Source organism: Monodelphis domestica, chromosome 5, assembly GCF_027887165.1.
Source record: "Monodelphis domestica isolate mMonDom1 chromosome 5, mMonDom1.pri, whole genome shotgun sequence".
In the NCBI taxonomy this organism is placed as follows: Eukaryota; Metazoa; Chordata; class Mammalia; order Didelphimorphia; family Didelphidae; genus Monodelphis; species Monodelphis domestica.
The window spans coordinates 287,803,956-288,087,931 of NC_077231.1; the positions used below are offsets into that span (position 1 = coordinate 287,803,956).

Below are 283,976 nucleotides of genomic sequence, written 5' to 3' on the forward strand. Positions count from 1 at the left end.
CAAATGCTGCCTCAGACACTTACCCTGAGCACACCATTTAAACTCTTGCCTGCTTCAGTTTCTTCTGTCAAATGGGCATTGTAATCTACCTCACTGAGTCATTATGCAGATCAAATAAGATTGCATTTTTTAATTCTTCAGTATTTTGAGAGGCTCATGAAGATCCATTTGCCTCTCAGCAAAGACCGGTATGCCACAATCATCAGCGCATATGCCCCAACACTGACCAGCACAGAGGAGACCATCGAGCAGTTCTACTCTGACCTGAGTGCCGTCCTGCACTCAGTGCCCACCAATGACAAACTGACACTACTGGGAGACTTCAACGCCCGCGTTGGCCAGGACCATGAAAGATGGAAAGGGGTGCTCGGCAAACACGGCCTGGGCAAAATGAACAACAACGGCCTGCTGCTACTCAGCAAATGCTCAGAGTTCGAACTCACCATCACGAACACTGTGTTCAGAATGGCGAGCAAATATAAAACAACATGGATGCACCCACGATCAAAACAGTGGCATCTCATTGACTACATCATTGTATGCCGGCAAGACATCCAGGATGTAAAGATCACCAGAGCCATGAGAGGAGCTGAATGCTGGACAGACCACCAATTGGTTAGAGCGACTCTTCAAATGTGCATTGCGCCTCACCATCCAAAACGCACCCAGACAGTTCGCGCATTTTACAACATGAGTCGTCTTAGAGATCCATCTTATTTGCAAACATTCCAGTCCTGCCTGGACAACAAGCTGTCTGCCAAGGGACCACTCACTGGAAGCTCAACCGAGAAATGGAACCAGTTCAGAGACGCAGTGAAGGAAACATCAAAGGCAGTCCTAGGCCCAAAACAACGCAACCACCAGGACTGGTTCAACGAGAACAACACTGCTATTGAAGACCTATTGAGCAAGAAGAACAAAGCCTTTATGGAGTGGCAAAATAACCCAAACTCTGCTCCTAAAAAGGACAGATTCAAGTCTCTCCAAGCCACGGCGCAGCATGAGATCAGGAAGATGCAAGACCAATGGTAGGAAAAAAAGGCAGAAAAAATCCAGCGGTTTGCTGATATGAAAAACTACAATTTTTCAGTGCCCTCAAGACTGTCTATGGGCCATCAAAACCCACCACCACTCCCTTGCTATCCTCTGACGGTGACTCTCTCATAAAAGATAAAAAAGGCATCAGCAACAGGTGGAAAGAACACTTCAGTCAGCTTCTCGACCGACCCTCTTCAGTCGACCAAAGCGCCCTTGACCAGATCCCCCAAAACTGCTCCATTGAACAACTTGATGTCCCTCCTTCAATAGAGGAAGTCCAAAAAGCCATTAAACAAATGAGTGCAGGCAAGGCACCCGGTAAAGACAGGATCCCAACCGAGGTGTACAAGGCCTTAAATGGAAAGGCGCTCCAGGCATTCCACATAGTGCTGACCAGCATATGGGAAGAGGAAGACATGCCCCCAGAACTCAGAGATGCCTCCATTGTAGCCCTATACAAGAACAAAGACTCACGAGCAGCCTGTGACAACCACAGAAGCATCTCACTACTCTCCACTGCTGGAAAGATCCTCGCCCGTGTTATACTCAACAGACTCCTGTCATCTGTTTCAGAGCAGAACCTGCCTGAATCACAATGTGGCTTCTGACCAGATCGCAGCACCATCGACATGGTCTTCATGGTGAGGCAAATGCAGGAAAAATGCCTTGAGCAGAACCTGAGTCTCTACATTGTCTTCATAGACCTGACAAAGGCGTTCAACACAGTGAACAGGGATGCATTGTGGGTGATCCTCAGAAAGCTTGGTTGCCCAGCAAAATTCATCAAACTGATCCAGCTCTTTCATGTCGACATGCCAGGGGAAGTCCTATCTGGTGGAGAGACTTCCGATCACTTCAACATCTCCAATGGTGTGAAACAAGGCTGTGTCCTTGCTCCAGTGCTATTCAACCTATTTTTCACCCAAGTATTATGACATGCTATGATGGATCTAGACCTGGGCATCTACATCAAATATCGGCTGTATGGCTCACTATTAGACCTTCGCCGCCTGACTGCAAAAACAAAGACAACAGAGAGACTCATCCTGGAAGCTCTCTTCGCAGATGACTGTGCTCTCATGGCCCACCAAGAAAATCATCTCCAAACCACTGTGAACAGGTTCTCCACCGCAACAAATCTGTTTGGCCTATCAGCCTCAGCAAAACAGAGGTGCTGTTCCAACATGCACCAGGGAGGCCAACGAACCAGCCGTGCATTACAATCTACGGCACATAGCTTTCTAACGTCAACACTTTCAAGTACCTGGGCAGCACCATCGCCAACGACGGGTCCCTAGACCACGAGATCAATGCCAGGATCCAAAGGGACAGCCAGGCACTTGGGCAGCTGCGCTGCAAAGTCCTCCAACACAGAGATGTAAGCCCTGCAACGAAGCTCAAAGTGTACAACGCAGGGTCCTCAGCTCGCTCCTGTACGGTTGTGAGACATGGACACGGTACCGGAAGCACATGAAGCAGCTGGAGCAATTCCACCAACGCTCCCTCCGGTCAATCATGAGGATCCGATGGCAGGACCGAATCACCAACCAGGAAGTCCTCGACAGAGCCAACTCCACCAGCATCGAAGTCCTGGTCCTCAAAACCCAGCTACGATGGTCTGGACACGTCCTCCGCATGGACCCACAGCGAATACCAAGACAGGTATTCTATGGTGAGCTGTCAGCTGGACTCAGGAAACAAGGCCGACCAAAGAGAAGATTCAAGGATCAGCTAAAGTCCAACTTGAAGTGGGCTGGCATGACACCAAAGCAACTAGAACTCGCTGCCTCTGACAGAAGCAGCTGGCGAACCCACATTCACCAGGCCGCCGCCACCTTTGAAGATGAGCGATGTCGACGTCTTGCCACTGCACGTGAACGCCGACACCAGGCCACACCTGCACCTCCCGTAACAACTGGCGTCCCAGGCCCCATGTGCCACAAACTGTGTGCCTCAGCCTTTGGACTCCAAAGCCACAGGAGGGTACCTCAGTAGATGAAACTGCACAAAGACAATAGTCATTCTCGATCACCGAGAGACTACTATATATATATAGTATTTTCAGTTGTGTCTGACCCTTCATGACCACATTTGGGGTTTTCTTGGCAGAGATATGGAAGTGGTTTGTCATTTCCTTTTCCAGCTCATTTTACAGCAAACATGTGAAATAATTTGCCTGGGATCATAGAAGTAGTAATTTTCTGAGGCTAGATTTGAACTCAGGTCTTCCTATGTTCAGGAAGGACAGCTAACTTGTGAGGTAGATAGAGTGCCTGGTCTGGAGTCAGGAAGATTCCTCTTCCTGAGCTCAAATCTGGCCTCAGACAATTACTAGCTATGTGGTCTTAGCCAAGTCACTTTACCCTATGTGTCTCCATTTCTTCATCTATAAAATGAGGTGAAGAAGGAAATAGCAAACTGTTTGAGTATCTTTGCCAAGTGTGAAGAGTGAATCAAACTTTCTTTATTACACAAGAAAAACCCAGATGGGGGGTCAGGGAGAGACAAACACAACTGACAAATGACTGAACAACTTTCTGATACCAGATCCAGCTCTCTATCCACTGTGCCACCTGGCTGTAAGTACTTCGCCAACCTTCAAGAGCCATTTCAATGTTCACTCTTATTGTTATTAAAGCCAGCTATCTCAGAGTGGAATAGTGGTGGGGGTTTCCTTCATGTGAGTTTCCCAAGCAAAAGTCTGGCTGCTTATTGAAAATGCTGGGGAGAGAATTCTCCTTGAGACCCCAAGCTGGACTAAATAGAGAGTCCTTCCATCACTAACATTCTGAGAATCCTTTCTTTCACCTGATCTTGTGATACTATGATAAAGTTTTAGAAGACACTAAGTGGCACAGCCAATAAAACATGGAGCTCGCAGTCATGATAGTCCAGAGTTCAAATCCCACCTTGGATGCTTACTAGCTGTGTGACTCTGGGCAAGTTACTGAACCTCACTTATCCTCAGTTTCTTCACCTGTAAAATGAGGGGCCTGGGCTTTAAGATCCCTTGCGGCTTTAAATCATGATCCTATGTAAACTGTTATCAGCCATTTAGATCATAGGGTGATAGGGGGTTGAAAATAGAGAAACATGGAGGGCTGGATATCAGATGTTGGGAAAAGAGAGATAGGCTGAGAGAGGAAGATATGGGGGAAGGAAAGAGGAAGTGAGTGGGAGAGAGAGAGGAAGGAGGAGGAGAGAGAGAGAAAAGAGGAGGGGGAGAGAGAGACAGATATACATATATATAGATATATATATGGAGAGAGAGAGACAGAGACAGAGAGAGAGACAGAGAGAGACAGAAAGAGAAGGGAGGGAGGGAGAGGAGAGAAGAGAGGGAGGGAAAAGAGAGAGAGGGAGAAAAGAGAGAGGGAGAGAAAGGGGAGAGGGGAAAAGAGGGGGGGCTGGAGAGACAGAGAGAGGGGGAAGGGAGGGAGGAGGAAGGAGGGAGAGAATGAGAATAGGAACAAGAATGAGAATGAGGAAGCTGGAGATTCCCAAAGCCAAATACCCCTATTTCACCACTCACCTGGGACAAGCCTGGTGATGGAACATACTTACCTTGGATCTGATTCTCTACTGCTGAGCACAGGGTAGGAAGAATGTTGCCAGAGAGACCCTCAAGGATATTGAAATCTTCAATACTGAAAAGGAACTTCTCTAAGGGCTTGCTTGCTATTGTCTTCAACTCCTGGACATCCTGGACGTTGATTCCCACCACATAGATGGACACCCCTTGCCCCTTCAGCTTGCTGGCTGCCTCTGCCACCTCATCATTGGACTCCCCATCCGTCACCAGGATCACTATCTGGGGGACGTTGTCCTTGGCTCTGCTGCCTGCTGATTCGGTGAAAAATTCAGTCCTGAGAAAGTTCAAGGCACTCCCAGTTCGAGTCCCCCCAGTCCGGTAAGGGAGACTCAGTATCTGCTCAAGCACATCGCTCTTCCGAGGAAACTGATTGAGCAGAAATGCCTTGTAGATGTTATCGTTGAACTGGGCCAGCCCCACTCGGACCTGGTCCCTGCCGATCTCAAGGCCCAACACCAGGGAGTAGAGGAAGCTCTTCACTTTCTGGAAGTTCTCCGGGCCGATACTCGTGGAGCTGTCCACCAAGAATACCAGGTCAGCTACGGCTGCTTTTCTGCAGGCTGGGGTCAGTGGAGGGAACAATGACACAAAGTAAACGTTCTGGGACCTGACATTTCAGCGGCTGTGGCTGTATATCTGAGCAACTAGGTTGATGTCTCTATGAAAATGAGGAGATGGATTAGATGATCTCATCATCATCCCAAGTGTGCCACCTATGACTTCTGTTGTGGGATGAGGACCAAACTGCAGGAAAGCACTTTTTCACTGTAGTCTAGCAGAAAATGGTAGCATGATCTGGCCCCAACTTACCTGGTCAGCCACTTATCACACTATGTTCCAGCTGGACTGGGCTGGATTCTATCCCACTTCTCTCATCCTAGGGACAACCAGGTGGCCTGGTGGATAGAGCACTGGGTGTGGAATCAGCAAGTTCAAATCTAGCCTCAGACTCTTCCTCACTGTGTGACTGGCCAAGTTCCTTAAATTCTGCCTTTCTTTCCTCAACTCTAAAATGGAGCCAATAATAGCACTGCATGCCACTTACCAGTTGTGAGGATCAAATGAGACATTTATAAAGCACTTAGCACAATGCCTGGAGCATACTTAATAAAAACTTATTGGGTCTTTGTTCTTGTCAGCCTTGGTGCCTATAGTGACTTTCTATTGATGTCTCTCCTGTCCTTCATGTCTTCATGAAACTCCTTATCTTTCCCCGCCACAATTTAGTGATCTCTCCCTCATCACATTTTCCTTGGCTATGACATTCTCCAGAGCACCTAAATCCCTCTCCTTTGAATCATAGTTATTTGTGTACTTGTCATTTCCCTCCTGGAAACTTCTTAAGAGCAGGATCATACCACTATAACATTTTGGAGGAAGGATTTGAACTCTAAATGCTGGGCAACCTAGCCACCTTCAAGGCTACTTCACAGACTCTCCAGTGACAGTCTTACACAGAGATCACAGATTCACAGAATGTCAGAGCTAGAAGGGTCTTAGAGGTCATATATCTAGCCTATGCCTAAAAGATAACTTCCTCTACAGCATCCCCATCAAGCATCTTTGCATCCTCAGCACCATGTTTTCACACACCTCAGAGTTCACTGTCTACTGAATGTGTGTCCAATGAATTACAGCTTCTTCAAATCAGATAACAACATATATTAAGCACTTTGAGGACCTTAGCATGTTAGATAAATGCTGGCTGTCATTCTAGTCATCTTCCTTCCCATCCTCTTCAATATCATCCTTCTTTTTCTCTTCATTCTCCTTATTCACTTCATCATCAATCATCCCCATTCTCATCATCCTCATCCTTACCACACCACTCTCATCCTCATCATTCTCATTTTCATCATTAACTTTATCAACAATCATCCCCATTCTCATCATTCTCATCCTCATCATTCTCATTCTCACCCTCATCATCTTCAGCTCATGCCCATCACCCTTATCATTGTCTTTACCATTTTCATCATCCTCATTCTCACCAGCATCCTCATACACATCCCTCTCATCGTTATCTTCATCCCTACCCTCACTCTTATCATCTTCATCATGAGAGATTCTCCAGGCAGGGAAAAGGGAAGAGGACAAAAGGTAATACAAGAGACTACCTGCAGAGACTTGGGAGCCCTGTTGAGTCACTTCCACTATTGTGGTGCAGAGTGCCAGCAACACGTTCTGGGAAAGGTCTCCTAGCGGGGAGGCATCAGTCACCATAAAGACAAACTTGTCATCAGGATCGCTCGCCATCTCCCTGAGCTCAGAAAGAACAGCGCCTTGGAGGCCAATGGTGTACAGCAGGACACCTGCCTTCCTGAGAGCACTGGCTGGCCCTTTGATGTCATCCTGCGCCGGTTCATCTGTGATTAGCACAGCAATTTGGGGGACCCCTTGGCGTATCCGGCTTCCTGCCACTTCCTGGAAGAGGTTTTCTAGCACAAACCGCAAGCTCCGACCAGTTTGGGCATCACCATGTTTGAACTTCAGTCTCTTGATATGCCTCAGTACATCTTCTTTGTGTGGATAAGTACTGAGAGAAAACTCTGTACTGGATGTGTTGCTATATTGGACCAGGCCTACTCTGATTTGATCTTTGCCAATGTTAAGGCCATTGACCAAAGTCGACAAGAAGTCTTGAACATTTTGAGATTTTTCTGGGGTTAGGTTAGAATCCACCAGGAACACAATATCTGCAACGGATGCTTCCCTGCAGACTAAAAAAAGACAGGCTGTGACTAAGGGAAGCCACACAAAATTAATCAGTCAGTGGCAACAAGTCAGAGACAAAATCAAAATATATGGATCAAACACAGAGGTTAATTTGGCCAAAAAGAAAAAGTGAAAAGGGTCTACTTTCCCATTTCCCTTCTTCATTCCTCTTCATCTGTCTCCAACCTTCCCTTCCCACCTTGGCTGTGTGTGACCATGACCATTGAATCAGCTAAGCTGGGAATAGGAAGGAAAATAATCTTTCCTTCTCTCTGCTTTTCCTTGCCACCCTCCTATCTACCCCATGCCAACTATAGGCAGAACCCCAGGATGGGTGAAGTGTTACTGGCAAGAGAAATGGGGAGAAAAAATTTCCTGGAATGGTTTTAGTCCAAAATCAAAATGCTACAATCTAATATTAGAAGATCATAGATGAGAGCAAAAAGGGACCTCAGAGACCATCAGGGCCAACTCCTTATTTTTTTCCAGATGGATAAACTGAGGGCCAGCAAGTTTACATGGCCTTCCCGATGCTACACAGGTAAGAAATAATATAGTTAGGATTTGAACCCATATCATCATATTCCACTGCCTTCTCTTTGTCCTGTACTAGGCTACCTCCTGAGGATCTTGCCTGGTCCCTCATACCTGTGGCACTGATTAAATGACTATTTGTGCAGGGTCTAAGAGCTATAAAAACCCAAGAAGTATCACTATATTTTAGGGGAAAACCACCTGAGATGGATGGCACTAGCAGGAAAAAATAATGGGTACAATGAAGCACATTGCTTACATCCTTTAAGGATTCCCAAGTTCACTGGTGTGGGTTCTCCATGCAGCAACATGGATTGCCAGACTTCTGCAACTTAATAGATGTTTTTCAAGAGTTAGAGTAGCCAAAAATCTCATTTCTCTCTGGTAAGCTTGGGAATGAGTATCTCTGAATTAATCTAGGTGAGAGACCTTAGCCAATAGATGTACATTTCCCCCATTCCTCTATACTCAAATCTTTCCATCCTGGGAAGGCTATTAGATCAGTGAACTCTTAGTCAGGTACATTACTCTATTGGATCCAACTGATAGAAATACTAAAGAAAAAGTAATAAAAGTCATATAATTCAATATCTATTAGTGAACTGAATCAGAAATAATTAAATTTAAGATCATCATCGTAATAGCTATCCACTGAAGATCACTTTGGGGCAGCTAAGTGGTACAGTAGATAGAGTACTAGACTTGGAGTCAGGAAAATTCACCCTCCCAAGTTCAAATCTGGCCTCAGACACTAACTAGCTATGTAACCCTGGACAAATCATTTGACCCTGTTTGCCTCAGTTTCCTCATCTGGATAATGAACTGAAGAAGGAAATGGAAACCTCTCTAGGATTTCTGCCAAGAAAAACTTAAATGGGGTCACAAAGAGTTGGACATGACTGAAACCACTGAACAATAACAACAAATCATAATTAATTAAATTTAAAATCATTGTCCTAATAACTGTTTCTTGTATAACCTTTTGAAAATGTTATCTTATTTGAATTCCATAACAACCTTCCAAGATATTACAAGTGATTCTCTCCCTTTTGCAGGTGAGAAGTCTGAGAGACAGTAAATGTCTTGCACATAGTCACACAACTTGGAAGTGTCAAAGGTGGAATTCTGATCCATCCCTCTCCTAACTATATATGAAAGTATTTGTGCCCCCATGCCATACTGATTCTCACTCATCCAAATCTTATCTTTAGAGACTTATTTCCCACTCACTCCCCCTCATGCATTCTACATTCTAGCCTACTCAAGGTTCTTGATCCCTGGCATTCCCCCTCCGTGCCTTTGTCCAGGCTTCCTATCATGGCCTTGAATGGCCTTGGTCTTCACTTCCATTTTGTAGAAATACTGAGTGCCCTTCGATACACTGACAAGAGTCACCTCCTATGGGAAGCCTTTCCAGATAGCCTTGGTTGCAACTCCTTTCCACCTTAACTCCTAAAATGGTTTTGTGTTTTCTTAATGCATTTACCAAATGACACACATGTTGGTACTCTCTATAGAAAGTAAGAAGTCATGGATTATTCCAGTTTTGTCTTTTAGGCCATGGTGCCTAGGACAGTGCCTGGCTCATAGTCAGCTTTTAATTAATAGCATTTTAATTGAATTAGAAGTAGAAGGAATCTGTAATATGGTAATTTTCCAGATTATCTCACCTACTTCTTTATATCATAAAGATGAAGGATTATATATCTAATCTAATCTAATCCAAAAGACATTTATAGACCAGCTGAACCAAGCACTAGGGATACAATTTGTACAAAGAAAGATAAAGAGCTGGACAGCTGTCTGTAGCTTAAAGGATATCTAGCCAAAATTCCTCATTCTACCAAGAAGGAAACTGAGGTTCATCTTAGTAGGTTTTAATCCTATCTCTGATACCTTCAGAAAGTGAAATAACTTAACTTGGATCCAAATCCTCTGATTCCCAATCCAGGGTCCTTTCCACTGGGAAGACCAAGAAAACAGGAGTCCCTTGCACCAACTCAGACAGCGAGTCCCCCAGCCAGGATCAGATGTTGGGGTTTTCTGGCTCCCAGTCCATGATTCCCTCTAATCTATCACATTTCTCAAGTATAATTAAGATTAAATATTCCTATGAAGAGCAGTCCAAAGATGAAGTCTCTGGGAGAAAAGAGGACGTTGGGTGGAGAGGATTGTAACATTTGCATAGAGAGAGGGGGAAATTAGTATTAGTTAATGAGGCAGTGACTCATTCAAGGAGGCTTTTTTCAGCAGGATCCTACAAATCTTGGGAAGAGTTCACAAAGCCAAGCAGTGACTCCATGGGAAATGAAGACAGACTAGAGATTGCACTTGGAATCCAATTCTGGCTTCTGTCTGCCTGGAAACCAGAACCCCATCCTGCTGACTAGAGAGAATGCCAAGGGTACTACAGTCCAGCCTTCTAGATTTCTCATTATAGTCCATTTAAGGAGACATAAAATACAGACTTCCAAGTCTGTGACTCTTAGTCTCACTTATCAGGAAAAGCTTCTTGGCTGTACATGGAAAACTTATTTGGCAAATATTAATTGGTTTAATCTTGCACAAAGATTTAGGTGACATCAAAAGATGTATTGTGTCTTCAGACACCATTTCTTTTTCTGCTCTATTCAATAGCTACCCCCCCCCATTCTCTTTGCCATGCTTTTTCATTATAAAAAGCCGATTACTGCCAAAGCTCCCATGCATAAGAAAGTCATGTCAGAGAGGAAGGCACAATTCAGCTAGCTTCGAGTTAGCTTGGACAAAGCTTTTCCCCCCACAAAGAACAAGACTCATTACTGTATTCAGATACATAAACCTCAATGAGGTCTCCATGGAAAACTACAGATGAGGGGACAATCTCTTCTTAATGAGCCTTTCATCTTACAAAAGCCCAACAACCTATTAAAATGAAAATTAAAAAAAAACTGGAAAAAATATCACCAGCAATAGATAAACCCATTAATTTCATCTGGGATCATAGAAGCTAGTCCTCCTATCTGAGCAGTTCTGCCAAAAACAATAAAACAAAATGCATATTAAGACAACCACAAATTTTATTTTCTGTGCTGATTAAAGTCTTCAGACTCATTTGTTCATTTATACCTTATTTTTATCAGTTATATTTAAAAATGAAATCACACATCCACAGTTCAGTTGAAAGACGTCTCCAAACCATTGGGAGGATGTGGTACAATAGAAAGAATGTTGGCTTTTGAATCTGAAGGTCATAGTTCAGAACCCAGCTCTTCTGCTGATTAATTCTGGGATCTTCAATCTTGTTTTATCTCTCTCTGGACCTTGATTTCCTCAGTTGTAAAAACAAGGGGTTGGACCTCCCTGGATTCCTAGATCTCTTCCAAAGCTAGATCTATGATCTTAATTTACAAATTACTTTTTCACATTTTGTTCATTGTCCATTCTTCTGCCCTTTTTAACTTTTCATTGTTTAAAAAGGTTATTGGTTAAAAAGATTATACTGCTACCATGTATAGTTACCAATGTAATTATCATCTGCAAACAGAAGTAGAATATATATATTACCATTTATCTGCGGCTTGACTGAGCAGAAGGTAGCTGCAGAGAGAATGGCCCAAAACAGAAATTGTGACACATCCATGCCAGCACCGTGCCTAGAAAAAGAAAGAAACTATGATTAAGATATCTTTTAAAAGAACAGCCAAACTTTCATAGCAGTTAAATAGAAATCAAATATTATTGCTTTTATAGTGCTGAAAACAAGTGACCTGCAAGTCCAATGTGGAAAGAAGTTTTAAATTCCCATTCCACCAAGTCCTTCATAACTCAAATCTCTCCAAAAAAATCACCAGCAAAGGGGAAGAATAAATGGGCAAAGGGGTAGGATTCCAGTATCATAGCCTGAAATGATTGGGCAGAAAATAAATATTTCAAGAGGACTTTTCTTGTATAAAATCAAACTTCAGTGACTAGATAAACATTTGTATTCACTTATAAATACACTTAACTATCTCAGGAGAACATCTGTTCTTGACTCAGCCTGAAAATATTTTCTGTGGTCTCTCTCGGAAGAATCTAGATTTTCAATTTGCTTACTGACCCTTGAATCCATCTCCAAAGACCTCCAAGAAAAGCATTAATTTTTAATTACATCCCCACTTCCAGAATATATACATATATGTATGTATATTTCACAAAGAGTATATCATGTGGAAAAGAAACTGTTCTTCAACAAATTACTCCCCTCAAATGGCTCTATCATCTCCATCCATTCCTATCTACTCATAGGGTCACCACTCTAGTTCAGGTCTCATCATTACTCTTGCCCAGACTATGGCAAAAGTATCCTATTTGGGCTCTTAGCTTCTAGTCTTTGCTCTCCAATTCATTCTCCATACAACTGACAAAATAATCTTTCTACAGCTCAGATCTCACAATTGTCATTACTCTATGCAAAAATTTGTAGCCTACAGAGTAAAATCCTTAGTCTGACCTTCCAGTACCTCCACAAATTGCCTCTGACCTACCTTTTCAGACATTTCATTCTTTTGTTTTTCATACTTGTTGTTCCTTGAACTTAACCTTCCATCTCCCACTTCTGCCCATTTACACTCTCTTTCAATTCTCGGAATTTTTATCTTCCACCAGGACCCACTCCCAATGGGAAGCCTTGACTGGTTTCGCAGTTGTTAGCAGCAATCTCTCCCTCTTCAATCCATCTTGTATTTTTATGTATGTGCAGACATGTTATATCTGCCTAGTAAAAGTAATCTCCACAAGGGTAGCGATTGCTCTCTTTGTGTCTTTGTATTGTAGGCACTTAACGAATGGCTGCTGAATTTTTACAATCAAATACAAAGAATCAGATCAAATGTGATAATATTTGGAACATGCATAGTCCAGTGCTTGGTGTATAATAGATGTTATATTAAATATAGGAGCAGTAGAGAATAGAATGCTGAGTCTAGAGTTAGGAAGATTCATCTTGCCAAGTTCAAATCTGGCCTCAGACATTTACTAGCTATGTGACCCTGGATGAGCCACTTAATCCTGTTTGCCTCAGTTTCCTCATCCATAAAAATGAGCTGGAGAAGGAAATGGCAAATCACTCTGGTGTCTCTGCCAAGAAAACCAAATGCAGTCACAGTCAGATACAGCTGAAAAACAATGGAATAACGACAAATATAATGTGTGTTCTGCTTCTTTCTCTAGAGAAGGATACACATGAATCCTTTTCCCAATCTCTTCCCTAGAGTAGGTCAGATCTTACTCAGGCAGATTCAGATTCCGGTTTGTAATGAAATGAGTCATCCCTTAACCATCCAAGAGTTAACAAAAAGAAGTTTACTTATCCATAGCATGGAAGGAAATACTTAGCAAGGACACGGCATTGATTAGTTAAATGTAGCTTCTCTATCTCTGGGTTGGCCACATCAGTCTGCTGGTCAAAAGAATGAGGGAGTTACAGCTGCCCCCTTCTGCCATTGGTTTTTTATACTTAAACCCCATGGAAGTTATTTCAGTGGCCCAAGCCCTAGTCCCCCAAGCCAATAAAAGTCTTGAGGATCATTTCAATTCCTTTTCAGAAAAAATATGGCGGGTATTGCTCTTACTTCCATGTATTAAGGACCTCCCCACTCACTCTGCATTCTTTTTATATATACTTAAATGTGCCCATGTAGCCCTCCCTCATAAAAAGTAACCTTGAGGGTAAGAACTATTTTATTTTTGACCCTGTACTCATATTGCCTAGCACAATATGTATCAGGAGGTCATCACTTAATAAATGTTCATTTATTTTTTGATTGATTGAATATAGATAGGGAAAATTTCTTTCTCTTTTGTTTTCCTAACTGGTCATTCTCACACATATCGTCAATACTAAACTAATTCCCTCAAAATTCAGCTTCCTCCCTATTGAGATACTAACATGCCTACTCTCTGATCATGTTATATCTCCTGGCTCCATCCTCTGCCTCTCAGTTGACACTCCAGTGCTTTCCCTGGAGCCCTGAGCTCCTGCATAGTTAGAGTTTTCCATATGTAGCACAGAGCCAGACCTACCATGTTGTTTTCTGGTCATCTTCACTTCAAGATATTGCATGAGTACTCTTCCCAATCTCACCCCTTTTCCATCACTAGCTCGGGAAACAATAATTAAGTCAACATTTCCATTTCTGGAAAGAATGAGTTGATTAATTGCTCTATGGTTCCACTCAACATCCCTGTGACTCCCCAGTCAAAATACTTCCCTAAACATTAATTCCCAGATATATGCTGTCTTATAAAAGCTTCTGGAAGGTAGAGACTCTCTTTTTGAATTTGTATCCTCAGCACTTTTAGATAGCATCCAGAGCATATAGTAAGCATTTTATAAATGACTTTCTATTCATTCATTCTGAAGCAACCCTCCAAAACTTCCCAGACAGATATTTTACCAGCTTTCCCAAGAATCTACTTCCATTGGCAAAGTCCACAAAAGATCTATCTATGGAAGGGATGTAAGTTTATGCTTCATATTATTCTATCAAACATATGTTCCCAAATAGAAAGTCACTAAAAAATCCAAGCACTCAATTTTAATTATAGGAGGAGATAATATATTAATATGAAAAATTCTTTGGTTAACTATGTCAAGATGAAAATAAGCTAGAACAGGAAGTATGCTGCCATTATTTTCATTATTGGTGTTACCATGATTATCACTATTATTAATGGAAATGAGAAATTAGAAGAGCACAAGCCAATAATTACTATTTTCAGTTAGGCTCAAATAAATCACAGCAACCATTTAAGGGAAACTGCTGCAAAGGTCAAAATCTTTCTATAATCACATAGCAGCTGTGTGTGTTTAACAGCCATGAGACAAAAAATAACTGTGCATTCAGCACTTACTAGCAGAAATATTCTACACCAAATATCCTCTGCACTGATGACTACATATTTTGCATTGTCTTTTGACTTTGGTTGGTGAAGCAGTTTTACTCTTGATTGTATAACGGTGAGGATGAAGACATGAACAACAGGTTCTATTAGCAGTGGGAGATCCCTCCATTGACCATGTGATCAAGCAAATGTTTTTCTTCTTTGTCAAAAGTCATTTTTTAAAGCAAAAATTTCCCCTTCACTCCTCTAATATACTCAGAGGTCTGAAAAATTGGTCTCTGTGTTCCTACTTCCTTACAGATCTCTGTCTCCTATGGTTCTTGAGCTGTTTCAGTTGTGTCTGACTCTGTGACCCCTTCTGGAATTTTCTTGGCAAAGATACTGGACTAGTTTGTCATTTTCTTCTCCAATTCATTTTACAGATGAGAAAAGAGAAGCAAACAGGGTTAAGTGATCTGCCCAGGATAAAAAAGCTAGGAAGTGTCCAAAGTCTGATTTGAACTGAGGAAGATGAGTCTTCCTGACTCAAGACCTGGCCCTCTACCCACTAGCTGCTCCTCTGTCTCTTGAGCTCCTTGGACCTTACTCTCCATACTACTAGACTGAAGCCAGAGTCTTAAAGGTTATGAGTGACATCCCTGGTGGCACTGCTTCCTTTGTCCTTTCTTTAGTTACAATCATCTGTGACCTCCATGAAATGTTTAAGACTATTGACCACCTAACTCACCTTACTCTAGATAGTATGCATTGACTTCTAAGTCATTACCCTCTTCAGGTTCTCCTCCTACCACTTTGGCTGTTCTTTCTCTACATAATCTTTCTCTTTCTTCCCCATTAAGATCAATGTAACCCCAAAGTTTTGTCCTCAGCCTTTTTCTCTTCCCTCTCCAAAGTCTTTCCCCATCTTTGGTAACCTGATGTCCTTTCAAGGCTTCAGCTGTCATTCATACAGAGATGACTCTAAAACCTTTATCATGAGCCAGGGGCAGCTGGGTGGCTCATTGGATTGAGAGTCAGGACCAGAGACAAGAGGTCCTGGGTTCAAATCTGGCCTTAGATACTTCCTCACTGTGTGACCCTGGGCAAATCACTTAACCCCCATTGCCTAGCCCTTACTGCTCTTCTGCCTTAGAGCCAATATACAGTATTGATTCTAAGATGGAAGATAAGGGGGTAAAAAACAAAAACCTATATCATGAAATTAGAACCCACATCTCTAACTACCTACAAGGTTTCTTCACCTAGATTTCCTGTTAACACCCAGACTTTTGTTTTGGATCAAACGTGTTGTTTTTTTGTGTGTTTTTTTTCCAGGATAAGGCACTCCTTGTGATGAATTTCTTCTACCATACAGTTCAGTACCTTCTCTTATAGTCTTTAAGAGTTGCCCAGAGGTGCTGAGAGTTCAAGTGACTTGCCCAGGAGGCAAAACTTAGACTCCAGTCTCCTTATCTCCAAAGCTAGCCTTTTCCCAAAATACTATGCTGCCTCTCCACTACAAATACAGCTTGTCAATTCACAAGTTTATCACCTTTTTCATAAAACCCATTCCTGCTTCTGCCTATACTGCTTATCTCACAAACACCCCCATTCATTCAGTCTTCCAAGCTCAAAATCTTAGAGCTCTCTTTGATTCATCCCTCTTACTCGCTTCATATGCACTCAGTTGCTTCCACCTTTGCCATATCTCTCTAATCCATTATTTCCTCCCTATTCCTTTTGCCACTATTTTAGCAAGGGCCCCTACTATCTACTTGGGTTACTGCATTAACCTCATAATATATCCATTTCCACGCCATCGCCATTCTAATTTATCCTTAACAGCAAATAACCTTTCTTCTGCATAAATCTTATCAAGTCACAGTTCGGCTCAAAATCCCGCAATGGCTCCCAATTACTGAGTGAGGCTCAAATTCCTTAGTCAAGCTTAAAAAAAAAGAAGAGAAGAGAAGAGAAGAGAAGAGAAGAGAAGAGAAGAGAAGAGAAGAGAAGAGAAGAGAAGAGAAGAGAAGAGAAGAGAAGAGAAGAGAAGAGAAGAGAAGAGAAGAGAAGAGAAGAGAAGAGAAGAGAAGAGAAAGAAAAGAAAAGAAAAGAAAAGAAAAGAAAAGAAGAGAAGAGAAGAGAAGAGAAGAGAAGAGAAGAGAAAGAAAAGAAAAGAAAAGAAAAGAAAAGAAAAGAAAAGAAAAGAAAAGAAAAGAAAAGAAAAGAAAAGAAAAGAAAAGAAAAGAAAAGAAAAGAAAAGAAAAGAAAAGAAAAGAAAAGAATGTAAAATCTTTACCTTTTGACTTAGAATCAATCCTGGGTACTGGTTCCAAGAGAGAAGAATGGTAAGGGCTGAGAAATGAGGGTTAAATGATTTGCCCAGGGTCACACAGCTAGGAAATGTCTGAGACTGTATTTGAACCCAGGACTTCCAATCTCTAAGCCTACCTCTCAATACACTAGCCACCCAGTTCCCCCTTTTAGTCAAGCTTTTAACATCAGCCAGTCTACTGCCACCCTATGTTTCCATCCTTATGTTATAGTGCTCTCCTCAAAGAATCTCTAGGCAAAATAAACCACTCACCATGCCCCACTTACATCCAACTCCTTCCTGTCCCCATGCCTTTGCTTCCACTATTCCCCAGGCTCAGAATGTGCCTCCTACCCCATTATTCTGTTAAATCCCTATTTATAATTTAAGTCTGAACTTTACTACCATTTCCTCCTTGAAAATATCCTTGATCTTCCCTCCTCACATCCAGTCAGCAACTATCTTCTCCCCTGGACCACACATATCACTTTGTTTATAATTCATAAAACTTCATATTCTGGTTTTGGCAGTGGTTCTACAATGAAGAAACCCCCACAGTTTGGGAATGTGATTCTTTCTGCATCTTACTACCTCTATGTCCTTATCAAATCATTTTAATCTCTCTGAATTCAGTTCCTTCATCTATAAAATGGTAGCAATAATGCCTGCCCTGGGCTGCCATAAGAATCCATTAAGATGATCTATTTAAAGCACATCCTAACTAGAAGCCTTCCCAATAAGATCAGGAATAAAACAAGGATGCCCATTATCACCTCTATTATTTAACATTGTACTACAAATACTAGCTGTATCAATTAGAGAAGAAAAAGAAATTGAAGGTATTAAAATTGGCAATGAGGACACCAAGCTATCACTCTTTACAGATGATATGATGGGCTTCTTAAAGAATCCTAGAGAATCAACCAAAAAGTTAATTGAAATAATCAACAACTTTAGCAAAGTTGCAGGATAACCCGCATATAAACCCACATAAGTCATCAGCATTTCTATATATCTCTAACCCATTTGAGCAGCAAGAATTAGAAAGAGAAATACCATTTAATATCACCCTAGACAATATAAAATACTTAGGAATCTATCTGCAGAGACAAACACAGGAACTATATGAACACAACTACAAAACACTTTCCACACAGTTAAAACTAGATCTAAACAATTGGGAAAACATTGATTGCTCATGGGTGGGACGAGCTAACATAATAAAAATGACAATCCTACCCAAAGTAATTTACTTATTTAGTGCCATACCCATTGAACTACCAAAAAACTTCTTTACTGAATTAGAAAAAAACATAACTAAGTTCATTTGGAAAAACAAAAGATCAAGGATATCCAGGGAAATCATGAAAAAAAATGCAAAGGAAGGAGGACTTGCAGTCCCAGATCTCAAACTATACTATAAAGCAGTGGTTATCAAACCAATTTGGTACTGGAGAAGAGACAGAAAGGAGGATCAGTGGAATAGACTTGGCATAAATGATCTCAGCAAGACAGTTTATGACAAACCCAAAGATCCCAGCTTTTGAGACAAAAATACATTATTTGATAAAAACTGATGGGAAAATTGGAAGACAGTGTGGGAGAGATTAGGTTTGGATCAACACCTCACACCCTACACCAAGATAAATTCAGAATGGGTGAATGACTTGAACATAAAGAAGGAAACTATAAGTAAATTAGGTGAACACAGAATAGTATACATGTCAGACCTTTGGGAAGGGAAAGATTTTAAAACCAAGCAAGACTTAGAAAGAGTCACAAAATGTAAAATCAATAATTTTGACTACATCAAATTAAAAAGTTTTTGTACAAACAAAACCAATGTAACTAAAATAAGAAGGGAAGCAACAAATTGGGAAACAATCTTCATAACAAAAACCTCTGACAAAGGTCTAATTACTCAAATTTACAAAGAGCTAAATCAATTGTACAAAAAATCAAGCCATTCTCCAATTGATAAATGAGCAAGGGACATGAACAGGCAGTTCTCAGCCAAAGAAATCAAAACTATTAATAAGCACATGAAAAAGTGCCCTACATCTCTTATAATCAAAGTGATGCAAATCAAAACAACTCTGAGGTATCACCTCACACCTAGCAGATTGGCTAACATGACAGCAATGGAAAGTAATGAATGCTGGAGGGGATGCGGCAAAGTAGGGACACTAATTCATTGCTGGTGGAGTTGTGAATTGATCCAACCATTCTGGAGGGCAATTTGGAACTATGCCCAAAGGGTGATAAAAGACTGTCTGCCCTTTGATCCAGCCATATCACCGATGGGTTTGTACCCCAAAGAGATAATTAGGAAAAAGACTTGTACAAGAATATTCATAGCTGCGCTCTTTGTGGTGGCCAAAAATTGGAAAATGAGGGGATGCCCTTCAATTGGGGAATGGCTGAACAAATTATGGTATACGCTGGTGATGGAATACTATTGTGCTCAAAGGAATAATAAAGTGGAGGAATTGAATGGAGACTGGAACAACCTCCAGGAAGTGATGCAGAGCGAAAGGAGCAGAACCAGGAAAACATTGTATACAGAGACGGATACACTGTGGTACAATCGAAGGTAATGGACTTCTCCATTAGTGGCAATGCAATGTCCCTGAACAACTTGCAGGGATCTAAAAAATACTATCCACAAGCAGAGGATAAACTGCGGGAGTAAAAACAACGAGGAAAAGCAATGGCCTGACTACAGGGGTGGAGGTGATAGGACTGAGGAGAGACTCTAAATGAACACTCTAATGCAAATACCAACAACATGGAAATGGGTTCGAATCAAGAACACATGTGATACCCAGGGAATCGCGGGTCGATTATGGGAGAGGTGGTGGGAGGGGGTGGGGGAGGGAAGAAAAGAAAATGATCTTTGTTTCCAATGAATAATGTTTGGAAATGACCAAATAAAATAATGTTAAAAAAATAAAAAATAAAGCACATCCTAACTAACAAAATATTATATAAATTTCTGCCATTGTTAGTTCTGTACATCATTTTTTGTTCATAAATTTTCCATTGGGTCCATCTCTGTAATCCCATTTGACATTTTCCTGACAGAGATACTGAAGTGGTTTGTCATTTCCTTCTCCAGCTTATTTTACAGATGAGGAAACTGAGGCAGACGGGAACATGGACTGATTTGCCCAGAGCCACACAGCCAGTAAGCATTTGAGGACAGCTCTGACCTCAGGAAGAAGAATCTTCCTGATGCCAGGCTTGGAGCTCTATCCACCTTGCCCCTTGGCTGTCATATGCCCCTACTAAACTGTACACTCCATGAGGACAGGGACCATATCTTATGTAAACTTTGTATTACCTAAACCTAGTCTAGCTAACATCTCTGTTAAGAGATTGACTGAATGGAATGGATGGAAAAAAGTGATGAAGTTGTTAAGTTTGGAGTCAGAGTAGACTCCTGTAAATATGTCACTTAGAAATTGGCATTTATCTTCTCTATTTTGTCAGTTCTGTATAAAGAAGAAATGTAGAGGGGCAGCTAGGTGACTGAGTGGGTAGATAGGCATGGAGTTGGGAAGTCTTGGGTTCAAATCTGGTCTCAAACACTTCCTAGCTGTATGACCCTAGACAAGTTATTTAACCCCCATTGCCTAGCTTTTACCACTCTTCTGCCCTGTATTTGACATTCAGTACTGATTCTAAGATATAACGTAAGGGTTTTTTTTTAATGAATATATAATTTATTCAGGAAAAAAGAGGAGAGATGCTCTGCACTACTCTGTGAACAGGATTTGAACCCATGAAATGGAAAGCCCAAACTCATCTGAGTCATCAAGAAAACCAGACCTTGTTGGGTACCAATCCTCATTTCCCTGTCGCACTCTTCACCATTAATCACATTCACCATTGCTTATCCAGTGTCTAAAAACCACTATGTGGGAGTCTCAGCAGGAGAATGCTTTTTCCCTTTTTTCCCCCAATGACATGAACCAGTAGCATCTTTCACTTTTCTTTATTTCCATCTCCAGGGAAAAGATAATTATCATTCCAGTGATTGGTCCATCTGACCAAGCCATTCAGAATCTTAGAGCCTTGAAGCAGACAGTGCCCTCCGGTCTCTGTCCTACTCTTATATGTCTTTCACTCCCTTAGCAGTCCAGCCTCTCTCCAAATCCACCCGTCCCAGAGACTTCCCAAAACATACCATCCCAAGAACTGGGGGAAGAGTCGAGCCACCTGGCCACTGATGTACTTTCTGGCATGAGATTAAAGAGTGCATCTGGTATGGTACTAGCCCAGTGTTATCATTTTTACTGAAGGACTGCTTCGGACCTGCAGACTGTCTCAACTCCACATCTACTTTATTTAAAACTTGGGGTTCTTAAAGAGAATATCTCCAGCTTTGCCATGTACTTCCTGGGACTCTTTCCTCATCTGTGAAATGGCAAAGTTACTCTAAATGACTTTTAATCTCTTACACTTCTCTATTGTTATTATGTATTATATATTATTCCCACCCTTTTTTGATTCCCATACCCCCTTGAATTTCAGAAAACTTTTCCATATTTATCTTTTTTTCTTTAAAAAAAAGCCTTATCTTCTATCTTAGAATCAATGTTAAGTATCAATTCCAAGATAGAAAAATATGAAGGGCTAGGCAATTAAGTGACTTGCCCAATATCATACAACTAGGAAGTATCTGAAGCCAAATTGGAACCCAAGACCTTCTATCTCCAAGCCTGATTTTCTATCCACTGAGCCACCTAGCTGCCCCCCATACTTACCTTTTAATATGAAAGGAAATCAATTCTGGAGTTTATCATGCATACATATTTAAGAAATAAAATAATATAGATTAAATTTTCATTTAAAACTATTACATGATTTTTTCCAATTACAATACAATCTTTAGAATATTTTAATTGGATAGTATAGTCATTGGGCAGCTAAGTGACACAGTGGATAGAATGCTGGACTTGGAATTAGGAAGACTCATCTTCCTGAGTTCAAATCCAACCTCAGACACTTACTATGTGAGCCTGAGCCTTTTTGCCTTCAGTTCCTCATCTATAAAATGAGCTAGAGAAGGAAATGACAAACCACTCCAGGATCTTTCCTAAGAAAAGCCCAAATAAGGTCATGAAGAGTGGACATGACTAAAACTATTCAACAACAAAAGTATGGTTATTTACTAAATATTCCCTGTACCCACTTAACAAGCTTCTTATATCCACTAGAAGTACATGAACTGTAGTGTGGAATCTCTGTGTTAGCTCATTTAGCCTCAAAACGAAACCATGATATAGTTGCTAATTTCATCTCCACTTTATCAATGAGGAAACTGAGAGTAAGAAATACTAAAGGACCTGGTCTACTAAGCATCTAAAGTGGGATTCAAATCCAAAGCTTTCTTGATTCCATGCCCGATACTCTGGCCTCCAAAGAATAAAATATTATTGGAAAAGATTAACTTTGTGTATATATGTATATATATACACAGAGAGAGAGAGAGAGAGAGAGAGGGAGGAAGGGAGGGAGAGAGAGAGAATGAGTGGGAGGGAGGAGAGAGGAGGGGGAGAGAGAAAGAGAGTTGACTTCAGTGTAAATGAAACCTTCACAGTCTTACTGTTCATGTGTTTTCATCCAGGCCAAGAAGTGAATTCTTCAGTTTTGTTCACACCCCAAAAGGACCAAATTTTCCCCAAGAATATCATCCTTTTAAACACCGGCTTCTTTAGCTCTCTTAAAAAGGAAACTTATTTTGTATAAACATCTGAGTTTCAAGATTTAAGAAAGCAATTCAACACAAACAGCTAAGGAATTCTTATTCGTTTTTCTCTACATGTAGCATTGTGGACCAAACCATGTGTTTTTTACAGAGCTAAACTTGAGTTTGGTTTTTATATTTAAGTATAACCTCATGAGCTTACTTCTTTGTGATCTGCAAATGTGTTGACTCTATATCGCTGTTGATTCTAGATCGCTGGAAATGTAAAAATATTTGGGTTAAGTGGAAGTAAATATTTTGAGGAAATTAACTGGTTTTATACAGAAAAAAAAATAGGGTAATAAAGAATCGTAGAGGAGCCTTCCACAAGAATTCAAGAGCTTTTCAATAATCAGCCCCTAAATAGGCATTCTTAACCATTGTTTAAGATGAAATCTCTTCCACTCACCCAGGTTGCAAGTGCAGGGGCTACTCATGGGTCCTACAGAGATTAATGCTGAGCCCAAAGTCACACAGCAATAAGCAGCAGGGCCAGGATTTGAACAAAGGTTCTCCACCTCGACATTTAGGGCTTTATCCACTAAACCAGACTCTTCTTTCCTCAAATCATCTAGTCTGGAGTTGTTCCTGCATGACTCAAAGTAACTAATCAATTCAAAGAAGAAGAAAAAATATTGATCACATCTTTTGGCTGAGGCATATACAGAACCATGGTTCTGACCACATTTTTTGCTCCTCCCTTGATGGTATTGCCAATGAGTTGGCGTAGGCTCAAAGTGAAAATAAGTAAAATTAGCCACTATGAGCCTGATCCTTACCCAGATGGTTTCTGGTAGAGTTTCTTTGCTAATAGGACCCATCAGCCACAGAATGTTACCCTATAAAATCACCAAAGCAGTGAGATGATACACTTTGCCAAGAGTTGAAAGAATTCTGCGGTTCAAATATTTCCCTTATCTCAAACATCCTGATATTTAAATTCCTTTATTCTTTCCAAAACTGGGAACAGTCTCCCTAGACCTATGGCCAAATGCTTTGAATCCAATGACTAAAAGAAATTTTGGAAATCACTGGGTTCCCACTCAATGACTAACAGAATTTGGGGGCAACCAGAAGTTTCCTATGAGGCAGTATTTTTAGGGTTTGAAATAATAAAAGAGAATGATGGGGGGAGGGTTTCCATAAGTTTTAATGGCAGATTTTAAAATGTGCCTAAATCTAAAAAATCTAAAAGAAAAAGTATTTTGATAGGGCCAACAATTCCAAATGCCTTAGGATTTAGACCTATAAGGAACCTTGGAGACAAAGTCCTCCAAAATCCTCTATTTTATTGATAAAGATTGAGGTTTACATAAACGAAATCACTTAATGGAAGTCACACAGTTTGTAGTTGGCAGAGACAGGATTTGAACCCAGACTTCCTGGTTCTAAAAAACCTTAAATGTATTTCAATCTTCCATTTGCTGCCCATGTATATGGGGAAGGAGAGAAGAAAATGCAAACACAACCTTTTCCTCTGACCTTTTCCCATCATTGGATGTTTTAAAACTTCACCACAAAAAGCAAATAGAGTGAATAAATTAGTAAAAAATGGAACTCAGGGCTCCTGTGGAATGTTTGGGGATATTTCCTGCGTGTGCTTTTTTCAACAGTTAACAGTGTTCATAGATAGAAAGCATGTTTCATTTAATCCCAAACTAAGTAGTCCTGGAACTGTTATTTATCAACCAAATAATCCTTGGATTCTACAAAACCCTTCCTCTTTGGATCGGATCAGTGTGGTGAGTTTCTGCAAATCTCCAGAAAGGGCTCATTTACCCTTTATTTCTGACCCCAAAAATGACCCTTAAATCCTTTCATGGTCCTTCCTGGAATTTAAGGATTGTTTGATGATATTCACACTGACTCCTTTTAGTGCTCTCACAGTCCCCCAAATCATAAACTAGTCCCAAAACAGGGGAAATGGAACATCTAGATCATCCCAAGAAGATCTGAATTCTCTTTTGCCAGAAGACTTTTTAGCAAGACCGGTTGCTCTATTTCCCAAAGTCCATAGGGAAATGAGCCAAAGTGGAAGTTGCTACTCTTCCTATAAATTATATAAACCGATTCTCAAGAACAATTTGATTCTCTCACAGGACAATTGTCTTGCCCAATTTCCTTCATTGTTTGTGTGCTTGATGTCTCACCATACAGAATAATTCTCTTCTCTTTCCCTCACTTATTAAAATGTAAAAAGCAAAAATCAAAACCTCACCATGGAATCCAATTCTCGTAACTCCGTGGAGCTGTTTCTTGAAGAGCTTTGCAAAAATAAAGATCTTATTTACAGAATACACTGGCATTTGGTGGGAGATAGGTTAACACGATAGACATTAGAAATTTCAGTGACAGCTAGCCTAAAATTCCTCTCTTGCCCCCAAACTGTTATTGGGACAATTGGGCAGAAAGAGAAAATAAATAATTGTGAGCTGAAAAAATAAAAGTTATAAACAAGTACGTTAAAAATGTTTAAACATTAGTGATTCCCCCTCTCCTACCAATGTTTGTTTTTCTGGATCATTAAATTTTATTCTTAAAATAGAATGTCACTTTTCTAAATACAAGTCTTCATTTTTCTCCCTAGAGCCAACAATGCTATAGATATATTATAATGATAATAATTCTTGATCTAGGCTTCTATTCCAACAGCAAGTCCCAGATTATCCTCCCACATCATTCCATTGTGTCTCCACCAGGACATGTAGCTTATCAAGACTCCCAGAGTCGTCTCCTCATTTCAGGCTCCCTTACACTCAGCTCATGGGGAAAGGGGAAAAAATGGAATTGTCATGGGTAAACTCAAAACACAGAACCCAGCATTGAGTCACTTTTTAAAATCTAAAAGGAAAGATGGTTTCCTCTTACCTGATGATACTTTCCTGTCTGGTGCCTTTAGTTCCCTCTCCTCATTTCCTTAGGGAAGTGAGAGTTCTGAAAGAAGTGAAGATCCCTGCAGTAAAAGAAAGAATAAAGGGAAGAGTCCAGCCAATTTTTCCTTCTATAGATTTAATCTCCTCCTAAGAAAATAAGAAGGGGTGGGTAATGGGAGGAGCAATGGCATTTGTGCTCAAGATGCTTTGTTGCTATTAAAAAGTAAAAGACAGTTTGTTGTAATGGAAACATACTGCTCATCTTGTACTTGGGCAAGACTTGGTTTCAAATCCTGTCTCTGACATTCACTAGCTATTCACTAGTCAATCAGTTAACAAGCATTTATTATTTTTTTTATTTATTTAGAATATTTTTCCATGGTTACATAATTCATGATTTCCTCCTCTCTTCCCTCCCCCCTCCCTGAGCTGACAAGCAGTTCCACTGGGTTATACATGTATCATTGTTCAAAACCTATTTCCATATTATTCATATGTGCAATAAGTGATCTTTTAATGCCAAAACCCCAATTATATCCCCATTGAATCACATGATCAATCATATTTGACAAGCATTAATTAATTACACACTAAGAGCTAAGTTTCTGAGTTAACTTACTTTTCAAAGCCCAGATTCCCTCTAAATAAAATTCAGACCATAAAGTTTATTGGACACACAACAGGGATATTATGACAACCAAATGTAAAGCCCTTTATAAACCTAAGAAAGTGCCAAATAAATGTCAGCTATTATTCATACACAACATAAATGATAATTTATATTACTTACAGTGGTCTTATAAACAAACAAAAAAAAAACTTCTCAGCCAACCAAAACCATGAAGCTCACACTCAAATGAAAGAAAAAAGTCTTCCTTTCATTATAGGAAAAGAAGCCCAGTGATAGAAATTCATTATAAATACATCTTTCTCAAGATCCCTCAGAAATCACAGATTTGTAGCTGAATAACCAATCCCACATTTTATAAATGAGGAAATCATGTCCTGGATTGTGAAATTCTTAAGAACAGGAAATAGTTTTAATTTCTTAAAATTTATTGATGCTGTTCTTTTCTTTTTTTAATATTGTTCTCCCTTGGAACAAAGTAAAAATAATTAAGCCAAAGACAGTACAACACACAGAAAAGAGAACTAAATAGTCTTGGAGGCTTACTCTCTATTGTATTATCTTCCTCCTACCTGGTCAAGCAGGAGACCATTATACATTAAAGTAAGCTAATTCTACTGGGAAGTAGAACAATACAACATTCTGTAGATATTTCAAATTCAAAATATTCAAAACATAAATCATTATTTCCACATCTCCCTTTCCTTCCATTCCTTTCCTTTTCCCAACTTCCCTATAACTACCAAAGGATGGATGGATATTCAAGGAGGACAAGCACCTGACCCTTAACTCTTACCTGTGGTTCCAAGAACCTATAGCATGTGCATGACATCCCAGTAAACCATCTCAGTAGATGGGCTAAACCAGATTGAAGGTAACCAATGAGCCACAGACACATTGTTGAGTTAGAGGATTGTCGACCCCAAGCATGTGAAAACTTTCTCCAGTAGAATGGGTGGATTTGTTCCAATGGCCATAAAGGTGGCACTATGGAGTGCTTAGAGTTTGGTCAGGCAACAAAGACACCAAGGCTCTCCATTACATCTCAAACCATCACCAGTCATCCTGCATTTTGTCCTTCCATTGGACTTCAATGACTGGAAAAAAAGAGTGCAGCTTTATGCTGCATAAAGATGACTTTATGCAACTCTGCGTCACATATCAAGTCCAAGCCCAAATCAAGACAACACCCAATGATGGCATTTGTCTTCTTCAAAAACAAAGGACAAACGACAAAGTTACCTATACTCAAAAACTCAATGTCATCTTCAATTCTTCACTTTTCCTCAACCTGTGAGAAACCTGTCATTAAGTCTTATCTTTTTTCCCTTTATAATATCTTTCCTTAATTTGTTTTGAGGTTTTTGTGGGGGGGTGTATGGCTGTTTAGAGGTGGGTTTGGAGGAGCTCAGAGTTCCTTACTCCACCATCTTGGCTCCTGGAAGAAGAAACTCTACCAGATCTCTCTTCTGCACCTTCTCTTCACTCACTCAGCCACCACCATGGTACAGACCTCCATCACCATAAGCCTCACCCATCCTAATAGTCTTCTGGTTAATCTTCCTCTCTCAAGTCTCTTCCTACTCTGATCCATTCTCCACTCAACTGACAAAGTGGTTTTCCTAAAGAATATATCTGATCATGTTGCTTTCTCCCTACTCAATAAACTCCTTTGCTTTCTATTACCTCCAAAATCAAATATAAAATGATTATTTTTAAGCCTTTTCTAGAGGACTTTTTTGTTCATCTGAACTCATCCAATAGTTTCAGGCCCCTTTTAGTTCATCTTCTTCACATTCTTAGCAATTTTGGCCTAATTTCTGTTCTTCTAATCCAATACTCTCTCCTGACTACTCCATGCATTTACTCTCTCCTATATATAGAATTATTTTCCTCCTCACCTCTGCTTCCTGGTTTCCCAGACTTCAATAAAGATTGAGTTCAAATCTAATGGTCATCTATAAGCTTATCCTAGTATCTTCACCCTTCCTATTAGGTTATCTCTTCCATTAGACTGTGAGATATCTGAGGGCAAGAACCTTTTTTTTGTCTTTCTTTGCATCTCCAGTGTGTAGTGCCTGGTACATAGTAGGTGAATAAATAAATGTCTGTTGTACACAAATACATTGTTAGTGGAGTTGTGAACTAATCCAATCATTCTACAAGGCAATTCAGAACTATGCCCAAAGAGCAATACAATTGTGTGTAACCTTTAGGTTTATATCCCAAAGAGATCACTACAAGGGGGGAAAGGACCTAATTGTACAAGAATATTTATGGTAGCTCCTTTTTTGTGGTGCCAAAGAATTGGAAATTGAGGAGATGTCCATCAACTAGGGAATGGATGAATAAATTGTGGTATAGGATGGTGATTATACTATTTCCCTATAAGAAACAATGAGCAGGATAATTTCAGAAAACACTAGAAAAACCTACATGAACTAATGCAAAGCAAAATAAGTAGAACCAGGAGAACATTGTACACAATAACAATATTGTATGAAGATCAACTAGGAAAGACTTGGCTACTCTCATCAATAAAATGATCCAGGACAATTCTGAAGTACTTATGACAAAGAATGCCATCCACCTCCAGAGACAGAATGCAGATCAAAGCATATGATTTTTCACTTTCGTTTATTTAGGTTTTCATTTGGGAGTTTTGGATTTATATGAGTATTCTCTTACAACAATGACCAATATGGACATATGTTTTGTATGGTAATACATGTATAATCCAGATCGAATTGCTTACCATTTCCAGAGAGGGGAAGGAAGGAAAGGAGAAATAAAATTTGAATCTTATGATTTCAGAAAACATGTGGAAATTGTTTTTAAATGTAATTGGTAAAAGCAAACTATCTTTTTAAAAGATTAATTAAATAAATGCTTATTGATGGTAATGGAATATTATCGTGCTATAAGAAATGAAAAATAGGATGATTTCAAAAAGAAGCTGCAAAGACCTACATGAACTGATGCAGAGTGAGATAAGTAGAACCAGGAGAACATTGTACATTGTACACAGTAACAGCAATATTGTGTAATGATCAACTGTTAAAGACTTAGCCACTCTCAGCAGTATAGTGAACCAGGGAGATTCTCAAGAACTTATGATAAAGAATGCTCTCCACCTTCAAATAAAGAATTATTGGAATCAAAATACAGATCAAAGCATATGATTTTTTGCTTTAGTTTATTTGGGTTTTTATTTGGGGGTTTTGGTTTTATACGATTATTCTTATAAAAATGAATAATATGTAAATATCTTTTGTATGATAATACAGGTGTAGTAACCCTTACCTTCTATCTTAGAGCAAACACTGTGAATTGGTTCTAAGGCAGAAGAGAGGTAAGGGCTAGGCAATGGGGATTAAGTGACTTGGCTAGGAAGTGTCTCAGGCCAGTTTGAAGCCAAGACCTCCCATCTCTAGACTGGCTCTCCATCCACTGAGTCACCTTGCTGCCCCCACCACCGTTGCTTTTAAACTTGTTCAGCCTCTGTTTCCCAGCCCCTACTTCCCAACATAGACCAGGAGAAGCCGTTCCCAACTTTGACTGTCTGCCTTGAGCTTCTGCTTGGGGCAAGCCCCTGCTCAGGTGACACATTCAGTAGGACCCCTCCTCTTATTTCACCTCTACCCACCCTCTGAAATCAGTCCCTACACCTGTACAGACCTTGCTATGGCCTGGGATGTTGGAAGGGCCAAGGTATCAAACTCAAATAGAAAAGGTACTGAAGGATCCCTGATTTAGAAAACCAGACATTTGTAGATCTATTTTTTTTTTCATTTCTACATCAACACAATTAAGTGAGATAAGAGCATTGGGCCACAAATGGCCCACAAGGCTGTTTGTCCCTCCTTGTTCACCTAAAGGGTAGGCTGGTCTCTAGATGAGGAGAGTGGCTTCTACGGGTTGCAGCCAAAGAGAACACGCTTAGACTCATTTCTGCAGGATGGTCCTTCAAATACTTGAAGATGGCTACTCTAAACCATCTACATTTCTCCTTTCCCAAGGTTAAAAATCTCCTGCTCTCTCCACCACGCTCCAACAAACAAGGTCCCCGTCCCCTCATCATCTTCTGGATATACTCCAACTTTGTCTTTCCTAAAGCGTGGGAGTCAATACTGGATATGCCAGGCTTTTTACTCCAGCATACATAGCTATAGTCACAACTTGGTGGCACCTATATTAATCACATCCTCAGAGATCTCACCATCTGACAGTGGGTGTGACAAGGGTGTGCTAAGTGCTTAATAAAGGAGTATGGACTAATTGGGGCATCAAATTGGTACGGTGGACAGAGAGCCAAGCTGGGAGCCAGGAAGACTCATCTTCGGGAGTTCCAGTCTGGCCTGAGATGCTTATTAGCTGGTGACCCCGGGCAAATCATTTCACCTGGTTTGCCTCAGGTCCTCATTTGTAAAATGAACTAGAGAAGGAAATGGCAAACCACTCCAGTGTTTTTGCCAAGAAAATCCCCAATGGAAGCACAAAGAGTCAGACAACTGAAATGACTAAATAATAAATTGATTAATTGACATGGCCTCCTCCCTTAGGGCATATAAAAGTGAGATACTCAATTACTCAGAACCTTTGCTCCTTCCTCTTATGCCTGTACCTGTTATCTCTCTTCCCTTCCACTCACAATGAAGAAACGAAGGAAGAAGATGTGCGTTTATTAAGCACTTTCTATTGTCAGGCACAGTGCTAAGCACTTTAAAAGTATTATCTCATCTGATCCTTATAATGGAAAGTACTATCATTATCCCCATTCTACTCATGGGGAAACTGAGGCAGAGGTTAAATGTCTTGTCCATGGTCACCCAGCTGGTATATTTCTGATTCAGGATTTGAATTCAGGTCTTCTTGACCAAAAGCTCCATCTGCTCCACCATTTCACCTAGCTGCCTCACACTATATGCCAAAGTATACTTTAAAATGTGTATTTATTAACATCACTTCCCTTGGTGGCACCTTCCACTCTGTTTACTTTCCCCCTACTCTGAATATATCTTACTTGTTTCTGCTATTCTCTCCCCTGACAGAGAATGTCTTGCCTGTATGTCTTTTGAGTAAATTATTTCATCTCCTAATGTTCTAGGCAACCCTCTAAGACTCTTGAAGGTGCCAAGCGCCATTAGTGAAGTCATGTTTCCCATCAGGGAATTCTCACTATCTGTCTAACTACACAGATGACAAGAGAGAAGGGATTCATCATGGAGAACAAATGTTCACTCTGTTGGGTCTATAGGAGTCTTCGACACCATTACAGTCAAGGGAGATTCACTGCCCTGGCATTCCTTCCATGAGCCCTACAGTCCTTCCATTCCATGAAGACAATAGAGCAAATAGGAGTTGGAATCAGGAAGATCTAAATTCAAATCCTGCCTGAGACATGTCAGCTGTGTGACCATGGGCAAATAATTTAATTTCTGCCTCAGTTTCCTCAAGTGTAGAATGGGGCTATTAATAGCCTCTTCCTCCAATGGTTGTTGTATGATTATGAGATCTACTCTGACGGTTCTCCAAATTCACAAAGAAGTAATGACCACTAAATAAGCATCTGGTGTTAACCAATTGTGCTCAGGTCATCATTTATTGCCCATGATCATGGATAGAGTCATGGGATTTAGAGTTAGAAGGGAACTACAAGAGACAGAGAAGTGGCTTAGCGGATGGAGAGCCGGGTCCAGAGATGGAAGGTCCCTGGGTTCAAATTTGACCTCAGTCACTTCCTAGCTTTATGGCCCTGGGCAAGTCACTTAATATCCATTACCTAAGCCTTACCATTCTTCTGCCTTGAAACCAATACAGAGTATTGGTTCTAAAAGGGAAAGGAAGGATTTTTTTAAGGGAACTATAAGAGCACCTAATTTATCGTCCTCATTTTATAGGGGAAACTGAGGCCCAGAGAAATAAGTAGTTCGTCAACAGGTCAGCAATTTTTTTTTAATAATACTCTTACTGAGTGTTATGACTACCATTTTCTATTTTGTTTCTGTTCATTTTTTTCTAAGGTTTGATTTTGGTGAGTAATTTGGTCAAACTTATGTATAGGTTCCTGCTAGCTTATATCTATCTCATTAGCCTCAAAAGCTCCATAAGAAGAGCTTTTTAGCTGATCCTCTGGGACCAGCCAGGTAATAAGTATCCTAGATGTCTAAGAGCTTCTCTGTTCAATATAGGGGCCACCAAAGCATGAAATAATCAATAAATAAATATGTAAATAGGTGTCTTCTATTTGCCGGGCATAAGGGATATGAAAGAGGCAAAAGCAGTCCCTGCCCTCAAGGATCTTACAGTGTGATTGAGGAGACAACATGCAAACAAATAGATAGAAAGCAATTTGTAAACAGGATGAATAGTAAATAATTAAGAAAGGGAAGGAACTAGAGTGGGGAAAGGTGCTGCTGCAGGGGGGAGATTTCCAATAAAAGATGAGATTTTAATTGGGATCTAAAGGAAACCAGGGAGGTCAGTAGTAGAGTAGGAGAGAGAAAGTGTTCCAGGCATGGGGGACAGCCAGAGAGAATGCCCACAAGCAAGAGATAGACCGCCTTGGTGGCGGACCAGCCAGGAGGCCAGTGGCATTGGATTGAAGAGGATATGTTGGAGAGTAAGGTGAGAGAAGACTGGAAAGACAGGACAGGATTAGGATATGAAGAGTTTTTAATGACAACCTGAGGCTTTGGTATTGGAGCATGGAGGCAACCAGGAGTCACTGGAGCTTATTGAATAGGAAAGGGACATGATCAAACCTTTGCTTTTGGGAAATCACTTTAGTGGCTGAATGAAGGATAGATTGGAGTAGGAAGAGATTTGATGCAGGCAAAGACATAATCGGCTATTGCAGGGTCAAAGGGTGAGAAGATATGGGTCTACACTAGAAGGGTGGCAGTGTCAGAGGAGAAAAGGGGGAATATTCAACAGATGTTGTGAAGTTGAAATCAATAATCCTTGGTAACAGCTTGGATGTGGGAGGGAGTGATAGAGAATAAGAAATCCAGGATAATTCCTAGGTTGCGAGCCTGAGGAACTAGAAGGAGAATTGTATTTGCTACAGTAATAGGGAAGGAGTATATGTGTTTGAGGGTGGGGAAGACTGGGGGAAAGATAATGAGTTTGGTTTGGACATGTTGAGTTTAAGATCCAGTTTGAAACATGTGAAAGGCAATTGGAGGTGCAAGATTGGAGTTCAATCTAATATGAGGAAAAAATGTTTTACATGATTGCATATTTACAAATTGCACATGTAAATCTGATTTACATCAGATTGCTTACCTTCTCAGGGAGGAGGGAGAGAGAGGAGAGAGTGAAGGAGGAAGAGAATTTGGAACTCAAAAAAAATTTAATGAATGTTTAAAAATTGCTTTTACATGTAATTGGGGGGAAATATTTTTTAAAAGATTATAGGTTAGCAGAGAGGTTAGGTAGATATGAGACTCATCAACATAGAGATAAAATTAAATCCATCGAGCTTTAGAGGTCACCAAATAAAGCTGAATAGAGAGAAAAAGGAAATAGAGCCCAAGACAGAATATCTCTTCCCAATTCCCTACCCTTTCCTTCCTCTTCTTCATCTCCACTTCCATCAGTGTCTGATCAGATGCTGAAGACAGGAATGGAGTGACCCGAGACAAACACCACTGAGTGCCAAAAGGTGTGCCTTTCCAGTATTCAGAAAGTATGGCCGGCAAGCAAAATCATAGAATTTTAGGACTCCATAGATTTTGAGCTGGAAGAGACTTCTGAGATCATCTAGTTTAAATCTCCTCATTTAAAATATAAGGAAACAGAGGCTCAGATATACTACATGACTTTGTCTAAGTTCAAACAGCTAGTTAGTTTGTGCCAAAATAAAAAACTGAAACCCACGTCTCCAAACTCCCAGTTCAATCATCTTTCTTCTTCACTCAGTGGCTTCCCTTATTTAACAGATGATTTGGATGTGCTAATCTTCATTCAGGCACAGATTCTGGTCCCCCCTCTGCTACTAAATATAGTCTGATGGAAAGAGGGCATAAATTAGCCCCAGGTCTGTGACCAATTGATTCACCATGTGAAGCAAGTAATTAATGTATTAGACAAGCCTGGCATGGCAGATGAATCCCTCCTACATCAAAGTCTACTTTTACCTTCAAAACATCCTGTTGCACCATGAACAGGGGACAGAATAGGATCAGCAGTAATAAAGCTTTTTCTTAGCATTTCTAAATCTGAAGTTTTTATATGAAACATAGTTATATTCAGATTCTCCCTTAAACAGACCCAAAAGAAGTTTCTTCAATGCAATATCATTATGTTTAATATATTTTAGATAGTTTACATAATTTATGTTCTGTGTTTTATTATGTATGTTTATAAGTATTAATAATATACATGTTTATAAGTATCAATAAGTGTTAAGTATTGATAACATACATGTCATTAAACAGATATGTTTAATATATTCTATGTTTATATAACATATATTTAATACATATTGTTCTATATGTTTATTATATCGTTTAATATGTGTGTTTATGTGTTGATAATATGCATGTCATTAAACATGCATATACTTAATATATATTCTAAATCTTTTCTATATTATAAATTTAGTGCCGGGAGCCATCAGACCATGGTGTCTTGACAAAGTCACTCGTGGTAGCTAAGAAGGCCATGGAGTGGCCCTTGGAAAGATGTGATTGTCCACTCAGTCCCCCTTGCATGGCCTCTCTCATCAATGTCCCTTACCTATGGTATTGACATGATTGCTATTCCCCCTAGTCTCAGAAGGAATAATGCAAGAGCAAAATACCTGTACCGTAATTCTCTAAAACATCACCAAAAGATCAGACCCTCAAACCCAATCCTAAAAGACTACCATGGGTTAACGTTTACTTAGGTACATAACTCCCAATAGAACTGCAGCTACAATCCAAGCCCAGAACTTTCCCACTTACAGAAACTTATTCTCATGAAACCAACATACAAATCAATCATAAAGGCCCACACAAAACGTACAGGTACACCAAGCTTCAACATGCCTCAGTGACTTGATTTGTCCTCTTGAGAAACTCCCTAGTAAACCCTGAAAAATGATCAGCCTAATATTAAATCTGAATTGTGTTCCCAGTACCTCTCAACCTCAATGATATGCTTGTTGAATTGTCTTTAAGAACTTCTGATTGATTATTTCTTTTTATTAAAAGTAATAAGTAAATTTCCTTGATATTTGTAAGCTCAAAACTCCTCACAGAGTAATGAGAAAATTAAGCCACCTGTGATGAAATAATTGATCTTGTGTGAAACCTTTATACTGTCAAGAATCTGTAATCACAATATAAGAATATAGAATGTTAACCAAGTGATTTGTTAAAAGCTAATGTATCACTTTTCCAATTATCTCTATTTAAGACATTAGTGTGAGATAATGTATCTGTGTGCCAAGAAATGGGTATAAAAATAAACATCAGGCGTAGGGATGGCAAAGCAGCTATCAGATGCAAAGCATGCCCATGACCATAAAATATACAGCTGTCTTCCGTTTGTTATTTTCTTGGCTGATTGCTGGCCACCTGTTGGAAACCCCTGGAGATGTGAAGCTGGATCTTGCCCGTGGTAATTCAGTATAGAATGTTTTCTGTGTTTACATATTTTTATTTTATTTATTTTAGTCATGATACACATATATACTCTAATGATCATCTAGATTTAGAATAGAGATTTAGAAATAAGGGTTGGAGAGATCAATTTGAGCATTGAGTGGAAGTTAGAACAGAGCTGGCCTGGATACAAGGTTCTCTTAGAATGTACAGCCAGGAGCCAGAGGGAGCCAACGGTTGGTCTGTGTCAGTTACCTGTCTGACAATCAAGGAGCCAGCTGCCAGCTTCTCTTACCAAAATCTCTGGATTTGAGGGGAAGAGAAGAAAGCCTGGCTGTTTCTGAGCTTGACTGCTTTTGCTCTGCCTCTCTCTTAGCTGTGGGTTGAGAAGGGAAAGGAAAAGACAAGACATCTGCGGCAGTTAGACTCTGGATGGTTTCAGAGCTAACTGTTGGTTTTTCTCTCAGACCATACATAGTCTTGGTCTGAGGGAGAATCTGAAACCTTTGAGGAGTTTTTTTCTGTTTTCCTAATTTGAGAAACCATCAGGGACAAACCCAGTGAATACCTGTTGCTGAGACAATGTAACTTTGAAGGAGAAAGACCAAAAACCTTGCTTGCTGAGACTGAGTTTTAGCTCAGAGTCAAACAACCTCAGTGTGCCTAGCCATTTGGAGCACACTGGTATTATCTACTTGGAGACAAATTTATATATATAGTTTAACTCTTAGATAAGGATTTAGTTAGAATTTAGTTGGATAGTATTTTTATGGGGAATTATTTCTTTGGCAAGGAGTTCAGGTAGCTTCAAGAACCAGAAGAGTATGCCGTGAGGCAAACGTAGAAGTGGGTGAAATATTTAGCTTTTAGTGTTAAGGCTTCCTTGTTCTTTTAATCCTTATATTTATATCTTTAAAGTTACAAATAAATATATTTTATAGAGAAAGATTTACTCTCCAAGGCAGTATGTTTGCACACTGAGTCCAGTGAATGAGGTTCACATTTGAACCTCCCTTTCAGGTGGATAAATGAGGTGCTTTGCAGCCATCAGGCAAAATATCCCACAGCATACCACCTCAATACTTTATATACCAGAATTATTATTTCAATACACATCTTTGTGTATGTAATGTGTGTGCATATATACACATATATTACAAGTCACATAAATTTTCATCTTTTTTCAATAATTATCCAGGATTATTCAACTTGGCAAAAAGCCCTATGCTCTACTCCCACAGCTAGGACAGCCTGCCAAAATAGCAACAGACCAGAAAGTGGCTGCGCATCATCCTCCACTTCAAGATTTATGATCAATAGGAAATAAACTACAAGGGAGAGAAAGATTTTAGGATAGACTGAAATCTAAGAAAGTCTTAGGGTAAAAAGTATGGTTCTATTGAGAATAAGACAAATACTTGGTTAAGGAGAATAATTAAGTCATTTTAGAGCACTATCCAAATATGAAGCTCCTCACCAAACATGACTTTCAATTCCAGTTACACATGTTAATAGCAAGCAGTCCAGCCCAGAAGATTCATTGGTGTCAGTCTTCCATAATACTTCCCTCCTTCCCTTACTAAAAGTTCCTCTTCTGACCCACCAGTCTATAGTCTTGGCTCTAACTCAGACTTGCCACACTTTTTTTCAATCCCCTTTCCATTCCATGATACAGCTCTGAAAGACAATGAGTCTTTGACTTCTAGAAGTCAATGTCAGATTCTTCTCATTCTATTTTGCAATGACTCTAGCTGAGAAGTAGTTCCTTCCCTCTCCTTAGTCTATAATCCTAACCACTTTTCTTTGCATTGCACCCTTCTCTGTTGAATCTTCTTTACTTCCAACCTATGGTTCACTTTAAGACTCGCCTCAATTCCTAGTCTCCCATAGACAGAACTGTCACTGAAAATTTTGAGCACCTTGGGAAAATTTGGGGGAGAGGAGGTTGAGGGAAGCAGACCCTTGAGAATGGTATGTGCTACCATCACTGATGATTCTTAAAAATCTCAGAGCTACTGGTACACAGGTAATCCTTTCTCTTTTGATGGACTCCAGTTGGAGGGAGGAAAGCAGACCTCGGGGGTGGCATGACAGGAGTGGAACAGAAAGAAGGGAATAACCTCCCAGGTCCTCCACTGGCCCAGGGGGAGAAATGTGTCTTTATCTCTCTACCCACTGCCATCTTCCATTGAAACCCTTGGGAGAAGGAGAAACTCACTATCACCAGCATGGGGTTAGACAAGCTCATTTTTAAGGTACCTTCCAGTGCTAATTTTTATCATCTTAAGAAAAGGACTAATGGTGACAATTTCAGACAAGTTCAAATTTATACTTGACTATGCAATATTTCCAATCCAGAGCAAAGCAGAAATATTTTGAGGATAGGCAAGGCCGTAGGAGCCTATACTTGTGTCTAATTCTAGAGAGCAATAAGGGAATGTGCCTTCCTCCTCACGTTGCTGTTCTTCCTACTCTATGACATCTCTGAACATACCTAAAAAGAAATTTGCAAACTTCTTAGATGCCACTTACATTTAACATGAGAAGATTCAAACTAGCTGATCTCTGAGGTCTCTTCAAGCTCAAAATCTATAGTCCTAAAATTCTTCCCACCTCAAGTCATTCATCTCACCAGACTCACCGTCCTACTGAGTGTTCCCACCAGAGGTTATCAGAATTTCTGTAGGAAAAGACTGCCCTAAAACCCCAAAATGTGCATATACACATACACATAATTCCACAACTTTGAAAAGAAAATAGTTGTTAGTCAACCTTAAAACAAATCATGACTCTCCTCTAATACATATTGGTTGTTTGACCCTGAGCAAGTCACTTAATTTCTCAGTGCTTTAGATAACTCTCCAAGATTAAAAGTTGGGGAGAAAGTGCCAATCTGCATTAGAAGTTCCTCTTAGGACCTCCTGAACTGATGAGATCATAGATCTAGTCTCTTCTCTATTCCCATATTTTAATAAATATATGTATATGTTGTCTCTGCTGATAAAAATCTAAAGTCCTTTGAAGGTAGGAACTGTTTTATCTTTTTATCCCCAGAACTGAGTACAGTGCCTAGCACATGAGTGTGCTATATAAATGCTTGTTAATTGATTGAGTTTACCAATCTTCACTTTCTTATCAACATTCTAACTTCTATTTCATCTCACTTACATCTAGATTCACTAAGAATAGGGGCAAAATCTTCCAAATCATGACATAACTAAACAACAACCAGCTCTTCCTCTGATCTTACTATTGACCAACCTGGCTTCATTTCCCAACTAAAATCCCATCTTCTCCAAGAAGCCTACCTCAACCCTTTTAATTCTAGTACCTTTCTCTTTTAATTATTATTTGCTATTTATCTTGTATTTATAGTTTTTTGTATGTTGTCTTCTCCCGTTAGATTTTAAGCTCTTTGAAGGCAAGGACTATCTTTTGCTTCTTTTTGTATCCAAATGCTTGGCATATAGTAAACAAATAATATGTAATAATTAGCAAATGTTTATTCATTGATTGAAAACCAAAAACATTTTCCTTTCTGTTTCTTGATCTGGCTTCAGTTTGTCCCACTTGCGCAGAAATTAGATGAGGAAATTGAAGTCTAAAGACATACAGTGACTTAGCATAGGTATGTAAAGGAAAACTGAGACTAAGGAACCATAGTTTAAATTGTTGCCAGGATGGGGAGCAGCAGTTGGAGCAAGAGAAGAGACTTGTGGGAGAAAGAAGAGAAAGGGACATTTCTTTTGCCCTGTGAACTCAGTAGAGTCAGGAGCTGGGACCCAAGCTCAAGATCCCAACCTGTGGTGATAGAGCCTTGCCTCCATTTCCCTTGCCCTGAAGAGAGAAGATTTCTGATATCTTTAGATCATCAACTAAAGAAAGAAAAGAACAACAACTGCTGCTGAAGGGTGCAGAAACCTTGAACTTCACAGGGTCACCCCAAAGACCCTTCCCATCCTTTGACTTTCCCAAAAAGGACACAACATCTGATTAGAATAGGATAGTGACTGAAATTAGAGAGAAGGAGAAAAGAGAAGCTGAAGCCTGAGCTATTTGGCTCAGTTGAAATAGGACAAAGACATAATTTAGGGTATCCTATTCCCACAAACCTATTGCCCCCTTTTTATTACTTGCACTATTAAACAACTTTATATTGAAGAAACTTGAAGTCAGATTCAAATGATAGCAGTTTAAAGAAAGAGAGGGGGTGGACTAGGCTAGCCATTTAGTCTTGGCTAATCAACAAAGAGTCAACAAGGACAGTCAGCCTGCCTGACTAGAAGGTTTCTTGGGTTCAGGCACCAGCCAAGTCAAGCAAACTCCATAATTGCCCTGAATCCTAAAAATAATGCCAATAACCTGGCTTCAGTTTGAACCACTTTCTCAGAAATTAGATGAGGAAATTGAAGTCTAAAAATATATTAGTGACTTGGCATAGGCACCCAACTAGAAAGTAGCAAAGCTGAGATTTGAACTGAAACCCTCTATTTGTATTCATATGCCCATCACAGTTCTTATTAAGCATATCTCCTAGTGTTCTTTCATACCATAAGAGTCCCACTATACTCCACCCAAGTCCAAACACATCTGGAGAACTGAACTGCATTTAGTTCTGGGTGTGATATTTTACAAAGGGCACTTAAGAACTAAAAGCAATTCCAGAAGATTCTGGACAATCAGGTGGTGATTCACTTGGAATCATACAAGAACTAGCCATCAAATTTGCTTGATTATATAAACATCCATGAAAGGAACTGTAGAGAGGTTGCCTAAAGCAAAGAAGATTGAATGTGGACTCCAGTCAGGAGTGCTGGAAGGAACTCATACCAGCTCTCAAGAGCTGAGTGTTAAATTTTCAGTGTAAGCATTTAACATGTAAGAAATTGAAAATCTACAAATTGGGACTTAATTAATTGCTTGGTTAATTATCTAAACTAAAGAAAGTGATAAAGAAAATGTTAATAATGCAAATTAAACTTAATAGTGGGTCATGGATAACATTGTTTTGTTGATTAGCTAGACCTAGGAAAGTGAGAGAGAAAATGGTGATAAGGCAGCTGAAAATTAACAATGGATCATGGATATCTTTTCTTTCTCCTGAAAGTTGGTTGTTAAACATTTACCAGCACAACCTTGAACACCACTACCTCACATATCTGAAGGACTGTCATATGAAAGATTATACTATTTTGCTTACTTAGTCTTACCCCAAATGACAACACTAAAGGGAATGAGTAGAAGTTGAAGAGGAGCAGATTTCAGATCCTTGTAAGGAAATGCTTCCTAACAATTAGTTTTCTTAAAATAGATGGGTTGCATCTGGGTATAGTAATAATTATGATGATGATGATGATAACTAGGATTTATATGATGCCTTATGGTTCATAAAGTGCTTTACAAATACTGTCTCATTTTATCCTCAAAACGATGCTGTAAGATAGGTGATATTATTATCCCCATTTTACAAATTAGGAAACTTGGGCAGGCAGAGAGATTAAGTGTCTTGCCCACAGCTAATAAGTATCCGAGTCTGGATTTGAAATCAGGTCTTATTGACTCCAGGCTCATTGCTCTATCCACTGGACCACTCCCCCATAAAGAGCTCCCCACCACTAGATATCTTCAAACAGACTAGATGATCATCTGTCAGGAATGTGGAAGAAATACCTGGTCAGGATTAGGGTGAACCCAGTAGAAGCCCTTTCCACTTCTAATAGTCTAGATTGCAGGATTCACCTACATTATGCCTAAATCTGTCTTTAAGCTCCTTCTACCCATTGCTTCTAGCAGAAAAAGCTATCAGTTTAAAATAAAAATACAGGGGTCTGCAGAGATGGTCTCCAGATGTACAGGACCCCTTGACACTGCAGTGATCAGCCTCATCATTTTCCAACAGAACCAGAAGCTGAAGGACCCAGCCTTCAGGGAGGCAAATGGCATCTGTGATCATGATTGAGAGTTTTACTGTGGCCCCCTGTCCTGACACTCAGACTGGAGAAGCTGGAATTATCCCAGTAAAACCAAGCCATCTGCTCCATTTTCCCATAGCCATTACCTGCTGCAAACTCTTCAGCTGGGACAGAACTGTGTGGCTTTTATGGACAATTTCACATCTTGCCAGACCCAATCAGATTAGATTGCAAGTTAATGCTGAAATCAACTGTATCCTCCATTCAGAAAAACAGGAAATTTGGTTAAGGGTATCAGAATGACCATCACTACAGACTCCTGTATTTTTATTTGAAACTGATAGCTTTTTTAGCTAGAAGCAATAGGTAAAAGGGGCTTAAAGGCAAATTTAAGCATAATGTAAGGGGGGGAAATGTCCTTACATGTAGAGCTGTCCAAAAATGGAATGGACTGCTTTGGAAGATCCCTTTTCTAGACTCCAGGTTTCTGGATGACCACACATTAAGGATGTTTAAAAGGCATTTTATTCGGGTATGCTTTAGACTAAAAGGACTCTGAGGTTCTGTGAATGCTGAAGTTATCTCCCTTGTTGGCACAAAAAGGCTACTATAGATAAAACTGTATTGTGGAGTTTTTTTCCCCCTGAATTTATGCTGCATAGCCTCATGTGTGCTAGCCATGATAAACATAGGAAGAGGTTTTGATCCCTTAAACATCATTGAGTTTCCAAGCAACCAATTTGTCTGTCAGCTTCCAACAGGAACAGAAACTGATAAGCAAATCCCTCTCTTATTTCCCTCCAGAGCAACTGGATTTTGCCAAGACTCGTTAGACACTTGATTTCTCCCAGAGCTTCAGACACAGCTGGCTTTTGCTCAAAAGTTATCTCTTTTGAACCAAACCATTTGGGTGAACAGTAGGAAGCAAAGGAATATGCCTTATTTTATTTCTAAGTTTTTAAAAAGGATTCTGAACTTCCGGTTAAGATGGCGGCTTAGAGAAAGCTGAAGTTCAGATCTCCGGAAAACCCTTCCCGACCGATCTCAAACTAGAAGCTCCTAAGGCGCCGAAACCCAAAACGATCAACAGCACAGACCCTGGGAAGCCTCCTCCTGGACCTGGACCCGGTTCAAAAGGTACGGCTCCCCTCAAAAGCCAGAACCCGAGATCCCTCGGACCTCAGGGGTAGGAGCGCAGAGTCCAAGGCTCCCGGAAGCCGCAGCCGCGCCGGGCTCAGAGAGCAGGGTCTGAGGAACAACAACCCTCAGGGTCTTCTACCCAAGTCCCAGTCCGGGTGAAAGTTACTGCCTGGGGCTTCCGCTGCAGAGAGCCTGTCGGTCCGGGTGAAAGTTACTGCCTGGGGCCTCCGCTGCAAAGAGCTGGTCGGTCCGGGTGAAAGTTACTGCCTGGGGCTTCCGCTGCAGAGAGCTGGTCAAAACAACAGCAACCCTCAGGGCGGGCAAGACAGCCTCACGGGCTGGATCCTGCTATCCAAGTCTCAGTGAAAGTCTGTGCTCTCGGAGCTTGGGGAAGCGGCAGCCCATCCCCCCGCAGGCCGACGAAACAGCCTCACGGCCAGGGATTCTGAAGGCAACTTCCGGAAATCGAGCCAGGGGGAGAGTGTGGCCTCGTGGTCCGACCCTTCCATTCCAGTTCCAGTGAGGCATATTCAGTTTAACCCAGGGAATGCCCATAGAACCAACATCTGCCCAGGACTAAAGCCTCTGATCACCAGACAAAGACAAGAAAAGCCAATCCTCCACGTTCAGAGATGACAAACTCCACAGAAGCACAGAAGCCCCAAAATACCAAGAAAAATAAGAAGAAAGGGGCGACTCTGGACACATTCTATGGAGCCAAAATACAAAATACAGAGCAGATAGAAGAAGATATACAAGAAAATTCTCCAAAATCTTCCAAAGGAAATAGAAACTCTCCACAAACCCATGAAGAATTTGAATCAGAAAGGACCAAAAAGATGGAAGCCCTCTGGGAGGAAAAGTGGGAAATGATGCAAAAGAAATTCACGCATCTACAAAACCAGTTTGACCAAACTGTAAAAGAAAACCAGGCTTTAAAGCAAGAACTAATAAAGCAAAGCCAAAACACCAAGAAATTAGAAGAGAACATAAAATATCTCACCGACAAGGTGATAGATCTGGAAAACAGGGGGAGAAGAGAAAATTTAAGAATAATTGGACTCCCAGAAAAGCCAGAAATAAACACCAAACTGGACATGGTGATACAAGATATAATCAAAGAAAATTGCCCAGAGATTCTAGAACAAGGGGGCAATACATCCACTGACAGAGCTCACAGAACACCTTCTACACTAAACCCCCAAAAGACAACTCCCAGGAATGTAATTGCCAAATTCCAAAGCTATCAAACAAAAGAAAAAATCCTACAGGAAGCCAGAAAAAGACAATTTAGATATAAAGGAATGCCAATCAGGGTCACACAAGACCTTGCAAGTTCTACGCTGAATGATCGTAAGGCATGGAACATGATCTTCAGAAAGGCAAGAGAGCTGGGTCTCCAACCAAGAATCAGCTACCCAGCAAAACTGACTATATACTTCCAAGGGAAAGTATGGGCATTCAACAAAATAGAAGACTTCCAACTTTTTGCAAAGAAAAGACCAGAGCTCTGTGGAAAGTTTGATACCGAAAATCAAAGAGCAAGGAATACCTGAAAAGGTAAATATTAAGGAAAGGGGAAAAATGTTATCTTCTTTTACTCAAACTCTCTTCTATAAGGACTACATTTATATCAACCTATGTATACTAATATGTGGGGAAAATGTAATGTATAAATAGGGGGTAAAGAAAGACCAAATAGAATAATGGTTCTCACACAAAGATTCACAGGGGAAGGAGAGGGGAAGAAAACTCCTATAAGAAGGAGAGGAAGAGAGGGGGGGGGGGGGGGGTTACTTAAACCTCAATCTCAGGGAAATCAACTCTGAGAGGGAAAAACATCCAGATCCATTGGGATCTTGAATTCTATCTTACCCAACAAGGGTAAGGAGAAGGGAAAACCAAGGGGGGGAGGGGGAGAGGGAGAACAAAAAGGGAGGGAAAGAGAGGGGGGAGGGGGAGGGAACAAAAAGGGAGGGACTAAAAAGGGAAACATCAAGGGAGGGGACAAGGGGGACTGATTCAAAGTAAATCACTGGACTAAAAGGTAGAGCCGAAGAAGAAAAGGTTAGAATTAGGGAAGGCAATCAAAATGCCAGGGAGTCCACAAATGACAATCATAACTTTGAACGTGAATGGGATGAACTCACCCATAAAACGTAGATGAATAGCAGAATGGATTAGAATCCAAAACCCTACCATATGTTGTCTTCAAGAAACACACATGAGGCGGGTTGACACCCACAAGGTCAGAAGTAAAGGATGGAGTAAGACCTTCTGGGCCTCAATTGATAGAAAGAAGGCAGGAGTGGTAATCATGATATCTGATAAAGCCAATGCAAAAATAGACCTGATCAAAAGGGATAGGGAAGGTAATTATATTTTGTTAAAAGGGACTCTAGACAATGAGGAAATATCATTAATCAACATGTATGCACCAAATAATATAGCACCCAAATTTCTAATGGAGAAACTAGGAGAATTGAAGGAAGAAATAGACAATAAAACCATACTAGTGGGAGACTTAAACCAACCATTATCAAATTTAGATAAATCAAATCAAAAAATAAATAAGAAAGAGGTAAAAGAAGTGAATGAAATCTTAGAAAAATTAGAATTAATAGACATATGGAGAAAAATAAATAGGGATAAAAAGGAATACACCTTCTTCTCAGCACCACATGGCACATTCACAAAAATTGACCATACATTAGGTCACAGAAACATAGCACACAAATGCAAAAAAGCAGAAATAATGAATGCAGCCTTCTCAGATCACAAGGCAATAAAAATAATGATTAGTAATGGTACATGGAAAACCAAATCTAAAACCAATTGGAAATTAAACAATATGATACTCCAAAACCGTTTAGTTAAAGAAGAAATCATAGAAACAATTAATAATTTCATCGAGGAAAATGACAATGGCGAAACATCCTTTCAAACCTTTTGGGATGCAGCCAAAGCGGTAATCAGAGGCAAATTCATATCCCTGAAAGCTCATATTAACAAACAAGGGAGAGCAGAGATCAATCAATTGGAAATGCAATTGAAAAAACTCGAAAGCGATCAAATTAAAAACCCCCAGCAGAAAACCAAATTAGAAATCCTAAAAATTAAGGGAGAAATTAATAAAATCGAAAGTGATAGAACTATTGATTTAATAAATAAGACAAGAAGCTGGTACTTTGAAAAAACAAACAAAATAGACAAAGTACTGGTCAATCTAATTAAAAAAAGGAAGGAAGAAAAGCAAATTCACAGCATTAAAGATGAAAAGGGGGACAGCACCTCCAATGAGGAGGAAATTAAGGCAATCATTAGAAATTACTTTGCCCAATTATATGGCAATAAATACACCAATTTAGGAGAAATGGATGAATATATACAAAAATACAAACTGCCTAGACTAACAGAAGAGGAAATAGAATTCTTAAATAATCCCATATCAGAAATTGAAATCCATCAAGCCATCAAAGAACTTCCTAAGAAAAAATCCCCAGGGCCTGATGGATTCACCTGTGAATTCTATCAAACATTCAGAGAACAGTTAACCCCAATACTATACAAACTATTTGACATAATAAGCAAAGAGGGAGTTCTACCAAACTCCTTTTACGACACAAACATGGTACTGATTCCAAAACCAGGCAGGTCAAAAACAGAGAAAGAAAACTATAGACCAATCTCCCTAATGAATATAGATGCAAAAATTTTAAATAGGATACTAGCAAAAAGACTCCAGCAAGTGATCAGAAGGATCATTCACCATGATCAAGTAGGATTCATACCAGGGATGCAGGGCTGGTTCAACATTAGGAAAACCATCCACATAATTGACCACATCAACAAGCAAACTAGCAAGAACCACATGATTATCTCAATAGATGCAGAAAAAGCCTTTGATAAAATACAACACCCATTCCTATTAAAAACACTAGAAAGCATAGGAATAGAAGGGTCATTCCTAAAAATAATAAACAGTATATATCTAAAACCAACAGCTAATATCATCTGCAATGGGGATAAACTAGATGCATTCCCAATAAGATCAGGAGTGAAACAAGGATGCCCATTATCACCTCTACTATTTGACATTGTACTAGAAACACTAGCAGTAGCAATTAGAGAAGATAAAGAAATTGAAGGCATCAGAATAGGCAAGGAGGAGACCAAGTTATCACTCTTCGCGGATGACATGATGGTCTACTTAAAGAATCCTAGAGATTCAACCAAAAAGCTAATTGAAATAATCAACAACTTTAGCAAAGTTGCAGGATACAAAATAAACCCACATAAATCATCAGCTTTTCTATATATCTCCAACACAGCTCAGCAGCAAGAACTAGAAAGAGAAATCCCATTCAAAATCACCTTAGACAAAATAAAATACCTAGGAATCTATCTCCCAAGACAAACACAGGAACTATATGAACACAACTACAAAACACTCGCCACACAACTAAAACTAGACTTGAACAATTGGAAAAACATTAACTGCTCATGGATAGGACGAGCCAATATAATAAAAATGACCATCCTACCCAAACTTATTTATCTATTTAGTGCCATACCCATTGAACTACCAAAATACTTCTTCACTGATTTAGAAAAAACCATAACAAAGTTCATTTGGAAGAACAAAAGATCAAGGATATCCAGGGAAATAATGAAAAAAAACACATATGATGGGGGCCTTGCAGTCCCAGACCTCAAACTATATCACAAAGCAGCAGTCATCAAAACAATTTGGTACTGGCTAAGAAACAGAAAGGAAGATCAGTGGAATAGACTGGGGGAAAACGACCTCAGCAAGACAGTATACGATAAACCCAAAGATCCCAGCTTTTGGGACAAAAATCCACTATTCGATAAAAACTGCTGGGAAAATTGGAAGACAGTGTGGGAGAGACTAGGAATAGATCAACACCTCACACCCTACACCAAGATAAATTCAAAATGGGTGAGTGACTTAAACATAAAGAAGGAAACCATAAGTAAATTGGGTAAACACAGAATAGTATACATGTCAGACCTTTGGGAGGGGAAAGGCTTTAAAACCAAGCAAGATATAGAAAGAATCACAAAATGTAAAATAAATAATTTTGACTACATCAAACTAAAAAGCTTTTGTACAAACAAAACCAATATAACTAAAATCAGAAGGGAAACAACAAATTGGGAAAAAATCTTCATAGAAACCTCTGACAAAGGTTTAATTACTCATATTTATAATGAGCTAAATCAATTGTACAAAAAACCAAGCCATTCTCCAATTGATAAATGGGCAAGGGACATGGATAGGCAGTTCTCAGATAAAGAAATCAAAACTATTAACAAGCACATGAAGAAGTGTTCTACATCTCTTATAATCAGAGAGATGCAAATCAAAACAACTCTGAGGTATCACCTCACACCTAGCAGATTGGCTAACATAACAGCAAAGGAAAGTAATGAATGCTGGAGGGGATGTGGCAAAGTAGGGACATTAATTCATTGCTGGTGGAGTTGTGAACTGATCCAACCATTCTGGAGGGCAATTTGGAACTATGCCCAAAGGGCGACAAAAGAATATCTACCCTTTGACCCAGCCATAGCACTGCTGGGTCTGTACCCCAAAGAGATAATGGACACAAAGACTTGTACAAAAATATTCATAGCTGCGCTCTTTGTGGTGGCCCAAAACTGGAAAACGAGGGGATGCCCATCAATTGGGGAATGGCTGAACAAACTGTGGTATATGTTGGTGATGGAATACTATTGTGCTCAAAGGAATAATAAAGTGGAGAAGTTCCATGGAGACTGGAACAACCTCCAGGAAGTGATGCAGAGCGAGAGGAGCAGAACCAGGAGAACATTGTACACAGAGACTAATACACTGTGGTATCATCGAACGTAATGGACTTCTCCATTAGTGGCGGTGTAATGTCCCTGAACAACTTTCAGGGATCCAGGAGAAAAAAAACACCATTCATAAGCAAAGGATAAACTATGGGAGTGGAAACACCGAGGAAAAGCAACTGCCTGAATACAGAGGTTGAGGGGACATGACAGAGGATAGACTTTAAATGAACACTCTAATGCAAATACTATCAACAAAGCAATGGGTTCAGATCAAGAAAACATCTAATGCCCAGTGGACTTACGCGTTGGCTATGGGGGGTGGGGGGGAGGAAAAGAAAATGATCTATGTCTTTAACGAATAATGCTTGGAAATGATCAAATAAAATATATTTAAAAAAAAAAAAAAGGATTCTGAGAAGAGCAGGGTTGATGCTTTGGGAAATCTGGTCCACTCATAATAGGCACTGTTTCTTTCTTTTTAATTTTCTTTTCCTTATGTTTTTTATTCCCAGGTATCTTGCTCCCTCTCCCCACACCATAAAAGGCATTACCTGATTTTTTAATGTATATATGAATTATGTCTTTCATGTTTCTATCAATTCTTTCTCTGGAAATGGATATTCTCAAATTATTCTTCATATATTAATTCTGTAGCTGTTTATAATGTTCTCCTGGTTCTATTTGTTTTGCTCTTTATTATTTTAAGATTGATCTTTCCATGATTTTTTAAACTAACCTGCTCATTTTCTTATAGTATAATAATATTCTATCACAATCATTTTTCTTACAATGCAGTAATATTTCATCGCAATCAGATACCATAATTTGTTCAGCAATTCTCCAATTGCTGTACAGTTTCCTTTTAAAGGGATCAAATTCCACTTGACACAGCATTGACTTTCCTTGACTTATCCTACTCTATTCATCCCAGCTCCTTTTAAAAAATTATTATAAACTTAACCATTAAGAAAAACAATTCATCAAATGTTCATAAAAATAAAAATTTAGGGGGCAGCTGGGTGGCTCAGTGGATTGAGAGCCAGGCCTAGAGATGGGAGGTCCTAAGTTCAAATCTGACCTTGGACATTTCCTAGCTGTGTGACCCTGGGAAAGTCACTTGACCCCCATTTCCTAGCCCTTAACACTCTTCTACCTTGGAACCAATACACAGTATTGATTCCAAGACAGAGGATAAGGGTTTTTTAAAAATAGAAAATAAAAACTTACATAAAATAATTAGCACTTGATTATCCTAGAATGCTGAGTTGGAAGAGATCTTAAATGTCATCTAATCAACCAATGTCTGAACAAGAATCCTCTCTACAAAGTCTAACAAGGCAAACTAACCAATAACAAAACAACAAAAAATAATTTGCTCTCTGTCCCCTTCCAAGTCCTTCTGAAGTTGTGCTCTCTTTGGCTTTGTTCTGGTTCTGGTTTTATTCATCCTGCTCAGCATCCTTGCATAGAGGTGGAGTCCATAGGAGTCTACCCTCTCAAGCCACACAGATTCACATTTGATTAGCGGGAAGTTTTCATGGCAATAGGTCTTGTTTTGTCCCTACCTAGTCCAAACCTAGAAAGACTTATGGAAACTGAAGCAGAGTGAAACAAGCAGAACCAGGAGAACACTGTAACAGGAACTCTTCACAATAAACAACCGTGAATAACAGCTTTTCTCAGCAATACAATGATTCAAAACTATCCCAAAGGACTCATGATAAAAACTGCCATCTACTTCCAAAGAAAAAGAACTAAGTCAGAATCCAGATCAAAGCAAATTTTTTTCACTTTCTTAATTTTTTTTCATTTTCAATTTCCTTCTACAAAAGAATTAATATGGGGAAATGTTTTAGATGATTTCACATGGAAATTTTATATCAGATTGCTTACCATCTCAAGGGAGTGAGGGGTTGGCAGGGAGGGAGGAAGGGAGAGAATTCAAGATCTAATATTCTTTGGAAAATGTTGGAAACTGGTTTTACATGCAATTGAGGAGGGGGAAATAAAACTTAATACCTCAAAAAAGAATGTGAAAAAAGCATGTAGGCTCCAGCATTGGATTATCCCACATTGATTCTGGCAGTTTTGTGCATCTGAGGGGAAAGAGACAGGAAACTCTCCAAGGTTCTCCTATTTTTTAGGCACTTCGGGGAGAATGGATTATTGCAAATTTATCCAGTATTAGAAAATCAATAGGTCAAAAAGAGAGGAGTTTCTTTTTCTATTATCTCCTACTTCTCTCTGAATTTGCTTGGTTTCATGGAAACCTACATTTGACCTTGGCATAATGAAGCTGATTCCCTAAATGAACAGACAAAACATGCTTAACTGAGCAGAATATGTTATTCCTGGAATAGAATCAATGCCATCAAATAAACAATACATATGTAAACAGGGATTTAACGGCACTTATCTATTTGAGCCTTAGAAAGCCTGGGACTAAAAGTTCAGCCTCATGAAACCAGAAGACTTCTCACGGGAGGTGATAATATCAGAGAAATGGGCAAATTTAAGATGAACCAAAGATATTTTTGTGATACACATTATCATAGTTCTCCAAAAGCAGGACAAAGATTAAGAGAACTTGGCTAAATTACCTTGGGCAAACCCTAAACCATGAATAAGCAGTTTTTCATAATTGGAAGAAGTTTGGGAAGTGGAAGGAAGGAGTCCTTGGAGATAGGGACCTTCAGACAAATCTTCTTTCTTTTGTCTCCTGCCCCTACAAACAAGTTAAAGATTCCATTATCCACCTACCTTGATGGAAAAAAAGAAGTCTTGACCAAGAGAAAAGTCATGTCCAAGGACATATCTAAAAGAGAGGAGCTGGGAAATCATGGCTTCACCCAAATGAGGGGGTGAGCCAAAGAGGAAAATAGACAGTTCCTCTTCTCAGCCAAACATGACCTGTCCCTTAAATTCTGTAAGGAATAACAATAGTAACACCATGTAAAATAGAACATTTAACCCTAGGCTGAGTCCCCTGAAGATTCTACCAGACCTTGACCACTTCCAGTGAGTAAATAAGTGGCTACACACTTAGGAGTTCTAAGGAAGAGATATTTAAGTTCATTGAGTTCCCAAAGACCCCTGTTCTTGTGAGTTAGCCAGGAAAGATAGACAATACAGTACAATTTCTCTCCCACATCCAAATATGTGAGATTCACACAACCAAGAGGCTACCCAATATACCCAGAAAGTCTGTATCCAGGATTGAGCATGGAGCATGGAAGCCCTAGAGCCAATGGTTTTTATTCACCTTTGCTGTCTTGTCACCAACAGGAAGATCCATCTGAATCTTTCTAGGATTAGTCCAAAGCAAAGCTTGATGAAGGGATAAGTGGACTCATTAATAACAGGTCCAGTAAGGAACAGAATTATCATTCCAACCTGGGGAAGGAGAATTGCCAAGTCCCACCAGCTCCATTCTAAGTGATCTGCTAATACAAAAGCATTATAAACACTAATAAGACTTCCCAATGTGGGCATGAACCAGATTAAAATGCAATTGGGAAATAATTAGCAAAATAAATAAAAATACAATATAGATGGTGTTAATATGTAGTTTTCTAAGACAATATTGTGATTCTATTGACATTTGTTACCATTGGGCTAAACTACAAACAATGACTCATTTATGTCTAGAGGCAATAACTGAGATTCACAAAGATTCTTTTCTCTGATCTTTTGGAGTGTTTATAAGATCATTAATAAAATACAGAAAGAATTGTTCATTCCCAAGTAAGTTATTGTGTGTGTGTATGTGTGTGTAAAGAAAAAAATAAGGACAAAACTTTGTGTGTGCAAAATACTGTGCACAAAATATTGTACTATGTTCAAAGGCTATAAAGACCAAAAAAAATTATATATCTGCCCTCAAAGAGTTTACATTCTGCTGAAAATATTAGGCCTGAGATGTTAACTCCAAAGTAAGATATTTCTGAAAAAGAAATAAGGATAAGACTCCAAATAGTTCTCCAAGATAGAAAACACAGAAAAGGGAGGAGAAATTAGAGACAGAACATAAGAAACCCCAGTAATCATCAAAACAATCTGGTACTAGCTAAGAAATAGAATGAAGAATAGAATAGAATAAGGGTAGATTAACTCAGCAATGTAGTATTTGATAAACCCAATGATCTCAGCATTGGGAAAAGAACTCACTATGTGACAAAAACTGCTTGGTAAGTTGGAAAACAATATGGCAAAAATTAGAAAAAGATAAACACTATATGCTAAGATAAGGTCAATGGATATATGATTAGACATAAACAGTAATATTATAAGTAAAATTAGAGAAACATAGAATAGTTTACCTGTTAGATCTATGAAGAAGGACAGAATTCATGACCAAACAAGAGATAGAGAACATTACAAGATCTAAAATGAATAAGTTTGATTATATTAAATTCAAAAGGGTTTGTACAAACAAAAGCAATGAAAGCAAGATTAGAAGAGAAATGACAAACTAGGAGGGGAGTTTATAACAAATTTTCTTTGATAAATATCTCATTTCTCAAATATATAAAGAACTAAGTCAAATTTATACGTCATTCCCCAGGCTGAACAAATTGTGATATATGAAGGTGATGGAATACTATTGTGCTCTAAGGAATGATGAACAGGATGTTTTCAGAAAGAGCTGGAAAGACCTTCCTGGACAGATGCAGAGTGAAATAAGCGGAATCAGGAGAATACCATACACAATAACAGCAACATTGTGAAATGATCAACTGTGTTAGTCAAATATTATTAGCAATAAAATGATCCAGGACAATTCTGAAGCATTTATGACAAAGAATGCTATCTACCTCTGGAGACTTATCTGTTGGAGTCAGAATGCAGATGAAAGTATACAGTTTTTCAATTGTTTGTTTGGGTTTATGTTTGGGGCTTTTGGTTTTATAAGAGTACTCACAAAAATGAACAATATAGAAATGTGTTTTGCATGATAATACATGTATAACTCAAATTGCCTGCCAGCACTTAGACAGGGAAGGGAAGGGAGGGACAGAGATAATATTGATCATATTGTGAAAGGTAATTCTTTATTCTCTTTATCTGTTTTGAGTTAATACTTCATTAGCCATCAAGTAAGAGAATTCTCAAGTCATTTGCTAAAATGAGTGATAACTCCAGAACTCAAAGCACTCCTACTTAACACTAAATAAGAGTGTTCACAAGTCATTTGCTAAAGTGGGTGATAACTCATCAGTCAGAAACTTGTGAATCGTATGGTAAAAAGTTGATACCTTCAGAAGCCTATGATAAGAGTTGACACATTCAGAGATGAGAAGTGGATCCCACAGACACTGCTTCCCAGGACAGTGCTAGGCAATTTAGAAGCTGTGATTGGCCCCTGTGAAGAGGAGAAGAGACAAGAAGTCACTATAAAAGCCCTGGACTTCTTTGGCTAGTGAGAGTCTTCTATAAGCAGTCTTCTAGTGATAGTCTTCAGGAAGTTGTCTTCAGGAGTCATCTTTGACTGGTGACCTGGGAGGTAACTTGGGATTTGGACTGCCTCTTGGGTGAGTGAGTAGCTAGCCTTCCTTTCCTGATGTCTGGAAAGAGATTAGTTTCAGAAAAGCTCTCCCTTCTTGGAGGAGGCCATGTGGGTGGAACTCTGGGTCCTCTGCTCGAGGTTGAGCTGAGCACCAGTTCAATATTTAGTGTGATAGGGTAGATGTCTTCTCTACTCTCTTATGGTATTTCACCACTTTTGTGTGATTGCCACTTTTGAAAATAATAAAAAGATGATTAGCAAACCAAACAAGAGAAACCTTTTCAGGTAAGTGACAGTCATCTATAAGAAAATCTTCCCCAGGGGAGAGAGGTTCTGAGCCTACTGAGTTTGGAAAAACCCTCTGGAAAAATATGGCAACTTTTGTTACACAGCAAAGGATTCCTAGAGGAAAGAGGCACCTAGAAGTATACAATTACATATGTAACTGATATACCTGGGAAGAAGTATAAAAATTTGGGTGCAGTGACACATCTAAGAAGGGAGGGCAGGAGGAAGGAAGGAAGGAAGGAAGGAAGGAAGGAAGGAAGGAAGGAAGGAAGGAAGGAAGGAAGGAAGGAAGGAAGGAAGGAAGGAAGGAAGGAAGGAAGGAAGGAAGGAAGGAAGGAAGGAAGGAAGATGGTCATTAAGCACCTACTAGGTGCTAGCATTGTACTGAACACTAGAATCATTATAATCACTAACATTTAGTTAGCATTTACTAGGTGCCAGGCACTCTGATATGCACTATACATTTATCAGCTCTTTTGAGCCTCCCAACAACTCTGCCAGAGTTGCATTTATTAGTTCCATTTTACACATGAGAAAACTGAGGCAGACAGAGATTAAGTGACTTTTCCAGGATCACACAGCTAGTAAGTGCCTGAGGCAAAATTTCAGTTCAGTTCTTCCTGACTCTAGTCCCAGAACTCTAAGGCTATGAAAGGTCATGACTACCCATATCACATGGCTAGTAAGTATTGGTGGCAGGATTTGAATCCAGGTTTCTCCTGATCCTACAGTCAGCATTCTCTCATTATACTACATTATTCTCTAAGTAAGTGTTCCAAGGCTTATAGATTTCAAATACACTGATCTTGAGTCTTCTCCACTTTCTAAGGAATTTGTTGTCAAAAGCCCTACCTTTTCAAAAGTGCTATCCCTAACTCTGCTTAGATTTTCTTCCTCATGAGTGCACTTGAGTAGAATTAGCCAGTAAGGCCAGACTCCAAAGTGCAAAGACCAAAGGGGAGTCTAAGGGCTTCCAGGTGATCCATCCATCAAGCCTGTTACACATTTCCAGAAAAGACGTCTTTGGCAGAGAGGTGATCCAAATGTTTCAGTTCTTACAAATGATGTGGAGGAGAGCCTGTCCTTGAATGGCGAAGACGTAATGTTTTGTTAGCTGTTAGTCAAATGAAAAGATTTTATTCCCCCCCCCAAAAAAAAAGAGGAAGTGATCGTTCCAAAAGGTTGATCTCATTGGGTGTTTTGAACTTTGTCATCTCTGGAGCATCCCTTCCCTGCACAGCAGGAATAGTTGCCAAAGTCAGGATTGGGTACCAACCACTTACAGAATCTTGCTGAGACTGACATTCTCCAGTCCCAGGGCTATATTATATTTAAATAGCTCATAGACAGGGATCTGTCTCATTGTCCCTTGGATTACCCCCAAGCAATGGAACAATTTGACATACTCCTTGTTGGAATTGTAAGTGAAATCCACCTAATCCAACCCCATCATTTTCCAGATAATGAAAGTGAGGCATAGCTACCATTCAAACCCAGGTCTTTTGGCTCCAGGTCCAAGTCTTTTCCCACTTTACCACAACTGCAGTATCTCCCCAGATATGTGGAAGAATTATCTATGCTCTTAATGCCAAGACATTTACATTTTCAAGAACCACAGACATTAAATTTAAAATGTTCCAGCTAGGAACTATTGAAAACAATATGAGAATATAAACTTTTTTTTAACCCTTACCTTCAGTCTAATTCTAAGAGACAAGGGTGGAAAGGGCTAAGCAGCCCAGGTTAAGTGACTTACCCAGGGTCACCCTTTAAGAGTGTAGACAACTTATCCAATAGCTTTACTAATCCTCATAATGCCTTCTAAATGTGCTCTGCATATAATGCATGTATAACCCAGTGGAATTGCTTGTCAGCTCTGGGAGGGGGAGGGAAGAGGGGAGGAGAGAGCATGAATCATGTAACCATGGAAAAATATTCTAAATAAATAAATAAATTTATTGTAAAAAATTAAAAAAATAAAACTTATCTACTCACAGGGTACCACAGTGACTGTGAGAAAGATAAAAGGGGGAGTGGGGAGGCTATGCCTGTGGTATAGTTCAGTGTTTTGTTTTGTTTTTTAAGCCCTGAATTTGGAATCAAGGGATCTGGTCAACTCTAATGGGATAGTATTATAAGGAAAAGTTAAATTAAGGAGGAAAGTATGTGTTCACAGAGGGCAGAGGAATGGGACAGCAGAGTAAAGAATTCTGGAATTCTGCAAGGGGAAGTTAAGTTGTTGCTAAGGGACAGTTGACCTTGTGCTGCATCTATCTCTCTGGTTTACCTGGAGGGGACTGGCTGCCTTCCCTTTCTGGCTGTTTTCTATCTGGGCTTCTCCATCTTACCTGCTTTCCTCTTGGCTGGATTGTTATCTTCAGAGCTTCCTGATGTGAACTGTCTGGGCATCTGACTTCAGTGAGATTTGGTCTAGGATCCTTTTGGATCCAGAACCTCTTCCTGGGCCCCGTCCTGCCTACCTGACAAACCCACTCCCTCTAATGTCACCAAAAGGGGGGTTGGTTTTGCTTAGTGAAGGTCTGTTTATATTAGGCGCTGGGTCTTTTAGACAGCTAGGCAGTTCAGAGAAGTTTGAATCCAAGAAGTCTCCTAGTTATAGGACAATAAGATCTGGAGGGGTTTTAGGTAGTTGTCTTTAGTTTAGATTCATCCAAATCCCCTTTTCACCTTCCCTCGACTAATAAATCCATCATCTATTCTTGATATAACCTGAACTGTGTTCGATATCTCAGGACAGGCTTTGCCTGGACTGAGCCCGTCAGCCTACAGATAGTCTTCCCAAAGTTACTCTTCTGATACTGGCTCGACATTTTAACAACTAATTCCATCCCTAAACCACCCTATATGACAATAGGGATCCTCTGCCAACTTCTCCCCAGCATATTTATGCAGATGGCAGTCAATGCCTTTTAGTGGACAGAATGACTTTCTAATTCTCATGTCAGGAAAACCTGAGATCCATCCCCAACTCATGTACTTACTGAGTGATCCTAGATAAATCACCTAACCTCTCTTTGAATTAATGCCCTTCTATTGTGCAGTGAGAATGATAATTGCTATAGCTTTCCCTCACAGGGTTATTTTAAGGATCAAATCTAGAAAGTTCATGCCTACAGAGCACTTTGAAAATAAAGTACTTTAACTGTTATTTGAGTGAAATTGGATTAAAGTAAATCTCAAAGACAGTTCTGGAGGGAAAACAGCTTCACGGAAGGACAAAGAAGACCCAAGAGCTTTGTAGAAGATAGGGAGGTCATCCAACCCTGGCACCCTTTCCTCCCTCTTTATGAACTCAATGTTGGGAGAATTCTTCTCCCTATTGGATTCATCAGTCATCTGTCTCCTCCTTTGTTCCCATTGTGCCAGGAACCTCCCTGCAGTCCCAGACCTAGGACAATGGTTTGCCAGTCCCTAAAGATGAACCCAGGGCTGGGTCCCAAGACTACCACCACTAACTAGCCATGTAATCTTAGCCAAATCATCCACACTTGTACAGTTTTTGTTCCTTCGTCTGGCACCTGGGAAGGACAGCAAGAGAGGACAATAACACCTTTCCCTGCATTTCTCGTGGGATGTGCTGAAGATCCGATGAGATGTGTTTGTGAAAGCATACTGGAAAATACATACCAATGGAGGGAGGAAACATTGCTGTTCCTCTTATTCTGATCTCTTTATGGTGTCAAGCTAGAAACAATCAGAGGACAGTTTCCTCTGGCGCTATCATTCTTTTAGATTTCATATTCTTCAGATTTTTGTGCCTGTGAATAAAAATATTGGTCTTTTGTTAAATGAATAAAAAGTACAGGGCTGTGAGTACATCTTTAGCTGGCTCACCAGTGACACCTTCAGGAGAACTCTAGGTACAAATAAACCCATGGGACTTATTTATCCTTTTATCCAGTCTCCCTGGGATATGAATTTCTTCATCCTTTGTTATTACTTAGTTCCTCCACGGGGTCCAATTCTTTGTAACCCCATGGACCACTGTCCATGGTATTTTCTTGGCCAAGATATTAGAGTGATTTGCCAGTTTCTTCTCCAGCAGATTAAAGCAAACAGAGGTTAAGTCGCTCATTGAGGATCATACAGCTAGTATCTGAGGTCATATTTGAACTCAGATCTTCCTGACTCCAGGTCCAGCACCCTATCTATCCATTATGCCATCTAGCTACTGCCCTTATTGGTCCATCCAGAGATGAACTATTTTCTGTTAGATGTTGGACAAATACAGTGTCCTCGATTTTTTTAAGCAATTTTCTTAATACTATCCAGTGGATATATTTATTCCAGAAATATTTCTGTAAATTTTTTAACTTATTTTTAACATATACTCTAAAGATATCTATCAATTCTCTTCCTCCTTCCTGATGAAGTATTCATTTATAGCTTCATTGTTAATATTGTACATTTTCGTTATTCTATTAAAATGACACATCCATTGAAAAACCACCTTATGCTACCAACTCATGTTTCATGTATTTGAGGGAAAAGTTTAAGTCTTTCAATTTAATTTTTAAAAATTTTAAAGTTTAAAGTTTAATTAAAACTTTAATTCTTGGCAAATTCGGGTCACAGATTTGAAAGGGAGCTTCAAAGTCATCAAGTCTAGCCCTTTTGTTCTACAGATTTGGAGACTGAGGTCCCAAGATGTTGTGACTCTGAACTGACTGAATGTAACCTCCATGGGGCAGGAACAATTTCATTTTTGCCTTTGTGCCTGGTTTAATAATTTTTTTAACTTTTACTCTCTATCTTAGTATCAATTCTAAGAAGGGTAGTAAGGGCTGGACAATTGGAATTAAGTGAATTTCCCAGAATTCCACAGCTAGGAAGTGTCTGAGGCCAGATTTGAACCAGGTGCTCCCAGTTCCAGGCCTGGCACTCAATTCACTGAGCCACCTGGCTGCCCCATGCTTAATAATTGTATTGATCTATAAACTGATTGTAGCAAGTTGGAAAATCAAACCCAGAATTCTCTGATTCCAGATCACACCCTTTATACCAAATTGCCTCTGTGAGCTCTAGTTAAGCTCCTTACCAACAGGAACTCTTTCATCCTTTGTGTTTGTATCCCCAATGCCACATACTGGCAAGCACACAGTAGGTAATTAAAGTTCATTGATGGATTGATAGATTTCCTCTGGATCATCCAATTCAATTTGACAGGCATTATTAGGTAATTAATTACTGAGGTCCCTTCAAAACTTAATGAAGTAATTAATACCCCACTAAATAGTATACCAGATACTGAGGCAGGTGTTATGAATTCAAAGACACAAAACAAATATTTTTTTCTGTTGGGCCCTATTCTTCCATCTTCTTCCACTCCTAATTCCTTTTGCAATTCTAGGTTACTTTTTCTTTAAATCATAAGAATGATTTTTCTTTCTGGACCATCCACAGATCTATTCTATCCTTTAAGGAGACAAAGGCTGTGCAATTCCTATTTGGATTTACTTACCAATCCTTTCCTACAGGGGCAAATAGGTGGCTCAGTAGATTGAGAACTAGGGTTAAAAAGGGGAAGCCCTGGATTCAAATCTAACCTTAGATGCTTCCTAGCTGTGTGACCCTGGGCAAGTCCCTTAACCCCCATTGCCTAGCTCTTACCACTCTGATGCCTTGGAACTATTCTAAGATGGAAGGTAAAGGTTTAAAAAATCCTACCCAACTTCCATCCTCTGCGGATGCCAACCTCACTAACCACCCCTGCCACAACCCCTGTGCTGACTCCCTTCCCTTTCATTTGTTTAAAGAAAAAAAAGAAAACTCAACATACATACACACCTTCAACCCCAGGAAAGACAAAAGAGGTTATTGTTGTTCCATATTTAATCGTGTACAGCTGTGCATTGTTGTGATAAGGAACTAATTTTTTATGCCATTGACAGATTGGGGACGTTGCTGTTGGAGCTTGTTTCTGCAGAAAGGCAGAGAAGAATCTGATTTCTTGCAGATGTGCCTCTGGGGCCATCCATAAAGCATAGCCAAGAAAGATGAAGTGGGCTCAAACCCTTTAGTTTAATTTCCTGATCCTGGAAATTAGGAGAGGGCTCTTTTGTGCCCTACTGTGTGTTGATTCTGTACCTTTACAGATGCTAAAGGTTATTCTGTCTCTAATATTAATCAATTTTTCAGGATAGACAAGAAATACCTAAAAGGAAATGTGCCCCCCCCCCCATTCCTCTGCATTTTTCTGGGAATATGGCACCATCTTGTGCCTATTTTTAGAACTACATAAGTATCAAATTGATTTTTTAAATTAGCTTTTCCAATCTTTTTTTAGATTTTTAAAAGATATTTTAAAATGTTTTTTCAAATAAAATGGCATGTTTTAGAGAAGCCTGTTTTCCCTTCAGTATCTCCAATATGTCATTTTATTTTTGTAGTTTTTGTCAATTTGATAGACATGAATTGATAAATTTGCAGTCTTTAATTATTAGAGATTTTATGTGGTTGTCACTAATATGGATTTCTTCCTCTAAGAAATGCCAAATAATATCCGGTGGCCATTTATCTACTGCAGAATATTCTTGTTTTCATATAAGGGGTCTCAAAAATTTTACTACAACTCAAGGTCTAATCCTCTGTCTAATGCTTCACTTTGCAGTACCCATCAGTCAACAGCTATGGCAACTTGGCTGCCCAACCTAGGACAAAACAAGCACCACCACCCTAAGGTTTTAAATGATGGTTCATGGCTGAAATTTAACAGGTACTGTCTGCCTCTGAGAAGGAATGCCCTTAATAAAAAAGACATTTTTTAAATATCTACTATATGCCAGACACTGAGTTGAGTGCCAGAGATACAAAGAAAGGCAAAACTGAGAACTCTGCCCTCAAGGTCATATTTTTAGTAGATTTTATTTTATAAATTATATACAATAGCAAATTTCCACATAAATTTCTGAATTTATGATCCAAATTATCTTCCTCCCTCTATTCCCTCCCCTCTCCTGGACGTGGCAAGCAATTCAATCTGGATTATATATCTATTATCTTGCTAAAAAATCCTTACTTTTCATTTTTATAGAAGAATAGTCATATAAAACCAAAACCTCAAAATGAAAACCCAAATAAACTAAAGTGAGAAAATCACATGCTCTGGTCTGCATTCAGACTCCTCTGAAGGTGCATAGTATTCTTTGTCATAAGTCCCTCAGAATTGCCCCAGCTCATTGAAATGCTGAGAGTTGCCAAGTCTTTCACAGTTGATCATTCCACAAAATTGCTGTTATTGTGTATAATGTTCTCCTGGTTCTGCTTGTTTGACTCTGCATCTGTTCATGTAGGTCTTTACAGCCCTTTTTGAAATTATCCTGTTCATCATTCCTTACAGCACAATAGTATTCCATTTTTGTCATATTCCACAATTTGTTCAGCCATTTCCCAATTGAGGGGCATCCCTTCAATTTCCAATTTTTTGCCACCATAAAAAAGAGCTGCTATAAATATTTTTGTACAAATGGGTCTGTTCCCCTTTTTTTAAATCTCTTTGGAATGCAGAACTAGAAGTGGTATAAATGGATCAAAGGGCATGCACAGTTTTATATCTTTGGGCATAGTTCCAATGTGTTCTCCAGAATGATTGGATCAGTTCACAACTTCAACAATGTATGAGTGTCCCAATTTTGCCACATCTCCAATATTTATCATTTTTATTTACTGTCATGTAAGTCAATCTGATAGGTGTGAGGTGGCACTTCAGAGTAGTTTAATTTGAATTTCTCTAATCAAGAGGGATTTAGAACATTTTTTCATATATTGATAGTTTTGATTTTTTTTCGTCTAAAAACTACTTATTCATATCCTTTGACTTTGTCAATTGGGAAATGACCTGTATTCTTACAAATTTGACTTTGTTCTCCATATCATTGAGAAATGGGATCTTTATCAGAAAAATGTCTTGGTTACATTGGTTTTGTTTGAACAAAAGCTTTTTAATTTGATATACTCAAATTATTCATTTTATATCTTAAATTTTTCTCTATCTCTTATTTAGTCATAAATTCTTCCCTTCTCCAACAATCTGATGAGTAAATGATTCTGTTTCCCTAATTTACTTATATTATCATTCTTTATGTCTGAATCATAAATACAGTTTGACCTTATCTTGTTATAGGGTGTGAGATATTAGTCTATACCTAGTTTCTGATATACTGTTTTCCAATTTTCCCAGCAGTTTTTGTCAAATGTGAGTTCTTATCTTGAAAGCTAGGATCTTGGGGTTTATAAAACACTAGATTGTTTAGGTCATTTACCCCCATCTATTCTACTGATCCACCCTTCTATATCTTAGCTAGTACCAGATTGTTTTGATGATTACTGCTTTATAGTACAGTTTAAGATCTAGTATTCCTAGCCCACCATCCTTCACTTTTTTTTTCATTAATTCCCTTGATATTCTTGATCTTTTGTTCTTTCAGATGAATTTTGGTATTATTTTTTCTAGTTTTTTGGTAGTTTGATTGGTATGGCACTGAATAAGTAAATTAATTTAGGTAGAATTATCATTTTTAATCTTATTAATTCAACCTGCCCATGAACAATAAATGTTTTTTAGTTGTTTGGATCTAATTTTATTCATGTGAAAAGTGTTTTGTAATTGTGTTCATATAATTCCTGTGTTTGTCTTAGCAAATAGTTGTTTATATTTTAAATGGAATTTCTCTTTGAATCTCTTCTCCTGGATTTTGTTGATAATGTGTAAAAATGTTGATGATTCATATAAGTTTATTTTGCATTCTGCAACTTTGCTAAATTTTTTATTCCAATTAGGTCTTTAGTTGATTCTCTAGGATTTTCTAAGTATACCATCATATCATCTACACAGAGTAGTAGTTTATTTTCCTCTTTGCCTACTTTAACTCCAATTTCTTTTTCTTCTCTTATTGCTAAAGCTAACATTTCTAGTATAATATTAAGTGATAGTGGTGAGCATGAGCATTCTTGCTTCACTCCTGATCTTATTGGGAAGGCTTCTAATTTGTCTCCATTGCAAATGATACTTGTTGATGGTTTTAGATAAATACTACTTATTATTATTTTAAGGAAAGAGCCATTTATTCCTATGTTTTCTAGGGTTTTTATTAGAAATTGGTTTTGTATTTTGTGGAAGGCTTTTTCTGCATCTATCAAGATAATCATATGATTTCTTTTAGGTTATTGTATGGTCAATTATGCTGATAGTTTTCCTAATAGTAAACCAGCTTTGAATTCCTGGTATAAATCCCACCTGGCCATAGTGAATAGTCCTTATAATATATTGCTATAGTCTTTTGCTGGTATTTTATTTAAAATTTTGGCATCAATATTCATAAAGGAAATTGATCTATAATTTTCTCTCTCCAGTTTTGGTCTTCCTCAGTTAGATATCATCACTGTATTTGTGTCATAAAAAGAATTTGGTAGGTCTCCTCCTTTGCCTATTTTACCCTATACTTTATATAGTCTTTAAATAGTATTGGAATTAATTATTCTTTAAATGTTTGATAGAATTCACTTGTGAATACATCTGGCCCTGAGGATTTTTTATAGAGAATTTATTGATGGTTGTTCACATTCTTTTCCAGAGATGGGAATATTTAAGGATTCTATATCCTCTTTTGTTAATCTGGGAATTTATATTTTTGTAAATATTTAGCCATTTCACCTAGATTGTTAGATTTGTTGTCATATAATTGGGAAAAAATAGCACATAATAATCACTAATTTCCTCTTAATTTTTGGATGGTAGATTCACCCTTGATTTTCTTCTTTTCCTTTTTTAATCAAATTAACCAATACTCTATCTTACTTGTGGCTTTTTTTTTCATAAAATCAACTCCTAATCTTATTTATTAGTAGTTCAATAGTTCTCTTACTTTCGATTTTATTAATTTCTCCTTTGATTTTTAGGATTTCCAATTTAGTCTCTAATTTGGAATTTTTTATTTGTTCTTTTTCTAATTTTTTTAGTTATGTGCCCAATTCATTGATCTGCTTCTTCTTTTTATTAAGCATTCAGAAATATAAATGTTCCCCTAAGTACTGCTTTGGTTATATCACATAAATTGTTATATGTTGTCTCCACATTGTCATTCCTTGTAATGAAATCATTGTTTCTGTAATTTGTTCTTTGACCCACACCCTTTTTGGAATTAGATTTAGTTTCTAATTGGTTTTTGTCTTTCTATGAACCCTTACCGATTGTAATTTTTGTTACATTATGAACTATAAAGATTGCATTTATTCTTTCTGATTTTCTACATTTGGCTGTGAAGTTTTTATGCACTAGTACATGGCCAGTTTTTGTGTACATACCACATGCTGTTGAATAGAAGGCCATTTCTTTTTATCCCCATTCAGTTTCTTCAGAGATCTATTAAATTTAACTTTTCTAAAATTATATTCACTTCCTTTATTTCTTTCTTGTTTATTTTTTGGGCTAGATTTTTCAAGTTCTTAGAGGGGAAGATTGAGGTCCCCCACTAGTATAGTTTTACTGTCTCTTTCCTACTTAAGCTCATTGAGTTTCTCCTTTAAAAATTCGGAGGCTATACCATTTGGTACATCTACGTTAAGTATTGATATTACTTCATTGTCTAAAGTACCAAGATGTAATTTCAAGGAGTTCAACACCTATCTCACTAGGTATATACATACAAGTTATGTATTGAGTAGTTCTTAGAGTGAAAGGTACTAACAGGTCTCAGGGACTATCAGGAAAGGTCCTGCAGAGTAAGATTTAAGCTAAGTCACAGGAAGAAGACAAAGAGAAACTAAGAGTTTAAAGTGAGGAAACTAGAGAATCTTTCAGTGTCCTCTAGTTCTAAGGACTAGAGTTAGACCGTTCCCCCTTCTTTTCCTTAAAGTTACATAGTTTAAAGGAATTTCAGGAGCCCTCATGAACAACTCCTACCTGAACATGAATTCCTCTACAACAGACCCAACAGGGTGCCAGTTAGCCTATAGAGACCACTTACTAACTGTTGAAGCAATCCATTCAGTTTTGGGATAGTTCTGGCCTCTGGAGCCAAAGAAAGCAAGTCTAATAATCACTCTTCCTTGCTTCAAGCCTTCAAACACTGCAAGAGAGCAATCATCTCCCTCCTAATGAAAGTATTAAGGAATTTGTTGATAGGTACTACTACAATCATACTTATCAACATGAAGAGACATTTTAATAAACTTTATTATATACTCAGAGCATTGTCTCTTGGTTACAAAAAAAACCAATGGGCCATGAATTGCTTTTCCAAAATTCTTATATAGGACAATGCAGGATAAATACAATTGGAATTTTTAAAGAGGGCAAAGGGAAAGGAAAAGATTTATACAGCAATGAGCTGATAGCAGAAGGGGTATATCTAAACCAGTTCAATAAAAACCTGATCAGCAAATCCTAGAAGACTTATCTGAAATTTGCAAACCAACCAAGTAAATAAGGAAATTTTTTTTATCATTTATCAATTAAACATCTGGGTTAAGCATTTGAAATTTCAGTTAAATAAAAGAAAAAGCTTTAGCTGATTATGGGATATGCTTTTAAAAAACTGAATGACCTTAGTGAGAAACTAATAAGGAGCAGAGCAGGGATAAAAAAAAATATTTGTGATTATTATCCTAACTATCTTTTCATTACAACTCAAATGAACCTTTTACTACCTCAAATAATACAAAAATTATGATTTCTGTGTGGAATATATTTTTAACATGCTATGGAAGTCATTTTTGACACAAGGGAGGTGTAGGGTGTCCAGAGTTGGGTTTTTGGAAGGGTCATGAAACAGAACATTTTCTAGTTCCATCCCCTTTGGCAAAACATTCAAATAGAGTCCAATATTGGCAGAACTAAAAGAAAAAGCAAAGGATGCGATAATGTGAGTCAACCGCCCTAATTGGTAACCTTGAATTTGTCTGATACAACCCAGCTGCACTTACAGCATCCTTCCTAAAGGATCTATCAAATATACTGAATGTCTTCCTCCTGTGCTTTTAATAGATCAAAGTTCCTTAATCCCCTGACTGCTGGGCTCTAGGCATACCCTAAAGCAAGGATGTCAATCCCCTGGCCCTGCAACCTCAAAACTCTCTGGTGCCAAACCAGAATAAAATATAATTGTTTCAAATCTGGTCTTGGACATTTCCTAGTTGTGTGACCCTGGACAACCTTTGCACTTCTGTCTTAGAGTTGTTATTAAGAGAGAAAGTAAGAGTTTAATAAATATAGTTGGAAAATGTTTAACAAAATAAATTAAAATGCAATGTGACATAAATAAGGTCCATTCATGTTTTTCTAAGTTGCTAAGTGAATTCGAGTTTTGCCCCTAGAGAATAGGAAAGAACTCAGAAGTACTGTCAGGATCACAGCCTTCATTTACTCTGTGATAGGGCATCATCACTACCCCATCCATTGGTGTATGTAATGCCTGGAGACACCAACAGCTTACAGTGCCAACTGTTGAATAAGACTCTCACAAAGGGCACAAGGGCAACTGGGTGGTTCAGTGGGTGGAGAGCCAGACCTAGAGATGGTAAGTTCTGGGTTCAAATTTGGCCTCAGACACTTCCTAGCTTTGTGACTCTAGGAAAGTCATTTAGCCCTCATTGCCCAGACCTTACTGCTCTTCTGCCTTGGAACCAGTACTCAAAATTAATTCTAAGACAAAAGGTAAGGGGTTTTTTTGTTTTTTTTTTTTAACCCTTACCTTCCGTCTTGGAGTCAATACTGTGTATTGGCTCCAAGGCAGAAGAGTGGTACGGGCTAGGCAATGGGGGTCAAGTGACTTGCCCAGGGTCACACAGCTGGGAAGTGTCTGAGGCCAGATTTGAACCTAGGACTTCCCATCTCCAGGCCTGACTCTCAATCCACTGAGCCACCCAGCTGCCCCCTTTTTTTTTATTTGTAAGGACACGTTCAACACAAGGCAGCACAGAAACCCAAGGAGAGCTACTCAAATAATTCTATTCCCCAAAGTTGATTTCTCTGCCACACAACACCTGGCTCTTCTTCTCCCCTCTGACAGTAGAGTTGGTTCTAAATCCATCTTAGAAAGACCAGCCCAGAAGTGTGAGCTATAAAAGCTGTCTTTGCTTCTGTAGGCTATCTATTGACAGCTATGATGGGTTAAAGAGAGTGGGCCCTCATTAGAACCAACTTTCTATTCCATTGGCAAATTGTCATACTTTCTCATTTTAATTCAATTTTTGAAAACATTTATTAAACACCTACTGTGTGCCAAGTCATGTGTTGGGAATATAAATAAGAAAAAGAAAATGGTCTCTACCCTCAAGGAGTTTACAATCTTATTGAGGAACAAAAAGAAGATGGGGGAGAGTAAGGTACTGGGGCTATGTTGCGTGAAATCCAAATGAAGCCCAGTGGCTAATGAAACATGGAAAGTTACCTGGACTTATATTCATGATTGTGGTGGCCCTTCTTGGTCTGTCCATCTCATTTTTAGTGTATGACCTATTCCTATCACTCGTGTCCTTAGTGCTATCTTGAATACAATCAAACGATTCTTGATAACATACTATATTTGTATGCACAAATATCAAGTTTAATGCCATAACATTTCCAAAGGAGACAACATTATTAAGAATTTTGAAACTCTGCATTTTCTTATTTAGTAGAGATATTCTTTTTAATTTATTACAACTACAATAGAACATGCTCTAGCAGGTGCCATTACCAACCTGGTCAAAAGAAATCATTATTATAGTCATTTACAAGGCAAAGGATAAATGAGGTAATTTGGAGATGGAAGACAAATGGAGTAATAAAGGGTACTTTCATTTATTAAATACCTACCATGTGCCAGGAACTGTGCTAAGTGCTTTACAAGTATTCTCTCACTTGATACTCAAAACAATTCTGGGAGGTAGATGCTATTATTATCTTTACTTTTAGTTGAGGAAATTGAAGAAGACAAGTTAAATGGCTCGCCCAAGGTAATTCAGCTAGAGTGGAGTTATGATTGGACCATTTTGGGAGCAAGTGACATGTTAACAGGATATGATCATAGAACATTAAGAAGAATATATTCAGAATTTCACCCAGAGAAAGGTTTCCCAGAGTAAGACAATTTCTCAATAATCCTTCAGAGAAGCCATGCCCAAGCTACCTAAAATCTTTTGCAATAAATTCCAAAGTACAGCAAAATAAGACAAGCCTAGGATTCCGATTTTACACTTATGTTAGATAGTTATTGCTAACGGTAATTATCATTAACAAAATGGCTAAAAATGTAAACATCTATTACAAAGGATTTCCAGTTTAAAAAATTATGTCTTCGTAAGCAAAGCAGAACAGATTGTCTTTTACAGCATAGACACAGCTCTGATATAAAGACCTAAATGGAATGATGTTATTGGTTAATTATACCCAGAGAGTTATAAAACTATGTATACCCTTAGACTCTGCAATACCACTGCTGGATCTATTTCCTAAGGAGATCAGGGGAAGAAAGGAAAAGAACTCATATGTTCCAAAATATTTATAGCAGCTCCCTTTGTGGTGGCAAAAAATTGGAAATTGAGGGGATGCCCATCAATTGGGAAGGATTAAACAAATATGGCATATGATTATAATGTAATAATACTGTACCATAAGAAATTATGAGCAGACTAGTTTTTTAAAAAACCTGGAAACAACTACATGAGATAATGAACAATGAAATGAACAGAACCAGAAGAACATTATACACAGCCATAGAATTAATGCTGGAAGAATAAACTGAGAATGTTACCTCCAGAAAGAGAATAGAAAGGTGAAACATAAAAGATTTAATTTATAAGTACATATATCCCCTACCTAGATCTCTCTGCCCTGTGTTCCCAAAATGGAAAAATGGGAAGATCCTTCCGTTATCTTTTGGTCCTCATTCAAAAGGAATAAATCCCTAGGACTAATAGAGGAGCCATCAACATTTTAGTTAAATTGGTTAAGCTACAATCACTCATTGAATTACAGAGGCTTTGCTATTTAAGGTATCTGATCAGTAAAAGTCTAAAATAATGTTTGGGGAGGAAGGGGTAAAAGGTATTCAGTAATGCAAATCAAATTCATGGTGAAATAATCACCTGTAGGGCAACAGAGTGCAACAGAAAGCACTATTGTGAAGGTGAACTGGCTTCCAAAAGAACTGGTTCTCCCACCAACTCTCTATGTACTACAGGGCAAAAAGCTATGAATTTGAGAGTCAGAGGACCCCAACTCTGCTACTTATTAGCTTAGAAATGCATCTGAAACAGTCTGTCATTCTTCTGGGAAGAGAAGAAGTTGGATTGAATGATGTCCAAAAAACCTTCCAATTATAAATCTATGACCCAAGGACTATGGGCCACTCACTTGGCCTTCCTGAAACATGGTTGCCTAATTATATAAAATGAGAGGTCACCTAAGAATCTAGGGTGACATATGAGGATCTCTTCCAGCTCTAGAATTCTATGAGAAAATGTTTTTCAAAATTATTTGTAAAGTGTTTAGCATAGTGCCTGGCACAGAAGGCACTTAACAAATCCTTTCTTCCTTCTTTCTCCCTCCTTCCTTCTTTCCTTCCTTCCTGGAATAACACTATTTCTCTTCCTGTTTCATGTGTTTTTATCAAAACATTTTTGGAAATAGGTGAGGTTTTTAACCATTTTAATAATGATGATAACATTCTTTTTAAATTATATACATTTTAAAATTCAGTACTCAAATCACTAAAGGAGAATCAGCATTTAGGACCTATTGTACCCTCCATCTCAAAGTTCAAATCATTAGCAGATTAGCCTTCACCGAGCTCCAGGGATTCACACCTCAAGACCAGAAATGAACCTTTAAATTGTCCTGGGACCCATATCCAAATACACACACAAACCCACATTCACTGATTAAAGTTTATTTCCTTTACTTAAATATAAGCCCATCAGTGAAATCACTCTCTCTCCCAAACTCATAACATAGATTACTCTAAGCCTGACAGTAACACTCCCTTGACAAACTCAGAATCTCCTTGGGAGATATATCCAAACAAGAACTCTACCATAATTACCAATGTCAGGAGAATATCCTGAAACTCTTTTATAGTCTGATTGGCAATTCTCTCCTGCAGACAGCTGTGAGCCCCCTTTTCCTTAGCACACAGCTGTCATCCTCTTCAAAGTGCATTATTCATTAAAATGTGAGTTGGTCTTTCATGAAACTAATCACAAAGAAGAGACCTAATATCACAGATGTTAAACTAACTGTAAAAATTCAGCTACCTTCCTGAGGTGTAAATTAGTCCCTTGAATGAATAATAAAGGAAGCAATTGGATAGGATGAAGAATGATAGGGGCACCTCTGGGAGACCTTTAAAAGTCTAAAACTCCAAAGTTTGTGGAACTTGGAGAAGAGAAGTAGTCATTGCCCTCTGATGACCCATTGAATCTATGAGAGAGATTCAAAGAAGAGCCAAGCTCTTGCTGAGATGAGACAACCATGGAGATGGGAGAAAAACAGCACTGGTAAAAGCAACTACTAATAAAAGAAGGGGTAGACCTCTAGGAGTGAGGTCATTTGTGTAAATGCAGCATAACATGTACTGAGGTAAAAGCTACTATTGCTAAAATTCCCCCATCCCTACTACAGACAACCTGCACTTACTTCTTTTGGAACCGAAATTATTTTCTCTCTAAGCACAAAAAAGTCTCTATACTTTTCTTTGTTTGAAGTATTTGCTTTGGTTTTAATTGTTAAAGGGTAGAGACCTATTGAATCTATCAATCATTCCAACCCATCTTAATAAAGTAAAAATATATCTATTCAATCAATCAGTCAATCAAAGCCATGAGACTTCATTAGTGGCAAGAGATAAATCAACTTTGAAAAAATGAAATGGAACAGAGCCAAGATTGCAGAATACAGGCAATAACCCAGATGTACTCTCCCAACATTCCCCTCCAAACAATTTTAAAATAATGCCTCTGGGGGCAGCTGGGTGGCTCAGTGGATTGAGAACCAGGTCTAGAGACAGGAGGTCCTAGGTTCAAATCTGACCTCAGACACCTCCTAGCTGTGTGACCCTGGACAAGTCACTTGACCCCCCATTGCCTAGCTCTTACCACTCTTTTGCCTTGGAACCAATACATAGTATTGATTCCAATATGGAAGGTAAGGGTTTAAAATAAAAAAGCAAATAAATGAATGAACAAATAAATGAATAAATAAATAAACAAACAAATAATTTTCAAATCAACAAGTGGAAGTTAATGACTATATGAGACATCAAGAAACAATTAAACCCAAAAGAATGAAAAAATAGAAGAAAATGTGAATTATCTCATCAGAAAAACAACTGACCTGAAAAATATATTGAGGAGAGATGATTTATGAATTACTGGACTATCTGAAAGCCATCATAAAAAAAAGAACTCAGCTATTATACTTCAAGAAATTATTAGGGAAATTGCCCTCAATATCTTGGAATCTGAGAATAAAATATAAATTAAAAGAATTTACTACTTACCTACTGAAAGAGATCCCACAATGAAAACTCCCAAGAATATTTTAGCCAAATTCCAGAACTCCCAGATCAAAGGGAAAATATTGCAAGCAACCAGAAAGGAACAACTTAAATATTGTTGGAGCTGTAGTAAGTATCACACAAGATTTAGCATTTTCCACATTAAAGGAGTGGAGGGATTGGAATATGATATTGAAACAACGGAGCAAGAATTACAGCTAAGAATGACTTCTCCAGCAAAACTGAGTATTATCTGGGGAAAGGAGGTAGAATGCATATTTAATGAAATAGAGCACTTTCAAGCATTCCTGCACTCAGATTTCTGACTAAAAAGAGAAGGAAAAATCACTATAGGGGTGGCTAATTGTGCCCAGAACCAACAAACATCCTCCAAGAAAAACAGGAAGAAGACATTGACCCTGGAAAATTTTTATGAAGGGAAAACCCAGGCTACAGAGGAAAAAGAAGAAATTCAAACAAAATCAAAACTTTCCCAAAAAATGAAAATTGTCCACAAGCTCTGGAAGAATTCAAATTGGAGCTTATCAAAAAGATGGAAGCCTTCTGGCAAGAAAAGTGGGAAATAATTCAAAGAGAAAAGAACAATCTAAGGGACAAGAACTCCCAATTGGAGAAATAGCTGGAAGCCACAAAAAGCAGGATAGGCCAAACTGAAAAGGAAAACCAGTCTTTAAAGACCAGAATTAGGCAACTGGAAGACAATGATCTTGCAAAATAGCAATAATTAATAAAGCAAAGTCAAAAGGCTGACAAATTAGAAGAAAACTTAAAATATCTCACTGACAAGGTGACATATCAGGAAAACAAGAGGAAGGAGAGACAATTTGAAAATCATCGGTCTACCTGAAAATCCAGAAATAAACAGAAATCTTGACATCATACTACAAGAAATCATCCAAGAAAACTGCCCTGATGTTCTTGAAAAAGGGGGGGAGGGGGAATAGACATTGAAAGAGTTCACACTAAAACCCAAAAAGACAACTCCCAGGAATGTAATTGCCAAATTCCAAAGCTTTCAAGCTAAGGAGAAAATTCTACAAGAAGCCAAAAAGAGACAATTCAGATACCAAAGAGCACCAATTAGGATCACACAAGACCTGGAAGATTCCATACTAAAGGACCACAATGTCTGGAACATGATATCCAGAAAGTCAAGAGAACTGGGTCTTCAACCAAGAATCATCTATCCATCAAAACTGACTATATACTTCCAGGGAAAAGTATGGGCATTCAACAAAATAGGATATTTACAAGTATTTGTAAAGAAAAGACCAGAACTAAGTGGAAAGTTTGATATCCAAACACAAAGATCAAGAGAAACAAGAAAAGATAAATATGAAAGAGAGGAAAAGGAGAAAAATGTTTTTTATTCAAACTCTCTTCTTGAAGGGCTACAATTAGATCAAATTATATATATTAATATATGGGGGAAATGTTATTTGTAACTCTCGAAAATTTTATTCATTATTATAGTAACTAGAAGAATCACTCATAGGAAAAGATTAGGGCATTAAGGGCTATAAACTGATATGCAAAAAGAAAAAAGAAAAAGGGTGGGAGAGAGAATCGATGATGGTACCAAGAGATACTTGAAGAAATAAAATAAATAGAATAATCTTTTTCACACAAAGATACACATGGGAAGGGGAGGGGAAGAATACTATTATAAGAAGAAGAGGAAGAGAGTGGTAATAGGTAATATTTAAACCTTACTCTCAGTGAAATCAACTCTGAAAGGGAAGGGCATCTAGATCCATTGGGATCCTGAATTCTATTTTATCCTACAGGGTAAGGGAGAAGGGGAAACTAAGGGGGCTAGGTGGGAGGGAGTACAAAAAGGGAGGGAAGGAGAGGGGGAAGGGAACTCAACAGAACATAAAAAAAGAAGGGAGGGATCAGAAAGGGAAGCATATCAAAGGAGGGGATTAGGGGGATTGATTAAAAGTAAACCACTGGTTTAAAGGATTTAGCAAAAGAAGAAAGGACAGAACTAGGAGAGGATATCAAAATGCTAGGGAATTCACAAGTGACAATCATAACTTTGAACATGAATGGGGTGAACTCAACCATAAAATGTAGAAAAATGGGAGAGTGGATTAGAATCCAAAATCCTACCATATGTTGTCTACAAGAAACACACCTGAGGCGGGTACATACTCACAAGGTCAGAATTAAAGGTTGGAGCAAGACCTATTGGGCCTCAACTGATAGAAAGAAGGCAAGAGTTGCAATAATGATATCTGACAAAGCCAAAGTAAAAATAGACCTGATTAAAAGGGATAGGGAAGGTAAATACATCCTGATAAAAGGCAGTATAGACAATGAAGAAATATCACTAAGAAACATGTATGCATCAAATGGTATAGCACCCAAATTTCTAATGGAAAAACTAGTAGAATTGAAGGAGGAAATAGATAGTAAAACTATACTAATGGGAGACTTGAACTTATCACTATCAAATTTAGATAAATCAAATCAAAAAATAAGAAAGAGGTAAAAGAGGTGAATGAAATCTTAGAAAAAATAGAGTTAATAGATATATGGATAAAAATGAATAGGGACAAAAAGGAATACACCTTCTTTTCAGCAGCAAATAGTACATTCACAAAGATTGACCATATACTAGATCATGAAAACATGGCATACAAATGCAGAAAAGCAGAAATAATAAATGCAACATTTTCAGATCATAAGGCAATAAAAATAATGATCAGTAAGGGTACATGGTGTTACAGTTAAAAGAGTGATTGCCTTAAACTGTGACTGCAAAAATATGGTTTCAAGACAGTGTCTTGATTTTATATTAAAATAAAGTGGTCGCCATGGGAAAAATTCCCAAATATGAAATACCCAAGTCAGCTGGGTTTTATGGAGATTTTAATTAATACAAATAAAGGAATTAAGGAAAGAGAGAGAAACAGAGTAAGAGGGAATAGTAGGAAAAAGCCTAGGCCAGCCTAGGCTTTAAGCCTTAAGAGAGAACAGTCAGTCTTTAATCACTCACCACAAGATCCTTCCAAGCAAAACTCTAGTGTTCAGACAGACCCTCCAGTTTATCTCAGGAAGCTCCACTTCAGCTTCCAATGCTGCATTCCCTTCAGAGGCCTTGTGGCCTCCTTTTAAAGAGAATTTTCTCCTATGTCACCTCCCCTAAGTTTTCACATCTACCAATCACAGTAGACATTTTCACAGGAGTGACCATTCTTAATTCACATCTTCTTTAGTTCTCAACTTCTCTGGGTAGACTAAAACTGAGTAAGTTCACACCTCTTTGCCCCTTGCAAGTTTGCAAGTTGCCTGACATTTTAGTGATTAATTTGACCTTCATAGGTACTTAGCACCCTTTTGTAATAGATCTAAAAATAGACCTAGCTTAAGGGTTTTTGCCTCACTATAAGTATGGGTTAAGTACTTTTTCATTGTTCAGTAAGGAGTTTACAATATCTTCTCCTAAAGTATGCTTTAGTATGGGTGGAGTAATGTTAGAGTTCTCACATTCCTGATCAAGTACCTTCATTGTTTAAAATGGGGAATGGTCTTAACCAAATGTTCTAAGGTAGAGTCTGAGAATTTTTAACATTCACAAGTCTGAGAAATTTTAAGATTCACAATGGAGAGTCAAATCAAAAATTAATTGGAAATTAAATAATATGATTCTCCAAAATCGGTTAAAGAACAAATCATAGAAACAATTAATAATTTCATTGAAGAAAATAACAATGATGAGACATCCTTTCAAACTTTATGGGATGCAGCCAAAGAAGTACTCAGGGGAAATTTTATATCCTTTAGTTAATATATTAACAACTTAGGGAGGGCAGATATCAATGAATTGGACATGCAAATCAAAAAACGTGAAAGTGAACAAATTTAAAAAACCCAGATGAAAACTAAATTAGAGATCCTAAAAATTAAGGGAGAAATTAATAAAATAGAAAGTGATAGAACTATTGAACTAATAAATAAGACTAGAAACTGGTATTTTGAAAAAACAAACAAAATAGAAAAAGTACTGGTCAATCTAACTAAAAAAAGGAAAGAATAAAAAAATTAACAATATCATAGATGAAAAGAGGGACCTCACCTCCAATGAAGAGGAAATTAAGGCAATCATTAAAAACTATTTTGCCCAATTATATGGCAACAAATATGGCAATATAGGTGATATGGATGAGTATTTACAAAAATATAAATTGCCTAGATTAACAGAAAAAGAAATAGAATTCTTAAATAATTCCATATCAGAAAAATAAATTGAACAAGCCATCAAAGAACTCCCTTAAAAAAATCCCCAGGGCCTGATGGATTCACAAGTGAATTCTATCAAATATTCAAAGAAAGAAAACTATAGACCAACTTTCTTAATGAACATAGATGCAAAAAGCTTAAATAGAATACTAGCAAAAAAGACTCCAGCAAGTGATCACAAGGGTTATTCATTATGATCAGGTGGGATTTATACCAGGAATACAAGGATGGTTCAATAGTAGGAAAACCATCCACATAATTGACCACATCAACAAGCAAACCAACAAAAATCACGTCATTATCTCAATAGATACAGAAAAAGCCTTTGACAAAATACAACACTCATTCTTATTGAAAACACTAGAAAGTATAGGGATACAAGGGTCTTTCCTAAAAATAATAAACAGTATCTATCTAAAACCATCAGCCAACATCATCTGCAATGGGGATAAACTAGATGCATTCCCAATAAGATCAGGAGTGAAACAAGGATGCCCATTATCACCTCTTTATCACACTGTACTAGAAACATTAGCAGTAGCAATTAGAGAAGAAAAAGAAATTGAAGGTATTAAAAGTGGCAATGAAGAGACCAAGATATCACTCTTTGCAGTGATATGATGGTCTACTTAAAGAATTCTAGAGAATCAACTAAAAAGGTAGTCAAAATAATCAAGAACTTTAGCAAAGTTGCAGGATACAAAATAAACCCACATAAGTCATCAGCATTTCTATATATCTCCAACCCATTTCAGCAGCAAGAATTAGAAAGAGAAATTCCATTTAAAATCACCCTAGACAAAATAAAATACTTAGGAATCTATCTGCCGAGACAAACACAGGAACTATATGAACACAACTACAAAATACTTTCCACACAACTAAAACTAGATCTAAGCAATTGGAACCACATTAACTGCTCATGGGTAGGACTAGCTAACCCAAACTTGTCTATTTATTTAGTGCCATACCCATTGAACTTCCAAAAAAATTTTTTACTGATTTAGAAAAAACCATAACAAAATTCATTTGGAAGAACAAAGGATCAAGAATATCCAGGGAAATAATGAAAAAAAAATACAAAGGAAGGTGGCCTTGCAGTACCAGATCTCAAACTATATTATAAAGCAGAAGTCATCAAAACAATTTGATACTGGCTAAGAAACAGAAAGGAGGATCAGTGGAATAGACTTGGGGTAAATGACCTCAGCAAAACAGTCTATGACAAACACAAAGATCCCAGCTTTTAGGACAAAAATCCACCATTTGATAAAAACTGCTGGGAAAAATGGAAGACAGTGTGGTAGAGAGTAGGCTTGGATCAACACCTCATACCCTACACCAAGATAAATTCAGAATGGGTGAATGACTTGAACATAAAGAAGAAAACTATAAGTAAATTAGGTGAACACAGAATAGTATACATGTCATACTTTTGGGAAGGGAAAGATTTTAAAACCAAGCAAGACTTAGAAAGAGTCACAAAATATAAAATAAATAATTTTTATTAGATCAAATTAAAAAGGTTTTGTACAAACAAAACCAATGTAACCAAAATTAGAAGGGAAATAACAAACTGGGAAATAATCTTCATAACAAAAACCTCTGACAAAGGTCTAATTACTCAAATTTACAAAGAGCTAAATCAATTGTACAAAAAAATCAAGCCATTCTCCAATTGATAAATGGGCAAGGGACATGAATAGGCAATTTTCAGTCAAAGAAATCAAAACCATTAATAGGCACATGAAAAAGTGTTCCAAATCTCTGATAATCAGAGAGATGCAAATCAAAACAACTCTGAGGTATCACCTCACACCTAGCAGATTGGCTAACATGACAGCTATGGAAAATAATGAATGCTGGAGGGGATGTGGCAAAGTAGGGACATTGATTCATTGCTGTTGGAGTTGTGAATTGACCCAACTGTTCTGGAGGGCAATTTGGAACTATGCCCAAAGGGCGCTAAAAGATTGTCTGCCTTTTGATCCAGTCATAGCACTGCTGGGTTTGTACTCCAAAGAGATAATAAGGAAAAAGACATGTACAAGAATATTCATAGCTGCACTCTTTGTGATGGCAAAAAATTGGAAAATGAGGGGATGCCCTTCAATTGGGGAATGGCGGAACAAATTGTGATATCTGTTGATGATGGAACACTATTGTGCTCAAAGGAATAATAAAGTGGAGGAATTCCATGGAGACTGGAATAACCTCCAGGAAGTGATGCAGAGTGAGAGAAGCAGAACTAGGAGAACATTGTACACAGAGACTGATACACTGTGGCACAATCAAATGTAATGGACTCCTCCATTAGTGGCAATGCAGTGATCCTGAACAAACCGGAGGGATCTATGAGAAAGAACACTATACACATTCAGAGGAAAAACTGTGGGAATAAAAACACCAAAGAAAAACAATTGCTTAATGGCATGGGTCGAAGGGGATAAGGCTGCAGATGTAGACTCTAAATGAACATCCTAGTGCAAATACCAACAACATGGAAATGGGTTCTGATCAAGGACACATGCAATACCCAGCAGAATTGCACGTCGGCTATGGGAGGGGTTGGGGGAGAGGAGAGAGGCATAGAAAATGATTTTTGTAACCAAGGAATAATGTTTGAAATTGACCAAATAAAAAAATAATGTCAAAAAAAGAAAAGAAATGATAATGTAGTTGGTTTCTGGAAAAAAAAAAAAACCACGGAAAGATTTGTATGAACTTGTGTGGAGTGAGATGAGAAGAGCCTGAAGATCATTTTGCACTGTAGAAATTAATGAGGTGATGATTAACTGTGAAAGATTGATGACTTTGGTCAATGCAGTGACACTGGACAGTTCCAAGGTGATGAGGGAGTGCTGTCCACTGCCAAAGGAAGAGTTGAACTGAGTGAAAATGGAATTGTTTAAATTTTGAATTTGAATTTGAAAATTGAATTTGCTACAGAAACAAATGTTAATCATAGAAGGTCTTTGGAGGGAATACAAGGGGGGAAATGCAAGTAAAGATAGAAATAGACCTGGAGAAGAGATAGAAATAAATATAATACTGAGAAGTGTTATCTTCTGAGCTGGGGGCTCAGAGAAAGCAAAAAGGTAAAGAATGAGGAAAGTCAATCCATCTTGGCATCCTTAGTAGGATGAGGGCCAAACAGGAATGGCTGAACAGTCCTACTCCCTACATCATACCCTGAACAATGACACACAATGATAAACAATAAGTGTAGATCTCATTTCAGGTAAAGAAAGAGGAACGAGGCAAATTGTCCCTTTCAACAAAATAGTCTAAAATAAGATTTTTGTGGCATTATAGTGAAAAAAAGCATGAAAAATGTGTGTGTGTGTGTGTATGTATTCATTCAAGAATCATCTGTTAGGGGGAGGCACATGGCTCAGTGGATGGAGAGACAAGAAGTCCTAGGTTCAAATCTGCCCTTGGACATTTCCTAACTGTGTGACCCTGGGCAAGTCACTTAACCCCCATTGCCTAGCCCTTACCACTCTTCTGCCTTAGAACTGATACACAGTATGGACTCTAAGATAGAAAGTGAGGGTTAAAAAAAGCCATCTGTTAAATTCTTACTACACATAGTATACATCAATTCTTTGTACCTCTGGAGATCAAATGATCTATTAAAATTGATCAGTTAAATTATAAAGTTAATATCCCTCTTCATGTCCTCTCTCTAGTAGTGACACTAAAAAAGCAAATGAAGTGGTTAAAATGCACATTAGAAGGGAAAAGAAGAGAAATAAAAACCCTAGATAATCTACAAACTGAATAATTTTCTGAATATTCTAGAGTTGACTGCACCATAATTTAAAAGGTGTTGATGAAATCATAAATTTTCTAACTTAGTTTAATATTTTAGGTCAAAGAATTTTTTTAAAGTCCATTTTCAATTTCATAAAAGCAAACTGACCTATTCATCTTCCTCTTAAAATTGACCAATGAATGTCACAAAGTATAGCAACAACTATACATCCTTGAAATGATCTCCATATATTTTATTCTATTGGCTGTGACACTAGCTTCTGGGGAGTTCATCACACTGATCTTTCAGGGGAAAATAAAAAATCATTCTCTGCCCTTATATAATTGCTCACAGCTATTTAAGAATAGTCGAGCATTTATCAATATGTCCACAAATGCACTAATTTTCCTTCCTGTTACTTTCTCAAACTGTTTAAAGTGAAACTAATGAAATTAGAACTTATCACCTATCTTTCTGTGCTTAGAAAAGTTTGTAGGACAAGAGAAAACATAGATTTTTTAAATCATCTGCATTGCTGATGTTTCCTCCATTTCCCAGTCCAAAAAACTGTTGCTGAATAGGAAACTACTTAAAGGAGGTGTATGAATGAAGGAATTAAAAAAAAAAAACATTTTAAAGCACATACTACATGTCAAGCACCAAGCAATACAAAATCAATAGCAAAGACAGTTTTTGTTCTCCAAGAGCTTATATTTTAATGAAGACCACACACATAAGGGTGTTCAGCCTCAAGGAAGATGGGAAGGCCTATAAATCCTAAGGGCTCAGGAGCAAGCCTACAATTAAGGCCCGGGGCTCCATAGGATTCATGGGCAGATGAGATGACAGTGCCCAGAGACCTAAAACGGTGAGTGGTGGGTCCAGATAACCTAAGGGCAGGTGACAATGCCTGGTGGTCCTCCATCTTGCAAAAAGGCATAAACTTGATGCCTCCCAGATCTTTCTTCAAGAAAGGTCAGCAAACAAAGTCTTGAAGCCATTTGAACAATGCTTGGGTATCTTGACCAGAAAGACTGGAAATATTCTGATTGATCCCAAAGACATATTGGTTTAGTGTGGTCTCCAGATTAAGGAGCAATAAGACTTCCCCAGAGAAGCAAGAAGCACCTGTAGCCACAGCAGCAGAGGACAACAACAAAGAGAAGATGGCCCCAGGCTTGGTAGAGTAAGTGGAACAAGGTCACCACAAATGGCAGAACCAAGAAGCATCCAGACAGAGCTGGTGAAGAGAGGACATCAGTAGAGAGACTGAGGGCCCTGTATCAATTAAATCAGAGGTCCATTCCCTGAAAATTAGTAATCCATGTATGGTTTCTGGATATAGATTCCTCCATTAAACAAAATTTTGATTAACTAGCACACCACATTCACATATCAGGTTAACTGCAGAGTTTTCCCCCAAAGTATAGGCACCTTTTGGCATAGTGTATTATTTCGAAGGGGGGCAGTTCAGAGGATAGAAAGTAGGCTTGGGATCAGGAAGACTCTTCTTCATGAGTTCAGATACTAACTAGCTGTGTGATCTTACACAAGTCACTTAACCTGTTTGCCTCAGTTACTAGCCATCCCTTGTCTATTACTTTGGGGCAGCTAGGTGGTGAAGTGTATAGAGTAAAAAGCCTGGAGTCAGAAAGAGACATCTCCATGAGTTCAAATATGGCCTTCGCTCACTGACTGTGTGACCCCAAAGAAGTCACTTAACCCTGTTTGCCTCAGTTTCCTCATCTGAAAAATGAGCTAGAAAATGACTGGGTGAACTACCAGTAGCTTTGCCAGGAAAACCCCAAAATGGGGTCACAGAGAATCAGATATACCTGAAACAAATGAATAATCATTGTTTCTAAGTTAGAAATAAATTGTTTTGTGAGAGCATCACTCCCATTTTCTGTCAGTAGGATTTTTTGGTCATGTGGCCTCTAGGCAGTTAAAATCAAAAGATCTTTTTGCTCAGACACACTATCCCCCAAATACTTAGAAGTCAAAAAAGAGGAACCTGAATAGAATATCAACCAGTCTTTGCTTTTCACATCTTCCCCTTGAACAACTCGACTTTGATATTTAATTAGAAACTGATAATCAAGATATCTAAGACAGGGTTATCATATTTTCCAAAAAAACCTATCATTTCTCCAATCTTTTCTATTTCTCTTGAGAGGGTGCCACTATTCTTCTAGTCATCCAGTTTCACAACTTCAGAATCATTCTTGTCTTTTTCCTTTTCCTCATTGCACACACCATTAGCCAAGTCTCACCCATCTCTCATATTCACCATTTTCTCTCTAGGGCACCCTACATATTACTACCCCTCACTTGGCCTACTCAAAGAGTTCAGTTTTCTAGCTTCTGCTGGTTCCTCCCCTCTACAATCCAGTATGTACAAAACACTCTATGACTGGCATTTTTGCCCTAAAATACAAGTCTGACCACTTGGATCCCTTGCACAAAAATCCCTATTACCTCCAGACTTCACCTCCAAAGCCTTCACAGTCTGCCTCCGTCCTGTGCAGATTTATTTCTACCTCTCCCCTCTGTACACTCCATATTTCAGTCACTCTGACCTACTTGCTACTCTCCAACCTCTCCATTTCATCTCATCTCTGTAGCTTTACCAGTAATCCTAGAAAACCCACCTGCTTCACCTCCATGTCTTAAAAATCTGAGCTTTCTTCAAAACTCAGCTTGTGTCTCCTCCTGAGTAAAGTTGACTATTAAGAAAAACTAATAGTGTGCTTGTCCCAGGGGACAAGTCTCCTTTCCATGCTTTCTAATGAATTAGGGGTGGCTTGATCTCCAATGGAGAAGCCAAACCCAGGAAGAACTGGATTGAGATATTTTTTGTTATTCTAGCCAAGATTGCAGGAGGCAACTGAGTCTCATAAAGCAATGAGCTTTAAGGGTCAGACCAATGACTCTTAAGGGTCAGAAAGGGGAGTAATCAACTACTGCTGAATGCTAGTCCATTTTCCCCAGCTACAATATAATCCCATCACCTAAGAATTAGTCTTGCCTCTCTCTCTCTCTCTCTCTCTCTCTCTCTCTCTCTCTCTCTCTCTCTCTCTCTACCTTGCCCTAATGACAAAGTAATAAAAAGGAACTGAGAATCCAATCCATCTCATTAAAATGCCTAGCAATTGGGATTGTATTGCCTTTGCCAGGGAAGACCCAAATTACATACTGTACCATCAGTCAGAAAGAAGCCAAGCCTAAGTTTAGAAAATCCAGTTGGGGCCCTCACTCCTGGTCTTTGGTCATCAAAAGAAGCCAATCACCCAATTTATTGGTTACTGCTAGTCTATTCAATAAAGCAATTGATCTACAGAGAACTTTGTCTCTCAGAAATTCTTCCTCTACACTGATAGCTATTAGTGTCCTCCATTGTTAAATTAAACTTTGCAATTACTTTGTATATATTCTGTTGCACTAATTAACACTACATATATAATTGACACTATAATTAAAAGTAGTTATAATAATAAAATATGGAAATTTATTTCCTGTAAATCAATTGCTAGAGCAAGGAGACCAAAAGAACTGATATACTAACTCAGTCAACAAATATTTAATCTTCTTGGTAAGTAGAGATATATGGCAGCCAAAGAAGGACAGTATAATTTGGGATTTACACTCATTTTCAAAATCTTTTAGAGTAGGATAGTGAAAGGCTATGAGCAGTAGCTCTTTGTAACAAAAAGAAAAACAATAGTGGGGAAATTCTTAAGAATGTTCAGCAAGAGATCCAATTAAGCAAACTCACCCAAGGCACATTTAAAGATGAAATGGGAAGGAAAGAAAACAGGTATGAAAGAGACAGAGAGGTTTCAAAAAGCATATACCAAACTCATTTGTCCTCAAAGGCAGTGGGACCATTTTATTTGGACTATAACATTGCAATCCCAGATTAAGAGGAAGAAGAAACAACACTGAGAAGCACAAAGATGGGGGAGATCATTGTCTTAAACAACATGTACACACAGAAGTCAATTAAGATGGGGAAAATGCTTATTCTATAAGTCTTTGCTCTTATATTATTTCTTTTGTATTGGAGAGAGAACAATAATCATCCATTAGTGAGGGAAGTTAAAGAGAGAGAAGTCACAAAGGGGGACCAGTGGGGGCCTCATTTTCTGCAAGCAGCCCCCATTTCCCAAACTGACTTTGACAGCCAGTGGGGGTTTGATGGCTCCCTACAGGGGGAAGGGAGGGGAAGAACCATTCCATTTGGTAGAGCAAAATACTCTCCCCTAATAGGTTGTCTCCTAAACCAAAGACTCACAAAAGTCTTTGGAAGATGAAACAGTGGATAACTTTGTTCAATAGCCCCAATTACATCAAGCAAGGCTTAAAACAGGGAGATGTAATTATTAAAAGTGTCCACCACTGTCACAAAGGTTGTTTATCAAAGTTGAAGAGATGCCCTCAATGGTAGTATCCTCAGGGTGCTTCTTTTTGCAGATGGCACTCTGTCGATGGTACTGAGCCCCCCAAAATTACAGCCCACTTAAGTAAGATCCATAATCCCTCAAAAGAGTTTTGTGTAACTATCCATAATAAGAAAAAACATACAGGCAAAGAATGTCTAATGTCCCATTTGTGGTATGAAGCTTAGTGTCCCCCCTCCTTAAATGACTTTGTAATTACCTTGTGCTTTGATGCATGTTATAATATTTATAATAACAATAATAAGAGAACATGGGTATTTATCTCTTGTAAATCAACTGGGAAGATAGATGATACAGACTGCAAAGAGTGCTGGACCCCAGAGTCAGGAGAAATTTGGGTTCCATTCTTAACCCTGACACCATGGGTGTATCACTTAACCTCTCAATCAATTTCTTTATCTGTCAAATGGGGATAATCTCATCTCTCAAATGATGCTCTGAGGATGCAGTGAAACAACAGATGTAAATTTTGTAGACCTTAAAGTCTTGAATAATAACAGCTAACATTTATATAGTGCTTTCAGATTTGCAAAGTACTTTATATGTTATTTCATCAGGTCCTCACAACAACCCTGGGAGGCAAGGGCTATCATTATCATTATTTTGCAGGTGGAGAAACTGAAATGAACAGGGTTAAGTGACTTGCCTAGGGTCACACAGATTGTAAGTGTCTGAGGCTACATTTGAACTCAGGTTTCTTGACTTTGAGTCTAGCATTCTATATATTGAACCACCTAGCTGCCTGCATGTGAGTTACAGGTATCTTTATTAACAAAGACAAATGACCACTTAAATATTTTTAATGTTATTTGAACTTGAACTTGTGAAAAAATATTTACATTTAGTAAAGAGACTAGTAGAGAGAGAGGAAGAGAAAAACACAAAAAAAATGCTAGAAATTAGCAAAAAAATATGATATATGGGGCAGCTAGGTGGTCAGTGGATCAAGAGACAGCTCAGAGATGGGAGGTTCTGGGTTCAAATGTGATCTCAGACATTTCCTACCTGGGGGACCCCAGACAAGTCACTTAACCCCATTGCCTAGCCCCTAACTGCTCTTCTCTCTAGAAACTAATACATAGTATTGATTGTAAAACAGAATTGTAATCAATAGTGTATGTTAGTTTAAAAATTAGTTTAAGAATAATTAATATATTTTAAAATAATAAAATATTTATATTATAAAATAATGAAAATTATTATGAAATAATTAGGCAATTGGAAGACAATGATCTTGCAAAACAGCACGAATTAATAAAGAAAAGCCAAAAGACTGACAAAATAGAAGAAAACATAAAATATCTCACTGACAAGATGACAGATCAGGAAAAGCAATCATGAAGGGACAATTTGAGAATCATTGGTCTACCTGAAAACCCAGTAAACAGAAATCTTGACATCATACTAAAAGAAATTATCCAAGAAAACTGCCCTGATATTCTTGAACAAGGAGGGAGAGGGGAATAGACATGGAAAGAGTTCATAGAATACCCTCTTCATTAAATTCTCAAAAGACAACTCCCAGGGATGTAATTGCCAAATTCAAAAGCTTCCAAGCTAAGGAGAAAATTTTACAAGAAGCCAAAAAAAAAAGACAATTCAGATATCAAGGAGCATCAACCAAGATTACACAAGATCTGGCAGCTTCTACACTAAAGGATCGTAAGACTTGGAATATGATATTCAGAAAGTCAAGAGAATTGGGTCTTCAACCAAGAATCATCCACCCATCAAAACTGACTATATACTTCCAGGGGAAAGTATGGGCATTCAACAAAATAGAAGATTTCCAAGTATTTGTAAAGAAAAGACCAGAACTAAGTGGAAAGTTTGATATCCAAACACAAAAATCAAGAGAAACATGAAAAGGTAAATAAGAAAGAGAGAGAAAAAGGGAAAAATTATTTTTTTATTTAAACTTTATTCTTTAAGGGCTTCAATAAGATCAAATTTTTATATTAATATACAGGGAAAATGTTATTTGTAACTCTCAAAAATTATATTCACTATTATAGTAATTAGAAGAATCATTCACAGGAAGATATTGGGGAAATAAGTGGTATAAGATGATATACAAAAAAAGAAAAAGAAAAAGGGAGGGGGAATTGAAGATGGCACCAAGAGAAACTTGAAGAAATAAGATAAATAGGATAATCTTTATCACACAAAGAGACATATGGGAAGGGGAGGAGAAGAATACTATTATAAGGAGAGGAAGACAGTACTAATAGACAATACTTAAACCTTACTCTCAGTGAAACCAGTTCTGAGAGGGAAGAGCATCTAGCTTCATCAGGGTATTTAATTCTATCTTACCCTACAGGGAAAGTGAGAAGGGAAAACTAAGGTGGGGAGGAGGTAAGGGGGTACAAAAAAGAAGGGAAAGAGAGGGGGGAGGGAACTTAACAGACCCCCAAAAATAATAAGAAGGGAACAAAAAGAAAGGGGACAGAAAGGGAAGCATATTAAGGGTGGGGATTAGGGGGGATGGATTAAAAGCAAACCACTGGTTTAAAAGGATATAGAAAAAGCAGAAAGGACAGAACTAGGAAAGAATATCAAAATGCTGGGGAATACACAAGTGACAATCATAACTTTGAACATAAATGGGATAAATTCACCCATAAAATGAAAACAAATAGCAGAGTAGATTAGAAACCAAAATCCTATCATATGTTGTCTACAAGAAACACACATGAGGTGGGTAGACACTCACAAGGTCAGAAATAGAGGTTGGAGCAAAATCTATTGGACCTCAACTGATAGAAAGAAGGCAAGAGCTGCAATCATGATATCTGACAAAGCCAAAGTAAAAATTGATCTGATTAAAAGGGATAGGGAAGGTAACTACATCCTGATAAAATGCAGTATAGACAATGAGGAAATATCAGCAATCAACATGTATGCATCAAATGGTATAGCATCCAAATTTCTAAAGGAGAAACTAAGGGAGTTGAAGGAGAAAATGGATAGTAAAACTATACTAGTAAATGACCTGAACTTACCACTATGAAATCTAGATAAATCAAATAAAAAATAAATAAGGAATAGGTAAGAGATGTGAATGAAATCTTAGAAAAATTAGAATTAATAGATATATGGAGAAAAATAAATAGGGACAAAAAGGAATACACATTCTTTTCAGCAGCACATGGTACATTCACAAAGATCGACCATGTACTAGGACATAAAAACGTGACAAACAAATGCAGAAAAGCAGAAATAATAAATGCAACCTTTTCAGATCATAATGCAATAAAAATAATAGTCAGTAAGGGTATAAGGAGAGGCAAATCAAAAATTAATTGGAAATTAAACAATACAATTCTCCAGAATTGGTTAGTTAAAGAAGAAACCATAGAAACAATTAATAATTTCATTGAATAAAATGACAATGATGAGACATCCTTTCAAAATCCATGGGATTCAGCCAAAGCAGTACTCAGGGGGGGATTTATATCCTTGAGTTCATATATTAACTAATTATGGAGGGCAGAGGTCAATGAATTGGACATGCAAATCAAAAAACTTGAAAGTGAACAAATTAAAAAATCCCAGATGAAAACTAAATTAGAGATTCTAAAAATTAAGGGAGAAATTAACAAAATTGAAAGTGGAAGAACTATTGAATTAATAAATTAGACTAGAGCTGGTACTTTGAAAAAACAAATAAAATAGACAAAGTACTGGTCAAATTAATTTAAAAAAGGAAAGAAGAAAACCAAATTAACAGTATCATAGATGAAAAGGGAGACCTCATCTCCAATGAAGAGGAAATTAAGGCAATCATTAAAAACTATTTTGCCCAATTATATGGCAATAAATATGGCAATCTAGGTGATATGGATGAACATTTACAAAAATATAAATTGCCTAGATTAACAGAAGAAATAGAATTCTTAAATATTCCAGTATCAGAAAAAGAAATTGAATAAGCCATCAAAGAACTCCCTTAAAAAATCCCCAGGGCCTGATGGATTCACAAGTGAATTCTATTAAATATTCAAAGAAAGAAAACTATAGACCAATTTTCTTAATGAACATAGATGCAAAAAGCTTAAATAGAATACTAGCAAAAAGACTCCAGCAAGTGATCACAAGGGTTATTCATTATGATCAGGTGGGATTTATACCAGGAATACAAGGATGGTTCAATAGTAGGAAAACCATCCACATAATTGACCACATCAACAAGCAAACCAACAAAAATCACGTCATTATCTCAATAGATACAGAAAAAGCCTTTGACAAAATACAACACTCATTCTTATTGAAAACACTAGAAAGTATAGGGATACAAGGGTCTTTCCTAAAAATAATAAACAGTATCTATCTAAAACCATCAGCCAACATCATCTGCAATGGGGATAAACTAGATGCATTCCCAATAAGATCAGGAGTGAAACAAGGATGCCCATTATCACCTCTTTATTTAACACTGTACTAGAAACATTAGTCGTAGCAATTAGAGAAGAAAAAGAAATTGAAGGTATTAAAAGTGGCAATGAAGAGACCAAGATATCACTCTTTGCAGTGATATGATGGTCTACTTAAAGAATTCTAGAGAATCAACTAAAAAGCTAGTCAAAATAATCAAGAACTTTAGCAAAGTTGCAGGATACAAAATAAACCCACATAAGTCATCAGCATTTCTATATATCTCCAACCCATTTCAGCAGCAAGAATTAGAAAGAGAAATTCCATTTAAAATCACCCTAGACAAAATAAAATACTTAGGAATCTATCTGCCGAGACAAACACAGGAACTATATGAACACAACTACAAAACACTTTCCACACAACTAAAACTAGATCTGAGCAATTGGAAAAACATTAACTGATCATGGGTAGGATGAGCTAACATAATAAAAATGACTATCCTACCCAAACTAATTTACTTATTTAGTTCCATACCCATCGAACTTCCAAAAAACTTTTTTACTGATTTAGAAAAAACCATAACAAAGTTCATTTGGAAGAACAAAAGATCATGGATATCCAGGGAAATCGTGAAAAAAAAATGCAAAGGAAGGTGGCTTCGCAGTACCAGATCTCAAACTATACTATAAAGCAGTGGTCATCAAAACAGTATGGTACTGGCTAAGAGACAGAAAGGAGGATCAGTGGAATAGACTTGGGGTAAGTGACCTCAGCAAAACAGTCTATAACAAACCCTAAGATCCCAGCTTTTGGGACAAAAATCCACTATTTGATAAAAAACTGCCCGGAAAATTGGAAGACTGTGGGAGAGATTAGGTTTGGATCAACACCTCACACCCTACACCAAGATAAATTCAGAAGGAAACCATAAGTAAATTATGTGAACACAGAATAGTATGCATGTCAGATCTTTGGGAAAGGAAAGGTAAGACAAGAGTTAGAAAAAAATCACAAAATGTAAAATAAATAATTTTGATTATATTAAATTAAAAAGGTTTTGTACAAACAAAACCAATATAACCAAAATCAGAAGGGAGCCAACAAATTGGGGAAAAAAATCTTTATGACAAAAACCTCTGACAAAGGTCTAATTACTCAAATTTACAAAGAGCTAAATCAATTGTACAAAAAATTAAGCCATTCTCCAATTGATAAATGGGCAAGGGATACAAATAGGCAATTATCAGTTAAAGACATCAAAACTATTAATAAGTACATGAAAAAAGTGTTCTAAATCTCTTATAATCAGAGAAATGAAAATCAAAACAACTCTGAGATGTAACATTTAAAAGAGTGGGAGCCAGCAACTGTAATAATTAAAATGGTTGAGGTTGTAAACTGTAGTGAGTAAAATAGTGGAAGATATAAATTGTAGTAGATATAAGAGTGGGTGAGTAAATTGTGACTGCAGAAAATATGTTTTCACTACAGTGTCTTGTTTTATATCAAATATAAGGTGGTCACCAGGGAAATATTCCCAATTATGAATATACCCAAGTCAACTGGGTTTTATAGGGAATTTAATTAATTAATAATACAATGAGGAATTAAAGAAAGAGAGAAAGAGTAAGAAAGGAATAAGTATGAAAGTCCTTAAGCCAACATGGCCTAAACCTGAGTCTTAAGAGAGATCAGTCAGTCAGTCTTTTATCACTCACCGCAAGATCTGTCCAAGCAAGGAATCTAGTGACACCAGGCCAGCATCATCTCAGCTGCCTTCACCAGCTCAATCCTCAATCTGAATGTTTCAGACTGTGTCCCTTGAGCTCCTATCTGAGCTCCTATTTAAAGGGCAATTTCTCCTATGTCACCTCCCCTAAATCCTTACATCTACCAATCACAGTAGACGTTTTCCAAAGGACAGCCCATTCTGAATTCACACCTGAGTAGACTAATCCTTTTAGTAATCCACACCTGAGTAGGTTAGAATCTCTGAGTAAGTTTCTCACCTCTTTGTCCCATGTAAGTTTGCCTGACCTTTATAGGTACTTAGCACCCCTTTGTATTAATTCTAAAAATAGGCATGGCCTAAGTATGGGTGTAAGTATTTTTCATTGTTCAGCAAGGAGTTTTCTCCCCTAAAGCAGTCTTAAATATGGGTGGAGTAGAGGTCTTCCCATTTCTGATCTAAGTAGAGTTCTCACTTTCCAAATGGGGAATGGTCCCAATCGGGAATTGTTCCAATGGAGAATTCCCCAATGGGGAATTTTTTTTAACATTCACAAGTCTGAGAAATTTCAAGATTCACAATCCCCCCTGATGATCATTGGGAGACTAGTCTCCCCATTGATCATTTAACATAATCTTTTTGTAATCCTAAATGCACTTCTAACTATAGATATACACAATATTCAATTTTCTAAGAAAAATTAGAATAGTGAGGGAGGAAATAGAAAAGAAAGGAAAGCAAAACCAATGTTTTGCTAGGCGCATTGACAGAAAGCCAAATTAGTGGCAGTCCCTTTTGGCATAAATGTGTACATTTACAATAAATGTTCAATCAAAGTACAGTTCAATCAACCATATCCAAAGTTCATTCTTGATCTTCTTGATGTAGTGTGGATTTTCTGGCATCTTTCTGCAACAGTTCATTCTCTGGATATAGAAGTTTCAAGCTTCTTTCTTGAAGATCTTTTCTCAAACAAAATCAAAATCTTAGATTTTTATAAAAATACAATCTCAAAGAAAAAATCAAAATTTTAAATTAAAATACAATCTCAAACAAAAAATCAAAATTCTTAGATCTTGAATTAAAATACAATCCCCCCTGAAGTAGGTGTTAAAAACATCCAGTTCGACTCAGAATGCAATGTTGAGTTATGGGGGTGTTTGAGTCGTTTATCAAAAGAATAGAAAAGCACAATCAAAAACATAAGGAAAAAAATTCAAAATAGGCCCTTGTATAGGTCCAATTTAAAGTAATTTCTATCCCAAAAGTCAATAGGACAGAATGCAGAAATATTTCACTTAGCCATTTGTAGCCAAGACTACAGGAAGTTGCCATAATATAAGGAATTGATGCAGAGTGAGAGGAGCAGAACCAAGAGAACATTGTACACAGAGACTGATATGTTGTAGAACAATCAAATGAAATGGATTTCTCCATTAGTAGCAATGCAGTGATCCTGAACAACTGGGAGGGATCTATGAGAAAGAACACTATCCACATTCAGAGGAAAAATTGTGGGAGTAGAAACACAGAAGAAAAACAACTGCTTGATTACATGGGTCCAGGGGGATATGATTGGGGATGTAGATTCTAAATGAACATTCTAGTGCAAACATCAACAACATGGAAATAGGTTCTACTCAAGGACACATGTAATACCCAGTGCATCTACAGGAAGGGGTGGGGGAGGTGAGGGAAAGAATATGATTCTTGTAACCAAGGAATAATGTTCTAAATTAACCAAAAAATTTTTTCAAAAAAAATAATAGATTGGTTTAAATTCTTTATAATCTTTAAAGCTTATGTAAATAATGCAATATTCATATCTCTAAGGGAAGGGGTTTTTGCTCCTTTTGGGGGAAAGATTTAGAAATCACTTACAATGTGATCACATCAGTCGCTTTGATTTTACTTTCACATTTTCTCTACAATTCAAGTGATTTGTAGTTGAAAGAGAACAGTTCCTTCAACATCTGTTTCTTCCAGACATTAAGGATCTCCAAGGTGTTCATCTTCATCTATTTCTTCTCATTTGTATTTTACTATTCACTTTTTTTTAACCCTTACCTTCTGTCTTAGAATCAATACTGTGTATTGGTTCCAAGGCAGAAGAGCGGTAAAGGCTGGGCAACAGGGGTCAAGTGACTTGCCCAGTCACATAGTGAGGAAGTGTCCAAGGTTGTATTTGAACCCAGGACTTCCTGACTCCAAGTCCTGGCGTTCTATGCACTGTGCTAACTAGCTGCCCCTTTACTATTAACTGTTGAAAAGTTTGTAAAAGGCAAAATCCTAAGGGATAAAGCGTTGGCTGGCTTCAAATTTCCTTTGCCTCAGTCTTTCTGTGGAAGGGGAGGGAAATATGCAATCAACAAGCATTCATTAAGCGCCTCCGGTGTACCAGGTGCCAAGCTTGTTGCTGGGTTTCTCTCCTCTCTCCAGAAGCCAGGACCACGAATGCTCTTGGTGGGAGCTTGGGGCACTTGGCTACTTTTACTCTCGACCTGGAGACATGCCCCTCACGTTCACTCCAGCAGGGTTCGACAGGAAAGTCATAGGAGCCTCAGGGCGTTTGCGCCTACGGGGCACGACAGGTGGCAGTTCAAAGGGCGGGGCCGTTTTCCCTGGCACTCTCATGTTTGCGCCTGCGCAGTACGACAGGTGCTTATTTCAAAGGGCGGGACCCGCGACCACCCCCACCCCTCAGCTGACGCTTCGCCTACGCGTGCGCTTACGCGGGCAGCGTGACAGGTGAGCGCGAGGCGCGGCGGGCGTCGTCACGAGGAAGTTGGGAGGCAGCACTCAGCCTGGGCGGGGCTGAGGGTGGCTCCAGGGCTGCCTTGTCATCGTAGGGAGATGATCTGGAAGCGACGCTCGGGAGGAGGAGGAGCCGCGCCGGCGGAGGCGAGCCGGCTCTCGGGCCGGAACCGAAAGTGAACTCGCCTCCTCTCGGGAACTACTCTCGTTCTGCGGAGGGGGGGTGGAGGGGGTCCGGTGCTGTCTCCAGGAGCGGTGGGGGACTAGCCGGAAGTCCCGCCCGGCTGTGAGCCATGGACGCCGCGGCGTTGGAGCGGGACGCGGTGCACTTCGCGCAGCTGGCAGTGCAGAAGGACCAGGGAGGCCGCTACCAGGAGGCGGTGTTCTACTACAAGGTGCGGCCGGCCGCGGGACTAGGGGCCCAGGGATGCCCGGAAGGGGGTCGTTTCGATTTCTGGCTTCACCCCCTCGTGTCATCCATCTAGGAGCCAGCTGGGACCGCTCCCCACTCTGCGTTCTCTCCAGCCCGCTTTTGCCCGATCCCGGACCCCCTCAAGCCCGCAGTGAGGGACACCTAGCGCCGGCCGCTCGCTCTCGAACCCCCTGCTGCATCCTGCGCTAGCGGGGGGGGAGGGGGGAGGGGGGCAACCTCACCTAGGAGGTCAGCCCCGAAACTTCTTTCCGCAGAACCGCGTTAGACTTAGGCGCCTAAGCTCTACCCTGGAACTCAACAACACTTTAGGGGCGATCGAGATTTGGGGTTCGGGTTGTCTTCACTGGCATTACCCTCGAAGTGGTTCAGATCTCAGACGTTTAAAAAGTAGCCGGTTATGTCTCTGATTTGTAAGCTGGTCCAAGCTCCTTTCGAATGAGCAGTTTTAGCTTCTCCCACTTGTTGGGGGAAATGCTTCGTAAAGCGGGCGTCTCTTTGGGTGAGACTGATCGCAAGACTCAGGACACGGTGAAGTCTTTTCCTGGAGTTTAGAATCTGATGAGCAAGCAACTTACTGTTTAGCTTACTCTGTTCACGATTTTAGTATGGCATCAAACATGCTTCCCTTCAGCCTTCACTTTTTCAGACTAAAGAATCCTATCTATCTGGGAGTATCTGGGTGGCCCAGAGGATTGAGAGCCAGGCCTTGGAGATTGGAAGTCCTGGGTTCAAATATAACCCTGTGGCCTCAGGCAAATCACTTAACTCCACTTGCTGCTCTCCTGCCTTAGAATTGATACTGACAGAAAGTAAGGAGTTTTTAGAAAAGACTCTAAGGCTTACCAAAAAAAAAAAAAAACACTTTGATTCTTACAACATCTCTATGAAGTTGGTGCTACTACTATTCTCATCCTGCAGATAAGGCTCATATGGACTGTGTGCCCAGAGTTATTAGGGAAGATTTGAACTCTGGTCTTCCTAACTCTTAAGTTTAATGTATCTGCTAGATTAAGTAGTAGAAGTGAAGAAGTAGAATATTTCAAAGAAGAATTTTACAGTATAATAGTTGTTGACCTTTTCTCACAATAGTCCCTGTAAATTCAGTAGTATCATACTCTTATTACAGATTGAGGAAACTGAGGTTTAGGGCAGCTAAGTGATGGTCATCATCACACAGACCTTTAAGCATCAGGATTTGAACTTGGATATGCTGATAGCAATGCACCAGGTTAATTAACTTAGCCTATCTCTATTATATAATATGTATGCATGGGTTGCTTTTATGAAGAATTCTGACATGATATTAAAATAATGTTACTGGAAAACAGCACTTCCTAAAACCACCATAATGGAAATGCTTTGAATTTCAGCTTGTCATAAAGTAATTTGTTATCCTTAGAGAAAATAATCAGTTTCATAAAAGCCAAAAAAAATATCTATACATATTTAGACACTCACTACAGAATCTCACAGTTATCTGGGACCTCACTGACAATCTCAGAGTGATCCTTTAGCCTTTGCATGGAGATCTCCCATGAGGGTACAGTAGAAAGAATGTATCCCCTGGAAACAGAATCTTTTTGAATCCTGCCTCTCCCCCTTCCTATCTATCAATGGAACTCTGGACAAATCACTCATCTCTCTGGAGCCTCTGTTTCTTAATCTGTAAAATGGGGAGATTGGAGTAGGTGACCTCCAAAGTCCCTTTCAGCTCTGGATCTATGGTTCTATTATCCCCTAAACTGCTTATTCTAGTTTTGAAGCATTTTAATTGTTAGGAAGTCTTTCCTACCATAGAACTTAAATATCTCTAAGCTTGTCTATGCTCCTATTTAAAGAGCCCAAGTGGAATAGGATCTTATGGTCTAAAAGGAAGAGGATTATTTGCAGTAATTAGGGCTCCCTACCAACCTCTAAATTTATTGCTGACATTCAGAAGACTCACATTCAATCATCAATACTATAGCCTTTTGAAAGAGGATCTTTAATTGTTTAGGTTCCTGTTACATTGTTATTAAAGTATAGATGTAGCTTAATTTTAAAGCAGACCAAAATTAAAAATGTATCTCAAAGTGGTATTTCCAAAGGGAGGTCATTTTCTGCCCACAGCTCTTGTTTAGACTATATTTAACCTACTTATTCAGGTAATTGATTCTCTCTACTAATTCTGCATGTTCAGTGATACAAAGTCAAAGCCTTTGGTCTTATAATGTAACATTTTCACAATATTGAGAATATTAGACTCACTGTCATGCTTAACACAGAATGGATCTTTTGAGTTCCGGTCTGCATCCTTTCTGCAGTAAGCTTTGGTTATAGTTCTCACTTGCAGTGACTGCTACTGTATTGAGTGGGCCCCTCTAGGACATATCAAAGGAACCTGTCAACTCCCTTCTCCCCTTTCCATGCTAAGCAGTGGCAACATCAGCTTTCAGTGAGTACATAGCACATAGGGCCCCCAGTAGTCAGAGTATAATTAGCCACTTCATTTATTTAATTCTCACAACAGAAATAAATTAGATAAGGTATTTGCTTTAAAATAAACATATTTAATAAAAGAAAGGGCCTGTTTAAAATGAACTATCCTTTATTTACCAGGAAATTGAAATTTATCTACTCACAAAGGATATAGTTTCTTGACATATTTTCCCAGTATTTAGAATATTATTAACTAATGATATTTTGGTTTTGTGATTTGTAATAATTATGCTTAATTTCCTCATATTTTGAAAAATGTATGATAGTGGATCAGAGTATTGATTAAGGCAGATGATTAAACATACACATTTCAGTTATCTTAAGGAAACTTTACTCACATGATCCCACACTATTAATGTTTATAATTTAATGATGCAGAAAAATTGAAGTCATTAGAAAGTGAACAAAAAGTATCAGTTAACCAGATTATTCTTTATTTCCTAATGTAAAAGAAGTACTAACTTGAAAAGTTTACTCAGATAACCCAATTTTGATATCTTCTCAAGAATGGTAATTATGTCACAATGATGATTCAAATTGTAAGCAGTGGGTTTTTTTTAATATTCTTTTAAAATCTCTTGTTTTGTTTTTAGGAAGCTGCACAAGCCTTAATTTATGCTGGGATGGCAGGATCAAGCCTAGAAAATATTCAAGATAAAATAAATGAATATTTGGAAAGAGTTCAAGCTCTTTATTCAGCAGGTAAGTGAAGGACTTTGTAATTATAAAATTACAGATCTGCTATTGAAAGAAACATTTTTAAGCTTAGTGGCTAATAATAAAGGTCACATTTCTATAGCATTATTCTACAAATATTTTTAAGAGGAGGCAGGTGATATAGACATGATCCCCATTTTATAAATGAAGACACTGAGGCCTGGGAGAGTGGTGACCTGCTGCCAATAGCCCCTCAGCTACTGAGGAGTTGCTGAAAATCAGAAAAGACTTTCCTTCTTCTTTCTGCTACTCCATGCTACTTTTTAGAAAACACCTACTTATGATCTGAAAGATTTATGCTTATAGAGTAAATCAACCTGACCATAAGTAATTTACTCTGTACTTCGTGCAAATTAATTTCCCTTTTTTTCTAATTACTGTTTTCATATAAATGCAAGTTGGTTAATGTTGAGAAAACAGAGTAGCAAAATTAAGAGATATTTTTTTAAACCTTTGCCTTTGATACTAAGTATTGGTTCCAAGGCAGAAGAGCAGTAAGGGCTAAACATTTGGGGTTAAGTGATTTGCCCAGGGTCATACATCTAGAAAAGGTCTAAGGCCAAATTTGAACCCAACATCCCCTATCTCTAGGCCTGGCTCTCAATCAATCCACTGAACCACCTAGCTTCCCCAAGAGATAGAATTTTAAGTACTTTAACTATAACAGTTAGCCTTTTTAAAACTATGTTCATTTTCAGATCAAATCTTCAAGAAATAGTTCTCCTTTGTAAATTCTACTCAGAGCAGGAATGGAGAACCTATTCTCAAATAAACCATAGGAAAAATATTTGTTGGGAGTTACACATATGTTTTCTTAGTTTCATAGGTTGTTCTGAGCAAAGAATTCATCACCACATGGCCAGTCTGTGGTACTTTGCCAACCTCTACAAAAATAAGTCCCAATATGTTGCCAGGACCATAAACCAAGCCTTTGACAATAAAGTAGAAACTGCCAGATCTTGTGCTCCCCAGTGAGCTTAAAGCTATGCCATGATAAGGGATCCAAGGAAGGCAATGAGAGAATAAAAAATAGGGAAAGCACCTGTACTAAACCAAGCCTGTCCAGCAGAGATTCTGGCTTGAGATAGTAATGGAGAAAGGCCTAAGGAATTCATTCTCCGGCTTCCCAAAGAAATGGCCAAAGGTGTGAAAAAGATCTCAGACTTTATTGCTACTGAAAAAAAGAGAATGACCAAGAGAAAATGAATGACTCCAACCCATAGAACTAAATTTCCATCTTTATAAAGTCGTTATGAGACTAATCTATGCATACACTTCGTTGTTGAGGTTTTTACAAGGGAACCAACAAGATTTTTACAAGTAATTTTACCATCATACAATTGACAAAAAAATACAGAGAATACAGGACCCTATTTTGCTTATTGTGTGGAGCACACCTTAAAGTTCCTCCTCTAGCCAGACAATATGTGTATAACACACACACACACACACATAAGAAAACATTTTATTTGGTAGGAATTTTGCTATTTATATATGGAGAGAGAGAGGTACTTTACTACATGAATTGCTTATTATATACACACACATTAATATATATTTTATATATACTGCAAAATTTTTTGAAAGATACTAGGCAAGAGAAACAAGTTTGTTTAACTCTTGGATCATTAATATCAGTAAGACATATATTGTCTGTCAAAAATGTTAGCTACTGTTATGAAGGAAAACCAGCACTGAATCCAGGTTGGATTCCTTGTAGATCAAGTGTTCTTAATTTTTTTTTTTTTGTGATTTAGAACCCCTTAGAAGTATGATGAAACCTTTCAGCCTATCAGAATAATGGTTTCTTACCTATATTCTTCAAAGCCACATGAGGGTACACCGTAGATGAAACTGCACAAAGACAATAGTCATTCTCGATCGCCGAGAGACTACCACTACTACTACCTATATTCATAATTGAAAGAAATGCTAAATTTAAGCTGGAGATTAGGTGGGGAAATATTGTTATTTTTTTCCTCATCCCAAGTTCATGGACCAATATCCATGAAATATATCCATAGGTCCAGGTTAAGAAGCCCTGCTGTAGAGGTTGAGATGCTTCTGTTAACAATCACATTACAGTGACTGCTTCAAGCCTTAGGATATTGCAAAGCTTATTAGATAAAAGCCATGCTACTTAAAGAATTTGGTCTAACCCTGATAAAACCAGGTGGGTGCAGAATGCATGTTATCTAGAGTAAAATGGTAAACTACCTTTAGAATTCATCTATATTCACATATACTGGGAGAGGGACTGCCTAGATGGGAGAGATTTTGGCCTGGAATTTAAAAAGAGATGGGTGGGCTACATTGCCTGTGGGCAAGTTCTCTTTATGACCCCAAATTTTTCTTTGGAACAATGGTTCGTTTTTATTAATACCACTAGTTACCAGTGTTTTATATGGTTCTGACTTATGGAATCCCACAGTCTCCAAAGAATTACCAGAAGGCAAGGGAGAGGCAACTGGTAATGTCAGAACTCTAACAGGGAGCTATGGAGACTGAAAAAAATGATATCATCAAAGGAATATTTGAAAAAAAATGTAACTGATCACATGATAAGAGCAAGAGATAACCATTGGAAAAACCCATGTACTTCCTTGGTCTCCTCAGTATTCTAAAGAAAAACACTTGGCATTTATTGGGAGAGCCCTTTGTGGCAAAGGTAGACATGGGTAAATTATAATCTGTCAGTGAGCCAAAGCCTGGATCGGTGAAATCACAACTGCACTGGAGCATTTGACTCATTCATATATACACAGACACCTGCATATGTGCCTTCAAAAGGGAGCTGGTTAAGTCATGATAGACACTGACCTCTGATTTTCAGATGAAAAAACTGTTCAAGTGGACATTAAAACCTGAAAGAGGCTGCTTTCTGTTCTAGGTTGACCCAACTTTTGGAAGTGAGATTACTTTTAACCATAAATATATTTATCAGTTATGCATATTAAAACACAAATATAATGCCTTTGTCTAGTATTCATAGTCAACTATGTAAATAATGTGTAATCTGAAGGAATTGATGTTCCTTGCAGATACAAAATAGCAAATAATCAGGAGCCTTATTTCATAGTTTATTTTTGTTTTTATAGTCTCTCTACTTCAGGAATTTGCAAGGTTTCATTGTAATATTAATAAAAATCACAATGGAAAGTAGGGTCAAAATTTTCCCTCTACAGTTACTCTTTTTTCCCCCATAGGTATTAAATAACAAAAATATCATTAAGAAAGGTTAAGTGAGGGTAGAGATAATACAATGGTATTGTCTCATTAGCAGTGACCAGGATACCAATTACCTACCTCCCCCAACCCCATGAGCTGTCATGACCACCCTGAGTTGTACATGGACCTCTAGTAGTCTTCACATTTTTTGTGTCAAGGGCCCTTTTGACAGTCATACCATCTTTAGATGCCTCAGAATGTTTCTAAATAATTGAAGAAAATGCTAGATTTCAGTTAGAGATTAGGAAATATTAGATGTATTTTTTACCCCCATCCAAGTTCATAAACTCCCTATAATCCTTCCATGGACCAGTCTTTGGATCACAGTTTAAGATCCCTTGCTATTAAAAGTTTCAATATAAGCAATTGAAGAGATATGAAAAGAAAAAATCTGTTATTCCCTAAGAGTATTTTCCCCAAATAGACAAGAAAATTGAATTTTGATTTGGGAGCAAAGGAGCCAGAGTAGCTTAATGTTGTCAACACATACATCTAAGGTGAGACAGTTTTACAATTTTTTTTTAATCCCATAGTGGAACTTAAGGGTTTATTGTCATGGTTTATTGTCATGTGACAAATACTTTAAGAGGTTTGCCAGTTTTCTGGCCCATCTCTTCCAACTAATTCAGAACCTCCAAATGAATGAAGTTACTTGATTGCTCTGTGGCTGTGCATTGGAACTACACTGAGACAAAAGGGTAGGCCTGGTCTCAGAAGGAAAGAGCAATGAATGCATACTCTGCCCTGTACAGAGGATGCAGCCTCACTAGGATTGACTACCAAAAAAAATCTAGGAAAAGGTGATGTGTGCCCTCCTGGCCCAAAAGTCAAATCTGAAACCTAAATTATTCTTTAGGGATATTAGAGGCATCAGAAGAATGAGCCTGAACTGCTGCACTGATCCAATATGGTTGTGTAGTCACTAAACATTAAGCATTTACTGTGTGTAGGCACTGTGCTAAGTGCTGGGAATACAGAGGAAAAAGCAATCCCCTGCTCTTGAGAAGCTCCCAGTCTAATGGTTAAGGCAAGATGCCAGCAACTATAGAGACAAGCTCAAAATAGGATAAAGTGGAGGTCACCTCAGAGGGAAAACTCTAGAATGAAGGGGAACAGGAAATATCTCCTATAGAAAGTGGAATTTTAGCGGAAAGTTGGAGGAAGCCAGAAGGTAGAAACAAGGAAAGAGAATTCTAGGAATAAGAAAGAACCAGTGAAAATGCCCAGTCAGGAGATAATATGTCTTGTGTGAAGAACCATGAGAAGTCCAGGATGTCTGGGTCTCCAAGGTAGAATAAGAGACCTGACTAGGAAGGGTTTTGAGCTACTATTTACTTATTACTGATAAAAGCATTCCTTCAGAGGGGGAGATTCTGTGGCAAGAAAAAAAAATCCTGTTTGCAAAATTTAGGTTAGTAGTTGAGGTATGTTAAGACAGGGAACTTGAAGAGAAAAATTATGAAAGTAAATGGGTTTTTCAGCACATCTGTCACAAATAAAACTGGAATTTATTGTGTGGAATTAGAAAAGAAGTTGAATATTTTTTTCTCCAAGCTTTAAACTTAAATCAAGAAAACAAATTTAAGCTCTATTATTAAAGTATATCTTTTCTGAGTCTACCCAGCTCTTTTTTTTTTTTTAATGAAGAATAGTTGGGACATTTATGGCAAAGAATATCTAAAATAACATTATAGAGGTACAGTGCTCTTACTAACCATCCCTCCAGTATCTCCCTAATAATGTCTGTCTGATTTGATCCTAGTTCAGTCACAAAATTGTGATCCTTTGAAGCCAAAACAGCAATTGGATTTGGAACGTGCCCGTTTTCTGGTGACACAGGCCTTTGATGAGGATGATAAAGGCAATGCTGAAGAAGCTATAGAACTCTACACAGAAGCAGTGGATCTCTGTCTGAAAACAGTATGTTAAGCTAGCAGTTAATTTGGTGGAATTATGTTAGGGTAAGAAATTCTTCCACTTACAAGTGAATCACACTTAGAGATTGGCTGGAAAAACTACCATCAGTTGCAGAATACATCATTTCTTACTAGCTTTCTATATTGTATCCAGTTAATAATTGCTAAGCCTGTATTGACTATTATTTAATTTTGGCAGAGATACTTAGACGTTCATTTAGCCTCAGTTTCTTATCTATAAAATGAGGCTAATTTTTCCTCTTTCGTGAAAATCTTAGTCAACTAATGGTGGCATGGAAATGGTTATGTAGTCCAGAAAGCTGTATCAGTAGAGTACAAACTTTGGCAGGTCTTACCAAACTGGAATGTTGTCCCTAAGAGCCAAGCAGTGGATGGGATATCTGCTGTCAGGGGCCCCGCTTTACTCTGTATATAAATGGACTCTTCCTAGAACTTCTGACTCTTAGTGATGAGTTTTCACCCACTCCTAATGGGATATGACTTGTATGAGTGGAAATAGTACCCACATCAATTAAATCATAGCTCTTTCAAAGTAACATCCTCTACTTACCTTGCAAACCATGCAGCACTGTGTAAATGGAAGCTATATTATGAACAAGTTTTTTCACCTGATTACTCCTATCAGGGTCTTTAAGTTTGTTATGAATTCAAATGTAAATCCTTCAAAATCAGGGACTCCTAATTGATCTGTATTAGACATTGGACAAGTGACTCGGTCAAATGATTAATTTTTTGCACCACTTCATATAAACATAACCACTAAAAATGGTTTATTTGGAAGCATTAAAGAATCATTAGGCCCTCTTTAAACCCTTACCTTTCATCTTAGAATCAGTACTACATATCAGTTCCAAGACAGAAGAGCAGTATGGGCTGGACAGTGGGATTAAGTGACTTGCCTGGTGTCACACAGCTAGGAAGTATCTGAGGCCAATTTGAATCCAGGACCTTCTGTCTCCTGCTTGCCTCTTTTATCTAGTAAGCCACTTATCTGTCCCTTAAATTTTCTTTAAAATAAATAAATAAACTACAAGTACTACTTTAAAAAAAAAAAAGCTCTTCTAAATCCTGGTAGCTGAAATTAACTCAGTAGAAGAGCTCACCATCATGATGTAACTCCACCAAGTGTGATTATGTTTCTTCCCTTTGTCATACCTGTCATACACGTTCCCTTTGTCATAAGGTATAGCTTAAGATTGCTTTAATAGTTTTTAAACTTTGTATTGTGAATGTGTATGACAATAATCAATTCCACTTGCAGATGTTGTTTATTTTTCAGTGGGCCGGTGCTCCTAAAATAGGTTAATTTGATGACATTGGGTTAGGCAGAAGAGGTTAGGTAACAACTGTAGGAACTCTGGATTGACTCTTCTGGATTGACTCTGTCCAACAGAGGCATTACTTGTGCCTGCAGTGACATTAACCACATTAAAAAGAAGTCCTCGCAGGAGCCATTCAACCTAGACAGATGCCTGAGGTAGTATATCAAGGGAACAGGGCCTACCATACATACTTTGTTTTCCATAATATTTTCAACCCCCAGCCATATTAGCACAATTCCAAGTTAAGTGGTCCTAAATGTAAGTAGGAAAACTTTGAAAGTATTCTAAAATAACAACTTGAATTTTCATTTTTTGTTTTATTTCTATTTGTAATTCTAACATTTAATAAGAATCAAATTCATTGTAAATTGCATTTATAAGTCAGGTTGTTGCTAGTGTGCCATGCTATCCCAGATCAAGCAGTTTCTGAGGAAAGATGTTTTTCATACAATCATAATTGACTCATCAATTTATCCTTTTTTCCCCCCTCAAGTCTAATGAAACTTCTGACCAAGCCTTGCAGAGTAAACTAAAAGTACTGGCTCGACAAGCACTGGATAGGTAAGCTGTTGGCCTGCCTTTTAAATTCTCATTTATAATTTTACAGAGAAGTGTTTTGTCTAGCTTCACTTTTTGAATGCAGATTGCTCTTTTATTGTGGTCCTGAAATGACAGTGTTCACAAAATTGGAATTAGAAACACAATCTTAATTTTTATATATTCTGACTCAGCTGCTATTAAAAGTCTGCCTTAAAAGACTGCCCTTAAAAGTCCTTTGAGGGGGCAGCTAGGTGGCTCAATGGATTGAGAGCGAGGCCTAGAGATGGGAAGTCCTAGGTTCAAATCTGGCCTCAGACACTTCCCAGCTATGTGACCCTAGGCAAGTCACTTAACCCCCATTGCTTAGCCCTTACTGCTCTTCTGCCTTGAAGCCAATATACGGTATTGACTCCGAGATGGAAGGTGAGGGTTTATTTTAAAAAAAAAAAAAAAGAGTCCTATGAATAGCCCCTCTTCACTCCCATCCCATTTCCATAACATTTCCTTCATTAGTGTTTTGAGGCTGCTTGGTTTCTCTTTCAGCAGTATTCTCTTTCTTAGAAAATAGCTTATAAACCAATATTCATGGAGTATAAGAGAAGTTGCTGTAATAATTAAACTGCTAATCATTCCCTCCTTTCTATTTCTCCTTGTCTTATAAAAATTTTTCAAATGGAGTCCAGAGCTATTACTAAATATCATGAAATTGAGAGTGAGGCTACTAAGAACTAGTTCTGATCAATTAACATATATAGATGTTATGATATATTATACACATTGAGGAACGATCATACAAAAGAAAATGAAGAGAAAGGGAGTTGCTTGTCCAATTACTAGAAATGTTCAAAACCATCTCAAAGAATCATGGAGGGAGAATCTGGGACAATGATAGAAAATGTTATATGATGATTAAGGTTTTAAGAATTTGGGATCTAAAGTTAATTTTATTTCTAGGAAGGGATGATGTAGAAAGATTATTATAACAGAATTTTCTGGTTTTCATTTCTATTTTAGAGCAGAAGCATTGAAAGAATCTATGTCAAAGCCATCTCAAAAGGACAAACCAACAATAGTTAAAGCTAATCAGCCAGTCAGAACATTTTTTCCACTAGGACCTGATTTTTCCTTGAATGATAAACCTCAAACAGTTAGAACTGTGCAGTCAAGTGAACCACAGGGGCAGCGATATACAGCAGAAGAAATAGAAGTGCTCAGGTGCGTCAAGAAATGTTTTACAGCTAAGAAATAAAAATTATACTTAAATAGATCATGAATATATTTGATTATTAGATATTTTGTGTTCAAATTTTAATTTAATTTAATTTTGTGAAAAAAATTCTATGGAATTCTTAGTTCTGCCATCCTTAGTCAGTTCTGATCTTTTTTCTGTTTAGTGTAACCACATCAGTGTAATCACAAATCTATCAAAACATAGAATAGCTTGCAATAATTATTCAAATCTGGTACCAAACATAGGGTCTAAGAATATTTGTAAAAAATAAAAAAGAACCTGCTTATTTTATGACTCTAAATTTTGCCATAATATCACATGTTAATATAATTTTTCATTGCTTTAGAAATAGTAAAAGTCATTATTTAGATCCTGTTGGTATAATAGCTTACCTTTTAGTTCATTAAACAAGTGACTTCTTTCTTTCTAAATTGTGACATAGCTAGGATTTTTAGAGAGGCTGATCATGTTGGAGCTATTAGCATAATGCTGCTAGTGATTCTGCCAAACAATCCCAAAAACTGTAGGTTACAGAAAATACTAAAATTTTCATTTCCACTTTGGTGAGTTAGATGCATATTGTAACAGTTTTTTTAATTAGTTCTAAATAGCTTCTACATTTGATCAATTGAATTTATTTTATTGTTACATAGCTCCTATTCCCAAGTTTTAGTAATTTATCAGGATTATATAATAAAATAGACTTTACAATTTTAGACTTTCCTAGTCCAACAGAACTTTTGTTTTCCTTTAGAAAGACATCCAGAATAAATGGTATCGAATATGTTCCTTTCATGAATGTTGACTTGAGAGAACGCTTTGCCTTTCCGGTGCCATTTTCGTAAGTATTTTTTACTGAATTTTGAACTCCAAGATTACTTTATTAAAACATATTTTTCCTAGTGCTCTGAACTACCCATTTGTTTAATTCATAAAATTTAAACTTAAAATTCAAAAGAATAATTGAGCCCTAAGAGGGGGTCTGTTTAAAAAGATTGGGACAAAAGGACAAGAGAAAATTGGAGACATGCAAGAGGAGTCCAGAGGTTCACTTTCTAACTCCTTCAGAGTCTTATTCTCCTCTCTGTGTAGTTCTCCCCACAACAGCCAAGAGATTGATCTAGAGACATAATTGTAGAACCTGAATTGGAGCAAACTTCAGAAGATTTCTAGTCTAGCTCATCCCTGGACAAGCCTCCATTCTATAGCATTACCTCCAAGTCACCCAGATTTCACTCAAAGACCTCCAGTGAGGTGGAAGGAAGCCCCTCTTTCCCAAAACAGGCCACTTTTATTCTCGGATTTTCCCCTTCCTTAGGAAGTTTTTCCTAACCTAAAGCCTAAACATTCTTTGCATCACTCACAATTGTTCCTAGTTGGGTTCTCTGGGGAGAGGCAGGGCAAGCCTATTCCCTTTTCCATGTAACAGTCTTTCAGGTAATCAAAATAGCTGGCCTAACCTCCCTGTGTCCTTGCACGTACCATTCCCAGTGCCTCCTCCTGGGGTGCATATGACCTGATCTCTAGCCCTCTCCTTTCTTGACTGTCCTCCAGTGCTCTCCAGCTTACTACAAGACTGAGCATGAGCTCCAGATGAATCTGACAAGGCAGAGTAGAGCAAATGCCATCATCTCCCTTGTGGCATTAAAGGGTGGAGAGGCTGCATGTGCTTAACGGAAGAAGTGTTTATTTTGATTGGTTTGGATCTGAACCTGTAGTGGTACTGACATATTTCTTTTGCCCATGCTCTGTAGTAGAGATAGACCTTGAACCCACATGCCTTATCCATAATGCCATTCTGCTTCTTAGAATTCATTTTGGTAATTTGCATTACCTAATAAAAAATAAACTTTATGCTAAGAAAGTTAATTTCAAAATTATTGATTCCTATAAGACTAACTTTTTCCCCTGTATTTCAGTGATAAATTTGGTAAACTACCATTATCGCCAAAACAAAAGGCAATATTTTCTAAATGGGTTCGGCCAGATGATCTCACCAACAATCCTACAATGATTTATACTGTATCCAGTTTCAGCATAAAACAGGTAGGCATTTATTTTTTGCACAGTTAGTAAAGTTAGAAACTTAAAATAACTTCTACTTTAAAGTTTTCCTGAGTTTTCATTGCATGCTGAGATTTTAGGAAATGAGAACAATTGGAGAATGAGAACAATTGTGATTTCATCATCATAGGAAACTTTGTGGAAGCTCTATTTATCAATGCATATCAATAATTCATGTATAATTTGTTTTCTTAAAAAATTGCCTGGACAGGCTTAGAGATGAGAAGTCCTAAGTTCAAATGTGGCTTTAGATACTTCCTGGCTATGTGACTCTGTGAAAGTCATATAACCTCCATTGCTTAGCTCTTCCTGTTCTTCTACCTATTGAATAGAAGATGGAAGGTGAAGATTTTTTTTAAAAAAAAGTTGTCTGAGAACACTGAGAGTTTTGGAATTTTCCCAGGGTCACACAACAGCTGTGTGTTAAAAGCAGATGTGCTGAATAATTTGGCTCCAACCTACCTTTCCAGGATTCTGAACCCAAACTGTCTTGGAATTGCTATAACACAAATTATGAGAATACTGAAAATACTATATTTCTTTGAAAATGTTTTTTTCATTAAAATGTATTGATTTTACAGCAAATTTCAGGCCACAAGCTTTTCAATTTCTCAATTTTACTTTTTCCTCTATTTCCTGATTTGCACGATATGTTAAAATTAAAATTAAGTAATCTGACAATTTGAGTTCCATCTTTGACAAAATGAAAAAGAGAAATGCATTTGTATTTGATTGCACAATCATATTGCTTTGATGGAACTGAGTATTTATTGTTCTTGGGTAGGTATGGTTTCTGCTGTGGTTTTCAAATCCAATAATGTCATGTTATGCTATCTATTTGTATTTGTTCTGAAATAATTTCCATAAAGCATTTGAGGATTGATTTAATTTTCCTAGCCTGCTTTTGATGGATTTATGTTGTTTCCTCATAAAATCTTAGTTAATGCTCTTAACAGAGAGAAAAAAAAAGATTGATGAAGGAAGGCTCTGGATATAGAGAGCCAGATCTGGAGATGGGAGGTCCTGAGTTTAAATGTAGCCTCATATACTTCCTAGCTGTGTGACCCTGGGCAAGTCACTTAATCCCCATTACCTAACTCTTAATGCTCTTCTGCCTTGGAACTAATACTTAGTGTTTATTCTAAGACAGAAGATCAGAGTTGCAGAAAAAAAAGATTAATGGGTATAACAAGTAGCTTTGTTATAGAATTGTTTTCAAGTTGAACAAATACATACAGATATTTTAATATTTTTCTTTTATCACTAGACAATAGTATCAGATTGTTCGTTTGTGGCATCGCTAGCTATCAGTGCAGCTTATGAGAGACGATATAATAAGAAATTAATTACAAGGTAATTAATTCTTCTTCTGTTATAAGAATTATTATTTGTAAGTCTCATTTCAAAGTAGTTTACTTAGGAAGTGTCTATATTGAGAAAGAGCCAGAACTGAATGATAATGCTATGTATCTTTTTCTGGAGGGCTGGCAGATTCTTTTTTAATTGGAAAATATGGCAAATTATCTTGAAAACATGCATCTAAAAATTAATATTACACATGTAATTCTTTTTTTTTCTAACAATGACATTGTGAACTTGGAAGAAAACAAGATTATTATACAATTTTAAATTTTACCACAATATTATTAAACTCTTTACTTGATAAATTACAAAATCTTCTGATTCAGAAATTTTAAAATTAAGTTCAAAAAGATATTTTTCCAATGCCCCCTATGTGCAACAAGAGGCAGAGTCAAAAAAAACTTCTCTACTTTTAAGAAGCTTACATTCTACCATGGGGATATAATACACAGACCAAGTGATTTCAGGAAAGGAACCAAGAAAAGCTTCACTTAGCAGATGGCTCCTAAGCTGGGCTTTAAGGGACTGTGAGATGGCTAAGATGAAGAAGGAGGGCAATGTAGGCATGAGGAACAGCTCCTACAAAGGCACAAAAGCAGGAAATAGCCTGGGAAGGTTGGGAAATACCTAGCAGTCCAGGTTGGTTAGAAATTGTGTCTAAGAAGGAGCAATATAAAATAGACCTGAAAAAGTGGATTGGAGCTGTATTTGTAAAGCTTTCAAGGCAAGGTCTAAGCTTATATTTTATCCTAGAGGCAATAGGGCACCACTGGAGAGAGCTTCTTGCACTTTTGGAATATCAGTTTGGTAACTTTATAGAAGATAGTAGGAGACAGAGTACTAGAAACAAGGACATCATTCAGAGATGATAAGTAATGAAGACCCGAACCAGTGTAATACACTTGATTGTAGAGAACAGATTGGATGCTTTAAAGTTATGGGCATAGGGTTGACAAGATTGCCACAGATATCAGGTATAGACAGTGAAGGATTCAGTAGTTGGTACTGGTAGTGTGAAAAGATTGTTTCATTTAAGTGAGGCCAGATTACAAAGAAGTAAATCAGGTGAGAAAATGGAGGCAACCAGCCTAGAGGGTTTTCTTTCCAGGAGTTTGATTGTAAAAGGGATGTAGGTTATTAGTTTAGGAATGGCAGGCTCAAGTGAATTTCTTTAAAGAAACACAGGGAAGGACAGCAAGGTAATTCCATGGTTAGAGAGTCAAGCCTGGATCCTGGAAGGTCCTGGGTTCAAATCTGGTCTCAGGCACTTCCTAGCTGTGGGACCATTCACAAGTCACTTATTCCCCATTGCCTAACCCTTACCTGTCTTCTACCTTGGAACCAATATTTAGTATCAATTTTAAGGCAGAAGGTAAGGGTTAAAAAAGAAAGAAACACCTGGAGATCTGAGTGTGTTTCTAGGCATGGTGGCAGGTTTTGAGCTATGGAATAGTGAAGGAGAGATAGACTTGTGGTGATAATGAGAGAGAAGATCTTTGACATACATCAACTCTAAATCACGAAATAAGAACAAGCAGGAGTTGGGCATTTGCCTGACATTGAATAACTAGTTCATGGGGCTTCATTGTGCAAGAATGATAGTAACAACTTCCCTAGCCAGTTACTCCAAAGGCAAGGGCATTAGGAGTGGAAGCAAAAGTGAATCTGCCTGGATCTAGGGGGTCAGGAAGTACCTGGTGTTCTAGTCTCACTTTGAAGTTGAACTCCTGTCTTGTAGCCCCAGCAGAAAGTTTTCATCTGAAATGAAAACAGCCCATGCTATCTGATTCTCAGGTCACATAAGCCACATGGTGGTGAATGTCAGTCCCCTTCAGAGCAAGTATAAGTCCAAAAACTTAGGACCTGTGATGGATTTTAAATGAAATATAAAACCTCTTTAAAATGCTTCATACAATTTTTTTTAATATTTTAAGACTGACTCAATTTGGCTAAAATTGATAAAAAACCACTGAATAGGTAGTAGTGTAATGTAGTTGGAATATGAAATTGGAAAACCAGTCTGGAAAGGTTGGTTAGATCAAGTGGAGTTGTGGAGGAGACACTTGACCTGAGAACTGAGGAGTTTGTAACTTATTCTTTAAGGGCAACTAAAAACAATCCTGTCCTGCCACCCTGCATAAGTTGAGCTTGAACAGCTAAAACCTTTTCTTATCTATGCCTTAGTTTTGATGACTAAAATGTTGTCCTGTTCCTTCCTGATTGGAGATGGCAAAGGATTTGCTCTAAGGCCAGGAAATTTTATTATTTTTCAACGTTTCTTGGACAATGCCTGAAAAAATCCATAGGACAGTTTTCAGAATACTGTGAAATATACTTAGCAGTTCTTGTTTGCTTATTTCTAGTATGGATTTCTATTCTAATTAATACATACTAATCAAAGGCATTGCTAGTTTCTGGGTTTCCGACCTCACCTACCCTACATATCCAAATCTTGTCATTTCTACCTTCACAGCACTTCTTCTATCTGTCCCTTCCCTCAACCTGCCAGCACCATGATTCAGGCCCTTATCACCTATTACCTGAATTGTGTAATCACTAGGAGACAGTAACCTCCTGGTGATCTCCCTACCTAGTCTCCCCATTCTGGTCCAAATAGCTATTAAATTGATTTTCCCAAAGTGCAAGCTTGACCATGGCATACTCTCCTTCCACCATTCAGTAAACTCCAGTAACTAACTGTTATTTCCAGGGTCATATGTAAATTTCTTTGGCATACATAATTTTCTTAAACTTCATTTCCCACTGTACACTTTACAAGCCAATAATACTAGCCTCCAAGACTAACCCAAAGACAGCCATCTGCAGAAAGCCATTCTCAGAGCCCTTGAATGCTGCCAGAGCTTTCTCTTGGAAGGTTTCCTTCCATCTATTCTCAGTATACCTTGTATTTATCTAGTTATTTACATATTGTCTCCCCAACTGGAATAGAAGCTCCTCAAGAATAAAGACTGTTAACTTTCCTTTCTATCTCCTGTGCTTGGCACCTAAGTACTTAATTTTGTTGACTAATTCAGAAATCTGAAATTAGCTTTTTATGTACTTATTTGTATGTATATATGTATGTATTTATATGTAAAACCTCTTACAGTGTCGTAATTTTATGGAAATGCCAAAGGAAATGGTGACTGTGATACCTAAAAATATTATATCATATACTAGAGCATGTTATGCGATCTGTCAAATTTCAATATATGATCTTTTTATCTTTGCAAAAGCATAATTTATCCTCAGAATAAGAAAGGTGAACCAGAGTATAATCCATGTGGAAAATATATGGTAAAGCTTCACATTAATGGTGTTCCAAGAAAAGTAAGTATATTTTTGTTAATGCTGAAGATTCAATGCATTCTAACTTTTTTTTTGCGCTCTTTTAAAGTTCCTAAGGCGATAAAAAAAAGAGTATCTTGAACGAGACTTTTTAAATGTTATATAGAATACAGTAAATTAAGTTATGAGTAGGATATAAGTTCTTGACACTAACTTCAGTCTGTATTAGAAGCTAAAAATAAAATTAGGATAATTAAAATCCATTTTTTAAAAGCTATTTTCAGGAAAAAAATTCCAGTTAATTGCAAAAAGATTTATATCAAATATTTGAAATAACATTTGAGTCCTAATAATGTCCTGGTATATTAATGATTAAATGAAAGGGGGCAACTAGGTGGCTCAATAGATAGCCAGGCCTAAAGAAGTGAAGGTTTGGGTTGAAATCTAACTTCAAACATTTCCCAGATATGTGACTCTGGGCAAGTTACCTAACCACTATTAACCAGCCCTTGCCACTCTTCTGTCTTGAAACCACTACACAGTGTTGATCCTAAAAGAGAAGGTATGGGTTAGGAGACAGAAACAGAGGGGGGTAGGGATTAGAGAAAGACAGAGGGAGGGATGGAGGGAGAGAGAGAGAGAATCCATTGAACCAAAAAGGAGTAGAATGCTGAATAATTGTGACAAGCCTTTAGAATTGTGTAGAGAAAAATCTTGAAATAAACCTCATTTCCCTTTTGCTAGAGGGATAAGGACCTCCCAGAGCAGTGTTGGATATCATAGCAGAAACAATCACTGTGTGTCCCTTGTTTGCCTCACCATTTTTCTTTATTACAAGGTTCAGTTATATAAGGAAGGTGACATCCATATCCAGAAATTATGAAATACAAACAGAAGGCATTATTCAATATGTGTGTGTGTGTGTGTGTGTGTGTGTGTGTGTGTGTGTGTGTGTGTGTGTATGTGTGTATGATCTAGCCAACCCCAAATGTATATATTCTATCTACATTTGGGGTTGGCTAGATCATTCTGTCTCTGACTAGCACCACAAATCTGTTTGTCAGTTTGGAAAGACCAATTTGATTTTAGAAATCTCTAAAGCTAAGTTTTATTTATTTATTTTATTTTTTGGAAATAGACCCCTAGTGCTAAAATACCACTCCTAGGAACAAACCCAAAAGAATCCAAAGAAAAAGTCAAAAGGTTCTATTTGTAAATGTAAATAAAAATATAGCAAGTATTGTTGAGGAGGCCTGAAATTAAGAATGCACTTTAATTGGGAAATGGCAGAACAAACCATGGTATATAAATGTAATGGAATATTCTATTGCCATAAGAAATGAGGAAATAGATGTTTTAGAGAAACATAGAAAGGCTGGTATGAGCTGATGCAGAGAGAAGTGAGAAGAGCCAGGAGAACAATGTATACTCTTAACATTAATATGATACATATTAATACAATATGATACATATTAATATGATAACATTATAACATGGAGGAAATAATTTTTATAGTTGCAACAACACTATAAAAAGAACTTGGAAAACTGTATGAACTGCATTCAATGCATTGTCCATCCCTGATGTCAAAGACCAGGGGTGAAGTAGACTACCCAGCCTGGCAGAGAGTCAGTTGATGGATGCAGGGTGCAGAATGAGACACATGTATTTGAACATGGAATTTTTTTTTTTGCTCATTTTGCATATTTTTTAGGGAATTTGTTTTTTTTCTAACTGCACCCCATTCCCATTCCCCCACAGAAGAATGAAAGGGAGAGAAAGGAGATTTCTATTAATTTTTTTAATCTTCTAAAAAAAATTTTTTTTATTTCATTCAGAGATTGAGATATGTTATTCAGAACTGTCACATTCCTAAGGTGCTATTTGTAACTACTTACTTATTTAAAAAGTCATAATAAACAATTTCTTTATTTGGATTATGAGATAAGTTGCCGATAACAGATTTCTTAATAGCATTTTAGTGTATAATAATATTATATAAAAGTAATTTTTATATTAGTGCTTTCCAAATTATTTTATAAATTGAACTAGAAATGATTTATGTTGTTCAGATTCTCACCTATTGGTTAAGTATATTTAATAGAAGGAATGTTATTAGTTTTTCAACCTTGAATAATATATTTCTTTCATTTAATTTTTGTCAAAAATAAAGGTTTCTTTTTTGTGATTGATGCAACAGGAAGTAGTTAATTGATTTTTCAAAACTGTCTTTTTCTGTATTTGACATAAAATGCTATTTCCAGGAATCTTGTGAATTGTCATAATAGCTCTGTGATATTTAATTGATTGAGATGACCTCATGGGAGCAAATAAGACATTACATAAAATTATATGACTGTTTAGACTTTCAGAAAATGAAATTACCAGTGTCTCATTTTATCACTGGACAGTCATATCCTTTTTCTTTTTAATAAATAGCACACAATATTTCTTGATGAAATAGATTTCTTAAACTATATTTTGCCCAACTGTAAATGTAAAATTAATTTTATTTTCTCTTCCAAGGTGATAATAGATGACCAGTTACCTGTTGACCGCAATGGAGAACTCCTTTGCTCTTACTCTAATAACAAAAGTGAATTGTGGGTATCTCTAATAGAAAAGGCATACATGAAAGTCATGGGAGGATATGATTTTCCAGGATCTAATTCAGTAAGTATCAAATGGTTTGGAAGCACAATTCTAAACACAGAATATCTGAATTATCATTTTCTTCCACTTTGGAAGAATTTAAAGGAAGTTTTTCATTTAAAGAAAGATGAGAAGTAAAACACTAACCATAGAAGAGTAGAATGAATTATTTTAAGAATTCAAATTCCCTTCTATTATGATAGCATATGGTTATAGATCCAAAATTGAAAAGAAAAATTAAATTTTGTTTCTTTGGCTCTTATAGTGCCACATAAATACAATTTCTTTTTCCTTATGTTTAAATTAAATGGACTGTGACTTTCTATCTGTACTTTGTTAGCCATCTGAATTTAGGCAACTTACTCTCTGGGTTGGCCAGAAAATTACTCTCCCAATTAAGAAGGCAATTAGGCAGATTTCATGTTCTTAGCACTTGTATGGAATTAGGAGTTTGCTTTTTCTTGTGGAGAGAAGACCAGGATTAGAATTGATCATCAGTTATAGAGCAGAGATTTAGAGTTGAAAAGAACCAAGGATATAAACTAATCTGGCCCTCTGATTTTACAAGAAAAGGAATCTTTCTGACTCTTGGTCTGGTACTCTGTTCATTATGCCACCAAATGCCTATGTGGCACAGTGGATAGAGCTAGCTGTATTTGTATTTGATGGGAAAGCTTCACGCCATTTGATTAATCTATCAACAATTACCAAGCAAAACTTATATCTTCCAGCTTTTGGCATGCTGATGTAATCAATCTGTAGACTCTCAAATGGACAATATGCTAAAGGTCTACCACCATAATCTTTCTGTCTGAACGCTCCTTGATTGAATTTTTGGCAAACAGAACAACTTGAACAGATCTTATTTGCTACAGTACTTAATCCAAGAGCAACCCATTGTCTCTTTTGGTGTCAGTTACATCTTAAGTACCAAAATGACCTATTGTGTGAATGGCTTGACACAAATAAGTATACAGTCTTTTGATAACAGCGACTTTCCTGTATCTGTTAACCACATACCATGTCCTTTTCTTGCTCTGAACTTCTCTTTCCATTTTTGTATTTCTGAGTCTACATAAACTTTTTCTAGATCATCAGATTCTATAGTTGATAAGTACATAACAAAACTGGGGCATTTCTGGCAGCAAATTTAGCAATTATAGCAGCTTTATGATTTCCTTTAGCAACTGAATCTCTTCTATTAGTATGACTTCTACAATGGATTACCGCTAGCTATTTAGGCTTCTGGATAGTATCCAACAACTTAGTTATTATTTCTGCATGAGCAATTGGTTTTCCCAATGCAGTAATAAAACCTTGTTTCCAAATCTTTCCTGTGGCATGACACACAGAAAATGCATAATGGAAGTCTGTGTAAACATTTGCACTTTTACCATCAGCCAGAAGATATGCTTGCATTAATGCAACCAACTCTGTTCCTTGAGCACTAAGGTTACTAGATAATGATCCATACCACAGTGTCTCAAATTCTGTGACAACTACAGCACCTGTACATCTAATTCCATTACACAAATATGAAGAACCATGTGTGAATATAACCAAATCTGGATTTTCGATTGGACTCGTCTTTTAAATCCCTCCTCAGCATATCCACTAGATCTACTATTTCTACACATTCATGTAATGGTTCGCCATTCTTTGGCAAATCAGGAAGAATTGTAGCTGGGTTTAATACACTATATACCTTTTCAATGTGATGTTTTCACTACCTAGAAGTATAATTTCGTACTTAGATATTCGTTGGTCTGAATATGCTTAAGTACAAAATTTCCTCATTAGTGCTTCTATTTGATGTGAACAAAATACCATCTATGGACATCCCAAAACTAAGTCTGATGACTTCTTAACTAACATAGCTACAGCAGCTACAACCCTTAAACAAGGAACTGTTCCTGCAGCAATTGGATCTAGCTGACAACTATAATATCCAGTTGGACAATAACTTTGTCCTAAAGTCTGTGTCAGTATACCATATGCAATTCCTTTCATCTCATTCACAAATAATTGAAAAAGTTTAGTATAGTATGGGATCCCAAGAGCTGGTTCAGATAAAATCACTTCCTTAAGGCTTGCAGATGTTCAGGTTTGAGTTTCAGAGGTTCTGGTTCTGTATTCCTGGTTAGATCTGTTAAACATTTAGTCATTTCACTATACCCAGGTATCCATTGTCTACAGAAACCAGTTATTCCAAGAATAGCTCTGAGTTGCTTCTTGGTCTTAGGTGCACTCAGTTTCTGGATATCAGCTATTCTTTTCTTAATGATAATGAATTCTGGAAACCTCTGACAACACAAAACCAAGATATTCAACTGAAGTTTTGCTTTAGAGACTTTATGTCCATGTTTATATAATTCAATCAAAAGAATCTTGCTCTCTTAAACACACTTTAGCAGATGTGATGCTAGGAGGATATCATCTACAAAATGCACTATTTTACTTTCCTTGAATGTTATTGTTTTAAGGTCTCTATTCAAAGTTTGAGAGAATTGACTTGGACTATCACAGAAACCTTGTGGAAGATGAGTGTAGGTTCACTGGGTACTGTCCCATGTGAAAGCAAAGATCTTTTGAGAATCCTTGTGAATTGGTATCAAGAAAAACACTGAACATAGATCTACAATGGTGAAATATCTTGCTTGACTTGGAATGGTTGAAATTATAGCAGCTGGGCTTGGTACTATAGGATTTATTTATTTATTTAGCACAGAAGTGAGATAAGAAGCTGAATTTTCAAAGGAAGTTTAAGAATGAAATACTGCAACAACTGAATAACACTTATAGTTCTCTTTATTTTTTAAAAAACAGGTTTCTAGCTTTCAAATTGACTAAGGACTTTTACATCTTTTAATGATCCCTGAAATATGCTTATTTTACAGAACATTGATCTCCATGCACTTACAGGATGGATACCAGAAAGGATTGCTATGCATTCAGACAGTCAAAATTTCAATAAAGAGAGCTCTTTCAGAATGCTTTGCCAAAGGTTAGTTATTTTTTCCTTGTCTTTTCAGAGTAAAAAGAGCTTCTTAAAGTGTCCTTGAGACAAGTTCAAAATAGTAACACAAAAACAGAAAGGTTTTTTCATCACATTTACTAGTCATGTTTTTAATTGTCTATGCAGGTTCTATGGTTAAATTTTAACTTCCCTCACAAATAGAGGGAAAGAGTAGCACAAATCCAAAGTCTCCTTTTTAGCAGAGTATATTTTAGTTTTTTCTTCTGAATGTTTTCCTTCAAAATTGTTTTGATGAGTATATTAGTATTAAAAATAGTAAAATTAGTATAAACACATTTTATTTGGGGGTGGGTTTTTTTGAGGGGAGGGATACATTGAGAAGATGAGGGCTAGAGCAGATTAATACCAGAAAGAATACAAAGTGTGATTTTTAAATTGTCCTGAATTATTCCCCAAATTCATAATCTCCATATGGGTAAGTGAGAGCTGACTACAGTGATATGCATTCAAAATTGAAATCTAAGAAAGTAAGATAATAGGTATGAAATACTGACGTCTTTTTTTTTTTTGAGGTATATTTAGTAATTGACACCTTCATCCTTATATGTAAAACTTTTTAATATTGGCATTCGGGTTTGACTTTCCTTCAAAGATGACAGTTCTTTGTAATCTTGACACAGTTAAGATCATAAAACAGAACAGTGTAAGAGAAAGGCTTTAGTGTTTGAAAATGTGTTACAGCATGAAGCCAATCGCTTTACCTTCCTTTGACCTTGGGTCATCTGTGAAAGGAGAGATTTGACTAGATGATTTCCAAGCCCCTCTTCTGCTCAGACTCAATCACTATCTATATCTTGATTTATAGAGACTTTCCTCACACTAAGCCAATATGTGGGTACAAATATGAGCTCCATTTTAGAGAAGAGGAAATTCTGATGCAGACATTAAATGTTAGCCCCCAAGGAAGTGTTAGAGGTGGGATTCAAATACAGGCTTTCTGTTACCAAGAGCAGCATTCTTTCTACTACATCACACTGCCTCTCAAAATAGAGGTCTTTGATATTAGTGAAATTGAATTGAACTCTGAGGATTGTGTTCTGTTTTACATGTTGCATTAGAATATTACCTCTAGAGATGTCTTTACCATTTTTTGAAAAGATGTTGTAGCTATTCTAAATTTGTGGGGTCTTCTTGTCCTTAGATGAATAGGATAGTCTTTAATTTTTGTGTGATTTCCCTTAATCACCTCCCCTTTTGATGCTCTTCCAGATTTCACAAAGGGGATGTTCTTATCACCACAGCTACTGGAGTGATGTCTGAAGAGGAAGGAGAGAAGTGGGGTTTGGTTCCTACACATGCATATGCTGTTTTGGATATTAGAGAATACAAGGTTTTGAGTTGAAATCTTTGTCTCTTTCCATTCAAAAATGTGTCATTGGATGTAAAAGGACAATCAGGTGCTATTTTGAAAACTATTAGATGTAATCTTTCAATAGAAGCCGTTGAGATGGCAGGATACTAGATTTGGAATTGGGCGACCTCGTTTTAAATATTGACTTCTTCCCATTATGATCTTGGGCAGGTGAATCCTTGGAAGCCTCCGTTTTCTTCATGTAATCAGTGAAGGTGATGGGAAGATAGAAAGTCTCTAAAACCCTTCCCTCTCTGTAATATTTAAAATTATGAGGCAGGTTGTAGCTTAATAACTTTATTGAATCAAAAGTAGTAGTAGTAGTTGTAGTGGTAGTAGTGAGAGAAAAAAGTAGGACAGAGGTAGAGAGGTACTTAACCTTTCTAAACTGCAGCTGCCATTATGGACCTCTAGCTACAACCCAGCAAGGGTCCACTCTGCTGCTCCACATGCACATCAAAGGCCCCAACTTCCTCCTGCTCTCAACTTATAAGCTTTTTTTCTCTCCCCACTAACTCTCACACATTGCATCTTAGAAAACAACCATAGTTTTTTAATTTGCCTGGGCTGTCTAGAGGGGGCAGTGCCTGTGCATTGTTTCCTGTCTTGTTGGTTCTTAACTTCCAGTGGTCTGTTTATCTCAACTCTCTCGATGGTATTTGGCCTCCAGATGATGTCACATGATCAACACTGGGAAAAGGAAAATTTTACTTTAGACACTTCTTTACACTGAATTGTTAAGGGGAAGAAGGAATAGAAATTATAATGGCATGGCAAACATTTAGAATTGAGATCCTGGCCCCCAAATTCAAACCAATTCATTAATTACTTAAATATTTGCTGGTTGATAGAGATAGAAAAACAAACACAAAATAGTTGTTGCCCTTAAGGAGCTTGTATTCTAATGGAAAATAGAATATACATGAATAAGTACTGTAAATGCAAGGTAATTGGAGGGGGGGGAAGCAGAGGTAGAGGTGAGAAGAAATTCTTGGGGACAAAGGGATAGATGAAAGCATTTTTACAGACTTGTAGAGGGCATAGAAATATCACAGTTAAGACTTGCACAGTTAAGATTAAGCATCTACTCTATGTTAGATACTGGAGATGTGCCCCAAAAAAGAGAGAAACCATTTCACCCTTAAATGCTTTAGAATGCCCTGTCTTAATTGGATCTCTTTACCAGCTTTATATAAACTTTTCGACTCCTCTTTTTCTTGTTCTTTTGAAGTTACACAGTTTAAGTGGTCCTCCATCTCCTCTATACATTCTTGCATAGAAGATATGTTCTAAATCAATATTTTCTTGGCTGCCATGTTTCTCTTCTTCATATTTTTTTCAGCCTCCTTATTGATTACCTTCCATCAGTTAAACTTTTTAGGAGATTGGGATATCATATGCCAAATCTGTGTTTTTTATTCTGCATCCCATATTTTAGCTGCAGTAGCTTGCTTAAAAAGATTAGGTTAGAGCTATTTTAATAGTATATTTTACTCATTTTTATTTTTCTTCTAATTTAGTGTTGATTTCTATCTTTGTTCTAATTAGTTGGTTATCTTTATACGGACAGCTGACTCAGAAATGATTTCTACTTAATAATCAGTCATTTCTTAACAGTTTAATGTTGTATCCTATTTGGAGCACTCACTATGACCAATGCCTCTCAGCTCTTTTATCAAAGATAGTATTTATGATGAAAGCATGAAGCTTCTATGTATCAGTCTACAGACCTTTGGGTTCTTTCATTTCTTAATCCTTAGCCATATTTCCTAACATATTTTTCATCGTCTTTCCTTTTGTGCACCTTTGTACTTACTTCAGCCTATGAATATTAAAGTCTGCCCTGATTTAGTGTGGAGGGTATTATTGTTTTGTTTTCAGAATTTCTCTGCCTTCTCGTCTTCATCCAGTGTCAGCACATAAACTGGTCATTGTCGTGGTGATCTTTTTTGCAAATATGGGCATTGCAAAGCAAAGATGAAAGTGTACCATAAAATGTTTCTTTTCACCTTGGATGCATGATAAAAACAGCTCCATTTGGTCTTTCAGGAGAGAACCTGTGTTAAACCTTCATTTAACTGAAACCTCCTTTCCATCCTCTGACTTCATTTATGTTCAGGATGTCAAAATTGATATAATTTAATGCCTCCATTAATATGTCAGGACTAACTGTTAAGTTATATGGAATATAGATATTCTAGAATTTGGGTGTCTTAGTACCCTTTTCTTTCACTGTGTTGCCATTAAGCCTGAGGAGGACATTTTTGTACTTTATTCTTTTGTGTGGGTTGCCTTAGCCAAAGACTTCATAAACAGCAGCCAGCCAACTGGTGATGAATCTCTCCTTGCATAGTCTTGTTCTTGGAAAACAAACATAAGCTGGGATCATAATGGAAACATTTCCATTGTCAAAACTCACATTATTGGCAAAGCTGCTAGAAACCTGTGTCACCTCTACTCCAGAATAAGGGAACAGAGGATAACATCATCTGTAAAGATAGAATAAATGACCTAGGTCTCTTCCCTCAAGATGGGGCCAGTCTACATTGGCAAGAAAAGATTGCTGCATATGAAACAATAACAGATCTCATAAGACTAATAAAGTGCTAAATCCTGCAGTACAAATTATACTATATAATCATAGAGGGGAGAGGGGAGCGAAAGTTTGAATGGTCAGAAAAGACTTACTAGAGGAGGGAAGACTGGAACTGATTGGTAGATAATAAACTAAAATAAGATATTTAATTATATAGATTAATTTTTAGAAAGGGTAGATGGAGAAAAGATTATATCAAACAGGAGAAACAAGAAATAAGGTTGGCTTGCTCCATAGAAATAGTGAAAAATAAGGTTGAAGCCTGATAATAGAACACTTTGGATGTCAGGATGAATAGACTTGAATGAAGCAGGGAACCACTGGAGATTTAGGAGCTGGGTTTTGACATGACAAAACCTCTAAAAGATTAGTTTGACAGAAGTATGCAGAGGATGGCTTGGAGGAAATAAACTTAAAGACTTGTCCTTTAAAAATCGACTATCTTAAGAATAAGCAGCTGGTAGGCAATTTTTAAAATAAGCATGAATAAATACAGCTGAGCTTACTGTTATTTTGAAAATAAGTCTTTGTATTCCTTTCTGTAGGGTCTGAAATTTATCCAGTTGAAAAACCCCTGGAGTCATTTGCGTTGGAAAGGAAGATACAGTGAAAATGATTTGAAAAACTGGACTCCAGAGCTACAAAAGTATTTAAATTTTGATCCAAGAACAGCCCAGAAAATAGACAATGGTAGTAATAATAAGAGTAATAAATCACCATTTTGAAATGAAGTTATTCATGCTTTAGATAGCTTAAAATTTGTTTAACCAATGGGTGAAAGCATAACCAGTATATTTTCACTAAATTAACTCTATGCAATATTTACTTTTTAGGTATTTTCTGGATCTCTTGGGAGGATCTGTGCCAATATTTTGATGTGATTTATTTGAGTTGGAACCCAGCTCTTTTTAGAGAATCAACATGTATTCACAGGTTTGTTTGTTTTTGCATTTGTTTTTTAATCGATAATTTAAATTTTTCCTTATTACATTTTAAAACAATTTTTAACTTTTGTTGTTTTTTTTAATTTTGAGTTACAAATTCTCTCCCTCCCTCTCTTCTTACCCCACCTGCATTGAGAAGGCATGCAATTTGAACCTGTGCAGTCATGTAAAACATTTCCATATTAGTCATGTTGAAAAAGAAAACAGAAACCAAAAGTATAAATAACCAAGAAAAAATAGTTTTTAAAAGTATGCTTTGATCTGCATTCAGACCCTATCTGTTGAGGAAGAGCATTGTTCAACATTAGGCCTTTCAGAATTGTTTTGGATCATTGTATTGCTGAGAATAGTTAAATTATTCAAAGTTGTTCAATGTACAATATTGCTGTTACTGTGTACAATGTTCTCGTGGTGCTGCTCACTGCAGCCTTCTTCAATTCATATAAGTCTCTCTAGGTCTTTTTGAAAGCATCCTGCTCATCATTTCTTATAGCACATTAAAATTCCATCACAATCATATATCACAACTTGTTCATCCAGTCTCCAGTTGATGGGCATCTCCTCAATTTTCAATTCCTTGCCACCCCAGAAAGGGCTACTATAAATACTTTTGTACATATAGGTCCACACGGATCCTTTTTTTTTTTTTCATCTCTTTGGGCTACAGACCTATTAGTGGCGTTGTTAGTTCTAAGATTATGCACAGTTTTATCAACCTTTGGGCATAGTTCCAAATTGCTCTCCAGAATGATTGAATCAATTCACAATTCCACCAACACTACATTAGTGTTCCTATTTTTCCACATCCTCTCCACCATTCATTATTTTCCTTTTCTGTCACATTAGCCAATCCAATTGTAAGGGGTACCTCAGAATTATTTTAATTTGCATTTCCCTAATTATTAGTAATTTAGAGCAGTTTTTCATGACTATGTAGTTTTGGTGGTTATGGGGACATAATTAGATGTTTAAATGTAGAGCCAGTATCAGAAGAATAACTTTGGGAAGACTATCTGTAGGCTGACAGGCTCAGTCCAGGCAAAGCCTGTCCTGAGATAACAAACACAGTCTAGGTTATATCAAGAATAGATCGATGGATTTATTAATCAAGGGAAGGTGAAAAGGGGATTTGAATAAATCTAAACTAAAGACAACTACCTTAAACCCCTCCAGATCTTATTGTCCTATAACCAGGAGACTTCTTGGATTCAAACTTCTCTGAACTGCCTAGCTGTCTAAAAGACCCAGCGCCTAATATAAACAGACCTTCACTAACCAAAACCAACCCCCCTTTTGGTAATATTAGAGGTAGTGGGTTTGTCAGGTAGGCAGGACCAGGCCCAGGAAAAAGTCCTAGATCCAAATGGATCTCAGATGCCCAGACAGTTCAGGATCACACCAGGAAGCTCTGTAGAAAACAATCCAGCCAGCAAGGGAAGCAAGTAGGATGGAGAAGATAAAGTAGAAACAGTAACCAGTCTCCTCCAGGTCAAAACTAGAGAGCAGCTAACAGCTTCAGTACCAATCTAACCCTTCTTTCAAAGTTCCAGAATCTTCCTGCTGGTCTCATTCCATTTCTTTCTGCAAACTTACATACTTTCCTACATAATTTAACTTTTCCTTATAACAGTTCCCCACTTTGCACAAAGCCAAAATAGTGTTGAAAATAATGTCTTGGCATTTGTGCACCATCAAACTTATATCCCACCTAAATTAAAATTCTTACCCAAAACAATAAACAGTCTACTCACTAATCTTATCCTATCTACCACTACCTTACTCTAGGGATTCAAATCAAGGAAAGGAAAAAGGGAAAAAATTTTACAAAGAACAATTACAAAGTTCAAAATACAAAACAAACATATGCAAAAGCAAAATAAGCAAAACATCAAAATAGAAATACAAACACAAAACTTCATGCAAAACAATAAAGTCATAAAAAGACTATTCTTATAAACTAATACAGAAAAGAATACTATCAAAACCATTGCAATGTATAAAACACAAAACTTAGAAAATTTTGAAAAAGTACAATAAACACAACATTGTATAAGTTTTTTTACAAAAAATCAAACCAATCATCAAAACTTATGCAAAATACATTCAAAAGTAGATGAAACTTCAGAACAATCTTATTTTAACTTTAAACCTTATTACTATTACACAAAACTCAGTGTTACATAGAACTGTGTTTCTAATTATCTTTCTAAAGAACTTAATCAGCATCAAATATTAAACACATAATTTTACATATATAATACAATAGATACATGTGTGTTATACCTGTATGTGCCATATTTACATGCATGTTATATGTGTGGACATATATATACATGCCCTATGATACAGTTTTTCAACCCTAAGTATAATACACAATTTTTCTATATTTGCATATCTATGTACATGTTCTGTGATATGTAATATGTACTATGTAATATGTAGTGCATGTTGTAATGTAATTTTCTACCTGACCATAACTTATCAGCACTAAATTCTAATCTATCTAACTACATTCCCTATGTATTTTCTAATATCATCAAAATAGAATATCTGAACTCAGACATCTTATCTTAATGAAATCTCCTAAACTAACCTATCTACCTATACTACTACTATTCCAAGCTATCTAAAATCTAAAGAGTATCCATATGCCTACATGGACACTTATAACTAAATCCTATAACAAGTAACTATTCATTGATTCACTACTTGAATCAATGTATCCTAACCATGTTTATGTTTATATGTTAATGGTGATGTTGTGTTATGTTTCTGTTATATGCAACATACCTACCAAAACATTAGATCCCCCATCTTCTCATCTTGTCCGATGAAATCTCTTCTTCCTCAAAGTTCATGGCGGTAATCTGTACTATTGAATGCATTGTAATGTGAACATGTAATAATACCTAACAAAATTTTACACCCAGTTGCCCATTAATCACCTGATCCTCTTAATTGAAAAATTCTCTTTAAAAGTTTCTATGTCCTTGTCCTCTGAAAATCATTCATTTTCTGCACAATATCCTCTGTTGTCTCTGGATCCTCCTCTTCTACAGGATTGTTCACTTCTAATGGAATGGTCCTCTCCTTACTGATCTTTCTGACTGCAGATTCAGTGTGACTGATGAAATCTCAGCTCTCCACCAACTCTTCTTCTTCTCCTCCTTCAATTTCTTCTTCTACTTCCAATATTTCCACACACTCATCCTCAATTCTGAGCTAATTTTACATAAGAACAATGGAACCAAGAATCTCTTTCTAATACTTTCACTGATATAGGTGAAACTAATACATTAGTAAAAGGACGAACCCAACTTTCTTGTGGAGCCAAGCTTTTGGCAAAATGTTTTACATATACCATATCACTTGGTTGGAAATTATGGAGAGAATAATCCAATAGACCAGATTGGATCATTAGTCCCATATCATGCAATTCTCTAAGTCTTTGTTGTTAAGCAATTAAATACGAAGCAATTTGACAATCTCCCCCTAAGAGAGATGTATAGACAACCTTACAAGTTTTTGCTTGCAATGGAGCATGACCAAATAACATTTTATAAGATGATACATGCAAATCTTCTCTAGGTCTTATATGCAGGAAAAACAAAGCTATGGGAAGAATATCTGGCCATTTTAGATGAGTTTCAGCTCAAATTTTCCCCACCATAGTCTTGAGTTCCCTGTTCAAATGCTCCACTTGACCTGAATTTTGTGGTTGATAAGGAATATGAAACTTAGCTGTTATGCCTAGATTCTCATAGACTCTTTTCAGAATATCCTAAGTAAACTGAGATCCTCTGTCCGAGTCTATGGTAATTGGAACACCATATCTAGGAACAATTTCCCCAAGCAACACTTTCACCACAAAGTTAGCTATATTTGTATTAGAAGGAAATGCTTCAGGCCATTTTGTTAACCAATCTACAATTACTATAGATAGTTTTGATTTCTTCATCTGAAAATTGACTGTTCATATCCTTTGGCCATTTCTCTGGAAAATGGCTTGTAGTTTTATAAATTTGACTCATTTCTCTATAGACTTGTAAAGCAGGGTTTTTTCAGATAAATTTTCTGTATAAACATTTCCCATTTTCCTTCTTTCCATATAATCTTGGTTGTGTTGGGTTTTTTTGTACAAAACCTTTTAAATTTAATATAATCAAATTTATTCATTTATATCCCATAATGCTTATAAATTGGTTATAAATTCTTCCCTTCTCAAAAGATCAGACAAGCATACTATTCCATGCTCCCTTAATCTACTTGTGGTATCACCTTTTATGTCTAAATCATGTATCCATTTTGACCTTATTATGATATATGGTGTAAGACAGTGGTTCTCAACCTCTCAACTTGTAGCAATGAGAATACATAATGCATATCAGGTATTTGCATTCTGAATCATAACTGTAGCAAAATTACAGTTTTGAAGTAGCCACCAAAATAATTTTTTGGTTTGGGGTCACCGCAACATGAGGAACTGTATTGCGGGGTCACGGCATTAGAAAGGTTGAGAACCACTGGTGTAAGATATTAACCTATATCTAGTTTCTGCCAAATTGCTTTCCAGTACTTTTATCAGATAGTGAATTCTTGTCCCCAAACTTGGAAACTTTTCATTTATCAAATACTAGATTGCTATGATCATTGCCTACTATGTACCTAATCTATTCCACTGATCCATCACTATTTCTTAACTAGTACCAAATTGTTTTGATGAATACTACTTCATAATACAATTTGAGATCTAGTACTGCTAGATTACACCTTCCTTCTAATTTTCTTTCATTGACTTCTGATATTTTTGATCTTTTGCTCTTTTAGATGTATTTTATTATTTTTCTAACTCAATAAATAATTTTTGTTAGCTTGATTTGTGAATAAGCAAATTAATTTAGGTAGAATTGTCCATTTTTTAATATGGGCTCAGCCTACCCAGTAACAAATAAGATTTTTCCACTTGTTTAGAAATCACTTTATTGTGTGAAAAATGTTTTCTAATTGTGTTCTTATAGTTTCTGGGCTTGCCTTGGTAGGATGACTCCCAACTATTTTATATTGCCTGTGGTTTTTTAATAGTTGGTCTTTGTTGACAATATATAGAAATGTTGAATATTTATATGCATTTATTTTATATCTCAACTAGTTTTTTAGTTGATTTTCCAGGATTCTCCAAGCATACTATGCACAAGGTTGTTATAAAGCTTTAGCATAGTTCAAAAGTTCTGACTAAAAAAATATTGCCATTGTCTCTATATGTTTTTGTTAAATATTTGTACAACTGATAATTTAGAGAGATCAGATTTCCCCCTCTATGGCCAATATTTGAATTCTTTGCCAAATTCCTACCACTCAGAATTTTTCTTATCCCTTGCCTTGTTGTGACTCATTCATTTACATTACTCTATGGCTGAAATTTAATGTTGTCTTCTCGAAATGATATCACCATCTCATTCTTTGCCAAATTTCATTTTTCAGTACTTGGGATGCCAAGCATGGGCCAGTGAAAGATGTGTACAGCCTGGCGAACAATCCTCAGTATAAACTGGAAGTTCAATGTCCACAAGGTGGTGCTGCAGTCTGGGTTCTGCTTAGTAGACACATCACTGACAAGGTACCCCTAGCCTTTGCTCAGTCATCCAAGAAATAGTTTATTGAAGAGTAAAATTGTATCGCTAAAAATGTGACCCTTTTTAATTCCTTTTTTAGATTTTGCCTTGAATTTCTAGAAATGGAACCATTTATCTAGATCACAACTGCTTTAAGTTCTCTTTGTACCCTAAAAAGATTTTATTCCTTAAACTAATATTTTTTCTAAAGAATGGCCTTTGTAATTTACTGAGATTTTTTTTTTTAAACCCTTACCTTCCGTCTTGGAGTCAATACTGTGTATTGGCTCCAAGGCAGAAGAGTGGTGAGGGCTAGGCAATGGGGGTCAAGTGACTTGCCCAGGGTCACACAGCTGGGAAGTGGCTGAGGCCAGATTTGAACCTAGGACCTCCCATCTCTAGGCCTGGCTCTCAATCCACTGAGCTACTCAGCTGCCCCCTTTACTGAGGTTTTTAACTCAAATTTTTGTATAAAATATTCCTCAAAAATAAAGTGTATAATTTTTTTTCTTCTTTATGGTGACACTTTTTACATTGCTTTGTATATTAGATGTTAAGTAGATAAACAGTAACCCAATGTTTTAAAATAGACTTGGAAATAATTTATTCCACCTGGCTCTATGAAGAATAAATTCTCTGAAGTAAGCTTGTCCTTTTTTTTTAGGATGGTAGGATGCATTTGAATATATTGCTGTTGATAGTATAATAATTTTTATGAAATAATCAGCATTTTACTTCTAAAAAATCATTTATTTTCTAAAGGGCCACATCTGTTATTAGAGCTCCTTGATTAAAAGTATTATGTTAAGTATGAATTTTAATCATTCTTAAGGTTTTATGTGATTTAAATGTTAAATTTTCTTATAAATATCTTCCCTTTCTTGCCATAATATAGTAAAATGTACTACTTGCTTTCTAGGATGATTTTGCAAACAATCGTGAGTTCATCACAATGGTAGTATATAAGAGTGATGGGAAAAGAATTTACTATCCAGGTATGTTTGTTGAGATTGTTTATCAGTAAAGTACATCCTAAATTCATATTTTTACATTAGAGAAAAAGGACATAATTTTATTCTATAGAGGGAAAAGTAAAAATTAACTATAATTTGACTAAGAAATTAAGAGATATCTCTAGGTTTTTTTGTGACTAGTCCCTATCCCTGAGAAATCACAAAATACCATCTTCAGTTTTGACCATCATTTGTAATGGCCTTTATCTTCTGCCTCTTTTTACAACTAGCCAGTATTTCATTTTTCATGCCCTGCTCATTATAATTTTGTGTGCATTTGATAGTTTAAAAGAAAATGGAGAACAGTTACCTCAGGATTGGAAAAAGGCAATACCATAAGTGGGAGATGAGGAATAGAATCTTTGGTGAACTTTACTTTGATTCCTAGAAACGTTCTTGAATATATCACTAAAGGGATGGTTAGTAAGCGTCTAAGAAAAAGTTGTGATCCAGAGTTAGCCTGACTTCCTCAAGAGTAGTTCATACCTAGGCTAATACCCTTTCTTGACTTAATCAATTAATAAATCTGAAAATGCTATGTTATTCACATAGATTTTAGAAATCATTTGGCAGAATAGCTCCTTCTGTGAAGCAGAATTAGGTGGATTTGGGCACAAATAATAATTCAGTGTCAGCTTAAAAGATCTGGAGTCTAGTGCCCCAGAGATTTTGCTTGGCCTTATGCTAGTTAAGTCATTTTTATCCATGACTTGGATAAATCAAATCAACAAGCATTTGTTAAGGCCTGTGCAAGACATTGGACTTAGTCCTAAGTGTACATACAAAAATGACATGGTCTCTGCCCTCAAGGAGCTTACTTTCTACTGTATAAATGCAACATATACCAAGTAAAGTAATACAAAGTAATTTCAAGAAAGAAAGAATGCTGGGAGGGATCAAGAAAGGTCTCTTATTGAAGATATTACCTGAGCTGTGCTTTGAAGGAAGCTGGGGTTTATGGTCCTCCTTGCTCTCCACTGTAGTCTCATCATCCACGTCCCACCCCCTAATTGAATACACTACAAGGCTTTGTCCTGGGCCCTCTTCTCTTTTCTCAGTAGTCACTCTTTGGTGGTCTCATCAGTTCCATTACTGTGTTAGTAGCTGCCTTTTAGACATTTCCAAAAGGAGTCCGCCTTGACTTCTCAATCACACACACACAGTCCACATGGCTACAAAGGTGATGTTTTTAGGATATATTTTCAAATTTTTCAAGTCATACTATGTCACTCCTCTGGTCAGAAAGTTCCAATAAGACTCCCCAGAACCTCTAAAATAAAATAAAAATGTCTCTAATATTTAAAGCCCTTCATAGTTCAGTTCTTTTCCACTTTTCCAGTGGAAAAGTTCTTATATATATATGGAAAAATTCTTATATAATTTTGCCCATCATACATTCTCCATGCTAGCCACATTGAGCCTCTTACTTTCCCTGCTGACAACTTTCCATCTTCCTTTGAACAAGATGCAGACCCCAGCTATGAATAGATTCTCTCATCTCAGAATTTTGGAGTCCCAAGCTTCCTTTAATACTCCAATCACAGTCTTTCTTGATCACCTTCACACCCACCTGACCAAATTACCCTGTATCTACTTCTATTTGCTCTCCTTATCTTTGAAATAGAAAGAAGACCTCAAACAGGTCACAGGGTTGTTGTGATGTTCAAAAAGTGTCTTGAAAATCTTTAAAGCTTTGTTTGTTTTGATTAGAGGCATAAGCCAAGAGACTATATCCCAAGCTTCCTGTTCCCCAGTTCCAGGCTCTTTCAAGTATATCTTTAAAATGAACCATGAGAAGGAAGGAAAACTGGTGGAGCTAGTATTGTGACTTAGAATGGACCTGGCATAACATGTATGGAATGAAATGCAAATATTTAAAGATTTTTACGTTATGAAGCAACATTGATAAATTATGCCATCAGAATTCATTGTAGTATAAATCTTAACTACTGTTTGTCTTTGAATGGGTTTCAAAATGATTATTTGGGGGCCAGCTGGGTAGCTTAGTGGATTGAGAGCCAGACATAAAGACGGGAGGTCTTAGGTTCAAATATGACCTCAGACACTTCCCAGCTGTGTGACCCTGGGCAAGTCACTTAACCCCCACTGCCTAGCCCTTACCACTCTTCTGCCTTGGAACCAATACACAATATTTATTCTAAGACAGAAGGTAAGGGTTTAAAAAAAATTATTACTTTGGGCTATATTGTACTACCATGTTCTGAACTATTCAATTTCAGTGCAACAATTGTGGAAAAATACAGACTTTTTAATAGACTTGATCCTGTTATGAGTGGGCATCTGACTGAACATCAAACTGACATTCAAAATAAACTGGCTGGTTCTAAAACACTTCTTTTTATTTTTTTTCCCAGCTGACCCTCCTCCATATATTGATGGAATTCGCATCAATAGCCCCCACTATCTAACCAAGATAAAGCTGACAACTCCAGGGCCTCACACCTTTACGCTAGTGGTGTCTCAGTATGAGAAACAGAACACCATCCACTACACAGTCAGGGTAGGTTCGGTCTGTGTTGGCACAATGGAATGGGATAAAGGAATGTTAGCCAGATGGCATGTGGTTGTTTTCATTGGAAAAAAGTACTCTGTTCTGTGTAAGAAGATGATTAGGAGAAATGCCAGCACACTAAGGGTCTGTGATTTCCCAGGTGTGTGCATGCCTTCCACTGAAGCAGATTGCAGCCTCTCTTAGTGATGCTGTTCTTAGTCCAACTGCCCAGCAAGTTCACCCCTCCTTCCCCCAGCCAATCCCCTGGTCCTGAGCCACTCAGACCCTTCTTAGCGCCATGCCCAGCCCATAATTGGCACTGTAAAAATGCTAACTGTTCTTCTCAGGAGAATGATGCAGTTTGTTACCATACCCATATGGATTGGGAGAATAAAGGATGCTCCATTTCTAAAAATGAAGCAGTTGTCTCCTTTACTACAATTCAGTAGCACCTTTAGGGGGAAAAAAAAAACCTATTTTTATGCCTTATTTTGTGTGGGCTTCAAATTCTCAGAACAAGTTCAGGGTTTAAATCAGTACCCTGATTCTGCATAAGGTGCTTTCAGAGACATGATCTCATTTGATCCTCATAATAGCTATTTGACGTTTCAGCACAAATTTATGATAGATGAAGAAACTGGCATTCAGAGAAGCTAATGTCTTGCCCAAGGCTAGTTAAGTGGCCATGTCTCTTGTGATGGTCCAGCAGTCACTGTCCAGGGAAGCCAGGGGCTCTAGTGTTTATTTGAGTAAAAGGAAATTGGCGAGCTAATGACTATCCAGTAGAGGGTTCTCAAGAATGGTGAAGAGCCTGGAGAGCACAGAAAGAGAAGACTTGGAAAGACATGCTGACTTTTCTCAAGACTTGGAGGTCTGTCTTGTAGCAGATGGGTCACACTTGTTTTACTTGCCTGCAGAGGGTCAGACTACAGGAGTAATGAGTAGAAGGTGCAAAGATCTAAATTTAGGCTTAATGTAAAAGGAGAACTTTGTGACAGAGCTTTCCCAGTGTGGAAGGGTGACCCCCTGATAGGAGTTCTCTCTCATGGGAAGTTTTTAAGCAAAGGCTGGATGATTCTATGTAGGGGTGTGTTTTAGAGATTCTTATTCTGGTCCTGGCCTTTGAGGTCCCTGCCCACTAGGAGGCTGGATGAATCCAAATCTTTTTAGCTTATAGACTTTGAAAAGGTCAACAGTAAGGGGTGATAAGAGGCTGCTGGAGGTCTTCCTCTGGTGTCACCCTCTGGTGGCCAGAAATGATGTAGCCAATACACTATAAACCCAAAATGAGCCAAAAAAATTTCTTTCTTTTCACTTACGTCACTCCATGTGGAGAATTCAGTTTAAATTTTAAAAGAATTTTCTAAGTAAAAAACTTTGCCCAGTAGAATTTTTATATAATTTTTCTTTTTTTTTTAACTTAGGTGTATTCAGCATGTAAATTTACTTTTTCAAAGATTCCTACACCATATATTGTATCAAAAAGGGTAAGTAAAATGATTCTTTGGGTCAATGTGTTTTATATCTGACAACATTGTGAGTCCAGGTGATGTGATTATATTTGGACTGAGATAGGAACTGAAAGTGGGAAGGAAAGAATAAATACAAAAGACATTTCAAAAGAATTCTTCATCTGTTCCAGTTGTGTTCAGTTTTATCCATTCAACATGCATTACTTGAGCTTCTGCTCTACATAAAGTATTAAGGAAAATATAAAGATGCATAAGACTTTCCCTCAAAAACATCCAGTCAGGAAGATAAAACCTGGACACAGATAAATGAGATTCAAGGCAAAATGTGATGTGATACAAAGAGAAGGAGAGATTGGTCTTGGCTGGGGAAGTCAGGGAAATCGTTGTAGAGAAGATAGCATTCAGAGCTAGGCTTGATGTGTGAGGTTTCAACAAGACAGAGTTGAGGTGAAGAACCCTTGGTAGTTTCTCTCTCATTTCCCCAAGAATAGACAGTAAGCATTTTCAAAGAGAAATCTGGGAGTATAAGAAAGCTTCGTGCATATTCATCAGACTTTGTCGGTGGAATTTATACTGAAGTATTTTATGTGTTTTTAGATTAATGGACAGTGGAAAGGTCAGAGTGCTGGAGGATGTGGGAACTTCAGGGATTCCCACAAAAACAACCCCATTTACCAATTCCAGCTGGAAAAGACTGGACCGCTCCTCATTGAACTAAGAGGACCAAGGTTTGTTTAGAGGCATGAATCATATTGGAATAATGGTATAAGTCAAGTTAGGATGTGCATGTTTTGAGAAATCATTCAAAAGAGGTTGCTGGTATTTTGTTGTTTCTTAATTATTTTTCTAAAACCACTAAGGCATGTTTATTGAGAGACAGTAGGTGATGTGTGATTCAGAATATAAAACCCTCGAGGGATTTTCCCTCACCTCCCATTTGTGTCTTTGTATTCCTAATGCCCATCTTGGTGCCTAGTTCTTAGAGGGCACGTGATGAATTGAACTGACAGTTGTAGATTAAGCTTAGGTCTGCAGGACCTGAATATTGCATTCACTGCACTAGGCACTTTGAACAATAAAAAAGGAGGCAATGTCCTTAATTCTTTAAAAGCTTACAGTATAGTTATTTTAAAAATTTTACATAGTATTTGTGCATTTTTTGGTCAAGATTTATTCAAAGATAATCCAGATAACTAATATGCATTATTTTATAGTTGCCAGCCATCTATCTGCTCATCCTTTTAATAACTTAATCAGCAAGCATATACTAAGTGGCAAAAAAGCAGCCTCATCTAAATTGAATTGAATAATGTTAATCCTGACAGATTCTAGAAGGTGGTAGAAATGGCCTGTGTATAATTAAGTGCAAAAATAACATGCCGTTGTTTCTGAATTGTAATTCTTTACAGTATATTTGTAATATAAACATAGCCATACTGTAAGCTTGTATTTATTTGAGGATATCTGATAATGGACATTTCATTCTTTTGAAAATAATAGGCAATATAGTGTTGGGTTTGAACTTGTCATGGTGTCAGTGGTAGGAGATCCTGGCCCTTCAACCTTTCAGAAGAAGACTAGTGGTGATTATAGGTAATATTCACATTTTAAATCTCATTTTTCTTCTGCATTGCTTTCTTCACAATTTTGTGAACCTTGCCTTGGTCATTTCTTGATTACAGATGTGGATTTTGTTACCTTGAAGTGGATAATGTCCCTGCTGGAATCTACAATATCATTCCTAGTACCTTTTTGCCTAAACAAGAAGGTCCCTTTTTCTTGGACTTCAATAGTGTTATCCCTATCAAGGCAACACAACTTCAGTGACTGAGAAGTCACAACAGTAATACTGGACTTGACTCAGTGGCATCCACCAAATATGAACTGTTCAGATGAGGATTATTGCGTTTTATTCCTACAAGAATGTAAGTTTACAGAGGAAAAAAAGCTCAGATAAACTACACGTTTTGCGCTACTATTTACGAAAATGGATCATGTCTCCATCTTTAGGCTTTTAATTATTTTGTTTATTTATGACTTTGAGGGTTTTGTTGTTCAGATATTACCAAGGAATGAAACTGCTTTGGAAGCTTTAAGAGGTGTTGGGGGGTGAGGAGAGAGAGATGTTGGTTATCTTAGCATGAAAATGCCGAACAGTGCAAATTCTTTAAGTTAGGTACACATCTCATATGAAATAATGTTGTTAGAAGAAAATATTTTGCCTATTGCTGCTTTGTGGTTCATCTTGTATCAAGTTTGAAAATGACAAAATCCTCTGAGACATTGAATATATTACAATTTAATTTTTTACTCTCTTTTCTACTCACTTTGATGCTTTTTAGTGTTCTGTCTCTTATGGAAAACAGCACTTTGAAGAAAATACAATTGAAAGCTTGAATAAAAGTTGATGTGATTATTTTGATTCAGGAAGAATGAATTTCCCAGGCACTAATGTAATTTTTAAATTCCCAGGTGTTTACTCAAGCATCACTTTGGGAAGATTTGTAGATGTTAAAAGAATTTGAACATTTGATATTCAATCAGATTTTCTCTGCCTTATTAGTAAGAACATTTTAATTTGGCATTAACATGCCTTTTTATTTCAGTAAAAGGTGTTTTTTACAGCCCTCAAAATAATTGCAGTTTAACATAAACTTAGAGAAACTGAGGACAAAAATAGAACATTTCTTACATCCACTTCCTTGTGAAATCTTGGAAAGTCAGTCCCATGGGTCATGCTTGACTGAACTTTGATCATGCTTTTAGTTAAAAAGGCATCTTAAAAGTTGTTCTAGATTTTAGGAAGACAGATTTATTCTGTTAATGGACTTGTACCTGGGAAATCCAGAGTGTGCTTCATTTCAGTAGATTAATGTAAGGAGCTTGGCACGGCACTGTTTTGTGTATCATGTCTTCTCTTGCCATCCTTTTGCTACTCCCTCCCGTGTTTGACACAGCCCAGTCCCACCTCCCCATGTCCCATTCCCCTGTCTTCTCATCTCATAGATTTACACACACACATTCACACACACAGTTTGATCTTTGTGTATACATAAAAGATTATCCTTCCAATTTTCATTTGTTCCTGCTTCTTTTTAAGTCTGACTGCATTTTATGCATCCTTTTTTATGCATCTTTTTTCCTTCCTTATCATTTTATCATTTATTTGTCTCCTTGCCTTTTTGACTTTTCTCCCTCTCTCAAAATGATATGCCTCACCCTGGTTGTCCCTGCTGTATGTGTATGCGTGCATGCGCACATCTATCTTTCCATCATTCTGTAGACTTTTCTTTGATCTTTTTATTGAAATGGCAAATTCTCCCTACCTCAGCTCCTCCCTTCTGCCTGTGGCAGTTCCAGCACTGATTTCATGATGAAGTAGAGAGAAACCAGGGAGGTTAGAAATCCAGACAGAACCAAGACTAGAGAGAAAGGCAGGGGATGGCTCAGGAAGGAGTGAGAGTGACAGAACATTTGTGGATGCCAGACTGCAGACAACAGTAGCATCCCTTGGGCACTGAGCCAGTCAGATGGACAGACTGAATTAATCCATTGCAAGGGGGGGGGGGGGGGGTTGGAGAATATGCTAAAAATAAAGGACCGATCTCACCTTGAGGAGCTTGAATGGGTTGTGGTAACCTTTAGCTTTCCGTTAAAGCTGAAACCTGTTCTGATATTCTGAATTCTAGTTGGCATACTCCAGTATGCATAGTAATTTGGAATCCAGCCAGAAAATGGACCATCTGAATTGAATCACAACAGGGATGGCACTTGTGACTTGGCTGGTGTAGGGGGTTTCTGGAGAGCAGGGCAGTGCTTTATCTACAGCTTAGTCTTACAATTTATGAGTCGCTTCACTTCAGCAAGCACTTCTAAGTCCTGGTACAAGCCAGGTTATGCTGTGTGAGACACAGGGGATATAGCTACTCACCCTCCTTAGAATGATAGAAGCAACACTGAGCATGGGGCATTCTGACCCTCAGTTCCATTCCATCACTGGGTCTGTTAAGTTTCACATCCCTTCAAGACTGATATATGCTCTCAAAAATTCAGACTTTCAGACCTATATAATATCAATTCTGTGTGGTTTTTCAGTGACCACAGCTTGTTTCTGCCCACTAGACACCAGTAGCTTGAAATTTCCTATTATGGTGTTGGATGTAGTGTTTTAGAATTTTGAAAGTATCTTTTATTAAATCGTGTTGATTGTCCTATAACATACAAGCCAATGATGTTGTAGCAAGACTTCAGGTAAGTGGGGAGCTGGATGCACAATACATTGATATCATTTTTAGACATTTTAAATAATTTGGGGAGATTAGGTTAATGCTATTCATTGGTGCTTTTTTGTATTTTTGATGAAGTGGGGGGAAATGTTAGACATAACTGAAGATAAGTTGAAATCCAAGCTGATCTCTGATGTACTTAATATTTATATCTATCAAGATACTGGGATCAGGAAAGTAATCTTGGACCTGGATTCTCATTTCTTTTCATGTTAAAACCCCCCTCTCCCCACCAAAAAAAATTTAGAAGTCTTAAACCAAGAGTTGTATTGTCAACTGCAGTGATTTTGCCCTCTTTCTTTTGAGTTCCTATACCAAGAGAATTCTCCTTTCTTGTCATGAGAGAGATTGTTCATTTATTCAGTTATATCCAACCATAGCATTCCAGGGCCTTCTGTAGCCTCCACTATATCTTTCAAAGACTGTCTAAGTTTATGCTCATGTTTCCATGACACTGTCCATTCTTGACCTCTTGCCATCCCCTTCTCCTTTTACCTTTGATCTTTCCCAATATCAGTCTTTTCTAGTGAATCCTGGCTTCTCTTTAAGTAGCCAAAATATTTAAGTGTCTGCTTCAGTATTTGACCTTCCAGTGAACAGTCTGAATTCGTTTTTCTAAGTATTGACTGATTTCATCTCCTTGCTATACAAGGGACTCTCAAAAGTCTTCTCCAGTGAATAGAGAGTGAGACCTGGAGACGGGAGGTCCTGGCTTCAAATCTGACTTCAGACACTTTCTAGCAGTATGACCCTGGTCAAATCACTTAACCCCAGTTGCCTAGCCCTTACTACTCTTTGGCCTTGGAACCAATACTCAGCAAAGGATTAAAAAAGGAGAAAAAAACCTCCAGCACCACAATTCAGAAGCATCAGTTATGTGGCATGTAGCTTTCTTTATAGTCCAACTCTCAGTTATACATTGCTACTGAAAAAGCCATAGTGTTGACTATACAGAGACAGAAATTATACCTACACAACTTACTGTAGGCAGTAGTATGAGTTGGTAGCTGCAAATGCATTTTTGACAAGGGTTGGGGGATGCTAATTAAAATATCCCTAGAATGATTTTATTAAGCATTGATCATAGAATAGTTTACTATCACAAGAGTACTTAGTTTAAACTATCTCCTTTGGATTTATTGTCCCTTCAAGTAGGTTGTATTTACCATAATTCTCACAGCATATTCAAATGTACTAAACTTTGTTTCTATAATTTCAGCTTGGGGTAGGAATTAAACTAATGGCCCCATTTGTAAGAGGATGAAGAAGTTAGTCATGGACTGGGGATAGTCTTTTTGGATCAGGAAGGAAAGAATTTCTTTTACTTGGTGCAACTTTTTGTGAAAGGCAAGAAACAATTCAATGAAATCATTCCCTTTGGGTACAATGCTATGGAATGAGTGACTTTCTACAGGGTTAAAAATTGAACTTCATCTTATTGTAGCTCTAGCAAAGAGGAATGTAAAGCCTAAGGCCTGGCACAGTCAGTACTCACTGGCTGCCTTTGAGAAAGAACATTGGACCAAAAGTTGGTCTTATTTCTCATTAATTGGCTATGTGACCTTGAACAAGTCACTTGGCTTCTCTGTGGCCTAGTCTATAAAATTATAAGGTGGGATGAGATAATCAGATATTGCCACCCAATTCTGCTGTTATAGGAGTCTATAAAAGTGCATGAGTGAGAGCAGGGTAAAGTCATAGTCACACGTGCAGGGTTTTCTACGTTCACAATCTTAGGCTTAACTTTATATCATGACGGGTGATCTGAATCATCTTTGCTTATATAGTTCTTGGTCACTTATCCAACAAAATGTTCCCTAATAGATTATGCCTCAAGAAGTATTATGTACTTATAAATTAAGTACATTGATTTAATCTTGGCTGTGTGATGTTAAATCTGGTTAAAGCTGATCAATTGTTTCTCTCCTTATAAAATCAGAAGGCTCGTCCTCCAGAATCTCAGTGTGTGGGGCAATGGGGAACCTTAGAATCCAGCCTAAGTCTGTCCCTGCACTTTTGGCTATTGCTTCTAATTCATCAGCTCAGAGGACTCCAGCTTTGCAGATGGCAAAGACCCCAAAGATGATTCAGCCCAACTCCTCACTCCGCAGGTGAAGAGAGTCATGCTTGGGGCTGTCAGAACTGAAACCCAATCCTATTTACTACATGGCACCACACTGTCAAAGAATCTTTGAGACAGTTGTCATTTCCCCTTAGCATCCCACCCCCCAGAACCCATGTGGGCATGAGGTTCTTAGTCCCTGGCCTCAGGGAGCTTAGGTTCTGTCAGGGGAGGTAGCATGTAGAGAGGTACAAGGTCGTGTGGGAAGGCAGTGCTCTCACAGCTGAGAACCTCAGGTTTCAAGTAGAACAAGATTCTTAATCTGGGGACCTTCAACCTTTTTTAGGTTTGATAACATCATCTTAAATTAGTGTCCTTTGAAATTCTTTCTATTTTATGCTCTTAACACATTCTTCTGAGAAAGGGTCCATTAGGCTTCACTAGGATGCCAGAGGGATCTATGACCCAGAACAGGTTAAGAAAATTGATTCGGACATGTAACATGCCATATATTCGTCCCTGTCATCAGTCTCACAATTTGCTTCCCTCCGTTTTCACGGGGCCACTTCCAGTTCCACTAACTTCCTGCTAATGGTGGTGCTGACCTTTGCTTGTCTTTGACCTCTTTTTTTTCCTGATGCTCTGTGCTCAAATAGCCAGGGCTGATCCCATCTATACATCTATGAAGTAAGGAGATTGGGCTAAGTAACAGGAGGACCCTCTGACCTCTCCAGCTGACATTTCCAGATCCCCTCTCATTTTGGGGATGCAGGAAAAAAATGTATTTTCCTTTAAAGATCCATCGTTTCCTCAGACTCAGACATGGTGTGTGAGGCTATAGATTTAAAGTCAGAGATAACCTTTGAGGTTCACTTAGTCCAGCCTCATTCTACAGATTAGGAAACAGGCTCAGCCAAGTGAGGTGATTTCCCCAAGGCCATGGAGCAAAAGCTTTATCACCTTTAAATCACCATTGAAATGGGAACTGCATGGTGTTTGGTGCATCCCTCACGGGAGCTTTTTAAACTGGGTGGATTCGTGCGTGCTGGTCCTCCAGACGGTGTGCTCTCACGGTGAGGCCCAGAGAGGGGAGTGACCGATGCCCCATGCCCTGACTCACCGCATCTCCATTCTATTCATCTTGGAGGGGCTGGCCTCCAGCACTGCCATCCCCAGCCTTATTTCTGTGGCCCAGCTGGATATGTAGAGTGAACCGAGTCACCCAAGTGCTGTACCTGCCACCTTGTCTTGATTGCCAGGCAGTTAAAATGACTGAAAACATTGAAGCAGACCAGGGAGCACGCACAGGAGCAGCCTCTTTGTTTTGGGATTGCAATTGAAAGGAAACAAATGGAAGATTTTAACAGAAAGCAAAGAGAAGGGGCAGATGATTGCCTAATTATGTAATTTTGTACAAAACGATGACATCCGTATTCTCAGAGAAACCCAGCTCATGCTGATGGCATCCCCAAGAATGCTGCAGATCTCGTCAGAGGAAACAGCTCGGAAGGCCAGCTGGAGACTGTTGCCCTAGTTCTGTACTACATTTGGAAGTTGGGAAGCTATATATAAGGACAACTTTTATTCACTAAGAGAGTTCATTTGTATTAAACTCTTCACATGTAATAATTATGCAGGTTGGGTATCTTAATGTGATTTCTTTGGACAAATGGTCCTCAAAGGGAATCAGAGGCCGTCCCTAAGACTAGAAGGTTTCCCCAAGTCCTCTTCTCCCTGCAGGGCATGGAAGGGCATCCCAGTGACTCGGACTCGGTTGTTTTTTCTTAACAGCTTTTCTTGGAGGGATCCATGGTGGAAGGAGAGCAGGAGGTCACATCTTAGCCTGTTTGTGATGTAAAAGGCGGGAGGAAGCGTGCCATGGGGAGGTTGGGTAAAGTCACAGAGGGTTAGCCACTGGCTTGAGATTTTGTTTTTATTACATTCAAGGTATTAAGACAAGTACAAAATAACTTTGAAATCAGGATACCGTATCAGGCCATAAAAAAGAGGAAAAATGGAAGGTTTACCAATATGAAGAAGTTTACAAACATGACTGGCTATTGGAGATAGGGCAGCAACAGTGACATCAGGACAGGAAAGACCAAGACCTCATCACATGAAATAGGTTGAGTCTGTCTGCTTGGTGCGTGATGGGCCCCCTCCCCCCAGACTAACCAAAGGGACAGCTACGGTGCTTTATCTACTTGGAACCACCAAAACTTGGAAGAAAAAGTAATCCTACGCTTACACTATGAGCATCACTACTAGGCCTCACTGCTTCTATGGGACAGCCTTTGCCAAGACATGCCTAACGCCCTTCTTCTAGCTCGGAAGGAACCGTGTCTGTAATGTTCGCTAGAGCGGCATCGCCCTTAAATAATCACTTTTTAAAAGAGAAGGAAAAAGTTACAACCCACAGACAAATGAACACTGTCAGTCTAGATACCACAAAGGCCGACGGCTCTGGCACATGCATGTTGTGAAGAACAAACCGTGGATCTCCCCCCTCCCACCCCCCCGGCCGGCACCGCAGGGCCTGCACTACACCGCCTGCCCCAGCCAGGAGTAGCCCAAAGCCAGTGGCCTGGCCTGCTCCCCGCATCCAAGCCACGCAGAGCACACTGAGCACCGCTGACCGCGGAACAATTGGTCGCTTATGGAGGAGAGGCGACGAGTAAGGCTGGGCCTTGCCTCGGTGACCGGATGGCAGCTTTGGGGAGGCCACTCTAAGTGACGGTGACGGAGGATTTCATTCGTTTCACTTGGGAGGCCACCGGCCAGCGGACTACACAAAACAGGTCTAGGAAGGGAAAGGAGAGCCAAACGCCCCACTCGCCCAGGTCCGTCTCCCAGGCCTCCTCCCCGGGAAGGTGTTATTGCTCCTGACGAGGATGGGGAGAAAATGTATTTTACAAATGCAGCCTCTGCCTCCCGAATGCCTGCCCTCCCCGGGACCCAGTGCTGGGCACAAAAGCAGAGCTGGCTCCGGCCCTCCGGGTCACAAATGTCATTAGTGCAGTTCAGAGTAAATGCTTAAGATTTGGCATATAGTAAAGAAAGATTGGCACGACACTGTCCGTACGGTTAGAGCTTCACACGTAAATACTCCAATCTCGGGGCAGCGGCCTCCTCCGGTCCCTCAGCCTATCTGCACCACTTTTCTGTCGGCGAGAAGGCCGTCCTTTCCCTTTGGATACTGCAGGGACAGCTGCTTGAGCTCGTTGTCCAGGCTCCGGTCTGCAGGGGAGGAGCTGCTGCCCTTTCCCCCGCCGGGGAGGCCCACGCTCCTGTTGTTGTTGGCTTTGTCGCTCGCCTTGTTCTCGGCCCCTTCTGCCCTGTCCCCTGAAGGAACCCAACGAGAGCAACGGTTCAAAGACAAGCACTGCCTGCCGGCCCGACCCCTTAGCGTTCCCCGGGGAGCCCCGAACCCCCCCGAAGGGCAGAACAGCTCCTCGGCTCACCCGCAGCCCGCTTAGAATGAAAAAGCTGGGCCGGCGTCCGGAGGCAAAGACCCATCCCCCGAGTGAGCGAGGTGAGCCTGGGAGGGACTGAGTGCGCCCTGGCAGCCCAGAGGGATGGGAAGAGGGAAGCCCCTTACCTCGCTCCACCTCGCACTCTGGGGACGAAGCCCCGCTGCATTCGCTCCGAGGCCCCAGCACGGGAAACATGATCCCAAACTCCGAGAGGGACACGGGGCTGGGCAGGTCGAGGCTGCCGGGCCTCGGGACCAGAGAGAACGGGCTGGGGAGCTCGTAAGGACTCGTCGGCCCCGAGCTGAAGCTGGACACAGACCGGGTTTCGGAATCCTCTTCCGACACAAAGCTGCTGCAGTTGTCCTCTTCAAATGCCTCCGAGGCCACTGCAGCGTTGGAGAGAACACGAGTCTCGCTGGGTTTGCCAAAGGACAAGCCGCCGCCTACAGTCCGCTTTGGGGGACAGGCAGGCGGGCTTACCCAACTAAAGCCCCTCAAGGCGGTGCTTTCACCCCCTCACCCCCGTGGGGGACAACAGAAGGAGAGGCCATTCCTTTCCGCTAGCCAAGAAGTGCCTTTAAGTCATCTTGGAACCTCTGAACAGAAAGCGGGTCTCTTCCCTCTCCTGAGCCGTCTCCACGTGGTGAGGGGAGGAAATCCAGCTACAAATCCCAGATCCAGGGAACTCGGCCGCCTTCACTCCCCCACCCACCCCCCGGGTTAGTGGCCCTTCCCTGAACCTTTCTCAAAGGGTCAGCCTAAAGGACTGTTTGCAGTAAAAGAACAAAATGAATCTTTTTTAAAACCAGAAAACCAGCCCTTGAATCCTCGCGCAGATCCATTGGACACGCTTATTCCATCCCCTCTCCTGCGGCCACACATGCTGCTGACCACCTCTGAGACTCTGAGACAGAATGAGGGGAGGAATGCCGTCCTGGGCTCAGGAGGCTCCGGGGCCTGTGCAGCCAGATCACCTAGTAACCTCTCGGCCTCACTATCCTAATCTATAAAAGAGGCCAGGAAGATGGATCTCTTCCAGCCTTCTATCTGCGATCCCGTGATCACCACCTATTTACCCCAGAAGCCGGCTCTCCCAAACGCTGGTAATTGCCTCTGATGTGGCTGAAGAACAAGCCTCGACCACAGGTTGTGATTGGACCTTTTCTCTCTCAGACCACGATACTCTTCCCCTTATTTTTAAGCATGAACACATGAAGAATAACCTCATTTAACTGCCACCGTGGGAAAGGGGCCCTGGTTGGCATGAGGCAGGAGGTAAAGGCCTACCAAGAAATCTGGTAGAGAAGAGACTTAAAATAACTGAGACACCACGTGGAGGTGTGGAGTTTGGGGTTCAGATTTCGCCCTTCCGTCTAGTCGCTGTGTGACCAAGAACAAATAAATCACTTCATCCTTCTGAACCTCCATCTGTTCTGTCCCTTGTCCTAGGACTCAAACCAAGAGGCACAGAAATGGGAACTGTTGTTCATTTTAGGATACTGTTGAGTATCTAACCTGGATCTGTGAACTCATTTTTCAAAATATTTTGAGAACTATTTCAATGTAAATGATTCCTTTGCAATCCTATATATTTTATGCATTTAAAAATATTCTGAGAAGCTGATCATTTTCACCAGACAGCTGAAGGTGGGAAGACAAACTTGGTTGAGAAACCCTGATACAAAGAGTCCCTGGATAGGACCTCTCTTGTGGCCTCCATTTTTCAGAGTGGGATGATGAGAATGAAGAGAATGAAAAGGAAAAGCCAACCCAAAGTGATGTCTTGAACACATGTGTCTCCCAAAGGAAGGAGAGGGAGAACCTTTCAAATAGGGCCAGACCTAAGAGAAGAGTCTTCCTCCAACAGGCACAAGCCAGTCTTCCTGCCTGCCTGCCAGACTGAGTATTCTCTCTGAGACACAAAATGCCCCAAATTGCTGCCTGGGGTTGGGCTCTCCAGACAACTTTCCCCCACACTTACCCTCTGACCTCTCCACTCACCTGAAGCTGAGTCGAACTCCACTTTGTTCCTGGAGAGATCCTCTGCAGACACGCCATTGCCCTCAGCCCCCACCCCACAGCCCCGGGGACCCATGGCACTGGAACGCCTCCTCTCGTGGATCTCATCAGAAATCATCTCCAGGTTCTTCAGTGCTGTCTTGTACTCGCCTTTGGCCAGAGATAGTTTGGCCTGCAGATCATCCACCACCTTCTTCAGTTGCTAATAAACAGAATGAGGGGAGATGCTCAATGAGAAAAATGACCCCCAATCCAGTCCAGCAAGCACTGATCAATAAAGTGAACCCCAAAGACTGTGAAAACTAGCCCCTGCCCTTAGGGAGCTTACATCCACTGGGCCCCTGCTTTGTAACAAGGATTTTTCGTTAGGAGAAACACCAACATCTTTCTGCCCATCACCCCGAGTCCTATAAAAAGCTTTTTAGATGGAGATCAAGGATCATCGCACTGGTCCATGACATTCTCTGTCTCCTGACCTCATGCTTTAGTCCATCCCTTATGCTTAGAATGGATTCTCCTCTTCTGCCTCTTGTAATCACAGCTTCCTTTGAGATTCAACTCACATGCCAGCCCCTACAAGAACCGTTTTCTGCTTCCTCCATACCTCATCCCAACTCCTCAGGACGTATCCTAACGTCTAGTATTTAGCTGTCTGGGTATGCGCTCTCTCCTCCCACAGAAGTGTTACTTAAGATCAGAGGCTATTTCACCTCTCTCTTTGTATGTGCCTTTGCTCTAAAATATGCTCAGCATATTGAATGAGTTCATTAAATGCTGTCACCCAGAACCCTCTCCTAATACCTCCTGGCTAAGGGACTGGCTAAGGACAGGCTTAACAATGGTGAATCATTGCAGAAAGGAAGTCTGCACCATTGGGAGCACAGACTCCAGCCTCTTAGGCCTTCTCACTGTCTAAAGAGCCACGGAATAGCATTCTCAAAGAGTTCTTAGAAATCACCCAGGATTCAGAGATTCTCCTGCGTAGCTGCTCAGTTCAAAGCGGGCCCTTCCATCATCACCCTCCCCCAGGTACAGCAGAAAAGTCCATCAGGCTGAAACAGTGGACACAATGAAAACTTGGGATCTAGAAGAGTCCTGGCAACAGAGAGAGAGAGGGCAGCGTGCCATACCTACCTCGAGCTGGACGTAGTATTTTGCCTTGAGTTCATAATAAGGTCTGCAGAAGTCAGAGAAGAAAAAGAAGTTTTATTTTGGTGGCCATAGTAACTCCAGAGAGGTGTTTCACAGCCTTCTTTTGAATGCTGAGTTCTGTAGAAAGTTATTTTCTGAGACTGCTGATTCAGAGGCAGCCTTTTGACTCAAAGACATGAACCCGGAACACCTTGATGAACTAGTGAAACAGCCTAGCCACCCTCCACTCTGCACCACCACCTGTGACCAATAGCCAGCATGAGCAGAAGCAGGCCTGAGCCAAGGGTACCTAGGGTCAACATACCCTTTACCTGCAGGGCATTCAATTTCTTTCCTTGGCCAGGGTCACTATTTTACAAGTCATAATTCTGATCCAAAGTTGAGAGAGACACCAGAATTGGGACACACTTCATGTAGGGCTTAAACTGTGAGGGCAGACAAGACCAAAGATTGAGGGGGCAAGGGGAAGGCACTTGGGTGGTAATAAGGTGAGGGATGCACCCCTTCCTTCCATAATCTTTCTTATGAAACCAACTGAGGAGCCTGAAGTAATGACTGCCAAACAAAGCAGGGGCTTGGAGAGGAAGCCACAGTGCAGAATTTTCAGGGCTTCCTCCAGTCAGAGATATCAGATGTTCTGACAGTCTCAAGTCTTAGGCAGAGCCTTCTGGGGAATTCAACATTTAGAAAGGTGAGCATATATCATCATCCACCTCTCCAGTGCTATCATATTGCTGTGTGTGTCACCCAGATTCTTGACCAGGCAATCACACGGGACTATCTACTCTCCCTTAGGAGCTTTAATCTCCAGCAGTCAACAAAACAAATGTATTACTCAGGATGTTTCCTTGTCTTGAAAACTAGTCATCTCATGTTTTTGCCTCATAGAAATTGGATGAAAGGTAGCCAAGTCTTCCATTATTTTGTTGTTCTGAAAACTACAGAACCTAAGGAGAGAGATGTAAGCTACCAGAACCATGCAAAGGAAGACATAATCCTGTCTAAACATTCAAATGACATCCTTTCTTCCCATCCCTGATTCAAGAGAGGGTCATTCATGACTCCATTCCTACAAATGAGCCATCAAGGATACCCATGGGCTTTTGGCAGACCCTCACTAAAAACTAAATTCTCCTTTGAGAAATGAGTTGCTCTCAAAAAGGAAGTGACATCTGAGCACTACCACCTGTGATGTGGTACTGCAAAGAATGACATCTTAGAGGCATCTGTCTATAATGAAAATAAACTTCATGCCCCTCATGTATCAGAAGCCCTAGTACTGTAGAGAGAGCACTGGATTTGGAGTTAGGAAGACTTGCTGCCACTGATACTTACTAGCTATGACCACCTGTTTAGGCCTCACTTTCCTCATCTGTAAAATGAGGGGACTGAACTAAATGGCCTTTAAGGCTTCTCCCAGCTTTATATCGTTGACCCTCTGAAATATATCAGTGATGTAGTCCTCTCCCCATCCCTCCTTCCATTTCGACATCTGAGCTGTCAAGAAGGTTTCATGCTCTCTACCACCAGCTAGGCTGGAAAATTCACCCCTGACTTACTTGGATTTGTTGATGGCCCTCTTGAGTTTCTTCTCCAGCTGCCTCATGCGGCCCATGGCAGCATTGTACTTGGCTGCTGTCTCCTTGTGCACCAGCTCACTTCTTGTCTTAGTCTGCTCAGCCTCCATGACCTTCAAAGGAAGACAAGGTTCAGTTCCCAGGACCCTAGGCTTGTCTGCCCAGTTACGGTGCTGTTTTCCACAGCAGTCTACTTCCAGACTAGTGGGTGGATTTTTTTTTAATCCAGCTTCCAAAACATAAACACAACCTTCTCCCCCTCCCCATTTCCTTACAAACCTTTGACAGTGCCTGATCAAGATAGACTGGGGCATGACCCAGACACCCTTTCATAGAGGTGTGGTTGGTTCTTTGGGGTTGGTATTGAGATAGTAACCAGGAGAGAGAGAGTACATGAGAAACCCCCAGACCTCTTTGGAACTAAACTGCTTTAATCTCTTCGCCCAAGCTTCCTTTCAGATGTTTTAAGCTAGGAGCTCTTACTAGCTGATGCGAATGGTCCACCCACTGAATGATCAATGCAGTGATTTATATGAACAATCAGAAGGCCAGGTGCCCAGCAAGAAGAGAGAAAAAAATCCTGCATGATCCAAAACCAACTTGTTTTGGACTTGGTAGATGGGTTGCTGGATCAGGAATCAGGAAGACCTTCATTTGAATTATTCGGTTCAAGTCATTTATCCTCTCAGCCTCCTCATCTGCAAATCATGGATGATAGTGCCTACTGAGTACCCACCACGTGGTCCTGTTGTATCATATAAGATCATGCATTTAAAGTGTTTTGCAAATATCAAAGTGGAGACATGGGCATCTCTACATGGCAGTTATTGTCGACATCACCATAATATACCTCTCCTCACCCCTCTAGCCATTAGTGCTCTCCCTCTCCAAACCAAGGAAGCTGGTGGCTCACTGAATAGGGTGCTGGACTCGAAGTCAGGAAGATCAGAGTTCAAATCTGGCCCCAGACACCTACCAGCTATAGGACCCTGAACTTAACCTCCATTTCCTCATCTGAAAGATGGGAATAATAATAGCCCCTGCCTGGTAGGGTTGTTGTGATATGGATAAGATCTTTGTAAAGCATTCTGCAAACCTCAGAGCAGTGTATAAAGGCTGCTATTACTCCATTTTCTGTTTCTATTCCCAAAGGCTCAGTGCAATTTTAAGCTTTAAAACTTGAAACTTTGGGGGTCCCCCTGCAGATGTACATCTTATATTGTCTTTTTCTATAAGAATGTCAGTTCCTTGAGAGCAGAGACTTTTTCCTCTTAGTCACTGCCATTTCAGTACCTTAACAGTGCGATGGAAATGAATGAGCACGTTATTCCATGTTAATACACACCTAGCCACACAGAGCAATCGTCAGTCAAGAGCCAATAGTTAGCAATCAGGAAAGAATATAATTTAGTGACCTCAGTTTTACCTCTTTAGCCTAGTACCAAGTAGATCTTAGAAAAGATTTTAAAGGAAATTTTTTCTCTTTTCAAATGTATCCTAGCTCTCTCCCATCCTAATCCCCAGGAGGAAAGGGGGGAAAGTATCTTTCCCTTTAACCGGGATCAAAACTTATCAACCAAACAGAAAAGGGATTCATAGCCTTTTTTGGCCTATCTGATGAGGTTTCTCAGTGTTTTTTAAAATACATAAAATAAAATATATAGGATTACAGGAGAAAAGGATTAGGTTGAAATAATTATGAAAATAATACAACAATAAATTTGCTATTGAGTCACTTTTAGTTTTATCAGAGTCTTCATGACCTTGTTTGGAGTTTTCTTGCCATTTCCTTCTCCATCTCATTTTACAAGTGAGGAAACTAAGTCCAACAAGGTTAAGTGACTTGCTCAGGGTCACGCAAGTAGTAAGTGTCTGAGGCTGGGTTTGACTCCAGACCCACTAGTCTACTCCATTGAACCACCTAATGATAATAATAGCATTTATGTCTAAGGTTTACAAAGTGATTTTCAAATATCTCATTTTATCTTCATGCAACCCTTGACTCCTCAGAATCATGCTTTTTATTATTATTATGTTATTAACTCTGCGAGATAGGTACAGTTATTATTTCTATTTTACAGATGAAGAAACTAAAGCAGACAGGTTTAAGTGTCTTGCCTCAAGTCACAATAGCTATTAATTTTGCCTGAGGCAGGATCTGAATTTGGGTTTACTTGATTGCAGCTAAGCAGTGAAGTGACAAAATACTGGTCTTGGAATCACAAAAACTCATCTTCTGAGTTCAAATCTGGCCTCAGACATCAGCTATGTGACCCTGGGCAAGTCCCTTAACCCTGTTGGCCTCAGTTTCCATATCTCTGGTCAACTGGAGAAGGAACTGGCAAACCTTTCCAGTCTCTGTGCCAAGAAAAGCCCCCAACAGGGTCACAAAGGTTCAGGTACAACTAAGAATGATGTGAACTTTTTGACTGTGACAAACGCTTGGTTCACTGTGCAACCTAAGATGCTCCTGTAGCAAGATCCACAGATCTTGGGTTAAGAGTCCCTGAGATGAAGCAAGAAAATATTAACAAGAAATTCAGACCTCGTGAGTCTTTGAGGAACCATCCCTTTCCTCCTACGTTCCAAAGCACAGCCCTTCCCTCACAAAGTATGCCCACGGACGAAATATCTAACTTTCTAAAGCACAGGAGGGTCCTTCCTCCTTTTTTAGCTCTTGTTTCTGAAAATGAGACACCTGGCAACAAGCACCAGCTATCAAAACATTCAGAGAATCAGAAATATCTTCAATTTGGAAGGTGTCTCAGTCATCCAGTCTCACAATACCAGCGTTACACGGTATTCCTGACAACTGGTCATTCCACCGTCAAGATAAGGGGAACTCACTGTCCGCTCCCCACTCCGAATCCCTTCCCCTTCCTCAGGAAATCAACTTTAAGAGAGTTCCGATAGCCAGATGTGTGACCCTGGGCAAGTCACTTAACCCAGTGGCGTAGCCCTTTCCACTCTTCTGCCTTAGAACCGATCCTTATAATGATCCTGACAAGGTTCGGTTTTGTGTTGTTGTGTGCTTGTTTTTAAGAGCTCCGCTTCTTGGGATGCTTTTATGCTGAACCAAGATGTGCCTTCCCATTCCTTCCAGCCGCTGGCCCCAGTTCTGCCCTCTAGGACCAGGCAGGGAAATTCTATTCCCTTTTCCCCACGACAGTCCTTCAGATCCCTGTACCCGGCTATCACGTCCCTGTCTAAGTCCTCTGCTCTCCAGGCTAAACATGGCCAGCTCCTTGCAGTGACCCCAGGCCGGTCTGCCTTCTCTTTCACACGGCTGTGGATTCTCTGGAGAGAATTTGACAGCATTCCAGGGCTCGGTGCAAACAGAAGCATCCATCTGATGCCATACGCTGCTGGGTCATCATGCAGGAGTTGCACCCTGAAGCCAGATCTGCCGGGAAATCTGGCTCCAAGGGGGGAAGATGGCCTGGTTCTCGCCACACTGGAAATGAAGCTATTCAGGCTTGTTGCCTTGATAACCCCACAGTGGGGAGGTCTTCTCTCTGACTTTGCTGGTTCAGGATTTCAGTTTTGTCAATGGGGGGAGGGCAGGAAATAAGCACTTAAGTGCCTACTATGTGCTGAGCTCTTTCGAAGTCTCATTTTGATCCTCCTTTTGAAAAAAAAAATTGACAATATACAATCTTATGCATTTTACAGCTGAGAAAACTGAAACAGGAAGGCTAAGGGACTTACCCAGCTAATACTGCAAATGGGGGTCTCAGGTCAAATTTTTTACCTTAAATATTTCAGATTGCAGGTCCAGCTCTCTACCCACTGCTCTACCCAGCCACCACCTCCCAAGGGAGGGAGGTCATCATGCCCCGGGGAACCCATTCACCCAAACCAAATTCTCACTGATTGAGATACCAATTGACTCATTCTGACTAAAATTCCAGAGGCCAATTGACTCATTCTGACTAAAATTCCAGCAGTTTTCAAGCATCTGAAAGGCTGGCTTTGAAAGAAGTAGACTTTTGTTTAACTCCAAACAGGAAAAATAGGAGCTAGTGGAGTGAGGGGCTGTTTGGTTATCAAGGCAACAAGCATTAAGCCCTATTGTGTGCCAGACGATGTGCCCAGATCCAAGTTCAGAGGCCCTGGGTTTGAATCCCATGTGTAGGAGAGCACCTCTTCTACAATGAACTTTAGGTGAGTCACCTATTTCTCTGGGCCTCGGGTACATCATGTGTAAAATGAAAGCGTTAGACTTAAACATTAAAAATTCTCGTTCTAAAGCTAGGATGCTATAAGCTACAGAGATGACAATTCAAGTTTGCTACAAGAAGAACTTGCTAACAAAACATGGAAGTGTGGGGGCCCCCACCACCTAAGATCACCAACAAAGAGGACAAATGGATCTTCTTTTTCCATCTTTCTTTCCTGAATTTTGTTAGGAACATTACCAAAAAAACTGAAGATGTTTACACGTTTAGCTTGTATCTGATTGATAAAGCCATTAATTATTTCTATTAGGGTTTTTTTTTCCCAATGACTCACTAAGGATTTCTGGATAAATCTTCACACATTTCAATAGCCCATGAGTTTGTTCTAAATGTGGGCTCCCCCCAGCCATGCAGATTGAATCCCTCGTGTCCAGTCGGGACAATCTTGTGTCGCTCCTAGCCAATCAAACAAGAATTTAATCAACATTTACCATGCAAGAGCTGCTGAGCGATGACCATGTCCTTTTATAAATGCGCCACAAAGTCCACCCAACAGGCTGGGAGCCTTCTTCTAGGTCCTGTTAACAGCATATGGATCATGCAAGCTGGCCCCCAAGTTATCCTTTATTTTCGCTATTTGACAGACCTTCAGCTCTTTCCCTTTTCCCCTTGTTATCTCTTCCACTTCTCCAGCATTTCTCTTCTGCAATGTGCGACCCTCACGGGTTATCTTTTTGAACGGCACATCACAGTTTAGACAATGGGCATTCTTCATCTCTGGGTTTTCTCGGATGGGAATAAGGCTCTAGAAGGCTCTGAAAGAGCTCCTTTAAACCATGGAGCCTAACCTGCCAAGAGAAGCACTTAAAGGACTCCTCACCACCATAGACATGAGGACGCCACTTCACTTTTGGACTCTGTCTTGGAAATCCCCCATAACAGTCGCAGAAACTATCCACAGGCATGCATCTCCCTGAATATTGCCAATCAGAAGAATATCCAACGAGGTCACTCTGATCTGATGTTACAGCTCAAGGCATCCCGAATGATTTTGACATTGGCTGGGGTGATGCCTTGTTGGAGGAAAGCCTTTCCAGCGGCATTTCGCTTTGCCGAATCTAGAGGGTTTTGTTTTTTAAATTAGAGTCAGTAAAAAGCGCTGTGGGTTCTCGTAGTCTCTGTACCTTTCAGGCAATTGTGTGACTCCAAAGACGTGGGCTGCCACAGAACATATTTATGAAAACCTGCCTGTCTCCTCGTCTAATATACGTCCCCGACAGCATCTGTAAAGAGAAGGAATTTTGTCTCCCCTGGATGAAATAATCCTCCTTCCTCACCTTAGCCTCTTGGCTTCCTTTAAGACACAGCTCAGATCCCACCTTTTTTCTGCAGAAAGCTTTCCCCCATCTCCTAAGGGCCTTCCAAGATGCCCACTCGTTTCACTGTGCATATCTCAGATGCATGTAGTTCTCTGCTTCTTCTCTCCCCCACCAATCTGGGAGCTCCTGGTTTTGCTGCTCTTGGTATCCCCAGGGCTTGCTTGGCACAGTCCCTGAAACATAGGAAGCTCCCAATAAATGTTTGTGGCCCTGACTCGACTCCACTGTTCTGAGACTGACTCTGTTGATTTCTGGTACTCTGTCAAGTAATAGTAGAGAAAGGGAGCAAGCATCCTTCCTTCATCTCAGATCTTACTGGGAAAACATCCAGTGTTTCTCCATTATGTATCATCAGAGGCCAGAGAAGTCAGTCTCTTTTAGCCTCAGTTTCCCCCCCTGTAAAAGGGGATATTTTAATAATAGCAACTTACAGTATTGTTGTAATATACCTAAAGCACCTCACAGACCTGAAAATAATAAATAAATGCTAGCTATTATTAGCAACAACAATAATTTCTTGGCTTTTCTCTACCTACAGGAAAGGCCACAGAGAGGAAAAATGAACCTAATCCTAAAACCCTACAGAATTCTATGTTTGACTCTCATTTCTCCTATTCAAAATTCAAATACTAACACTACCATTTACTATTTTTTGTAAGTTATTTCACCTTTCTGGGCCTCAGTTTCCCCTTATATAAATGAGGAGGTTATGAGGTGACCTCAAAGGTCCCTCCTAGCTTAACAACAATAATTGGCATTCCTATAAACTTTAAAGTTTGTGCTCTACCTAGATTATCTCATTTGATTTTCATAACAACATTGTCACGTAGATTCTATGGGTATTATTAATCCCATTTTTATAGATGAATAAATGGAGGTTTAGAGAATTATTAACTATGGTGCCCCATGACTAATAATAATATTTAACTTTATAGACCAAGGTTTGCAGTTATCTCAACAACTGAGAGACGCGCTCACCTCATCCTACTTTTTTTTTAATAACCCTCACCTTCCATCTTAGAATCACTACTGTGTGTCAGTTCCAAGGCAGAAAATGGTAAGGGCTAGGCAATGGGCACTAAGTGACTTGCCTAGGGTCATACAGCTAGGAAGTGTCTGAGGACAGATTTGAACCCAGGACTTCCCATCTATAGGCTTGACACTCAATCTACTGAGCCACCTAGTTGCCCCCACTTATTATTCTGTTTTTATATTATAATCCAGTTTTTACAAAGGAGGAAACTGAGGCTGAGGGGTTGTGACTTGCTTAGAAGCAAAGCTAGTAATTGTCTAGGGCACAATTAGAACACAGATATTCCTGATTCCAAGTACAACATTCCATCCAGTTCCTAGACCCCTTAGCCGCCTCCATAATAAGAATGGGTCATCTTGACTTTTATCTTGCCACTAAACTTAGATGTATCCAAAAGAGAGAGTGAGGCTGACTTTGTACAATTCTGCCCCACTTCATTAAATCCAACTCACACACATTAGCCTCTTGGGGGGGGGGGGGGGGGGACAGACGATAGTGTCTGAGATGAGATTTGAACCAAGGTCTTCCTAACTGCGCTTCTTGCCTGTGCCTCACACAGGGTGTATTTCTCGGGTTCTTTGAGTCATTTAAAAAAAATCATTCAATTACCATCCAATCATTAGAAATCAGATTTGGGGCTGGGGTGGATGAAACTTGGCCTGGGGAATAAGGGAAGGGGTTTGAGCAAATGCAAGAGATTTCCCTGAGAGAGCCAAGAGGAAGTTAGCTCGCTGGGGACAATTTCAGGAAGGCACCATTGAAAACCCTGCGGGGAAAGAAAAAGCTCACTTCCCCCTAGCTGGGCTGCTTCCCCTTGCACAGGGCTGGACTCCAGCCACAGCCTGGCTCTGGGGGTCCAGGGGAATCCTCTCCTTCCACCCCATGTGCCGCCCGGCTCAGGTATTTACCAAGCGTGGCACGGGGCAAGTCCCTTCAGTCCTTTCCTTGCCTCTGTTTTGTCTGTAAATGAAGAGGCTCGGCATGATGGTTCCTAATTTCCCCCCTCCCTAAGTTTCCTCTAAATCTGTGAAGCTGTGGTCACAGGAAATGCCGAGGGGGTCCTCCCTGCAGAGACTGCTTTGCATTTATTTTCTATAAATTCTGTATACGCTCAGCACCGTCCCCAAATGACTGTAAGCCCCCTTTCACATCGACTGTTATTTCACGTTTCAATGTTTAATGACCACCAATGATTTTGTTGACGGGTTTTGGCCATTTCTCTTCAATCACACAGTCCATAAACATTGATTAAGCACCTCCTAAGTGCTGGGCACTGGGCTAAACAGCTCGAGATACAAAGAGGCAAAAGGCAGCCCTCGCCCTCACTTACGGTCTGACGGAGAGACAACAAGCAAACTATGAAAGCTATTTACAAAATAAATAGAAAATAATTGAGAGAAGGAAGGCACGAGAACTACGAGGGGTTGGAAAGGGTTTCTTGTAGAAGGTGGCATTTTAGTTGGGACATCAGCACCTGGAACTGTCAAGGCATACAACAAGTACTTAATAAGTGGTTGCTGGTTAACTGGTCTATTCCACAAGTCTATCTTAAACCTTGAGCCCAATTTAAACATCCAAGTGTGCCCATCTGAAAGAAAAATAGACCATGTAACCATGGGAAAATATTCTAAATTAATTAAATAAAAATGTTCAAATAAAAAAATAGGCAGGCTTCCAAAGCAGAACCTTGAAGGAATTCAGGGAGTCCAAGAAGTGGGGGTGAAGGGGCAGAAGAGAGCCCAGAGCCTGAAACATTATAATAATATGTTTGTTTGCTTAAGCATCAGAATGAGAGAGACACAGACAGAGATAAAAGGTGCCTAAGAGGTGAGGTAAGAATGGATTACTCGAGTCAAGAAGATGAGTTCAAATCTTGACTCAGACACGAAATATGGGTGCGACTTGGAGCCAGTCACTTAATCTGTCTGCCTCACTTTCCTCAATTGAAAAACGGGGGTCATTCTGTCATCTGTTCACAAGGTTATTGGGAGATCCAAATGAGAGAATGTGCTTGGAACAGTATCTGGACCCTTATAAATGCTGGCAACTGTTAGGGAGAGAAAGAAAAACAGATAGAACAGGAGATGGAGGGAAAAGCTGTCCCTTCCCTGCTTGAACAAGTGTCTACTAAGAACGATGCACCATTGACTGCCATGGAGCCTGTGAGAGGAGACCTTCTGATGAAGGCTGAGGAAGGAGAAATCCTATCCAGAAGGAGGGCATCAGGAAGGGCCTGATGGCCATCTAAGAGATGCCTTCAAGGAGGAAAAGGCTTTCCCCAGACAGAAAGAAGATGGAAGATTGCATACATTCATTGGCCACACTGGATAAGCAGAGACTGAGGAACAGCCACCAAGACCATGAATTTAGAGCTGGAATGGACCTTAAGAAACCATGTAGTCCATTCTTCCCATTCCACAGAGAAGGTAACTGAGGCCCAGAGACCTTGAGTCCCCCACGTAGTAAGTAGAAGAGTCAGGATTTGAACTCAGATCTCTGAGACCAAATCAAGCACCCTTTCCACTATACCACATGGGGTGAAGAGGAAATAGAATTAAATAAATCTGGGACAGGCAAATTGGAGCCCAATTATAGAAAGCCTTAAATGTCAGGATGAAGGATTTATACTATTCACTTATACTAGCTGTTTCTGTGTCCCGGACTCTTCTTAGCAGTCAGTCTGGCAATGCCAATGGACCCACTTCTCAGAATAAGGGGAGGGGGGGTTAATGCATAAAATAAAATCCAAAGGATTTAAAGGAAACCAAAGATACTGAAATATAATTACCAAAATGTTAAAAAAAAAAAAAAAAGATTTGTAGACCCCAGATTAAGAACTTCTGAATGAGAGGAGGGAAGCAGCCATTGAAGATCTTAGATCACCCTTGGGAAAAGATCTGGGAGTTTCCAATGGTCCTCAAGCACCATACGACCCAACAATGAGATTCAGCAGCCAGAGGAGCCAATGCCACTTTGGATTGACTTCAGAGAAGCCTGGTGTCCAGAATGGGAGACGCATCGTCTGGAAGAGCATCCTGAGCTTTAGGCAACACATCTTGAGAAGCTGGAAGTCATCCATGGTCTTCCAGATCATGCCACCAGAGGACCACTAGAAGGAGGTGGGGATGGTTGAGTCTGACAAAGGAATGCTGTAGGGAAGAGGGGAAGACCTAGGTGGCTCAGAGGATTGAGAGCCAGGCTTAGAGATGGTTCAAACCTAGCCTCAGACATTTCCTCGCTAGGTGACCCTAGACAAGTCACTTAACCCCCATTGTCTAGCCCTTACTGCTTTTTGCCTTGGAACCAATACACAGTATTTATTCTAAGGAGGAAGAAGAGGAGGAACATAGGGAAAGAGCAGACATGACAGCTGATTTAAAATATTTGAAAAGCTATGACACACAGCTCTTCACCCCCAGAGCATTAGGAGCAGTGGTTAGACTCAGCAGAGACCCTTGTGTTAAGGGAAGGTGGCCCTAGCATGGACAGCTTAGCTTCAATAGCCTCGGAGGGCTCTTCCTGCTCAGGGATTCTATAAGAGCCAACGAGGGTCTCCAAAAACGATGCACCATTTGGTTTTGGTCCTGTGGGGGAAGAGAGTCTGCACTTGGTTGCCTTGGCAATGTTTCCTAGGCAACTGAGGAAATCCTCAGCCTGAAGCCTGATGTCAGGAGAGTGAGATGGGCAATGGCACGAGTGGAAAGAGGGAGGAAGCCAGGAAGGAGCCTTTTGTCCAGAAGGAAAAGAACTAAACTGGGATGCAGTTCAGGGTCAAGTACGGAAGCAGGGACAAGGAGGGACAGAGAAATGGGTCAGACACAAAGGGAAAAGGATGAAAATGAGTATCAGAGATTGGTCCACAGGATGGGTAGAGGGTCTGGCATTTGGGGTTTTACTTTTAAAGCACTATCTTGGAGAAAGCAGAAGCTGCGTTATTTTATTCAGCAGACAGGCGTCAGGCCAGGGTTTGAAATTCTGCTTTTTGACACTAATTAGCTGTGTGATCCCGGACGACTCGCCTAACCAGTCTATGCCCCTCCGCCGCTCCAATCTTATCTACTGACTCACAGGGTGCCATTTGCTTTAGGAGGGAAAGAATCTTGGAATTTTTTAGAGCTGGAGAGGACCTGGAGTTCTTCTAGAATAATGCCTTTATCTTACAGAAGAGGAAACTAGAGATCAGAGAAACAAAGGGATTATAAGTGGCAGACATGGCCCTAGAACTCAGACCTTCTGAGTCAGATGAAACCACCGCTCCATCCTTTGTATCTCGGACCCTTCCACAGTCGTGTGTCTCTGAGGAAGGTGATGAGATGATCAGTATTAGAGAAATGTCTGGTATTTGTGCTCTGATACCCCCAGACTCCTATGGCTCTCCAGAGGTCATGCAGTCCATCCCCCTGCCTCCAGTGGAATCAATTGATAAAATCCACAAGTATTTATTAAGCTCCCATGATGTGCCCTGGCTTCAAAAAGCCAGCATGAAAAGAGAGAGACCAATGCACAAAGATGATCTCTGTTCCAAGGGATGTGCAATGGCAACCAGAAAGGGTGACTGCAAGAGAAAACAGCTTGTGTCCTGGGTTCAAATCTGGTCTCCAACACTTTCTAGCTGTGTGACTCTTGGAAACTCCCTTCATCGCCATTGCCCAACCCTTCCTGCTCTTCTGCTATTGATTCTAAGACAAGATAAGAGGAACAGCTCGCTCCCTCTCACTTTGTCCCCCCAACGTCCAGAGTCCATCCCTCCTGTCCCCCGCAGGCTGACCAGAGGCCACCAGCTGTCGTGGAGCATCATCCAGTCCCCAAAGTCTCCTTCCATAACATCCCAGTCAAAAGCCTAAGTTTGCCGAGTAGACACCATCCCAGCAGAGCCATCCATCGGACGATGGCCGATTCTTCCCAAAGCTAAGGTGACCTCCCTCTTTCTCACAGCTGCATCCACCCTGGATCCTGGGTGCTGGCATGTTTGGTCATTGGCAAACATACCCAGGCATATCCGGCCGAAAGCCCAGAGAACCAAGAATCTGGGCCATCCGGGAAGTTCCAAACAGAAAATCTTAAAAACTCCTATGGGGGCTGGGGGGTTCCCGCCTTCTTGGGGCTGCCCCAACCCTGACCAGGGCACCACCTTGTCTTCTAGGATTCTCTGAAGAAACCAGAGAGGAATCAGTCTCAGAGGGACAGGACAGGCCCCGATTCCTTTCTTTTATTCTTTTCTTTTCTTTTCTTTTATTGGCTCCTATTCATTTTAAACAAAATTGTTTTGTTTTTAACCAAAAACAGCATAATAAAACTGGAGCCTGATGACCAGGCATCAAATCCCATCTCTGTTGCTCACTGCCTGTCACTGAATGTCCCTGCATCTTTGTTCTCCTCTGCCAAAAGAGTAGCTCAGCATTTCTAAGGATAAGAAGCAGCGTGACTCACTGCAAAGAGCATCAGGTTTAGGGGGCAGCGAGGTGGCTCAGTGGGGTGAGAGCTGGGCCTGGGTTCAAATCTGCCCTAAAGTACTTCCTAGCTGGGTGACCCTGGGCAAATCACTTAACCCCCATTGCCTAACCCTTACCACTCTTCTGCCTTGGAACCAATGCATAGTATTGATTCTAAAATGGAAGGTAAGGGGTTCAAAAAATAGATCTGAAGTCCAAGGTCCAAGATACTGCTCTTCAGGCCTTGGTTTCCTCAACTGTAAAATGAGAGTGAAACCCCTCCCGGTATCAATGGTCCTTCCATGAGCCTGTGTGCTCTCCCTCCCGATGCCTAAGTGAGCATAATAACCAATAATAAAATAGACACTATTAAGTTAATATTTTTGCTTTTAATTTGCTTTTTAACACATGTTGGCTGACTGACTGGCTGATTCCCCACTGGGTCAGAGAAAGCTTTCTCCAGGTAAGCAATGCCCCTTAGTTCCTCTCCCCACTTCCTCCTCGACAGGCTGGGGACAATCGGCTCCCCACACACAGGAAGAGCGTGTGGCTCCATCTGTTCCCTTCATTCGGGTGCCTCCCTTTGGCTCTCACACTTCCAATTTCCAAATTGCCTTTTCCCTTCTGGCCTGCATCTCTCAGCAAATGTGGAGAAAGAAAATGCTTTGTCCGAAGAACCCAACTCTGTAATGTTAAGGGAGGGAAGGAAGGAGGGAGGGAGGGAGGGAGGGAGGGAGAGGGAGAGGGAGAGGGAGAGGGAGAGAGAGAGGCAGAGAGAGAGAGAGAGAGAGAGAGAGAGAGAGAGAGGGAAGGAAGGAAGGAAGGAAGGAAGGAAGGAAGGAAGGAAGGAAGGAAGGAAGGAAGGAAGGAAGGAAAAGGAAGGAAGGGAGGGAGGGAAGAAGGAAAAGAAGAAAGGAAGAGGGATGGAAGAAGGAGGGAGGGAAGAATGATGGAAGGAAGGATGGAAGAGAGGAAGGAAGGAAGGAAGGAAGGAAGGAAGGAAGGAAGGAAGGAAGGAAGGAAGGAAGGAAGGAAGGAAGGGAAGGAGGGAAGAATGGCTATTTCTAAGATGGCTTAAAACAATTGGATCCAGAGCTCATTTCTAAATTCTGGCTCCAAAAATGGGGGAGACCACTGTATACAAGGGTTACACCACTCATAGGTGTCTGTCACTCCAACTGGATGCTCAGGAACAGCCCCACAGCAAGGTTAGAGGTGACTTCCCCAGCCCTCCCAGAGGCCAGCCCAAATAAATGAATAAAGCACCTACTATGTGCAAACAGAAAACAGAAGAGATGGCCCTGGAGAATTCTCCCATTGTTCTCCTTTATCACCCCAGCCTGTATTAAACACCCACAATCAATCACAAGCATTTTGCTTTTCTGGTTATCCCTGGCACTTAGCATAGTGTCTGCCATGTGGAATATGTTTAATAAATGCTTGTTGACTGACTGCCTAATGGAATTCTCTGTCTTCTCAAAGGCTCTTACAGATCAGTCATCTGATTTCTTTGGACCTCAGGGAGGTCTTACATTAACTATGGGAAACCCTGAGGGCTTGCAAGGAAAGACTTGGCCCCCCGAAGTTGTGGATGTCTTTCCCACAGCAGGACAGGAGTCTCAAAAAAACATTGTACTAAAAGACTGAGAAGGGCTAAGCTTTGGCATTATAGCTAGCATTGTGGAAAGGATACTGCATTTGGAGACGGAAGACCTGAGTTCATATCCAGTCTCAGACACTTACTAGCTACATCCCCCTCAGCAAGTCACTTAATCTTTTTGTGCCTCAGTTTCCTCAACAGTAAAACTGGGATGATAACAGTGCCTATCTCCCAGGGTTTTTGTGAGAATCAAATGGAATATCTGTATTGCGCTTTGGAAAATTTGAAAGTGCTTTATAAATATTATGATGAAGATTACTTAATAAAATGAGGCTAGATTACCTGCCTGAGGCTCAAATGACATATAAAGCATTTCATGAAACCTGAAAGTATTATATAAATGCTAGCTATTATTATTATTATTACTTAACCTCCCCAAAGTCTGTTTCCTCACCTCTAAAAAGAGGTTCAATGACCCCTGGGAGGCCCCTTTTCCACCTAAAACTGTTTCTGCATATACTTATATATGTAGCCATCTATAGACATAGAATGAGTGTTGCGAGAGGGCAGAACAACAGTTTCACTTTTGTCTTTGTATCCCCAATGCTTAGGTGACTGATCGATATGATCAGTGAACAGGGGAAACAACCATCTCAGCAAGAAGGCTCTAATTCTGCAGCCACTCCAATAATCACACACCCACACAAGGACTTGGAGCCCCGGTGCCATATGCAATGTTGGAGGGAATGGCTGTTCACCGGGACGAGAACCCAAAGGCATTCTTATAGGCTTTCAAGTTGGCAACCCAAGGGTCTCATTTGACTTTCACCCCACAGCCCAGGAGACAAGCACTACAAGTATCATTCCCATTTTATAGATGGGGAAAGTGAGGCTCGGATACTGCAGGGGACTTGCCTATGGTCACCCAACAAACTAGGAAATGCCCGAGAATCCAGATGATTCTTACTATAAGTCTAGCCCTGTCTAGAGTCCCAATAACTCTGAAAGACTAAAGATCCCTTTCCCTCCACTAATGGAAAAAATAGATCATATAGCACGATTTCCCAAGAAAAGCAGATTTCCCAGAATTAAGATTCCCATTGAACAACATTTATAGCAATAAACGGAGGGACGGACATGAGACAGATCATGAGGGCTCCCCTGCTTTTGAGGAATCCCATACGCAGACACACACACACACACACAGTCTAGAAGGCTTGCCATCATGGGGACATCACTTCCCAATCTGACTCTTGATTCATCATGAATCATCAAAGGGTAACCTGGGTAACCAAATGTGTAGAGGAAGAAATGAGCTGGGTTGAGAGTCCAAGCACCTGGATTCAAATCCCACTTCTGTGACTTGGACATCATCTCTAGATTTTAGCTGTAAAATCCACTGGGAGCTTCCTATCTTTCCCCCCTCCTCAGCTATCACCCAACAAGACAATTACATCAGCTCCCATTTGGAAACACTTGTGTAAGGCTTCACACACACACACACACACACATATACTCCCCAAAGCCTTACTATTATTATTATTTCCATTTTACAGATGAAGGAACTGATATAGAGGTTAAATGGCTTACTTGCCCAGAATCACACAAGAAATATATTTTACAGATAAGGAAACTGAGGTAGACAGAGGTTAAATGACTTATTCACCCAGCAACACACAATAAATATATTTTACAGATGAGGAAACTGAGGTCTAAAGGGGTTTAAGTGACTTGTCTATGGTCATCCCAATAATAACACCCAGAACATCACTTGTCCCTCCCACTACTCAGAATTAATAGTTTCTCTTTTTTAACTCCCATGTGAGGGTCATAGTAAAGAAAGACTCTTGCCAGAGGCTCCATTAATTATATTGGTTTTCTCTAGAACATCTATTTAATTTATAATCTAGAAACCACCTGATGAGAGGTCTCCGCACTTCTACTCCCGAACACCCAAACTCTGATTTAAAGACGCCCGAGCCCTGCCAACCTGGGGATGCTGGAACAAGAATGAAGAATCAGAGGGATGTTGGCAAAGCATCAGGGGAACGGAATGGCCCTCACCACACACCCATCATTTGGCAGCCTTTCCACCCCCTTGCCAGGACTGGGGGGGTCTCCAGGGCAGAGAGATGCTTTGCTGGGTTCTTGGTTTGTTTTGGTTTGTTTCTAACGAGAGGGACCACAGATTTCAGGATGACTAAGAGCCTGGTTTCCCTCACTGGACTCTGCTCAGTGCTGAGCAGGGGATCAGCTGGCAGACAGATGGCACCAGGGGGTGGAGGAGCAATTTTGACTCATTTGGAAGCAAACGCCCTGAATATTCATCCAGTGCCCTTTTCCCAGCTGTCGGGGCTCTGGTTCTACCATTTCTTTGATTCCCCAAAGCTTCTGGCACCTCCCCTTTGGTAATCAGCTAGACCAGTTGGGAGAATAGAGTTCTTCCTAGCCTGGGGTTAGTGACGGCGTTGCTGGCCAGATGTGGCCCATGGCAGCCGTGGGAGTTCAACACCAAGGATACCATTCCTGGGGGATGTGGGTGAGGGGAAGCCTCCAAGGATTACGCCAACCCATCACCCCCTCAACAATAACAGCAACCATTTAAGGCTGGCAAAGTCACCTTTAGGAAATCATTTTGTCCTGTGAGGACTCCCATTTTACAGATAACTGAGGCTGAGGGAGATGTATTCAGGGTCACACAGCTAGTGAGTTTCTGAGCCTGAATTTGAACTCAGGTCTTTCTGACTCCAGGCCAGGCACTTAACCCACTGTGCCACCTGGATAAAAATGGATGGGCAGATGTTGAGGGCAGCAAACATAAAATCCATCTAGGTCTGACTCCTGAGCTTATACTATTTCTTATTTTCTTAAATTCTTATTAGAAGAAATTGCTATTTCTTATATTAATAGAATTTCTATTTCTACCAGAGGAAACAGCAGCTTCCTTTGCATCAGCCCACAGGCATCAGGGTGCAAGGAAGCCAGAAAAGTGCTGAAATCAATCTCTAGCTAGCTTGTTCTTGCTCCTGCATTTGTATTTTCTAAGATTATTGCTATTATTATCTAGACCAGGCATTGTAGTTAGCCGATGAGAAAGAGGATATCGTGATATAGAAGAAACTAGGTGACATGGGCTAAAATTAGACTCTGGAGCGTCTGAGTTCAAATCCTGGCTCTGCCACTACTACCAGTATGACCTTGGGTAAGTCAATTAAACTCTCTAGTCTTCTGTTCCTCATCTGTAACTCTGATCTAAGCCACAGAGATGGGGGGGGGGGGGGGATTTGACTCTGGACAAAACTGGACCAAATAAACAGCATCTGCTTCCCTCCTCCTCCCCAAGAAGCAAACCTATAAAAAGCAAGACCAACCCTGTGGGTCCACTCCTGGCTTGTCCAGGGAATCCGCAGTGCCCTCCCAATTCTCTAGCCAAGCCCCACCTGGAACAGGAAAGGGAGGCCCCTCTGGAGTACAAATGAGTCTCCCCATCTCCACGCTCCACTCCTCTCCACCACCAAGGGCTTCGGAATGAACCAGATGGACCTCAGGGAAAGAAGGGAAAATGTCTTTCCTCAAACCCATCAAGCCTCAATTTAGTTCCTACATGGGCAGCAGATGGTTGGTCCAAAGCACTCCCCAAAACCGTTGCCTCCATGGCAACACTCCCTTGAGGACCTTGTTCACCTGGAAGAGAAGCTACTCTCCCTGCCGAGCCCCCACCAGAGGCTCTCAGGCAGGGTCAATAAGACAAGAGGGAAAGGCAGGAAATAAGCAAGGTCTCACAGCTCGTACCCGTTGGGTGGCGTGATTAAGCATTTCTTGCCAGGCAGAGTCAAACTGCCGTTTGTCATCCTCCAGCAGCCTCTGCTCAGCCAGGGAGATGGTCTCCTTGGCAGCTCGGAGAACTTCAGTTGCCCTCTGGAAGTCCTGAGTCGCCTTCTGGGCTTCAAGCTGGGCCTGGAAGAGAGAAACACCATCAGACTGAGGCAAAGCCAGACATAGAGAGACCCCCAAGTTTGTGATCTAGGAAGGGGGTTCATCTCGTGATGCATAATTTGATTAATTAAAAATTGAACACCTTGGAGTACCCAGCTTACACTGAGGACAGGATTCCTGGAGGAGAGACAAAGTTCATACAAAACCTGGCCCCTGCCCTCATGGAGTCAAAAAGGGAGTAAGTCCCAGATACCAACATGGAACACACAGGGTGCTCATGGGATCATGGATGGGCATCTACATCTAATTCCTTTGTTCTCTAGTTAAGGAAAATGGCAGACAGAGGAGGTGAGCACCCTGCCCAACCTCACACAGATGCTAAGGAAGCATCAGAGGCCATATCTAAACCCAGAGATGGAGAGCTGTCCATTGGGTGCATTATTGGGCCTCTTTTTGTTTCATTTGTCTCCTGGAAACCCTTCTATTTCGTCAGCCAAAAGGTGACTAATTCCACATTCGCCCTTTGTAATCCCAGCCAAGAGTCTGCAATCAGTTAGGAAATCCCTGCTAAGGCCGGTCAGTGACCCTAGGCCAGACAGAACGGCAAGTCCAATGGCCTAATATGAATAATCCTAAATCCGGGAGAAGAGACAGAGACCTAGAATAGCAGTGAGCAATGGTGAGACCATTCCTTTGGGTCTAAAGGCCAAGATGGCCTGAGGGCTCATGTTGCAGGAGGCTATTGGGCCTCCTTGGGCCTCTAAATGAATGAGTTGGACTTGACAGGATCAGCAGAAAATAGAATTAAGAGGCCTTGGAGGTCATCTCAGTGCAACCTCTCACTTTATAGATGAAGAAAGTCGGGCCCCAAAAGTGTATTCCTCAAGGTCACTCATACAGTATCTGGGATATAAACCCAACTCCAATGATCCCAAATGTAGAACTCTAAGATCAGAGCTCCTTCCTTGGACAGGGTGGCCCCTAGATAACTTCCAAGCATTCTATGACTAAAGTAAGGAAGGGATCTCTAATCTAAGGCCTTATCTTGCCCAGCAATCCTGAGAGACCTAAACCAAACCCCACAACTTACAGATAGGTAAACTGAGGCCCAGGGATGAGAATAATAACTAGCATTTCTAGAATTCTTTAAAATTTTCAAAATTCTTCACAGATATTTCATTTTAAACTCATAACAACACTAGGAGGTAGGTGCTATTGTTATCCTCATTCTTCAGGTAAGGAAACTGAGGTTTAGGGATTTGCCAGGAGTCACACAGCCAGTATCTGAAGAAGGATATGACATCAGGTCTTTCTGAGGAAGGGTCCAACACTCAACCCACTATGTAATCCTAGCTAAGAGATGTCATCATGTAAGGTAGCCCAGAGAAGGAATAGGGTTTGGACACTCCCCAGAAGAGCAGTTATACATATATGTATGGCGTGACATGAGTGGGTGATTATACCCTACTTTGTTGGTATTTACTTGTTGTGTTACAATAAGATCCAAAATCTAGATGCTAGAATGGGCTTTGGACATCATCATTTTACAGATGAGAAAACTGAAGTTAAGTGACTTATCCAAGGTTACACAGATAGAGACAGAATTTGAATCCAGGTCTTGGAACTCCAGGGCCAGGGTTCTTTCTACAATAAATGTGGTTCAGGGATACCTAGAAGTCTCCAAGACCTTTTCAGGGAGTCCATGAGTTCAAAACTTTTCCCAATAATACCAATATGTTTCAAATTCCAATACATTAAATATCACTAGATATAGCCTTCATGAACAAAAGTTATCTGGGTAAAAGACCCTCAATAATTTTTTAGTGTGTAAAAGACCTCAAGATCAAAATTTTGAAAACCACGACACTACACCATGCTGCCTTCTCAATCAGCTAAATGGGTCTGTCAAACATCTACAAAAGACCTCGTTTGTCAACCTCAGGGAACATGATTGGGTTGTCATTGGGGGTGGGGTGGACAGGAACCTATGACTCAGAGAAGAGATGGAGAAATGTCCTACACTACACCCATTCTCATATGACTGGGAGGAAGTCCTAGAAACTGCATACTAAAGGGAACTCTGCAACAGATTGCAAGAGGCAAGAAAAATGGAAATATCCATACATTCTCTCTCTGGTCCTCCATCTTCCTCAACTTCAGAGATGTGCAACAGGTCAGTAAAGATTTCATGGGTGAGAGAATCAAGTAAGGATAGGAACACGGTGGGAATGGATCTAGCAAGAAGGAAACCTGCCCATTCTAAGGCAGTGGTCTGCCTACATAAATGCATCCAAGAAACTTCAGCCAAGAGCATTGGGCCACCATGGTCAAGTGGACCACCATGCAAGCTACATCCTGCAACTTAGCCAAGATCTCTCACTATGTGACCTTGAGAAGGGCAGGGACTCTCATTTCTACTATGTCCAGTTCCACATTGGCCAACTGGGGTCACCTGTCCCTTTGGTAGATTTCCAAGCATGGAAAGTAAGACCCTGAGGACTTTGATGGATGGCCCTCCTCTTCCCCATCCCCCTCCTGCATCAATGGACAAAGCTCACAAATGTTTCTTTCTGTACCACCAGAGACTGATTGGAGAATGGCAACCTAGCCCACAGATGCTCCCCTGGAAAAGAAAAACAGACATTTGTGGCTGTTCCTTCTAAACTTGGACATAATACCCTATTTCAGAACACATTTTTAATACTGTTAATGTTTGTTTCAAACCATCTCCAGAAGGGAACAGAAATGTTAACAATTGAATTTGGGACTCTTCATATTTTCCAGGAAGAAAGGGTTATTTTGTTTTGGGAGATGGAGAGTGTGTGAGAGAGAGAGAGAGAGAGAGAGAGAGAGAGAGAGAGAGAGAGAGAGAGAGAGAGAGAGAGAGAGAGAGAGAGAGAGAGAGACAGACAGAGAGAGACAGACAGACAGACAGAGAGAGAGAGAGAGAGAGAGAGAGAGGGAAGGGGAGAGAGGGAGGGAGAGAGAGAAAGAGAGAGAGAGAGAGAGAGAGAGAGGGAAGGGGAGAGAGGGAGGGAGAGAGAGAAAGAGAGAGAGAGAATATGTGTGTATATGTGTGAGAGTGTGTCTATGTGTGTTTAGATTCTGTAACACCTAAATTAAAGAGGTTTTCCCCCATTCCACTCCAGGCCCCTCTGCTTGAAACATAATCATCTCTTCCCCCCAAGTAACAGAACAATTCTCCAGGCAACATGGCAGCCTCCCAAACATTGCCACACAAAACCTTCCCTGCAGCCAACACCTCCGCACGTGAAAAAAAACATATCTCACAAGCTGAAGAGAAGAGTAAATTCTCTATGGAGAAGAAAGGAAAAAGGAATCCCATTTCAAGAAGGTTCCCTTCCTTGAAATCCCCAGCCCAAATCCATTCTCTTCTTCCTTAGAGCCTCCAGGTTCATCTTCCTTAAGCAAGGAACCATCTTTCCTCAGCTGGAATCTTTTAATAAAGTTAAAGTTGAAACTCTGTGAATTGGGGTCATCTTGCCTTTCCAGACTTTTCTCATCCTAGCCTTCTCCTGCTCAATCAATCAATAAACTATGAAATAGAGAAGTAAACTATATTATTGGGATAATAGGATAGGAAACTGAGGTAAGAGGGATGAGGACGTCCCTAATCTAAAATGAGGGAGAATTGAGGGTTTGAGAAAGTAGTCCAGTCACAAACTATGACTCTAAGACAGAGAGATGGACAATTAGAAAGATGGAGGACAACAGCTGTTTAAATTCTTCTTTCTTCTTCACAAAGTCAGCTAGGTCTCTCAGCTTAACCCCAGAAAGAAACAAAGTCCAAAGTCTCTCAGTTTCTCCTGGCCAGCTCAACTCTCAAAGAGACAACCAACTCAAAAGCTAAGTTTCTCCTTCTCTCTCTGTGGCCAGAAATCCCCAACTGCCACTCCTGGGGACATTCCGTTTGGAACCTTCCTCTTGATTGACAGGCAAGTCAGGTCCCCCAGCTTGTTTCTTGCATCTTGGCTTAAAAGTCCTCTCTCTCTCCATGCCTCTATCACAACTCCTAATATGGGCCAGGCAGCAGAGCATGCCCTGGGGAAACAAAGATGACTCCTTGTCTACCAAGCTTTTTCCCACATTCTAGCCTGTGGTTTTTGCCTTTTCCTATGCCCATAGAGACCTTTCCCACCTTCAGAAAGAAATTCCATCCTTTCTTTAAAGACCAATTCAGAGGGCAGCTAAGAAGCTCAGTAAATTGAGAGCCAAGCCTAGAGATGTGAGGTCCTGGGCTCACATCTGGCCTCGGACCCTTTCTGGCTGTAAACCTCAAAATTCCTTAGACTTATAAATGTTGGAAGTTACATGGCTGTGAGACCCTGGGCAGGTCACTTAACCTCGTCTTCCTAGCCTTTACCTTCTATCTTAGAGTTGTTACTAAGGGTTTTTAGAAATAAAGTAAAATTATGTATGGAGAGATGCAAGGAAGAAGATGGGGTAGGGAGTCTTTCCCCCCCAAGTTGGATAGTAGCATGCCTTCATCATTGTCATCTCCAAAGACATGAGAACCTACTATGTGTGAAACTCCATGTTAGAGATTAGCAGTAACAGGAGAAGACACAGTACTTGCCTTCACAGAGCTTAAAATCTAGTTGAGCTTAACTTCATGTCTATTGACTACAGTGTGTTTAATAAATATTCATGGACCCTAAGTGCCAGGAATTGAAGATATAAAGAAGGGAAAACCATGGTCCCTGGCCTCAATGAGCTCTCACATTCTAGACAGAGGCTGCTTAGACCAAGTCCTGCAGCCAGGTGAGACGAGAGTGGTATATAGGATATTGCCATGGGCTGGAAGAGGCAGGAGATGCTCCTCTGGGTACCCAACAAAGCCCTCATCGAGAAGGTTGCAAGTTGTAGGGATTCTACATGGGAAGCGCTAAGGATGGAGACTATTTAAGATGCATCTTCCTGCAGGAGATAGAAGGCCATTTTTATCAAGGATTAGATTGGGAATGGCTTGAAATGCCAAAGGAGTCTGGATTTTTCTCTGGAGTCACTGCAGCATCAGGGGAGTAGCATCCTCCATGAACCTGTGCTTCAGGAATTTCACTGACAACTTCACTGGGTCTGGAAGCAAGAAGATCACATACAGGTCCACCGTCCTTATTAAGATCACAGGTTCCGCCCAAAAAAGGATCCCAGAGGCCATCAATCTTAGCATCCTTATCTGAGAGGAAACAGAATCTGAGATGACTTAAACAAATCACCTACGGTCATATTGGAGGGAGTTAGTAGCAGAACCTGAATTCAAACCCAAGTCACTGGCCATGCCTCTCCTGCCCCTTGCTGTATACTCTCTATCTAAATGTCGCTTCCTCCTCCTCCTCCTCTCCCTCCTCCTCTTCTTCCTCCTCCTCCTTCACCTGGCTGCAGATCCTTCATTAGGTTCGAACAGCAACAGACTTACAAACAGAGCGCTGATTCAGCAGAGCCACAGTGATCCCTCAAGGTTAATTCACAACTAATACATCCTGACAGCTAATCCAGGAGCCCCTTGAGTCCCTCCCTGGGGGGCAAGACTCCAGAGTCATCAAAATCAGGCAGAGAAAATGAATTAACTAATACTGCACCTGAGCAGATGCACCCCACTCACAAACCATCCCTTCACCCAATCGATTTGGTTCTTTATCGCTCATGACTAAGATGCAGCTTGGCAGAAGGACCAGAGTGCTCACCTTGGAGTCAGGAAGACGAGAGTTCAAAACCCATTTCTGCCCTTGGATGGATGAACCTTTCTCAAATCTTTGGTAAAAATCAAAGGGTAGACTAGATGACCCACATGGTATTAGAGGAGAGAGAGCACTGGTTCTCACTGCACCTGTGACCTTTGGCAACACACCGAATCTCCCTGAGCCTCAGTTTCTTCATCTGTAAAATGAAGAGGAACTGGATAGATTTCTAAGCCAACTCTATGATTCTAGGTGGGGGTGGAATGTAGCATTCTCTCATTCAACTGTGACCATGTGCTGAATGGCTTTGTAAGGGAAAGCAAGAGCTTTCTCCATTTCACAGAGAGGAAAACCAAGGTTTAGGGAATCCAGGTTTTTTAATCCCAAATAGTCCTTCCAAGCTATCATGGTGGGTTTGTATTTTATTAAACAAAGCTTAAGTTTATCCAGCTGCTGCTAGGTGTTTGCTCTCCTAGAGAAAGAGAAAGAAATGCTGACCTCACTATAAAAAACAATCCAAGGCAAATTCCTGATAACCAGGAGCTGTAGCTAGCTAAAGCCATAACTTCCCTTGGGTAGGACTTTCGAACTGTTTACTTGGGCAAAGAATCCCGAGACCCTAGATTTAGAGCTGAAAGGGACCTTCGAGGTCATCTAGTCCAACCCTCTCCTTTTCTAGAGGAGGAAAAGGAGGCTCACAGGGGGAGAAACGTGCCCAAGGTTGCATCGGTAGGAAGTAGCAATGGGAAGACTCTAAATCCATCCCTCTTTCCACTGCACTATATAGCAGAATGATGCTTCAGTGAATCACAATCGCTAAAGATTTCACCCAAATAAAGAAAAAAATGGCACTAATGGTCCCCCAAAAAACAAACAAGAAGTTATTTTCCAAAGAGAAGCGAATTTAATATTACATGACATATAAGAGCAGCATAGTAGGTAAAACACTGGATTTGTCATGAGAAGACCCAAGTTCGAGGTCCAACTGGATGGCCTTAGGCAAGTCATACCCCCTTTGCTGAAACTCAGTCTCCTCTTTCTTGGGAACACATGATCTCTTTGATCCCTTCTAACTTGGAATCTATGACCCATTCAGACTAGAAATATTTTTTTAATGAAAAAAATAGTAACTTAATAGTAGAAATGTACTGAGTCACCTATAGGCACCTTTCATTCCATGCTAGACACGGGGGTGTGGAGGAACTGTCTTTGCCAGATTTTTTTAACCCACTTTTAAGCTTATTCTGCATTAATCGATATTTTCTTCGCTGCTTTCTCAAGTCTAGAGAGTTAAGAAAACAATAAATCGAGCTCTGATTTGTAGCACTTGCCAATTTCTGAGGCATAAATACTTACACTGAATATTCAACAATCAGCTCTCTTGGCTGTTGGGAGCTGGCACTAGCACATCCCTGGAAGAGACAGCAATCACCTTACTTGGATTTGGAAAAGATGGAAGAATTTGCTAGATTTTTCTAGATCCACTAGACACAAGGGCATTCACAATAAATACGTTTTTTAAACTGTTTCAGTAGGATCTGGTTTTTTTCATCCAAGGATCCAGTCCAGATTTTGTGAAATCTGCTCCCTTTCTCTCCACAAAATCTCCGCATGGATGCCTCTCATCGCCCCTTGCCTATTGCTGTCCCTACAAGCTCACCCTCTTCCTTGGTTGTCCCAAAGATCTTGCTCTTTGCTCTATGAGGGAACCTGCCTTGACATCTCATTCTTAGTCCCATCAAGGCCTCTCTGTCTTCCCTCAGAAGACTCTTTCTGGCCTCAATCAACAAACATTTATTAAGCACCAACTATGTGTTGGGCCATTGTGTTGGGTGGTGAAGAAACAACCCAAAATTGGGATAGTCCTTGCCCTCGAGGAGATTATAGAAGAAGAGGGGAGGCAACCCGGATATAAATAAGGATAAACTCTATGACGACATCAGGGGTATAGAGAATTCCTGGATGAGGAAACTCCCTCTGCTGATGCAGATTGCCTTCTCTGCCTTAGAGAACTGCCTAGAACCCTGAGAAATGATTTGTCCTGGTCCTACACTCCCAAGGCTGGTTTTCTATCCAACCAACAGGCCACCCTGACTCCCAGATGCATAAGTAAGCTCGCAGAGTGTGATGAATGAAGGCCTGCATCTCTCCACCTTCACTGCATTCAATGTGAGTGTTTCTCCTGAATCTCAGTCATTCAGATTTTTCATCAATATTGCCCCCCAAAACTGATGGTCACCTTTTGCCTTAATATCAACCACTGATTCTTTGTGCTGGAGAATACCACATTTGGGGATCCAAAAGCTCTGAAGGCATAACAGTATTGGGGGACTTTCTAACTGAAAAGGACCTTTCCAACCCTCTCATTTTACAGAGGGGTAAACCAAGGCACAGAGTCAGGAAATGGCCCAGAGTCACAGTGGCACCTCTTGTTTCCAGGTTATAAAACACAATGCCTTCAACCTGGCCTCAAAGGAACAGGACAAACTGGTTTCATCCTGCCCTTCCCGCCTTATTTCACATAACTCCCCTTAACACATTCTACCAAGCTCTCCTTTCTAAATATTTACAAACCATTCCTTTAACAACTTGTTCTAGAATTTTCACCTCAATTCATCATCAAGTTCTTGTAAACAAATACCTGCCTTCTTCCGTTATTTTTTAACCCCTTGCCTTCTGTCTTAGAATTTTGATATTGAGTGGGTGGAGGGGAGGAGGGAAATAATGTGATTATTGTAACCAAGGAATAATGTTCTAAATTATCTAAATAAACTTATTCAAATGGAAAATAAAATTTAAAAAAAGGATTTTAATATTAAGTATTGGTTCCAAGGCAGAAGAGCTGTAAAGGCTAGGCAATGGGGATTAAGTGACTTGCCCAGGGTCACACAGCTAGAAAGTATCTGAGGCCAGATTTGAACCATTTCTAGGTCTGACTCTCAATCAACTGAGCCACCTCACTGCCTCCCCCCTTCCATTTTTATGGAATATTTTTCTGACACTAGTCCCTAGACACCTAATAGATTGGAATCAACAGAACCAGAGTTAAAATCCTGACTCAGACCCTATGTGACCCTGGGCAAGTCACCTAACCTCTAAGCTTTCTGTCTCTATTTCCTCACCTGTAAACAGGGATAATGACAGCACCTACTTGACAGGTTTGTTATGAAGATCAAAAGTCAGAATAAATGTGAAGGACTTTGGAAAACCCAAAGCACTATTGTTAATATTATTATTTAGTCCCACAATTCTCATTCACATTATTGTTCACCCATTTGTACAAAGCAGGAATTTGGGTTTCTTGCCCTACTTGTAGCTTTCTCCCCATTTCTTTTAAATCACAAAGCCCCAAGCTGGACACCATGCCTTAATTAAGATTGGCCCAAGCCTCAAGAAACTGAGAAAATTAATTCTTGGCTCTCCAACATCTACCTTCCACTACTGATGAATGGCTAGTCAGCGTTCTGTAAATTGATCGATTCACAAAACTACCCAACTATTTCCTGAGGGAGAGCTACACACACATACGCAATGCCTTCAAATTCAATTTCGGCTGTTAAGAAATTAAAAGAGTGTTCTACAAGGGCGCCCAATGTCATTTGGAAAATGAATGCATCAAGTCGAGCATGCCAAACCCTAGTGAACTCCTCCACCATCAAGAGAGCAACAAGGAACCCAGCAGAAAGAAGCCATGTGCTATTCTCCAACACACGTATCAAGTCAGACTTTCCCTGGCTTGAGATTTATCATCCTTCCAATAGGACCACTCAAAATGGGCCTCACTCATTGTCATTTAGGAATTGCTTTTTAACAAGATAAAGTAAATTGGTTTAAGCCATTGACTGTCCTTCCACCTCAGAAATAGGATAATGAGAAAACACAACAAAGAAGGACATTTTGTAGGTCTTTATCTCCCCAACCTGGAATTGGGGGGGGGGGTCACTAGGAAGTGCCACGAACACTTTGTTGTATAGGGTTGGCTGCCCACTGGCCATCTTATTCACACATCTGCTTGGTTTTCTTTGGGTAAAAAAATAAAGAGAGATAGAGACATGGGAACTCAGGGAGAAGCATAAAGACAGAGGATTAAAGGGAGGGGTGAGAGAGGGAAAACTTGGGAAATAGTATAGACCCATCTAGTTGACCTTAATGGGGTCAAGTCATCTGACTCAGTTGAACTACATGTAGAGATGGTGAGGGGAAGAAAGAAGGGACAAGCTGAAAGTAGGACAGTGACAGGAACATACAGACACATTCCTTACAGGATGGGACAGGAGATGCAGCTCCCCAGATCTGGTGTCTAAGGACCAAGATTTTACTTCCCCCGTGTAATCCTGGGCACATATATCTTGCTATCTAGTTTCTTATTCCTCTCTGTAAAATTAGGTTAGATCAGCTCTAAGGTTCCATCATGCCCTGACTCTATGAACTTTACTTCAATTCCAGTTACTCCAACACTACAATAAAATTCATAAGATCCAGCCCCTGAAACCTTCTGTCCCTTCTTTTTTTTTTTTAAATACGGGATGACACCATGGAAGGATAGCAACAGAGGAACCTAGAACTGTCTCCATGAGTAACATGATGCGAAATTCCTCCCTGTCTCTAATTGTCTTTAAGATTTCTGTCTGGAATTCCAAGGAAAAAGAACCAACCTACAGAAACTAAATAAAGAACCTCTGGCCCCAAATGACAACTGGCTATTTTTAAATCATTTTGTGATTTTTGTCCTCTGCCCTTCCACTATCACCTTTACTCCCAGATCAGGGAGTTTCCCCCAAGGGGAAATTCTCAATGTCAACATGACAATATGGAATCCTTGACAACTGATAAAATGGGAGAGTGAAGCCCAATAACTGACATACTCTTGGTACCTGGGCATCACAACATTTCAGAGTAGGCAGGAAGAGCCTAATCCAACCCATACCTAGATAATAAAGAGTTGATCCAGGGGCAGCTAGGTGGTTCAGTGGATTGAGAGATAGAGATAGGATGTCCTGGGTTCAAATCTGGCCTTCCTCGTTGTGTGATCCTGGGCAAGTCATTTAACCCCCATTGCCTAGCCCTTATTGCTCTTCTGCCTTGGAAACAATCTACAGTATTGATTCTAAGATGGAAGGTAAATTTTTTAAAAAAGGAAGAAGAAGAAGAAAGAAAAAACTGACCCTTACTAAGTACTCCTCAAGCCTTTGGGGAAGAAATTGAGTCAAGGAAAACTCACCACTCCACTTTTTCTGAAAAGAATAGCCTTAGAGACTTTATCAAATGCTACACTGCAATCTAGGTTAAAATATCTCTACAGCATTGATTCCTCTGACCTGTGAGTAATTCTGTCAAAAAAAAGGAAATAAAGTCAGTCTGTCCCAACCTGTTTCTGATGAAGCCTTACCAGCTCTTTGTAATGACTGCTTTCTTTTCCAGATCAATCAACAGGAACTTATTAAGCATTAGGGCTGGACTTTAACAAATCCATCTGCTTAATAAAAAGTTGTAGAATGCCATGTAATTATCATGACCAAGCTCAGCCTTGAAGAAGAAAGAGGAAAATTTGCACCTTCTTTCTTTCCACTGATGTGTTGGTCAGTTCCCCAAAAACTCCTTGAGGGATTGTAAAAAGGAATTCTTTATTCCTTTTTTAATTTAATGGGGGACCTGGAGGTTCTCTTACCATAGAGATGTACAGGGATTAACCAGTCCACAGTGACAGGAAGAAGAAACCATAGAGACAGGAAGGAGGAACAATAAAGACAGGAAGTAAGGTAGGAGAAGGGTATAAAAGGGGGCCAGCTTCAGTTGGTCAAGGGGTGAGTTGTTGACAGTTAGCGCTGGCAGTTGAGGGGAAGTTGGCTGCTAGGAGTGTGTTGGGTTAGTGGTTGTAGTTTAGTTGCTGGAATATAAAGGTGGGCCTGAGCTTACTGAGAGAGCTTTTGGCTTCAGCCTTTAGAGGGCTTTTTGGCTTTTGGCTTTTGGTTTGGGCTGTTGGGTTTTTTTTTTCTTTCTTGAACTTTTTGGAAGGTGGTTGGTCTTCATTGACAGGCCTAATTGGAGTTGAATTAAATACTGATTGTGTTGGCTTAGATTGGGCTAGATTGGTTTGGAACTTTGTGGGGTGGTTGTTATTTTCAGTAGTTATAGGCAGTTGTAGGTAAATATAGGCAGTCTTAGGTAGTAATTATAGGTAGTAATAGGATAACTAGTATAGACATTAGAACATTTCCTTTCTCTACCTTTTTCCTGTATTTCTCCCCTTTACTATATTCATTTTACTAAATTCTTTTACTATCTCTATTTTAATTAAATTGTTAATTGTTAAAAGCTGCTAGAAGTTTTCTTTTCTCTGGCTTAAAGGATTAATATTAATTTACAACTCTACTATATTCTCATTAAAATTTAAATTATTAAGAGCTGCTCTCTTATTTTGTCACAACTCTTCATTTAACCCTTACAAGGGCAAGGACTCTCCTAGCTTCTTTCTGTTTCCTCAGCCCTTAGTGTCTGACAATGAACAGGTGCTTAACAAATGCTTGTTGCATTAAATTGGACCTCCTCCTCTTTTTTCATTCTTTGCTCTAAGGAAAGGCTCTGGGAGTAGGGGACTGAGGGAATATATTTGGAAATGAAGAGGAGAGAAGAGCAAATGACTGCAAAAACATTTGTTAAAACCCTTACCTTCTGTCTTAGAATCAAAACTATTGGTTTCAAGGCAGAAGAGCAATAAAGAGTAGGCAATAGGGGTTAAATGACTTGCCTGGGATCACACAATTCTGAAGTATCTGAGGTACAATTTGAACCCAGGACCTCCTTTCTCCAGGTTTGGCTGTTCATCCACTGAGCCATCTAACTGTCCCCAATAAAACATTTTATAGATACACATATAATGAAAACGGGGTAAAAAGATACATTTTTGAATTTTCTTGTTGATCAAAGGTTAGTTGACTGGCCTACTTATATTTTTCAGGTTCTATCCTATTCTTTCTTTTGAAAATTGGAGCAACATTTATCTTTCTCCTGCTCCCTCACTACCTCCAAGGTCTGTTGCATAGCCCCACTATGGCTTAGGAATCACAAGCATCAGGGTTGTTCACCTAAGTCGGCTGACTTGCCTCAGCAAGGTCAACTAGGTGTGCTCTTACTTCTCTCCTAACTTGCCCTGGATGTCCACTCCCTCTTAGTCATTTTTGTTCTATCATTTCCAGACACAGTGTTATTGTCCTCCATCGACACGGAAAACAGAAGCAAAATGCCCATGCCTTCTCTCGGGCATCAAGACCCTTATCTTGTTCATCTCAGTTTTTTGTTTTGTTTTGTTTTTGCAAAACCTTACCTTCTGTCTTGGAATCAATACTGTGTATTGGTTCTAAGGCAGAAGAGTGGTATGGGCTAGGCAGTAGGGGTTAAGTTACTTATCCATGGCCACTCAGCTAGGATGGAAGGCCAGATTTGAACCCAGGACTTCCCATCTCTAAGCCTGGCTCTCAATCCACTGAGCCACCCAGCTGCCCCCTTATTCATCCCAGTTTTTGATCCTTCTCTCTCCCCCAAGAGAGCAACAATAAACAAAAACCTCCAGGTTTATCCTTAGTTTTCCTTACTAACTTCAGTTCATCCTGAGCTTTAGCTATCTCATGGCTATTTTTACAATGCTTGACTGGGGGGAGGGGGGCCTTATCTCCTATTAGGAGGGAGAATAGGGATTGTTTCATTCTTTGTATTTGTATGCCCAGTCTCTGGCACATAGTAGACACTTAATATAGGCTTGCTGACTGGCTGACTGATCCTCTGTAATCTGCTCTCACTTCCCTCGCCTTCTCTATGTCTTTTTAAATTTTTCATTAGCTGGTTCATAATAATGATAATCAATTAATATATCATCAATAAATAAATAAACATTAAGTCCCTACTATGTGCCAGGCATTGTGCTAAGCACTAATGATACCAAGCATTTTTAAAGCACTTTCAGGTTTACAAAACATTTTACATGGCTTATCTCATTCGATCCTTGCAATAACCTTGTGAAAGATAACTATTATTCTTATCCCATTTTACAGAAAGGCAAAATGAGTCTGAGAGTGACTTTGGACAGGGTGATATAGCTATTAACTGTATGAAGCATGAATTGAACTTAGGTCTCCTCAATTGCCAAATCCAGGAATCTACACCCCCCTGGGTGCCTTAGCTGCCCACATTAGTCTCTTCAAGCAACACCCCTTTCTCCCTTCTCACTGGAATTCTTCATGACTTCAGAATTCCACTTCTGAGAGCTTCTCCTTCTTCCTGAATCACCTTCCCCTGAAGAATTTTAGGCCAGGAGAGCCAATCTGTCCTCTGACTATATTACCTTATGCCCATTTTTTCTCTTCTCCATCCCAAACCATAGGGGAAGTGGTCACTTCCTCTCAAGCAAGCCATCATTTCCATTCCCAGCAGCCAGTTCCTCTTTGTTGGGGAAATAGAATCTGGAATCCAGAAAAGAATCCTACCCCAGCACTCACTCCTCCACCTTTTGGTTCCTCTACCTTTTTAAAGACAAAATTATCATTTAGGCAAGTTCAGAAATTAAGATTTTGCCTTGCTTTTGGCAAAAAGACAATTTATAATTAATAAATATGAATTTAATAAGAAATTAATTTTTTTAAAAAACATATGGCTATATAGGCAATCTCCCACTGTATGAGACCTCTCTGCCAGACTCTAATCTAATTCCCAAATTTCTATCCTATTTCCCCTTTCTGACTAGAGAGGGGTCTATAATATACTCCCATGACAAAATAACTTCTCATTCAGCCTCCGTTGACCTTCACCTAAATGTTTTCCACCATGTTTCTCTTCTTCCACAAAACCTATTCTTGGATTTCAAGAATCTCTATCTGCTGTCAACAAATGTTGGGTAAACCAGGTAATGGAGTGGTCCTGTCATCATTTCAGAAGATATTCAGGTATTCTCTGTTCCCTGCTTACCAACCTTACAATGAAGAAAAGCATTTGAATTAGCTGCTGGAAGTACATTCAAAAGTCTACAAGAGAAGAACTTGATTCTTCTCTTTCTTTTTTTTTAAACCCTTACCTGACATCTTGGAATCAATATTGCATATTGGTTCCAAGGCAGAAGAGTAGTAAGGACTAGGCAATGGGGGTTAAGTGACATGCCCAGGGTCACACAGCTAGGGAGTGTCTGAGGCCAGATTTGAACCTAGGACCTCCTGTCTCTAGGGTCTGGCTCTCAATACCCTGAGCCACTCAGCTGCCCCTGATTCTTCTCTTTTTTGGTGGTACATGAGGAAAGAATTCCTCTAAGCTTCAGAGTGAGGAGAAGAGGAGCATCAGCATCCTCCTCAAGCCAATCAGGCAGAGCATGACAACATGCATCTTCTTGCCATCTCTAAATTAAATAAACATTGAGAAAGAAATGACCCAATTTAGGTTTGAACTCACTCTTGCCAAGAATGAAGATGGCTCAGAGGAATGTGTCCATGTGCCTGTTCCTGCTATATCTTCTCAGTAAATATCCCTTTTGCAAAAGGTAATTGATGTCAAATAATTATTGAGGATATATTAACTAGCTATATAACTAACTATATGACACTAAAGACATAATGAGTCCACTTATATTGTGAATAACTTCCTGGATGGGGGCTTGAGCTGAGAGAACTAAGGTATCACGGCCTCTAAGAGGAATCTCAGAATTCTGAGGAGGGATAGAACAGCAGCCTTGCTCTGGAGATCTACCGAACCAGGAAAGTTAGGGCTGGGAGGATGATCCCAGAGCTCGTACGTGTTATGTAATCTGCAATACTTGATGGGGAGAGACAACCCCTGAATGAGATTTCCTATTAAACTAGAAATATAAAACTATAGGATAAATTTAATTATTATTGCTTATGGCTTTATGACATCTTATAATATGTACAGTTTTCTGTTATTCAATAATTTATTACATTTAAATTTTCATTTGCATTTCCCTCATCTTTATCATCATATCATAAGTTCATGTAGATCAGGGCTAAGACTTAACCATCTTAAATGATCTTGCTATCTGCATGCCGTGCCTCCTTGGCCACCCTGCCTTTTACATCTTTCTCTGGTTATAATACCAAAATTAATACTGCCATTGTTTCCTAGAAAGATATACCAATTGACTAGCCTGTGAATCAACTTCTTGTCTCTAGGACTCCTCAGATCAAAATTCCATTCCCTGGCAACCACTCCCCTATGTATGTGTCTTCTCCTATTAAAATGAAAATATAAGCTCTTTGAGTACAGAGTCTCTGTCTCTGTCTCTCTCTGTCTCTCTGTCTCTGTCTCTCTGTCTGTCTGTCTGTCTCTCTCTCTCTCTCTCTCTGTCGGTCTCCATTTCTCTGTTTCTCTTTTTTAATCCCTTACCTTCTATCTTGGAATCAATACTGGGTATTGGTTCCAAGACAGAAGAGCAGTAAGGACTGGGCAACTGTGATTAAGTGACTTATCTAGGGTCACACAGCTAGGAAGTGTCTGAGGTCACATTTGAACCCAGTACCTCCTGTGTCTAAAACTAACTCTCAATCCCCTAAATGACCTAACTTACCTCCTCTCTCTCTTTCTCCCTCTCTCTTCTTCTCCACCCCTCTCTACATGCACACACACATATATGTATATCTGTATGTCTGACCAGCACTTGCTTCAATGCCTAACACATTGCAAAAACTTAATAAATGCTTCTTTATTCATTCTTTCATACTTTCCACATTGCCCCAAACATAGGAGAGACTGTAGTTATGTCATAGTGAAAACTGGACTTAAAATCTGGAAGATGAGTTCAAATCTCATCCCTGACACTTAAGAGACGTGTGATTATCGGCAAGTCACTCCAGTACCAAGCCTCAGTTTCCTCATATACAAAATGAAGATGATCACACCATTGGCACACCTGCCTGTTCTTCTGAGAATCACAGGAGATAAAATTTGTAATGTGAAGCCTCAGGAAACCACCCAACTCAAGCACTTCACAAGTCTGAAAAGGCCATCCAAATGTCAGCTATTATTTTTAGTGACCATTCAACCGAGATCTGTTCATTTCTTCGATTTCTCTTGGAAAGAGGAGCTCTTCCAGGCACCAGGCAGAAATAGTTTCCTTCCCTCTCCTATCACTTACTATGGTTCCCAGTCCCCTCCTTCGTTTTCCCAAGCCCAGCCTTCTGAGACATATGATTCCTTCTGATCCCAGTCATATGGAGGCCTACTTTATTGGACAGCCAAGTATTCCTCCCTCAAGCTGTCTCTTGTCACTGCCAGAGTGACCGACCTAGAGTAACCTGACTGACTCATTTATAATACCATCTTTCATGAGCTCTCCCTCTCCTTCTCTCTCTGTCTCTCTCTGTCTCTCCTTCTCTCCTGTTTCTCTCTATCTCTCCCTCTTTCCTTTCTCTCTGTCTCTCTCTCTGTCTGTCTCAGTCTGTGTCTCTCTTCCACTCTCTCTCTGTCTTGGTCTCTATCTGTTTCTGACTCTGTCTCCATCTCTCTGTCTATCTGTTCCTCCCTCCCTCCCTCTCCCTCCCTCCCTCTCTCTGTCTCTCTCTCTCTCCTTCTCTCTGTCTGTCTCTCTCTCTCTCTGTTTGTCTCTCTCTCCGTCTCTCTCTCTCCGTCTCTCTCTCTCTGTCTCTCTCTCTCTCTCTGTCTCTCTCTCTCTCTTTCTCTCTCTCTCCTTCTCTCTCTCTCCTTCTCTCTCTCTCTCCTTCTCTCTCTCTCTCCTTCTCTCTGTCTCTCTCTCTCCCTCTCTCTCTCTGTTTGTCTCTCTCTCCCTCTCTCTCTCTGTCTCTCTCTCTCTCTTTCTCTCTCTCTCCTTCTCTCTCTCTCCTTCTCTCTGTCTCTCTCTCTCCCTCTCTCTCTGTTTGTCTCTCTCTCCCTCTCTCTCTCTGTCTCTCTCTCTCTTTCTCTCTCTCTCCTTCTCTCTGTCTCTCTCCCTCTCTCTCTCTGTTTGTCTCTCTCTCCCTCTCTCTCTCTCTGTCTCTCTCTCTCTGTCTCTCTCTCTCTCTGTCTCTCTCTCTCTCTTTCTCTCTCTCTCCTTCTCTCTCTCTCTCCTTCTCTCTGTCTCTCTCTCTCCCTCTCTCTCTCTGTTTGTCTCTCTCTCCCTCTCTCTCTCTGTCTCTCTCTCAGTCTCTCTCTCTCTGTCTCTCAGTCTCTCCCTCCCTCTCTCTGTCTGTCTCTCTCTCCTTCTCTCTCTTTCTCTCTCTCTGTCTCTCTCTCAGTCTCTCTCTTTCTTTCTCTTTCAGTCTCTCTCTCCCTCTTCTTCTCCCTCCCTCCCCCCTCCTCTGTCTCTCTCTCACACACACACACGCATGCACGCACTGAAATCAAAATGTCAAGAGGCCTTCATGGAAATGAGTTCTCAATAAAAAAAGAAACTTGCAGAACAGACTACATCCCCAGTCGGTACTGCACGCTCAGAAGCCTGGGGTTCTGTTGCAATCCAGGACACAGAGGTCAGCAGAGAGACTGCTGACTCCGATGGGCTCTGGCCAAGGAAGGGTGCCTACAGAGGGCAAAAGTACACCCAAAAAGCCAGCCAAGGAGGCCCCTCTGGTCCACCAGAGTCCATCGCACTCTGGCCCTACCCAGGGTGAGGAGTGAAGGAGACAGTTGCTACCATGGAGCCACAGAGGCCCCCAACGGGCTGGGAAGGCCTTGGGGGGAGCAAAATGAAGGCATCTAAAACCAAGAGAAGCAGCTGGGGGGGGGGGGAGTCTTCTCAGTGTTTCTCTGATAAAGGCCTCATGACTGAGCTATGTAAGGAACTGATTCAAACCCATGAGAATAGAGCCAACCCTTCAGCTGATAAAAGGCTATAAACAAGGTCAAAGGGTCCCAACAAGCAGTTTTCTAAGAAAGAAAACCAGACTAGCAACAGCCTAATGGAAAAAAGGCTCGGAATCCCCAATAATGAGAGAGATTTGAATTAAAATAAATCTGAGATGCCAGCTCTCACTCATCAGACTGGCAATGGGGGGGGGGGGGGGGGGAGAGAATGACAAATACCGGAGGGGCTCCGGGAAAACCTTTATCAGAACGCACTGTTGGAGATGCTGCGAATTTGGTCCAGCCATTCGGGAAAACAATTTGAAACTATTCCCAAAAAGATCCCTAAATGGCACATGTCTTTTTTATTTATTTAACCCTTTACCTTCCATCTTATAATCGATACCATATGTTGGTTCTAAGGCAGAAGAACCGTGAGGGCTAGGCAATGGGGGGTTGGGTGATTTGCTCAGGGTCACCCGGCGGGGAAGCATCTGAGGCCAGATTTGAACCCAGGACCTCCCATCTCTCATTCTGACTCTCTACCCACTGAGCCATGTAATTGCCCCCTACCTTTTTACCCAGTGATATAACTACTAGGTCTGCAGGAATTCTTCCTGCCAGGCAGGATTTCCCAGCCACCTTCCCTCCCCAGACCACACCTAGAGACTGCAAACTGGGTTTCTTGGACAATTTCCACAGCACCTACTTCTCCAGGCTCTGGAAGGAGTCCTAGCCAATGGCAGCAAGCCCTGGAGGACATGACATCTCATATGGGGGGTGGGACAATGTCTTATTGATTTCTGTGTCTCCTACAGGGCCTACCAGAGTGGGACTTGATGCATTCAGACCCCACGCAGTGTGTGGTAGACAGACATAGAGACAGAGAAAGATGGAGGGAGAGAGGGAGGGAAAGAGAGAGAGATAGACAGACCGATAGACAGAGAAACAGGGACAGAGAGACAGAGAGAGAGACAGAGACAGAGACAGAGACAGAGAAAGATGGAGGGAGAGAGGGAGGGAAAGAGAGAGAGATAGACAGACAGATAGACAGACAGAGAAACAGGGACAGAGAGACAGAGAGAGAGACAGAGAGAGACAGAGACAGAGAGACAGAGACAGAGAGATCCTCAACACTTGCTGAATGAATGAATGGCACGTTCTAGCAAGATGCACATTTCTCCTCACCTCCAACAAAGTATCTCTTAGGGGGATGGTCCCATTTTCTCTTGATCCCAGGAAAAAGAAACAATAGGAACAGAAGGAAGTCTTTTCCTTTACCTTTTGGGCACCAAAGTTCACCATTCATGCACCACAGACCTGAGTTCCAATCCAGGCACAAAGGAAGAAGTAAAAAAGACAACAAACACAGGTTTGGTTTGGAGGCCAGTGTGCTCATCACTCAAGACTGCCAACCCTCACTTCTCATCACCAAACAGCAAGTCTATAAATGTAAACTAACCTGATTGTGAACTAACCTGACATTGAAGGAACACAAGGAAACTGAGGTATAAAGGTTTAAGTGACTTGTTCAGGGTCAGACAGCTAGGAAGTATGTGAGGCAGAATCTGAATTCAGATCTTCCTGACATTCTGTCCATTGCATCATTACCTGAGCTGCCCTATCAGCACCTGCTCTAAAACTCATCATTTTAGAGTTCCTTGAGACCCTAGGAAATAAATGACTTGTCCAGGGTTGCCCAGCCAGTGTCAGGGGGCCCTGAACCCTTGCTCTCTACACATTAGATTAGACAATGTCTCATTCCTCATCATCAAGCTAGGTACTTGGCGGCATGATACCCCTAAGAGTGAGAGTCAAGGAAAGGAGAGGCTCTGGGTGCTGAAAGTAACTTCCAACCATTTCAAAATTCTCTGATGGGCCAGCTCCATTCCAGGATATTTTTACCAGACATTATTTATTTATTATAAATTTTATAAAATATACATATGTAATATTAATATGTAATAATATACACTATAATAAGTATAAATATTATTATAAATTTAATATAAATATACAATTTTATAATACATAATAATATAAATATATAATACATTAATTATAAAAGATACTTATTATATTAAAAGTCTGCCAGGGAAAGACAAAGCTAAGCTACATAATCCTGATTCTCAGTGTTTCCTTACTGAAAAATTAAATGATCTAATCAATTATACTGGGAGGGGGGAAGAAGAAAAAATCCATTTCAAATGCTATCTTTTAACTGAAAATCAATAGTACTTTTAAATCAGGACAGTAGAGCTGAATAGCTTCATTTGAGACATGGAGTAAACACCTCACATCCTGTTTCTCCTTTTTAATAACAATGATGATGGGTCAGGCAGACATCTCATCAATCAATGAACATTTATTAAACACCTACTCTGTGCCAGCCACTAGGGATATAGACCAAAAAAAAAAAATTAAATGGCCCCTGCTCTCAAAAAACTTGCATTTGATCAAAGGGGAGATAATGTCAGGGAAGCTAGGTGGCACAGGAATCAAGAAGACCTGCATTCAAATTTGGCCTCTCAGCTACTTCCCAGCTGTGTGACCCTGGGCAAATCACTTAATCCCTACTGCCTAGCCCTTACCACTCTTCTGCCTTGGAATCCATACACAGTATGGATTCCAAGACAGAAGATAAGGGGAAAGAAAGAAAGAGGAAAGAAAGGAAAGAAAGGAAAGAAAGGAAAGAAGGAAGGAAGGAAGGAAGGAAGGAAGGAAGGAAGGAAGGAAGGAAGGAAGGAAGGAAGGAAGGAAGGAAGGAAGGAAGGAAGGAAGGAAGGAAGGAAGGAAGGAAGGAAGGAAGGAAGGAAGGAAGGAAGGAAGGAAGGAAGGAAGGAAGGAAGGAAGAAAGGTGGAGAGGAAGGAGAGGAAGGAGAGGAAGGAAAGGAAGGAGAGGAAGGAGAGGAAGGAGAGGAAGGAAGGAAGGAAGAAAGAAAGAAAGAAAGAAAGAAAGAAAGAAAGAAAGAAAGAAAGAAAGAAAGAAAGAAAGAAAGAAAGAAAGAAAGAAAGAAAGAAAGAAAGAAAGAAAGAAAGAAAGAAAGAAAGAAAGAAAGAAAGAAAGAAAGAAAGAAAGAAAGAAAGAAAGAAAGAAAGAAAGAGAGAGAGAGAGAGAGAGAGAAAGAGAGAGAGAGAGAGAGAAAGAAAGAAAGAAGGGAGGGAGGGAGGAGGGAAGGGGGAGGGAGGGGGAGGGAGGGGGGAGGGAGGGGGGAGGATCGAATGAACGAACAAACAAACGAACGAACGAACGAAGGAAAAGGTGGGATCTAGAGATGGAGGAAGAGGATTCCAGATGAAAGGAACAGCATGAGCAAAAGACAGAAAGTGAAGGGTGTGTTTGGGGAACAACAGCTACTACAGTAATAACAACAACAACAATAACAATAATAATAATAATAGCAGTATCTCAAGTGCCACTTCTTCACAGACAAAGAAATATGGGAAAATGTATACTTAGTGATGGCAGGTTGAGCAGCAGACGTGAACAGGCATCTCGACTTGGGAATCAGATTTTCCTAATTCTCCCCTGCCCCCATCCACTGACCAGTACCCCCTCCCCAAATGACTATGCCTTGCTTGTTCCTACTTGTACATGTGGTCTCACCTGACAGAACAGAAGGTCCTTGAGGGCTCAGGCAGCTTTTTGTCTTTGGATTCAGGGTGCCTACTGATGGATTTATAATGCAGGGGAAGTTAGAGATATGTCTGTCCCTCCAAATAGAAACTGCGGCTATATGCCCAGTTCCATGGGAAGGGCATCGACCCAATCTCTCTCTACACACACTATTAAAAAAGAAACTAAAAAGAAAAAAAAAAGAAACTAAATGTCATTTTATTCCTATTTTACATGAGAGGAAACTGAGGCTTAGTGAGAGAATTTGCCCACAGCCATTGTGCTAGGAAGTGAGAAAGTCAAGATCTGAACCCAGGTATTTTGGTTTCTTAATTCAACCCTCTTTCTACTTCATCTCACTCCTCTCTCAATAGCACTAAATCATAGAAGCAGTCAATAAACATTAAGCACCTACTATGTGTCAGGCACTGTGCTACACACTGGAGGAGACTGGCAGAAAAAAAAAAGGCTGGGATGTAGAATCTGCCTCTGAGATGCCCAGTCTCTTGAAAGAAAAAGATGCCCGTAGAAAAAGCAATGCTACAAAGGAGAAGGATGGGATGGAAAGAACCCAGCAACCCACTTGGCTCCATCCCAGGACCTGATGGAGTAAAGCCTCTGCCCAATCTGCCAGGAGGACAGGGAAAGAAGATGCATTGCTCTGTCAGCCTACCCACGCCCCAATATCCTCCCCACCCCATCCCCGAGACCTCTGAGGATCAATTGGAGCATTCATGCCCTCCCCTCCCCTGGCACAGGCTGCCTTCTATTTCCTCAGCAGGAAACAGAGACAATGAGGCTCCCAGCACCAAGGTCTAGGAGGTCATTTGGATCCATCTCCGCCCTGGACATCACTCATTCTCTTCCTGCCCTGTCAAGGAGACAGAAGGGCATGGCGATCATTTGTTTTCCTTTTCAGAGAGTGGCTCCAAGCAATAAAGGAGGAGATGAGGACAGGATTTCCCTCCATCTCACTCACTGCCAGTTAAAGGTGAGTCATCCTTGGCCCCCTGAAATCCATCTCATTAAGCCAGATGGCTCATTTGCTTTCCAATTACATTTAGTAATCATCAAATCATGGCTGCCAGCAGAGAATAGTGGGGCTGTGAGGGAGGCGACAGGGAGGGAGGGAGGAAGGAGAGAGGACCGAAGTGTCTCTGTTCATTGTCTCTCACTTGGCAGGGACCCACTCCTCCTTTCCAGCCTCTGCCTTGGTCAAAGGAAATCTGGAGGTCCAGGGAGAGAGAAACGTCAAAAGTGGGAGAAGGCGTCAGCCAGTCTGGCTGTCTCTGAGACAGGTGGATTTATGGACACTCGCAGGATCTGGGCGGCACATTCCCTGCCCTATCCTGCTACAGAGTCCAAAGCAGGAAACCATTCTTCTCCTCACACATGAGCAAAGATGGCAAAACACTGGAGTTGTCCTACAAGAGGGTGGTTGACTCCAAAATGAAGAAGAAGGTATTATAGTACAGAGCAGGCTTGTTAACCTGGGAGCTGTGGAGCAAGTGAGCAGCCAGGTGGCTCAGTGGATAGAGAGTTGGTCCTGGGTTCAAATCTGGACTTGGACACTTCCTAGCTGGGTGACCCTGGGCAAGTCACTTAACCCCCATTGTCTAGCCCTTGATGCTTTTCTGCCTTGGAACCAATATACATGACTAATTCTAAGAAATAAGGTAAAGTTTAAAAAAAAAAAGATTTCAGGAGTCTGAATTTGGACAGGACAAAAAACAATCATGTATTTATTTTGATAATCTCAACTGAAAGATGGCATTTCCTTCCAGTATATAAAAACCTTCTTCTGCCACGGGGACCAGGTTTCACTGAGTGAGTGCTCTGAATGACTAAGAATCTCCCACTGGCTCCAAGTTAGTGGGAAGAACCTCAGAAGAGCACGTCCACCCTTGGCGAGCTTCATGACCCTGGGCAAGCCGCTCATCAGCATATCCAGACTTCAAATGAGCCGCCTTGCTTGTGTTTTTGGTATCCCCAGTACATTCCTAGTACACCATAAGTGCTTAATAAATGTTTATTGAGTGACTGAGGAAAAAAGAAAAAAGAAAAAAAAGACACTCATCCTCCTTGGACTTCAGTTTGCCCACTGGTGAAATAAGGGTGACACCTTCTGCACTGTCTATGCACTTATCTTCATCGGCTTCATAATCATCATTAGCCTAGATTTGGAACAAGGCAGGACTTTAGAGGTCATCTAGTCCAATTCCTTCAGAGGAGAAAAGTGAGGCCCAAGGAGAGCGAATGACTTACTTGGCCAATGACACAATGATTAGAAAGGGCAGGCAGAATTTGAACCCAGGTCTTCTGACTCCAAATTCAGAGCTCTGCTCTCTACACCATACATACTTGGCTGACATCTCAGTATGCTGGCTTTATACTAGCATGGCTGTAGACTAGTTGGGGGATTGGTAAGAGAAAACTTGGAGTCAACAAAGGGATTCATTAAGCCTGTTGGTAGGTCCTTACTCAAGTCATCCCAGGTGGGCAAGACTTTTATAAAAATAGGATTGCTCAGCCTCCCGAAATAACTCATTCTGGGATTGGAATAACCCTTATGGCTGGGAAGTTCTTCCTCAAGTCTAAGCTGAGTCTTCTGACTTTTATTTTCTTGGGTTGGCAGAGGGTGGAGAGCCAAAAACAAGCTGGGTGTCAAAGCTTCATGGCCCTGGGATCTCTTCCCATCCATGGTGACCCATCCTAGACACCTCTTTTCCACATCTTCCAGCTAATTCCTTCCTGAGGGGGTCCATCCAGCCCTTCCTCAAGATCTCCCAACACTGTAGATATGCCAAAAGACCTACGGACAATCTGCCAGTCATGCCTCACTCTTCTCAGATGATGAGCCTTCTGGCCACGTGGCTCTCTGGTGACGTCCTTCATCTGTGTCATGGCTCATTATCACCATTAAGTCATCTCTTGGTTTTTCTCTTCTCCACCTTAACCAATCCCAGTTCCTTCAACTTTTCCCTAAATTCTCAAACATTTCAGTGGCTCAGTCCATTTCCCCTTCTGTCCTCGAAACATCCTCTTTGGACATTTTAGTGGTTCCATTCGCTCCCTCCCCCTTTCTGTCCTCAAAACATCCCTTAGAGGACACAGATGGTCAAAGTACCCATATGTGGGGAAGGCCCTAAGAGGCTCCTGTGACTAATTGGCTTTCAAAGAGGTAAGCAGACGTAATGGAGCTTCCTTGGGTCAGTGACTCTGAAGCAAACCATTGCTGTACGCAAAGTTGGGCTTTGGGGTACCTTTTTCCCTCCACCCCATCCTTCCTTCGATTAAAACAAGGGATTTAAGAAACTGAATGGACTCCATTAAAGCCACCCCAAGACCTCTGGCCAAAAGTCAACAGAAGCTTTCATAGGGTAGAAATCAAATGAAGGGGAGCTGAAGAAAAACAGATTTGGCAGACATGAGCAGCAAAGGACCACATATTTAGAGTTGGAAAGGACCTTTGAAAGCCATAGGATATGGTCCCCTCATTTTGTAAATGAGGAAACTGAGTCTAAGATTAAGAGTTGCTCAGCTAATAAGTATGAATAAGTGCCCAGGAAGGGCCTTAATTTACCGTTGAGTTCAACCCTTTAATTTTATAGATGAGGAAATTGAGGTCAAGTAGGAACCAGGATTTAAACTCAAGTCTTCTTGTCTCCAAGCCTAGAACTCAATCCATTCTGCCATCTAGAAGTCACACAGTGGAATATAGGGTAATTTGTTGTTGTCGTTCAGTCTTTTCAATCTTGTCCAACTCTTCATGACCCCATTTGGGGTGTTTTTGACCAAAAAAAAAAATCTGGAGTGATTTGCCATTTCCTTCTCTAGCTCATTTTACTGATGAGGATCTGAGACAAATAGGGTTAAATGACTTGTCCAGGGTCACCCAACTAGTAAGTATCTGAGACCAGATTTGAACTCAGGAAGATGAGTCTACCTGATTCCAGGTCTGGTACTAAATCTACTTTACCTCCTAGCAACCTAGAGTTTCCACATCAACACAACTTGGACATGAGAGCAAATTTCCAAGAGTTCTCAATGCCTATTGGTTTGGGTCTTAATGGAATATTATGAATATACATGGTAAGGCTGGGGATATACATGTATACAAAATATACATATAAGGTTGAGGGGCTGTAAGGAAGACAGAGAGAAGAAAAGAAGTCACAATGCCCCATTTAGTCTTATTCCCAACTAAAGACCCCTGTTTCACCTTTTTTCATCTTCACTCCCTAGATAGAAAGCTTGGAAGTTCTTAGGGGCAGGGAGCACTTCACGGAGCTTGGGTTTCCCATTTTTCCAGGCTATTTGGGGAAGCAACATGGTACGGTAGGTTCTGAAATCAGAGATCCTAGAGTTCGTGTCCTGGCTCGTATCCTAGGACACTCCCTAGCTTTAGGACCTGGAGTAAGTTACTGAATCTCCTGGGGCCTGTTTCTTCGTCTCTAAAGCTGGAGGCCCAATCTAGAAGGCCCCTCTCAGTTTCCTTCCAATTGTAGATCAATGATTATTGCTTAAGAGTCGTCGTTGTTCTCACAGGAAGGTTTGTCTGAACAGATACGTGGCAAATAAAGCAGAAACTGAAGGGGCAATCACATTTTCTTTCTGACCCCATCAATTTCTTAAGGTGTGATTTTCCCCCCCAAGAAATGGAGATTAATAGACAGATTCAGACTCACACCTCCCAGCTCCCACTGCTCATTCTCTCTGGTTTTTTCCACTACCTTGGGCCCAGAGCTCCTTGGTGGTAGGAGAACATGCCCTTGGATGTCCAGGGAGTCAAATGACTAATTACTCCAGACCCAATTAAGGGGACAAGATTGTTTTGAAAGAATAAACCCTCCTCTTTCGGTCTGGCAGGCAATTTTTAGAAAAAAGAAAAAGAAAGGGGAAAAAACAAGCCTTGTGGCCTGTGGTGCATTCACATCTGCCTGCGTGAGCGGACCCAGCTGCAAAGGAAGTGTATCTGGTCATCAACTCAAATGACAAAAATGTACCCACTCTGGGGTCATGCAAATGCCAATGCCTCCAGCCCTATTAATAGCCTCAAGGGACACACACAGTGATGGAGGAGTGATGAGAGCCAGGGAGAAGGAGCAGGGAAGGAAGGCGAGAGTGGGATGGCAGGACTGCCAACATATTGCCCAGAAGGTTCTGGCTCTTTCTTATATCATACATGTCAAGGATTCATGTTCCTTAAAGGGAAGAGCGACATCAGTTCTAGGTTCATTTCTTGTTTTGCTTTTAAATCCTAAGTAGAAAATCACTTTTACATATTCAAGAGCTGGTTCAAAATCTGGAAGACTCATGCTCAAGCCCTGGCTCTGACACGTATGGGATGCATATCCTGGGCAAGTTGTTTAACTTCAATGGGCCTCAGTTTCTTCATTTATAAAATTAAAGAGCTAGACTTGATGGTCAATAAAGGACTCTCCAGTCTGACCTCATCAACCTTTGAGAAGTCATTCTACCTCTTGGGGCCTCAGTTTCTCCATTTGTAAAATGAGGGGATTGGACTCCAAAGCCAATAAAATCCCCTCTAGCTTTAACATGATAATCTTAAGGTTCCTGGGCAAGTCTTTTTAATTTAAGGCTCCAGAAAGCAAAGACTGTAAGTCACAATTCAGCATAGGGAGTGCCCTATACCAAGGACATCACAGATCCTAGCAAAAATCATAGGAACCCTGCCTGTGACAACCTTCCCTTTAAAGGAATAGAAACAGCGGTGCCTTTGATTAAAAAACAATCATGATAAAGGTCCAAGCACAAATGGTGGTTCTCCAGGCAGCAGAAAGCAGAAGGATTGCTTACCTGTCTGGCTACCCGCCGGGCCTCCCAGTAAGGTTTCGAGTCTTCCACCGCCTTGCCGATTTTCTTGACCAGTTCATCTAATTTGACCGTGGCTTCTACCAGGACAGAGCGGAACTTCTGGCGGGCATCCTGTGGCCAAAGAGACAGGAGATTCGTCAAATGCCTTTTCAATTTGAGAGGGAAAAGGAGAGTAAGTGGGTCCTGCTTTAGGGAAAGCCAATATAGGAACATTTGGATGTACATGAGAAAAACTGAAGAAAAAACTGCCGCAAAGAAGAGAAAATCATCCTATGCTGCTTGGCCCCAGGAGTGGAGAAGGGATGACGAGGGAGGCAGCTCTGGGCTCGAGGTCAGCGAAAACCTCCCTACAGTTTAGGGGGTCTCCAAAGGGGCATCCTATCCTCCCCATCCCCAAGGTCTGAAAAAGAAGGCAGGATGTCTCCTCGTCAGCTATACTGCAGAGGAGAAGCTTCTTCAGATATGGATTGTGCTAGATGGACTCCAGGTATGCAAGAGACCTTTCCTATGACCCTCCCTAGGAGCAAGAGGGCTGGTATTTTGGGGGATGTTGAGTCTCACTCATCTCCCATGTCTTTTTGAGAAAGAAAAATGTGGGACATGAAAAAGAGAAATCAGGGATTTGAAGAAGGTCTAGAGAAGGAGGAACTCAGATCAGTCCTGGCCCTATAATCTTATTAAATTGGGAAAGAGATGGAGGAGAGACATTTGATTAATTCCTTTCTCAAAAAAAAATGCAAAAAAAAATTCTTACACAAAACTCTTATTTGAGAAAAGAATTCACTGTGTGTTTGTTTCCTTTAAATAAAAAGTGGATAGAGTGCTGGCCTTAGAGTCAAGAAGACCTATCTTCCTGAGTTCAAATCTGATCTCTGGCATTTACTAGCTGTGTGACCCTGGGCAAGTCACTTTACCTTGTTTGCCTCAGTTTCTTCATCTATAAAAGCATCCAATATCTTTGACAAGAAAATCCCAAATGGGGTCACAAAGAGTCAGATATGACTGAAAACAACTTAAGAACCGTCTTACTCTCCTTTTCCCATTCAAAAGTAATAATGATCAACCAGTGATTGAGCCTTTTTTAAGCCATTTATTCTGAATTCATCTTGTCTCCCTATATAGAAAAAGAAGGAAGTTCCTCAAGAGTAGGGACTGCCTCATTGATCTGGGATTTGCAATTGTTCACACTCTTTGGGGACAGCAACAATGGTGCCGCCATGCCATAGAGAGTACCCATGCTCTGTAGCCCAGGCACTAGAGATTCAAAAACAAAAGCATCCCAGACCCTGCACTCAGGGAGTCGAAGCAACATGCACTTGGGTAAGGAAGTAGAGAAGAGAAAGAGAATAAACACAAAGGATGAAATCCAAGTATTTGGGAAGGAATAACACCATTCATATTCACGTAGGCTATTCAAGGAGCATGTCTTGTCTATGTAATCAGGTACATCTATGTACCCAAGTCACAAAGAAGATCCACCTCTCTCCGGGACACCAACAAAGAACAGATAGAGTACTTGGTTATAGCAGTTAGCAAATTAATTCAAAATCCTTTGCTTGGCATTCAAGGGCCTCTATGCAATGGCCCAAACTGTCCAGTTTCACAGCCCATTATCCCTTTTCCTTACTCATTGCTCCCAGAAGAAACCCTAAACTTTCCTACCTCCACTCCTTTGTTCATGCCTTTCTCCTTCCCTCCCCGTCTCTACCTCCACGAGTCAAACCCCTACCCTTCCTGGACTTGGTTTGTCATGGAGCCTTTTCCAATCCTCACCCCCTGCCCCAACTACAGGTGATCTCCCCATCCTCTGAACCTTCAGAGTACTCTGTCTTGGCCCTTCTTCCATGGCCCTAATTCCATTCTTTCTTGCTTTCTAATCTATCGGTCTATCATGCACTTATCTCATCCTTAGGCTCCATGAGAGCAAGGACAGTCTTGTTCATTGCTATGCCACCCACAGTGCTATCTAAACTGATGTGGTTGGTTTTGTTTAGTCCTTAAGTCATGTCAGATTCTTCATGACCCCATGGACAAATCCATAGGGTGTTCTTGGCAGAGGTACTAGAAGACTTTGCTATGTCTTTTTCCAATGTGTACCCATTTTACAGTTAAGGAATTGAGGTAAACAGGGGTTAAATGACTCAAACATATGGTGGTTTTTGTTTAATTATTAAATCATGTCCCCATGGACAAATCCATAGGGTGTTCTTGGCAAAGATACTAGAATGGTTTGCTATGTCTTTTTCCCATGTGTACCCATTTTATCGGTAAGGAACTGAGGTAAATAGGGGTTAAATAACTCACCCAGGGTCACACAGCTAGTAAGTGGCTTAGGCTGGATTTGAACTCAGATTTTCCTGACTCCAGGTCCAGTGTTCTATACACCTTGCTGCCCACACATACAGTAGGCTCTATCATTTTCATTCAGTGAATAAAGAAATGAGCAGAAAACAAAACAACAAGGTCCTAGGAGGGAATCAACATGCTCTCTCCACCCGAGTGTCATATTCCTAGATAAATATGCAACTTTTTGACTTGATTCTCCGGTTTTTGTTTGTTTGTTTGTTTTAAAAACCCTCGACTTCCCTCTTGGAATCAATACTGAATATTGACTCCAAGGCAAAAGAGTGGCAAGGGCTGGGCAATTGGGGTTAAGTACATTGCCCAAAGTCTGAGGTTGGATTTGAACTCAGATCTTTCTGATTCAGACCTGGTGACTATGCCTTAATTCTGCCCCTTAATTCTCTAGTCTTTCAAACCTTCCAGAATCTTGTCCTACCCATATGAACCCAGAGTGTTCTAGAGCTTGAAGGGTCTACGAAGACCATCTCATTCAATACCATCATTCCACTCCAACAGATTTGGGATCTCAAAGATATCAATTATACAGATCACAACCCATCCACACGGGCTTATTGCTCCTGACATTTGTCTGTGTCCTTTCCATAAATCCACCACTATGGCTCTGGCCAACAGACTGGGATCTCATTTTACAGCTTGGGAAACTGAGGTCCGAGTGTCAAGTCATAAAACATTTGTTAAGGATCAAACCCTGGACCACACATTGAGTAATCAAAGAAAGCCAAAACCCAGGGGAGCTTAGGCTCTAAAGGGAGAGACACCATGCAAAGAATTATGTACAAATAAGATCTATAAGAGCTAATCAGTAGTGCAAAGCACTCTTACTCTAGGAGGGACAATCTTAGCTGGGACTTGTAAGTAGAAGCTGGCTACTTTGCGAATAGCCAGAACGCTGTGACTGATTCTGTCTCCAACCATCACCCACTAGCCCAGGGCTCGACACGCAGTGCTTGTTTCCTTGAGTTTGATTAGAAGGTTTATTCAGGCTTAATGGAGGGCATCCAAATTACCTCAAAGTCAAGTGAGGCGGGGAGAAGAGGTCGTGACTAAAAGTGTCATCAGAAAGGGGGAAAAGCACGGTCCTCGAGGTCTTTGGACACGGGCTTGGGAGGGAGAAGGGGCCGAGAAGGGAGAGAAGCGAGGAGGATCTCAAGAAATAGCAGCCACAAGTCTAAGCAGCAGAAGAAAAACTGCAAAGGAGAAATTTGGACCCACAACCAGAAGGAAACATTGGGGATTAAGTCCTTGCTTCTCCTCTGGCTTAGAACGGATACTAAAACAGACTGAGTATGGTCTGAACTTGGTTAAATCAATTAATAAATTAAAATGAAACCGTAACTGGGAAATATTTAACTCACGGTATTCTAAGTCAATATGGGGTACAGGGATTGGTTTCTATTTGAGTTTGACACCACTGGTCTTGTTGTTCCGTCATTCACTCATGTCTTAACTCTTTGGAACCTCACTTGGGGTTTTTCTGGCAAAAATCTTGGAGTGGTTTACCATTTCCCTTTCCAGATCATTTTACAGGTGAGAAAACAGAGACAAACAGGGTTAAGTGACTTCTCCAGGGTCACACTGCTAGGAAGTATCTGAGGTTGGATTTGATCTCGGGCCTTCCTGACTCCAAGCCTCATGCTCAGTCCACAGAGCTGCCACCACTGGTCCAGGGTACCGATAACGTCCCCATATTATGAGTTACATGCTTTTAGTCACACAGTCAAACTAATCCCATTCCAGAAGCTAAAAAAGATACCTACTTCATGAATTCTCGGCATCTAAATGCTAAAATGAGGCTTCTTGATCTAATAGTATCACAAATTGAAGCAGAACTCAGGACATTTCTTATAAATTCATGTCATTTGAGGTTTGGTTCAAAGAATTAAGAATGGTTTAGCCTGGAGGGAGAGAACTTTAAGAGCCCAGCAGGATATGAGAACTGTCTTTCCAATATCTAAGGGGCCGACACAGGGAAAAGGGATTAGCTTTCTTCTGCTTGGCCCCAGAGGGCAGAATGAGGGAGTAAGAAGCAGCAAAGAGGAGAATTTAATTTAATTTCGGAACAAACTTCAAGATAATCAGAGCCTTCCTGAAGCAAATGGGCTTCCTCTAGAGATCTTGGGGCTACCCTTTAATGGAGGTCTTCCAACCCAGGCTAGAGGACCACTGGTTAGGAATGCATGATGTATGCACGCAAGCAGAGGAAGGCATTCAGATGTAACTTGGACTGGATGGATGCTGAAGTCCCTTGACTTTGTGCCTTCTTATACCCTAGTTCTCTCCAGCATGAAACTTCAGCATACATAAGATGGGAGGATGAAGTGGTAGCTCCACTCTCGAACTCTCTACTCTACTGTTTCACTTCATGCTATCTCTTTGCTGAACCTCCAGGCATGGCTCCCATTTCCTTCTCTCCTTCCCATTCTTCTCTCATTTCTCATCACTGGGTTTCCTCTTACCTCTGTGGTGGCCTCAGTCCTTTCCCATCATGGTGAGCCTGGAGCCTCTGACTACTCAGTGTTCCTGTGGTCAACTGGGGAATAACATGGTTGACTCTTCCCATTCCCAGTAACAAGTATCTGTCTCTACTTTCCACACTGGTTGACTTTCCAGGTGTCCTTCCCTTCACCCCCCCATCTGGGGAATGCCCAAACCAATATTCCTAGGATCACTCTCTTTAAAAAAAAAAAAAAGATCACAGTTTAAGACAGGTGATAGCCCATTCCCACTCCACCAGAGCCCAGTGGCTCCTTTTAATAGCCTGAACAAAAGTCAAACAAAGAGATATTTCTCCAACTAAATATAAAATTAGGCATCTAAGTAACTTCTTAAATGATCGTGCAAATTCCCTGTACTGGGGGCCTGAGCTATCTTATCTGTGACATTATTATTCTTCCATTACAATTGTATAGAGATTAAATGTTTCTGAGTCCTTTTTTTTTTTAACTTTATCTTCCTATGTATTGGTTCTAAGGCAGAAGAGTGGTAAGGGCTTGGCAATGGAGGTTAAGTGGCTTGCCCAGGGTCACACAGCTAGGAAGTGTCTGAGACCAGATTTTAACCCAGGACCTCCCTTCCCATCTCTAGGCCTGATTCTCAATCCATTGAGCCACCCAGCTGCTCCCTACAAATCTTTCCCATCTATTATCTCATTTTCTCTTCACAACCACCTTCAAAAACAAATAAACAAGCAAATTTATTAAGTGCCTGCAATGGGCACTGGTATACACTGGGGATATAAATGCCAAAGTGAAAACGCCCTTGCCCTCAAGAAGCTTACATTCTACTAGGAAGATGCAATATATTTCCAGAAAAACATACACACACACACACACACACAGAGAGATAAATAAATATGTGTGTATTAGCATGTCTAATATTGTTGGGTCTAAAGAAGGAGATGCTATTGTATATAGTCACTGAAGGAATTTGTTTTGTTTTGATTTGTTTTTTAAACCCTACCTTCCATCTTGGAATCAATACTGTGTATTGGTTCCCAGGCAGAAAAGTGGTAAGGGCTGGGCAATGGGAGTTCAGTGACTTGCCCAGGGTCACACAGATAGGAAGTTTCTAAGGGCAAATTTGAACCTAGGACCTCCCATCTTCAGGCTTGGTTCTCTATCCATTAAGCCACCTTGCTGCCTGAGGGAATTTGTTTTGCTTAATTAGAAGGCATATTTGCCTTTCCATTCTTTTTTCTCCCCAATGGAGGGAGAGAGGGAGGGAAGGAGGGAGGAGGGAGATAAAATATATTTGTTAAGTTCTTTTTTTTAATAGAGAGGTGGAGGATTGCTATAGACATATGGTGCTGAGTGCACTTTCAGATGGGGTGAGTGAATTATTAATTTTACTTCATTTGTTTTACTTTGTTATAAGAAAACACACAAAGCAGAAGTAATGTAATACGTAACCAAAACACATCAATAAAACTTAACATTTTTTTTAAAGAAAGAAAGAACTGGGGCAAATAGGAAATGGAACAAGCATCAGAGGAGCCAGAAATGGCTACACCATTTATCCTCTGTGTGACCTTGGGCAAGTCACTAAAATTTCTCCAGGTCTCCATTTCCTCTTTACAAAACAAAGTAGCTGGACTTTCAGAGCATTAATAAACTAGGACCTACGAGTCATAGCTTGCAGACCCCTGGGCTAGATGAAGGGGATCTAAACCTGAGGATCAGAAAGCTCTTGTTGTTCACTTCATTTTCTGATAGTGCCATAGATTTTATTTTATGCATTTAGAAACATGACCAGCTGATCTCTAAGGCCCCTTCCAGTCCTCAATCAATGAGCTTTGATCTTATTTGTGTAAAGCACTGTTTATACTTATTAATTCATCACAGAGAGTGGGATTCTTCCAAAGGCAGTTGGGCAGAGTGAGAAGTGTAATACTGGAATCACTAGAAGTCAAAGCCAAACAATTTGGGAGTCCCAAAGTTTGTTGTAATGGCGGTCAGCCTTGATCACTCTCCCCTTCCTTTCCAGACTCCTTTTGTTTCTTATTTCCTAATTGTCATTGTTTAGTCAAGTCCAACCCCATTTAGAGTCAGATGAAGAGTTAAGTGACTTGCCCAGAGTCACACAGCTAGCGAGTGTCAGAGGCCAGATTTGAACTCATGAAAATGAATCTTACTGACTCCCAATCCAGTCCCCTATCCACTGTGCAATCTGGCTGCCCACATTTCCTAATTGGTTCTTAGTTTTATAATATGATTAACTATTGTGCACTTGATGTGATGTACCCAATGCTTCACACAAGTCATGGACACAACAGTCCCAAGCTAAAACCAGATTAAAAGGCAATTGGGAAATAAGTTGAACAATAAAAGTAAATACACAATAAAACATAGATGATGTTAATATGTTGTTTTCTAAGTCAATGTGTGGCCTATAGAGATCCTTATATACGGTTTAGTGACCCTCTTTCTATTTGAGTTTGACACCATTGCTTAAATGAAAGGTTCTTTAGAGAATTAATTCTAATTCTGACATATCTATAATTGGTAAGTCAGTCCAAAAGCTTTTAGTAATAAGTACTTATTTTGGACTGGGTACCATACAATGCATCAGTGACACACAAAAAGTCCCTGTCCTCAAAGAACTTACACTCTAATGGAAGAAAATGCTCTCCATATGTTATCCACAGTTAGATGATACAGTAGATAGAATATCCAACTATGAGTCAGGAAACTTTGAGTCCAAATCCAGCTTCAGATATTTATTAGCTGTATGACCCTGGGCAAGTCACTTAACTGCTGTTTGCCTCTGTTTCCTCAACTGTAAAACAGAGATAATAAGGGCACCTGCCTCCCAAGGTTGTTGTGCATCAAAGAAGATAATATTTGTAAAGCATTAAGCCTGGTGCTTTGCACAAAGTACTCTAGAAATGTTGGCTATTCGTATCTTATTTGAACTTCTCTGGGCAGTACTTTGAAAATAGCAATGCCTCAAGGATCTGTAATTCACAGGTGTGTGAACTCTCTTTACCAACTTCACTTATAATAACTGATAACCCAGAGTGTCTTGCCCATGTCTACACAGCTAATAAATATCCAAGGTAGGAGATAAACCCAGGTCACAGGCCTAAAGGTAGAAGAGACACTACTAAGAGCCCCTTATTTTAGATGCCCACCAATTGGGGAATGGCTGAACAAATTGTGGTATATGTTGGTGATGGAATACTATTGTGCTCAAAGGAATAATAAAGTGGAGGAATTCCATGGAGACTGGAACCTCCAGGAAGTGATGCAGAGTGAGAGGAGCAGAACCAGAACATTGTACACAGAGACTGATACACTGTGGCACAATCGAATGTAATGAACTTCTCTACTAGCAGCAATGCAGTGATTCAGGACAATCCTGAAGGACTTATGAGAAAGAACACTATCCACATCCAGAGGAAGAACTGTGGGAGTAGAAACACAGAAGAAAAACAACTGCTTAATCACATGGGTCAGTGGGGATATGATTGGGGCTATAAATCCTAAATGATCACCCTAGTGCAAATATCAATACTATGGAAATAAGTCTTGACCAAAGACACATGTAAAACCCAGTGAAATTGTGTGTCGAATATGGGAGGGAATTTGGGGGAGGAGAGGGAATGAACATGATTTTTGTAATTCTGGGGAAATGCTCTAAATTAATTATTTAAATAAAATTTACAAAAAAATTTTAAAAGTACCCCTCATTTTACAAATGAAGATGCCAAGGTTTAAGAGAGGTGAAATGATTTACCCAAAGTCACATAGTGGGGATTTGAACCCAGATCTTCATAATGCCAAGACAGGCATCATCTGTTAGACTACACTGCTCCAAAACTATCTCACTCTCCTCATTTATTTCCTATTCATCTTGCATATTGGTTACTTCGTTCATATTTAGTCACATGTTGTCTCTCCTATTAAGCTATAAGCTCCTTGAGGGCAGGGATTGTCTTTCTCTGCTTTTTGTATCCCCAGTGCTTAGTACAGTGCCCAGCACATAGTAGGTGCTTAATAAATGTTTCTTGATTGCTTTTAAACAGAGGAGGAAGATATAAGGTTTACATAATTATTAAGTTAAATGTGCTGGCTGGAATCCCCCCGGATTATTAAGATGCAGATACCTGTTAGAAGCCCCCAGATGTCAAAGCTCACTACTTCCATTTTGTCAGATTCTTTTGCTTCTTCTGTTACATAAGGAGGAAAATCAGACACATCTGGCCAAAGGAAGGCCCCTAACAAAGTTTGACTAATGGCTATTTTCATAAAACAACAGAAATCCACTTAATTACTCTTGGTTTCCTACTTAGGAACTCGGGTTGAAAACATTTCTCAAAACAGTCTTCTCAGCTGGCCAGTGGACAAAACTGAGCTTTCCAAATCAGTCTGCATGAACACAAAGCTTAGGGGGCTCAGGGAGAAGGTCGAGAGGACTGCGGAAAGAGTTCAGGAGACAGTTAACTGGGATCTCTTCGCAAAAAGAAAAAAGAGGAGACAGACAGAGTGAGAAGCCCAAGAAAAGCCTTTGTGTTTCTCCAGTAACAGCTCTAAAATAGCCAACTTTGAGTTTATAATTAAAATTTATGGAGAGAGCATATGACAAAAATTGAGAGACAAAGCCTGCCACCGCCCCCACTCCCCTGAAGCTCGGTCTCTGGCAGTTAGTTATATAACCCAAGAGAGCTTTGTACTTCTCAGAAAGCATCCTGACTGAAAATTCTTTTCAGGCAATATCATAAAGCAGAAGAATTTGGAGGTGGGGGAGGGGAGAGTCTGAGAGAAAGAGAGAGGGAAGAAGGAAGACTTCCATTGCCCGGACCATGAAAGTTATGAACAATAGCAATATCTCGGTTTGGTGTCCGCTGGCTCGGCTATTTTTCCAACCAAAGGAAGTTTTTTGTTAGTAAATATGAACAACAGTGCCAAATAGCAGCACCACATCCCTTTGTGTCTAACCACCAAGGAAGCACTGCATAGATCTGAGAAGAGCTTCCACAAGGCTTAGTTCAACATCAGTTTTTTTCCCCTTTAAGTCCAGATCTCATGTTGCCCACAGTAAAGTGTCATGAGCACTCATTGATATTCTCACAATAACCACCCAAATGGGGCTCAAAGTTAAATGCAGCCCTAACCACTTCACTGATTAAGCTAAATAGATAATTAAGTCTTCTCTTTTCTTTTTTCCATTAAAAAAGGAAGAGTAATTCAAGTCAGTTTGATATTCAACATAAGTCTGGAAGGAGACAAAGAACACAGTGCATCAGAAAAACCAAAGGATTGTAATCAGAGGACCTAGGCTCCAGATCTGGAACCTAGCACCCTATAACTAGACCTGAAAGGGACCTTACAGGCCAGCTAGTCCAACTCCCTCCTTTTATGGATACCATTTTATAGATGAGGAAACTGAGGCCAAGAGAGGAAAAGTGGCTTGCTATGGGTCATACTGCTAGTGTCAAAGAAAAAATTTGAACACAGGTCTATCTGACTTCCAAGTCAGTCAATCTATGAGCAACTCTGGCCTCCTTGCTACTCCTTGCACAAGATTCTTCATCTCTCAATTCCCTACATTTTCCTGGAATGCTCTCCCTCCTCATCCCCACCTCCTGGCTTCCTTAACTACAATCTGACCTTCTACAGGAAGCTTTTCTCAGTCTCCTATAATGTTAGTTCCTTCTGTCTAGTGATTATCTCCAATTTTTCCTGTAAACATTTAGTTTGTGTCTAATAGTTTTGATGTTGTCTCTCCAAATTAGACTGTGAGCTCCTTAAGGGGAGGGACTGCCTTTTGCCTTTGTATCCTCAGCACTTAGCACAGTGCTTGGCACACAGCAGGCACTTAATAATGCTTGTTGACTTGACTGCAAGCATTCATTAGGTGCCTGCTACATGTGAGGCACTGTGCTAAGAGATGCAGAAACAGTTCTTACCCTCAAGGAATACATTTTATTAAGGAGACAATGCGTGAGCTACTATGAATATATGAGATACATAACAAGGTAAATAAGTAACAGTGTTCTATTTACTGTACTATCCACTACTGTCTTACGCAGATAGAGTGCCAGACTTGGAGACAGAAGGACCTGAATTCAAGTCCAGCCTCAGACACCTATGAGCTATATGACCCTGAGTCAGGCATTTAACCTACCTCAGTTTCCTCAACTATAAAATAAGAACAATAAGAGCACCTCTCTCCTAAAGTTGTATCAAAGGAGATCATCATAAAGCACTTTAAGCTCTCTATAAATGTCCGCTTTTATTATTATTATTATTATTATTATCTGTAAAATGGGGATAATCTATGAACCTATGCTCCTAAATACAAGGCAATTTTAGGGACAGAGAGTGGAGGAGAGGAGGAAAAGAGGAAAGAAGGAAAGGTCTAGAGGGAGTGCTGGCATTACCTCTCAAAAAAAATGTACTCACTTTTCAGTTTAACCTGCATTATTAACATTTACTCCATCACTTTCTTAAGTTCAGACAATCAGCAAAACAGTAACTCAAGAGCTGATTTGTAGCATTTGTTGATTTTTGAGGTGTAAATGTTCACACTGAAAATTTAACAACCAGCGGGTATGAGCTGGGTCCAGCACACCCCTGGCAAAGATCTTGTATAGAAGGCAGAATCTGAACTGAGCTCTAAAGGAAGCTAGGAATTCTAAGAGGTGGAAGAAGTGAGGGGGGGAGAGCAGTCAAGGTATAAGGAATATCTCCAGGGAAATTTCTGTCCCGGAAAATAAAATCCTGTTTACAGACACCAGTGACTAAGGTTTGTTTGTGCATGTGATAAAGGTTTGCTTAAACCTAAGCAGTAAAAATGTGTTTAAATTCTTCTTTATGGGTCTAGGAAGCCAACACTTGTCACCAACCCATCTGCAATTTACAGCCTCCTTCCTAGCGCAAGACACCAGCCACGGGATGATGTCATTGCAGGCTAATTTGTGCACTGAGATTAGAATGGGCATCTACGGGCATGAAGCGTTAGTCTTGACGAGGCTGCAGCTGGTCTCCATATGGCAAGTAGAGGGAGTAGCTGGGCCCAAGCCTGCTCAGGAGAACAGACAGATCTCTTATCCCTCACCAAAAAATAAAATCTTTTTGAGCTCCAAAGCCGCCAACCAGTTTTTAAATTTTTTTTTTATTTTTTCCAATCAGCATACCGGGGATCCTGCCTGCATAGATAAAGTTTCAGATTTTCAAATATGAAAACTATGTCACATCCATTAGGTGGATCAGGCTGTGAGAGCCATTCATTAAGCCAGAGCATTGCAGAGAGTTTACACACCCTACCTGTTCCAATATTTCTGGGCTTCAGACACTAGAGGGAAGGGGGCTTATAAAAACATCCCTTTTGTTTGGCGAGGGAGAAACCAGCTGGATAAAATTAGGCAAATTCCAGACCGCCTGGAAAGAGAAAGAAAGAAAAAGAAAAGAACAAGGAACGTGGGCTGGGATGGAAAGGATCTGGCTCCCAGGTACTGTACTTCACCTAGACGGCTCTGTAGCCTTGGACAGATTGCTTACTGGTGCTCAGTTTGTTCATCTGAGATATGGGATAGAATAGCATGTCTCCAAGATATTGTGCTAAGTATTGGGGTTTCAGAAAAAGGGCGAAAGACAGCCTCTGCCCTCAAGCAGCTTACAATCTAACGGAAGAGACAATTCAAGCAAACAGAAATGTACAAGCAAGCTCTAGACGGGAAAACTAGAATGATTAATCAGTAGCCAATGTGTACTATTATAACCAACATACCAATATAACTAATTGTATTCTTCATGTTGATATTCATATTAATAATATTACTGTTGTTGATAATATTAATATTGTTATTGATGTTATTATTGCTGTGTTTATTATGTTAAGCTCCATTATTATTGACTAGTTAATTTAAAGGATCAAACGAGATAGCCTATATAATAAGAGCACAACATTTAAGGTGATAATAGGGGTACTATTTCAAGAGATTGTCAGAGCCATTGGGTTTATCCTGGAAAGACCTGGACATGAACTCCCCAGCCTGGCATTTCAAGTCGTCTCTAATCTGCCTCCTACCTCCCCTCCCACTCTTGGTTCAAATCAGACCAGCCTCCAACTGGCTACTCCCCACCTCCTGCCTCCACACCATTGTTAAGCGGTTCCCCATGTCTAGGGCACCAGAGCATAGCTTCAGCACTAATGTCTCTAGGCAAGGCCATTCCTGACCCTTCCTGGGCTCTTTTCCTCTTGAAAAGATCTTCTGTTTTCTTAACTACGTCCCTGTTGTATATCTAACCCCACCAATGGAACAAATGGAAGCTCTCTGAGACCAGGGATGTTCTCCATATCCCCAGCACCTAGCAGAGCACCTGGCACATAGTAAGTGCTTAATAAATATCTGTTGAATAAGTATTTTCTGAATTAGAACTCAAGTCACTTAACTCCAACAGACTAGACCTTACCACTCTTCTGCCTTGAAACTGTTACTTAGGATTCTGAGACAAAAGGTAAGAATTTACCACAAAAAAAAAGGAGAAAGGAGGAAAGAAAGAAAAAGGAGGGAGGGAGGGAGGAGGAGAAAAGAGGGAAGAGGGAGGAGGGAGGAGGGAAGGAGGAAGAAGGGGAAGAAGAGGAAGAAGGAGGAGGAGAAGGAGGAGAAGGAAGGAAGAAGGAAGAAGGAAGAAGGAAGAAGGAAGAAGGAAGAAGGAAGAAGGAAGAAGGAAGAAGGAAGAAGGAAGAAGGAAGAAGGAAGAAGGAAGAAGGAAGAAGGAAGAAGAAGAAGAAGAAGAAGAAGAAGAAGAAGAAGAAGAAGAAGAAGAAGAAGAAGAAGAAGAAGAAGAAGAAGAAGAAGAAGAAACAACACTATGCTAGGCACTGAGGGAGATGCCAAGCTTAGACCAAATCACAGGCCTTCCTCTAAAATGGTTTATAATTTGCTTCTAGATTAGTTCTGCATATGTATTCCTACTTTCCTTATAAAGATGTTCTGCTGGGACTTCATTCGTGCTAAAGCTCCCAGTATATTCACTCCCTCTACTGCAAATACTGCCAGGCTAAGTTGATGTATTAATTAGCTTTGCAGAACTGCAGGGTTTTTTTCTCCTTTTCCTTCTCACTTGAACTCTCTCTGAGTAGAGGGAAGGAAGAGCTACATTCTGGAAATGAAGGCAAAATTTGAAGAGAGCAAAAAAAAAAAAGAATTCTTTTACTAATAGGGGAGGGGAAGGGGGATAGGGATTCCCCATACAAAGAGCCATCCAGCAGATGAAATCCAAAATGACGGACGATGTCAGAATTTTCCCCAAAGTAAACAATGTATATTTTACATCCAATGAGCCTGATGACTAGACAGCTATGTAGATGACTGTTTTCAGGGAGAAATCTGTGTGTTGTGACTGTGCATTTTAGTGGGAATGATCTACCCAGATAGATTATATTTCAAGTTAACGGAAAGTGTCCAAGAAGAATGGCTGTCCTGGAAAAGGCAGGCTGCTTCGAGAAGAGGAGAAACACGGCGCAGTATCAATATCGATTCTGATGGAGGGATGTGGAAGAAGCCAAGGCAAGTTCTCTCAATTATTCTGTTGGGAACTGTGGGAGGGAAGAAATCTTGAGAGCTTCAGGCCAGGAATGGCCACACAGGAGGCCAATGTGCAGAGGTGACCCCAGGCTCAGTGACAGCTCAGCCATCACTTTTTCTCTTGTTTCTAGCTTTTAAAGTCACACCTTCCTGGCTAATTCATCATTTTAAAATACTCCTAAAAGTACAAAAACTTCTAAACATTTCAAATAGTCCTCAAGGTGAAGGATGGGGATGCACTGATGCTATCTGGAGACTTCTAAGAGAGCCCGAACATTCTCCTCATCATTCTTCTTTCCTTACCCTTAAAACAAAAAAGTGGAAGATGAAGAGGGCAGGAGAGGTTGGAATAAAAGGCTTCAGAGAGGAGAGAGTATTTGAGTTGTGCTCTGAAAAGAACTAGGAGTTCTAGGTTCAAGCCCCTCTTCCCACAAATCCAGAGTGTGAGACCCTGACCAAGTCCCTAACCTTTCAATGTCCCAGGCAACTTTCTAGGAATGCTGACCTGCAGCAATAGAGAAAGTACCCTTCCCCAATACTAATGAAATCACAAATCTAATCCTTATTCCTACCCCTGTGAAGGAAACTAGGGATTCTACAGGGCAGCAGGAAAGAGGGAGAGCATCCCCGGCCCAGTAAAGGGCCATGTGTGAGGAACAGCAAGAAGGCACTTTGACACAGTTCAAGAAGGAGGGAATGTTCCCCTGTGACTCATATACATCTTCAGCTTTGGTCTCTGTCTATACTCTCCCCCTTCCCCCAAGAGAAAACTCTTCTGCACAGAAGTTATAGCTGGAAGGGGTCTCTCCCAGCAACTTCCCCTCATTTAAAAAAAATGAGAAAACTGAAGTCTAGAGCTGTTCATTAACTTATCTAAATTCACACAGCAAGTTACTGGCAATGTCTGGATTAGAACCCATGACCTCTAAGTTTGAGTGGAGTGCTCTTGCCTCTCTCAGAGCTCTATGCAATGAGGCACCATGGGAAGAAAAAAGTCTCTTGTGAAAAAGAAAAGAGCACTAAACCTCACAGATCTCCCCAGAAAATGCAACAAAGGTCCTCTCTTTTGAGGTTGAAAAGAGTTTTAGAAACTGATAAGTCAACCATTTTGACCCAGGCTATTGCGGTTCCTAACATATGGCACCATCCAACTTTACTTGTCTGTTTCCAGATCCATAGGCTCTAAATTGACCCCACAATCACTTCATTCATTTCTTCAATATTTACAAAGAGCCTAATATGTGCCAGGCACTGTGCTAAGCTCTGGGGATGCAAAGAGAGGAAAAAGACAATCATTGCCGTAGAGAAGCTTCCAATCTAATGGGGGACACAACATGGAAACCAAAGCATGCAAGGCAAGATAAATAGAAAATAATTCATAGAGGGAAGGCACTGGAGTTAAGAAGAGTGAAGAAGGTGGGACTTTAGCTGGTTTCATTCCGGTCAAAGTCTACCTACCCTGCCCACCTAAGCACATCACGAGGCCAGAGGTGGACTTGCAAAGGATTGTTGGCCAAATGAATAGGTGACCTAGCAGGAATTCAGCAAAGAGTTAGCTGGCTAGAAGTATATCAAATGCATTAAAAGACATTTATTAAGTGCTTACTATATACAAAGCTGCTGGGATTCAAAGAGAGAATCAAGCTCTCAAAGAGTTCATGTTCTTATAGGGGGATTATATTTGGAGGCTTTGGGGTTCCAGGCAAGATAGACGGGAGGATAGGGAGGCAGGAATTCGCCTTCGGTTACTCTGTTATTATTACACGGGTCAGAAACTACATGGAATTTAACCACAATGTTAAAATCTGTCTTGGGCAACCATAAATCAGGAAAAGGAAATCAGACTCCTGAAAGCTGACACTTGAAAATGCATTAGTGATATCTATATTCTGGGCTAATTTTTAAACCCTCTGAGGTAGGTAATACAGAGAGCATGAGTCCCATCTGGCCAGGGAGGAAGCTGAGGCGCCAGAGTAGCAAAGGTAGGATCTGAATGCAGTCTTAGGTCTCCTAGTCCAATGCTCCTACCACACTCCATTGTCTCCTTTCCTGGAACCGAGCATGTTTAAAGGTTCTAGCCAAATGATTAGAACCCAGTGATGACGAGCAGCAATCACCCTAAAGAGCGGACTTTACCCTACGGGAATACAAACCTCCTAGCCATGAAAAGTCGTTTTTTGCCATAATAGCCAAGATCTGGTGGGACTTCAGAAACCATCTAGTTCAACTTCCTCATTTTAGAGCTAAAGAAACTGAGGCTCAGGGAAGTTAAATTACTGGCCTAAAGACACACAAGCAGCAAATATGGGACTCAATCAAAGTCTTCTGCCCCCACAGGCAGGGCTCTTACAAAAACTTCAGGATCCTACACATCTGGATAGAGACAGCAAAATTAGCCGGATCACCTTGAACTGAAATATTCTCCTTTTACAAAGCTTCATTTACCTCCAGGAGACTTGGGGCCTCTCTGAATTAAAAAAAAAAAAGAAAGAGCAACCAAGGAAGGAATGAAGAAAAAAAGGGAGTTAAAGGGACCAAGATCGGCCACAGAAATAGATCCATTAGGGAAAGGGTGGTCTTAGCCTCTGCTCATGGCTGGCAGTCCAACAGAATCCCAGTTCATTCTGAAAACACTTGGGCTAAGCAATGAGCTCACTACCAGCTTTCAAAATGTAAACTAGTTAAATATATAATATTTACTATCTTTTTAAACCCTTATCTTCCATCTTAACATCAATACTGTGTATTGATTCCAACGCAGAAGAGTGGTAAGGGATAGGCAACAGGGGTTAAGTGACTTGCCCAGGGTCACACAGCTAAGAAGGCCACATTTGAACACAGGACTTCCTATCTCTAAACCTGGCTCTTAATCCATTGAGCCACCCAGTTGCCCCTCTGTAATCTATACTGGCTTAAGCTTTCCCCACCCTGGGCTTTCCATAAACATCCACACACAGCATGGAAACAGTAAGCAAGAAGGCACCAGCAGGATTCCATTCCTAAATGGAGAGCCAGGAAGTCAACGGTTGGGACAACACAAGAGTCCCCTCCAGAATTGTGTAAGCCCTCTTTCTAGAAAGAAAAACTTGGGCAAAAACTAAAAATTTCCCTCTTCCTTTACGGAAACAAAAGGAACCCGTTTCTGTGGGTCATGCAGAGTTCCCTTTACAAAACACACGGAGACTCCATCCAGAAGGCAAGCATTCCACAGAACGATATTGCCTTCAGAGTTGGAGACATTCCTCTGGCCACGGGGATAATAAGTAACTTCTCGCCAGGGAGGGCTTCAGCTAGAGAGCTGGGATCCAGGCCAAAAGGATGAGTGGGTTCGATAACATTTAATTCATCAAACCCAAGCACCCAAGCACCCAAACCACAACATTAAAGTGTCTAAGATAAATGCTCATTGAGGAAATTTAAACCACTCAATATTCAAAGGGAGCCAGCCAGGGCCCAGGCTTCCGAGAGCTCCCCCCTTCTCAACTTGGAAGAAGCAAGGGATGGGAAGAGAGTTGGAAGAGCATGCTCACACAGTCTGGTAGGTCAACTGGGAGTTGGATGAGCCACTTTACTCAAGACGTTGGCATTCCACGATTCCTAGGTTATGTGAGAAATGCTCCTTCCACATCAAAATCAAATCACTTTGATTCTTTGAGCCTCAGCTTCCCTTACCTGTAAAGTGGGTTTAATGAGAATGACTGAAAAGTTCTTTGCCAACTTTTAAATGTGTGTAAAGAGAAAGAATGGTACAAAGCAAAGAGCACTGGAGACGGAGTCACAAGATATAGGTTCAAATCCTGCCTCTGACAAATCCATTACCTAGGCGACATTGAGCAACTCAGTTTCCTCATCTATAAAACGAGGAGTAGATTTAGACTAAATGGCCTTCCAAATTCCTTCCAGTTTAAAATATGGAGAAAGGAAGAGATAAGCACTTTTTTTAAACAAATATTTTTATTTAAGCCTTACAACAATCCTAGGGGTAGGTTCTGTTATTATTCTCATTTTACAACTGAAAAAACTAAGGCAAACAGAAGTTAAGTGGCCTTCCAGGGGTCACACAGCTAGTGATTGTCTGAGGCTTGATTTGAACTCAGTTTCTCCTGACTCCAGGCCCAGTGGGCTAATTACTAGGCCACCTTGCTGCCTCTATGTCCTAGAAGCACTAGATTTGGAGTCAGAGGGCTTTGATTCAAATCCCACGAGTCATTTAGGGTTGCTTAAAATGACCTCTGAAATTCCTTTCAGGTCTGACTCTACAATCAGTAATTCTATGAGAGCTTATCTTTCTTTTTTCTTTTATTATGAACTGAACAGTGAAGCACAAAGTCAATATACAAAGATCAAAAAAATGAAACTATGAATTTCTGGTGTACAACATATTATTTAAAGTTTCTATAAAATTTAACAAGGTAGTAACAAAATTGCCCTATTTGTCTGCATCCCCTTCTGTTTTGACTCTATTACTACTTGTACAACTTACCAAGGACAGACCGCAAGGATCACATATGATAAGGGTGAACCTTTTCCAACCTTTTCCAAACCTTTTCCAAGGACCTCAGATCTCAAGGAATAGAAGAAGCTAATCAATGTCACCCTGTAGCCCTCTGACTCTAATCTGGGTCTGCTAAAGCAAGAACTAGGGCATTGGAGAGACAGAGGGAGGGAGGGAGAAAGTTAGGAATGGAAGGAAGGAAGGAAGGAAGGAAGGAAGGAAGGAAGGAAGGAAGGAAGGAAGGAAGGAAGGAAGGAAGGAAGGAAGGAAGGAAGGAAGGAAGGAAGGAAGGAAGGAAGGAAGGAAGGAAGGAAGGAAGGAAGGAAGGAAGGAAGGAAGGAAGGAAGGAAGGAAGGAAGGAAGGAAGGAAGGAAGGAAGGAAGGAAGGAAGGAAGGAAGGAAGGAAGGAAGGAAGGAAGGAAGGAAGGAAGGAAGGAAGGAAGGAAGGAAGGAAGGAAGGAAGGAAGGAAGGAAGGAAGGAAGGAAGGAAGGAAGGAAGGAAGGAAGGAAGGAGGGAAGGAGGGAAGGAGGGAAGGAGGGAAGGAAGGAAGGAAGGAAGGAAGGAAGGAAGGAAGGAAGGAAGGAAGGAAGGAAGGGGGGAAGGGAGGAAGGGAGGGAGGGAGGAAGGAAGGAAGGAAGGAAGGAAGGGAGGGAGGGAGGGAGGGAGGGAGGGAGGGAGGGAGGAAGGGAGGAAGGGAGGAAGGGAGGGAGGGAGGGAGGGAGGAAGGGAGGAAGGGAGGAAGGGAGGAAGGGAGGAAGGGAGGAAGGGAGGAAGGGAGGAAGGGAGGAAGGGAGGAAGGGAGGAAGGAAGGAAGGAAGGAAGGAAGGAAGGAAGGAAGGAAGGAAGGAAGGAAGGAAGGAAGGAAGGAAGGAAGGAAGGAAGGAAGGAAGGAAGGAAGGAAGGAAGGAAGGAAGGAAGGAAGGGAGTTTTTTTTTTAAACCTTTACGTTCCATCCTATAATCAATATTGGTTCCAAGACAGAAGAGCAGTAAGGGGCAGTGAGAGTTAAGTGATTTGCCCAGTCACACAGCTAAGAAGTATCTGAGGTCAAATTTGAACCCAGGGCCTCCCATCTCTAGGCCTGGCTCTCAAACCACAGAGTCACCTAGCTATCCTTCCAGTCCTTGTTTTTTTAATCAAATTATAAAATCCTACTGTTTAGAAAACATTTAAATTTTATTAATGACAATTTACAATATAAATAAAATAACAGAAGGATAAGGTGGACAAATTTATTTCCTCCAAAGTCTAGGCTTACACTTGGTTTTAGAACTAATACAATTTCTCTTTCTGTACTTTCTCAGGGAACAGTTTTTTATAACGTGCAAAAATAAACATTTGCCTTAGCTCCCATACTCCTTATCATTCCACATCTGTCTATTCTTCATCCCTCCTGAATCTATTCTTTGCCTCCATTGAGACTTCCAATCTCTCCAGCCTTCAAGAATTTTTCAGACCATCATTCCTCTGACTTCTCTTTTCTCTCTCAACCCAAGAGCCAGCCATTTCAATCCATGTTGTCCTTTGCTTTCTGAATCCCTGCCTCTTTTTCCTATCCTGACTATTCCTGCCAAAGCTTCCAGCTGTCTGTTTTTCCCAGTCCTACTCATGAGCAGCTGAGAAGGTCTCATGACTGTTCCGACTGAGGACACTGCATGTTCATGCTTTCCAACCTCAACTGGGGTGCACTGCAGCAAGCGATCCATTTATTCTCTCTTAATGGATTCTCCTCACTCCCTCAAGATTCCCAACACCTCCCCATCTTCTCTTTCTCCTCCCTCTCCCTCGTTCTCCTTCTTCTGTCTGACTTTGCCTTCAAAAACTGAGACCTCTCAATGTGAATTCCGTCTTCTCTTATTTCCTTCATCCAAAAACTCCTTGACATCATCTCTCATTCTCTCTTTCTTTGTTCTACTCCGGACACTGGAGGGGCCATCTCCTCCTCAAGGTTCATCCCACCACAACATGATCCCATCCTCACCCAAGTTCTCCAGCAGATAAATTGGCACTGAGTGTGAAGGACTTTAAATGCCAGAGTAGTGTGTACTTAATACTAAAGGTTTTAGGGAAGATTCTTGACCAGAGGAAATTATATTCAACCCTGGAGGTAACAGAGAGACTCTACAGCAGTGATCACAAAACTTTTAGAGACCTAGTGCCCATTTCACCCTCACACCACATGTGAGCCATCTCCTTGCCCCAGAATGAGGAGGGAGGAAGAGCTCCCACTGGGCTGCTAGGCAGAAGGATGGGCGATGTCTTCAGGTACAGTGGAGAAGGGGAAGGACGCACCCTCTCCTGCTCTGGCACTCATGCCATAGGTTTACCAACATGGCCCTAAGGAATCTGGGAGGAGAAGGTGATGTGTTCATATTTGGGGCATGAGAAATATCAATTTGCCAGCTCTGCTAGAGATGGATAGGACAAGAGAGAAAGGAGAGACTAAAGAGAAAAAGACCAATTAGAATGGTATTTTGCTATTTTGTGTAGGTTCATCAAAAAATGATGATGACCTCAAATAGGGTACCGGCCAAGTGAGTGAAGAGATGGAAATGGACAGGAGAGATGCCTTGGAGATCAAAATGTTTTCTACCTTCACAACATCTCTTGAATTAGTCATCTCTCCTCTGACACTTCCACCTCCCTGATGTAGACCCTCATCACCTCACAACACAAATATCACAATAGTCTGCTGGTGGGTCTATTTGGCTCATCTCTTCCCTCTCCAATCAAGTCTTCTTCTCAACTGCCAAACCAATCAGCTCTAAAGCTGAAGTCTGACCATGTCATTTCCAACTTTCCACCCCTCCTACCTCCCACTCAATAAATTCCAGTGGCTCTAGCTCTATCTACATATCTCTAGGTGATATAAAAAATATCAAATGCTCTGTCTGTTGTTTAAAGCTCTTTGCAAGTTGGGTCCACCTATCTTTCCAGTGTTAAGCTTCATTCCCTTCCATTTCCTATGATCTGACTACACTGACCTCCTTATTGTTAACCCACAAGACACTCCCATGTCACCACTCTATCCTGTGCTCTCCCACCTCATCTCCACAGCGTCCCATCTTCAAGAGTCTCATCAAAGCAAATACTCCCTCCACTCATGCCTATTCCAGCCCTTTCTACCTCTAGTAAATGGTCCTGAAGAGTGGCCAAAGGTGAAAGCTTCATCACACTCACCAAGTTTGAAAGACTTCCAAAGTCTGAGCAATGCAATGACCCATCATGACTTCTGTAGGTCAGCCAATAAATATTTATATTAAGTATATGTACACACGCACACTCCCATCAGTGAGGAGTTAAGCATCTCTGCTCACTTCATCCATAACCATACATCCCAACCTTTGTCCCTCCCAATTCATTCACCAATCTACATCTCCTCTCCAAAAAGAAAAGCAAGACACAACAGTAGTAGCCAAGCAAAGAGGGGAGATGGGAAGGTCTGGGAGAGGTCCCTGGCAAGGTACACTGGCAAAGTCCATGAGAATTCAATCCCAGGTTTCCTTTAAATTTCAACTCAGAGTTTTCCCAGCCCCTCTTAATTCTAATCTCTCTTATTATTTCCTATTATCTTGAATATAGCTTATTTGCACATATTCATTTGCTTGTTATCTCTCCAACTTGATTGCAAGCTCCTCAAGGGCAGGGACTATCTTTTCCCTCTTTTTGTATCCCTAGTGTTTTAACTTAGTGCCTGGCACATAGTAGGCACTCAATAAATATTTGCTAACCAGAGGGGCTCCACTCCACTCTACTCTTACCATTGGCAGCTGGCCAATGGAAATAATGCTCTCTGCTGAGCCAGTTACAAAATGGCAGTTGCATAGCTTTTGTTGTAACACAAGCCGTATGACTGGTCTGTCTCTAGATACCTTACAGTCAATCACTGTGACAAAGGGCTGAATAAAGAGATGAAAGAACTGGTTTGTAGCTGAGCCACATGGCTAGCCCTCAGCAAAATGTTCTTGGAAGAGTCCCCATATGTAGCAAGACCCTGTCATCTGTTACCTCAATGTTCTCCCATAAGAATCAAAAAGTGACCACACCAGTAGCTTGTCTCAGACACTAAGGTAGAGGACCAGACAGTCTGGCCCTTTGAAAAGCTGGACATAGAGGCAGCTAGGTAATACAATAAAGAGGGCCAGCCCTGGACTCAAGAAGATATGGGTTTGAATCTTGCCTCAGACACTTCCTAGTTCTGTGACCCTGGACAAGTCATTTAACTCTATCTGCTTGGATATCACCACTCTTCTTTCTTAGAACATCCCAAATGGTCTCCTTGAGCCCCAAACCCCAAATCACCTGCCCAAAGGCCAAGGAAAATATTACAAAATTGAGGAGCTAGGGAGAAAAATATGGCAGAGCACACATGCACATTACTACTTCTCTTACTGGGTCCAAGGCAGTCCTCCTTAGCAACTTGCTAATTCAGGAGAGGGGCAGTTAGGTAGCACAGTAACTAGAGTGCCAGTCCTGGAATCATTTGAAGACTCATCTTTCCGAGTTCAAATCCAGCCTCAGGCACTTACTAGCTGTGTGACCTCAGGCAAGTTGCTTAACCCTGTTTGCCTTAGTTTCCTCATCTATAAAATGAGCTGGAGAAGGAAATGGCAAACCACAGCAGTATTTTTTGCCAAGAAAACCTCAAATGGGGTTAAAAGGAGTCAGATGAGATTAAAACGACTGAACAACAAATCCATTAGAGGCACTAAGTATCTCCTTGATTTACCCCTAGGTCCTTCAGGGTGAAGCTTAGTTTTAAACCATAAAGCTAGAAGAAAGGATTCCCAAACAATCAATGAGTCAGGCAATAAGCATTTATTAAGCCCCAACTATATGTTAAGCAATAGGCTAAGGTCTAGGAGCACAAAGAAAAGTAAAAATATGGCCCCTGCCTGCAAAATGGGGGAGAAAACAAAGAACCAGCTGGGATGTGCATGGTATAAATGGGAGGTCATCACAGTACTAGGGCAAGGAATGGATGGGAGAGAGGGAGAGACTATAGGGAAAGGCTTCCTGTAGAAGGCAATGCTTGAGCTGACTTCTGAAGGAAATCTAAGAAGCGTGGAGACCCCAGGCAAAGAGGGAAAGCATTCTAAGGGTAGGGGACAGCGAGGGCAAAGGTGCACAGGTGGGAAACAGAGTGGAGTATTTGAGGAACAACAGGAATGTTACTGATGCCAGGGTGCATAGGAAGGATTAAAGTGCAAGGAGACAAAAGAGGTAGGAAGGGAACAAGACTCTATGAGAAGCAGAGTGGATGAGGTAGTTGGACCATGTAGTGGATGGTCTTGGGCTTCAAGTCTGGAAGACTCCAGTTCAAGATCTACCTCAGACACTTAGCCAAGGGACCGTGGGCCAAGTTACTTAACTTCTCCAGCCTCAGTTTCCTCCTCTGGGAAATAATAATAATAGCATCTATCTTCTAAGATTGTAAGGTCCTTGAGGGCAGGGACTGTCTTTTGCCCCTTTTGGTATCCCCAGCACATAGCCTCATGCCTGGCACATAGTAGGGGCTTAATCAGTGTTTATTGATTGACTGAAATGACATAGTATATGTAAAGTGCTTTGTAAATCTTACGATGCTATATAAATACTAGTTAATATTATTATTATTATTATTATTATTACAAATCCGATGTGCACAATAAAAGCCAGTGTGGGCCTAATGATTTCCCAAACTAGCTATAAGTCTATCAGTAGGAGCCTGACGAGGATAAAAAGGCTTACCTGCCCGGGACGTGTTCTCTCCAACTGGCCCTTCCCCCGGAGGTACAGTCAGCTGTTGATTACTCAGTACTAAACAATCCAGTTTGTGGGTTACTCTGACCTTTTCCTCTCCTTCTCCCCTTTCCCCCTTATTCTAGCTGACTTCTAGCCTGTGATAACTTCTTGATCGGGTGCCCAACCCGCCTGGCTGCATACTGTCGTTTAAAAGTTTTCTCTTTGATTACAAAGATGTTGAAAAAAGTTGCAATTACTGATTACATCAACGTTTGGCCACCTTTATGGATTTCTAAGTAGTCACCGTTCCCCTGGAACACAAATATCTGAAAATCAACTTTCAGAGATATTAACATATTCCGTCTTTTAAAATTAAAGGAAAGAATTCATTTTACTTTACGCCAAACGTCTATAATTCATTCTTGTTAAGTGGCTTTACAGGTTAGTCCTGAAGAGCTTTTTTGTGGGGTGTGTTTTTCCTAAAGCTGGACTCTTGGTTTCTTTACTAGGGGAACTCCCAGTGTGGAAATGACCCCCACTGATACAGATTGTCAACTCACCTGTGCCTTACAGGTAAAAAAAGACTTACCTGGGGCACTGACCAGTTAATCGATTTAGGATGACAGAAACCTAGATTTAATGCTGAAATGGACCTTTGAGGTCTAATCTGACCCTCTCTTTTTACCAATAAGTGAGCCAAGGTGCAGAATAACAAATTGACTTGATCACAGTAAACCCCAGCCTCTCTGATCCCAAGGCTCAGCCTCCTCCACTACATCATCTTTGTAGTGGTTGGAAGGCTGGCCTCGAAGCCAGAAAAACCTGCGTTTGAGTCACACCCATGACACAGAGTAGCTATAAAAGCCTTGGGCAAGTCATAACCTCCCAACAATCTAAGCAGTTCTCCAAGATTACAAACTGCAAAGAAGGCACCAACCTACATTGGTAGAGGGAGTTTTCTCACTAGAGGAGTTCCCTCTACCAGGGAAATCAGGGGTCCAGGTCATCTCCTTCTATAGACCAGTATGTCTTTCTACTCAGACATTTACTAGCTCTGTGACCCTGGGCAAGTCACTTAACCCTGTTTGCCTCAGTTTCCTCATCTATGGAATGAGCTAGAGAAGGAAACGGCAAACCACTCTAATATGTTTGCCAAAAAAGCCCCAAAAGGGGTTATAAACAATCAGACATGATCGTAAAAGAACCGAACAACAAAATTAAAACAACAACCTTCTGCCCATCAAAAATTTATATTCCAACCAAAAACCTACACCCAAGAACATGGACCCTCTTTGGGTAAAAGAGAAATTCCTTTTTTCCTATGTTCATTCATTCAATAATGCATTTCATAGACTCACAGGATTCAGAACTGAAAAGAAATGTAAGAAACCCATCTGATCCAACCCATTTATTTTACAGATGAGAAGACAAAAGTGACTTTTCCCAAACTCCAGTTCTCTGGCTCTCAACCCAATGCTCTTTCCACTATCCCAGGGATGATGTCCTCCATACTCATCGATGGAAGACGCGTGGTCCTTAGAGGTCCTCTGAGGTTTAATCTGAATCTGTTTGTCACACTGAGCTTTAGAATTTAGTAGAAAGTCAAAAGGAGACAGCAGAGTTCATCGAGGCCAACAAGAGGTGAGGAAAGTAGGCAGCTAACTGGAAGCTATCAAATCACTGGGCCATTTTCTATTGTGTAAAAAGGGTTTAGAGAACCAGTTGCTCAGCACAGGCCACAATCATCATACTAAAACTAAGGCAACCACCCCAAAGCAGAAAGGGAATATATCTCTCTGCCCTAGTTTATTTTGTGAGAATCCCCAAAGCACATTAATATACTTACATTTTTTAATTTAGGTTCACAACCAGCTTTTGAAGGAAGAAGGGCAAATGTGACTTTAGATAAGTCATTTTACTTTCTGTGAAACTCAGGTTCCTTATCTGTAAAATGAGATAGTCAGACAAGAAGGCCTCTCTGGTCCCTTTTAGCTCTAACTTTGTGAGTCGGGGCCTTATTTTATCCTTACATTTGGGGTCAGGAAACTTTAGCTTAGGCTAAGTGATTTGTCTAAGGTCACAGGACTAGTCAGGCAGAGCCAAAAAGAGAACTCAGGGATTCTAATACCTGCCCACATCTTGTTACTTTCCTCAACATGACAACAAATAGTTTGCTATCCGAGAACAAAGTAATTCTGTGAGTGCCCTACCATCACTGCATTTAAAGGAAAAAGGAGCATTAAAGATTGAATCGAAACGGTTACAGTAAATGATTATGATGGAATACCACTGTGCTATATAAGAAATGATGAGCAAGATACTTTCAGAAAAGCCTGGGAAGACTTACATAAACTGATGCAGAGTGAAAGGAGCAGAACCAGGACAACATTGTATATAGTAACAGCAACATTGTATGATAATCAATTATGAATGACTGTGATTAATCCAATGACCCAAGATGATTCTGAAAATGTATGACGGAAAATGCTATCCAACTCCAGAGAAAGAACTGATGAATTCTAAATGCAAATTAAAGCATTTTTTCACCTAATTTTTTTCTTTTGCAAAACTGATGATATAGAAATATGCTTTGTATGACTTCATATGAATAACTGAAATCTTATTTGCCTTCATATTACTGGGTTGGAGAGGGGATGGAATGAGGGAGAGACTTTGGAACTCAAAAAAAATTTAATGGATGTTGAAAATAAATTTTAAAAACTATCTTTGAAAAGAATATTCAGTCCAACCCTTCATTTTAGACATGAGGAAACTAAGACCCAGACAGATAAGGAGATTTGACCAACAGCCCACCACTTTAGGAAAGTCAAGACTTGAATCTGCGTCTTGTGATCCCAAATTGAATATAAGAGTAAATTCAATGGTCTCTTGAGGAAAACACTTTGTAGACTGCTAAACACTATATAATTGAGTCACTATAAGTATGATTACAAATATAAGTGTCATATTACAAATATAAATATCCTTCCATATGCCTTGACATCCCAGCTGTTGGCATCAGAATACACAAAAATTGTCACTACGAACTCTAGTGTAGAAACATTGCCATCTGAATATTCCTGTGCTAAAAGGAATGATGAACAGGATGATTTCAGAGACAACTGGAAAGATCTATATGAATTGCAACAGAGTGAAATAAGCAGAACCAGGAAAACACTATGCAGAGCAACAAAAATATCAAGGAATGATCAACTGTGAAAGACTTAGCTATTCTCAGCAATAAAATGATCCAGAACAATTCTGAGAGACTTATGAAAAAGAATGCGATATTTCCCCCTCCAGAGAAAGAACTATTGGAGTAAGAACGTAGAAGAAAGCATATGATTTTTCACTTGTTGATTTGGGTTTTATAATATTATTCAATTATAAAAATGAATAATATGGAAACAAAAAATTAGGGAAAAAAGAAAGAAAGCAACATTGCGATCTGCATTAATGGATCTCCCCCTGGCAATTCCCTACACTAATGAACCCCCAGATCCAGACTCTTCTTTTCCCTTTCTCCTAACTCGAAGGTAGAAAGGATTAAGGGGGGGAAATTATGACATAAAAACCAAGGACACTGTTAAAACTCTAAAACATAACACAAAATCAATTTTTTAAAAAGGGTCCAAGAGCAGCAAAGTAGTTAAACCCTGTATACAGAATGCATCATTTCCATGTCCCACATCCTTTACTGCCTTCCCCTATCCTTTGGCATCATGGAAGACTAGCTGCTCTGTTTTGAAGGCACATATGTAAGTCAGCTCTCCTCAGTTTCCCCATCTACAGAACAAAAGGGTCAGAGTGGATCATTCTGATTGTCCCTCGCTCCTCTGAATCTGTGAGCCGATGATCTCACGCTGCCCCAAGTGTATTTTTACTTGTGAAGCCTATTAGTCACTCTTGGCTATGACAACCATTAAATCAGCCAGACAGCAACAACCCCACCCATCCACGCCAGCTCTTGACCACAACATAATCATTATTCTGAGTTCCTCACGGTCCCCTCACCAGGATGATACAGAGCAGGAGCACACCTGCTCAAGGGGCTGGTGGGAGGCAGGAAGCACCTGCCTAGATAGCTGCCCTGGGTCTATGAATAGCTAATTGTACCTAAAATGGGGTTAGAAAGAAAGCTTGGACAAGCTAAGTAACTCGTACAATGTCCTTGCAAATCCAGAAAGGATTCCCAGGCACCAAAGACTCTCTCCTGGGACAAGCTTTTCACAGTAGCCCCCTTGTACCTCCCTTCTCTAGTCCAGTCCCCAGCATTCACACACAGGGTTTGAGTTTTCATTGTTCAAGTGTGTACTGAATCTTTTTTTTTTCTTTAAACCTTTCTCTTGTGTCTTGGAATCAATAAAGTCAGAAGAGTGTAAAGGTCAGACTATTGGGGTTATGTGAATTTCCCAGGGTCATGTAGTGAAAAAGTATCAGAGGCCAAACTTGAATTCAGGTCCTCCAGAGTGTAAGCCTGGCGCTCCATACACTGAGCTACCTAGCTACCCTTTATAGATCTTTTGGAAAACTCTGACTACTCAGCTTGTCCAAAAATTTCTATAAAAACACCAAGCCCCACCCCCCCCAAAAAAGGGCAGAAAAATTAGCAGTGATGTAAGACATCCAAAAAAGAGAGTCCTGAATCAGATTCCAGCACCATCACTTAATACTCAGAGAGGACAACCTCTCTGAACCTCAGTTTCCTCATCTGTAAAATGAAGGATTACCTGCAAGGATCCTACGACCATACATTTAGAGTTGGAAGGGATGGAGACTCTATAGTTCAACCCCATCATTTTAAAGTTGAAGAAGCTAGACAGGTTAAAAAACTTTCCCAAGATCAGAGTTGTTAGGGACAGGATTTGAATCCATGTCTGACCACTGATCTTTTTAAATCAGAGGTTCTTAAGCTGGATCCTTAGATAGATTTTAGGAAGTCCATTATCTTGGGAATAGGAGGAGAGGAGGAATTATATCTTGATTTCGATACCATTGGTTTCTTTTGTCATCCTGTATATTTTATTTGAATGCATTTAAAACCATGATTTTGAAGAGGCCATAGGCTTCACCAGACTGACCTGCAAAGGGGTCTAGAACACCAAAACAGTGAGAAGCCCCTGCTTCAACTCTATGATCCTGTTATTTCTTTCCCTCTCTCCTAATCTAGCACAGCTAGAATGACATTAACTGATCAGAGCCTAAAGCAACACAGGCTGAGTTCAGATTGCCACACCTGTATCAGAAAACTCCAAATTTAAATCTACATGCCTGGATCTAGGGCACAGAATAGAAGCTGGCAGAGGGTTCCAGCAAATTATTCTGCCAACACTCCCATCCTATTTATAAATGTTCCAATCAAGGATAAGTAACAAGCCCAAAGATTTTCCTCTTTTAGTTTACATGCGACTTCTAGAGCACACTTAAAGCTTTAAGAGACCTTAGAAATCACCTACTCTCTTCTTCTCCCATTTTACAGATTAGAAAACTGAGGTCTAAAGAGAGGAAGAAATGTCCTCAGTGTCACAAAAGCTAGTCAGTCTAACTGTTTTCTCTGTTACAGTCTTGATTCTCCTTGCTAAGAGACACTGGACTTATTTATGAGAGACAGACTGTTCCCCTCAAGACCATCATTTGAATTCTGCCACAAACAAAAAGAAACTGTTCAAATTTTCCAAAAGATGATAAAAAGAACAAGAGACCAATTGGTAACCATGAAAAAAAGTGAAGCTGTTTACTTGTTAGTTAGTCTAAAATTCTCATAGAATATAAATTTATCCCAGTGCCTGGCACACAGTAGGCACATCATACTGTCTGACTTGACAAAATGAAAATCAAGGTTTAGAATTCTCAGCCCAAAGTCCTTGCTTTCTGTACCATTCAGAAGACTACATGTTGGCACATCTAGGTGACTGAGTAAGTGGATAGAGTACCAGGCCTAGAGTTGGGAGGACCTGGGTTCAAATTTTTTACCTTAGACACTCCTAGCTATGTGATCCTGGGCAAGTCATTTAACCCCTTTGCTTTTCTCTTAGAATTGATTCTATCTTAGATACTAAGTATTGATTCTAAACCAGAAAAGAATAAATAAATAAAGCTCATCAAGGGGGAAGTCACTAATCTGGGTGGGAGAGAACTTCCTGGACCTGTGGAAGAGCTCCTGGATTGTTTTGCCTGAGTCCATCAGCTCCACACCTAAGTATGTAATGGAATGCAGACCTTTGCGATCCAGCTACAATCTTGAAAGCAATGTATGAAATAGGAAGCAGTTTCAGCTTAGCTGTTCAAATCAAATTATTTCAGATAAGTACTCGCCTAAATCCCAAAGAGGGGCCCAGAACAGTCATCTCATAACCATTAAAATGGAACAATCAGCCCCAAACAGAAGGCCCTGATAGAAACCATTTCCCAGAAGGGAGGGGAAGAGGACACAGAAATCTCAAGTACCTCCAGTTCAGTTTCCCGTCTGTTGATTTCATCTGTAGACTGGTTTAACTTCTCCAGTTCTCCCTGGGGAAAGAAGAAAACAGTTTAAAGCTAGGGCTCCTAAACAGAGGGATCTGCAAACCTGGATGGGGAAAAAGACATTCTCTCTTTCTCTTTCTCTCTCTCTCTCTCTCTCTCTCTCTCTCTCTCTCTCTCTCTCTCTCTCTCTCTCTCTCTCTCTCTCTCTCTCTCTGTGTGTGTGTGTGTGTGTGTGTGTGTGTGCCTGTCTGTCTCTCTCTTCTCTTCTCTCTTTCTCTGTCTCTCTCTCTCTGTCTCTTTCTCTCTCTGTGTCTCTGTGTATGTGTGTCTCTCTCTGTCTGTCTCTCTCTCTCTTTCTCTCTGTCTCTCTGTGTCTCCCTGTCTCTCTCTCTCTTCTCTGTCTCTATCTCTCTGTCTCTCTCAACTAGCATTTCCTTCAAATAATTTTAAAACATTCTTCTGAGAAAGGGATCATGGGCAACACTGGACTGCCCAAGGAGTCCATGAGGTGAAGAACAGCTGATTTAAAGATTTTTAGTAGGAGTTTTCTGTTTGTATTTTTTTAGTAAAGATTGTAGATTACCTGGAAGCACAGAGAGAATGAAAGAAAAGAGAAAGAGAGAATTATTCATCCTGACAGCCATCCCAAAGAAAATAGAGCAGGCCCTGGCTGGAATGTTAACTAGAAACAGAAACATGGATGAACTTTGGCAGGTTTTAAAAACCTTTCCATGAAGGGGTCCCTGGTTAAAGGGGAAGGAGATGATGAAACCACCATTTAAATGGGTGTGTGTAAATACATGTAAGATTTGAAGACAAAGCCTTTTTCTTTAAAAATTCTGGTAGTCCCACCAAGGGCTGTTTCTAAAGACTTATTCCCGGGATCTGACCTCAGAGTACCAGAATCAACTCCCTTGGCACTGGCGAGTGCCCTAAAACTAAGGCTGACTGTCCCTCTTTTTAACAAGGCAAGAGAGAAGCCCTAGCAGTCTAAAAATAAATCAAGGTCAAGAATCTCCCCAGCTCACCAACCTGTCAGTCTTTCAGTGGAAGGCCTGACTTCTGACAATAGCTCAGGAGTTGACCGCTTTTATTCTTCTTTGTTAATGAATGGATTTAAAAAACCAACACAGCCAGCTAACTGATCCATGTGGCTGTTTTTAAAACAGTTCACCTTTATGATGATCCCGCCCCTCCCCCGAAAACTGGCCTCAGTCAAAGAGAGAGTTAAAGTTGGGTCATGTGTACTCTGGAAACAAAGAACCTTGCTTGGAGGATTTCTGCGGGGTTGGGGGGGGAGCCCAGGTTTCAGGGGGTCTCCATTGAATATTTTCATTCCAGAGCATCATTCACGATTTCCCACCTGACCTTTATCTTCCTAATTGGTTCCAACAATTCATTCAAACCCCATCCACAGAGTTAAATGATCTTTTAATTGATTTGTGAAGTGAAAAACCAATTAGGACCCGAACAATTGCAGAAGACCTTTTAAGCGCTAGAAAGACGGCCCTGGGGTGGGGGGAGAGGCAAGATCCGGAAACGCCCCCTTTCTTGTAATATTGTGTGTGTGTGTGTGGAGATTGCGGGGAGAGGGGAGAAGGGAAGTTCTCCAACCTAGATCTCGGCTTCCATTCCGACCTCGGAGATTTTTAAACTTGGTTTTAGGAGGCAGAAGACAGAAGGCTCTCCCGCCTCCCTCCATATTTCAGCGGGTGGCTTTAAAGCCTTCTCGCCCCGGCTACCCAGTCAGTGACCACTGCCCCAACAATAAGGGAAAAGCAGGCTTTGCTGTAGCGGCTCAGGCCAGTGGGCTAGACTGCAGCAGGAGTCCCCCCGCCCCAAAGTGGCAATGAAACCGCGGTGGCTAACAATGAATTAGAGGAAAAGGAAGACTTTTCTATGGGGATGGCCGGGGCCAGGGGGGCACCTGCAGACTCAGCTAAGGAGAGCCGAGGTCCTGGGGGGGATCTGCTCTGCTCCCACGGTGACGGATACCCACACGGGTCGGGGAATACCCCAGTCACGGGACAAGTCCTGCCTCCGAGCACGAGAAAGGGACGGAGCTAGGAGGTCTGGCAATTTAGCCAGACCTAGCGGCGACGATCTTCAACTAGTCTTTGACCCAAGGACTGGAGGGGGCGGATTAAATCTCCCACCGGCGAACCCGGGCAGGGTCGGGAGCCTCCCACTCGCCCCCCTTTTGTCCTTTGTTGTCGGTCTCTCTCCGAACCGCTAGTCATTCCCACCCCCAGATGCTGCCTGAGGAGGCTGCAAACAGCCGTACGCGTGGGTGCGGCAGGCGAAGTGGGGGGCGGGGGGCGCACCCAGGACAAGGTGCCCGTACCCTCCCACTTCACCTCAAGCAGCCTGGTCTCCCCAAATCCTGGCCCCGCCCCAAATTAAGAAGCCCCTTTCCCGGCCGGCAGTCCACAGGCGTACCGCACCCACTCGGGGGAGGCAGTGCTTCTGGATGAGGGAGAGTGGGGGTCAGTTTGGCCCGGATCTGGGTGCCAAACCCGGACAGCTCGGAATTGGGGTGGGGCGCTGCAGCCCTGGTGCAGCAGCCCGCATAGACACAGGCGAGGAGGTTCCGCGCCCCCCCCCCCAATCCCGTACCTGGATTCGAGGGTCTACCTCTTCCTCCTCCTCTTCCTCCTCCTGTTCCATCAGCTCCGGCTCAGTCTCCTCTTCCTCCTCCGCCCCCAGGGGTGGCGGTGGCGGCAGCTGGGGAACCTCGCCCTGCAGTTCCTCCGGCCGGCCCCGCTTCAGCGCCGCGTCCATGCCGGCAGCTTGGGGGGCAGCGCAGCACCAGGCAGGGAACCCTCGGGTACCTTGAGCGCCTCTGGAGCGCCTGCAGCTGGAGCAGCAGCGGTGCGGAGCCCACCCCCTGCTCGCCTGCCCACAGTCCCGCGCCCTCGGCCGCAGTGGACACCCGAGACCCCCTGCGGTGGGAAGGCACGCAAGCGGCGGGTTGGCAGGCAGCGCGGTGTCCAGCGTGCCCCGGGCCGCCTCGTCTTCCCCTCGGGCCGGGCTGCGGCCGCTGGAGGAGGGAGGAGGCAACGCGGGTGCCCGCCCCTTCTGCCGATGCAGTCAGCGCAGCATCTCCGCCGCCTCCTCCTCCTGGGCAGTCCTGCCTCCTCCCCCTCCTCCCTTTCCTTCCCTGCCCTTCTCTTGGGACCCCCCGGGCCGGCCGTCCTCCACAGACGCGGGCCCTCCCGGCCTGGGCTCCTGGCGGTCAATGACGGGGCCCTCTGGGGACTATAATGGATCTTTAATTGTTCATTCCGGGTGGACAGTTCAGCGGCCGGTACCGCCACAGCAGAGGCCATTGGGAAAGCAGCGGGGCCGGGCTGAGACGAGTCTCCGGGTTATTTGATAGGGAATTCTTTGTAGAGAGCGTATAGACACTCACATGCTCACAAATAAGAGTTAGATGGACTCTGGAACTCCCCAGAGAGTTCTAAATAGAGAGCGAGATCCCCAAAATGGCAGAGAGCGATAAACAGTTACAGATCCGAGAACCCGGCATCTACAGAGTCTAGACTCTCCAGTGACTCTGTCATTAGTTCTCCAGCTAGAGTTACATAGTTATAGAAAAGAGAGAAATATGTCATTATAAACAGGCAAATAAGTATGTAACCGGAGAGCTAGCTATATACTATCACAACACATAGGGGCTCTTGAGTTATAATTATACATACTCTGTTTAGTAGTAGTAGTATACACATATGTGTTTATAGATATATAAAACCACATATGTGTGTGGATACATGTACAAAGCTAGAACCCTAATTATCTTTTTTTTTTAACCCTTACCTTCCATCTTAGAACCAATACTGCGTATTAGTTCCAAGGCAGAAGAATGGTAAGGGCTGGGCAATTGGGGTCAAATGACTTGCCCAAAGTCTCATAGCTAGAAAGTGTCTGAGGTCAAATTTGAACCCAGGACCTCTCATCTCTAGGCCTGACTCTCAATCCACTGAGCCACCCAGCTGCCCCCTAATTATCTTCTAAAATATATTTTTTAGGGAGGGGAGAATCCAAGTGTCTTACTATTTCAACATTGGTTAATGAGAAGGTAGGGATGTACTGAAAGAATCCAGAGTTCTAATGTTACCTCTGGGTTCTAATCTTACCTCTGCCACTGGAGCCCATAGAACTCAAAACTGGAAGGTGCCTTGGGAATCATACTGATGAAGGAGGTTGTCTCTGAACTTGGTTGGAGGGGAGGGTGTGGGAACCCCACCTTATTTCCCCTAGTATCTAGCTGAAATTCAGCATTCCCTTCCATTATCTAAAAGCAAGATTCTAAGTAGAGGTCCATGAGACTTTTATCAATCAATCCATGAATATTTATGAAGCACCTACTATGTGCCAGGCACTCAGTGCTAAGCTCTGAAGATACCAAGAGTCAAAAGGATACTATCCAACTCACCAGGCTGAATTCCCCCAAGTATTTGAGGGCCAGGAGCTGGGGGGAGAAACTGGAGGCTCCTCCATTCAGAGTAGGAAGGATCTCCAGAGGCCTAACCCCCTCATTTAATAGCTAAGGAAACAGACTCAGTTTTTTTTATATTTTTTTTTTAAGATTTTTCAATGCTCAGCAAACCTTAAAGCTATAGGAATACAACTTTTTATTGAGGTTCTTGCCTCAAGCCACCCCAAAAGTGAGTCCTCAAGAGGAATCCGAAGGCCCCCTCTTCTTTCCAGACTGACTCTGGAGACAAAAGGACCCCAGTCCCTGTCCTCCAGCTTCTCACATTCTATCCCAGATTTGTTTTCACAGTTGAGAAGTCTAGATCCAGAAGAGTTAAGTGTCTGGCCCCTTTAAGCCTGTACCCTTTTGATGGTCATTTAACCTCCTGAGTGGTTTGGACTAAGATCTGAAAGATTTCATCTCACACCAAACCTCTGAGCCCAGGATTGAGCCCTTGGCATGCTTCTATGGCCCATCACCATCACTCACTTTCTCCAAACAGCTCCCTGCCAGCCTTCAGTCAGACCAGTGGTAAACATCTCAGGATGCCTAGGACAGCTTCCTGATGCAAAGGGGTGAAAGGAGGGGTGTGCTAGTAAAAGTTTAACAACTGGCTCTCAAGGGGGAACTTTCATCTGCCTTATTAACATTTTCCCCATCATTTTATCAAGTCTAGATAATCAACAAGTCAGTATATGGAGCCCCAGCTTATATTTTGCCAGTTTCCAAGGTGTAAAAATTCACACTGGAAATTTAACAATTGACTATCTCCTGCTGGTACTGGCTGGTTCTAGCATGCCAGTGGGTGAAAGTCAAGCCTACCACCTGCACTGCCCTTCAGAGGATTGCTCTCCATGGCCAAGGGCACGGTCTCAGAGTTCTGAAACCCAAAATCAAATCTGCTTCTTTATTCAGGTCAACCATTTTAGGTATATATATATATATTCTCTGGGATTTCCCCAGAAATGAGAAGTGAAAGCGGGGAGGGTGGGGCCTCTAACCCAGGTCACCTTGAAATGGAGACATCTCTTGAATTCTCCTTTGATTTTTTTTTGTAAACCTCACTCTGTGAAGTGCAATCTGATCATTATAATCTTAAACTATTAAGCAACAAGCATTCATTAAAGAGCTTACTGTATGTTGTACACTGTGCTAAGTTGGGGAATACAGGTACAAAGGATGAAACAATCCCTATTCCCAAAAATCACCCAAAACTTTCTGTGAAGAAGATACTATTACTAACTTCATTTTACAGATAAGGAAACTGAGGCATCCAGAGATTAGTCAACTTATCCAGGGTCAAAGAGCTAATATGTATTAGAGGCAAGATCCTAACTCAAGTCTTCCTAACTTCAGTTCCAGCACTATCTACTCTGTCACTTAATCTATCTTTCTTTCTATCTATCTATCTATCTATCTATCTATCTATCTATCTATCTATCCATCTCTCTATCTATCTATCCATCCATCTGTTTAACCATCTATCTCTCTATCCATTCTTCCATCCATTTATCCATCTATCTATCCATTCATCCATCCATTTATCCATCCATCTATCCATTCATCCATCCATTTATCCATCCATCTATCTATCTCTATCTAATCTACCTATCTATTAATCAATCTACCTACCCACCTTTTGATCTACATACCTACCTATCTCCTTATCTACCTATCTGTCTGCCTATCTATTATCTATCATCATCAAGAATTCCCAAGAGCTAACACAGAGTAGAGGAGCCCACCATCATTCTTGCTGGTGGGCAATTCTGTCCTCAGGGTTTGGTGGGGGGAGCAGTGAAAGTGGGGCAAGCAGGTGTTCCCATTTGTGTGGTTGCCCTCATGTGCACACTGCCTTTGTGGCCAGCCCTCAGTAGAGACTGACCTGTGCCTTAAAGATATTCTGCATGTACCTCATTATACTTCACAAAAATGTTCCTGAACATTCAGGCACAAATTAAACTCCCTTTTAATGTTCTCTAAAAGCTTACAGTTCACTCCTACAGTAAGTCCTTTTTAAGCAAATAATTCAACCCCCTTATATATGTGTGGTTTTTTTAATATCAGCATTTTCATGCATAACTGATCCCCAGTTTTTACCTTTTCCTCCTTTTATTCCAAATTGCCTAATTATGGATAGAGCTTTGATCCCAGAGAGGGAGAGTGGCAAGATGGAAAGGGTCCTGGGCTTAGAGTCTGGAGGGTCCTAGGTCTGAACCTTGCCTCCATCACTTACTATCTGAGAGAATGTGGGCAAGACTTTTCTTTCTGATACTCCATTTCCTCATTTTTCAAATTGAGATGAAAGGCCACTTGGCAGCATGTACAGAAGTGCTGAGGCAAAGCTCCATCTCTGAAACCTCCTAGCTTTATCAAGACAGAAATAATAATGATAATGTATGTTGGCGATGGTCGCTGGCATTTCTATAGTGCTTTAATGTTTATGAAGCACTTCACATAAATTATTTCATTTGGTTAGATAGGATGGATGATTGCTTAAATTGGTGATAAATATAGACAGACAAAAGCCCAGACAGACATTTGTTGTTCCACCTTTTCAGTCCTGTCTAACTCTTGCCAAGCCCAGCCTGAGAGCAAGAAGCTCAGCTCTAGGGCTAGAGATCCAAAGCTGAGCAGATTCACCCTGTCCTTCCCCTGGGTTTGGGCCATGGTTTCTGGATGTATCCAAGTACCATCTCTATACCTTGATGAGACTCTGAAGGAGGACATTAGTGGAGATCTAAAAACATCACTGCTGCTAGAAAATACAAACCATTTATGGTGATCCACTGCTGGGAACCACTGGTCCCTGGTCTTCCTTATAGCAAAGGAGGCTTGCTTCAAAATAACAAACAAGCCATGCCCCTGGGTGTGGGATCAGGGGCAAATGGATGGCTAGCTGAGGAGGCCCCTGTGGAAAATCCTGAAAATGATGTTTGGATACAGCCCTTCCGGTACCTCCTAAAAAATCTCCTTTATTTTTATAGCTTTGTTTCTGCTGTTTCTTAGCTGAAGGTTTTGGCCTGGAAATAAGGTATGTGTTTGTTCCTTGTCCACTCCGTCCTGAAGGCATTACATATTTGGCACCTTTAGAGCACCCAATCACCATTTAAAAGGAGGGATGACTATTCTAAAGAAAAAATAAATAAATAAAATGAGGGATGAAATTTGGCAGGCAGGAAGGAGACAGACCGTATCTGACAGGATGTGACCCAGTTCATATTTTCTTCTGGCTAGTATGGGTTCTTATCAGTTTCAAGGTCCTTTTCCTGCTGTGGTCCCCACAATGCCACAGTACCCTGAGAACCAGTGGAATAGGTTTAAATTTTGAGCCTCAAAGTAAAGATCTCAGAACGGCTGAAAACTGAAGAGGACCTCAATGGATTGAACAGTTAGGATGCTGAAGGGGTCTTGCCAAATCCAGAAAGACTGAAGGAACTGAGGAGATCAGAAATCACAGATTATAGACTTAAAGATGGCAGATGGCCACTAATCGAAGCCCCTCATTTTACAGATAAGCAAACTGGAGTCTAGGAGGTTAAGTGACTTGCCAAAGGTCACCTAAGAAGTAAATATCAAAGGCAGAATTTGAAATCAGGTCCTTTACTCTAGAACCATAGACAAGTTGATGGCACTGGGCATGCCAGGCACTGTGCTAAGCATTTTACAAAGATCATCTCATTTGATCCCTAAATCAGAGCATAGTGACTCTTTAAGACGTTCATCTCTGATGCCCTGCCAGGGTTTGTGGATTTCATCACACTTCTAGTTTTGCCTTTCCGTGATCTGTTTGGAATTCCTTTTCCTGTGATAATCCCAATCGTTCCACAGCACCCTGGGGTCTAGTAGTGTAGGTAGAACTCCGGGACTCCAGAGCAAATATTTCAGAAGGGTTTTTCCTTTTTTTTTTTCTTTCTCCCCCTGGCTGGAAGATCTCATGGCCAACCAGTGGGCAAAGCTTTAACCTACTTTGTTTCTATCCTGGGTTTTTTCCGCCCCATTTCAAGCAGCCTGGTGCTTCCTTCCCCTCCCACCCCCCACCCAAGGGGCTCACCATGTTGGTACCAACTGAGCACAGACATCCTACCAGCATAGCCCACTGTAGTCCAAAGCTCTCCAGCTAAAGAGATCCATCGGCCTCAGCCTCCTCTGTAATAGGAATTATAGGCATCTGCTACCAGCATCAGGACCAAATGGATTATTTACCCTTCAATGACTGCAAACTGTGCTGATTCTCAATGGAGAGGGCAATCAGTAAGAGGAGAGTCTTGAGTCTTTGCCACATGACAGTTAGTTGAAGGAATGGGAAAAGGAAAGAGTGGGAGGGCAGGTGGGGATGGTAGCAATCTTCAAGTCACTGAAGGGCCATCAGGCCGATAAGGAATTAGCCAGGTTCTGTTTGGCCTCAGAGGGTCGAACCAGCCACCACGTGTGCAGGTTACACAAATGCTAAGTCAGGAAAAACTTGCTAAGAATTAGAGTCATCCAAGAAATGCAGCAGACAGTCTCTGGAGGCTTCCCCTCATCATCGGCAACCTTCGAGCAAGTTGTCAGTCCTGTTAAAGTAAGGGTTCCTTTACAAGAGAACTATATGGTGGCTGGAGTCCTTGGGGACTCTGATTAGGAAGTAGCTAAGTCACAGTCTGGGCAGCCAGGAGTCAGGAAGATGTCAGTTCAAATATGCCATCACAAGCTTACTAGCTCTGTGACCCTGGGCAAGTCAATTAATCTTGTTTGCCTCTGTTTTCTCATCTGCAAAATGAGCTGGAGAAGAAAATGGTTGACCACTCCAGGATCTTTGCCAAGAAAATTGAGTCAAGAAGAGTCAGACACGACTGAACAATAACACCACACATAGTCCCCCTCCAATGGCAAGGCGGTGTTCTGTAGCAGGTAGAAAATTGCTCTTGGAATCAGGAAGACTCACATTTGAATCTCATTCAAGAGATCTACCAACTTTGTAAGGGGGGGGGGGGGGGGCAAGTTCCTTAAACTCTCTGAGCCTCAGTCTCCTTATCTGTAAAATGGGAAGAATCATAGCACCTATCTCACAAGATTGTGGGTCAAACAAGATCATGGCTATAAGTCAAATAATGACTGACCATTTAGTAGATGCTTCCTATATGCTAGGAATTATACTGGACTTTAGGGACACAGGGACAAATCTAGTAATCCTCACTCAAGGAGTTTATCTTCAATGTAAATGTGTATAAAATAAATACATGGTAATTAGAGAGTAGGGGAGAGTGGGGGAGTTACTAGCAGTGGAGAACATCTGGAAAGGCTTGGCGTAGGAGGTGGCATTGGAACTAAGCTTTCAAGGAGAATAGAGATCCTAGGAAGGGAGTTCACTCCAGGCACGGAGAATAGTTCAGAGATGGACAATGGAGCCTGGTGTCTGAGGAAGAGCAAAGCCAAGTTGTGAAGGACTCCATGTTCATCTGAATATGATGAATAAAGGAGTTTGTATTAGATCCTAGCAGTAAAAGAAAGCCATTGGGATTTATGGGGCAAAGAGAATGACAAAGTCTCTCTCTACTCCAGCCAATGTGGGGGCTAGGAGCTAAGAAATCATGTTTCAGAAATATCAGCATATGGGCAGCTAGCTAGTACACTGGATAGAGTACCAGACCTGGAATCAGGAGGATCTGGGTTCAAATGTGACCTCAGCTCTGTTTCCTAGCTATATGGCCCTGAGCTTAACTTGACCCTGAAAATCAATACAAGACAGAAGAGAAGAGTTTAAAAAAGAAAATAAATATTGATGTAGGGTAGCTGTGGTGGGGAATTCATCTGAAATGGGGCAACTTTGAGTTAAAGAGACCAATTTATAGGTTGTTACAAGAGAGCAGATAAGAGGGGATGGAGTCCTGAACTAGGGTGGTGGCCATGTAAAGTGGAGAGGAAGACTGGAATGTAAGGCAAAACCTTTCCATTATTAATGGAGATAATGCTATGGGTCTGAGGGGAAGAGGAAAGCCAGTAGGTTTTTGTCTGTTTATTTTAACTGTAAGCCTATTCTAAAGATTTTTTTTTCTCTTTTCTCATCCCTTTTGCCCAAAGCATGGCTGGTAACTGCCTCAAGTGATTTGAATAATTCCATCCAGTTATCCTGGGATTTAAGAAAGACAATTTGGAAGAAATAGGGCTGCTGTGTCTGCTCTGCAGGAGAATGACTACTTGGGCATAGGACAGCTCTCTTGGCTGTCTTGAAGGAGAAAGGACTTTGCAGTTTGTAATCATGACATCTGCGCTGCCGATGATGGCAACTGGTTCACTCAAGAGAAGGTTGTGCTCCACGATTTTGTGTAAACCCAGAAATAGAAAAGAGAAATTACCACCATGAGAGATGTCAATGCCGACTCTATTGCTCTCTCTAGAGCTGTAACTCAGAAGGAACTGTAATTGCCTTTGGCCTGGTATTCTCCATAGGTATTGCCATCTATAGTAGGATGGCATGGAATTTGTTGATAATCCTTATGGATCAACGTACCCAACATACAGGTATCCCTTCCACATCTCAGTGTTCCCCGTTGTATTTTCAATCTATCAATGGTCCACACAAGAAATAAAATGGAAATCCTGGGGGAGTTTTAGAAGCCAACAGATGACACAGGAAAAATTTAGAAACTCAGAAATGCATAAAACATGAATAGTCTTATATAACATTGGCGTGTTTTATCTTTTAATATGATGAATATACCCAATTTCTTTTCCTGTAAATACCTCAAAATATTCAGACGACTTCTCTGCTACGAAAGGAGAGCCAAAACATTTTAGCCAGACTTTCCAGATGTCAGAGATGATGCAGAGTCCCTAACCCTGGGCTGTGGAAGAGAGACTCCTATTTCTAACCATGTCCCCATGCCTGGAATCCTCTCCCTCCTCACCTGTGCCTGCTGACCTTTATGGCTTCCTTTAGTATAGTAATAGTCTCTCGGTAACCAAGGATGACGATTGTCTTTGTGCGTTTTTGTGCACAAAGACACTTGTGCGTGAAGATTTAAGTGGAAAAGTCGATGCACAGAGACAGTCCCACTCTATCGGCGTTGGAAGCCTGGGTCCAGTGGCACGAAAAGTCATTATACCTGGAGACTTCCTCAGCTGCATTGGATGGCCGTGTTGTCCTTTGTGCTCCAACAGGCCCTGAGCACTCCACAGTGCTTTAAGTTCCAACTAAAATACCATCTTTTGCAGGAAGCCCCTCTTTGTTCCCCCCATCACTAGCATTATTATTATTTCCCATTTGTGATATATGTCACTTGTTTGTATATATTCACTTCCCCATTTTCTCCCCATTAGATTGTAAGCTCCTTGAGGGCAGGGACCATCTTTTGACTCTTTTGGTCACAGAGCACAATGCCTGACACAGTGAGCATTTAATGAATGTTCATGCATTGGTTGATTTCATAGGGGCTCCTCTAGAATGGCTTGGATGCCTAAAGTGGTCTCCCTAATCTGATACAGAATTGGAGGAGGAGCCTGAAGAATGAGCAGCACCTGTCACCACCTGCTGGTAGCACTGGAGAACTGCAAGAGAGACCACCATGTCTGACAATCCCTCATGGAGGAAACCCAAGAATCAGCATCTGCTAGATGCTCCACCCACATCCAGATCACTGGGAAAGGGGTTTTCTTGGGAGGGGTGTCCTTCTTTCCTTAAAAGCACTCCTATGAGGTCATCTCTGCTTCCTTCAATCTTTGAGAAATTTCTTAATTTGGGGGAATTGTGTGCTTACTCATGGATTGTTATTCTCACCACATTGTGGAGTCTATGAATGTCTTTCTGTGTTTCCTGGGTGGGGGTTAGGAGCCAAGAGAGGGAGAAAAAGCACCAGCATTCACATGGGCCTTTTGAGTTATGAATATTGCTGACAAACAGGTTAAATATTAAAGGAGTACTTCAAGGAGCTGTCATCTTAACCATGCATTTATTCCCTCCATGATAGATAGATACTGGGAAATGAGGAAGGAAGGAAGGAAGGAAGGAAGGAAGGAAGGAAGGAAGGAAGGAAGGAAGGAAGGAAGGAAGGAAGGAAGGAAGGAAGGAAGGAAGGAAGGAAGGAAGGAAGGAAGGAAGGAAGGAAGGAAGGAAGGAAGGAAGGAAGGAAGGAAGGAAGGAAGGAAGGAAGGAAGGGAGGGAGGGAGGGAGGGAGGGAGGGAGGGAGGGAAGGGAGGGAGGGAGGGAGGGAGGGAGGAAGGGAGGGAGGGAGGGAGGGAGGAAGGGAGGAAGGGAGGGAGGAAGGAAGGAAGGAAGGAAGGAAGGAAGGAAGGAAGGAAGGAAGGAAGGAAGGAAGGAAGGAAGGAAGGAAGGAAGGAAGGAAGGAAGGAAGGAAGGAAGGAAGGAAGGAAGGAAGGAAGGGAGAGAAATGGATTCTAAAAAAATAGGCTAATGAACAGAAACAGACATCACTGAAATGATTGAATAACAACTACTGTGCTCTCCTCAAAAATAAAGAAATCATATATATGTGATAAAACAATGTTAATTCTCCTGGCCAGCTATCTTCCCCACCCCCATCATTTCCAAATCACCTCAGTTTTCTTGACTGTAAAATGGGGATAAGAATAGCACCTCCTCCCCAGGGTTGTTGTAAGGAACAAATGAAATGATAATTGTAAAACCCTTACTGCAGTGCCTGGCACACAGTAAGCACTTAATACATGCTTGTTCCTTCCTAAAATCTCGTATCAGTCCAACAGATGTTTGTACCAGTGATGTACCAATGGTGCCCAGAAACAAGGAAGAACAATGAAAGGCAACTTCAACACAACCATCAGGTACTTTTCCATTCCTTGATGAAAAATATCTTTGACCCAGAAAGCAGAGCTGGCTTTTGACAGAGACAGACTGTGTGATCTGAGGCAACTTACGGAAGCCCTCCATGGGCAGGCAACTTTCTATTTTTTTTCAGAAGGTCTTTATACATTCTTTAATTTTTCATCATGAAACCACACTTATTACATTATATATTAAGTCTATTTTTTTATTCTTACAAGCACTTTTTTTCCATTTTTAATTGTCATGCAAAACCCACTTCCATATCAGTCACTGTTGTAAGAGCAAAGTCATGCATAACCAAAATCCAGGCAACTTTCTAAGACCATAAACTATGAATGAGTTGGCCATCTGCAAGATTAATGGAGGGAGTTTCCACCCCTAGCATTCCCCAGAAGAACATAATCCCAAATTCCAGATAAACAAAACATGTAAGAGATAAGAAAAAGACAAAGTTTAGTTTTCCAAAATCTTCAAAAAGAAACAGAAGGCAACTCTTTAAAAATAAAAATCGTGGGGGGAAGGGGCAGCTAGGTGGCAGCTAAGTGGCTAAGAGGACTAAGAGGCAGGACTAGAAATGGAAGATCCTGGGTTCAAATCTGGCATCAGACATTTCCTAGCTATGTGATTCCCATTGCCTGGCCCTTAGCGCTCTTCTGCCTTGAAACCAATACACAGTATTGATCCTAAGAGAGAAGCTAAGCCAAATTTAAAAGGTTTATTCAATAGCCTTGCATCTCACCAAACTTCCTGTTGTTGTCTCTAATGGCAGCCTTGATCTGGGCTTGGGCCAGTCCCGGCTACCCCTCGGGTCCAGTTTCATGCTCCTTGACTGTCCATCTGCTGATTAATTTTATCTGAGCAGCTCATCAGTATGCGGGAAGCAGCCAAGCAAGAATTCATATCTAGAGTCTCAGAAAGGATGGGGAGCAAAAACAGAGGAGGGAGTTTGCAGCAGCTGAGAAGCCAGAGATTTGCACATTGGTTTTTCCCATCTGCAAGGAGACTTCTCAACACCTCCTCCCCAACGGGCTCATCTCTGCTCTGTGTGATGTTGTCGCCATGCTTTCCCAAGGAAACTTGTGAATGCAATCTCCAAGCACTGGCTGCTAAAGAGAAAACAGGGCCCAGTGAAAAGCAAGATGGTTTCACGATGTCTTTTGTTGGAGAATCCAAAGCGACATTTCCATCTCACCATTTTGTTATTTTCTCAGGAAACACTTAAGTCTTTGTGGCAGAGGCCCAGGACAACACACACACACACACACACACACACACACACACACACACACACACACACACACACACAGTAACAGGGAAACGGTAATTCAATATAGTCGTGTCTGAGCAAAGGCGCTGAATGTAGAGGACAGTCTAGGTGAATCTCCAGTTCAGATCAAAGATTGGACCAAGAAGGAAAGCCGAAGAAGACTGAAAAATGGGCGGTTACTAAGAGTCTGTCTGGAACAAAAGGTCACAGTGATTTTCTTCCATGGCCAGAAACCAAAGAAAACATAAAATATAAGTACTCCTAGCAAGAGATGTCATCAGATTTTTTTTAAACCTTTACCTTCTGTCTTAGTATCAATTCTAAGATTGAAGATCAGCAAGAGCTAGGCAAATAGGTTAGGTGACTTGCCCAGGGTCACACAGCTAAGCAGTGTTTGAGCCCAAATTTGAACCCAGGTTCTCCTGACTCTAAGGCTGGCAATCTATCCCCTGGGCTACCTAGCTGCCTCAGATTTGTTATCAGATCCTGTAAACCTGAAAGACAAGAAGTCCAGCACACACAGGCGACTGTTGCCCATAAAGCAGTTTGGACTTTCCCCCCTAACAAGCCCCAGAGCCCCATCTAAACTTACTGAACTAAAATATTATGATCCCTGTAAAACCCAGGGGTTTTCTCAGGAAGAACAGGGCAGGCAGAAGGCATTGTGTTCAATTGAATTACTGTAACGTTTCCCATTTTTACACTCTGCATGCTGGTCCAGCAACTTTCTAGTTAATCACTCTTCATGAACCAAGAGACCTATAGGAACCCCTCCACCCCTTACATTTAAGAATAAAGGTGCCTGCTTATTGAACTAGAGAGAGCTCACTAGTACCAGATAGCAGTGGCTGCCCATGAGCAAAGAAACAGAACTCTGTTCCAGTCACTGATGGGAAGGTTAAGTTCCCTGGTGACTCCACTAACATGGACTAAGAAAGTGACTCTGGCTCTGTTTTTATGAGAGAGAAGGAAACGGGGCTTAAACAAAGGGAGCTCATAGAACGCAATCATGAGGAGAGAGGATGTCCCCCAGTGTCCCAGGGGCCTCCTTCGGATTCCCAGAAAGGAAGTACCAAACAAAAGATCATCATTTGGATGGGCCATTCCAAGGAGAATTGGCAATAACCTGAGAAATCAAGCCATCGCCTGCTTCCCCCTGGGTGATTTCAGGTCAAGTTCTTCAAAGAGGTTTATGTAATTTCTGAAAAGTTAATTTCCTAGGTGCAACAAATGCAGATCTCATTTTAATTACTAACGAGAACCTTTTACCTATCTATCCTAGCTTCATCTCATCCTCACAAAAGCCTCATGAATCATCGCCGTTTAGTGTTGTCAGCGAAAGGATAGTCCTGACATTGCTTAGCCAAGTAACCCTAACACCCAAGTTAGCTTTCAAAATAGAGGTTAGGGACAGTAGGTGGCTTGATGGATAGAGTCAGGCCTGGAGGCAGGAGTCCTGGGTTCAAATCTGGTCTCATACACTTCCTGATCAAATCACTTTATACCAATTGCCTAGTTCTTACCAAACTCTTCTGTCTTGGAACCCAATTCATAGTATTGATTCTAAAACATAAGATAAGGTTTTTTTTAATGAGTTTAGAACTCCCCAGTAAAAAAAATAAATGAGACACGAATTTACAGCCTTGGCATTCTAAGTGGCTATCAGCCTCAGTTTGTCATTCTAATCATCAGTTGTTCCAGAAGAGAGAGAAGATCTGTTATTACCCAGTCAATAACCCAATGAACAAGGCTTTATGATGTAACCTGGGCACTGAGCTAAATGATAGGGACCTAAAGGGGAAAATGAAAGAGCTTCTACCCTCACAGAGTTTACCCTCTTATCTGGGAAACAAGCTGAGCCAAACTAGATACAAGATTTACATGGAGAAGATGGACGGGAACCGTAGCCAGGCAAGCTCCAGAGGCAATGGTAGATGGACAAGCAATGGCAGGTGGGGAATCAGAAAAGGCTTCCTGAAGGAGGTGGGCTTGGAACTGAGTCTTGGAGGAAATCAGGAATTCGAGAGGCAGAAATGAGGGGAGAGAACACAAGGGAGAGTCAGTGAAAGAACTGGAATTAAGAATGCTGTATCTGATGAAAAGCAAGGCGTCCTACCATTTTGGTTAAAGCTGTGTGGAAGGGAATGTCTTCTGGAAAAACAGGAATATGGGTCAGATTGCAAAAGGCTTTAAACACCAAACAGAAGAGTTTGTATTTGATACCAGAGGAAACGAGATTATTGGCACTTATTCAATGGAGGGTGATGTGCTCCAATTTGCCCTTTAAAAAAATCATTTGGAGGGGGGGCAGCTGGGTAGCTCAATGGATTAAGAGTCAGTCCTAGATCCTAGGTTCAAATCTAGCCTCAGACACTTCCCAGCTGTGTGACCCTGGGTAAGTCACTTAATCCCCATTGCCTAGCCCTTACCACTCTTCTGCCTTATAACTTATAACTTTTCTGCCTTATAATATATATATATTGATTCTAAGATGGAAGGTAAAGGGTTAAAAAAAATCACTTTGGCAGCTGAGTAGCAAATGGATTGGCATGGAAAGAGACTTGAATCAAGCGACCTATTAGAAGGCTCATACCCTGTACTAGGGTAGGATACATATGTAGGGAGAGGAGGGGGACATCTCGTATAAAAGATGCTGTAGAAGCAGAAACAGCAAGATTTGGTATTTGATTGTGTTTATGGGATATGAGGGTGAATCGTCAAGGCTGGGAGAGTACCAATGCCTTGACAGTAACAGGAAAGTCTCAAGAGGCTTAGAAGGGAGAGATTTTGAGTTTTGATTTGAGCATGTGAAGTGTGAGATGCCTATGGAACGTTCAGTTCAGAAAAACTGGAAAGGACTTTGGAGGTCATCTAATGGACCCCCTTTTCAAATCACAAAACTGAGGCCAAAAGAGGTGAAGTGGCCTCTCCAAAATCATACTGGAAGGAAAAAGCAGGAGCAGGATTCAAACCTATGTCTGTTCAATGACTCCAGGTCCAGCATTCTTTCTGTCGTAACCCATTACTTCCTTTGGTCTGCTATATTGAGTAAGACAGCCCCCTTATTTAACAAATAAGGAAACTGAGGCCCAGGGATATGAAGGAATCCATCCAGAGTCACACAGGTTGTAAGTATCCAAGCCTAGATTCCAACACAGCCCCAGAGCAAACCCACCATCACGCCTCCTATCAGAATGTTCTACCCATCGTTGGACAAAGGCAAAGAAGCTCACACTTCACAATGTTGGACTTCTCCAGATGGCTGCTTAGGAACTGGAATGTGATCCATGTGGTCAGAAAAGAAAGACAAATGTCTAGACCTGGGCATAAAAAGCATGGGCAGAGGATCATGCAGAGAGAGGCCACCATCTACAAGAAAGATCCACCAAAAACCATCTTAAAGAGATAAATCTGCTTATATCAAAAAGACTTGGAACATTTGCCTTTTTTTTATCCTTTTCAATTCCTTGTGGAACTTTTAATAGTCTCTGGATCATGGAACACCCAACCAAGACTCCAAGGGCCCAACAAAGGACTGAGAGCTGATGAACTTGAGTTCCAGAAAGACACACACATTCCTGGAGATAACCAATGTGGGAATCTGTTTTGCTTAATTCTGCATATTATATGCATTTTGTTTTTTCTTCTATCTTCTCAACTATGAGGCAGAGAGGGGGAAAAATCAATGATTGCTAATTGAAAAAAAAAAAGAAAAAAGCTTAAAAATCATTGCAATTAGCTGTGGATATTTGGAGGGGCAATCAGGATCTCTTCAGAGAAGTCCTTCAGTCCTTCCCATTGGGCCGCTAACCTTCAGGGTTTCCAGCAATGATAGCAAGATGCAGAATGCCATTATGTTGCATTTAAAATCCACTCTGATGTCCCCCATTTCTCAGCCTTCCCCTGCTCTTAGCCCTTTTCCTTCCCTGAAATTTTTAAGGGAACAAAGATGGATAGATTAGGGATTTGGGGAAAATATTCAGAGGTCTGGTCTCTGAAAGCCGCGCCAAGGTTAATGGGAAACACATATTAAAATGAACACAGGGCCGCCCTTTGTTCATGGAGGCGTTGCTACTGACCCACCTTCGAGTTCTGAGTTGTTTTTGTAAGAGAATGACAAAGGATTTCTCCTCTTCCAGCCAGGCCCTTTCTGGGGGCCCCCCGAGGACCAAGGGCACGCACATTTTTGAGATAGCAGACTGTGGGCATGGAACAGACCAAAACCAGCCAGCTGGTCTTTGTCAGCCATGACCCATAACCTTGGCCTCCTTTTACATTGTGTCCTAGCCAAAAGAGTTCACCCAAGTACCTCGTGTTGAAATTCAAGTTGCTTTTTAAACCAAAACATAACAGCTGAAGAACAAAACAAGCAAGAGAAGCTGGCAGAAGAGTTCATTTGCTACACTCATGATCCTTGGAATGAAATGTTTTTGATATAAAATATACACGTCCACTCCGCTGTCTGAAGTGGGGGGGGTGGGGTGTCATACACGATCAAATCCACCGAGATAATAACTGACATACTAGAGTACTTTTAACTCTGCAGAATGGGGAAACCGAGTCTCAGAGAGAGTCAGTGATTTGCCCACGGTCACACAGCTAATAAATGTCAGAGACAAGAAGATTCAAAACCAGGTCTTCATGAGTCTAGCTCCAGGATCCTCTCCACCAAACCTGATTGCCTCAAGTTTGGCACCATCTCCAAAGAGTGGGGGATTAAAATCCTAGATAAGCACATCCACCAGAGCAAGGAAGGATCTCAAATGCCTTCAGCAGTCTAATGGAACAGATGCATCCCTTCTCAGGACCATGTTCCTAGGTTCACAAAATAAAATAGATGGGATTCGAGGATGGTGAAAAATGGTATTCTAAATATATTTTTAAGACTAAGTTTTCAGGGGCATCCAGGTAGCACAGTGGATGGAGCACCAGACCTGGAGTCAAGAGGACCCATGTTCAAATCTAGCCTCAAACACTTCCTAACTGTGTAAGTGTGGACAAGGCACTTAACCGTACCATTCTTCTGTCTTGGAACCAATACTTACTTAATAGAAAGTCTAAGACAGAAGGTAAGGATTTTAGAAAAAACAAACAGCAGGACGTTTTCAGGCCCCAGACTGGGAATGCTTATTATCTAAAATAGAAGTTCTTCATCTGTAAAATGCGCTGAAGAACAAAATGGAAAACCACTCCAGTGTCTTTGCCAAGAAAACCCTGAATGGGGTCACCAAGAGTCAGACATGACTGAACAAAAGAAAAATACAATGGCATTTCCAAAGCTAGAGAACCCCCCGGTACAAAAATTTAGGACAAAGACACAGAACAGGGATTATGTGGCTCAGAGACAACAAATGCCCAAACTGACCCCCATACAAACATACCTCCCATCCATCTTCTCTGGATCCCAATTTAATCCAGAGAAAGATATCCCATATGTCTCATTTCTCCTTCCTTCGGTATTTGCAAGTGTGATTAAATTCATATATCTGCCAGGGCATAGAGTTTAGGCTTTGAAAAATCACTGCTCTGATTTCTAGCAGAAATTTCTGGCTCCCTTTGAGAAGAATCAGAGAAGAACCACCAAAAGGAAGAGTTTCTGAAGAATGGACCTGCATGCTCTCTGATCGCATCAAGGGCGTTTGACCTGTCCTAGCTCCCTGACTATAAATTACTCATGGGCTCCCACTACAGCTTGGGCTACTTTTATAGTCTCTTGTGCAAAAGTTTGTGCAATTGTTTCACTTGTGTCCAACTCTTCATGACCTTGTTCGGGGTTTTCTTGGTAAAGATACTGGAGTGGTTTGTCATTTCCTTCTCCAGTTCATCTTACACTTGAAGAAACTGAGGCAGTCAATTTTAAGTGATTTGTCTAGTAAGGGTCTGAGACCACATTTGAACTTAGGAAGATGAGTTCTGCTGACTTCACACTGGACCCTCTATCCACTCTGCCACTTAGCTGCCACGGAAGAAATTGAGTCAATATAAAAACAAAATATATGAATAAAAATTTTCAGAGAAAACATAAATTGCTAAATTATTTTTAAAAGAAGTTTAACTCCACAGAAGAAGTATGAGCAGACACCTCTCCCCACTCCTTTGCAAAGTCAGATTCCATGAGCATGGAATGCCATGCTTAATGCTAGTATTTTTTATGTTTTGGTCATTTTGCTGATTTTTTTCTCTCTTAAAAAAAAAGTCTTTGGAGGGCAACTGGGTAGCTCAGTGGATTGAGAGCCAGGTCCAGAGATGGGAGATCCTGGGCTCAAATCTGGACTCAGATACTTCCCAGCTGTGTGACCCTGGGCAAGTCACTTAACCCCCATTGCCTAGCCCTGACCACTCTTCTGCCTTGGGACCAACACATAGTATTGATTCTAAAATGGAAGGTAAGAGTTTTTTTTAAAAGTCTTTGTTATGAGCGAAAACTCTTTGGGAGAAGAGAGAGAGAGGCATATGGGAGAAATTTGGTTCATATAAGAACAAAAGATACTTATTAAAAACCCATTTAAAAATTATTCCCAAATTTGAGAATTTCAGGATTCCAACCTCTCAAAGAGATTTGCTGATGCAGTGCGCTCCTTGGAAAGAAAAGAGGAGTTCCTACCAACTGGTCTAAACTGGAGAGCAAAGCCAATGAGTGGGTTGGACAGAGCCCAGGTCTGATGGGAAGGAGGTTGCTCATTCAACAGAGCTATGAAGATACACAACTACAACTCTATAGGGATGAAGGATGGAGGGCAAAAACCAGATGCAGAGGGCTACTGATTCCCAGCAACTTATTTAGATAAGCTGATAGAAAAGCTGACCTGTTAATAAAGAGTGTTGAAGTTTTATATGAAAGCACCCTCTTTGCTCTCAAGATTCCAGAAGGACATTTTGGTCTATTATGCCAGGAATATCCAGAAACTCTCAGAATATGTTGCTATCTGGGCTGTTTGTACTTGTAACATTTTTGTACATGTTACATTGAAAAGTGCTAAATCCAAAAAGCAGGTCAAGTTTGTAGTTAAAAGAAAAACTAGAACAAAGAGAGAGAAAAAAGCCAAAGGACTCAATTCTGGGCAATTTGTGGCCTCTGGCTCACATGGATAAGATCCGGGGAAGTGGGGGAGGTGGGGTCTAACCCTAAAGGGTCAGGTCCTATCCTTTGGCTCATTGCCCCTTTTTGGAGTGCTACAAAAGCCTCTAAAAAGATTCATGTATAGCTAATGAAAACATTTCCTCAAAGATGGATAACAGCATGCCCAACTCCTGAAGAAACACTTAGAGTGCCAAGTACATATTGATTATGGGACAACCTTGATCTTCCGCTCATAGAAAATGTAAAAGATACAAAATAAACCGATGCAGAAAGAGAGAATAGTCAAATGGTTCCTCTCAAGGAGAAAGTTAAAACTCAGAATTGCAATCAGGGCAATACTCTGACATTACAGTGGAATCTCTCCCTCCCATCGGGGTCATTTACAGTCCATCCCATCCAGACTCATAGTGCCATGTTGTGGTTTAGACTCCCCTAGAGGTTAATACTTTCTGTTGAACAAGCAATCCCTTTTCTGTGGGACTTGCTCTAGCTAAGGAACTCCGTGGCCTATCTCCCCAAATGGGAAGCTGCTCATGGGCTTCTGTGGACTATCCTCTTCTTCCAAGAAGCCCACTGCATCAGGAAACCTCTAGAAGATGTCATCCTTTTTGGATTTGAGAGCTCTCAACCTTGGGGCTCCCCACAAGGCAATTCCCAAAGCTTTCACTGCCCAGGAAGTCTTCCTTCCCTGGCTAGAGGGTTAGATTTCAGCTGCTGATGCCCAGAAAACTCAAAATCTACCTTCTTCTCAGGAATGATGTCCTTGAGCTCCTCTCTCAGACTATGTGAAATTGTTACTAAATCGCCATTTACTACTTCAGGGCTGTAATGACAGTGGGAGAGAGGAAGAAGTATCTTCTCTCCTTTCCTCTGATTCACTCCCGGAGAGAGAGAGGAAGTTCTAGAAAGAATGAGAGGCATCTACTAGTTCCTTTTATAGGGGGAGGATGATTCTTGGTTAAACATTCATTGGGAAAATATAAGGGACTCACGATGAAAAATGCCATCCAGAGCCAAAGAAGGATCTGTTGGAATCTGATTGCCCATCAAAGCCCGCCATCTTCCATTTCATTCCCTCATGAGTTTTTTAGTGTATGTGTTATGGCATTAGCAATCTATATTGCATGAAAGCCCCGATATGACCTATATAGGACTATTTATCACCTCAGGGAGGGAGGAAGGAAGAGAATCTGAATGTCAAAATGGCAGAAAACAATTGTCAAACATTGTTTCTACATGTAACTGAAAGTTACATTAGCTGATTTTTAAAAAAGATATTCTTTAGGAGGTAACTCCAGTCTTTGAAACCCAATCTGTAAAGCACCAGGGGGCACGCTCACATCCCCATTCCAGGAAGGAGGTACTGGCATCCCAGTACCCTCCAGACAATGGTCTCTACCATTTTTCTTTGGTAGTTTCTGATGCTGAGATCATTCTCCTTGGCAAAGAAAATAGAAACAAAAAAAGGACTCAGCATCTCTGCTTTCCCTCTCTGTGGTCCACTATCATCATCCCACCACACCTCAAAGCAGTCCTACTGCTTTGCTCTTCTTTCTCTTGCATAGGTTAAAAAAAAAAATCCAACCATTTCTGCTCTTCTTGGGTTTCCCTTATCAGCCTCAGTTCTTCCTGAGTGTTAGTATTCCTGACAATGATCTTGCAGAACCATGACATATGGTTGTAGTCATCCTCCATTAAAAGCCCCCCCCCCCCCACTTCAATATATGCCTTCTAAACACCTAAATTGCTCAGTGAACTTCCTGGGCATTCTCATCAATGTCCTTAGACAAGTCCCCTTTTTATTCCTGGTAAGAGTTTGGGTCATCGATTTAGAGCTGAGTGATATCTTAGAAGTCATCCAGTCCAATTCCCTCATTTTACAGATGAGGAAACTGAGGCCCAGAGTGGTGAACTGACTTACCCAAAGTCACACAAGTAGCAAGTAATTAATCTGGCTGACTTCAAACCTGAAACTCTTTCCACTATCTTCTTTTTTCCCCCTTTGTGTCCTCAACATTTCATTCTTGAAAGTGTACTATCCTTGCTAAGCTGACTTTAGCCTTTTTTTAGATCCTCCTTCTCCTTTCTGTGAACTCTATGAAATCTGTTCTCTAAAAGCCTAGGCTCCATGTGAAATTAGGCCAGGCTTTTCTCTCCACTCTAACAATTCTTCCATGGTGTAGTCACAAAACTCCAGTTTTCCATCTTTTCTATTAAAACAACCTTGTAAGTGAAAATCCAGTTCAGAGGAGACGTCTCCTACCTTGGTTCTTTCATCTTTTAAAGAAAGAAATGATCATTAGAGGAAATAAGGAAATGATTAGCTGCTCTTCCTTTGGCTAGACCAGAGAGAGGATGGATGGAAGAAGTCTTCTGATCACATTATCATACTTCAATACAGCTTGCAATCTATTTCCTAAACCAACTTCAAGCAAAATGGCGGAAGAAGGCAAAGTGATATTGAGTAGCAACTCAATCTTAACAACCTTTTGCACTTTGGTCAGCATCTTTGTCCTATGTACTATCCAAAACAGCTTGCATCTGCACACTGATCCATGGATCTCCATCTTTCTCCTCTCTTCACCAGTTGATCGATATACACAGAGTCATTCACACCCATTCTCCTATTCCACCCCAATCTACCCCCTATGGGAGGTTTGCTATGGGCTTTTTTTTTCTTTAAACCCTTACCTTCTGTCTTAAAATTAATACTGTGTATTGGTACCAAGGCAGGAGAGCTATAAGAGCTAGTCATGGAGGTCAAGTGGCTTGCCCAGGGTCACACAGCTAGGAAGTGTCTGAGGTCAGATTTGAACCCAGGATCTCCCGTCTTTAGGCCTGGCTCAAAATCCACTGAGTCACCCAAGTGCCCCCTGCTATGAACTTCTGCTTCCTTTTTCTCTCTTCACGTTCCTTAGAGGCCAGTGAAGTAGAATACAAATATTCATTTATGTCTGGTTCTGCTACTTCCTGTCAGGGCAAAGAGCAAGTCAACCTTGCTTGGTCTTCTCTATTTCTTAATCTGAAAAGAAAAACAGCAAAATAATTGGATTAGATCATCTCTAAGGTCCCTTTTGATAGAGTGCCAAGCCTGGAGTCAGGAAAACCTGAGTTCAAATTTGACCTCAGGAATTTATTAGCTCTGTGACAATGGGCAAGCTGTTTAATTCTGTTTGTCTCAGTTTCCTCATCTGTAAAATGAGCTAGAGAAGGAAATGGCAAACTGCTCCAGCAACTTTGTCAAGATGGGATCACAAAGTGTCAGATATGATTGAAACAACTGAACACTGCCCCTTCTGCTACTATCCTGTTAATCAGCCTTCAGCATTTGTAATGGCAGCTAGCTATACCCATATACCAGTCCACACCACTGTGAGTGGGCACTTGGGAGGTTAAGAGATGCTGAGATGGAAGTCAGAAGATGTTAAGTTATAGTACTGACTCTGCTGCTCACTAGTCGTAAGAACCTAGACAAGTGCTTGGAAAGCTAGCATGGCCCAATGGCATGTGGGTTAGCTTTGAGATGAGAAGGCTAGGTGGCAGAGCGGGAAAAGTGCTAGACCTAGAGTTGAGCAGACCTGAGTTCAAGTCTTGTCTTCCTACTTATGGGACCCTGGCCAAGTTGGCTTAGCCTCCTTCAGTCTTAATTTTCTCGCCTTTAAAATAGGGTAAGTGAGATCACCTACTTCAAAGAGCTATTTTGAGAAACAAATAAAATGACCATAACTAGCCTTTTACAAATAATATCTGTAAAGTGCCATACAAATACTAGCAATGATGATGATGACAAAATGATGATGATGATGAAGTCCTGGCCCTATCACATACCAGCTGTAAGACCTTGGGCAAGTCACTTAACCTTCTGAACCTCAGTTTCCTTTTCTGAATAATAGAAATTCCATTTGTACTACCTCATTCACAGTGTTTATTTGGGGAAATTGCTCCTGAAACTTAAATCCCTTTATGAGGATGGGAAATGACATGTATAGACCCAGTCAAATTTGTCTAATTGTTTTGCTAGGCTGCTTCTCCCCCTCTTTCTTTTTCAATTTTTGCCACACGGAATGGCTCACTGGTTGGGGGTGGTATATATTTAGATATTTTAAAGGTGATACAAAAACAAAAGATAGATCAGGCTCCTCTCTCCCAATTAAAGTATTATAATTGTATTCCTACACATTAAAAAATATGAACTTTAAATAAAAATCCTTTTTTAAAAACTGTAAAAACCAAAATGAAAACCTGAAAAAACATCCTGACCTGAGTTAGAAGACTTCTCTGGATTCTAACCAAGGCTCTGGCTCAACGTACAACTTTAGGGGAGTTGCTTCCCTTCCATGATCTCAGTTTTCCCAACTACAAAATGAGGAAATGAGGGTAGATGACATCTAAGGTCTCGTCCAGCATTTATATTCTCCATCCCATGATTACCTCTGAGGTGACATGAATTTCAAGGGTGATTTTTTTTGTTGCCAGAAAGTTGGTGACAGCCTGGAAAAGTGATTAATCCTAGGATACCTGGGAAGGAGCAGAATTGTGAAACACCAACACTGGCCTTCAGGCTCCATCTCCCAAATCTGTCTTTGCACCCATCATCTCCCACAGCCAGAACACTCTCCATCTTCTTTGTCTTTTGGCTTCCATCATGACTCAGTTCCAATCCCACCATCTGCAGGGGGACCATCCTGCTCTCTCCAGTTGCTGGTGCCTTCCCCCTCAAACTGCCTCCCATTTGTCTTGTACATACAGCTGTTTGCACGTTGTCTCTCTCATTAGAAGGTAAGCTCCTTGAGGACAAGCACTGTGTTTTGGCTTGAAATATGCTTATTGACTGATTTGGATCCTTCCTTCCTTTCTTCCTTTCTTTCTTCCTTCCTTCCTTCCGTCCAAGATTATAGGCACAGATCTGAATATAGACATTATAGAATTATAGACACCTCAGAAGTCGGCGAATCCAACCGCTTCATTTTACAAATGAGAACATTGAGGCCCAGGGAGACTCAGTAGTTTGCCCAAAATTACACCGGTAATAAATACCAGAAGCAGAATTTGAACCCTCAGACCCTAGAACCAGTAATGTGTGAGCTGGATCATGTTGCTTTTCTATGTCCCTTCAGAGAGTCAACATGGCCACCCTTGGCCCACATCACCCTATGGGAGAGCCAGTGGTGCCTTCCACATCCATGGTTCAATGGATTTGGGCTGGTTTAGAGTCATTCAAGTCTGAACTCAGCAGAAGACAGAAAACAGGAGACCCCCACCTAAGGAGTCTGGGGAAAGGGGTAGGCTTCCTGACCTCTTTACTTGCCAGCCCACAGAGACAATGCTATTTCTGTCCGTGGCCCATTGCCTACTGGCTGCCACGGTTCTTCTCCTTTCTGAGCACTCTCCAGTCAGCCCATGACTTAAGCCTGGAGCCAGAAGGATCAAGGCCAAATTTCTTAGCTTGATAGTCACAGTCCTGCATAGCCTGGGTCCACCCAATGTGGATTTACTGCCTTATCATCTCCTGAAAATCCTGACCCACAATACACACAGACACCCTCTGAATGGGCCACAATGGCTTAGGCACTCTCAACCGCTGCCTGTTTGCTTCCTACCTTTGCCAAAGCCATTCTCCCCTCCTGAAGGATGTTCTTCTACCCCTTCCCCTCCCTCCAGTCAAGCACTGGCTGGTTCCCAAGAATACAAAGATAAAAAGGAATTCTAGAACCTGAAGGAGGCTGGGAAAACTTGGGGGGGGGGGGATAATGGCACAGGGGAGCTGGGAAATGTCTTCTACAGAAAGTTATATGAGCTGAATGCTGAAGGCAGCCATAGTCTAAGACCCAGAGGGAAGAAGGGAGTGTTCTAGGCATGGAGATCTGCAAACGCAGAATCTAAGAAATGGGAACCCAGAGTTCTTAGGATCATAGATTGAGAACTGGAAGAGAGCTCAGTGGCCAACTAGTTTGTCCCCCTCCTTTAATACGTGAGAAGGGCTAAACTAGCTCCACACCCTGATTCAGGAAATACAGCTCCCCATCAGAGATGCTGCAGCCTTGTGTGAGAGGGCTTAGCCTATTCTCATCAGTCCCAAGAGGCAGAACTAGTGAGCTGAAGTTACAAAGAGGCCAACTTGGGCCTGATGTCAGGAAAAAAAATCCAAAATACAAGATACAGAAGAGACATTCTTTTTTGGACACAGCCAAAATGGGGGGGGGGGGGACGGTTCCTGACCATGCATATTTGTTACAAAGGTTTTGTTTCTTTATTGTTAATTTTTTTCAATTCAGTGGTAAGGATGAGAGAGAGAGAGAGAGAGAGAGAGAGAGAGAGAGAGAGAGAGAGAGAGCGAGCTAGGGTGAGAGAGAAAAAGCAGAAAACAGAGACAGAGGAAGGAAGGAAGGAAGGAAGGAAGGAAGGAAGGAAGGAAGGAAGGAAGGAAGGAAGGAAGGAAGGAAGGAAGGAAGGAAGGAAGGAAGGAAGGAAGGAAGGAAGGAAGGAAGGAAGGAGAGTAAGAGAAAGGAAGAAAGTAAAGGGGAGAGAGGAGAGAGAGAGAGAGAGAGAGAGAGAGAGAGAGAGAGAGAGAGAGAGAGAGAGAGAGAGAGAGAGAGAGAGAGAGGAAGGGAAAGATCAGAAAAGAACAGAAAACAGGATAGCTAAGTGGCTCAGTGGATTGAAAACCAATTCCAGCAGATGGAGGTCCTGGATTCAAATTTGGCACAGATACTTCCTACCTGTGTGACCCTGGGCAAGTCATTTAGCCCCCATTGCCTAGCCCTTACCATTCTTCTGCCTTGGAACTAATACATAGTATTGATTCTAGGAAGGAACGTAAGGGTTTAAAAAATTAAAAAAAAAAAGATGAAAACAGAAGGAATCACAGACAAGCAGGACATCTTTGAAAGTTACATGTTTTTTACATCCTGGAAAAAAAAAAGCAAGATGGAAATGGTGGAGATTTGGAATGTCATGTACAATCCTTTCCTTCTGTTCTGCATAATCAATGGAAACACTTGTCTTATTTGGCATTATTAAATTCAGAGTAAAAATAAAATCAAAAGGAAAAAAAGAAAAAGTTCCAGTCAAGGCTATCTAGAAGCAGAGTGGGCTGACTTAGAAGGTGGTCAATTCCTCCTCACTGAGTTTTCAAGCAAAGACTGGCTGACCCTTTGTCTAGCAGGTTGAAAACAACAGAATTCCTTTTCAGTGATAGGTTGGACAGTGATAGGCCATGAAGACGTTGATTCTATGAACTTGTTTTCTTCTTCTTGCTTGGCAGACTTACTTTTCCCCTTCGGTCCATCTTTCTGGGTCTTACTTATCTAATGACGGGTCAAAGAAGGGGTTTGATGCCAAAGAGAAGAGCAAAACTGAAAATGAGCTCATGGGGCAACCTCAAAAACAGGCATCTGAGGTAACTCCATGAGGCTTCTCCTTCGTGAGAACCTCATCTTTGTGACCCAGAAGAGCTACCTTTCTTTGCAGAAATGGAAGGTAATTATTTAGTAGCAAGAAAATAACATAGTCCTACAAGAAACAACAGTAATTGCAGAGTAATTCCTCTTGACTCCTTCTATGATGGCTCCTGAGATTACCAGTAATTATCTTTTGTCTTGTATTTGCACAGTCCACCTACCATTCTTGTTCCAGGACACTGAAACTAATGCAAGCTTCGCCTACCACCACAGGCACCCAACCCCAATGGATGGTGGGAAATCACTTATTCCAAAGGGGCTAAAGATGCTATTGATAGCACTTGGACCCAGTTGTCTCAAAGACCTTCCCATATTCAGAAAATGGTTTTGTATCATGATTGTCCTTGTTTCTGTACTACTGAAGAGTTCTACCACTGACTTGGATGTTAATTATCAAATAATCATCAAATCTGATGATGACACAAAGCTGGGAGGGTGAGCTGACACACCAATGATAAAGGTGAAATTTTTTTAAAGTTTCAACAAACCAGAATTAATGGCTGAAAGTAATTAAATGAAATTTAATAAGGAAAAATTCTTATATACCAGCTTCCCAAGTATAAAATAGAGAAGGTATGACTAGAAAATACTTCATCTGAAAAAGATCTGAGAATTTTAGAGGATCAGAAACTTAATAAATCTTTAATGTGAAACAACAACAACAACCACCACCACCAAAAAAAAAAAAAACCCTAGCAGTCTTAGCTTACATGAAGAAAGGATCTTGTCTGAAATTCAGGAAGTGGTCATCACTCCAAAGTACTCTCCTCTGGTCAGTCTAGACCAGTGATGGTGAAACTTTTAGAGAATGAGTACCCAAACTGCACCCTCAAGCCACATGTGAGCCACCCCCTTACCCCAGAGAGGGGAGGGAAGAAGCACTCCCATTGGGTTTCTGGGCAGCAGGGATAGGTGATGGGAGAAATGTCCTCAGGTGCAGTGGAGAGGGGGAAAGGAGCAGCCTCTTTGCCATGTGTGCTGTAGGTTCACCAATATGGGTCTAGACTACTATGTTCCATTCTAGAAACTTACTGTAATGGGTGGGGTTGAATAGAGGAGAGTGACCAGGTTAGTATAGGGCCTTGGTACTATGCCATATGGGTTTGGTGGACCAGAAAAAACAAACAAACTGGAGAACAGGAAGGGGAATATGGTAGCTTTCTTCAAGTGTTTGAAATATTCTTTTGTGGAAAGATTAAAAGTTGTTTTTTCTTTAATTTGTTCCAGAGGGCAGAACTGGGAATAACAGATAGAAGTTGCAAGAGACAAGTTTAGAATTCATATAAGGAAACAATTCCCAAACACTTAACTGAAAGTAGGAAGAACCTAGGAAAGTAGCTGGTTTCCATTCACTAGTGACGTGTTGTTTTTTTAAACAATTCTTTAACCCTTCTGTCCCAGAATTAATACTAAGTATTGGTTCCAAGGCAGAGTGGTAAAGCCAAGGCAGTTGAGGCTAAGTGACTTGCCCAGGGTCACACAGCTAGGAAGTATCTGAGGTCCAATTTGAACTCAAGACCTTCCATCTCCAGGCCTGACTCTATTCACTGAGCCATCTAGCTGCCTCTCACTAGAGATCTTAAAATAAAGGCTACATGACCACTTGGGTATATTGTCGAGGAGATTGTCATTAAAGGGGATGGGCGGGATGTCTTCTAAAGACCTTTCCACTCCAAGTCTATGATTCCCTGACTTGTCTTTTATCAGACATCAATAGTGTGCTAGATTTTGACACATATCAGAGCTAGACACAGCTCCTAGTCAGTGAAAGCACAGTCCGAATACCTGAACGCAGAGAGGAAACAGAAGGAGAGCCCACTTAGGAACATCATCTCATCCTACTCGGCCAAAGTAAATCAAGGCTTTGAAGAAAGAGAAGAAGCTTGAAGCCTCATGTTGGTCAGGATGAGAAAAATTTCAGTTGAGCATCACCAAAACAAAAACAAAAAACAAACCCTGGATACAGATGAAAACAAAACAAATTCAAATGGGTATCATGGAAAAAACCAGCAATCTGTGTAATTTAACAGCATGAGTCATCGCCTCAAAAATTTGGGGAAACTGCAAAATTAGAAAATGTGTAGGTTTGATGATAATTACCTAAATGAAGTGCTTACTGGGAAAAAAGCAGAATTCTGTCAAATGTTGTTTGGCTTTTTGTTTTATAATTTAACTACTGAGCTGTGTCAGGACTGGAAGTCCCTTGGGATCTTAACTAATTAAAGTAGCTGAGAAATCTTAATTTCCTTCTAACTTAATTTCAATTTTAGAGCCGTGGCTCTAGACCTATATACAGCTAGTGTGGATAAAGCCCTGGTCTTGGAATAAGGGAGACCTGAGTTCACATCTGGCCCCAGATACTTATTTGCTGTGTGACTCTGAACAAGTCACTTATTTTCTACATGCCTCAATTTCCTTTCATCTGTAAAATCGGGATAATAATAGCACATACTTCCTAGGCATGTGGTGAGGATAAAAGGAGGTATTATTTGTAAAACTGATTTGTAAACCTGAAATTATATAAATATATGTAAATTATGTTATATATTTTATTGTTTATTAAATTATATAGTATGTGTCATATGTGTTAAATTATATAAATGTATATAAATTCTATAAATGTTGACTATGATGATTATTATTATTAAATTGACACTGGTATAACACTGTAAATTAGTAAATGAGCCACTTCTGAATCCTTCTAGTCCTATAGAAAAGCATACAGGCAAAGACTTGCAAAGGAATTTTGTTCTACCAGAGCCATGCAAAACCAGTCCCATCTGTCCTGGCTTAGAACCCAAGAAATTGATCCAAAAAGAAACACACAGACCCGTGACATGGGAGAAGAGGTACCCGACCTCTAAAAAATGTAGAGAGGGGTTACACAGAAGAACAAAGTGTGTATAAGGAAGAGCTCCTCAGCTCTTTATCAACCAGAAGCATAGCTCCCCCAATATGGCAGGAGCAAAAGAAGGTTGACTTCTCTGTGACTTGAAAAGAAGGACATCTTATACTATTCCTTAGAAGCTAGAGTAGGAAGCCTGAAATGCTTATGGGACTTGGCTCAAGTCGTATGACCCTAGACAAGTGTCTTATCTTCTTGTTGCTTTGGTTGACTCATCTATAAACTAAGAGGAGAGGGCTCCTTCCAGATTTAACTACATTATCCTCAGATAACTCTGTTTCCAGACAAGTGAGACTCCTTTATAGTCTGTCAGTCACTTTACCCAAGGTCTGTGACTGCTCCAAGATGGTGAGCTCAGTTCTGCCATTTGGTGGAGACTGGCCTCTGGAATGTCACAGGTGTGCCGGCTTCCATTCATTGACAATTTCTGCCCCCTGAGTTCTTTCTTACCCAGGTACCATAGTGCTTTTTCCATTCGAGAGCCATTCTTTTACCATTTATCCCCTTGGGCTAACCATTGCTCAGATCTCCTCTTTTGAGATGCTATTCAATAATACATTCAGATGTTAGAATAGTAGACTGAAGTTTCCTTATTGGGCAGTGGGGTTGTCATATACCTCTGGCACCTTAGCTCAGTGCCTTTCATACAGTAGGTGCTTAATAAAGGTTAGCCAAATTGTACTGAACAAGCACTTTAGAGTGAATTCCATTACTAACTTGCTTTCTTCCCTAAAGAGAAAAACCTGGGCTTTCTTTCAGGAAAAGATCCATGAAATGATCAGGATCACCCTGGATTATTGATTCAGAGCTGGAAGAGAGACCACAGGCACCCAATATGGCAGTCTTCAGTTCTACTTGGGGCCAGTCCTGTTGGAAAAACTATCCTAGGGGGCAGCTAGGTGCCTTAGTGGATTAAGATCCAGGTATTGAGATTGGGTTCAAATCTGTCCGGAGACACTTCCTAGCTGTGTGTGCCTGGGCAAGTCATTTAACCCCCATTGCCTAGCCCTTACTACTCTTCTGCCGATTGATTCTAGCACAGAAAGTAAAAAACCTATTGCAAAGGGTAGGGGAGCTTTCCTGGCCTAGGCTGGGCTTACGAATAATTTTACATATGACTTTGGGGTGACAGGAAAGCCCCTGATACACTGTATTTGATCAGCTTTATGTAAATCAATCCCACACAGGGTCCCAGTTGAATGAAGACTAATAATAATAGCTAATATTTATGGAGTACTTTAAAGTTTGCAGAGCTCTTTAAACAAGTGATCTCATTTGCTCTCCCATCAACCCTGTGAGGTAGGTGCTGTTATTATCCCCATTTTACAGATAAGTAAACTGAGGCATACAGAATTTAAGTGACTCACCCAGGGATCCACAAATATAAAAGTCAGCATCTGGCCTTGAGTTCAGGTCTCCATGACTCCACATCCACCATTCTAGCTCTATTGTGTCAACTATCTATCTCTAAAGACCGTTAGGGTCTTTCTAACTCAGAGATTCTGTAGTTGTTCAGTTCTAAAGTCTCCTGGGTTGGGAGCCAACTCCATGGGGAAGGAAGCAGCAAAAATAGTTTATTAGAGTTTTGAAAAATAGCAGATCATAGATTCTTGTTTTTTTAACTCTTACTTTCTATCTTAGAATCAATTCTGGGTGGGGGCATCTGGGTGGCTCAGTGGATTGAGAGTCAGACCCAGAGATGGGAGGTCCTAGGTTCAAATCTGGCCTCATACACTTCCCAGCTGTGTGACCCTGGGCAAGTCACTTAACCCCCATTGCCTAACTCTTACCACTCTTCTGTCTTAGAACCAGTACCCAGTATTGATTCGTTTGTTTGTTTTTAATAAACTCTTACCTTCCATCTTGGAATCAATACTGTGTATTGGTTCCAAGGCAGAAGAGTGGGTAAGGGCTAGGCAATGAGGGTTAAGTGACTTGCCCAGGGTCACATAGCTGGGAAGTGTATGAGGCCACATTTGGTCACAAGACCTCTGGTCTCTGGGTCTGACTTTCAATCCACTGAGCCACCCAGCTGCCCTCTATGATAGAGTTTTGAAATTCAGCATCTTCTATCCGTTGAGAACAAGGTCATTTACAAATGGCCTTGAGGTCATGCTCTATGAGGTTTGGTTGAAGAAATTGGGGATAGGGAGCTAAAGACAAGCAGAATTTGAGAGGGGAGAGCAGTCTGAAGAAGATGTTATCTCAGAACGTCTGAACATGTGTTGTGGGCAAACAGGATTTGACTTGTCTTGCTTGGCCCCAGAAGGCAGAATGAGGCACAGCAGAAATTTCAGAGGAACAGATGTCAGTATAGAATCCTCCATAGCTTTAAAGAGAGAAGGGAAGTCATCAAGTCCAAACCCCTCTCGCTTTACAAGTGAGAAAACTGAGCCCCAGAGAATCTGCCCAAGGATGCTTAGGGGGTAAGTGGTCCTGACTCCAAAGAGTGTTCAAGGAAGAGCCAGCCACCCTGGCCACCACTCTTGCCCACGTATATGTCACTTAAACAGGGGACTCTTCACAGGGGACCATGGCTGGATTTCAGGGCCTCCATGAATTCTGATGGCCAAAAAAAAAATTCATCATCATTTTCACTAACCCCTAATGAAATTTAGCATTTCTTTCAAATGTGAATTTTTATAGCAACATCCTCTGGAGAAGGGTTTCATGTCGCCATGGTGGTCCACGATAGAAAAAAAGGTTAAGAACTCCCTAGCCTCACCGCCTTGAGGAGACGGAATTTCCCAGGAGGGACTCCTCAAGAGGCCCTGTCGCTTTGCCATCAGGGCACGGGGGACCCTTCCCAGGGGAACTGTGGCAGGTTAGGTGACCTCCTCTCAGCAGGGACAGTGAGTACAAATGCCAGGGCATACACTTCCCCTCGGCTCCCCGGGTGATCTGCATGAATATTCACAGCCACGGTGCCCCATCAGTGCCCCCTTAGCAGATGCCAAGAAAGGAATGTGTGTGTGATCATTAAAAAGGCACATAGGGTTTTTGAGGACAACGACACTGACTATTGGTTTTTCTCATTAGATATTCCCCCCAACATGACTGCAAGCTTAGCCAAAATGGGAGAGAGCCACAGAGTAAACAGAGGAAACTTTAGATGTGTTTTCTCCTGTGAATCTTGAAATTTTTAGGCAATAGTTCTTCTTGGTAATAATAATAATAATAATAATAATAATAATAATCCTATATATGTAACCAAGCCTTCAAAGTGGCTTGCCTTGGGTCTTGGTCATTTGTTTTCCACTACTACATACTACATGCTATCAATCAGGCAACACGCATTTATAAAGGACCTACTATGTGCCAGGATATAAAAGCAAAACTAAAATAATCCCTGTTCTTGAAGGAGCTTAAGTCACTCACTCAACTATGAAGCACCTATTTTTCCAAGAATTGTGCTAGAGATACAAAGACAAAAATGAACCAGTCCCTGAGCTTCAATCACTCGTGCATGAAGCACCTACTATGTGTCAAGTGCCATGCTAAGAATACAAAAAACAACCAGTTCCTGTCCTGAAGGAGCTTAGAGTCTATAGGGGAAGACAGTATATACAATCACTCATTCGATCCATCAGTTATGAAGCACCAGGGGATACCGTGGGGATCCAAGGGCAAAGGATCCAACAGTCCCTGCCCTCAAGGAGCTTACATTCCAATAGGGGAGACATATTGGTATTGGTGGTAGTAGTCTCTCGGTAACCGAGGATGACTATTGTCTTTTTGCGTTTTCATCTATGGTGTATAGATGAGTGTGCACAAAGACACTTGTAGGTGAAGGAGATTTAAGTGGAAAAGTCGATGCACAGAGACAGTCCCACTCTCTCGGCGTTGGAAGCCTGGGTCCAGTGGCACGAAAAGTCATTACACCTGGAGACTTCCTCAGCTGCATTGGATGGCCGTGTTGTCCTTTGTGCTCCAACACGCCCTGAGCACTCCACACTGCTTTGCTGTGTCGCCATCTCAGCCGTTGAACCTTCTTGTTGGTTTCTTCCGTCTGTTCAGCCGAAGCAGTCTTCACATGCTGGGTGAGCAAGGGGAGACAAGTACATGTAAAAATGTAAATGGCATAAATATAAAGTAAATCAGTACAAATATATACAAAGGAGGTCAACAGAAGGTAGTTTGGGAAGGAGAGAGGGCACTTGCTTTTAGGGAGATAAGGAAAGCTTTCTTGCTTAAAGGAAGAGAGGGATTCTGTGAGGCAGAGGGAAGGATGAAGTGCCTTTGGGGCCTGGGAGATAGTCAGTACAAAGGCGAAGGGATGGTAGAGGGAGTGCCTTGTGTGAAGAAGGTTGGTTTGACCAGATCAAAGAGTCTTGTCCTACTTTTTGTGATCCCATTTGGGGCTTTCTTGGCAGAGACAGTGGAGTGGTTTGCTATTTCCTTCTCCAGCTCATTTGACACAGGAGAAAACGGAGGCAAACAGGATTATGTGACTTGCCCAGGATCATATTGAAGTAGTTTACTTCAATAAGCAAATCCAGACACCCAGACATTCAGTGAATGTAACCAATATTTATTTGTTTATTAATCTATCAATTAAGAATACATACCTCACTGGCCAGGGCAGCCTTCCTAGTGAAAGCCGCGCCGAGGCAAAGTTACAGTTTTTATGGGTTTACATACGTGAGAGAGGTGAAAAGGTAAAACAAGCTCATACAAAGCTAACGAAGGATAGATGGCTTTAAGTTTAAAAATAAGTGGAACGTGGCCTGGGGCAGACTGACCAGGGACATCAAGTCTTATGGGACACCAGCCAGATGTACCATCTACTGGGGAGGACAGACATTCTTTGTATATCTTCTCCTATACCTGACTTATCTTGTCCTTGAGGAACCATCCCCCATCCGACTGTTGTTACAGCCTGACAAAGCTATAAGGGAAAATACACTTTATTGATTACTACCTTTGCCAATGGATCAGGGTCTTTGTCTTACTCTATTTCAATACAGCTAGCAAGTGTCTGAGGCTGGATTTGAACTCAGAAAGATGAATCTCCTTGACTCTGGTTCAGTGCACTATCCACTGCACCACCGAGCTGTCCCAGGAAGGCTAGCAGTTATTACATTGAATGCCCAAGAGAAGAGTCTGCATTAGATCCTGGGGGTCATGGGGAGCCAATGGAATTTTTTGACTCTTGCACTCCAAATGGTAATCCTTCCTCCAACACAGAGCCAGAGGACATGTGGCCCATGGGAAGGGACCAGAGCACGGGCATCAGGCATGCCCCTGGATCCAGTCCAGCAGATCAGAGGGGATCCCCTGATTACTTCCATTACGGATACAAGAAGTACCAAGTCTAGACTCAGGACAGCTCACAAGAGCAGCAAATAGCCCCAAGGCAATTGCCTTCTTTGGTTCTGAAGGGGCTCCTCCCAATCTGCCCTGGAATCTCCCTGGAAGAGAGTGAACCAGAGGCAGATGAGCTGCGAATTCAGCCAGCAGAGGACCAAGATGCTCTTCAGGGAGAGTCTGGATCTCCACAAACTGGAAAATGAAGGTCTGTCACTTTCCTGAGCAGAAATAGCTTGGGATCCATGAAGGATCCCATTGCTCAGACTCCTAGCATTTGTCTCTCCTTCCCTCTGCTTCTGGATCTAGGTGACCTCTGGCAGGGCTGAGATCAGTCGATCATAGATTTAGGGACTTCAGAGATCATCTGAGCAACTCGTTGATTTCATTGTACAGTGGCTAGAACACTGGGCCCGGAGTCAGGAAGATCTGAGTTCAAATCTAACCTCAAACACTTACTAGCTGTGTGACTCCACAGTACCACCTAGCTGCCATGACACAGTGAATGTGAACAGATCTGAGAAGCACTAGAAGACTTGGAGTCTATAAGAAAGGAACAACAACAAACTAGATACGTGATGTGGCATTTAAAATAGTTGAGGCCATAAACTGTAGTGATTAAAATAGTGGAAGACTTAAATTGTAGTTGATAAAAGAGTGGATGAGTAAATTGTGACCACAAAGATATGTTTTTTATATTAAAAATAAAGTGGTCGCCAGGGGAAAATTCCCAATTATTAAAATATACCCAAATCAGCTGGGTTTTATAGAGATTTTAATTAATACAAATGAGGAATTAAAGAAAAGGAGAGAAAGAGAGAAAAAGGGGAATAATGAGAAAAGGATAGGCCAGCCCAGGTTTTAATTAATTAATACAATGAGGAATTAAAGAAGAGGAGAGAAAGAGAGAAAAAAGGGAATAATGAGAAAGGGATAAACCGGCCCTGGCCAGTCCTGGCCAACCCAGGCCTAAGCTCTTAAGAGAAAGATCAGTCAGTCCTTAATCACTCACCACAAGATTTGTCCAAGCAAGGATTCTAGTGACAGAGTCTCCCCAGAGGGAGTTCCAGCCAGAGTCAGCCTCCCTTGAAAGACCTCCTTAGAGATTGTCTCTCAAGAGCCTGTATATCTCAAGAGCCCCTTTCAACAGTCTCTCCTTTTTCTTATATAGTGGGTTTTCTCCTATGTCACCTCCCCTAAGTCCTTACATCTACCAATCACAGTAGACATTTTTCAAAGAACAGACCATTCTTAGTTCACAAGAAGGTGTGAACTTTTGAGTAATTCACACCAGGAAAGCTCTGAGTAAGTTTCCCAGTTCTTTGTTCCTTGTAAATTCACAAGTTGCTTGATCTTTATAGGTACTTAGCACCCCTTTCTAAAAATAGGCATGGCTTAAGTATGGGTTTAAGTACTTTTCATTGTTCTGCAAGGAGTTTTCTTCCCTAAAGCAGTCTTAAGTCCCGGTGGAGTAGAGGTCTTCCCATTTCTGATCTAAGTAGAGTTCTCACATTTTAGATCTAAGTAGCTTCATTGTTTAAAATGGGGAATGGTCTTAACCAAATGTTCTAAGGTAGAGTCTGAGAATCTTTTAACATTCACAAGTCTGAGAAATTTCAAGATTCACAATCCCCCCTGATGATCATTGGGAGACTAGTCTCCCCATTGATCATTTAACATAATCAATTTATAGTTCTAAATGCATTTCTAACTATAGATATATACAATATTCAATTTTCTAAGAGGAAATTAGAATAGTGAGGGAGGAAATAGAAAAGAAAGAAAGAAAAACTAATGTCTTGCTGGGCGCATTGACAGAAAGCCAAATTAGGGGCAGTCCCTTTTGGCATAAATGTGTACATTTACAATAAATGTTCAATCAAAGTTCAGTTCAATCAACCAAATCCAAAGTTCATTCTTGATCTTCTTGATGTAGTGTGGATTTTCTGGCATCTTTCTGCAACAGTTCATTCTCTGGATTTAGGAGTTTCAAGCTTCTTTCCTGAAGATCTTTTCTTGAACAAAATCAGAATCTTGGATTTTATGTAAAATACAATCTCAAACAAAAAATCAAAAATTCCTGGATTTTAAATTAAAATACAGTGACCATAAGAAGGGAGGTCAGAGCCTGAACTCAGATTAAGCACAAGAGGATCTGGGGGTCCAGAGGGCTACATGCATTGTCAGGTCCAGGATTCAGGCAGTTGGTTTTGCCAAGATGTTTTTCTTTGGAAAGAAGGTGGTCTATTGGGGTGTAACCATCAGGCAGAAATTAAAGATTATTTAAAGCTTTAATAGTTTTTTTAAAAAAAGGAAAAAGGAAAAAGAATCCCCTGCAAATGGACTGATCAGCTTCTCCAAGGACTGAGCTCATTAGAGTATAATGCTCTGTTTGGCCCATTACCCTTCTATTGTTTGTGGGAACAGACAAGAGAAAGCGAGTCTCCCTGGGGATCCCATGGGAGGAACTGTCAGGAAATTAAGTGGGACACCTTACTCTAAACTTCGGGGAGTTGCTAATCATGGCCAAGGCCCAAAGCCACAGGACCAGCTGCTGTCATGGCCCCACTCCTGCCCCTACCCTAGACCAGTTGTTCCTACAATTTGACCTCCAGAGAGGCAAAGACCCAGGGAGAGCAGAAGGCCTCTCAAAATTGGCTTGGGTGACCAGAATGCACATTGACATTCCCATCCCTAGCATACTCCCTGGGCCTCATGTCAGGACACTACCCTGACAAAAGGGCTTTCACTGTGATTGTCACTTTGATTTCCCTTTGAAGTGAGTCCTCGGATTCAGATCAAGAAGGGGGCTGAGAACTCTTCTAGTGCCCCTTCATTTTGGAGATGAGGAAATGCAAATAGTCCCAGAAAATCCAGGAGGGAAGGTTCTGGTGACTTCAACACAATAGTTATTGGCAGGGCCGCCACCAGGAATTCTGGCACCCAGGGCAATCCGAGCTGGTGCCAGGAGTCAGAGAGGCACAGGGGACAAAATCATGATCCCCAGTGAAAGTTGTTGTGGGTCCCTGGTCCTGGCAGAGGTATGACAAGGCCCTGGATGGATGGAATCATACCAAGGAGAGAGGGGAGCTGAATTCCAGAAGCTCCATTCGCCCAGCCCCCTGGCACCATGGACAATTCCCAACTCCCAGGAAGAAGTGGGGCACAATGCAGTCTGGGGGTCAGTGATCCCAGGAAAGAGGAGTCTGGCGGAACTGGAACCATAGAAGTGGCAACCTGCAGGTGGATGAGAAAGTAGGACCTGCCAAGTGTCCACCCTACCCATCCTGGGGCCAGCAGCCTAGAGGATTGCAAAGGGGAGGACATATGCTGCCCCCTGGCAGTTAGGGCTCTGCCTCCTGGAGCCAACACTGTACACTCAATTGAGTACTGAACTTGGAGGCAGGGAGACCTACTTCCAAATCCTTCCTTTCACACTTACCAAGTATATGGCATTGTATGTGACCAGACCTCCATCTCCCTTTGCCTCAGTTTCTCTTTCTGCAAAGAGGAGTACTCAAAGCAACCTAACATGCTTGTTGGGAGGTCCAAATAAGATATTGCAAATAAAGGGTTCCACAGACTTTACTGTGTGTGTATCAATAATTATAATTCATTATACCCTGCCCGAAGGCAACCCAGAAAATTGTTCAGTGCTTTAAGTGATTGACATAATAATAATAGTAACGACAGCTAGCACTCATATAGTACTTTAAGGGTTGAAAAATATCTTCCATGTTATCACAGTTAATCCTTACTTCAACGCTATAAGGTAGATGCTATTATTATCTCCATTTTACAATTGGGGAACCTGAGGCACACAGAGGTTAAGTGACTTGCCCAGGGTCACACAGTGTTTTGAGGCCAGATCATGTTATTGATCTAACACTCCTATATGTAGACTCCAATCACTCAGTCCTAGGGAGCAATGCTCAATCAAGTGGAATGATGAAGAGAAGTAGGGCTAGGGCTAGGGATTAGGGATGTGATGGAGAACCTCTGGCATGCATGCCCAAAAGGGCATTTGAGCTGTCGCCTGCCAGTTTTTTACTAGAAAGGCAGAGGAACTGGGGAAAGCTGCTCCCTTCCCCTTCTCCACCATGCTGAGGACATTTTTTCACTTCACCCACCCCTCTGCCCAGCAGCTCAATGGGAGCACTTTCTCCCCTGTTTAGGGTAATGTGGGGGTGCCATGGCATGGGGTCTGAGGTGAGGGTGGGCAGGGCATGACACATGGTCTCAAAAAGGGTTTGCCATCACTGGATTAGGGAAATGGCACCCAAGTTTGTGATGGCCCATGTTCTCCTTGATGACTGCCTTGGCAGGACTGTGATGCCCCGACCGCTGGAGAAATGCCCTGCCTGGTGTCAAAGGAGCAGATAATCACTTTGGAGCACTCACATTCTTTGTAGCAGCAAGGTGGGAAGACCAAAGGACTTAGAGCAGGAAGGCAACTTCAAGGTCATCCAGTCCAACCCATTCATTTTATGGATGAGAAAATTGAGACCCAAACGTGAAGAGTAGTAACTCACAGAGACAGAATTTGCACCCAGGTCCTGGAATATCAGTGCCCTTTCCAGGGTACCATACGTCCTCTCCAATCCAGGAATCAGGAACTGCAAAGCCTGCACCTTGTGCTTGTTCCACCCATACACACTTCTTTCAGAAAGGATCCCAAAGATGGATGTTCCAGATCCCTGCATTGCTTCTCCAGTGATTGTCCCTGGTGATTGGGGGGGAGGGGGATCCTGAGTGAAAGGCCTTGATTTCTCTCTTCAGGGAAATGACTTCAAGACTTCTGTCCTGCATGATGCTTTGGGAGGGGGACCAGAAGGCTCACAACACTCACACCAAGGGCATTAATATTCATTTGCCATGTTTTATTTCTACCATTACCAGCAAAGTAGGAGTTCTTAATGTGTGTGACCTATGACCTGGCATATAATAATATTCACATGTATATGTACACGTACCCTCGCATACAAATGTATGGATCTCAAACCACTTCCCTATCATTGGTTTCTTTTGGAATTCTCAGTGTTTCACTTTCTGCATTTAAAAATATTATTCTAAGAGGGTCCAGAAGAGTCCACTAAGAACCCCTGCCTGAAAGCTGGAGGAGAAAGCCTATAGTCACCTGATCAGTGGGTTGGGGGCCTAGAAACTGTGAGATCTGAGCTGCTCCCATCCAACCACCATTCATGAAAGAATGGCAGTCTGGCTCTGATAGCCCAAGAGACATTGGGAGCTTGATGGATGCTCAGAGCGCCCTCTGGTGTTCAGTTCCCTTCATGGAATTAGCATCAATCTTCACTCCTCAGAGTGTACCTTTGCAATTCATTGAATCAATTCATCCACCAATCCAAAGAATCTGTAACCCCAAGTAATTCATGTGCAAGTTACCCACAGGGCCAATGGCAATAGGCACAGGGTGGGTGTGAGTACACTTGAGCACACTGCCAACAAATAATTATATAGGAAATGAGACAACAGAATTTGGTTGATGGAGAACAAGAAAACCTAGATTTGACTTCTGACTCAGAATAAGTCATTAAATCTCTCTGGGCCTCAGTTTCCTCGTCCATAAAATAAAGGCTAGATTAAATGCCTTGTAAGACCTCTTCCAGCTTTAACAATCCCTGAGCAAATGACCGAAAGGATATGGTCAAAGAAACTCCATCCCTGAGAAGGGGGTTGATCAAGCAGCAAGAGCTCCCCACAAATGATTCCCAACCTGCATACTTCATTAGTGTCTGAGCAATACCAAGTGATCTAGAGAAACCGCTGGAGCATAGTGGGGGACAGGAGGATATGAATGGGTCATATTCTGCCCTCTAGAGGAAGTGCCCATCAAAGTGTCAAAGGAGCCAATATTTGTTCCACCTGGATGATTTTGCTATCAGGATTGCTAGAAGGAATCACCTTCTTTCTCACTTGATGTCTCCAAAGAGTAGGATGGAATGAAGTCTAGGGAAAGGCCAGTCTTGCTAGGTGTTGGCTAGAAATCCATATGCCCACTTGGATACACTCTATCAGTTATGGCAAACCTTTTAGAAACAGAGTGCCCAAACTGCACCCTCACACCATATGTGAGCCACCCTCTTACCCCAGACAGAACAGGGAGGAAGTGCTCCCATGGGGGGCTGTTGGGCAGAAGGGGTGGGTGATGTCCTCAGGCATGGTGGAGAGGGCAGGTAAGGAGTAGCCCCCTCTGGCACACTTACCATAGATTCACCAACACAGCCCTATCTTTTCTCACTTGATGAGCTCATCATCAGCTCCCATGGTTTCAATCATCATCTTCATAAAGATATACTTATCTCCCACCTGAAGTGGATGTCTATTGTCTGGTGAAGTGGGACCTTCCCTCAGGGGGAAAACTCTCCTGTGACAAGGTCAAAACCTGGGGTTTCTACTTCCCTACTAAATAAACTGTTTCCCCATTGACACAGTCTTGACTTCCAGTCACCAGCTGCCTACTGTACATCTGAAACTGGATACTCCATAGAGAACATATCAAAACTGAGTTCATATTTTTCAAAAGCCTCCCCACTTGCAAACTTCCCTGTTACTAGATAGTTAGATAGTAGTAGTCTCTCGTATCCGAGGATGACAATTGTCTTTGTGCATTTTCATCTATGATAGATGAGTGTGCACAAAGACACTTGTGCGTGAAGGAGATTTAAGTGGAAAAGTCAATGCACAGAGACAGTCCCACTCTCTCGGCGTTGGAAGCCTGGGTCCAGTGGCACGAAAAGTCATTACGCCTGGAAACTTCCTCAGCTGCATTGGATGGCCATGTTGTCTTTTGTGCTCCAACATGCCCTAAGCACTCCACAGTGCTTTGCTGCGTCGCCATCTCAGCCGTTGAACCTTCTTATTGGTTTCTTCCATCTGTTGGGCCGAAGCAGTCTTCACATGCTGGGTGAGCAAAGCCTTAGTTCACCAGGGGTCAACGACCCGATGGCTACTCTCACAAGGTTTAGCCGGCCTATCAAAGCCGTTGCCCAGGGTGTGGCCGCTGCAGCATGCTAGCAGCTACTAGGAGCCACAAGTGAGAGCTGGGTGTCAGAGGCTGGAGAGCTGCCCTAGAGGGGCACGACAAGCCCTCCATACCAGAGATACTACTCCTCCCTGAGTACCCCATACACTTCCTAGACCACTGCCCTCTTTGTTTCTGTCTCTAACTCCTCATTCCAATAAAATGTTGATTAGCTTGGAGTATCCATTGTGAAGCTACTTCCCAAATTCTAGAAGATGTTAATGAGCTAGAATGTGTCCATTGTTAAAAGCTATTCAACACTGTCTCCAACCATTGTTAAAATGTTATAATCCCTTCTGGGAGGCTTGATTGCATCTAGATGACTACTTATTATAATTTATAGTAAGGGATTTTCCTGTGAATTGAGGTGGTTGTCTTTGGCCAGTGGCTTGAGGCAGTGTCCCCTCCATTTCATTTTCTTCTCCACACAGCTTAATATTTCAAGTTATAGCCTCCCCCTATATTTTTTGTAATAGTGGTTTAAAAGAGTGTACTTTGAGATTTTCGAGGTCCCCTCAATTTCCACTCTGTACAATAGTAAGGACATGTGGTAAACTCCTGGAGGACAGGGATTAAATTTGCCTTTCTCTGAATCCTCAGCACCTAGTAGTGTCTGGCACATAGTAGGCACTTATTAAATACTTGCTGATGCGGCTTAGAATTAGAGCAACAAGAGCTATTATTATTTCTCACTGTATTGCTGACATGCTATAAAGAATGGCAAGGATACATCTGGGCTTTCCTTTCTCAAACTGAAGAGTGGGACACCCCTTGGAAGAGGGGTAGGCAAGATAGACACCCACATTTAGAGGCTGGTGTTCCTTAGGGTACAAGAAACTCTTTTTATCAGTGCTTTCTCTAACTGAGCAAACAAAGAAAACCCAAACACCCTGACTTTTTGAGTAACAAATCTAAGACAGAAGGGCGAGGGAGATGCAAAGGGGGTTAAGTGCTAAGTGCTGGGGAGAAGGGGAACCTCCAGCCAGCTGCATCCAAGCTTTGACTCTTTCCCCACCGAGTACTAGTTCCACAACAACTACATAGAGCAAAGAATTCCAATCATGGCAAAATAGAAATCATCTCTCAACAGAAAAGGTGTATCTAGGAAGGACAAGCACCAGACAAGCCCGGATGAAGGAGCTCTCCCACTGAGAGACAGACAGACACAGACACAGACACAGACACAGACACAGACACACATACACACACACACACACACACACACACACATAGAGATAGAGACACAGACACACACACACACACACACAACAGATGCATAGAAAAAGAGAGACACAGCCGGACAGAGTTCTAGATCTCACCCAGAAGGCAACTCCCCCAAGTCTCTGCTGCAGTGAGCTCAGGAGAGTATCCCTGAATGAAATTTGGAGTTCAATTTTTTTTTTTCCTGACAGAAAGGAAAAGGAACCATCTCACTGACCCGTTTACGTTTCCGGGCCTCCAACTCCACTCCTTTTATTCAATCCTCCGGCCCTGGAGGAACTGAAGTCCTTCCAATATTCCACATTGCCTGGAGTACTCCCAGGGCACGCCTTCCTAGGCGTCTTTGGAGAGACAAGACTTGAAGCTATTCGAGACCGAGGCAGACAAGACAAGAACTTTCATCGGGCATGAAAAAATCGATTCCTAAAACTGCAAGGGTCCCCGCGCAATTACACAACTCTCAGAAGTCAACAGGCTCGAACCCCCGACTATCGGCTGCCAAAGCAAAGCCCGCGCCACCACACTACCCAGCCAGTACGGAAAAGCGCCTCCTATACTCTTAGTCTTCCTCACCGGAGCCTGCAAACTAAGGCTGCATTTGCCGAGGGATTTCCCTGGATCAGTTTCAGTTGGTGTCTCCCCCAAATGGCCTCTCTTCTGGAGTGACCTGAGTATTTAGAAGAAAGAAAGAAGTGGGACCCTTTTCTTAAGGACACGGGAGCGAGGGGAGCCCCGTAAAAGGGGAATAAGGGGACACATACTCGGGCAGTAGGTTGGATTTCTCTTCGGGACTTAATAAGGAGAAAGAAGCCATTTTCAGTCCATCCTCCGTAACCTTAAGACTTTGGTTTAAAAAAAAAAAAACAACCCTCCTCAGCTCTTTTTCAATGGCTTCCTTCTCCCGGGGCGAATAAAAATGAAGGGGGGCAGGGGGGGAGTATTTCTGTTATGTACATTGGATACATACGGAGAGAGATTTCAAGTATGTGTGTGCCGGGTGGTCTGAGCGCGGAGCTCCGGGTCTACCCCAGAGCAGCCGGACCAGCCCGTCCCCTCCGCCACTCGGCCCGAGGCCGGCTTGGATACGGAGTAGCAGTTGCCCGGAGCCCACCTGGGGGGGCGGCGGCCTCTGCGCAGGGCAGGTAACTCCGCGGCGGTTTCCCGAGACTCCGTCGGTTTCTACTTGAAACTTTCAAGTCGCCGATGTATTTCCTTCCGGAACTCGCGCGTTCCCGATTCTCCTTCCCCGCCTGCTCCTCCTCGGGCCCTAACCTTTGGACTTAAGTCTATCGTTCTTTACCATTCATCTCCTCCTTTTGTCCGTAGCGGCGCCGTGGCTTAGTTGGTTAAAGCGCCTGTCTAGTAAACAGGAGATCCTGGGTTCGAATCCCAGCGGTGCCTGGGTTCCTTTCGGGGGAACGCGCATCTTATTATTCCCTGTCTCTATGGCACGATGGGGGTAGACCCCTCCAGGGACGGGTGGGGGTGAGGAAGAGGGACTCCATTTCTAGAAGTTTAGAAACGTCCTTAGCTATCAAAGTTCGGAGCAAGTGTCTCTTGTCCACATCACTTTGCTCTCTCCCAACAGACGCTGATCGAATGTATTTTCAGGGCTGGGCAGGGTCTTTTTCATACATGAACCTACTCGCACCATTGATCCCTCTTCTTTCCTCAGTTTGGACTACTCTATTCCCACCTCCAACCCAGAAATTTCCAGTCTCACTTGCGTCCCCAACTGGGGGGATTCCCCACGTTCCCTACAGATATGCCCAGGCACTCCCGGATCATTGACTTCCATTCAATCAAAAAGCAAAGATTAAGCCCCTCTAGGGTACTGGACTGGGAACCAGGACGCTCTGGGTTCAGATCCTGATTCACCCACTTACTAGCTAAGTGACTTTGGCAAGTTAATTAACCTCCATGCCTCAGGAAAAGGAGATGGGGGGGGGGGGGCGTCCTGAGGGCCTGGAAGGGCTCTTCCAGGTCTAAATTTACAATCTTTTGATCCTGCTAGGCCCTAGGTTATAGGGTTATAGACAATGGATTAGCCTCTGCAAATATGCATCTCAATACTTATACATAAATATAAGGTAATTAACAGGAGAGGGCCCTTAGGGAAAGGGACAAGAAAGAACTCCATTAGAAAGTTATGTTTGGGGGGCCTAGAGGGCAGCTAGGTGGCTCAGTAGACTGAGAGCCAGACCTGGAGAGGGGAGGTCCTGGGTTCAAATTTAGTCTCAGCGGTCAAGTCACTTAACCCCCATTGCCTAGCCCTTACCACTCTTCTGCCTTAGAACCAATCCAGCTTTTGATTCTGAGCCACCTTGACTGGATTGTTAAGAGGCTAGTGTCAACATGGAAATCTAGAGATCCCCAGTTTATTTAGTTTGAGTGTAGAAACCCCAGGTTTTGACCTTGTCACAGGAGAGTTTCCCCCTGAGGGAAGGTCCCTCTTCACCAGACAGTGAACTTCCTGGTAGTTTGGGTGGGAACAGCTAATCCCATCCAATATTGAACATCCCTTTTGTCCCAATGGTTTCTTCCCCCTAGGCTAAGGTCCATGACCAAGGTGACCCAGCCCTAGGCTGAGTCTTTCCCTTTTGTGTCCATTGTGGGGCCCCAGCCCCTCACTATTATTCCTGTCTGGAACTCCTCATTTTCCTTTCTTACCATTGTAAAGTCAATCAACTGTCCCTCTAATCCTAAAGCCCCCAGGTCATCTAGAGTGGTATATAGGTTCCCCAAGTTCTTTTGTTCCTCGGAGTCCATCCTGAGTCGGTGGCACTCCCAGGGGCTGGTGACCAGGGCGTCTTGACTCCGGTGCAGTCTTGGAAATCAGCTCTGTTGTCGTAGTAGCAGCGCTAACCCCTTTTCCCTTGATTAAAGAGTGATTTTGACTATTTAATAGTTCTGTGTTTTTTCTAGTTGACACTAGCATGGTTTGAGAAGGCCAGAGCAGAAAAAGGAAGTCTGCCCCATGTTCAAGTTTTATTGAGAATCTAAGCCAATATTTATAGAAAAGTTTTATCTAACAGCTATGAGGAAACAATTCTAAGGCATTTACTCAAACCCAAGCAACTAAGGAATATTGACAATAACTTGAGGATCCAGGATTTAGGTGACAAGAGAGTCTCAGTCATTTGGCCATGGCATTCCAGAAGCTTCTTTGGTTAGTGAAATAATGAAAGCTCAAGGATTAGTAGGGAGGAGGCTTTCAGGGGATGTCTACATTTTGTACATAGCCAGACAGTACTTTCTGAGCTGTGTCAACATGGAATCTAGAAACCCCAAGCCTGTAGCCTAGTAAGATCTGATGAACCCCAAGTTTTAGGACTAGCTTGTGTGGAGAAGAGAGAAATTACAAGAAAATGCATGCAAAGGACAGAAGCTGGAGATGGGTCAGCTGTCAGTCAAATGAAGATTCCTTTTGGAATGTGACCAGGAAAAGCAGTTTGGAGCCAAGTCAACTGCTAGACTTTTTCTGGTCTTTGGGCTTTCTGGCTGATGTGAATGAAGGAAGAAGCTGGTTTTATCTCTAGGACTTGGGATAATCAAGTTGGAGGTGACCTGGCTGACTTGAAGGCAGAAGAAGAAGGACAATAGTCCATATATCTCTCTGACTGATTCTATTTCATAATAGTGACTGAATTGCCATTTCTCACAATATCCTTCAACCTAACACTCACTGTAGAGAATAGGGATATCCCACCTCTCTTACCTTATTCTCCATCCTTGTCCTGTCTTCCCCAAATAAACCCGTTGTTTGACAAAGAAGATTAAGAACTATTTCATTGAAACCTCACAGCTCACACTGAGTGACTCGAAGGAGACTGAAGGAGAGGGGAGGGGAGGCTGAAGAGGAAGGTACAAAAGGGAGAAGGTTAGGCAAAAAGAAGATAACTACCTGATCCATTAGTTATCTAGTATCCATCAAATATACCCTCCAAATATCATCTATTACACTTGTAAATTGGAGACCTCAAAGTTTGTACTTGTTCCCTGTTCCTGTGAGAATCCACCCTGAAGGGAATCTCAGGCTAGCTCAGACTGAATAATGGACCCCATTGTATAAGATACTCTTTCCCAAGAAGACCCACACCTGGGCAGGCACCATCCTTTAGTATCCATTGTAAATAGTCCCTTCCCTTACAGCCTAGTCTAGCTATAATTCTTTTCCCAAGCTTGATTGTATTCTGTCAGTATAGTTTGAAGACTCCCATTTTATTTGTAGCTATAGTAATGTCAATCATCTTTCCCTGCCCCTGGATTCCTGTCCCCCACAATGGTAAACAGGTTCCCCAAATTCTTTTGTTCTTTGGAGTTGTCAATCTAGTGTGGTTGGCTCTCCCAGGGGTCAGTGTCCAGAGCATCCAGAGTTCAATCCTCAGACTCTGTGTAGTTGTGAGCATGCAGCTCTGTGTGGAGGCCTACTATTTGTGAAGATTAAATACACAGACTCCTGCTATGCCTTTGGCATATGTCATGCTGTTGGAATGCTATGGCTCCAAAGGGGATTTATAACATCAGCTGGAAAATGTGTTGCCAATGCAAACCTTATTACTGAACTTCTTTCTGCCATCCAGCTCCCCGAAGCCATAGCTATCATTCACTGCTCTGCACACACAGGTGGCACTGACCCTGTCTCCAGGGGAAATAACCAAGCAGATATTGCAGCCAAACTAGCAACTTTAGAAGGACCTGAATTAATTGTACCACTAACAATTACTGATGATTTGAATCTACCCCTTTCCTATAATGACAAGGAAGTGGGAAAATGGAAGCAAAAATTTAAAGCAAAACAGAATAATGAAATATGGAGTCATCTGAAGGAAAACCCCTGCTTCCTAGAAGTTTTTAATCAACAAATTTACCAACCTATTCATAAAAGTGGTCACTTTGGCACCCAGGGCATCATGGACTCTGTTAAAAGAGTATGGATAGCCCCCGGTATAACTACTATAGCCTCTAAAGTATGTACAGCCTGCCCTACCTGCCAGGTCTTTAATCAACACGCCTTTCTTGGCAAAGCCTTTGATGGACGTCCTCTCGCTTATACACCATTTGAACATTTACAAATCGATTTTATCTCTATGCCAAAAGCTGGACCGTATAAATTTTGTCTGGTCATAGTCAATCAGCTGACCAGGTGGACTGAAGCATTCCCTACTGCTCAGGCCACATCTGCTTTTATTGCCAAAGTCCTTTTAAAAGAAATTATTCCCCATTTTCCCTGCCAACACGTATTAACTTGGATAGAGGAACTCATTTTACCAATTCAGTCTTATCACAGATTTATTCATGTTTGGGGATAACTCCTAAATTTCATACACCATATCATCCCCAGAGCTCCAGCCAAGTTGAACAAATGAATAAAGAACTTAAAACTATGATTGGCAAATTGTGCATTGTAATAAGGGATTATTTGAATGATAAATTATAACTAAAGTTCAGGGCTTCTCCCTTCCTCCCTTCCTCCCTTCCTCCCTTTCCTCCCTTTCCTCCCTTCCTCCCTCCTATTTCCCATTGATTCTTCAGTTGGTCTCTCTCAATCAACTCAGAGTGATGTAACAAATAAATCACTCTTTTCTTTAAGATTAAGTAAGGGGTTTATTGGAGAAGAAGGGAAAGATAAGAAGTAGAAGGAAAGAGGGTTTGGGGTTTCCCTAATACTAGAATAATTCCTAGATTGGAGGATATTGGAACATCCTTGGAACAAATTGGAACAAATTGGAAAATGGGTTAACAGATCTTGAAGTTCAGTCACTATATCACAGCAGTGAAATCAGAGAGTGCTGGACTTTTGTCCTTCTGTTTTTCTGTCCCCAAGCCAAGAGACTCCTTCTCCTTTCTGTCTTCAAAGCTAAAGATACACCTGCTTCTTTCTGTCTAAAAATCAAAGAGACCTCCCAGGCTTCAGTTGGTCAGATCTTTTTTCCAACAGTCTTTCCTGGTCACATTCCAATCAGAATGTTCTCCTTGAGTGACATCTCTGGAGTCTTTGCTTTTCCAGACTTTTCTGCAGGCTTTTCAAATGGAGACTCATTTAAAATGGTCTGAAATTCTACCCCTGGCCCTATTTTATCTCAGAAGCAGACCCAGAGGTGATTTACACATCTCACCATTTGAGATGCTATTTGGACATCCACCTATTCAAACCTCAGTGTGTAAGCACACTCTGTTGCACACAGTTGTTGTTGCTGTTTGTCCTTCATCTTGAAGGGAGCCAACAACATCCCTGAATGGGTGATGTGTCGGCTGGTTCATGAATGGAATTTAAGTGAGGCCCAGTGGCCTCATGCTGCCAGCCTCACTCTCTCTTGCAGAGTCCAATGGCAGGACAAAAGTAGGCTGACCGGTGATGGCCCAGGATGCAGTGGAGGCCCTTGGCTTCTTCTACATCTGACCAAGGCCTAAGGAGAGGTTCCACAGAACCTGCTTCACCAAGGCCTTCTTGACGGTGACACAAATTGTTCTCATCCACCCATTCCACCAGGGAGGTCTCGATATACCTGGAACAGACACTCCCTAACTACACTGATGGGGCTGGGGCCACCTGTCAGGATGTGACTGCTGCTAAGTGGACATCAAGGGTGGATCAGCAGCCCTGAAAAGAGCTCCAGTGGGCATATAATGAATGTTTACTGAATTGTTAAATGGGGGTTGTTTTTAAAAGGCAAAAGTATGTTGAAAGAAACAATGGGAGGAGGGGGTGGATCTAGGTGACAGTTAGGTGGCTCAGTTGACTGAGAGTCAGGCTTGGAGACAGGGAGGTCCTGAGTTCAAATCTAGACCTCAGATGCTTTGTAGCTAAGTGACCCTGGGCAAGTCACTTAACCCCCATTGCCTAGTCTTTATGGTTCTTCTGCCTTGGAACCCATGCTGGGTATTAATTCTAAGACAGAGGGTAAGGCAGTTTTTAAAAGGAAATAAAGTAACAATGGGAGGCTTTGGCTCATTTTTTTAGTCTCCCACTCAATATTCTTGATCTTGGAAGAGGAGGTTCAGTTCAACAGTTTGAGGTTTATTCAGCACTTGTGATGTATTAAGGAGTCCTGTGGGGTCCAGTGAGAATAAGGTAAAGTAGTCCCTGCCCTTGGGGAGCTTATATTCTCCTGGGAGAAGGGAGATGCCAGGCGTTGGGGAAGTAGATTCAAAATATATGCAAGAATAATACCCAGAGAGAACCTCCCTGAACTGATGCAGAGAGAAATGAGCAGAACCAGGAGTACATTGTATACAGAAAGTGAAACATTGTAGAACAATCCATTGTAATTGACTGTGCTACTAGTAACACTGCAACAAGCCAGGACACTCCTGAAGGACTTACGGGAAAGAATGCTGAACACATTGAGAGAAAGAAGTGTGGCCGTAGAAATGCAAAAGCCAAACCTAGGACATCACTTATGACATGTATATATGGGGATGGGATTGGGGTTTAGGCTTTAAAAGATCTCTGGATAGCACAAATGAGTAATATGGAAATGGATATCAAGTGACAACATTTGTACAACCCAGTGGAATTGCTTGTCAGCTCCAGGAGGGGGAGAGAAGAAGGGAGGGAAAGAAACGAATCATGGAAGCACAGGGGGGGGGGGGGGGGGGGAGGATTCTAATCAATAAAAGAATAATACCCAGCAATGTCTGGTGGCAGAGAACCGTCACCAGAGAGCCTAGAGCTAGTGATCAGGAAGAGCCTCCAAAGTGGGCCCGGCTACAGTTACAGTTTTCTTCTCAATTTTATTTTTGGTTTCTCCAGACACATTTTGAACTTTAGAACCTTTGACATTCACTCTATCTGTAGCATGTAGCAAGGAAAAAAAAAAACCTGACGAACAGGAGAGCACAGGAAGGTGGTCAGACTAGTGTGTTGGCAGTTATTGTGCTTGTTTTATATCCTTCACCTCCTGTCTTAGATTTGATACTGTGTATTGGTTCCAAGGCAGAACTGTGGTAAGGACTGGGCTTTGGGAGTCAAGTGACTTGCCCAGGGTCACACAGCTAAGAAGTGTCAGAGGTCACATTTGAATCCAGGACCTCCTGTCTCCAAGCCTGGCTCTCAGTCTACCTCAATCCACACCCTGGATGTTATTTTGAAAGAATATTTTCTGTCTGGACTCTGCAGATGGGTGACATACCCCAACCTGGGCTACTGCCCCCCTGATACCCTGCTCTCCTAAGTGGTGCATTCCTGACCCTGACCAGGATGTCTTGAGAGGCTCTGGCAATGCTCTCTTCACTGTAGGCTGCAGAATGAAGTCATGAGCCTGAAGCAGCCAAAGGCCACTAGGCTGGATTCGAGGGCGGTACTGGCTCATTCAGATTTGCACCAAGCACTTGGACTTTTCCACATACTCACCAATGGTCACAAGAGCACCTAATGGAGTCTACAAAGCCTGGGATGGACATGTATTTTCCATTTTAAAGTTGATTAGACTTGACTCGCCCTTCTGACTTCTCTAACTCCTGGCCAACAGCTATGCTGGCTGCCCCATCCTCTGTGGTCACCAGCGGATCATCTTCTCTTATTAGAATGTTGCAGGAGTTGTCTGTTTTCTTTTTTCTTTAAATCCATTACCTTCGTCTAGTGGCAATTCTAACACAAAATGCCAGGGCTAGACAATCGGGGTTAAGTGACTTTTCCAGGGTCACACAACTGGGTAGGAATTGTTTTGCTTGCTTCAATTTTGTGTCCCTAGTATTTCGCCTATAGGACCTGGCACATACTATGTCCTAGAAGACCCTACTTACCTGCCTATCTGTCCATGTGTCCATTCATCTATTGTAATCGTGAAAATGTGGTTTGCCAAGACTGTGAATTGCCAAAACTATAAAGGTTTCAGCCAAACTTTAAAGATAATTTTTAGTGTCTTGATTTAAAATCTAAAATTAAGTGGTTGCCATGGGAAAATTCTCAAATATGAAAATACCCAAGTCAGCTGGGTTTTATGGAGATTTTAATTAATATAAATGAAGGAATTAGGGGAAGGAGAAAGAGAGAGAGAGAAAGAGAAATAGTAGAAAGGGCCTAGGCCAAATGGCCTAAGGGAGAGCGAGTCAGTCTTTATCACTCACCACAAGATTGTCTCAAGCAAGCTCCAGTCCTCCACTGAACTCCTGAACTGAGTTCAGAGGTCCAACTAAATTCTATTGACCTCCTTTTAAAGAGAATTTTCTCTTATGTCACCTCCCCTAAATGTTCACATCTACCAATCATAGTAGACACTTTTCCCCCAGGACTGCCCATTCCTAGTTCTTATCTTCTTTTGTTCTCACCTTCTCTGGTTAGATAAAAACTTCACACCTCTTTTGTTAAGCTTGCCTTTTGTAAGTTGCTTGACTTTTTAGTGATTAATTTAACCTTTATAGGTACTTAGCACCTTTTTGTATTAGATCTAAAAATAGACCTAGCTTAAGGTTCTAGCTTTACTATAAGTATGAGTCAGGTACTTTTTATTGTTCAGTCAGGAGTTTGCAACTTTATCTTCCCCTAAGGCACTGTCTGAGTAGGGTGGAGTAATTTTAAAAGTTCTCAATACATTCCTGATCAAGTACCCTCATTGTTAAAACTAGGGAATAGCTTAATCAAATCTTCTGAAGTAGAGTCTGAGCAGTTTTAAGATTCACACTATCCAACTATCCAGCTATCTATTGCAGAAAGCCAATTTCTTGGAGTCCTCTTGTCTACTGCCTTTTTTTTTCCCCTTCAGAAACTGGGCTGCTAATAATTGAAAATGGGACCCCAGCAAATAGTCTGGAAAAGTGAATCCTCTTCTCTATTTTTATTCAAAAATACACTCTCCAAAATTCAGACCACCTAGGTGCAGGAGACCAGGAGACTGTCAGTGAAAGTGGGCAGTAGCTACTGATGGGCATTAACAGTGGTAAATGGTACAACACCCCCTGACAAGTGGCTTTATTTAAAGGTTTCCAGTGAACAGGAAATGAACTACATCCTGAAGCAGTCCATCCTGTTTTGGTGGGAATATTTTCCTTGCATCAAGGTCACATTTGCTCCATTGCAACTTCCCCTCACTGCTCCCAATTCTGCCCTCGGAGGTCAAACAGAAATCCTGTTTCTAGAAGTCCAATCCATGAAAAAAGCTATCACATCTCCCTGACTCAATCCTCCCCCAAGAAACCTGGCAATATGTCGATGCTTATGCTAAATTGTTGGAGCTGTTTTGTTGAATGCTACTTCAAAAATCACTAAATCCTGTCATATAAAGATATTGATGCTAAATGGATGTTGGCTCCTAGCATTGCTCTGTTCACACTACATTTGGAGTATTTGTTTCTAGGAGCCATGTTTGATAGGGAGATTGAAAAGTTGGTGACATTTCTCCATCATATACCTTTCCCCAGCTTGCTATACTAGAGACTTTTGGGAACTTCCCCTTGGATAAGATGTAGGACTTTTTTTTTTTGATAGAGCAGTTACCTTGCTCTAGAAGCAGAGCTCCTTCCCTCTATTATCTGGTATATAGTCTCACATGCAGACTTTCTCTGATGTTTCTTGCTTTCAACTTGGATAAATGGGTTTCTTGGCTTATTACTATGTGTGTGTTCATTGTGTAAGCGGTGCTTGGTGGGGAGTCCCCCTTAGATATACAGCTTGGGGTCCTCCTTTCCCCAATACTGACAATGATCAGAAAGTAGATTGAACCCCATCACACCCCCTAGACCAGCATTCGAGTTTGTGTGACCAGAGGGCAACTTAAGCCTCCCTCATTACCTGAGAAAGCAGAGGGACTAAGTGCTTGTTTTGGGCAGCTGAACAGAGGGGCAGGACATGCAAAAAAATGTCCTCAGGATCTGGGAAGAGGTGGACTGGAGCAGCTCCCCCATGCTGGGGCTGGCACACATGCCAAATACTTTGCCAATGCTGTCCTTGACACATGGAAATGAACCTATGGCAAAAAACACTGAGTCCAGCTGAGGATTCAAGTTTTAGTTGTGGGGGGGGGGGTGTGAGTTAATCCAAAAGGAAAACAAAACAAAATGAAAATAAAATAAAAAACAAAATCAAAAGAAGAAAAAGGGAAAAATTGAGGGAAAAATATAGACCCTTTATATATGCATGTTTATAATAAGGAAGAATTCAAAATCAGTATCAAAAAAATCAAAAAGAATATGTATACAAAATTTGAGAAAGCAAGAATAAAAAAAAGGTTTTTTTTACAATGCCAGAGGAGGCACTCAGAGCTCTTTCTAAGGGCACACACATCCTTTCCCCAGCACAGAGTTCATTATTAGAAAGCCAGTGGGACCTATGGCTGGACTTTCCCCTCCTCCTCTCCAGGGGCACCTGAGGACATTCCTCACATCACCTGCACCTCTAAAAGGTTCACCATTACTGCCCTAGACCAATAATATTTAAGGGAGCAGATAGATATATTTCTAGCCCAGTACCCCAATCTCTGAGGAAAGCAGAGTGGCCTCTAGTCCCAACTTCTTGCTCCTCCTTCTGGAAAGAATGAAAGTCTCCCTTGAAAAAAGGTCAGGGAGGAAGAGGTTAGAGATGTCTATTTTGATACCATAGCAATATCTACCCCCTTTCACCCCCAACATATATGCATTCAGTTCTTAATGAAGTCTATTGGTCTCTGAAAATAATAGCAGCCGTGGGTTATATGACTGGATATTTGTTCAAAGGGTTTGAACTTATTTATAAACTGGGCTGTTCCTTAAAAAGGGACAGCACCCCACCCCTGTACACCCCCCCCCAGTAACCTTTGAATCTGGCATGGAACTTGCAGAATGTGCAATTTTGCCTCCAACTATCAGGAAAGGTTTGTGGGAGACAGAATTGAGTGTACTATCCTCAGAATGAGCATTCAGCTTTCAAAGGCTAGTTTGATAACCTTTTGTTAATTGAGGACAAGTTTAGGAGGGAGACTGGTGAAAGACAGAAAGAGCAATGAACAACTCGGTTGCTCCCCTTACCTCATCTGAACTGGATTGGAAATAGCTCCAACTCAGCCACAGGTGTTTTGGATTGTAGGTCAGGTGGGGATGACAGGGGAGGAGGGAGGAACCTTGTATGGGGAATTTGTGTATATTGCCTGTTTGCTGCCTGGTCAGTTAGCACTTCTTAGCCTATCATTAAGTGCTCTCTTTCATGAAGGGAATAAACGACTGCCTCTTTTTACTCCTACCTTCCGATTCCGATTCCAATTCTTATTTATTTGAGTGAGGGGGCATTTGCCATAATTTTTAATTCACATATGTTGAAGAATCTATTGTGACCCTCACAAAAGAAAATATGATGGATTACATATGATCTGACTAGACCAGAGGGAGTGGAAAGGATTTACCCTTGCACAAAGGACCTTTTCTGTCTCTCCCTACCCTCTTGGTCTCTCTGTTCTCCATCAGGGCATTTCTATGCCCTGTTTCTTTCTTTTCTTTTTGTCTATAGTTCGGTTGCTACTTTCTCTTAGAAGCCCTCATTCTTTCTGCACTGCCTGACATCACTTGGTTACTTTTTCTCTGGCCCTCTGGGCAAGATCACATCCCTCACTTTCTATCTTTGTGTGATTTCACATCAGATAAGGCCAAAGAACTCATGGAGGTATTTATAATCTAATTTCTAATCGAATTCCATTGCTTGCAGGAATGCTTAGATGTCTATAACTCATTTTGGAAAAATGTACATGTTTCTCTTGAGTTAAGAATTTCCCTAACAAGCCCACAAATGGGTGAATACATATCCCTTCTCTCTTGTTGACAGACAGGTAGAGGGTGATCATGTTGACATGGGCACTGTACCCCCAGAAACCCAGGCCAACTATTACCAGGGAAAACTCCTTTGCCCTTACATCCTTGTGACTCTTAACCTAGAAACACCCAATGACCCCACCCAGGGTCCTGAGATGTTTACCCTCTTTTGTCCTCTAGATTTAAGGTGTACAAAGAAATGAATCTTTATGCCTCCAGGCAGACCCCAGTCAGATGACCACCTCACCCCACCAAATACCTGAGGGACTAACACTCTGGTCCCCTCCACACCAGGACATAGCATCTAAAGAGTATATAAACCCCAGAACTGATGTCCTCTGGGGGACAGCCTCTCCATCCATGCTGTCCCCATGGAGGAACAGCCTTTCCTTTCATGCTGTCCTCCCAAGGAACTGCCCCCCACCTTGCTGTTCTACCTTGCTATCCTCCTGGCCACTCTCAACATTACTTTCTAAATTAATAAATCTCTTTTTGTTTTTAAGCTAAGTTTCGGAGTCATTGCATGCTTGCAAAAGGTATCCTTCCCGAACCCCAAAGGGTATCCTTCCATGCCCATAACAATGTCTGTTTTACTGAGGTTCAATTCAAAGTGTATTGACTACTTACTCAAAGGTCCCAAGAATAGCTCGCTGGGACGAGAAACTTTTTCCCATTTCTGGGCAGCATTATTTCTAAGATGGAAGATAAGGGTTAAGAACAAAAGATTATGTGGGACGTGAAGCAGGCTGGGAACTGACTGGCAAGGGGATGCTGCTACTGTAGGTTACTATTCCAGACTGGTTATGAAAGGTAACAAGTATCAGTGGAATTCAATGGAAAACAAATCACAAAAGCCTTTGGTGGGGAGCCTTGGTTTTGTGCAAGAGCCCTTTGTTTTTGGTAGTACCCAGACAATGGTCAGCTGCCAGGTCAAAAGCATGATTATTCTCAGTTACAGGAGAGTAGCCAAGGGCTTTGCCAGCACATTTTCTGTATAAAAATGGATGATAGTGAAAATGGAAGAAGACAAATAAGAATGACAGACTCTACTGCCATCTTGTGAACATCATTTCAATACTACCCATTTCTTTGATTTCAGCTCTTTTCAAGTTCCTACCTGGGGCCCTACACTATGTAATCTTGTGCTAGAGAGGAGTCAAGTCAAACTTGCCTTACCCTTCCCTAGTTAGCCTGGCCTCAGGACACCCCAGTCCCAAAGGATTAGGGACTAGACCTCTGCCTTGTGTGCTTTACTACCCAATCCGGCCCTTCCCATCTTTTTCTCAGGGCTTCCTAATCCAGTTGGCAGTGAAAATCTGCCGCCTTATGGTTCTACTCAGAATCTGTGTCTCTGAGCCAGCTCTTTAGCCAGAGT

General features: G+C 40.9%; 3 protein-coding genes, 1 long non-coding RNA gene and 1 other non-coding gene across 7 annotated transcripts in view; 2 read left to right on the forward strand and 3 right to left on the reverse strand.

Moving 5' to 3' along the window:
• The window catches only part of LOC100030437 (collagen alpha-4(VI) chain-like), a 202,575-nt gene extending 194,385 nt beyond the window's left edge, over positions 1 to 8,190 (reverse strand). Inside the window, exons 1-3 of the mRNA XM_056800678.1 lie at positions 8,139 to 8,190; positions 6,748 to 7,350; positions 4,603 to 5,190 (exon numbers count right to left, since the gene is read on the reverse strand). Coding sequence (XP_056656656.1) covers positions 4,603 to 5,190; positions 6,748 to 7,350; positions 8,139 to 8,190 — 1,243 coding nt within the window. The remainder of the gene's footprint in view (positions 1 to 4,602; positions 5,191 to 6,747; positions 7,351 to 8,138) is intronic.
• An 85,155-nt stretch (positions 8,191 to 93,345) lies between these two features.
• Positions 93,346 to 135,630, forward strand: CAPN7 (calpain 7). 3 transcript variants are annotated; one of them, XM_001369475.4, is made up of 21 exons: positions 93,346 to 93,814; positions 96,924 to 97,032; positions 102,038 to 102,195; positions 104,028 to 104,095; positions 105,089 to 105,289; positions 106,060 to 106,146; positions 107,225 to 107,351; positions 108,637 to 108,722; positions 111,968 to 112,061; positions 114,546 to 114,692; positions 117,569 to 117,675; positions 118,918 to 119,038; positions 122,201 to 122,345; positions 122,489 to 122,588; positions 128,081 to 128,216; positions 129,131 to 129,206; positions 131,600 to 131,745; positions 133,161 to 133,223; positions 133,806 to 133,936; positions 134,709 to 134,801; positions 134,891 to 135,630. In XM_001369475.4, exons 1-21 carry the CDS (start codon positions 93,713 to 93,715, stop codon positions 135,033 to 135,035), a joined length of 2,442 nt encoding a protein of 813 aa, XP_001369512.1. In that variant the 5' UTR covers positions 93,346 to 93,712; the 3' UTR covers positions 135,036 to 135,630. The 3 variants fall into 3 exon arrangements, with proteins under 3 accessions (XP_001369512.1, XP_056656243.1, XP_056656242.1); XM_056800264.1 differs by lacking the exons at positions 93,346 to 93,814; positions 96,924 to 97,032 and having other exon boundaries at positions 102,112 to 102,236; XM_056800265.1 differs by lacking the exons at positions 93,346 to 93,814; positions 96,924 to 97,032; positions 104,028 to 104,095 and having other exon boundaries at positions 102,059 to 102,195.
• A 5,845-nt stretch (positions 135,631 to 141,475) lies between these two features.
• Positions 141,476 to 227,678, reverse strand: SH3BP5 (SH3 domain binding protein 5). The gene is made up of 9 exons (XM_001369502.4): positions 226,959 to 227,678; positions 224,325 to 224,387; positions 193,242 to 193,370; positions 165,192 to 165,356; positions 147,760 to 147,890; positions 146,183 to 146,225; positions 145,031 to 145,250; positions 143,155 to 143,415; positions 141,476 to 142,898 (listed from the first exon to the last, which is right to left on the reverse strand). Exons 1-9 carry the CDS (start codon positions 227,121 to 227,123, stop codon positions 142,696 to 142,698), a joined length of 1,380 nt encoding a protein of 459 aa, XP_001369539.1. The 5' UTR covers positions 227,124 to 227,678; the 3' UTR covers positions 141,476 to 142,695.
• A 42,426-nt stretch (positions 227,679 to 270,104) lies between these two features.
• On the reverse strand, positions 270,105 to 271,263 carry LOC130454662 (uncharacterized). The gene is made up of 2 exons (XR_008912471.1): positions 270,852 to 271,263; positions 270,105 to 270,551 (listed from the first exon to the last, which is right to left on the reverse strand). It is a non-coding gene; the product is annotated as an uncharacterized LOC130454662 (long non-coding RNA).
• TRNAT-AGU (transfer RNA threonine (anticodon AGU)) lies at positions 271,212 to 271,285 on the forward strand. Its single transcript has one exon. It is a non-coding gene; the product is annotated as a tRNA-Thr (tRNA).
• The last annotated feature ends 12,691 nt before the right edge of the window (positions 271,286 to 283,976 follow it).

Bases quoted from the DNA above. Each gene is read 5' to 3' on its own strand.
- CAPN7 (XM_001369475.4), top strand. From the start codon at position 93,713: ATGGACGCCGCGGCGTTGGAGCGGGACGCGGTGCACTTCGCGCAGCTG. The intron at 131,746-133,160 runs GTAGGTTCGGTC...TTTTTAACTTAG, and splicing joins CCATCCACTACACAGTCAGG to GTGTATTCAGCATGTAAATT. The intron at 133,937-134,708 runs GTTTGTTTAGAG...TGAAAATAATAG, and splicing joins ATTGAACTAAGAGGACCAAG to GCAATATAGTGTTGGGTTTG.
- SH3BP5 (XM_001369502.4), bottom strand. From the start codon at position 227,123: ATGGACGCGGCGCTGAAGCGGGGCCGGCCGGAGGAACTGCAGGGCGAG. The intron at 224,388-226,958 runs GTACGGGATTGG...TTCTTTCCCCAG, and splicing joins AGGTAGACCCTCGAATCCAG to GGAGAACTGGAGAAGTTAAA. The intron at 147,891-165,191 runs GTACGAGCTGTG...CTTCCTTTGAAG, and splicing joins TTAATCACGCCACCCAACGG to GTCATGGAGGCTGAGCAGAC.